The sequence below is a fragment of the Dama dama genome, chromosome 4 (assembly GCF_033118175.1).
Source record: "Dama dama isolate Ldn47 chromosome 4, ASM3311817v1, whole genome shotgun sequence".
Classification (NCBI taxonomy): domain Eukaryota; kingdom Metazoa; phylum Chordata; class Mammalia; order Artiodactyla; family Cervidae; genus Dama; species Dama dama.
The window spans coordinates 66,653,834-66,935,626 of record NC_083684.1 but is presented as its reverse complement, the minus strand read 5'-3'; the positions used below and the strand labels follow the sequence as shown (position 1 = coordinate 66,935,626).

General features: G+C 42.9%; 6 protein-coding genes and 6 pseudogenes across 7 annotated transcripts; 7 read left to right on the top strand and 5 right to left on the bottom strand.

The window, feature by feature from the left end:
• Nucleotides 1-5,062: 5,062 nt before the first annotated feature.
• Nucleotides 5,063-6,988, bottom strand: LOC133055199 (MLV-related proviral Env polyprotein-like). The gene has a single exon (XM_061140626.1). The coding sequence runs from the start codon at nucleotides 6,986-6,988 to the stop codon at nucleotides 5,063-5,065; it is 1,926 nt and encodes a 641-aa protein (XP_060996609.1).
• Nucleotides 6,989-18,017: 11,029 nt separating this feature from the next.
• Nucleotides 18,018-36,413, bottom strand: LOC133054812 (zinc finger protein 665-like; annotated as a pseudogene).
• On the top strand, nucleotides 34,196-41,325 carry LOC133054822 (uncharacterized). 2 transcript variants are annotated; one of them, XR_009692512.1, is made up of 3 exons: nucleotides 34,196-36,579; nucleotides 36,944-38,643; nucleotides 39,667-41,325. XR_009692512.1 is itself a non-coding variant. In XM_061140149.1 (3 exons), exons 2-3 carry the CDS (start codon nucleotides 36,382-36,384, stop codon nucleotides 37,460-37,462), a joined length of 717 nt encoding a protein of 238 aa, XP_060996132.1. In that variant the 5' UTR covers nucleotides 34,196-36,243; the 3' UTR covers nucleotides 37,463-41,325. The 2 variants fall into 2 exon arrangements, 1 of the variants encoding a protein (XP_060996132.1); XM_061140149.1 differs by having other exon boundaries at nucleotides 34,196-36,243; nucleotides 36,382-36,579; nucleotides 36,944-41,325.
• LOC133055198 (endogenous retrovirus group PABLB member 1 Env polyprotein-like) lies at nucleotides 37,851-41,325 on the top strand (annotated as a pseudogene).
• Nucleotides 41,326-63,300: 21,975 nt separating this feature from the next.
• LOC133054813 (zinc finger protein 345-like) lies at nucleotides 63,301-77,649 on the top strand (annotated as a pseudogene).
• LOC133055196 (zinc finger protein 736-like) lies at nucleotides 76,296-90,645 on the top strand. Its single transcript, XM_061140625.1, has 5 exons — nucleotides 76,296-76,320; nucleotides 77,666-77,754; nucleotides 84,576-84,699; nucleotides 85,191-85,283; nucleotides 89,979-90,645. The coding sequence occupies exons 1-5, from the start codon at nucleotides 76,296-76,298 to the stop codon at nucleotides 90,617-90,619; spliced, it is 972 nt and encodes a 323-aa protein (XP_060996608.1). The 3' UTR covers nucleotides 90,620-90,645.
• A 175-nt stretch (nucleotides 90,646-90,820) lies between these two features.
• LOC133054817 (zinc finger protein 850-like) lies at nucleotides 90,821-127,530 on the top strand. Its single transcript, XM_061140140.1, has 2 exons — nucleotides 90,821-91,583; nucleotides 126,143-127,530. The coding sequence occupies exons 1-2, from the start codon at nucleotides 90,830-90,832 to the stop codon at nucleotides 127,528-127,530; spliced, it is 2,142 nt and encodes a 713-aa protein (XP_060996123.1). The 5' UTR covers nucleotides 90,821-90,829.
• Nucleotides 127,531-134,558: 7,028 nt separating this feature from the next.
• LOC133055195 (zinc finger protein 850-like) lies at nucleotides 134,559-213,022 on the top strand (annotated as a pseudogene).
• Nucleotides 166,023-174,404, bottom strand: LOC133052417 (zinc finger protein 501-like; annotated as a pseudogene).
• Nucleotides 213,023-213,267: 245 nt separating the features above from the next.
• Nucleotides 213,268-231,580, top strand: LOC133055194 (zinc finger protein 283-like). Its single transcript, XM_061140624.1, is given in 6 exon segments — nucleotides 213,268-213,272; nucleotides 213,898-214,039; nucleotides 215,115-215,228; nucleotides 225,685-225,811; nucleotides 226,337-226,432; nucleotides 230,637-231,580. Coding segments are annotated over 6 exon segments (1,428 nt in total).
• Nucleotides 231,581-248,693: 17,113 nt separating this feature from the next.
• LOC133054827 (NADH dehydrogenase [ubiquinone] 1 alpha subcomplex subunit 3-like) lies at nucleotides 248,694-248,950 on the bottom strand (annotated as a pseudogene).
• Nucleotides 248,951-260,349: 11,399 nt separating this feature from the next.
• LOC133055193 (zinc finger protein 678-like) lies at nucleotides 260,350-261,299 on the bottom strand. The gene is given in 2 exon segments (XM_061140623.1): nucleotides 260,350-260,821; nucleotides 260,977-261,299. Coding segments are annotated over 2 exon segments (795 nt in total).
• Between the last annotated feature and the right edge of the window lie 20,494 nt (nucleotides 261,300-281,793).

The following is a 281,793-nucleotide window of genomic DNA, read 5'->3' as shown; positions in this document are numbered from 1 at the left end:
CACCAACACCTGGATCCTGGTCAAACTCATGTCCATCAAGTCCGTGATGCATACAACCATCTCATCCTCTGTCGTCCCCTTCTCCTCCTGCCCTCAGTTTTTCCCAGCATCAGGGTCTTATCCAATGAGTCAGTGCTTTGCATGAGGTGGCCTAATTATTGGAACCTCAGCATTAAGTCCTTCCAATGAATGCTCAGGACTGATTTCCTTTAGGATGTAGTGGTGTGATCTCCTTGCAGTCCAAGAGACTCAAGAGTCTTCTCCAATACCTTAGTTCAAAAACATCAGGTTTTCAGGACTTAACTTTCTTTATGGTTCAAGTCACATCCATACATGACTAGTGGAAAAACCATAGCTTTGACTAGACTAACATTTGTCAGCAAATTAACGTCTCTGCTTTTTAATATGCTGCCTAGGTTGCTCATAGTTTTCCTTCCAGGGAGCAAGCATCTTTTAATTTCATGGCTGCAGTCACAATCTGCAGTATTTTTGGAACCCCAAAAAATTAAGTCTGTCACTGTTTCCATGCATCTATTGGCCATGAAGTGATGGGACTGGATGCCATGATCTTGGTTTTTTCAATCCTGAGTTGAGGCCAGGTTTTCACTTGCCTGTTTCAGTTTCTTCAGGGGACTCCTCAGTTTCTCTTTGCTTTTTGCCCTTTGGATGGTGTCGCCTGTATATCTGAGGTATTTGATATTTCTCTCTGCATCTTGATTCCAGCTTGTGCTTCTTCCAGCCCACCATTTAGCATGATGAAATGTCAAAAATGGAAGTGAAAGTTGCTCAGTCATGTCTGACTCTTTGCGGCCCCACAGACTATACCATCTATGGAATTCTCTAGCCCAGAATACTGGAGTGGGGAGCCTTTCCCATCTCCAGGGAATCTTCCCACCAAGGGCTCCTGCATGATGTACTCTGCATATAAGTTAAATAAGCAGGGTGGCAGTATACAATCTTGACATAATGCTTTCCCAATTTGGAACCAGTCCATTATTCCATGTCTGGTTCTAACTCTCATTTCTTGACCTGCACACAGATTTCTCAGGAGATGGGTAAGGTGGTCTGGTATCCCCATCTCTTTAAGAATTTTCCAGAGTTTGTTGTGATCCACATGTTCTAAGGCATTGGCATAGTCAACAAAGCCAAAGCAGATGTTTTTCCGGAACTCTGTTGCTTTTTCAGTGATCCAAGGAATGTTGACACTTTGTTCTCTGGTTCCTCCGTCTTTTTGAAATCCAGCTTGAATGTCTGGAATTACTCAGTTCACATTCTGCTGAAGCCTTGCTTGGAGAATTTTGAGACTTTCTTTGCTAGCGTTTGAAATGAGTGCAATTGTGCAGTCATTTTAAGAAATTTTGGCATTGCCTTTCTTCGAGATTAGAATGAAAACTGACCTTTTCCAGTCCTGTGGCCACTGCTGAGTTTTCCAAATTTGCTGGCATGTTGAGCGCAGCACTTTCACAACATCATCTTTAAGATTTGAAATTCACAAATTTGAAAGATTTGAAATTCAACTGGAATTCCATCGCCTCCACTAGCTCCGCTGGTATTGATGCTTCCTAGGCCCACTTGATTTCAGACTACAGGATGTGTGTGTCTAGGTGAGTGATCACACCATCCTGGTTATCATGGTCATTAGGATATTATGTATAGCTCTTCCATTTATTCCTGACACCTTTTGTTAAAATCTTCTGCTTCTGTTAGGTCCGTGCCATTTCTATCCTTTATTGTGCCCATTTTTGAATGAAATATTCCCCTGGTATCTTTAATTTTCTTGAAGAGCTCTCTAGTCTTTGCCATTCTACTGATCTCCTTCCCATTTAGGTCTCCACAGAGCAATGAGTAGAATTCCCAGTGTTTCAAGCATATTTTCAGAAGTCTCTCTTTCTTAAGAACTAGTAGTTTATTAAGTTTATCTTACCTGTAATCAGTTTCCTAGATATTGTCCTATGTGTCTTCAGCATCTGATTAGTTATCTGTCACTATAATTTATTATTTTCACATTGAAACATCTAATAGAACATTTTCAGAAACGTGTGTGACAAGAAGTGGACTAAAGAATTATTAGGCAGCTAGGATTTGTGAAAATGTTTGGTGTCTCCACTTCAGATGACTAAAAGCGAGAAGTAATCCTTAGATTGCCTGTCTCCTCTTCATTTAGTGGTTCCTGTAGGTTCTTAGCCTGCTTCTCCCTCTGTCACACATTCCTTTGCCATCTCATTTTGTCCAGTTTTCTGCTTGTAGTCTCTGTTTTGAAGGCTACGGGCACCTCGTTAGTCATCCTTCTGGTGCCTGCAGCTTGGTGCGTGAGATTGGTCCAGAGATTTGTGCTCTGCTCTGTGATGGTTCAGGCTTCCTCCACAAGCATCCCGTTTATAGAGGCCCTCCCTCACTCCCGTCCCCTCAGGATGTCTCCTCACTGCCAACTGCAGTCGTCTGCATGGGTCTGCTTTCTGAACCCCACACTTCAGCACCCAGCCCTTGTCTGCAGCGGTGGGCGTGCCTCTCAGGCTGGGTGGGCAGGGCAGGGGTCAGGCCCCCGTGTGCAGGTCTCACCCTGTCCTACTGCCACACGCTGGTTGCCATGTTCTCTCCCACAGAGAATGAGGCTCTCCTCCTGTCCAAACTGAGCTTCCCAACGAGGGGCTTCCCCGGATGTGCAGACCGCTCCTCACTTTCATGTCCCCCCCAGGGTTGCAGGCCCCATCCCACTTCCTCTCCTCTTCCTTTTCCTTCTTCTCCCACTTTCTCTTCTCTTCTTTTTCCTTCTTCTTTCTCTTGTCCTACCTGGCTCAGCAGGAATGTATCTGTCCTTGTAGATTTCCAAGGGCCTCTGCTAGTGTCCAGCTGGGCTCTGTGAGAAGTGTTCCGTTTCTGATGTATTCTTCATGTGCTTGTGGAGAGAGATCCTCTGGCATCTTGATCCTTCTGTCTCTATTTTATTTTTAAACTAGTGAAGGGTTCATCAACTTTCTGTATATCTTTAAGGATGTTCACTGAGAATAGTAGGCAAAATTACTTGTTATTTGATATCTTCCAGCTATCTCTCCATAAGACACCAGGATTTGATGGCAAAGAAACCAAGGATAGAAGATTTGTTTCCAGAAGCAAACCTAGAAATATATGAAAGATTTCACCTCAGAAACTTTAATTTAACAAAACACTGGGAATATACAAGGGCATATAAAGACAGAGAAAATGTTTATAGGGACATAAAGAAATTGAGACAGTTACACATAATGCTAACAATAATGCAAAAAGAAAAGAGCAACATGAGTCAAATTGGGGAAGACACCAATTTCAGTCTTCAACATCTGCTGAGAAGTGTTAGTTTTTAAAAAAAGGTTTACATCAACTTTTGAAACATACCTGTTCTCTGAAAGGAAACGTGATATATTTGGAACATGATTTAGTCTCCACTGCAAATACTCATTCAAACAATTCTGAATGTAGACTTCATTTAAGCATACATTCAAGCATGTCTGAACACCTGAAATTTAAAAATGAGGGGCAAAACTCACAATATACTCAATTTGAGGGATCTGTGAGCCAGAAGTCATTATTCTTGTAGCAAATGATATTTTCTCTCCATTCCATGATGTATAATGTTGACGATAATGGAAGAGATGTAATCCAGCCAGCATTGCTCAGTACGTATCATGATATGGCTAATATGAAGCAACTTTCCATGTGCAATAAAATGAGTCAAGCCTTAAATAAGAGCTCCAGCCCCAACAATTACAAGAGTATTCATGATGGTGTGAGAAGGTATTCAAGCAATGAAACTGGGTGTGAGGTTGAAGGAGACTCACACTTTATGAAACATCAGGGACCTGAATCTTCACACAGGGATTCTAAAAGTAGTAAGTGTAGAACTATCTTTTATCAGATATCAGGTCTTTCTCTGAAGAAGAGTATTCATCCTGGAGAGAAGACATAATTGTAGTCAATACTGTAAAGCTTCTAATCAGTCTTCAGAACTTGTTCAACAGAGGACTATTCAGAATCCACAGAAAGAATACAAGTGTCAGATACGTGGGAAAGACTTTAGTAACTCGTCCAATCTAAGTAGACATAGGAAAGTTAGTATAGGAAGAAAACCTTTCAAATGTACACAATGTGGGAAAGCATTTATCTGTCACTTACTTCTTTTTTTTTTTTTTTTTTTTTTTCTTTATTAGTTGGAGGCTAATTACTTCACAACATTTCAGTGGGTTTTGTCATACATTGACATGAATCAGCCATGGAGTTACATGTATTCCTCATCCCGATCCCCCCTCCCACCTCCCTCTCCACCCGATTCCTCTGGGGCTTCCCAGTGCACCAGGCCCAAGCACTTGTCTTATTCATCCCACCTGGGCTGGTGGTCTGTTTCACTATAGATAATATACATGCTGTTCTTTCAAAACATCCCACCCTCACCTTCTCCCAGAGTTCAAAAGTCTGTTCTGTACTTCTGTGTCTCTTTTTCTGTTTTGCATATAGGGTTATCATTACCATCTTTCTAAATTCCATATATATGTGTTAGTATGCTGTACTGTTCTTTATCTTTCTGGCTTACTTCACTCTGTATAATGGGCTCCAGTTTCGTCCATCTCATTAGAACTGATTCAAATGAATTCTTTTTAACAGCTGAGTAATATTCCATGGTGTATATGTACCACAGCTTCCTTATCCATTAGCCTGCTGATGGGCGCCAGATGTTAGAAAAGGCCGCGGGAAGAAAAAGCCACTTCTAAGGACCGTTGATGAAGGCCTTTATTGGGCGGTCACTCTCAGGCAGAAATCCCGGGGGCGGGTGAGCGAGCAGAAAAAGGGAATCTGCGAGGTATGAGGGGTGGGGAGGGGTTTTATAGCCAGGGCCAGCGTCCAAGCCAGGTCTTTTCATATAAGGAAGAAAGCGAAGGCTACAGCAGCAGTTGATGTCCAAGGGCTCCGGGTCGGTACCTGATTGGACCAGGCTGCAGGGGGTCAGTCCCCGGAAGTTTATCCAGCCTCCGGAACTCATCTGCGGCACTTTTTCTGGGGCATGCCCCGACCTTTCATCCCGGCCTTTTTGTTATAGGACAAGGGGCGCTGGTTCTCTCTGGCTTCTTCCTACTGAATGGGGGCAGCGAGGGATAGGGTGTGGCCGGGATGACAGGGAATGTCTGCCGTTAATTTTGTCACAGAGTGTTCGTTGAAGACCTTGGTACTGCTGTCGCAACACCATCAGCTGGACCATGTTGAGCCACTGTTTGACAAAGGCCAAGAGCTTATTTAAGAGACAGGGCCCGAAAGTTAAGAGCAACAAGAGGATTATGAGTGGTCCCATTAAGGTCGAGAGCAGGGTGGTCAGCCAGGGGGAGTTTTGGAGCCATGATTCGAAGCAACCTTGCTGGGCTTCCCGTTCCCTCTTTCTGCGCTCTAGTCCTTCTCTTACTTTGGCCATGGACTCTCTTACTACCCCTGTATGTTCTGCGTAAAAGCAACACTCTTCCTTGAGTGCTGCACAGAGGCCCCCTTGTTGTAAAAAGATCAGGTCTAGGCCTCGTCTGTTCTGTAACACCACTTCTGACAAAGAGGTTAGGGATTTTTCTAAGGCCATCATAGACTTTTCTATTCGTGCAATGTCTTCATCAGTGGCAACTCTCAGGGTGATCAGGCCCTGATGTTGTGTGGTCAGGGAAGCAATGCCCGTACCCGTTCCGGCCGCCCCCAGGGTGAACAGTGCTGCTAGAGTAATAGCTGTAACGGGCTCCCTCTTATGTCTAGGAGCTGGGGTATCTTGGTCCCAAAAGTTGTAGAGGACCTCTTCTGGGTGGTATGTAACCTTGGGTACTACCACTACCATGACACAGAATTCCCTGCTCTGGTCGAAGACAGCCAAATGGAGACAGGGCGTCAGCCCAGTCCTTGAGCATACCCACCACCCCCCGATTTCGGGAATGACGTAGGTCTCATTGGTGAAGTTGGTGTCATTGTCAGTCTGAGCGCACAGGGTTTGTTTATCTGTAGGAACCGTGCCTAAGCAGGTCCCCGAACCCCATACATATTTCATGGTAAGGCCCACCTTGCGGTCTCCCCAAGAACACTGTGGTGGGTTGGAGAGAGTGGATAAGTTGTAGGTGGCATTTAAGCCCACGGCCTCGTAGTAAGGTGGGTGTAAGGTGTAGCAAAGCCAGCAGGATTGAGTCGCATTAGGATTGGAGTGGTTAAGGGCCCCGTAGGTTTCTTTGATCAAGGCCCACAGGGGTTCTTGGGTTTCTGGTGGGTCTGTCCGGGTTAGCTGAAGAGAGGGGGTAGGGGTAGGCGAGATCACAACATTTGCGGCATTTGTTCCTTGTGGTGAGGGGCGGGGGGGTGCAATAATCTGGTTGGGCCCCACTGCATGGGTCTGGGCGGGTTGCAGGACTTGCTGAACATACAATGTTGCGCTATTGTCTCCCGTGACATAGGTATCATATATCACTACCCCCCAGGACAGCCCGGAAATCCATCTATTTTCGGCCCGTCCCTGCTGTGTAAATGACAGTCGGACCTGGTCGCTGCACTGCCCTGGGTTGGAGGGTTGTCCCTGCCAATCTGATTTCGGGAGAGGATCCGTGAAGGACATATTGATCAGGTCTGGCTTGGTCACCGACCACTTCCGGTACCCATCGTTGGAAGTGACACAGCCCCAGGATTTACAGTAGCGGCTCACCATTCCCCCACAGGTCTTTATGTTTTCTCGCTGATGTCCCGGACAGGCATAAAACCCGAGGGACCTGACCCTACACTTGGAGTATCCTGATTGTTCGATTAACTTTGTAAGGTTAAAGTATAGGTCCGGCCACCACTTATCTTTCAGTTGGGTGGCTGTGGTCTGGTTTAGCTCTTCGTAGGTCTCTCCATTTTTTAAGATCCAGGTGACTTGAAAAGGCTGGTGGGGGTTTTGGTAGGTGTGCTCCCCTTTTTCTAAGACCCCCAGTACCCCCAGAGTAACCCAGAGTAGAGAGTCCCACATTCTTTTGAGGTTGGGGTGAAGGGGGTGTGGCGGACAATCAGCCCCATGGGTCTCGTAGGGATGGGGCTGGTAACCAGGTCAGGGTGTCCCAAGGGAATAGCACCCCAGGAGTAGGAAGCAGATGGCTAGGTATGTGAGGGCCAGGGACAGTCAAAGAGTGGAGGACCAATCTCGGGGGGCTGCAGCCGCTAATCCAATGGCAAAAAGTATGGCCAGAGCTGTGATTGTTAGCAGCCACAGCGGGTGATGCCAGGTCAGCATCGGATATCAGGATGTGGTCCCTCAATTATTTTGGGATCAACGACAGAAGGGTTCGGGTGATGGTCAGTTTCGTTGGCCCTGTGAGGGTGGAGCGGTAGGAGTAACTGGGAGGAGGAGCCTGGGCCAGGGCTACCCCTGTCTCTGGGAGACCCGGGGGAGCTCATATGAGCCGGGTCAGGTGATACCAGGGCTCGTGTCCCAGAAGTTTGGCTGCCGTGGGAGTGGTGAGGATTACAGTATGGGGCCCCGTCCAGCGAGGTTGTAGCGGGTGGGGACTTAAGGCTTTTAGCAGTACCTGATCTCCCGGGGCGAGAGGCTGAGTTGGCCCCTCGTCGTCTGTCGGTTGTGGCAGGACCCGGTCTGCGTGTTCTCTCAGCAAGGATTGTAGGAGGGAGAAGAGGGAGAGGTACCCCGTGAGTGGGGGAGCCTCTCCCTCTGGGAGGTGAGTCAGGAGATAGGGCCTGCCATAGAGCAGTTCAAAAGGGGTCAAACCTGTTTTGGAGTGTGCTGTGGTCCGAATGCGAGTGAGCGCCAGAGGAAGGAGGTCAACCCAAGACAGCCGCAGTTCTGAGGCAAGCTTGGTCAGGTGCGTCTTGATGATGCCGTTCACCCGTTCTACTTTGCCTGACGATTGGGGCCGATAGGGGATGTGGAGATGCCAGTCGATGCCCAGGGCCGTAGCCACCTGGTGGGAGATCTGTGAGATAAATGCAGGCCCATTGTCAGACTGGAGAGAGTTTGGCAACCCAAATCTGGGAATGAGATGGGTCGTCAAGACCTCTGCCACCACCGCTGCCATCTCTCGGGCGGTGGGGAAGGCCTCGACCCATCCTGAAAAGGTGTCCACCAAGACCAGCAGATAGCGGTAGGTTCGATGTCTGGGCATGTGGGTGAAGTCTATCTGCCAATCTTGTCCGGGCATATGTCCCCTTAGCTGGTGAGTCTCCTGTGGGGGTTGGAGTCCTTCTTGAGGAGAGGTGGAAGCACATGTTAGGCAGGAGCGGTGGACCGCATATATGGTCTGTCTGAGATGTAGGGGAGAAAAGACAGGGCTGAGAAAGGAAAAGAGAGCCCTTGGCCCGATGTGGAGGGTATTGTGGATTTGGGATATTATGGCCTTAGCCTGGCGCTCAGGAAGCACTGGTTTATTACGGAGTAGTATCCATCCCGACGGGTGTCTATGAGCCCCTTCCTGTGCCAGCAAGGCTCTGGCTTCCTCGCTGGAATAATCTGGGTTGAGGGTGGATCTCAAAGTCAGCAAGGGCTCAGGGGCTTGTTGTAAGGTGATTTGTCGAGCCGCTTGATCTGCCATATTATTACCCAGAGCGACAGTGTTATGAGTATTTTGGTGTCCCTTGCAGTGTATGATAGCGACCTCTTTGGGCAGAGATAAGGCATCTAACAGTCGAATAATGTGGGGGGCATTACAGATGGGGGATCCTTTAGTGGTCAGGAAGCCCCGCTCTTTCCAGATTGCCGCGTGAGAATGGGCAATCAAGAAGGCATATTTGGAGTCTGTGTAAATATTGGCCCTTTTTCCTTTTGCTAGGTGTAAGGCTCTAGTTAGGGCTGTTAGTTCAGCCTTTTGAGAGGTCATCCCGGGTGGCAAGGGCTGAGCCTCCAGGACTTCTCGGGTGGTTACCACAGCATAAGCCGCCCTTCGGTTCCCATCGGGATCTCACTTTGAGCTCCCATCGACAAACAAAGTTAGCTCTGGATCTGGTGGAGGTTCAGAAAACAGGTTGTGAGGTGGTTGCATAAGGGACTCAAGGACCTCTGGGCATGAGTGGGCTGGGGGTTTTGAGGAGAGGGGGAGGGAGGGCAACGAAGAAAGTGGGTTTAATTGTGGAGAGCGACTCACGGAAACTTAAGGATTGTCCAAAAATACCAGGTGAAACTGCTGGAGCCTGGATTTGCTGAGGTCAGAGAGAAATCTAGAGGCTAAAAGATCGCCAAGGCGATGAGGTGAGAAGATGGTCAGGGGTTGACCATGAATCAGCTTTTTAGCATCAGCGTACAATGTTGCCGCTGCCGCTAGTACCTGCAGGCAGGGGAACCATCCCCTGGCTGTGGGGTCAAGTTGTTTGGATATGTAAGCAATAGGCAGCAGTTCGGGGCCAATCAGTTGCACCAAGGTTCCAAAGGCTATCTCTCCCTTTTCATCAGTGTGTAGATGGTGTGGATAGTTGGGATTTGGGAGAAAGAGAGGGGGTGCAGCCAATAAGGTTGAGCATAAAGCGTGGAAGTCCTGAGCCACTTCAGTGGGGAAAGACAGCGGTCCTGTGGGAGTTTCTTTAGCGGCGGCATATAGGGGTTTGGCCAGGGTGGCGTAGTTTGGGACCCAGTGTCGGAAGAACCCCGTCAGTCCTAGGAAGGACAATATCTGGTCTCCGTTGGCCGGAGGACAGATGGACCTGAGGAGGCTACACCGATCTGCTGTCAGGGCCTTAGTGGTAGGGGTGATTTGGAGGCCTAGATAGACAACAGAAGTCTGAGTCAGTTGGGCCTTGGATTGTGAGGCTCTGTAACCCTGGGAACCGAGGAAATTAAGAAGAGTTGCAGAATGTTGTCGGGAGGTCTCTTCTGAGGGGCTGCAAAGGAGCAAGTCATCTACATATTGGAGGAGGGTGCTAGGGCGGAGCGAGCATCTGGCCAGGTCCCGGGACAGAGCCTGTCTGAAGTAGTGGGGACTGTCTCTGAACCCCTGAGGGAGTACAGTCCATGTGAGTTGTGTGGCCAGCTGGGTGTCGGGGTCAGTCCAGGTAAAAGCAAAGAGGAATTGGCAGTCGGGGTGGAGTGGGATGGTAAAAAAGGCATCCTTGAGGTCAATAACAGTGAAATGAGAGGTTTGGGGAGGTATGGAAGAAAGGAGGGTGTAGGGGTTAGGGACAAGTGGATGGATGGGCAGGGACCACCGCCGCGTTGATCAGGCAGAGATCCTGCACTAGCCGGTAGTCTCCTGAAGCCTTTCGAACAGGGAGGATGGGCGTGTTACAGGGGGAAGTCGTGGGGATCAAAAGACCCTGTCCCATGAGACGGTCGATGATGGACTTTAGTCCCCTGAGGTTACGAGTAGACAAAGGAAACTGAGGCCTGGCTGGGAAGCAGGTGGGGTCTCTTAGCTGGATGAGGACTGGAGGGTGGTGCCGAGCCACCACTGGGACTCAGGTGTCCCAGACCTCAGGATTAACAGAAGAGGTTGGAGGGTCAAAAAGTAACATTAGGAAGGCCCCTGACGTGGGAGCCGATCCTGGAGTTAGGTGAAGAGTGGCCTTCAGCTTAGCGAGTATATCTCTTCCCAAGAGAGGAGTAGGGCAGGAGGGGATGACCAAAAAGGAGTGGGTAAATAGGCAGGAATCTAATTGGCAGGACAGTGGTTGGGTTTGGAGCAGACACGAGGGTTGGCCGTCAATGCCTATAACCGAAGCCTGGGAAGGACGTAAAGTGCCCCCGAAAGACGGAAGGACAGAATAGGTAGCCCCCGTATCAACTAGAATGTTGATGGACTTACCCACTACCTGGAGGGTTACGCTAGGCTCGGCTTGGGTTATTGGGGTCCCCGAGTCTGGGCGGCGTCAGTCATCGTTGAAGCTCAGCAGTTCCAAGGCCGGAGGAGGGCAGGAGGTCTCCCTGGGGTGCTCTGGTCCCCGGCCCCTAGAGGTCAGGGCCCGAGAGGTCCGGGGACAGTCACTAGCCCAGTTTTCTCGTTGTTTGCACAACAGTCACGGCTTGGAAGGAGGCTGCGGACTGGGGCACATCTTGGCCCAGTGTTCTTCTTGGCCGCACTTGAAGCAGGCCCCCAGAGGGGGGTTTTGGGGCCCCAAGCCCACCGCCGGCCGCAGGGCCGCTACCAAGGCCTGGGTTTGCGGGTTTAGGAGGCTTGCCTGAAATTCGGCCTTTTGTTTGAGCCTTGCCTTTCGGCTGGCCTCAGCAGTTTCTTCACGGGCGTTATAAACTTTAAAGGCCATTTTTACCAGGTCTCGAATAGGGGTCTGAGGGCCGTCCTCGGCCTTGGCCAGTTTTTTTCGGATGTCAGGTGCGAATTGGGAGATAAAACGATTGGCCAAGGTAGCTGCCCCAATGGGGGACTCCGGGGACAGTCTGGTGTATTGAACAAGGGCCTCAGTCAGCCGATTAAGAAACATGGCTGGGTTTTCGTCAGGCCCCTGAGTCACCTCATCTAGTTTTAGGAGGTTTACTACGTTATGAGAGGACGTTTCCATCCCATCGAGGATACACTCTATCATATAGCGTACCTGCAGCTGGCCACCACCCCCTTCTTGGTAGTTCCAATCAGGGTCGGTGTCAGGAACTGCCTGAGCTCCCGGGGGGCGCTCGGGGGAGGGGTTGGCACAGTGCCGCTGGTCGGCCTGAGCCTTGGCTGCCGTCCAAATGGCCTGCCTCTCTTCGGGGGGTGGTGGTAGACCCCAGGATGACATATATGCCTTGCCATGGTAGGGTGTAGGTGCGGGTCAGACTCGTAAACTGTTTAATATATTGAATGGGGTTGGAGGAAAAGGATCCCAGTTTGGCCTCAATCTGTGCTAGGTCTTGGAGAGAGAAGGGGACGTGGACCTGGGCTAGACCCTCAGCTCCGGCTACTTGTCGCAGGGGGAGTAGCCGGGCTGGGGGAGGGGGAGGGGAGGCACCTGGAGGGTTGCTGTGAGAGCGAGTGTGGGAGCTAACCGGAGAAGGGGAAGGAGTGACGGGGGGAAGAGGAGGATACAAGATAGGGGTAAGGGCCGGAGGATCTGGGGCCGGCGGTGAAGTCTCGGGGGCGGGAGCAGAGGCAAAAGGGACCGGAGTGGAGGGGGAGGAGGCAGGAGCCGGAGAGGAAGGGGTGGGGGCCGTGGGAGATGCATAGGGAGGGGGGGCCACCAGATCTTCCAGGGGAACAGAGAAAGCAGAGGACTCAGAGACGGGAGGAGTTGGCTCGGTCCGGGAGGGTGGAGTCGGGGGGGCCATGGTGAGTAGGATTTGGCTGGGAGCGCACGTGGTGCACAGGGTGGGGCGAGAGCGCAACGCCCAAAAGGCCTGAACATAGGGGACCTCAGACCATTTTCCCGTTCTCCGGCAATAATTATCCAAATCACGGAGGACGTCAAAGTCTAGTGTCCCTGTGGCTGGCCATTGTGAGCCATTATCTAGGGAATGCTGAGGCCAGGCCTGTGAACACAGAAAAGTGAGCTGCTTGGGGCGGATATCTCCCTTTAGTCTTAGAGTCCACAGGTTAGCCAGCAGGCACTCTAAGGGGGTGGAGTATTGGGGATCGGGTTTGGAGGCTGTCGATCCCATGGCGACCAAGGGGCGTGGAGGTACCCCCGCTGCCCGAACGTCTTTGGGCGTGTCAAGGGAAGCTGGAGGTCCGTACAGCCATTCAGAACGTCTTCTTCACGAGCTGGGGACCGGGAAAGGCTGAAGCCGGAGGTCTACTCAGCCGCTGGGGACGTCTCCCTCACGAGCTGGTGATCGGAAAAGGCCAAAGCCGGAGGCCGAAGCCGGAGGTCTACTCAGCCGCTGGGGACGTCTCCCCACCAGCTGGTGACCGGGAGGGCCCAGTAAGTGCGCACCCGTTACTGGGCCCTAGGAGGTGGTCGCCAGGGAGGGCAGGCCCCAAAGCCGAAGGGACTTACCCCGTATCCTGCCGTCCGGGGGGTTGGTCAGCCACCTGGGTCCGGGGCTATCACGGCGGTGGAGCTCGAGGGGTCCTCAACAGCGAGTGCCGGGGGCCCTCACCTCGAGCCTCACGCTGGGCGCCAGATGTTAGAAAACGCCGCGGGAAGAAAAAGCCACCTCTAAGGACCGTTGATGAAGGCCTTTATGGGCGGTCGCTCTCGGGCAGAACTCCCGGGGGCGGGTGAGGGAGCAGACAAAGGGAGTCTGCAAGGTATGAGGGGTGGGGAGGGGTTTTATAGCCAGGGCCGGCGTCCAAGCCAGGTCTTTTCATATAAGGAAGAAAGCGAAGGCTACAGTGGCAGTTGATGTCCAAAGGCTCCGGGTCGGTACCTGATCGGACCAGGCTGCAGGGGGTCGGTCCCCAGAAGTTTAGCCAGCCTCCGGAACTAGTCTGCCACACTTTTTCTGGAGCATGCCCCAACCTTTCACTCTGCATCTTCTTTGGGCATATTATGTCCCAAACTCGCATACAGGCTGAGAAAATACCTTTAAAGGCATCCACACAGCTCTTTCACCTTCAGCTGCTGTCGTGAAAATGAAGAGAATGTCTTCTTTCGCTCTCCCTTTCTGAGCTCTTTTCTGGCTTCCTCTGTCCCTCAGCTGTAGTGGGTAATCAAGGTTAAGCTGATATGCTAATCACATCGTGGGTTTGGTGCTCACTTTCCCCACTCTCTTTGCAGACCACCCGGAGAGTTCTCTTTCTTTTCACATTAGAGAGACCAAGCCCCAGAACTGTTGCAGGAAGGGGGACCCCTTCCAGGGCCCGAAACTGGGCTCTTGTCTAACATTCGGAAAGGAATTGTCTGAGCAGACACATGTGCTGACAAAGTAAGAGACTTTATTGGGAAAGGGCACCCGGGGGGAGAGCAGTAGGTAAGGGAACCCAGCAGAACTGCTCTGTTGTGTGGCTCGCAGTCTTGGGTTTTATGGTAATGGGATTAGTTTCCGGGTGGTGTTTGGCCAATCATTCTAATTCAGAGTCTTTCCTGATGGTGAACGCATTGCTCAGCCAAGATGGATGCTAGCTAGAAGGATTCTGGGAAGTGGGCAGACACGCAGTGTTTCCTTTTGACCTTTCCTGAACTCTTCCGGTTGGCAGTGGCTTATTAGTTCCATATTCCTTATCAGGAACTCTTGTCTTGAAACAACTCATGCAAATGGTTACTATGGTGCCTGGCCAGGGTGGGCGGTTTCAATCAGTGTGCTTCCCCTAACAGAACAATTCACAAGAGACAAGGGACCCAACCTCTGGGCTACCTGACTCTGCCTCTGAGGGTCTTTGAAACAATGCAGCAGGAAGACCCGCTTCCAGGAGCCCTGAGCTTGAGCGCTCAGCTCTGCCTGCCCCAGAGCTCTGGAGCAAGGGTTGAGAGCGGGATCTTCTAGAAACAAAGAACTTCAGCCTGATTCCTGGGGAGGGGCTCTTTCTCGGATGGGTGTGGCCCTGCAAGGCCTGTGCCTGTGCCCTTGGGGGAGGGGAGGAGAGGGGTGAGTGTTTGGTGGGAATCACCTGGGGACCCTGGGTTCCTGCAAGGCTTTGCTCTCAGAATTCTAGGAGAGATGGCCTGAGTCCTTAGTTTTGCTTTGTTTCTTACTCCCCTCTGTAACCTGGGGACACAGATTTCACAACACGATTTGCAATCTGGCCACCGCTCTGCAGGTGGGCGGTCTGCTACAGCAAGACCAGGATCCGGGAGGTGTTTCCATCACAGCTTTCTTTGAGAATAAACCAGGGGCAGCAGTGGACGTTGGGTTAACAGTGTGTATGTGCAGGGACAGATGCATTTGAAAATGATGCCCTAAAATCTATCCGGTGACCAACCAAGGAAAGAAGTCATAAGTGAACTTACCCATAAATTAACACATGAAACAGATTCTCTGGTGGCTCAGACAGGAGAATCTGCCTGCATGTGGGAGACCCCAGTTTGATCCCTGGGTTAGAAAGATCCCCTGGATAAGAAAATGGCAGCCCTCTCCAGTATTCTTGCCGGAAAAATCCCATGGACAGAGGAGCCTGGCGGGCTATAGTCCATGGAGTCCCAAGGAATCAGACATCGACTGAGTGTCTTCACCTTCACTTTCAACACAGAAAAATGTTGCGGTTCTACTTCATGTTTGTATTTCCAGGCTTTATGAATCATCTGCTACAGTTTGTTCTCTGCTCTTTATGGAGAGTCCTATTTTGTCACATCTTTAAAGGATAATTGACTATGTAAAAACTAAGGTAGGAGCATATCCTTTTTTCTAATAGTATATATTCTAAAAATGATCACTGTACATGCACCAGTACCAATATATTAGAAGATTTAGTTTCACAGCAGAATTGACAGTAAGGTACAGAGATTTCCCATATACATATTTTTCCCATACGTGGACAATCTTCCTACTTATTTCCCGACCAGTGTTTACATTTGTTATCAGAGATGAATCTAGAAAGACATGAAATAATGTTTGTAGTTTCACCTTATGTTTCTTTTCTAGGGGTGTTCACTCTAGGGTCTGGGCAAATGTATAATAACTTGTGTCCATTAAAACGTTTCACACAATGATTTCATGGTCCTGAACTCACGATATTCATAGCCCCTGCTTTGCAACCCATGGCAACCACTGACCATTTTAATCTCTTCTACATTTCTGACTAGATTCTCAGGTGGCTCTGTGGTATATAATCCACCTGCCAATGCAGGTGACCTGGGTGATGTGGGTTCAATCCTTGGGTAAGGATCCCCTGCAGGATCCCTTGAAAGAAGAAATGGCCACCCACTCAGTGTTCTTTCCTGGGAAATCTCACGGACAGAGGAAACTGGCAGGCACAGTCCATTGGGTCCCAAAGACTCAGACACAATGAAGCATATGAGAACATTCACCTACACCACAATGCCAGGTTGTAAAATCCAAGTTCTTGTGGCATTTTCAGATGGGCTTCCTTCACTTAACAAAATGCATGGAATGATTGTCCATGTACCTTATACCTTGAAAGCTTAATATAAAAATTCTTAAGGAGAAGGAAACGGTAACCCACTCCAGTACCCTTGCCTAGAAAATCCCATGGACGGAGGAGCCTGGTGTCCATGGGGTATCTCAAAGAGTCAGAACTGAGCGACTTCACTTTCATCAATAAATTACAATTTTCAAACTCAAAAAAAAAAAAAAAAAAAAAGCTTAATTTCTATGTCTGCAGCTCTAGTCCTGCTCATTATATAGGATCATCAATAACATTTTCTAGATCGAAATATATATATATATATATATATATATATATATATATATATATATATATATATGTTAATACAATATTTTCACAAATATAGACATTAGACCTGTGGACAGAGCGGGAGAATGAGAGGGGGCCCAATTGAGACAAGAGCCTCGACATATATTCACCGCAATGTGTAAAATAGGTAGCAAGTGGGAACCTGCTCTATAGCACAGAGAGCTCAGCGCGGGGCTCCGTGATGGCTAGAGGGGGGGACATGGAGATCGTGGGAGGGAGGTTCAAGAGAGACTGGGTAAACATATACCTATGGTGATTGATGAAGTTGTCCAGCGGAATCTAACACAACATTGTAAAGGAAAACATTCCAATTTATATACATCTCAAACATAAACAAACAGACTGATAATCCTGTGCTTAAGAATCCCCCTGACATTGTGGGGCCCTCGGGCATCATCCCTGGTCCAGGAATACTCCACGTGCTGTGGGGAGACTAAGCCTGTGCCCCACAGCTGCTGAGGCTGGGTGGGACAATTGCTCTTTTCAATGGGGAAGACACAAAAGAAAGTTGCTCACCATCACTAAGTAGTAAGAAATGCAGAACAAAACTACAGTGACGTATCGCCTCATGCCAGTCAGAATAGCAGAAAGCCCACTAATAATGTCATAAATGTGGAAGAGGCTTGGAGATCAGGGAACCTCCTGAATGACTGGAGGAAATGTAAGCTGGTGCAGTCACTTGGGAGGACAGTGTGGAAGTTCCTTAAAAAATGTAACCTCCTGACGTTTAAGGAAATGAATTCCCAGAATAGTAGACAGAATAGATTAGTTGACAAATTTAGAAGATTTGCAGTTTTTAGTAAATCATCTGCAATCTGAAATGAGCAGTTATGGTCTAGCATTCAATTCTTTAAGTAAATGTGTACTAATACACACACTCACATGTTCCTTGTATTTCTCACTGCTAGTGTTTATACCTTCAGATATTTATTTATTATATTCAATGTATGCTATATTAATTATATAGCATATATACTTTCAGATATTTATATATTGCATTGCGTATGTCATAGCCATGAGAAAACAGTCCCTTTAAGCCTTACAAAAACATATGCTAAGAAACAGGGTTAGATTTTACAAATTTTAGTTCAGAATTTTACCATCATGACTTTTAACTATTCTTGTGAGAAATGTTAAATTTACATTTGCTTAAATGAGCCCATGAAAAGTCTTACTTAGCTCAATAGAAGAACAAAGGTCAACTGAAGCAGGTGAGTTCATGACTCTAGGTCCTGAGAGAATTCACAGCAAGCTCTGAGTGAGGTCAAGGACAGAAGTGAGCAGAGAAAGAGGCAGTAATTGGGGTTCAGGTTTTTATAAGAGGCCTGGGTGAAGTGCTGTGGGCTCCCCAGGCTGAGTGTGGATGGGTCCATTCAGACCAAAAGGACTAGGATTTTGGTGGCTCTGTGAGGGTGACATTGAAGGGGAGCCTGTGAATAGGCCCTGGGGTTCAGCAAGCCTGCTGGTCTCAAGCAAGGGGGTCTTCTGGTGCAAGTGCTCACAGGACTGGCTGGTGTGAGTTCAAGGACCTGCAGGCTGCCTGCTCCCCAGACAGATGCTGAGGCAGCAACAGCAGGGAGCAGTTCAGGGGAGCTCTCAACAGTACTCTGTATGATCCTTCTTATTAGAACCGTCACAATGTCCCTGCAGCTACGGAGAGGGGGAAAAGTACAATGGAGAAATGATGGGAAATACATGATCAAATGATTTGAAACTTAAGGGCAATAAGGAAACTAATTGTTACCAATATCACCCGTCTATGCTACTGAAGAGTTTCTCATTAGGTATTCTTTCCTACAACATCCAATTGCTAGGCTAACACTTCATTCATTACACACCAACATTTACATAAGAAACCATTCAGTTTTATTGATTAACATGTATGCTTATCACACAGAATAAAACCTTTTACACTCCGCTATGTAACTTTGGTTAAAAGACAGATTATAAACATAAACAATGATAATCTTTCCTCTGATACAATGATCTGAGAACTACGATTTCTATGCTTACAAAAGGGAGGCTAATCATTTAAGAAGACATACAATAATTACATGACTTTTCTGGGAAGTGTTTTCCGTACATTTCTAGGGTAGCAGAGATGTCTTTAATTGAAACATGTTAGCTGATATTCATGACTTCTGTTGATATTATAAAATTTATCAAGATTTTAGTGAACTGTCATTGTATTTTACTTTAAAAGCAAGTGATGTAACTATTGAAAATGGACATCTTACTTTAATCTGTGGAATTATTCCCTGAACACTTACATCATGGTGACTTACAGGGATGTGTGACATGAATGACAAACACCACCATTTAGATGTTCACTGTACATGTTACATTCCTGTGTCCTTAATCTTTTAATGGAGAAAAATGTAAATGTTTTCTTCCTAGATAGAAGGGCTTCTCTCATCTTTGAGGTACCAGCCATCAAAAACATAACTTTGCATGCACACTAGAAATGAAGTGTGGCATGGAGTAATTTGAGAATTCAGTTACATTCATTTTGGCTTTCAAATAATCACAAATCTTGTCAATATAAACAAACATACATAGCTAGTACCTGTACATGGCTAAACATCACCTCTTCATCTTGTGATCCATACTAACATATCAATTTTCTATCTATTTTAACTATGAATCACTATCTACAATATTTCTCCCTAAGAGGAACTTCAGAAAACAGGATTTATGAAATACTTTCTAGTATGCATTTCCTGATATTTATTTAGATTTGATTTTTTATAAATACTTTGCTACATTTTCTTTACATCATTCCATATCTTTCTTATATAAATAAGTCTTTTGTCTCCTGAATTGTATGTTCAGGACAAACCTCTTCCATGTCTTACTTCATGACTAGGGTTTCCCTCCAGGACATGCTCTCTGATGTCCAGTGAGGTGAGAGAGCTGATTAAAGCCTCTGCAGGTTTCCTTACATTTATGAGACTTCCTTCAGTATGAATTATCCGATGGTAAGTAAGACCAATGTGCTGGGTTAAAGTCTTTGTCACAATCTTTACATTTATAAGGCTTCTCTTCAGTATGAATTTGCTCGTGTTTAGTAAGAGTTGCATAGTGACTGAAAGCTTTTCCACATTCTTTATATTATTAAGGTTTCCCTCCAGTGTGAATTCTCTGATGGCGAGTAAGACCTGTGCGGCGCCTATAGCCTTTGCCACAACCCTTACATTTATAAGGTTTCTCTTCAGTATGTATTCGCTCGTGTTTAGTAAGAGTTGCATAGTGAATGAAAACTTTTCCACATTCTTTATATTATTAAGGTTTCTCTCCAGTGTGAATTCTCTGATGGCGAGTAAGACCTGTGCAGTGCCTAAAGCCTTTGCCACAATCCTTACATTTATAAGGCTTCTCGCCAGTATGAATTCGCTGGTGTTGAGTAAGAGTAGAGTGTTGACTAAAGTCTTTTCCACAGTTTTGACATTTATAAGGTTTCTCTCCAGTGTGAATTCTCTGATGGGACATAAGGCCTGAGTGCCGTCTAAAGTCTTTGTCACAATCCTTACATTTATAAGGCTTCTCTCCAGTATGAACTCTCTGGTGGGACATAACGCCTGAGTGCCGGCTAAAGCTTTTGCCACAATCCTTACATTTATAAGGCTTCTCTCCAGTATGAATTCGCTGGTGTTGAGTAAGATTTGAGTTTTTATTGAAGGCTTTTCCACATTCTTTACATTTATAAGGTTTCTCTCCAGTATGAATTAACTGATGTTGAGTAAAATCATAGCGCTGGCTAAAGGCTTTGTCACAATCCTTACATTTATAAGGCTTCTCTACAGTATGAATTCGCTCATGTTTAGTAAGAGTTGCATAGTGACTGAAAGCTTTTCCACATTCTTTATATTATTAAGGTTTCTCGCCAGTGTGAATTCTCTGATGACGATTAAGACTTGTGCGGTACCTAAAGCCTTTGCCACAATCCTTGCATTTATAAGGCTTCTCTCCAGTATGAATTCGCTGGTGTTGAGTAAGAGTAGAGTGTTGACTAAAGTCTTTTCCACAGTTTTGACATTTATAAGGTTTCTCTCCAGTGTGAATTCTCTGATGGCAAGTAAGACCTGAGTGCCAGCTAAAGCCTTTGCCACAATCCTTACATTTATAAGTCTTCTCTCCAGTATGACCTCTCTGATGGGATATAAGGCCTGAGCGCCGGCTAAAGCCTTTGCCACAATCCTTACATTTATAAGGCTTCTCTCCAGTATGAACTCTCTGATGGTACATAAGGCCTGAGCCCCGGCTAAAGTCTTTGCCACAATCCTTACATTTATAAGGTTTCTCTCCAGTATGAATTCGCTGGTGTTGTGTAAGAGTTGCGTACTGACTGAAAGCTTTTCCACATTCTTGACATTTATAAGGTTTCTCTCCAGTGTGAGTTCTCTGATGGCAAGTAAGACCTCCTCGTTGAATAAAGCCTTTGCCACAATCCTTACATTTATAAGGCTTCTCATCACTATGAATTTGCTGGTGTTTAATAAGAGTTGCGTATTGACTGAAAGCTTTAGCACATTTGTGCCATTTATAAGGTTTCTCTCCAGTGTGAATTCTCTGATGGCAAGTAAGACCTGAGTGCCGGCTAAAGCCTTTGCCACAATCCTTACATTTATAAGGCTTCTGGACAACATGGATTCGCTGATGTTGACTAAGTTTTGAACTCTGATTAAACGCTTTGTCACATTCTGTACATTTGAATGTATTCCATCCTGTATGAATTTCGCTATGTTTACATAGATTGAGTGCATTAGTAAAGACTTTCTCACATTTCTTACTCTTGCAGTTTTTCTGTGGATTTTGAATACTCTGCTGTGCAGTAAGTTCTGAAGACTGATTAGACACATTATATTCACTACAATTGTAAGTCTTCTCTCCAGTATGTGAACTCTTATTTAGTGAAAGACCTGATCCTCGATAAAAGATATTCCTACCTGTATTACTTTCAGAATCCTTGTCTGAAGATTGAGGTGCCTGGTGTTTCCTAAGATCAGAGTCTTGTCCAATGTTATATCCACTGTCATTGCATGAACAGTTTCTTGCTCCATCATAAATACTCTGGGAACTATTGGGGTTGGAGCTCCTACTTAAGGCCTGATTCGTGTTATTACACATGAAAAGTTGTTTTATATTAACCCTATCACGATATGTATCAAACAGTGATGGCTGAATTAAGTCTCTTCCATTATTATTAACATTACACATTTTGGATTGGAGAGAACCTTCCTGTTGGTGGAAGAATGACTCGCTGCTCACAGACCCCTCAAGTTGATTATATTGTGAGTTTTCCCCATCATTTGTAAACTTCTCCTTTTTAGACGTGGTTGAATGTATGTGTGATCGAAGTCTATGTTCAGAGTGGTCTGAACGAGCATTTGGAGTAGAGACTGGATGACCTTCCAGATTTTCCACATTTCCCCTCAGAGAACGTGTGTGTTTCAAAAACTGATGTGAGTCATTGCTTACAAAGATACACTGCGCGGCAGACGGTGATGACTGAAACGGGTGCTTTCCCCAATTTGACTCCCAGTGCTCATTTCTTCTGGCACTCATGTCCACAGTATGTGAAACGGTCTCAATTTCTTTATGTCCATATAAACATCCTCTCAGTCTGTCACATACCCTTGTATGTCCCCAGTCTTTGGTTAAATGTTCATTTCTGGGGGGAGCTCTTTCATATAGGTTTGCTTTTTGGATTGAATTTTCAAACCTTGGATTCTTTGACATCAAACCATGGGTGTTGTGAGAAGACACAGCTGAAAGATACCAAATAGAAGCTTTCTTATCTACTATTCTCAGTGAATATCCTTGAAGATTTAGAGAAAATGGGGACCTAAGGATCAAGGTACCAGAGGATTAGGCAGTTTGGAGTGCATCTCTCTCCACAAATTCATCAAGAATACATCAGAATTGGAAGAATTCTCACAGAGCCCCCTCTGAACACTAGCAAAGAACCTACACCACCTAAAACAATCAGAAAGATTCCTGCTGAGCCAGGTAGGACCAAAAAAGAAGAAGGAGAAGGAAGAGGAGAGGAACTGGGATGGGACCTGTAAGCTTGCAGGGATCTGAAGAGAGAAGAGGTGTCCACATCCGGGGGATCCCCTCACTGGGGGAGCCCAGTTTGGACAGAAGGAGAGCCTCATTCTCTGTGGAAGAGACCATGGCAACCCGCGTGTGGCAGAGGGGAGTGAGAGCTGCAGATGGGGTGCTGACCCCTGCCCTGCCCACCCAGCCTGAAAGGGTGTCCACCTCAAGGGTGTCCACCACTGCAGACAAGGGCTGGGTGCTGGAACGTGGGCTTTGGGGAGCGGACCCAGGCAGAGGACTGCGGTTGGCCATGAGGAGACATCCTGAGGGGACGGGAGGGAGGGAGGAGCTCGGCAAATGGGATGCTTGTGCAGGAAGCCTGCACCACCAAAGCGCAGAGAGCCATTGTTGAGTGAGGCCCAAAGGGAAGAACCCCACCACAGCCTCTCTCCCCCTGTGCTGGCCCCTCATCCATGGCAGTAGGGAGGACCACCACCCGGGTGGGCTCTATTGAGGCCCAGCCACGGCCTCCCACATGCCCCTCTTCCCCCATCAGCAGACCCCTGTGCCCTGGGGCAGCCTCTGGAGCAGACACCTGTGGGTGGGCCACATGCTCAGATGGAGCTGAAAGCACAGCTGAGCCCCAGGGTTAAGGAAGAAAAGCTGAGGTCTCTGCTCGCAGCTGCACTAACCATGCTTTTACACAAGCAACCGGCTTTGTCAGCTCAGCCCCTGCAGAGCATCTGAAGGACAAGGGGGACGCCCCCAGTCACAGCAGCTGTGGCTTTAGCAACTGTAGACTTTGTGGGCTCTGACACGAGGGGACGTGTCCAGGCCAGAGTCTGAGCTTCCGCCACAGCACCACAGCACCTGGGACCTAGGCCCTGAGTTCAGGGGATCTATGCTAGTGACCCGGGGAGAACAACATCTGAGACACCCCAGGCCCGTGCGCCGGCATACCCATGCGTGAGGTGGGGCCAAGATCAGGGCCAACCAGGGTCACACGAGACTCACCCAATAGGTGAAAGTGATGCACAGAGCACATCCCAAGGGGAACATCCCCAGAGCAGCAATCCTCAGGGGCTTCTCTCCCGGGGGTGTGCTCCAATCCCACCTGCCTCCACACAGATCAGGATCACAGCGAAGAAACAGATCTGGGGCCTCTGTTCCACCAACCAGGGTGCAGACCCACCACAGACAGGGCGGTGACAGCCACAGAGCGATGGGGAAGCGCCCCTCAATATCCAGGGCAGGCTTGGTTACAGCAATCAAGTGCCCATCAAGGGGATCAGGGCACAAACCTCAGGACCAAACTGAGCCCTAAAGGGCAGGCACAGGAAACAAGAGGAACTAGGACCCTGCAGCCTTCAGGACAGAGACCACACACACAGAAGACGTAATAAAACCAGGGGACAAGGAGTGTGGGGCAGAGGAAGGGGCAAAATAATAAGCTACAAGAACCAATAAATGAAGCAGAGACACGCAGTCTAATGATTACCTTTTGCCCTAAGTCGTCTTAAATGGAGACACCAAACATTTTCAGAAATACTAGGTGCCTTCAAATACTTTAACCCACTTCTTACCACTTGTGTTCTACTGGAACGCATTCTATTAGATGTTTGTATCTAACAATCATAAATGATATTGGCATACAACTAATTAGAACCTGAGGGGCATCAGAAACTGGTCACAAATGAGATAATAAAGTCTTAAGCAATTAAATAAGAAGTGAGATTTTAAAAAATATATTGGGATCACACAGAACTCTACTCCGTTACCTGTGGAGACCCAAATGGAAGGAAATCTAACAAAGAGTGGCTATTTATATGTATACTTTATTCTCTTTCTGTACAAGAGCACATGATTGTAAAGCAATAAGGATTTAAATCCAATAAGGATTTAAAGGACTTAAAAGGACTTTATAAGATCTAAAATGTTAATAGTTTGAAACAACCATTAGAAATATGGTGGGAAATGTCCTAAACTATTTTGCTGATTTATTTAACAAATCTTTGAGTTAATTGAATATATTAAAGTATTTTACCATTGAGGAACTGTGGCAAATACACTTCAGATATTTAAAATGACTTCACATAAAGAAATGTGAAACATTGGTGTAACTCAGAGATTTGCATTCTCTCATTTTATGGAAGTTTTGCTTTATACACAGAAATGTGTTTAAAATGTATAAGGTCATATTTGTAGCTTCTAGTGTTTTAGAAAATATAAATCAGAAAATAAATTCTGTCTCCAATATTCCTAGAGTATTTGTAGTTTGTTTACAATTCCACTCACACACTTCTTTCTAGAGGTAGAAACAAACTTTAAAAAGAGCATCTTATATTTACTGGTCAATGGGCAGTTTTCCTAGGGCCCCCAAGAAATGAAAGAGCAGCCAACTCATGCAAGTTGTTACAAGCAAAGAAGAGAATTTAAATTCTCACTGTGAATGAGAAAAGTAATCATGGACCTGAATTCATGAATGATTGAGAGGCAGAAGAAGCCAGGCAATGTCTGTCTATGACAGCAACAGAAATGAACCCAGAGTTCTCCAAAATCATTTCCACTGGAGCACGTCTTCCCAAGCCACAGGACAAAGGCTGACTTCCTCACTGCTCCTTGGACCTCTCACCTGAGTCATCAGCTCCATCCATTCACACCTACCTGAGTATGTGGCTGTTGTGTCCGTTCTCCTTACATCCCAGGGATTCTTCATTTGTTCCAGAAAGGTGACCAGGTCCGGCTTAGAGACCACAAGACCTGTTCATCAGAGAAAGGAATATTTGTTTTGCTATAGATTCATAAGTTTCCAACCCAATATGTATTTGGATGATAAGAGAACACACGGGTAAATGTTAATACAGCCTAGAGGATGATTTGCCCAAATACTTTATTGAAAGCACCCTTACAACACTAACAAATACATAAAAATTAGATCCTGACATTCTGGTCAAGTACTACAAGGCTAAAGTAAGTAGTGTAAATGTGATTTTAAGAGGAAGGTGTCACTATTTAATACCATGGAACTGATTCAATCACCACCACGCTAGAGTGAAGGAGGCAGATTACATCACGGAAGAAAAAGGTTAGAATCATACTGAATCACCATGAAGGCTTTCTTTCTAAACTCACAAATACCCATTTCCTGCTAGAAAGCAGGGATCTGAAGGTATTGGTGGAAGCAGAAAATTCCAGGACACGTTCTAGAAATGCAGGAACCAAACCCAGTGGTGGAAAAGAGATTCTGGAAGGCAGTTCTCCTCACCCAAGGAGGCCAGGTTCCCGTAGGTCTCTAACATCACATCCCTGTACAAGTCCCGCTGACCGAGGTCCAGGCATTCCCACTCCTCTTGAGTGAAGTCTATGGTCACATCCTGGAATGTCAGCCGCCCCTGAAATACAAAGTACAGATGCCATGTACTTTGGGGTCACAAAGAGTCAGACACAACTGAGATCACAAAGAGTCAGACAGGACTGATGACTGAATGACTGAACTGACTGACTGACTTCCTAACCTGACCCTAAACGAAAGCAGTAATTTCAGAGAACTGATTTTGATTTAGTGTAGTTTCTGGTATCACACAGTAACATTTTCTACCACATTTTTAACCCCAAGAAAAGAGGATATGATTCACAAGAAACTATTCTGATGTGGAAGACAAATTATAATGTATTCAGATCAACACTGGCATATTTATTTTTGAGTGTTGTACTCGTGTGACCCAGGATAGTCTACCAAAAACCAGGAAACATTTTTAAAAAGCAGATTCTGATCCAAGAGTTCCGGAGTGGAGAAATTGTGCCACATTTTTACCAAGCTTATTTGAACTAGTAATATTGCAAATTCTGCTCCACAAATGACCATTCTGAACAGCAATGAAGGAGAATAGTAGGGAAGAATTCATACTTAAGTCTGAACTTTAACTCTTTTACAGATTTTACAGGTCTTATAGGATAGTAACCTTGCAGCAAGAATCATTTTAACTATTTAGTATATACTGTATATCTTTCTGACAGTTTTTACAGAATCTTGAATGTGCAAGAGAAATAATAGCTCCTCGGTCCATAGGATTGTCCAGGAAAGAATACTAGAATAGGTACCTATTCCCTTCTTCTGAAAATCTTAGAAAAATAGAAAAAAGCGATCAAATCATGTTAACAGGTTTGTGGACAGACACATAAACTAAAATGGGACTATATACTTATTAATAGTTAATAGGAAAAAAGTTGTCATGTCAATAAAATAAAATTTTTTAACTTATTAAAAATGTACATAAATATATGAGGATGATATTATTTTATTTCTTTAAATAAACTAGAATACAGATATACAGAATGATGTAACATAAAGTAAAGCTCTGGTTCTTAATTTTTCAATTTCCTGAAAATCTATATCATTTCCAAAGAGCTATAGTTCACATTTTAATATAGTTGAACATAGATTAACACTAATAAGATTCTTATAGACATTTTGGAAAATACAAAAATGTGATGAGACTCTGTGATGTGAGCATGGAGTGTACCTGGAAATGATCAGACCTGGGCTGGGGTGACAAAATCCCCCAAACCCAGCATCTCTACTAAACACAGTCATCTTCCAAAGCAAAGAGAAACTTAAGAGCATATGGGATTCCCCCATTAACTGTGATAGTTTAGGCACATCCCTCACTTTTTTTCCCCAAGAGAGTTGTTAAAGACAAAAGGAAAATACATGAGCTGCGTTGCATGGGAATCTCACAGAAGTACCTAAACCAGTGACCATCAGAGTCATGGGGTTAGAAGTACATGGAAGAATGCATTACCACTGCATGGGTATTTTGGCAATATTATGGAAACTGTGATGTGAATCTATCGCTAAAAAATGTTAGTTTTAAGCAAATTTCACTTCATATATACCTCTTGTGTCATGTAGCCTAATACCACATTTAATTAGTAAGTCTTTCTTATCGACACAGAGGAAGAGGATAGTCTTCAACTACATTTTTTATTTTTGAATAAAATCTGGACCACTGAGTCCATTCTATTTCCAAGGGCATTGCCTTTTGCTCCTGTTCTAAAGACCTGAAGTTGCATCCAGATATAAACTCATCATGGCATTTCCCCTACTTCCCTAGGATCCCAACACAGAACAGCATTCCACTGGGAATCCCTTATACCAGTGCCTCCCCGTGTTGGTCTTTCACAAAGGGAATATGTTCAACATTGAAACTGACGGAACAATGTTGAGAATTCATCATGCTCTATAGAAAGCCAGGATACATACATTGGATAACAGGCTCTGGGACATAAGGAAGAAACAGTCTAAAGAGCCAGTCTCCTCTAACACAAGAAAAACTGGAAAAAAAAATAAGCAGTTGGCAACAAACACCCTAGGTAGAAAACTTAGAAGCAGAGAACTGAAGGTTTGCAGATGTTCAGACCAGGCATTTCAGGAGGAAAAGCAGACACAGCCCCAGACCCGGGACAGGACACTTACCTGAGAAGCTGCCATTTCCTCTTCTTCTTCCTCCAGCTCTGCGTCTCCTCTGGGGATTTTTATCAAAAACTCACATCTGGGCGTTAAGTAGATAACTTTAAAGGCATCCACACAACTCTTGAATCTGCAACTGCTGCAATGATCGAGAAGAAATAGTTTTCTTGTTTCCCTTTGCCGTTTTCAGAGCTCCTTTGTTACTTTCTTCTTCCTGGTCTGCAGCGGATAATCCAGACTAACCTGATATGCTAATCACATCCTGCGTTTGCTGTTCACCTTTCCTGCATTCTCTATGCAGACCACCCCTGCGAGTTCTCCTCCTTTCTTTCTGCCTTACAGAGTGCAGGCCACAGTACAGTTCCCAAGACAGAACAGACAGAACTACCAGGTTACCTGACCCAGCCTGTGAGGGTTTTTGAAACAATGAAAGAGGGAGATCCAGGTCCAAGATCCAAGAGCTGCAGCCTCACACTCGGCACCCCTGTGACCTCAGGAAGGGAGCATTTAGGGCGGGAACTTCTGCAAACAAAGAATGTCAGCTTGATTGGTTGGGGAGGGGCTCCTTCTAAGATGGGTGTGGACCTCCAAGACCTGGTATCTGTACCCTTGAACTATTTATTGTCAAATTCACACTGAAATGCAAGAAAGAACAGGAAACCACTAATCCATTCAGTTCAGTTCGGTTTAGTCACTCAGTCATGTCCGACTCTTTGCCACCCCATAAACCGCAACACACCAGGCTTCCCAGTCCATCAACAACTCCCGGAGTCCACCAAAATCCATGTCCATTGAGTCAGTGATTCCATCCAACCATCTCATCCTCTGTCGTCCCCTTCTCCTCCTGCCCTCAATCTTTCCCAGCATAAGGGCATTTTCCCAATGAGTTAGCTCTTCACATCAGGTGGCCAGAGTATTGGAGTTTCAGCTTCAACATCAGTCCTTCCAATGAACACCCAGGACTGATATCCTTTACGATAGACTGGCTGGATATTCTTGAAGTCCAAGGGACTCTCAAGAGTCTTCTCCAACACCACAGTTCAAAAGCATCAATTTGAAGTAGGAATTCATAGGGCCTGGACTCCATCTCGGGCCTGTCCGGGCTGATCGTGCTCGGCCACCTCTCCAGTGGACTCTGAACTCTCTGCTTAGTGCCTGTGGGAACGACAATGGAAGGATAAGACCCCCTCCGGGCAGGGGAACCTTGAAGATCATATCCAGGTTACTCATCACCTAAGAGAAAACAGACACTAATCACCCCTGCCTCCGGACAGTATCTATCAGAATGTAAGCACAGGCTTATTGGTTATTAACTGGTTGGAATGTAACCGCAGGCTTATTGATTATTAACTGTTTGAACACATAACACATGAATGATGGGGTTATTGCGACTGTATTTACCCTTCAATTGTAAGCATCAAGGGATTGGGGTGGTGGGTTTGTACACATACACATGGGGTATAAAAGATTTTCACAAATGCTGGTCGGGGTCCTTGGCTAAGAGGAGACTCTGCCTTGGGCCCGCTGGTGTAATAAACTGCACTCCACTATCTGTATTGTCCTTCTGAGTGAGTTTGTTTCCCGGAAAACGAGGCTATAACATTTGGTGCATTGGCTGGGAAACTCCTCACTTTGAGGAGACTGGTCTCATTTGAGGCCACCCCGAGGCTTTGTAACTTGAATCTCCTAGAAGGGGGAAGGCGCCTCGCCCCTCTGGAAGGATTCTGCTTCTCAACGCCCGAACCTTTCACGTTAGCAGGTAGTGGATGGCAGCAGGGGAACTGAGCGCTCAGGTGAGGAGGGACCCACCCAGCAGGGTGGAAGAGGGGTCTGATCACCCTCCTGGGAGGGACTAGAAGGAGCGGGGACCCACAGGAGCCTGGAATAGGCAGGCGGCGACTGCTTGGTACACAGGTCGGCGAGCGTGCTTGGGTTTAGGACGGAAATTTGTGAAGGTCATTTAGGAGGTGTGTCCACACTGTCTCGGGGAAAGTTATTACCAAGTGATCGCCAGGGGATTTTTAGGATAGGGAACTGGTCCTTGTATGCTCATATTCTGCCCTCCCCCAGGAGGTGTCCTGTCTGCTGTGAAATTCTTGACCCCCTCGGAATTGTTAGGCAAGAAGGAGGGGGATACAGAAGTGAGTATGAATTGGCTTTTCCAGAGATGGCCTGGGACATGGGATATTTAACCCATCTGTGTTTTCATCTGCACCTGATCAAGCCCACCAAGGCAAATGGACTTTAAGGGAGAAACTGTCTTGGACCATGTGATGTTCTGGTTCGGCTGTGCTGCCCGGCGGGTGAAGACACGCTGATCCCCCTTCTCCCTCTGGGATCTGGCAGGTAAGGCTCTTCTCACACCAGTTAGGAAGGAGGCAGAATGGCAGTTTAAGTGTCACTGAGTGGAAATATCAGAAGTACATAGGGTACTGAGAACTTCGTAGACAGAACGAAAAGGAAAAGTACAAGAAGGTCCGAGAAGGTAAGCAAGATGGGGGGGAAGTGAATCTAAGGCAACTGTATTGGAGTGCATGATTAAAAATATAAAGAAGGTATTAGGAGGAGACTATGGGGTGAAGATGAAGCCTAACCACCTCCACATACTCTGTGGTCGAAAGGCCCTCTATGGGAGAAGGATGATCACCAGAGAACACCATGAACTCAAAAATAGTGGAAGCAGTCTATACAGTAGTAACAGGAGAGCCAGGACACCTGGATCAATCTCCATCTATTGGATCAATCTCCATGGCTAGGGTTAACTTGAGACCCTCCTACTTGGGCAAGGTCTGTATCCAGAAGGGAAAGGGAAAATGATTAATGGCAGAAAAATTGACTGATGATAAAAAAGGAAATTCTACAGGATTTGGACGGGGATGACCTGCCCCCTCCCCCATACTGGATAATGACAGGCCTGCTTCTGTTGTACCCGGATTGCGGAATTCCCCCAAACACGATAGGAGACGCGGATCGATGCAAAAGCAGTGAGGAGCTTTATTACAAGCTCGAGCAGGGACTCTCTTCACACAATGGTGAAGGAGCCCCGAGTGAAAGCGGCGAGTCGTTTTTATCCTGTCTAGCAGGGACGGCGGGAAGGGAAGCTTAGGGGCATTGGCTAATTCCTACGGTGCGCGGGAAGGAAAACTTAGGGGGATCTCAGCCGGGGAAGCGGGAAGTCTTGGTGGGATGGGGGCGGGGTGAGGGGCTTCTCCCGCCCTTCTAGCTTGCCTAGGGGTGGAGGGTAACTCGCCTCCTTCTGATTGGTTGGTTTGACGAAGTTTTTCTCTCTTCTTCTCGTGAGGGGTTCTCGCTCAGAATTGTAATGCTATCTAAAATGGAGTTGTTTTAAATTTTTCTTTCACATTTCCCCCTCTTCTAGTTCCTATGGAAGACCCAATCATGGGTGTTCTACAGATTCAACTATATCATCTATGGAGACAGTCGAATATTGAGTTCTGAGTAACATTAGGTGAACGGACAGGCAGTGTGTTTTTCTTAATAACTCTCTCTTGAAAGACTTCATACTCAAGATGCTTTTTGAGAATTGGGGCGGAATTCTGTTTCTTCTGTAATTTCTTCCTGCTGTGCCTGGGCGTAGGCCTGCCTAGCAGAGCAGAAGTCTCTCTCTACCTGATCTAAGTTGGGGTGTTTTATATCTGAAACCAGCTTTTACTTTTATAATAACAGCAACTTAGTTTGAAACTGTTGGCGCCGCTCAGAGATAAAGTAGACAGGGGCCAAACAGGAGACCTAACAGGATGGTCATCACTGGTCCCCAGAAACAGGAGGCACCGCTGGGATGATTGGCTGGTGGTCAAGCAACAGAGCTGTGTTCTAGGAATCTTGTGTTTAGTCTGAAGTTACCATCTTTCACCTGGGTGGGCTCCAGTTCTGTAGAACTCAAAGACATTGTTATACATATTTCTTTGAGTAGGAACCAGGACCGTCTCAAGGCTGTACCACCATTTGATTGTTTCCCCTCTGTTTCTGTATTTTTTTTCCTTTCTTGATTAGCAATTGTTTGAATCTACCCTTTGGAACTCAGGGAAGGTGAAGGAGGCTGAATAAAGCCTATATTTTACAGTACAGCAGATCTGTACTCCAGAGTTGCCACCCCACAGAGTCCTGCTCAGTTTTAATTTAGGGAACAGGGCAACTATGACTGAGATAGTTGTCAAAATGGGGCATAGGACTGCCTCAGATTGGAGAAGAGACACTGAATTGGGAGTATTTCTGAGTTTTAAGTCTTAGACCTGAGCCTTGTATGATTAAAATCTCAATCCCTTGTTCTGCCATTTTGTTGTAACATACCCAGTTAGTAGTAGCTGGAGAAGGGATAACTGGAGTTTTAATAGACAAAATAAATTTTTTTTTTTTTTTTTTAGAAGAATAGGCCTGAAACCCAGTCTGGACCTGGCACTTCGGGGAGACTTTTAGCCAGGTGGCCAGTTGCTTAGTTTTATAAAAAGTAAGGTAGAAGTTACTAGCTTCTAGCAGACATTGTTTTGAGAATGGTGGCATTTAAGCCTGACACGACTCAGAAAACTCAAGTGTTTAGCAATACAATGTCTAATATGAAATTACACTCATAGTAACACCTGGTTATTTCCCAGGATGTCTGAACCATCACTGAGTACTCTATTTTGACTTTTAATTGTAAAATTTTTTTAATAGCCAAAGCAGATGGCACCATTAATGATGTCAGTGTTTCTCTAGGTATGAGAAGATGCAAGAATTGGGACTCATAAAATCTCTTGAAAAGATCTAACTATCTGAAGGCTTGTTCTGCCAGTTTTTTCCAGAGCACTGAGTGTCTCATTCTTGATCTTCACCCTGAACTCCTTTCAGGGCCATTGAAAGTCAGCAGTTGCAGTGGCCATGATATCATCGCTGTAGATGTAGATGGCAAGTGTCAATCTTCAGTTGGCAAAGCCCCTTTTTGTTCATAAACTTGACCACGACTTTGAGGGGGGCATTTCATGACCATTTTATCCCATGGTGCTGAGAATATCTATTCTCAGGTTTCGCAAAGATTTTGTTGACCGGCCACTCAATGTGCTGTTACTGGACTAGGCCATAAAACAGTACCTAAAATTCTCTGGACCACCTGTCTTACTAGCCTCTTGGTCCAGGAAAACATTCCCTCTTGTTGTTTTTTCTCATATCTAGAGTTACACTGCCATGATTATTGATCTCATAGGGAACTATATATTATGTTATCAGAGGCCTCAGTCATGCATTTGGCACTGTAAGAAATGGCAATTTTGTAAAACAGGTGGAATACAAAGAACACAGCCAGCAAGGCTAGTGAAGTCACGAGGAAGACGTACGAGCTTCTATTAGATGTAGCCCCGTCATCTCAGGTCGTCTGACTTAGTCTCCTCTGTACGGACCTTTATCTTTCAGAGAAATTATACATTAGCACCACCATCTATAAGGCACACAGCCCAGTTTTCTAGTGTTACTAGACTGATTATTTTTAGTATGATTTAATTGTTTTTAACACAGAGGAGACTTTAAACCTAAATTACCATAGCCTGGTGTTATCTATATAAATTTATCTTATAATTGTGGGAGATTTTTTCTTTTGCTTAAACTTTTTTTTTTTTTTTTTTCCTCTGATTGAGCTTGAGGAATAGAAAAAGGCTCAAATTTATGGCCAGAGTCAGAGTAGGCATTATTAATTGGCCTGGTGAGGGGATCTCATCTAGTAATATCACAGTGACCTGAATATGACTATAATTTTTTCAAGTAAATTTTTTCAGGGCCAACCATTTAAAGTCTTGTAGTAGAGAAATTTACCAAAGTAACCCAGAACTAGATACAGGTGATTGGCCACAAACCCAACAATTGGATTGATTTTTAAAACTGGCATAGAATCAGGCCTATGATAGAAAAGCATTTGATTTATACACAAAGGTCTAAGAAGTCAAGAGAACACTATAAATGATCACACGAATCAGGTCCAGCATCTTGGACAAGCTGTCCACCTCTGATGTCGTTGTCTTTTCCTCCTGGTGTACTGTAGTATTTCCTGTTTGAGCATCATTTTGAGGTGAGATCAGGTCAGCTGTCTTTCCTATAGGCCAATCCAGTGTAGGGGCCTCTGGAAGTGGGAATTAATCTAAGAGTTAATTTCTCTTTAGTTTTATTGTGCATGAGCTAATTAAGAGTACCTGATAAAAAGTCCTTTTAGCCAGGTTGGAGACAGTCTCTTAAATTGTCTTTTTTCAGTCCTGGTTGCAGGTCATGAGGCATATGATCTTCATCCAAAGATAGATTACTGAGATAAGCTTCAGAAACAAACTTTTACTTTAATATCACATAACAGAATTGATCATAGACTTTTTATTTTGCTGAAACACTTGTAGGATCTCAGACTGAACTTTTAATATAAAACAGGGCTGGGAAACTCACACCAAAGGCTTATCACAGATTTTGCCTAACAAATCTAGGTGAACTCTTTTTTTTCTTTTTTTTAATTTAACCAACCAAATAAACAGTTTAATATCTCTCTTTGGGATGTTTCAGGGGCCCTCTGAAACACCCCAAAGCTAGCTAGATGTCAAGGGAAATTTAAAAGAATTCAATTCAGGAAGTTTTATCAAAAAGATTAATTAAAAGCTTTACCTAATTGGCTCTAACCAGTTTTTTATGACTGTGTCATTTTTAACAAAATCTATTTATTTAACTAATTGTAATCTAATTTTAGAAAATCCTGATCATGCATAACTCTTTTTAGTATTTTTTAACACTTTTTTTTTTTTTTTTTTTTTACTGAAAGGATACTTCTTGCTTTCTTTTACCAACCAAGAGCTAACTTTTATATTAGCATTTTATAGATTGGTGAGCATAAATACCAGTGATAATTTTTAAAACCCTTGTTTTCTTAAAACATTTTAGGATGGCATCAAACGTTATTCATTTATAGTCTCAAATCTCTTTAGTTTTTCTGTAAAAGGAAATCAGTGTTTAGTAGTAAATGTTTCAAAATCTTATTTCATTTGGAAATGACCTAATTATTTAATAGACTTCCAATACTTAGTTTAGCACAACCCTTAGAAATTCAAGTTACGCCAATCTGGGGAGACTGTTGTAGACAGATATTCTTAAAGAATAATTATTTTTAATAGAGTTTATATAGAAACTCATACCTCATTTACATTTTCTACAAGTTTTTTTTTTTACTCAAGGTAATTTTGTCGACAAACTTGTAACAGGTATAATATTTAACTTATATTAAACCTAGGTACAATGGAAATATTTCACTTGATGTTAATTACTCTCAGACATGTCTGTATTAGATAGGGCAACAAACAAACAAACATTAATATCAGGTATTTAATACTGAATATTTCTCAGTTCACCTGAACCTGGAATTTATTGTTTAATTTAGAATTATTAGATTTGTAAGCTCTTACCCCCCCTTTTTTAAGCCAATTAAATAGAGCTCATTTACAAATTAACCTAAAAATATTTTTCAGAGACAAAGACATACCAAAACATATTTAGACAGACACAGTGCAAGATCTATCTTCATTTTCTAAGTTTGGTCATAAATTAGATATTACAATATAAAATTTAAACAAATAACATTTTTAAAGGCTTTTTTTCTTTCTTTCTTTTTTTTTTTTTCTCTCAGTCTCAGATGGTCTAAATAAGTGTTCTTGAGAGCCCTGGTCTCAAGGCACAGGGAAAGAAAATCAAGTTTTAACAAAATGGCGGCAGGTCTAAATGTTGGTCAGACAAAGCAAAATAGCCGTCACAAATCACAGCACAGAACAGAGTTAAAACACACATATAAACCTGGAAGTCTTCATCAGACACTCCCTTAAATACAAGAATACAGTCTCTCAGAAAACCTTCTATAGAGACGCAAAACTTCAGATGTCTTCAAAGATTTTAAAAGGAGGAAAAAAAGCCAGGTTGAAAGAAGAAGGAGGAGGAGGCGGGAAAGAGGGGCAAAAGGGGTGGACTTACAGACGTCTCCTGCCACCTCCAGACACCCAGGCATTGCGGGACTTTTCCCTGGGCTTCCAGAGAAGGGAGGACTGGAACTCGGCCCTGCCAGAAACCAGATCAGAAAATTCGAGTTCTCTGCCCAGAGGAGGTGATCAGTCTCCAACCCTCAGCTCAAGCTGAGGCCCTTCGACCAGATTCCTGCGTCCAGGACCGGGGGACTAGAAAAACGGGAAGGATAGGACGGCTAAGGAGAGGACAGAGAGAGGGAAGGGGAGAGAGGTTAATGAAGTCTCTTGTTCCTTACCGGTCGGGGCACTCTGGCCAGTTGTCCGCGTCAGGAGGAGACCAGGGACAAAAGGGTCCCATTTGCGGCCGCTGGGTCTGGTCCGTTGGCAGACAAGCTGGCCCCTGAGTACTCTGGCCCCTGAATCCAGTTACTAAGGTAAGCGGAGAGCATCTGGATTGGGCCTGTCCCCTCGTCAGTCAGTCACACAATGAACAAACAAGACCACACTCCAGACAAACAACAGAGCGCGCAATCCCGAGAAAGTACAGAGTGTGTCCGCGCAGGTATGTACATACACGGGACGACAGAGTGGGAGTGGAGGACGGCCCCTCCGGCCCCCTGCTGGAGACCACTGTCGGCGCGCCCGCCTGGGTTTAATTTCCAGCTACAGACAGACACAGATTGGGCCCCCTTTGACACAGATGCACCTGCTGTTATTGCTTACCGGCCGTTCGTCCTCCGAAGCGCGGGTCCTGAAGGGCTCGGGGGATCCCGGACGAGCCCCCATATGTTGTACCCGGATTGCGGAATTCCCCCAAACACGACAGGAGCCGCGGATCGATGCAAAAGCAGTGAGGAGCTTTATTACAAGCTGGAGCAGGGATCCTCTTCACACAATGGTGAAGGAGCCCCGAGAGAAAGCGGCGAGTCGTTTTTATCCTGTCTAGCAGGGACGGCGGGAAGGGAAGCTTAGGGGGATTGGCTAATTCATACGGGGCGCGGTAGGGAAAACTTAGGGGGATCGGCTAGTTTATACTGTGCAGCCGGGGAAGCAGGAAGTCTTGGTGGGATGGGGGCGGGGTGAGGGGCTTCTCCCGCCCTGCTAGATTGCCTAGGGGTGGAGGGTAACTCGTGTCCTTCTGATTGGTTGGATTGACGAAGTTTTTTTCTCTTCTTCTCGGGAGGGGTTCTCGCTCAGAATTGTAATGCTATCTAAAATGGAGTTGTTTTAAATTTTTCTTTCACACTTCACCGGGACCGGAGGCCGCCTTAATGCCCGATCCAGGGCCGGGTGAAGTTCCTGCAGCAGCCGCTGCTCTGCCGCCAGCTCTCCCGGAGGTCCTAGAGCCGCCGTTTTTGCAGGCTCCGATCCCGGTGACAGAAGCCTCTGGCCAACACTGCCAGGATCCGGCTCCAACCGAACCGTCCAAGCTATACCCGCCTCTCCCGGTGAGGACTGACCAGAAGGGGAGGGAGACGTTGGAATTAAGCAGAGACCGCGCTCTGCCAGAGAGCCGGAGGGAACCAAAGAGAACAGACAAGAGACTTACAGTGCAAGCTGCTGCTCTGGGAAAGTCTGTCTCCGGCCCTCCAGAAAACCTCACCTGCCCCAGGGACAGGACAGTCCTTCAGCCGGTCCCAAGGGAGGCCCCGGTCCCCGTTACGGCCAAACCAGTGTGCCCGGTGCAAGCTTTTGGCCACTGGAAGAATGAATGCCCTAAGGCAAGGAAGGAAGAGGAAGTTCCTGCAGTTGTGGGGCTTGCTGACTTGGAAATTAACTAGGGCTGCCAGGGCTCAGAGATATCAGGTCCCCGAGAGCCCATGGTAACCTTAAAAGTGGGGGACCAAAACATTGACTTCATAGTGGATACAGGAGCAGAACTGTCGGTAGTAACAAAACCTGTGGCACCTCTGTCCAAAAATACTACCGCTGTAACTGGGATATCGGGAGAAGAGATGATTAAATCATTTTGCCAGCCCAGAAAATGTCAGATGGGGGCGCACCAAGTGATTCATGAATTCCTCTACATTCCTGAGTGCCCAGTACCCCTGTTGGGAAGAGACTTGCTCTCCAAACTAGGAGCACAAGTGACTTTCTCCCCTGAGGAGAGGCCCACCTTCTGGATGGACTCTATGACTTATTTGCCCTCTCTCTCAGTACCACCCCAAGATGGGTGGAGGTTGCATGAGCCTCCGAAGAAAGAACCGGGTAGGCTGGAAGAGCATGAGAGAGAGTTATCTCAATTATTCCCTGAGGTCTGGGTGGAAGACAACACCCCCTCCCCCCAGGCTGGCTAAACATCACGCCCCAGTGATAATAGAACTCAAACCAGGCACCATCCCGCTTAGAAAGTGCCAGCACTCGCTATGGATAGAGGCCTGAGCCGGCATACTGCCCCACATCAACAGATTGAAACAAGCAGGCATTCTAGTAGAGTGCCAGTCAGCTTGGAATTCGCCAATCCTGCCAGTCCAAAGGGAAGGAGGACAGGACCATAGGCCAGTACAAGATCTCAGGCTAGTCAACCAGGCTACTGTGACTTTACACCTCACTGTTCCAAACCCCTATACCTTACTTAGCCTCCTCCCACCGAGGACTAAAGTTTACAGTTGCCTCGATCTCAAGGATGCCTTCTTCTGCATATGCCTCAACCAGCGCCACAGTCCATTTTTGCCTTGGAATGGGAAGATCCAGTCGGGAACACCAAACAACAGCTCATCTGGACTCCCCCACAAGGGTTTAAAAAACTTCCCAGCCATCTTTGGGGAAGCCTTGGCTTCTGACCTGGACTCATTCCATCCAGAAGAGTATGGATGTAGGCTCCTACAATACGGGGATGACCTGCTGCTGGCTGCCTGAGACCAAGGAAAAATGCTGGAAAGGGACAAATGCATTGCTCCAGCTGTTGATGGAAGCAGGTTACTGGGTGTCAAAGAAGAAGGCACAGATCTACAAAGAGGAGGTAAGGTATCTAGGTTTTCTTTTAAAGAAGGGCTCAAGGTTCCAGACCCTAATTGGGTCCTATATACTGATGGCACTAGCCTGATAAAACAAGGACAACGGCTGTCAGGTTAGCCAGAGCGGAAGGGGCCATCAAGACTGAAAAGAGAGGGTGGGAATTGCCAAGTGGCAAATTATTGGTACTGGAGGAGCTGGCACACACTCTGGTAAGCCAGACACACCAAGCGACCCACCTAGGCCATGCTGCCTGCTCACGGGTTAATGCTGCCTCCCGGGGATTCAGACAAAATCCTCCAGGTATTCAGCTGAAAGGCACGCTGCCCCTTGACCACCTGGGAGTGGACTTCACTGAAATGAAACCTCACCGACACTACCATTATCTGCTGGTCATGGTATGTACGTTCCCAAGATGGGTAAAAGCTTTTCCTACCTGGACTGAAAGAACATCAGAAGTAGCACGGTGCCTGCTTAGGGAAATAGTTCCCAGATTTGGATTTCCTACCAGCATTGGATCAGGCAATGGCCTGGCTTTTGTAACTGAGTTAGTACAACAAATAAGCAAAACTTTAAACATCCAGTGGAAACTGCACACTGCATATAGGCCCAGAGTTCTGAGATGGTGGAATGAGCCAACCGGACACTTAGAGACTCTCCAAGTGGATCATAGAGACTGACTGCTCCTGGGTGGACTTGCTTCTGATGGCTCTGCTCAGACTCAGGATGACCCCACAGTCCCAAGGCTATTCTCCATACGAAATTGTGTATGGGAGGCCTCCTCCCATAATAAAACAGGTGTCGACAAATTTGCCTCAGGTAAGGGGGGATAGGATTTCACAGCAGATGGAACTGGGTAAGGTAATAAATCGGGTAACTAAGTTTGTACAAGCAAGGGTGCCGTTCCCCCTCGGGGAATAGAGTCATGAGTTCACACTTGGTGACCAAGTATGGGTCAAAGATTGGAAACATGATTTGCTAGCCCTTTGTTGAAAGGGCCCTTATGTTATTCTAACTACCCCTACTGCAGTTAAAGTTGCAGGTATTGTCCCTTGATCCATCATACGAGGGTGAAGAGAGCATACCACGCAGACCCAGAAAACGCTGAGTGGACTGCACAGAGGGACCACATTGATCCTCAAGAGACTAAGACCATCCTTAAGAAGAAGGAAAAGAAGATCCCAGACGAGCCCCTTCAGGATGAAGCCGCACAATCAACTCCTGCTGCTTGGCCTCATCAACGTGATTTTGAATTTAACTTCTGTCAACTCAGGACAACGTTTTCACCTCATGGGCACATTCCTACACGGACTTCCACAACACGTACAACTTCTGGGTATGTAGGACTATGCCTCTGTCTGTGAAGGATGGACTTCCTTGGTGGGTGTCACCGCTCCGCCAAGCAGATTTTAAACCTCTCTGCTCTTTTCTGGGATGACAAAGAGACTTTCCTCTCTCTTGTCAATCATAACCTCTCCTTGCTCTCTTGGTGTAAGACCTACAGTCAATAGACTCGGGTCATGGGGTTACATTTGATATAAATGCCAGTGTAACAAAAGCCTAACCTACAACAAGCCCCAGTAAATCGACCTTATTTACATGCTAGGTGGACAAGATCTGTGTTTCAATGGTATGAGTATATTGCTGCCTTTTTCGTGCCCTCTGTAGGGACAACAAATATATTATGATTAAAGTAGAGGCCTTGACTAATTTCACAAACAGGCCCTCCTAGATAGAACAGAAGCCATCCAAGCCTTAAATGAAGAGCAAATCTAAATGAGAAAAGCAGTAATTCATAATAAAATGGCTTTGGGCATACTCACAGCTGCTCAAGGAGGGACCTGTGCTATAATTAAGGTTGAATGTTGTGTATACATTCCTGACTTATCTGACAATGTATCGACTACTTTAGATGACATGAAAAACCAGGTAAAAGCAATGTCAAATGAGAACATTCCTTTCTGGACTTTGGTCCTATCTTGGGTGAAGAGCAATTGGTGGAAAACTGTATTTACCACTGTTATAGCTGCCTTGATAGTTCTGCTTTGTGGACCCTGAATTTTACAATGTATTATGAACTTTGTAACCCGAAGGTTGATGTCATTCTCCCTAATTGGCAGTTGGAGAGGCAGGGTGCAATATATCCCTATGAATGATGCTCATAATATGAGTTAAGAGCACCAAGAGGTGGGAATGAAGAAGGAATTCATAGGGCCTGGACTCCATCTCAGGCCTGTCTGTGCTGATCGTGCTAGGCCGCCTCTCCAGTGGACCCTGAACTCTCTGCTTAGTGACTGTGGGAACGACAATGGAAGGATAAGACCCCCTCCAGACAGGGGAACCTTGAAGATCACATCCAGGTTACTCATCACCTAAGAGAAAACAGGCACTAATCACCCCTGCCTCCAGACAGTATGTATCAGAATGTAAGTACAGGCTTATTGGTTATTAACTGGTTGGAATGTAACCACGGGCTTATTGATTATTAACTGTTTGAACACATAACACATGAATGATGGGGTTATTGTGATTGTATTTACCCTTCCTTTGTAAGCATCAAGGGATTGGGGTGGTGGGTTTGGAGAAGTACACATGGGGTACAAAAGATTTTCACAAATGCTGGTTGGGGTCCTTGGCTAAGAGGAGACTCTGCCTTGGGCCCACTGGTGTAATAAACTGCAATCCACTATCTGTATTGTCCTTCTGAGTGAGTTTGTTTCCCAGAAAGCATGGCTATAACAAATTCTTTGGTGCTCAGCTTTCTTTATTGTCCAACTCTCACATCCATACATGACCACTGGAAAAACCATAGCCTTGACTGGATGGACCTTTGCTGGCAAAGTAATGTCTCTGCTTTTTAATATGCTGCCTAGGTTGGTCATAACTTTCCTTCCAAGGAGCAAGCGTCTTTTAGTTTCATGGCTGCAATCACTATCTGCAGTGATTTTGGAGCCCCCAAAAATAAAGTCAGCCACTGTTTCCACCGTTTCCCCATCTATGTGGCATGATGTGATGCGACTAGAGGCAATGATCTGAGTTTTCTGATTGTTGAGCTTTAAGCCAACTTTTTCACTCTCCTCTTTCATTTTCATCAAGACCATTCAGGTATTACCTAAATCAAATCCCTTATGACTATACAGAGGAAGTGAGAAATAGATTTAAGGGACTAGATCTGATAGACAGATTGCCTGATGAACTATGGACAGAGGTTTGTGACATTGTACATGAGACGGGAATCAAAACGATCCCCAAGAAAAAGAAATGCAAAAAAGCACAATGGCTGTCTGAGGAGGCCTTACAAATAGCTGTGAAAAGAAAACAAGCAAAAAGCAAAGGAGAAAAGGAAAGATAGACCCATTTGAATGCAGAGTTCCAAAGAACAGCAGGGAGAGACAAGAAAGGCTTCCTCAGCAATCAATGCAAAGAAATAAAGGAAAACAATAGAATGGAAAAGACTAGAGATCTCTTGAAGAAAATTAGAGATACCAAGGGAACATTTCAAGCAAAGATGGGCTTGACAAAGGACAGAAATGGTATGGACCTAACAGAAGCAGAAGATATTAAGAAGAGGTGGCAAGAATACACAGAAGAAGTGTACAAAAAAGATCTTCATGACCCAGATAATCACGGTGGTGTGATCACTCACCTAGAGCCAAACATCCTACAATGTGAAGTGGCCCTTAGCAAGCATCAGTACAAACAAAGCTAGTGTGGGTGATGAAATTCCACTTGAGCTATTTCAAATCCTAAAAGATGATGCTATGAAAGTGCTGCCCTCACTCCAACTAATAAAAATAATTGAAAAAAAAAAAAAAAAGAAAGTGCTGCGCTCAATATGGCCCCAAATTTGGAAAACTCAGCAGAGACCACAGGACTGGAAAAGGTGTTTTCATTCTAATTCCAAAGAAAGGCCATGCCAAAGAATGATCCAACTACTGCACAATTGCACTCATCTCACACGCTAGTAAAGTGATGCTTAGAATTCTCCAAGCTAGGCTTCAGCAATACGTGAACCATGAACTTCCGAATGTTCAAGATGGCTTTAGAAAAGGCAAAGGAATCAGCAATCAAATTGCCAACACCTGCTGAATCATCAAAAAAGCAAAAGAGTTCCAGAAAAACATCTATTTCTGCTTTCTTGACTGTACCAAAGACTTTGACTCTGTGGATCACAATAAACTGTGGAAAATTCTGAAAGAGATGGGAATACCAGACCACTTGACCTGCCTCTTGAGAAACCTGTATGTAGGTCAGGAAATGACAGTTAAAACTGAAGATGGAAGAACAGACTGGTTCCAAATAGGAAAAGGAGCACGTCAAGGCTGTATATTGTCACCGGGTTTATTCAACTTATATGCAGAGTACATCATGAGAAATGCTGGGTGGGGGGAAGCATAAGCTGGAATCAAGATGCCAAGAGAAATATCAATAACCTCAGGTATGCAGATGACACCACCCTTATGGCAGAAAGTGAAGAAGAACTAAAGAGCCTCTTGATGAAAGTGAAAGAGGAGAGTGAAAAAGTTGGCTTAAAGCTCAACATTCAGAAAACCAAGATCATGGCCTCCAGTCCCATCACTTCATGGCAAATAGATGGGAAAACAGTGGAAACAGTGGCTGACTTGATTTATCTGGGCTCCCAAATCACTGCAGATAGTGATTGCAGCCATGAAACGAAAAGATGCTTACTCCTTTGAAGGAAAGTTATGACCAACCTAGACAGCATATTAAAAAGCAGAATTACTTTGTCAACAAAGGTCTGTCTCGTCAAGGCTATGTTTTTTTCAGTGGTCATGTATGGATGTGAGAGTTGGCCTATAAAGAAAGCTGAGCAAAGAAGAATTGTTCCTTTTGAACTGTGGTGTTGGAGAAGACTCTTGAGAGTCCTTTGGACTGCACGGAAATCCAAGCAGTCCATCCTAATGGAGATCAGTCCTAGGTGTTCATTGGTAGGACTGATGTTGAAGCTGAAACTCAAATACTTTGGCCACCTGATGCGAAGAGCTGACTCCTTGGAAAAGACCCTGAGGCTGGGAAAGATTGAAAGTGGGAGGAGAAGGGAACGACAGAGGATGAGATGGTTGGATGGCATCACCGACTCAATGGACATGCATTTGGGTGGACTCCGGTCGTTGTTGATGGACTGGGAGGCCTGGCGTGTTGCAGTTTATGGGGTCGCAAAGAGTCAGACACGACTGAGAGACTGAAGCGACCTGAACTGAACTGATGGTGAGTGACTGCTTGGTGGGAATCACCTGGGGGCCTTGGGTTGCTGGAAGGATTTGCTCTCAGAATTCTTCCCAAAGATACCCTGCCTGCTGCATGCTAAATTGTTCAGTAGTGTCCAGCTCTTTGGGAATCTATGGAGTGTGGCCCTCCCTGGCTTCTCTGCCCATTGGGGGTCTCCAAGAAAGAATACTGGAGTGGGTTGCCATGCTCTTCTCCAGGGGATACTCCCAACCCAGGGATAAACCTGCATCTCTGACATCTCCCCATTGGCAGGTGGGTTCTTTACCACTAGCGCCAGCTGGAGAGCCCCATGATACCTTGAGTACTTAGTTTTTTTCACTCCCCTCTGCAGCCTGAGGGACACAGATTTTCATATAATGATTTGCATTGTGACCACCTGCCTGCAGGTGAGGGACCTCCAGCTTCAGAGACAAGGAGCCTGAAGGTATAGCCATCACAGCTTTCTTTGAAGATCAACCAGGGGCAGCAGTGAACACTGGATTAAAAATGTATGTGTCTAGACGCTTAGTCATGTCTGAGTCTTTGTGACCCCTTGTACTGGAGTGCACCAGGCCTCTCTGTCCATGCGAATTCCCAGGCAAGAATACTGGAGTGTGGTGTCATTTCCTCCTCCAGGGGATCTTCCCGACCCAGGGATCAAGCCCAGGTCGTTGGGCCTCCTGCACTGACCAGCGGGTTCTTTAGTAGTAGTGCCACCTGGGAAGCCCAAAAGTGTGTATGGGAATGGAGAAATGTCTGTGAAAATGATGCCCTAATTGCATATCTGATGACCGACAAAGGAAATAATGACCTGTGTTAAGTAATAAGTGACACAAGTCTCGGCTGAGAAAAAAAGACATGCGAGCTCAAAGTTGAGAACAAGGCTGTATTCGGTAGGAATGCTCGGTCTTGACCCCAGGAGACAGCATGTTGAGTGATTTTGAGACAGCTGGCTCTGAGGAGGCAGGGCAGGAGAGAGACTGTATACAAGTTTGCAGCAAGGGGCAGGTGATCTGATTATTAAAGGTTACAATAATTTAAAAAAAGATCCCTCACATGAAGAGATCTAGTGATCTTCTCTGCATGGTAAGAAGCAAGTGTCCAGCCTTATTGAAATAATTTCTTTCATATGCATCTAGCTATCTGGAAGTAATCCCGCTTCCTCGATTGTTCACATCCTAATTCCTTGTATACTCTAAGAGATGGTAGATGAGGCAGCTGGACTCCTCTCACATCGCCCCTCGCCCCCCACCCCACCCCCACCAGCAGTTGGGGAGTAGGAAATAGCCCATGGCTTCTGAATAGCTGGCTTTGTTTCACCTGGGCCCAGAGGCTTGCATTTACAAAAGGCTTTTTAGTAATAGGGCTTTCCTAGTGGCTCGCTTGGTAAAGAATCTGCCTGCAATGCAGAGGACTGAGGTTCAATTCCTGGGTCAGGAAGATCCCTTGGAGAAGGGAATGACACTCTGCTCCAGTATTCTTGCCTGGAGAATCCCATGGACAGAGGAACCTAGTGGGCTGCAGTCCATGGGGTTGCAAAGAGTGGGACAGGACTGTGCAACCAACCTTCACTTTCTTTAGTGGTGGAGTCAAGATTTCCTTGTCAAACATCAACAGTCTCAGATACGCAGATGATACGACTTTAATGGCAGAAAGCAAAGAGGAAGTAAAGAAGCTCTTGATAGGGGTGCAAGAAGAAAGTGAAAAATTTGGCTTAAAATTCAACATTCAGAAAAACTAAGATCGTGGCCTTCAGTCCCATCACATCATGGCAAATAGATTGGGGAGAAGTGGAAACAGTGAAGGTATTACTTTCATAGGGCTCCAAAATAAGCTGTGAAAAACCTATGAAAAGCTATGAGAAACCTAGACAGCATATTAAAAAGCAGAAACATCACTTTGCCAGAAGCTATGGTTTTTCTCCTGGTCATGTATGGATGAAATAGTTAGACTATAAGTAAGGCTGAGCACCAAAGAATTGATTCTTTCTAATTGTGGTGCTGGAGAAGACTTCTGAGAGTCCCTTGGACTGCAAGGACAGCAAACCAGTCAATCCTAAAGGAAATCATCCCTGAATATTCATTAGAGGGACCCATCCTGAGGCTGAAGCTCCAAACTTTGGCCATCTGACAATGAGCCAACTCACTGGAAAACAGTCTGATGCTCGTGTTGAGTAAAAAGATGCTCAACTTGAGATTTGCAAGTTAAGTTTTATTTGGGGCTAAATGTTTCCATTGTTTCCCCATCTATTTGCCATGAAGTGATGGGACTGGATGCCATGACTTTAGGTTTCTGAATGTTGAGTTTCAAGCCAACTTTTTCACTCTTCTCTTACAGTTTCATCAAGAGGCTCTATAGTTCTTTTTCGCTTTCTTCTTGCTGAAGCTGAAACTCTAATACTTCGGCCACCTGATGCAAACAAATGATTCATTGGAAAAGACCCTGATGCTGGGCAAGATTGAAGGCAGGATGAGATGGTTGGATGGCATCACCAAGTTGATGTACATGAGCTTGAAGAAGCTCTGGGAGTTGGTGATGGACAGGGAAGCCTGGCGTGCTGCAGTCCATGGGTCGCAAAGAGTGGGACACGACTGAGCGACTGGACTGAATTGGGGCAAAATGAGGACTACCGCCTGGGAGGCAGAACTTCAGATAGCTCTGAGGGACTGCTCCAAAGTGGCAGTGGGGGAAGGTCAATGTATAAGGTTTTGGTGAAGGGGGAGTTCAATGCCATTAAGCACTCATTTTCCAAAAGGTTTCTTGCTAATCATGAGGATCTGATATAACCATGAAAAGATTTAGTGCTCCTCTAGCCATGAGGAGATGCAAGGATTGAGATCATAAAATATGTTCCCCAGTCCAGTTCAGTCGCTCAGTTGTGTCCGACTCTTTGCGACCCCATGAATCACAGCACGCCAGGCCTCCCTGTCCATCACAAACTCCCGGAGTTTACCCAAACTCATGCCCATCGAGTCAGTGATGCCATCGAGCCATCTCATCCTCTGTCGTCCCCTTCTCCTCCTGCCCCCAATCCCTCCCAGCATCAGGGCCTTTTCCAATGAATCAGCTCTTTGCATGAGGTGGCCAAAGTATTGGAGTTTCAGCTTCAGCATCAGTCCTTCCAATGAACATCCAGGACTGATCTCCTTCAGGATGGACTGGTTGGATCTCCATGCAGTCCAAGGGACTCTCAAGAGTCTTCTCCAACACCACAGTTCAAAAGCATCAATTTTTCGGCACTCAGCTTTCTTCACAGTCCAACTCTCACATCCATACATGACCACTGGAAAAACCATAGCCTTGACCAGACGGACCTTTGTTGGCAAGTAATGTCTCTGCTTTTTAGCATGCTATCTGGGTTGGTCATAACTTTCCTCCCAAAGAGTAAGTGTCTTTTAATTTCATGGCTGCAATCACCATCTGCAGTGATTTTGAAGCCCCCCAAAAATAAAGTCTGACAGTGTTTCCACCGTCTCCGCATCTGTTCCTAAAAACATCCAACTATCTAAAGACCTGTCCCATCAGATTCCCTGGGCGGCAGAGTGCCTCACTCCACCCTGAACTCCCTCTGGGGTTGTTGAAGGGCAAGAGCTATGCAGCATAGGGTTCAATCTCAATAGAGGCAGATAGCAAATGCCCTTGTGGTTCGGTCTATGGCAATGTTATTGGCAAGTGCCAATTTGTAGTTGACACTGGGAAAGAGTAAAGGCAAAAGGAGAAGGGACCAGCAGAAGACATGCTTGGTGGCATTATTGACTCAATGACCATGAGTTTGAACACACACTGGGAGTTGACCACAGATAGGGAAGCCTGGCTTGGTGTATTCCATGGGATCCCAATGTTTTGGACACAATTTAGCAACTTACCAACGATAAGAATGAAGAAGACATGTTACATTAGGATAGAAGGTCAGAATTATAAGGACTCAGAATGAAATCTTTCTGTCAAATGTCATAAAAACCCATTTTTGCCTAGAAAGCAGGTATGTGAAAGTCTCTTGTAGGAAGCAAAAGATTTCAGGAGAAATTCTAGAAATGCAGAAACCAAAACCCTGAGGGTAACTAACCGATTCTGCAAGGAATGATCGTCACCCAAGGACAGGAATGAGCCTAAGATGGTGGAGTACAAGGACGTGTGCTTATCTTCTGCAAGAACTCCAAAATTACAACTCACTGCTGAACAACCATTGACAGGAGAATGTTGGATCCCACAAAAAAATGATACCCCATGTCCAACGGCAAAGGAGAAATCCCAGAAAGGTGGTGGAGGGGTGAAATCGCATTTAGAATCAAACTCCATGCCCGCCAGAGAACCTCGGAGGGCTCAAACAAAACATTTTGCACACCAGGTCCAAACGACGCCAGAGAGACAGAACCAGAACTGTGTTTGAGTGCTCCCGCAGAGGTACGGGTCAGCAGTGGCCTTCCATTGGGGCAGGGGCTCTGGGTGCAGGAGACCTCGTCACACAGCCTGTGGCATAAGCCCTCTTGAAGGAGGTCGACATTAACCTCACCATAGAGCAGCCGAGCAGATGGCCCACAAACTGCAGAACAATTACACCAAAGAAATTCTCACACTGTGAAGAAAGTTTCAGAACTCACAACAGAATTCCCAACCTGGGGATCTGACAAAGGGACTGAGAACCTCAGGGAATTTGACTTTGCAGGCCAGTGGGATTTGATTATAGAACTTTCACAGGACGGAAGACACAGACTCTTGGAGGACACAGGCAAGACCTTGTGTGCACCAGGACCTAGGAGAAAGGAGCAGTGACCCCACAAGAAACTGACCCAGACTTGCCTGTGAGTGTCCAGGAGTCTCCAGCGGAGACGTGGGTCGGGGGTGGCCTGCTGCAGAGTTGGGGGCACTGAGCGCAGCAGTGCTTGCACTGGACCTTTGGAAGGAGGCTCATTACCTCCACCATCTTTGGTCTCAGGTCCAACAACAGGAAGGAAACACAGCCCTGCATCAACAGAAAATTGATTTAAAGATTTACAGAGCATGGCTCACCTATCAGAACAAGATTCAGTTTCCCCCTCAGTCAGTCCCATGAATCGCAGCACGCCAGCCCTCCCTGTCCATCATCAATTCCCGGAGTTTATTCAAACTCATGTCCATCGAGTCGGTGATGCCATCTAACCATCTCATCTTCTGTCGTCTCCTTCTCCTCCTGCCCCCGATCCCTCCTAGCATCAGGGTCCACTCCAATTAACTAACTCGTCGCATGAGGTGGCTAAAGTATTGGAATTTCAGCTTCTACGTCAGTCCTTCCAATGAACACACAGGACTGATCTCTTTTAGAATGGACTGGTTGGAGCTCCTTGCAGTCCAAGGGACTCTCAAGAGCCTTCTCCAACACCACAGTTCAATAGCAGCAATTCTTCGTCGCTCAGTTTTCTTCACAGTCCAAATCTCACATCCACATATGACCACTGGAAAAACCATAGCCTTGACTAGATGGACCTTTGATGGCAATGTAATGTCTCTTCTTTTTAATACGCTGTCTAGGTTGGTCATAACTTTGCCTCCAAGGAGTAAGTGTCTTTTAATTTCATGGTGTCAATCACCATCTGCAGTGATTTTGGAGCCCAAAAAAATAAGGTCTGACACTGTTTCCACTGTTTCCCCATCTATTTCCCATAAAGTGATGGGACCAGATGCCATGATCTTTGTTTTCTGAATGTTGAGCTTTAAGCCAACTTTTTCAATTTCATTAAGAGGCTTTTTAATTCCTCTTCACTTGCTGCCATAAGGGTGGTGTCATTTGCATATATGAGGTTATTTATATTTCTCCTGGCAATCTTGAATCCAGCTTGTGCTTCCTCCTGCCCAGCATTTCTCATGATGTACTCTGCATATAAGTTAAATAAGCAGGGTGACAATATACAGCCTTGACGTACTCCTTTTCCTATTTGGAAGGAGTCTATTCTTCCATGTCCAGCCCTAAGTGTTGCTTCCTGACCTGCATATAGGTTTCTCAAGAGGCATGTCAGGTGGTCTGGTATTCCCATCTCTTTCAAATTTATCTACAGTTTATTGTGATCCACACAGTCAAAGGATTTGGCTTAGCCAATAAAGCAGAAATATATGTTTTTCTGGAACTCTCTTGCTTTTTCAATCATCCAGCGCGTTTGGCAATTTGATCTATGGTTCGTCTGCTTTTTCTAAAAGCAGCTTCAACATCTGGAAGGTCACCGTTCATGTATTGCTGAAGCCTGGCTTGGAGAAGTTTGAGCATTACTTTGCTAGCGTGTGAGATGAGTGCAGTTGTGCGGTAGTTTGAGCCTTCTTTGGCATTGCCTTTGTTTGGAATTGGAGTGAAAACTGACCTTTTCCAGTCCTGTGGCCAAAGCAGAGTTCTCCAAATTTGCTGGCATATTGAGTGCAGCACTTTCACGGCATCATCTTTCAGGATTTGAAATAGCTCAACTGGATTGCCATCAGCTCCACTAACTTTGTTTGTAGTGATGCTTTCTAAGGCCCACGTGACTTCACATTCCAGGATATCTGGCTCTAGGTGAGTGATCACACCATCGTGATTATCTGGGTCATGAGGATCTTTTTTGTACAGTTCTCCTGTGTATTCTTGCCACCTCTTCTTCGTATCTTCTGCTTCTGTTAGGTCCATACCATTTCTGTCCTTTATCGAGCCCATCTTTGCATGAAATGTTCCCTGGCTATCTCTCATTTTCTTGAAGAGATCTCTAGTCTTTCCCATTCTGTTGTCTTCCTCTATTTCTTTGCATTGATTGCTGAGGAAGGCTTTCTTATCTCTCCTTACTCTTTTTTGGAACACTACATTCAGATGCTTATATCTTTTCTTTCCTCCTTTGCTTTTCATTTCTCTTCTTTTCACAGCTATTTGTAAGACCTCCTCAGACAGCCATTTTGCTTTTTTGCATTTCTTTTCCATGGGGATGGTCTTGATCCCTGTCTCCTGTACAGTGTCACGAACCTCCATCCATAGTTCATCAGGCACTCTGTCTATCAGATCTAGCCCCTTAGATCTATTTCTCACTTCCACTGTATAATCATAAGGAATTTGATTTAGGTCATACCTGAATGGTTTACTGGTTTTCTGTACTTGCTTCAATTTAAGTCTGAATTTGGCAATAAGGAGTTCATGATCTGAGCCACAGCCAGGTCCTGGTCTTGTTTTTGCTGACTGTATAGAGCTTCTCCATCTTTGACTGCAAAGAATATAATCAATCTGATTTCGGTGTTGACCATCTGATGATGTCCATGTGTAGAATCTTCTCGTGTGTTGTTGGAAGACGGTGTTTGCTATAAACACCGCATTCTCTTGGCAAAACTCTATTAGCCTTTGCCATGTTTCATTCCATACCCCAAGGCCAAATTTGCCTGTTACTCCAGGTGTTTCTTGACTTCCTTCTTTTGCATTCCAGTCCCCTATAATGAAAAGGACATCTTTCTTGGGCGTTAGTTCTAAAAGGCCTTGCAGGTCTTCATAGAATCATTCAACTTCAGCTTCTTCAGCGTTACTAGTTGGGGCACACACTTGGATTATTGTGATATTGAGTGGTTTGCCTTGGAAACGAACAGACATCATTCTGTCGTTTTTGAGATTGCATCCAAGGACTGCATTTCAGACTCCTGTTGAGCATGATGGCTACTCCATTTCTTCTAAGGGATTCCTGCCCACAGTAGTAGATATATTGGTCATCTGAGTTAAATTCACCCATTCCAGGCCATGTTAGTTCACTGACTCCTAGAACGTCGACGTTCACTCTTACCATCTCCTGCGTGACCACTTCCAGTTTGCCTTGATTCATAGACTTAACATTCCAGGTTCCTATGCAATATTGCTCTTGACAGCATCGAACCTTGCTTCTATCACCAGTCCCATCCACAACTGGGTGTTGTTTTTACTTTGGCTCCATCCCTTCAGTCTTTCTGGAGTTATTTCTCCTATGATCTCCAGTAGCATATTGGGCACCTACCGACCTGGGGAGTTCCTCTTTCAGTATCCTATCATTTTGCCTTATCATTCTGTTCCCCTGTTTAGTATCCTCCTAATCCACTTAAATAGAAAGCGTTAGCATTACAGAGGACAGGATCTCCCAGTTATCTTTTTATTTCTGAAACCTCTCTGAAAAATTCTGGACCACTGAGTCGACTCTATTTACAAGGGCATTTTCTCAGTCCTGTTTTAAAGAGCTGAATTGCATCCAGACGTAAATTCCTCAGGGCATTTCTCTGACTTCTTTGAAGATCCCAACATCGAACTACATCCCAGTGGGAATCTCAGATACCAGTGACTCCCCATGCTGATCTCTCACAAAGGGAGTATTTTCACTAGCAGAAAGTCACTAATTCATGCTGAGAATTCACTGTGCTCCATAGAAAGCCTGGATGCAGAAAACGGAGAAAAGGCTCTGGGACACAAGGGAGAAGTAGTCTAAAGAGCTGGTCTTCACTATTATAAGAAGAAAAGGAAAAAGTAAGTTGATAGCAAAGACCCCAGGCAGAAAAATTGAAGTAGAGAAGTAAAGGTTTGCAGATTCTCACCTCAGGCATTTCCTGAGGAAAAGCAGACACAGCCCCAGAACTGGGACAGGATATTTACGTGAGAAGCTGCCATTTCGTCTTCTTCTTCCTGCTCTGCATCTTGTCTGGGGACATTATGGAGCAAACTCACACCTGCGTATTGAGAAGATAGCTTTAAAGGCATCGACACAGCTCTTTAACATGCAACTAATGCACCTACAGACAGAGGACGTTGAAAACCTGAAAAGACCGACCTCTCCTGACCTCTGTCTCAGGAGAGATTCAGGAACAATCATTTCCGACCTGGAGACCAGCCTGTGAACTAATTTCTTGATTGTTCTCTCCTCAGAGAGAGCTCCTAACCCTCTGCTCACACAGGCGATGTGACTTGACTGACTTCCCTGGTCCAAATCCAGCTAGACCAACCTCTCCTCAGACTGAAGCCTGGCCTCAGCTTTCTCAAGTGGATCAGGAGCCACATCCTTAAGCTGGGCCTCCCCTTAGAATCCCCTGGAGCACATCTTACGAACCACACTGATGCTCCACAGGACCCATAAAGAACTCTGTGGGGAGGGCACTGGTGAAGTTACTGCTTAACACTGGTCATGTGATCTTGATGGGAAACCAGATGGAAACCACTTGGTTAAAGATTCTTTCTGAACCATTTCCGTGAATACAAACCCCTCCAGGTCAGGGTCCCACTCTGAAAGATTATGAATATGCAGCTCTGAGGTGGGGACATGAAAAGAGTCTTTCGAGTGGGAACTTCTAGACACACAGAAGGCCAGCCTGACTCCCTGGGGAGGGGCTCTTTCTTGGATGGGTGCAGTCCTCCAGGACCTGATGTCATGCCCTTAGATGAGGGGAGGTGGGAGGTGAGTGCTTGGTGGGAATTACCTGGTGACCTTGTTTTTGTGAAGGCTCTGGTCTCAGAATTCTGCAAAGATACCTCAAGTCCTTAGCTCTTTTCACTCCCTCCCAAGTCTGGGGCTACATGTTTCCACAAAATGATTTGCATTGTTATCACCTATCTGCAGGTAGGGGGCCTGCATCTTTTAGACCAGGAGTCTGAAGATGATTCCATCACAGCTTACTTTGAACATAGACCAGGAGCAGCAGAGGACAATCGGTTAAACTTGTTCAAATGAAGAAACTTAGACTTTGCAAATGGTGCCCTAAATGCATATTTAGACAATCAAAAGAATGATCTGAGTTATAAAATGAGTGATATTGAAGAAAATGAACACATGAGTGTGTAGTTGTTGTTCTATTTAGTGTATGCAGCTTTCTAGGGTTTTTTTTTTTTAAATCATCTTGCTGCAGTTTGTTCTCTGCTCCATTTTTGGACTTATATAACATTTTCTCATACCTTTAAAGGTAATGTTAAGAAAATTAGAAGAAGCATATTCATTTTATAATATTATATGACTTAACTGAATATTTTAAATATTCAGTACAATACATTCAGTGTGCATGCACCGGGACCAATGACTTTCCTTTTTATTTTAGAGATTTTTTTTTTTTTTTTTCATGGATCCTTTCATTTCACAGCACCACTGAGAATAAGGTGCAGAGTTTTCCCTTATAGCTCATGCTCCATCACATGGAGAGCATCTCTACTTATCTTTCCCTACTAGAGGAGACATTCGTCACCACCACTGAATGTACCAGTTAAGCGGGCCTCTGAAGTGGAACCGGGGGTTCAGCAAAACCACTGATCACAAGAAAGGTGGTCACCTAATGCAGGTGTTCAGAGGACTGGCTGGTGTGAGTTTAACACCTGCAGGCTGCCTGCTCCACACACAGAGGCTGAGGCAGCAACAGCAAGGAGCAGTTCAGGTAAGCTCTCAACAGGACTCTGCATGATCCTTCTTATTAGAACTCTCACAGTGCCCAAGTAGTTACAAAATGGGAGCGGTGGTACAACAGGGATATGGTGGAATATATATGAAAGTATTAAAGGTTTAAAACCAGTAAGGAACTAATTTCTACAGATACCAGCTCTCTGTGCTACCAGATAGTTTGTTATAATCTCTTCTCTATAACTTTAAGTAAGGTGGGAGAGGTTAATGTTGGTGGTGGGTTAACATTTCATTGATCACAATCAGCCAAAATACTAAACACCGTTCATCTTGATTAACTCTGTGTGCTTAGTCGCTCACTTGTGTCCGAGTCGTGGCGACCCCATGGACTGTAGCCTGCCAGGCTCCTCTGTCCATGGGGATTTTCCAGGCAAAAATACTGGAGGAGGTTGCCATTTCCTTCTTCAGGGGATCTTCCCAACCCCGGAATCGAACCCAGGTTGTGCACACTGTGGGTTGATTCTTTCCTGTCTGAACCACCATGGAAGCCCATATATGTATTAATTTCACACATGTTTGACATTTCACAATTTCACACATTATAACCTTTTACAATCCACTGTGTGATCCGTAATTAAAATACAGACTACAAGCATAGAGAAAAATTTATTTTTCTGATATAATAACATGTAAATTGTGATTTATATGGTTTACACAACAGAGGATAGCAAACATTTAGGAAACATGGCCTTACACTAATTAGAGGCCTTTTCTAGGAAGGGTTTCCCATAGATTTCTCTTTCATCACAGAAGATATATTTCAACATTGTCAACTAATATTCCTGACTTGTGTTGATGTTATGATGATACAACAATATTTTAGTGAACTGTCATTGTGTTCTCTTCACAAATTAAGTGATATAACTATTGAAAATTTACAACCAACCTCTGTTGCACTTTACATGCAAAGAGTCCATGACCACTTACATCATGGTGACCTCTAGGGATATTTGACATCAAAGATGAACACCTGTGTTTAGATATTCATTGTACATTTTACATTCTGGTTCCATTTTGTAATGGAGAATAGATAGAAATGGTTGTAACACAATATAGAGGGGCTTCTCTTATCTCTAAAGTACAAACCATAGAAATAATCTACATTTGCATACACAATAAAAATGAAGCACCGTATGGATTTCACAGTTGAATTACATTCATTCTCAAATAATCACAAATCATGTCATTATAAGCAGGATGCATTGCTAATAATTGTAAATTTCTAACCATCAAACTTTCATCTTGTGACCCCTACGAACATATTCACTTTCTATCTGTTGTAATTTTGCATTACTCTCCATAGTAATTCTCCTTCAGAGGAAGTTCAGAAAACAGGATTGATGAAATCCTTACTAGTTTTCAGTCTCTGATATGTATTTAGATTTGTGTTTTGATGAAATACATGTGCACATATTTGTTACATTATTTCCATATGTTTCTTGTATAAACTCTCATGCTTTCTGATGTATGTTTGGGACAAACCTCTTCCATCACTTGTTTCATTACTAGGGCTTCTCTCCAGTGTGCGCTCTCAGGTGTTGAGTGAGATCACTGCTCTGAATAAAGGCTTTGCCACATTGCTTACATTTGTAAGGTTTCTCTCCAGTATGAATTTGCTGATGTTTAGAAAAATTTGAGCTCTGGCTAAGGCTTTGCCACATTCTTTGCATTTGCATGGTTTCTCCCCAGTATGAATTCTCTGATGTTGGGAAAGACCTGAGCTATTGGTAAAGGCTTTGCCACATTTGGTACATTTCTAAGGTTTCTCCCAAGTATGAGTTCACTGATGTTCAGTAAGATTCGAGCAATGGATAAACGCTTTGCCACATTCTGTACATTTGTAAGGTGTATCTCCAGTATGAATTCACTGATGTTGAGTAAACTTGATATCTGGTGAAATGTATTGCCGCAATCCTTACATTTTTAAGTTTTCTCTCCAGTATGAATTTGCTGATGTTAAGTAAGATTTGAGTTCTGATCAAAGGCTTTGCCACACTTTGTACATTTAAAAGGTTTCTCCCCAGTATGAATTTGCTGATGTAGATTAAGATTTGAGCAATAGATAAACACTTTGCCACGTTCCTTACATTTATAAGTTTAAAGATTTCTGGCCAGTATGCATTCACTGATGGTGACTAAGATGTGAAGTCTTACTAAAGGATTTGCCAACTATTGTACATTTGAAAGGTTTCCCATCTGTATGAATTATCCAATCTCTACTTAGATTGGATGAGTGAGTAAAGACTTTGATACATTTCTTACACTTGTTTTCTTTTTGTGGATTCTGAAGAGTCTGCTGTTGAATAAGTTCTGAAGACTGATTAGAAACTTTACCATATTCACCACAATTCTAAGTCTTCTCTCCAATAGGAGTATCTTTATAGAAAGACCTGATATTTGACAAATGGAACATCATAGTTACTCAGAAATGTGCACAGTTTTATTAGGACTCTCAAGAAATGAAACAGCAACCAGATTCATGCAGGTTGTCACAAGCCAAGAAGAGCATTTTAGTTCTCACTGTGAAAGAGAAAGGTAATCACCAGACAAGATTTCATCATGGTTTAACAGGAAGAAGGCAGCAGGTGATAGCCGTCTATGACAGAAACAGAAATAAATCCAGACTTCTCCAAAATCGTTTCCAATGAAGCAGATCTTCTGAAAACACAGGACACAGAATGACTTCCTCGCTGATGCTTGGACCGCTCACCTGAGCCATCGGCTCCATCCATTGACATGTACCTGGGTACCTGGCCATTGTCTCCATTCTCCTTCTACTCCTGGGATCCTTCATTTGCTCCAGAAAAGTGACCAGGTCCACCTTAGAGACCATGAGACCTGTTCATCAGAGAATGGAATATTTGTTTTGCTAGAGATTCATCACTTTCCAATCTAATATATATCCAGGTGAGAAGAGAACGCATGGTAGAATGCTAAGACAGCCTAGAAAAAGATTTCCCCAAATACTTTATTGAAAGCACCTATACAACACTAACTAATACATAAAAATCAGATCCTGACATTCTGGTCACATACTACAAGGCAAAAGTAAGTAGTGGAACTTTGATTTGAAGAGGGGGGTGACACCATTTTATATCACAGAACTTATAGAATTAGCACTAAACTAGAAGTGGCAGATTACATCAAGGAAGAAAAAAATTTAAATCATCATGAAGTCTTCTTTTTAAATTCACAGCTTCCCATTTTCCAATACAAAGGAGGGATCTGAAACGCTGTTAAAAGAAGCAGAAGACTCCAAGAGACATTCTAGAAATGAAGGAACCAAAACCCTGAGAGCAGATAAGAGATTCTGGAAGGAAGCTATCCTCAACCAAAGTGGCCTGGTTCCTATAGTTCTCTAACATCATGTCCCCATACACTTCCCGTTGACTGAGGTCCAGGCAACCCACTCCTCTTGAGTGAAATCTATGGTCACATCCTGGAACATCAGTTGTCCTGGAAATACAGAGTACAGATGACATGTGTCCATGAGAAGACTTCCTAATGTGCCCCAAGATGACAAAAGAAGCTCACAAAACTGGTTTCGATATAGGAGAGTGTTTGATGTATACTTTTTACACAGAAATATTTCCTACTGAATCCGTAACACAAGAAATGATGACATATGACCCACAAACCATTTCAGAAACTATTCTGATCTGGAAGAGAAATGATAAAATAATCAGAACAACATTGCCATGTTTTTTTTTGGACACACCACCTGGCTTGTGGAATCTTACTTCTCTGACCAGGGAATGAACCTGGTAACCCAGAGTGAAAGCACCAAGTCCTAACCACTAGGCCACCTATGAATTCCCGGCATATTTATTTTTGAGTGTTGTATTTGTATGACACAGGATGAATTGTCTATCAAGGAAACAGACAATATTTTTAAAAAGCACACTCTGATCCAAGAGTTCTTGAGTGGGACAAATGTGCCATTTATTTTAACAAGGTTAGTTTTTTCTTAGTATTTTTAGCAAGCTTCTTTAAACTAGTAATGTTGAAAATTCTGCTCCATGAATGACCGTTTTGAACAGTAATGAATTACGATAAGTACTTATAATAAGTACTTGTAATAATAAGTAATGTAAGCATTCATACTGACTTTTCAATTTCAAGTGTTTTACAAATTTTACAGTTCTAATAAGACAGCATCCTTAGTAGCAACAATCATTTTAACTATATACTATATATCTTTCTGATTGGATGTGCAACAGAAACAATTTAAAATCAATAATGTTGTTGTTCCATCTTTCTGCAAATATATAGTGAACATTCCTTAAACACCTTAAATTTATTTTACTTCATGTACTCTAAACTTTAACTAATAATACACAGACAAATACACAGGGACAATTCTGAAGAAAGTTCACAGAAGTTTTTCTAATTGTGAAGAAGACAAAAAACAAAAAAAAAGAATTGATCAAATTATTTGAACATTTTCATGTATACATATACTAAAATGGAACTATTTATTCATTTTGCTAAAAGGAAACAATCTAAGGACATGGAAAATATGTAAGAACAATTTTCAAAGGTTGGAATAAATAAAAATATTCATGAAATGATGATGTTTTTTATATATACCCTAGGTTTCTGCCTGAACCCAAAGATGCACACATAAAGACACTTAAGGGAAAAGCAATCTTCCATAAGTAACAGATCTTTTGGAAGAAACATTTTTAATCTACTTTTTTTTTTAAAACTCATGTGTATTTTTGCATTTATGGTAAAAAAAAAATTCTAAATTGTGTATGACTGTGTGCTAAGTCACATCATGTCCAACGCTTTTTGACCCCATTGGCTGTAGCCATGCAGACTTCTCTGTCCATGGGATATCCCAGGCAAGAATACTGGAGTGGATTGCCATTTCCTTCTCCAGGGGACCTTCCCAACCCAGGGATCAAACCCAGGTCTCCTGCATCGGTAGGCGGATTCTTTACCACTGAGCCACCTGGGTTCACTGAAAACAATTTTTCCTCTTTAGTAACAGTAATTAAAAACACAATATGAGAAACAGTCTACATTTTATTAGCAAATATACCATGACATCTATTTAGAACACATTTCCAGACCTATGTGAAGAAACTGTAAATCTTTACTGAAGCACATAAAGTCTGAAAATCACAAGTTTTACTTGGAAGATGTAGTGATCTAAAGACTTCAGTGACTGCAAATTCAAAACAATCAAACTCAAAGCAAACATGGTTATTCAAATATAAGTCTCAGCTGTATCTAGGGGAGCCAACATAATTTTGAATTTAAAAAACAAAACACACCTAAATAAAGGGAACCTGCCAAATTACAGATGTAATTTGTATCACTGTATCACTATACAGATATCACTGTATAGACTAGTTGAAATTTCAAAAGAAATGAAGCAAAATAGCTTACAAGGTAGCCAAAGAAGCTCACCTAAAGAGAGACTTAGACATTATTTTGAACAATAAAATAGAAGGCTTAAACAACAACATAATATATTGTAATCATGCAACAGGTGAGGTATTCCAAGGTAACATCAAAAATAAGAGGGGGAAAAAAAATCAAAGGGCAGAAAGGAAACATTAAGGTTTCAAGGTTGTGTAATAAAGAATTTAAGGACTTGCCTGATGCTCCAGTGGGTAGAAATCTGCCTGTCAGTGCAGGGGACATGGGTTCCATCTCTGGTCAGGGAAGATCCCACAAGCCTCAGAGCAACAAAGCTAGTGTGCCACAACTGCTGAAGCCCACATCTTCCAGAGCCTGCCAGGGGTTAATACAACGACTGAACCCGTGCCTTAGAGCCGGAGCTCCACAACAAGATAGTGGCCCCTCCTAATCACAACAGAGAAAGCCCAAGACCATCAGCAAACTCCCAGTATAGCCAAAACTAAATAAATACTAAAAGTTAAAAAAAAAAAAAAAAAAGAATTTGGCAGGCTTTGGTCCACACATTCTGGAAGTTTTTAAACTACAATTGGAATTTAAGTTTTCTCACTCTTGGAATTTCCTTAGTGACTGCAGTGGCTTTATTACGCTTCATAGGCCCTGATAATTTATGCTAACAAGATGACTTATGGTGGGCCCCTAGTTTAATAATGGGATGACTTAGGTTGTGAGGCTGGGCATTTCACAAAGACCAACGAAGTGACTAGAGGTTTGGAGCTTTGAGCCAGGTGGGCTTATTAGTCCAACCTCTAAAGAGGGGAGAATGCTGGAGATGTTATCAACAACGGCTATGTGGCTAAAGCCCAATAAAAACTCGGGACTTAAAAGCTTGAGTGAGCTTCTTTGCTGACAATAGTGTTTTCTGTCACACTGATATGCCAGGAGGGCAAGGGTCCCTTGCGATGATGACTATGGTTAAGTCCAAACAAACCCATTCAGAAGTTAAGAAGCTTATCAAGTCCAAAGAAACAGCATTTCAGGAAAGAGAGACAAAACAACAAATATAGGCCTCTTCCCTGGGAACGAGTCATTTCTGACTCCTTACTTTCCTCTTCCTCTGGGCTTCCTTCTAAGGTAAGATCAGTCTTGCGAAGTGACCCCAGAAAACAGGCCGTTCAATACCTAGAAAAACACAGCGAGCTCCAGTAACACAGCCCCACACAGAGGGAGGATCTCAACAGGTACAAATCACAATCCTCCACGGCCACTGACACAGCAGGGATTCTGGAACACAGAATCAAACGAGGTGTTTTTAATTTCATTCTTTTCTTCAGAACTCGCGGCCCCTTATGTGAAAACCACATAATCTACGCTGACCCTCCCCTTCACACTATAGGCGAGGCCCTGACCAACCTGCATACAGAATAGAGCCTCGTTCAACTCTTCATGGATCAGAGACGGAGGGGTTGAGCAATAAAGGACTTTAAGCAGCAGCGTCTACACGTTAGAAGGTAGAACTGCCAGAGAAGGATATGGATCCTAGAACGATACTACCAGAAATGTGATGTGGGCCCCAGGGATCCGGCAGTTAAGATAAAGGATTTCAGAACTTCTCTCAGAGCGATGCTGGGACACACGGGGGGCGGGAAGGTGGGGACAGTAGTTTTAACCTCCACCAGTTCAGTTCAACCACTCAGTCGTGTCCCACACTTTGTGACACATGGACCACAGCACTTAAAGCTTCCCTGTCCATCACCAACTCCGGGAGCTAACTCAAACTCATGTCCATGCGGTCGGTGATACCATCCAACCATCTCTTCCTCTGTCGATCCCTCCTCCTCCTGCCTTCAGTCTTCCCCAGCATCAGGGTCTCTTCAAATGAGTCAGTATTTTTGCGTCAGGTGGCCAAAGTATTGAAGTTTTGGCTTCAGCATCAGTCCTTCCAATGAATATTGAGGACTGATTTCCTTTAGGATTGACTGGCTGTATCTTCTTGTAGTCCAAGGGAATCTCAAGAGTCTTCTTTAACGTCCATAGACACCCCATAAACACGTGTGGAGGACAACAGGCTGAGCGACTAGGAAATCCGGGTTTTAAACAAACAAACATAGCAAACTCACTGGAACTCCTCCGTCGCTAGTCTACATTCACTTCCGGGTCTGCAGGCTACTGCGCCCGCGCAGGTGGAGGACGCGGTACAGACGGAGGTGATTGGGCTATGCCAGGGCCAAGGAGTCGGGAAATAAGGGCAGTGGGCGGGACGAGGCCTGAAGCGCAATTGCGTAGGGGCGGGGCCAGAGGGGGCGGAGCCTTATCTCCCCTCGCCCGGCCCCTGTCCGTTTTGGGATCTGTTGATCCTTCTGTCGGGAGAAATATGCCTGAGAAATATCAATAATCTCAGATATGCCGATGACACCTCCCTTATGGCAGGAAGTGAAGGTGAACTAAACTTGATGAACTCTTAATGAAAGTGAAAGAGGAGAGTGAAAAAGTTGGCTTAAAGCTCAACATTCAGAAAACTAAGATGCGGAGACAGTGGAAACAGTGTCAGAATTACATTTTTTGGGCTCAAAATCACTGCACATGGTGACTGCAGCTATGATATGAAAAGACGATTACTCCTTGGAAGGAAAGTTATGAACAACCTAGATAGCATGGTAAAAAGCAGAGATATCACTTTGCCAAACAAAGGTCCATGTGGTCAAGGCTATGGTTTTTCCAGTGGTCATGTATGGATGTGAGTTGACTGTGAGGAAAGCTGAGCACCGAAAAATTGATGCTTTTGAACTATGGTGTTGGAGAAGACTCCTGAGAGTCCCTTGGACTGCAAGGACATCCAACCAGTCCATCCTAAAGGAGATTAGTCCTGGGTGTTCATTGGAAGGACTGATGTTGAAGCTGAAACTCCAATACGTTCCTTTCTGTGATGAACAGGTCTTGTGGCCTCTAAGCCTCACCTGGTCACCGTTCTGGAGCAACTGAACGATCCCAGGAGTATAACGAGAATGGAGACAACAGACATATACCCAGGTAGGTAGGAATGAACTCAGATGAGAGGTCCAAGGAGCAGAGGGGAAGTCATCCTTGTCTAACAGCTATAACCCTGTCTGTCCAAGACCCGAGAGCTGTGACACTCCAAATCTTTGTTGTCTCGAGACACAACCGAGGAGCATACACTCACATGACACTCCAAACGGATCATCTGAGTGATTACATTCTACTTTTCGTCACTGAGGAGACACACATCTTCACACACTCACACAAAGGGCTTTTGAATTTTCCCGGTTTTTCAACTTGCTGAATACATCTCAGCTTCCCATAGAAGCAGCTCTCAAAATTCTTCTCTTTTGCCTTAAGTTGTGTGAAACACTAACTTAGAACAGGCAGGAAGCAGCTCTGCTCCAGAGGAAGTCAAAGAGATTTAAAGACATGAAAAGGTAGAAAAAGGAAGCACAGCTGGACAGAAGGACCAACAGACCCAAAACGGACTGGGGAGGGGTGAAGGGAGGTAAAGCTCCGCCCCCACTGGCCCCGCCCCTACGTACCTGCGCTTCCGGCCTCGTCCCACCCTCCCCCCTTACGTCCCCTCTGGTTGGCCGCGGCGTAGCGCACTCACCCTCCTCTGTACCGGATTTTCCGCCCGCGCGTGCGCAGTAGCCTGCAGACCGGAGTTGCGTTTAAATGAGCGATAGAGAGATCTGGTGAGTTTGTTAGTTTAAAACCCGGATGTCGTCGTCCCACGGCCCGTTGTCCTTCACACGTGGGTGTCGGGAGTCTGTGTGGAGGTTCAAGGTACCGCCCCCATTTTCCCGTCCCCAGTGTGTCCTCGCATCCCCGTCAGAAGTTCAGAGGTCCGTTAGCTTAGCTGCCGGGCCCCTGGGGCCCCCGTCCGCTTCCTGTTGACATCGGTCTAGAGTCCATGTCCTTCTCTGGCAGTTCTGCCTTCTAACGTGTAGAGACCGCTGCTTAAAAGTCCTGCATTGCCCAACCTCGAGGTCCCTGATCCACGAAGAGGTGAAGGAGGCTCTATTCTATATGGAGTTTGGTCAGGGTCTCGCCTGTGGTTTGAAGGGGAGGGTCAGCCTAGAACGCGTGGTTTTCACAGGAAGGGCCGCGAGTTCTGAAGAAAAGAATAAAACTAAAAACACCTCGTTTGTTTCTGTGTTCCAGAATCCCTGCTGTGTCAGTGGCCGTGGAGGATTGTGATTTGTACCTGTTGAGATCCTCCCTCTGTGTGGGGCTGTGTTACAGGGAGCTTGCTGTGGTTTTCTAAGTATTGAACAGCCTATTTTCTACCCTCGGGTCGCTTCCCAAAACTGATCTTACCTGAGAAGGAAGACCAGAGGAGAAGGAGATCAAGGAGTCAGAAATGATTCCTTCCGAGGTGAGAGGCATAGTCCGTGTTTGTTCTGTCTCTCTTTCCTGAAATGCTGTTTCTTTGGACTTGATAAGCTCCTTAACTTCAGAACGGGTTTGTTTGAACCTACCCATAGTCATCATGCCAAGGGACCCATTGCCCTCCTGGCATGTGTGACAGAAAACAATATTGCCGGGCAGAGAAGCTCACTCAAGCTTTTAAGTCCCGAGCTTTTATTCGGGTTTAGCTACACAGGTGGGATTGATAACATCTCCAGCATTCTCCCCTCCTTAGAGATTGGGCTAATCAGCCCACCTGGCTCAAAGCCCCAAATCTCTAGTCACTTCGTTGGTCTTTGTGAAATGCCCAGCCTCACAACTTAAGTCATCACATTATTAAGCTAGGGGCCGACCGTAGGTCATGTTGCTAGCATAAATTATCAGGGCCCACGGAGAGTAATTAAGCTACTTCAGTCACTAAGGAAATTCCAAGAGGGGGAAAAAAAAAAAAAACCAAAACCTTAAATTCCAAGAGTAGTTAACAAACTTCCAGAACCTGGGGACCAAAGCCTGCCAAATTCTTTTTTTGTTGTTGTTTTGTTTTGGTATTTATTTGGTTTTGGCTATACTGGAATTTTGCTGATGGTCTTGGGCTTTCTCTGTTGTGATTAGGAGGGGCTACTATCTTGTTGTGGAGCTCTGGCTCTAAGGCACGGGTTCAGTCATTGTATTAATACCTGGCAGGCTTGGAGGATGTGGGCTTCAGCAGTTGTGGCACACTAGCTTTGTTGCTCTGAGGCTTGTGGGATCTACCCTGACCAGGGATGGAACTCGTGTCCTCTGCATTGACAGTCAGACTTCTCACCAGTGGACCATCAGGCAAGCCCCTAAATTCTTTTTTTTTTTCTCCCTAAATTCTTTATTACATAACGCTGAATCCTAAATCTTTCCTTTATGCCCTTTGACTTTTTTTTCCCCCTCTGATTTTTCTTACTTTGGAATATCTCACCTGTTTCAATATTAAAAAATATTTTGTTGTGTTTACCTTCTATTGTTGAAAATAATGTCTAAGTCTCTCTTTAGGTGAGCTTCTTTGGCTACCTTGTAACTATTTTGCTTCATCTATTTTGAAGTTTTACTAGTCTATACAGTTAAAACTTCATCCGTAATTTGGCAGAATTACAGATTTACAGATTGTAATTACAGAAATCTGTAATTTCCCTCTTTATGTTTTTTTCATTTTTAAATTCAAAATTATGTTGGCTCTCCTAGATACAGCTGAGATTTATACTGGAAATATCCATGTTTGTTTTGAGTTTGAATTGTTCTGAATTTGGAGTCACTGAAGTCTTTATGTCACCACATCTTCCAAGTAAAACTTGTGGTTTTCAGACTTTATATGCTTCAGTAAAGCTTTACAGTTTCTTCACATAGGTCTGGAAATGTGTTCTAAATAGGTGTCATGGTATATTTGCTAATAAAATGTAGACTGTTTCTCATATTGTGTTTTTGATCATTGTTACTAAAGAGAAACATTTGTTTTCAGTGAACCCAAGTGACTCAGTGGTAAAGAATCTGCCTGCCAATGCAGGAGAACTGGGTTTGATCCCTGGGTTAGGAAGGTCCCCTGGAGGAGGAAATGGCAACCCCCTCCAGTATTCTTGCCTGGGAAACCCCATGGACAGAGGAGTCTGGATGGCTACAGTCCATGGGGTCGCAAAGTGTTAGATGTGATTCATGTGACTTAGCACACATTCATGCACAATTTGTAAATGTTTGTTTTACCATAAATGCTAAAATACACGAGTTTTTTCTTTTTTTTTTAAAGGTGGATTAAAAATGTTTCTTCCAAAAGATCTGTTGCTTATGGAAGGTTACTTTTACATGAAGTGTGTTTAGGTGTGAATCTGTGTGTGCAGGCAGAAACCTAGGGCTTATTTAAAAGCCATCATCATTTCATGAAGATTTGTATTGATTCTAACCTTTGAAAACTGTTCTTACATATTTTCCATGGCCTTCGATTGTTTCATTTTAGTGAAACAAATATATAGTTCCATTTTAATATATGTATGCATGGAAATGTTCATATGATTTGATCAGTTATTTTTCTTGTATTCTTTACAGTTAGAGAAACTTCTATGAACTTTCTTTAGAGCTGTCCCTATGTATTTGTGTGTGTATTATTAAAGTTTAGAGTACATAAAGTGAAGTAAATTTAAGCTGTTTAAGGAATGTTTGCTACATATTTGCAAAAAGGTGGAACAGCAACATAATTGGAAGACTCTGTCAAAACTCTCAGAAAGATATATAGTATATCCTAAATAGTTAAAATGCTTGTTGCTACTGAGGATGCTGTCATATTTGAACTGTAAAATGTGTAAAACACCTGAAGTTCAAAAGTAAGCATGAATGCTTACCTTACTATTGCATTTCGTTATTATTCAACATGGCCATTCATGGAGCAGAATTTTAAATACCACTAGTTAAAAGAAGCTTGTTAACAATACTAAGGAAAAAAGTTAAGCTTGCTAAAAGAAATGGCACATTTGTCCCACTCAAGAACTCTTGGGTCAGAGTATGCTTTTTAAAAATATTCCCTGTTTCCTTGATAGAAAATTCATCCTGTGTCATACAAATACAACACTCAAAAATAAATATGCCAATGTTGTCCTTATTATTTTATCATTTCTTTTCCAGATCAGAATAGTTTCTGAAATGGTTTGTGGTTCATTTCTCATCTTTTTTTGGCTTCGGATTGTAATAGAATATATTGCTGTGTAAAAGTCATATTATACTCTAACACCAGTTCAGTTCTGCTCCCAGGACTGAGATAATGAGATGAATCGCATGCATGGATTTCTTTCAATAAATTCTTTCCCTTCAGTAAATCTGTCTAGTCACGACCATCCCTCTTGAGATACAGGTTTTCTTCTGACCTTATGACCATTGTTAATTCCTTCTTTCCTTGGTAACGGTTACTATACGCTTGGTTTTCTGATTTTTATGATTGTCAAAGAAATTCCTTAACATCCTGTATATGCTCACACAACGATCATTAAAGCACCCTTGTTCCATGAGAGCTTGGGTCCCTGTGTCTTTCTTTCTTTCTTTCTCTTGCTCTCTCTCTCTCTCGCTCTCTCTCTCCCTCTCAGGCTAATTCTCTAAAGCATGGAAACCTCCCGAGCTCACTTTCTCACCCGGACTTTCAAGAGTTCCTCGAGAGGTTGCCCTGTGCCTTCGTGAGTGGTACAAGCCCTCTGTGAAGGGCTTTATAGGTTCTCTGCATAAACCAGGGAATATCAGCTTCTTTCTGTCTTTTACTTTCTTATTGTCAACTCTGGACCAGCAGGTTCCGGGCTATTAAAGGACTGCAACGTTGGGCTACAGATCAGGGAAGTCATATATGAAGTGAAATTTGCTTACAACACATTTTTAAAATATTTATTTATTTGGCTGCACTGGGTCTTCTTGTGGCAGGTAGGATCTTCAGTCATCCTTGTAATTTTCAGATTCTTTGGTTGTGACATGTAAACTCTTAGCTACAGCATGTGGGATCTAGTTTGCTGATTGGAGAAAGAACCAGAGCTCTGTGCATTGGGAGCTCAGGGTCTTAGTCACTGGATCATCAGAAAGTTCCTGAACTAACATTTTTTTAATGATAGATTCAGGTCATAGTTTCCATATAGTGCCAAAATACCCATGCAGTGATAATGCATTCCTCCATGTACTTCTTATCTCATGACTCATGTTCACTGGTTTAGGTGTTTCTGTGAGATTCCCATACTATGAATTTGTTTTTTTCCACTTGACTTGAACAAGTGTCTTGAAAAGAAAAAGTGAGGGATATGCCTAAATTCTCACAATTAATGGAGTAACTCCATGTCTTCTTACTTTCTTTCTGCTTTGGAAGATGAACACTCAGGTGTATTGAGCAGAGATGCTGGGTTTGGGGAGTGGGGGTTTTCATCCCAAGCCCAGGTCTGATCTTTTCCAGTACACTCCATGCTCACATCAGAGAGTCTCATCACAGTTTTGTATTTTCCAAAATGTTTATAAGAATCTAATTAGTCCTAATCTGAACACTGAAAAATAAATATGCTAATGTTTCCCTGATGATTTTATAAGTTTTCTTTCAGATGAGAATAGTTTCTCTAATGGCTTGTGGATCATAACTCATCCTCTTTTCTTCACATTAGAAATAGGGTAGAAAGGATTACTGTGTAGAAAATATATTTTGTAATACCAGCCAAGCCACTGAATCAAGACCAGGTCTCTGAACTTGCTGTTTTCATCTTGGGTCACATAAGGAAGTCTTCCCACAGCCACATGCGCTCTGTACTTTGTATTTCAGGGACGGCTGACATTCTGGGATGTGGCCATAGACTTCACTCAAGAGGAATGAGAAAGCCTGGACCTCGGTCAGCGGGAATTGTACACGGATGTGATGTTAGAGAACTACGGGAACCTGGCCTCCTTGGGTGAGGATAACTGCCTTCCAGAATCACTCACCTACCCACTAGGTTTTGGTTCCTTCATTTCTCGAATGTCTTCCGAAATTTTCTGCTTCCCACAATAGTTCCAGATCTCTGCTTTCTAGGGGAAAATGAGTATCTGTGAGTTTAGAAAGAAAGGCTTCAGGATGACTCGTTATGCTGGTGATGTTTTTCTTCCTTGATGTACTCCGCCTCCTTCATTCTAGGTTAGTGGTAATTGTGTAAGTTCTGTGGTATTAAATAGGTGCACACTCTCTTAATTTCACATTGACACCATTTACTTTTGCCTTAGTACTACTTGACCAGAATCTCAGGATATGATTGATAGGTGTTTGTTAGTATTGTATAGCGGCTTTGAATAAAGTTATTTCTGGATATCGTTTTCTAGAACAAAATGCATTCTCGTCTCACCTGAATACATATTGGATTCGATACTGATGAATCTGTAACAGTACAAATTTTCCTTTCTCTGATCAACAGGATTTGTCTCTAAGCTGGACCTGGTCGCCTTGCTGGAGCAACTGAAGGATCCCAGGAATATAAGGAGAATGGAGACAACAGCCATTTACCCAGGTAGGTATGAATGGATGGAGATGATGACTCAGGTGAGTGATCCAAGGAGCAGCGAGGAACTCATCCTTCATCACATGGCTTTGGAAGATTTGCTTCAATGGGAATGGTTTTTTGAAAACCTGGGTTTGTGTCTGCTACTGTCGTAGAAATGTATCACCTGCCCCATTCTGTCTCTTAAGTCATTCATGAATTTATCTCCAGCAATTAGTTTTCTCCACCACAGTGTGAACTAAAAGTCTCCTCTTGGCTTGTGACAAACTGCATTTATTACTTGCTCTTCCATTGCCTGGGGGCCCTAGGAAAACTCTGCCCAATTCTGAGTAAATATGTGACAGTCCTTTTCAAGTTTCCTTCTACCTCTGGACAGAAATGTGTGAGTGGAGTGGTAGACAAACTGCCAAACTTCTAGGAATACTGGGGATGTGTTTTTGTCCTCTGGTTTATAATTTCCTATCCACTGGGAGCAACACATAGGACCTTCTATATAAATTTCAAATTCAAGTAATTTTTCCCTGCAGAAAGCACAATCTTGAGAAAATGAAAGAATGCACATCTCAGGTTGACTTCAGAGTTTCTCTTTCACTTATATGATCTCAGGTTAAATATCTTAAGTGTATTTGCCCTGATTCTAACTTTCTAAAATACTTTATATATTCTATTACCTCATAAAACTTTAAAATAAATTCACATAAACTCTTAGCACATTTCCCACTATATTATTAATAGTTGATTCAAACTATGACCGTTTTTAGGTTATATAAAGAAATCTTTTTTAAAAGTTCTAATTGGAATATAGCTGTTTTCCAATTTTGAATTCCTATACAGCAAAGATAATCAATCATACATATCAGTCAGTTCAGTTCAGTTGCTCAGTCGAGTCTGACTCTGCAATCCATGGTCTGCAGCAAGCCAGGCTTCCCTGTCCATGATCAGCTCTCAGAGCCTGCTCAATCTCTTGGCCATCGAGTCAGTGGTGCCATCCAACTATCTCATCCTCTGTCGTCCCCTTCTCTCATCTTCAGTCTTTCCCAGCATCACGGTCTTTTTCAGTGAGTCAGTTCTTCGCATCAGGTGGCCAGAGCATCAGAGCTTCAGCATCAGTCCTTCCAATGAATATTCAGAACCTATTTCCTTTAGGATGGAGTGGTGTGATCTTCTTGCAGTCCAAGAGACTCTCAAGAGTCTTTTCCAACACCACAGTTCAAAAGCATTAATTCTTCGGCACTCAGCTTTCTTCATGGTCCAAATCTCACATCCACACATGACTACTGGAAAAACCATAGCTTTGACTAGATGACCCTCTGTCAGCAAAGTAATGTCTCTGCTTTTAATACGCTGCCTGCTTTGGTCACAGCTTTCCTTCCAAGGAGCAAGCGTCCTTTACTCTCATGGCTGTAGTCACCATCTGCAGTGACTTTGGAACCCAGAAAATAAAGTCAGTGCTTTCACTGTTTCTCCTGCCGATTGCCATGAAACGACCTGACTGGTGCCATGATCTTCACTTTGTGAAGGCTGAGTTTTTTAGAGTTTTCACCCTCTTCTTTCAGTTTCATCAACAGACTCCTTAGTTCCTCTTCGCTTTCTGCTATAAGGGGGGTGTCATCTGTACATGTGAGATTATGAATATTTCTCCCTGAAATCTTGATTCCAATTAGTGCTTCCCCCAACCTGATATGTTGCATGACATACTGTGCATATAAGTTGAATAAGCAGGGTGACAATGTACAGCCTTGACGAACTCCTTTCCCAATTTGGAATCAGTCCATTGTCACATGTCCAGTTCTCACTGTTGCTTCTTGACACTCATACAGATTTCTCAGGAGGCAGGTAAGGGAGTCTGGTTTTCCCATCTCTTGAAGAATTTTCCACAGTTTCTTGTGATCCTCACAATCAAAGTCTGTGGTGTAGCCAATAGCAGATGTAGTTGTTTCTCCAGAACTCTCTTGCTTTTTATATGATCCAAGGGATGTTGGCAATTTGATCTCTGGTTCCTCTGCCATTTCTAAATCCAGTTTGAACATCTGGAAGCTCTCAGTTCACATACTGTTAAAGCCTTGCTAGGGAAATATTTGAGCCTTTACTGTTTGAAATGAGGGAAATTCTGTGGTAGCTTGAGCATTCCTTGGCATTGTCTTTCTTTGTGATTGGAATGAAAACTGTCCTTTCCCAGTCCTGTGTCCACTGTTGAGTTTTCAAAATTTGCTGGTTTATCTAGTGCAGAACTTTAGCATTATCAGCTTTTAGGACTTGAAATAGGTCAGCTGGAGTTCCATCACTTCCACTAGCTTTGTTGGTCATCATGCTTTCTAAGTCCTACTTGACTTTGGATGCCAGGATGTCTGTTCCTAGGTTAGTGATCACACCATCATGGTTATCTCAGTCATTAAGATCTTTCTTGTATAGTTCTTCCATGTATTCTCACCAACTTGTCTTAATATCTTCTGCTGCTTTTAGGTCCATCCCGTTTCTGTCCTTTATTGTTCCCATCTTTGCTTGAAATATTCCTGGTACCTCTAATTTTCTTAAAGAGATCTCTAGTCTTTACCGTTCTATTGATTTCCTTCCCATTTAGGTCTCCACAGAGCAATGAGTAGAGTTCCCTCTTTCAGTCATAGTTTTAAAGTCTCTCTTCTTACTTAATTTCTTAAAACTAGTACTTTCTTAAGTTTATCTTATTTGTATTCAGCTTCCTTGGACACTGCTTAGGTGTCCTCAGTTTCTGATTAGTTCTTTGTCACTATCATTCATGATTTTTAGATTGAAACATCTAATAGACCATTCTCAGAAACTTGTGTGGCAAGACATGGATTTAAGAATTATTAGGTATATAGAATTTGTGAAAGTGTTTGCTGTCTCCCCTTAACGTGACTAAAAGCAGGAAGTAATCATTAGATTGCCTATCACCTCTGAATTCAGTGGTGCCTGGAGGTTTTGATCTTCTTTCTTCCCTGATAACCTATTTCTTTGCCATGTCATTTTGTCCATCATTCGGTTTGTGGTCTCTGTTTTGAAGGCTACAGGAACCGAGTTAGTCTTCCTTCTGGTGTCTGCACCTTGGTGGGTGAGGTTGGTCCCGAGGTTTGTGCCCTCATCCTCTTGATCTGAGCTTTGATTGTTGTTAACCATGACCAGAGCCTGCTGTGGATATTCAGGGCTGTTTCCCCATTGTTCTCTGGTTGTTACTGCCCTCTCTCTGGTGGTGCCTGCTCCCTGCGTGGTGGAATAGAGCCTCCAGATCTGAGTCTTAGCTGTGATTCTGATCTGTGGTGCGAGGCAGGTGGGACTGGAGCACCCGCACATGGAGAAAAGTCACTGAGTATTACTCCTCTGGGGATGTTCACTCAGGATGTGCTCTGGTTCCCCCTCTCATGCGTTCTGCAGGCTCTCATGTGATGTAGTGTAGGCACTGCTCTTGGCCCCACCTTAACCACGGGCATGATGGTACATGGCCCTGGATGTTCGCAGATGTTGTTTTCACAAGGTCACCGACATAGATTCAGTGAAGTCAGGTCCTGGGATTGCATTCAGCGTGGAGCTGGACCTGCTGTGGTGCTCTGGGGCAGCTCAGGCTCTGTCCTGGCACAGCCCCCTTGTGTGGGAGCCCACGGAGTCTACAGCAGCTAGAGCTGCCCCTGCCTTGACTGAGAGAGCGCTGGTAGGTGATTCAGATGCTCTGTAGGGGCTGAGGTTACACAGCCGGCCCTGGGTGTGAGACCGTGGCTTCTGTTGCTGCAGGGAGAGGTGTTAGCTTTTCTTGTTCATCCCTGGGGCTCAGCTGTGCTTTCAGCTCCATCTGCGCGTGTGGGCAACTCACAGGTGTCTGCTCCTGAGCTGCCCCAGAGCACAGGAGTCTGCTGACTGTGGAGGAGGTCGATGGGGGAGGCCGTGCCTGGGGGCTCAAAAGTCCTACGTGGGTGGAGGTCTTCATAGTCCTTGGCGAGCAGGTCCGGCAGAAGGGACAAAGGATGCAATGGGCTTCTTCTCTGGGCATCACTCAACAATGACACTCTGCTCTCTGGTGGTTCAGGCTTCCACCACAAGCATCCCATTTGCAGGGCTCCTCCCGCAGTCCCATCCCTTCAGGATGTTTCCTCACAGCCAACCTCAATCCTCTGCCTGGGTCTGCTCTCCGAACCCCACATTCCAGCACCCAGCCCTTGTCCGCAGTGGTGGACATGCCTCTAAGGCTGGGTGGGCAGGGCAGGGGTCAGGGCCCCGTGTGCAGGTCTCACTCTCTCCTGCTGCCACACGCTGGTTGCCATGTTCTCTTCCCAAGTAGAATGAAGCTCTCCTTCTGTCCAAGCCCCTGATGAGAGGCTTCCCCGGATGTGGAGTCCGCTCCTGAGTTTCATGTCCCCCCAGGTTGCAGGCCCCATCCCATTTCCTCTTCCTTTTCCTTCTTCTTTCTCGTGTCCTACCTGGCTCAGCAGGAATCTTTCTTGTTTCTTTAGATTTCGAGGGGTCTCTGCTAGTGTTCAGCTGGGCTCTGTGAAAAGTGTTCCATTTCTGATTCGTTTGTTGAGACAGAGATGGTCTCCACACCTGCCTGATCCTCTGGCATCTTGATGCTTCCATCTCTATTTTATTTTATTATCTCTATTTTAGTTTTAAACTAGCTATGGTCATCGATTTTCTCTAAATGTTTAAAGATATTCACTGAGAATAGCAGGGGAAGTTACTTGTTATTTGATATCTTTCAGCCTTGTCTTCACAAGACACCCAGGATTTGATGCTGAAGAATCCAGCATTAGAAGATGTATTCCCAAAAGCAAACCTAGGAATATATCACATATTTCACCTCAGAAACTTAAATTTAAGGAAAGTCTGGGAATATACATGGGTATATGAAAGACAGAGAGGATGTTTATATGGACATAAAGAAATGGAGACAGTTACACAGATTTCTAACATTACTGGAAAAAGAATTGAGCGACCTGAGTCACGTTGGGAAAAACACCCACTTCAGTCTTCAACATTGGCCAAGATGTGTAAGTGTTTAAGAAAAGATTTCCATCCCTTTTTGAAACATACATGTTCTCTAAAAGGAAACGTGAACTATCTGGGAGGTAATCTTGTCTCTACTGCAAATACTCATTCACACAATTCTGAACATAGGCTTCGACTCAACATACATTCAAGCATGTCTGAACACCTACAATTTAACAGTGAGTGGGAAAACTCACAATCTAATCAATTTGAGGGATCTGTGAGCAGGGGCTCATTTTTCTTCCCCCAACAGATATTTTCTCTCCATTCCAAGATGTATAATGTTGATGATACTGGAAGAGATGCGATCCAACCATCATTGTTCCATACATATTGTGATATGGTCAGTACACAACAACTTTCCGTGTGTAATAAAATGAGTCAGACCTTAAGTAAGAGCTCCAGCTCCAATAATTACAAGAGTATTTCTGGTGGACTGAGAAGGTATTCAGGCAATGAACCTGGGTATACGGTTGAAGGAGACTCCAACCTTAAGAAACATCAGGGACCCAAATCTTCTAACAAGGATTCTACAAGTAATAAATGTAGAAATGCCTTTGATCAAATGTCAGGTTTTTCTCTCGATAAGAGTACTTGTACTGAAGAGGGGACTTGTACTGAATATGGTATGGTTTTTAATCAATCTTCAGAACTTATTCAACCACAGACTGTTCAGAACTCACAGAAAGAAAACAAGTGTAAGATATGTGGGAAACTGTTTAGTAAATCATGCCATCTAAGGAGACATAAGAAAATTCATACAGGAAGGAAACCTTTCCAATGTACACAATGAAGCAAAGTGTTTAAGCATCGCTCACTTCTTACTAAACATCAGCGAATTCACACTGGAGAGAAAGATTATAAATGTGCAGAATGTGGCAAAGCCTTTATTTACAACTCACATCTTATTGAACACCAGCAAATTCATACTGGAGAGAAGCCTTATAAATGTAAAAAATGTGACAAAGCCTTTAGTCGTCCCTCACGTCTTGCTGGACATGAGCGAATTCATTCTGGGGAGAGACCTTATAAATGTAAAGAATGTAACAAAACATTTACTAAGTGCTCAAATCTTATTAGACATCAGCGAATTCATTCTGGGGAGAGACCTTATAAATGTAAAGAATGTAAGAAAACATTTACTAAGTGCTCAAATCTTATTCGACATCAACGAATTCATTCTGGGGAGAGACCTTATAAATGTCAAGAATGTAACAAAGCCTTTATTCAATACTCACATCTTACTCGACATCAGCAAATTCATACTGGAGAGAAGTCTTATAAATGTAAAGAATGTAACAAAACCTTTATTGAATGCTCACATCTTACCCAACATCAGGAAATTCATACTGCAGAGAGACCTTATAAATGTAAAGAATGTAACAGAGCCTTTATTCAGTGCTCCCAACTTACTCAACATGAGCGAATTCATACTAGAGAGAAGCCTTATAAATGTAAAGAATGTGACAAAGCCTTTATTCGTCCCTCACTTCTTACTGGACATGAGCGAATTCATTCTGGGGAGAGACCTTATAAATGTAAAGAATGTAACAAAACATTTATTCATTGCTCAAATCTTACTCGACATGAGAGAATTCATTCTGGGGAGAGACCTTATAAATGTAAAGAATGTAACAAAACATTTATTCATTGTGCACATCTTACTCGACATCAGCAAATTCATTCTGGGGAGAGACCTTATAAATGTCAAGAATGTAACAAAGCCTTTATTCAATACTCCCATCTTACTCGACATAAGCGAATTCATACTGAAGAGAAGACTTTTAAATGTAAAGAATGTAACAAAGCCTTTACTACGAATTCGGCCCTTACTCAACATCACCGAATTCATACCGGGGATAGACGTTATAAATGTACAGAATATGGCAAGGCCTTTTTTAACGTTTCTAGTCTTACTAAACATCAGCGAACCCATACTGGGGAGAGACCGTATAAATGTACAGAATGTGGCAAAGCCTTTAGTCATAGTGGTAATCTCACTAAACATCTGAGAACACACACTGGAAAGAAACCCTCATAATGGAACAAGTGATGGAAGATGGAACATGCATCTGAAAACACAAGAGTTTATGTAAGAAACCTATGGGAATGATGTAACAAATATATAGAAAGGTTGTTAATCAAAAGTTAAATCAAAGTAAATATCAGAGATTGCATACTAGAAGGCATTTCATCAGTTTTGTTTGCAGAGGTTTCTCTGAAGGAGGATGACTGTAGGGAGTACTCCATAGTTAAAACACATAGAAGTTGGATGTATTAGCATGAATCGTGTGATGAAGGTTTATGGTTAGAAAGTTACAATTCTTAGCAATGTATGTATTCTTGTTAGTAATGACATGATTTGAGATTATTTGAAGTGAATGTAATTCAGCACTCAAATAATCCGTACAGTGCTCACCAGAATCCTTGTCTTGGTTTGAATGGATGAATCCACACTCAGCCTAGGGAGTCCGAGGCACTTTACTCAGGGTAACTTATAAAAGCTAAACTGCAAGTACTCCTGTTTTCTCTGCCTGATTCCAGCTTTGACCTCTCTCAGAAACTCCTGCCCTAAATCCTCCCCTACAGAGAAGTCTTAGGTGTGGTGAGTGTGAGGCTTTGAGCTCAGAACTCCTGAACATTGGTTTTGGGGAAGAAACATCAGAACAAAATGGGATTTGCTGATGATTCCTTTCATGGCCCCACTGTAGACCTGCAGATTTATAACTTCTTGGAATGGGGACCTGGCCACCAGGGATCTGTATTCATTGAAATGGTTCAGAAAGAATCTTTAGCCAAGTGGTTTCCATCTGCTTTCCCATCAGGATCATGTGACCAGTGTCAGGAAATGACCTCACTGATGCCCTCCCAACAGAGTTCTATTTTGGTCCTGTGGGAGCATCAGTGTGGTGTGTAGGATGTGCTCCAGGGGATTCTAAGGGGAGGCCCGGGATAAGGACTTGGCTCCTGGTCCACTTGTGAGAGCTGAGGCCCAGCTTCAGTGCCAGGAGAGGCTGCAGGGTTGGTCTAGCTGGATTTGGACCGGGGAAGTCAGTCAGCTCACACCGTCTGTGTGAGCAGAGTGTTAGCAGCTATCACTGGGGAGAAAACAATCAATAAATTATCTCACAGGCTGGTCTCCAGGTAGGAATTGATTGTTCCTGAATCTCTCCTGAGACAGAGGACAGGAGAGGTTGTTCTTCTCAGCTTTTCAAGGTCTTTCTGTCTAGTGAGAGAGTCATTTCCTAGGCAGGTTGAGAAGAAGCTTGGGAGTCCCCAAGGAAACAGGGGTCTGGAATTCTCAAGCAAGAAGAAAGGACAAACTTTTTTCTTTCCTCTACATTCCTTAGGATTATATAACAATAATGTATTCTGCCTGAGGACAGTCTCTGGATTAAACCTTCTGGCTAAACCTGTTATTTTAAAATGTAAATTATAGGAGTAGATCTGGTGAGGTCTTTACAACCTCCAGGCATTCTTTGGATTCATTGGAGAGTATGTAACTCCATTGCTAACACTAGCAAGTGGATGCTCTTTCTGCCCCCTTCTGATGTCTATGTCAGAAGCTTTCTCTGTCTCCTTTATACTTTAATAAAACTTTACTACACAAAATCTCTGAGCAATGAAGCCTTGTCTCTGGCCCCAGATTGAATTCTCCAGAGGCCAAGAACCCCAGTGTCTTTGCGTGATTCAGCAACAACCTTTCATCCTGGGGGCTCATCCGGGATTCTTCAGATCAAGGTAAGGATGCTTGGAGCTCTAGTTCTCCTAGCGAACACGTTTTCTGCTGTACTTGACTAACTCTTTGGTGCGCTTGCATGAATGAATGAAATGCCCTGCATGAAGCAAGTGAACTGCTCTGCGGTTCTGTGGTGACCTCATAGGGCCGATGGCAGAAACCTGTCAGGGATTTATACTGACCTGCCAATGCCAAGAGGCACCCAAGATCTCCTTCGGGGGCTGACCAGAGATGGGCTAAGCATGTGGACTGAACTCTCCTTTCTTGGTCAAAGTTTTTGGTCTCTTTGGCCATTTCATAACTCCTTGCAAATTAGATGGAGGACAGGAGACAAAGAGGTAAAGAAAAGCAGGTTTCTCCAATCTATCCCTGGGATCATATACACAGAGCAGCCAGAGAGACCAAGGAACAGCCACACATGAAGAGGCTGCCTCTTCATGAAGCACCCACTGGGAGAAATAATCAGTCTATGAGAATTAATAAGCCTTTTTCTTATCAAGAAATACAAGAAAGCAAGGAAGATTTGGGAGACTATTTAGAGGACCCAGAAAAATATATTAAAGCTTTTAAAGATGTTTCTCTGCTTTATGACCTTACTTGGAAGGATGTGATATATATCTTGGGACAAATGCTGACTCCCGACTCAAAAAAGTTTTGGGAAAAGCGGTTGCTTATGGAGATGAATTGCTTGGTAATGAATCAGTAGGGAAGAGGGAGATAATCACCCTCCCCACTGGGAATGAGGTGGTCCCAATTACAGAACCAGACTGGGGCTACAACACAGCTAAAGGAAGATGGGATCAGAGTCATTTTGTCAGATATATTCTTGAAGGACTCAGGCAGGGGTGTGCTAAACCTTTAAGGTAAAGTTGCTTAGTCGTGTCCGACTCTTTGCGACCCCATGGAATGTAGCCTACCAGGCTCCTCTGTCCATGGGATCTTCCAGGCAAGAGTCCTGCAGTGGGTTGCCATTTCCTTCTCCAGGGGATCTTCCCGACCCCAGGATTGAACCTGGGTCTTCAGCATTGCAGACAGACGCTTTACCATCTGAGCCACCAGGAAGCACATTAAAGTAAGCCTTTAAACTATGGCAAATTGGCAGACATAGAACAGGAGGAGAAGGAAGCTGCTGGTAAATTCCTAGATAGACGGAGAGAAGCAGATTCACTGAGATTGATCCCAAAAGTGAAGAGGGAAAAGTGATCTTAAAGGATAGATTTCTCACTCAGTCTAGATACCAGCCATAAGCTATTAAAAACAGGCATATGGACCAAATCAGTCTTTAGATAATCTGTTCCAACTGGCTCAGACAGTCTATTATGGTAGGGATTATGAGGAAAAGAAAGAAAGACAGAAAAAGACAAAGGAACAGGTGGAAGCCTTCTCAATGGCTATGAAAACCCTTCTTAAACAGCCTGAGAAAGATGCCCAGAGGGACCCAGGTGAAAAGGGATGGAGTTGCTATTACTGTGGAAAGGAGGGGAACCTCAAGTGGGATTGCCCTCAGGCATCTAAGCTGCCCCCAGTTCCATGTCCAGTCTGCAAAGGACCACATTGGAGGAGAGACTGCCCCCAGAGGCGTAGGTCTCAGGGGTCGGACTCTCAAGCCAATCAGGACTGAAGGTGCCCAGGGGTCCCCACACAAGCTCCCATCCTAATTACACCTGATGAACCCCAGGTATTAATAACTGTGGGAGGCCAATCTGTCAATTTCCTTTTAGATACTCGGGCAACTTACTCTGTGTTCTGAAACCCCTGGCCCACTATTTTCCCAATCTGCTTCTGTAACGGGACTGTCTGGACAAGCCAAAAGATGGACCAGATAATCTATGTGAGCCTACTTCTGCTGACTGAAAAAATCCTGAGTCTGCCGTTTGATCCTTAAGAAAATGTCCTCCCATCCTGGCTCATTCTTACTCTGAATTCCACAATCAGTCTAACTGCTGGGTCTGTGGAGTGCTCCCCTCTTCATCAGTGGAAGGCCTCCTGTGGCGGACATCTCCACTTCATGCAAAAGACTCTCCAAGTCTGCAAATACCATCAATAACAGTCACATGTGATGCCTCATCTTAAACTGATGACATCTAAAAACCTTAAGCTGGACTGATGTAACTATAGACATAACCTGACTTTTCATTTTGATTTTAACTTGGTTTAATGACTCTTTTGCCTGTAACTGTATAATGGGATATTCTAACCATCTAAAAGCTTTTAGTTTAGAAATGGTTGTCTAAGCTTCCTCATAGGAGGGAGCCTAGACACAGCCTCCTCCAACTATTACTGGGGGCCCCTGAATCAGAGACCCTCAATATGAGGGTTAGGAGAATAGTTGCCTCAACAACAATTTAGAGACCACACCCCTTAACAGCAGAAGTAGTTATGGAACGGAAACGATGCCCCTTTCCCTTGGCAACACAATTTTAAAAGAAAGTTGGGGGGGGGGGGCGGGGTATAAGAGAGTCATTTCCTAGGTAGGCTGAAAAGAAGTCCAGGGGTCCCCAAGGAGAGAGAGGTCTGGAATACTCAAGGAGGAAGAAAGGACAAACTTTTTACTTTTTTCCCTCTACATTCCTTAGGATTATATAATAATAATGAATCCTGCCTGAGGACAGTCTCTGGATTAAACCTTATGGCTAATCCTGTTATCTTAAAATGTAAATTATGGGAGTAGATCTGGTGATGTCTTTACAACCTCCAGACATTCTTTGGATTCATTGGAGAGTATGTAACTCCATGGCTAACACTAGCAAGCGGGTACTCTTTCTGCCCCCTTCTGATGTCTATGTCAGAAGCTTTCTCTATCTCCTTTATACTTTAATAAAACTTTATTCCACAAAAGCTCTGAGCGATCAAGCCTCGTCTCTGGCCCCGGGTTGAATTCTTCTCCTCCAGAGGCCAAGAACCCCGGCGTCTTTGTGTGATTCAGCAACAACCTTTCAGTAGGAGTGGTGGTTGCAGGTTAAAGAGCTCTGTTGATGCCCTCCAAGGTATTTTCTCAAAACTCAGAAGTGCGTTTGCAGCATAACATCCCCAGAGAAGACAGAATAGGAAGAGGAAGAAGAGGAAACGGCAGCTTCTCAGGTAAATGTCCTATCCTGGGTCTCCGGCTGTGTCTGCTTTTCCTCCTGAAATGCCCTAATGAGAATATGCAAGCCTTTAGTTCTCTGCTCTTAATTTTTCTTCCCAGGCATTTGTTATCATCTTAGTTTTCCCCATTTCCTCTTATTATAGCAAAGACCTGCCCTATAGACTACTTCCTTGTGTCCCAGAGCCTTTTCTCCGTTGTCTGCATCCTCGCTTTCTATGGAGCATGATGAATTCTCAACATGCATCAGCGACTTTGAAATGTTCAAAATATTCTTTTTTGAGAGATTAGCATGGGGAGTCACTCCTATCCTCACTCCCACTGGGATGTGGTTTGGTGTTTGGATTTTAGGGACGTTGGGAAATGCAGTGATGACTTAGCACCTGGATGCAATTTAGATATCTAAAACTGAGTTTGAAAATGCCATTATCCATAGAACCAATTCTCTTCTTTCCATGGGATTTTCCAGGCAAGAATTCTGCAGTGGGTTGCCATTTTCTCATCCCGGGGATTCTCTCCACCATGAGACTGAAGCCACATCTCCAGCATTGGCAGGCAGATTCTTTACCACTGAGCCAGCTGGGAAGCCCAGTGACTCAACTCAGTGGTCCAGAGTTTTTCAGAAAATGTTCAGAAATAAAAAGAAAACTAGGAAATATTGTCCTTTGCATTGCTAAGACTTACTAGTTAAATGCATTATGAGGATATTAAACAGGGGAAGTATAGGTGACATGAAATTTGCATAAAATTAACATTTTAAAATGTTAGACTCAAGTTATAATTTCCTTGTTAATTCCAGAATGCCCAGCCAGTGATAGTGCCTCTTTCATGTGATTCATTTACACCATGACATCTGGTGTAATGATGTAATGATACCACTGGTTCTGGAGACGTCTCTTTGACATCATAAGGCTATGAAATTCATACTTCTTTCCTCTCTCTTTAAAGAAGATTGTAGAAGAAAGGAATAAGGAATGTGTGGAAATGCTCATAGTTAATGGAGAAACTCCCCCATCTTGGTTTTTCTTTGCTTCTGAGAATGAACACTCATTGTGTGGATTATAGATGCTGGGTGTTTGGGGTAGGTGTATTGATCATCCAAGACCAGGTGTGATGTGAATATTGTGGTACATGCAGACAAAGCTCATTCGTCTTCTACAAAAATAACCCCTGATAAGTAGACCTTGCTATCCTGATGTCCTTAAAACATGGCCATAGTCTGCTCCTGAATCGCGGAATTAAAAATGGGTGAACAATAGCTGTAAATCAAAGAATCAGCGCTATGGGAAATCCAAGATGGCTGCCTGGCTTTTCCCAGCTCCCTGACAAATCTCATTTTTATTTGATGGGTTAAAGCCTTCCCTGGCTACAGGGTTAATGCCCTCAAAATGAAAAAAATATGTTTCACTGAATAGTAAATTTTTCATTGTTTAAGTAAGTTTCTAGTTTTCTTAATTAAGGTCTAGTGTTTACCAAGACTCATTTCTGAGATAGTTCCTTGTTATATTTCTAAAAGATTCAATTAAGTTATTATAAAGGACACTAAGTTTGTTTCTAAAGCTAATCTCAGGAAGCAGTCTTCAGATAAAGATGAGATGCTCCATGATGTACAACCAGGAGATTAACACCAGGCTATAGTCATTTAAGAAATGAAGTCAGATGACCTGGGGTATACTGGGCTCTACCTAATGAAAGTTCTTGACTTATCATTCTTACTTATGACCTTCCTAATAACTGCCAGCTATAGCTATATTATTTTCTATATTGCTTGTTTCAGATTGTTTCTTATGTTACTCATGTGACTGAGCCTGTGATGAAATGCTGATACGCAGTTCCAGATGAGATCAATGATTGTAATAATGTAACACTAGATATGGGAAGAAGCAAGAACAGGGAATGTTTTCCTGTACCAAGAGGCTAGTAAGACAGGTATGGTCCAGAGATTTTGCTACTCACAAGGCCTGCTCTAGAAACAGCACATTGAGTGGCCTATCAGTGGAATCTTCCATAGACCTGGGAATGAGCCTTTCCAGTGCCGCGGGACACAATGGCCAAGAAGTGCCCCCAAAGCATGGTCAACTATGTGGCTACAAAGGGGCCCTGCGGACTGGACTCTGCCAGCTGTCTCTACAAAGAGGACATCATGACCATTTCAACCTGCCGACCTTCAACAGCCCCAAAAAGAGTTCAGAGTAGAGATCAGAAAGAAGGCACTCTGAGCTCCGAGAAAAACCCAGAAGAACTGGCCTTCTGATAGTCAGATAGTTTCAGGTAAAGATTTTGTGAGCCCAAATTCTTGCTTCTTCTCGTACCTAGAGAAACACTAACGTGACGAACCAATGTCCAGTTCTGGTTCTCCTGGCTGCCCATGAGCAGCTTTTCTACTTCTTTTCATCTTTGGGCCATGTACCTTTAACTTTCTTGTAAATTTTGTTTCTTTTAAAATACCACACATTTCAAAGTGGTCGTGCAAGAATATTTCCTGACCAACACCTAGACAATGCTGAAACAAGTCACCTTATCATTCCATGGGCTCTCATCGCCCTCCATAAATGCACCCTAACAGACTAGGAAAAGGGAACTCAGATTCCAATGGCACCCCTGCTCAGCCTGAAGAAGCCAGAGCGGCCATCGCCACTTTCTCCTTGAAACTGGAATCCCTAATGTGTGAGAAGAGAAATGGGTAGATAGTTAGACATGTGCAAGGTATTAACAGGGGCCAAAGAATTGGCCTTAAAAATAAAGTGAGGGAGGTATGTGGTGACCCACGGACTAAAGAATAGATAAAACCAAGGAGGGTCTTGGAATGCAGGGATGGAAAAACAAGACCCTTAGCAACTTTCTTGCCCCATGCTGTAACTATTGATGGATTGCAGGTCCTTCTGAGCAGCATAAACTGTCTCCTCTCCTCCCCATAAGGAGAATGTATTTTTCTTTTTCTTGGGGGGCAGAATCTATTTTTCTTACTCTGCCCCCCACCTAGTATATGTGCCTCATCCATTCAGCAAATGATCCACAAGACCCCTATCCCACTCCTTGTACCCTGGCTATGAACGTGGACTGAGGACCCCTGTTCAACATCCGTTCTCATTTGAGCTGGCCTGCTGTTCTAACAGCGTCCCCCATTCTAATAAACTTGACTTGCCTCTCATTTAGTCTCATGTCTGGAATTTCTTTTCCAACCCGAGCCTAGACCAAGAGAAGGGTTACTATCCTATTAGACTTGTTAAAATCTGTAAAACAGTTACAGTTCCAACTTAAGTATGAAATCTTACCTTACTATTCTATTTCATTGAGGTTCAAAATCGTCATTCATCAAGCAGAATTTTCAACATTGCTAACTCAAATAACCTTGCTAAAAATGTGGCTCTTTGGCCCCACTTCAGAACTCTTGGCTCAGATACACTTTAAAAAAATTTTTTCATGTTTCTTTGATAAACAATTTATCCTATGTCACACGAGTAGAACGCTGAAAAATAAATCTACTAATGTTGCCCTGATGATTTTATAATTTTTCTTTCAGATGAGAATAGTTTCTCTAATGGCTTGTGGATCATAACTCATCCTCTTTTCTTCACATTAGAAATAGGGTAGAAAGGATTATTGTGTAAAAAATATATTTTGTAATACCAGCCAAGCAACTACTTCACGACTAGGTCTCTGAACTTGCTCTTTTCATCCTGGATCACATAAGGAAGTCTTCACACGGCCACATGCCCTCTGTACTTTGTATTTCAGGGACGGCTGATCTTCCGGGATGTGGCCATAGACTTCACTCAGGAGTGGGAATGCCTGGACCTCGGTCAGCGGGAATTGTATAGGGACGTGATGTTAGAGACCTACGGGAACCTGGCCTTCTTGGGTGAGGATAACTGCCTTCCAGAATCAGTTACTTACCCACTAGGTTTTGGTTCCTTCATTTCAAGAATGTCTTCCGAAATTTTCTGCTTCCCAGAGTAGTTCCAGATCTCTGCTTTCTAGGGGAAAATGAGTATCTCTGAGTTTAGAAAGAAAAGCTTCATGATTCTTTATGCTGCTGATGGTTTTCTTCCTTGATGTACTCCGCCTCCTTCATTCTAGGTTAGTGGTAATTGTGTAAGTTCTGTGGTATTAAATAGTTCCACACTCTCTTAATTTCACATTGATACCACTTACTTTTGCCTTAGTACTACTTGACCAGAATCTCAGGATCTGATTGTTAGGTGTTTGTTAGTATTGTATAGCGACTTTGAATAAAGTATTTCCGGATATCGTTTTCTAGAACAAAATGCGTTCTCGTCTCACCTGAATACATATTGGATTCGATACTGATGAGTTTCTAACAACACAAATTTTCCTTTCTCTGATCAACAGGACTTGTCTCTAAGCTGGAGCTGGTCGCCTTTCTGGAGCAACTGAAGGATCCCAGGAATATAAGGAGAATGGAGACAACAGCCATTTACCCAGGTAGGTATGAATGGACAGAGGTGATAACTCAGGTGAGTGGTCCAAGGAGCAGCGAGGAACTCATCCTTCATCACATGGCTTTGGAAGATTTGCTTCAATGGGAATGGTTTTTTGAAAACCTGCGTTTGTGTCTGCCACTGTCCTAGAAATGTGTCACCTGCCCCATTCTGTCTCTTAAGTCATTCATGAATTTATCTCCAGCGATTAGTTTTCTCCACCACAGTGTGAACTAAAAGTCTCCTCTTGGCTTGTGACAAATTGCATTCATTCGTTGCTCTTCCATTGCTTCGGGCCCTAGGAAAACTCTGCCCATTTCTGAGTAAATATGTGACACTCCTTTTCAGCTTTCCTTCTACCTCTAGACAGAAATGTGTGTGTGTGAGTGGAGTGGTAGACAAACTCTCAAACTTCTAGGAATACTGGGGATGTGTTTTTGTCCTCTGGTTTATAATTTCCTATACTGGGAATGACACATAGGACCTTCTATATAAATTTCAAATTCAAGTAATTTTTCACTGCAGAAAGCAAAACCTCTTAAAAATGAAAGAATGCACATCTCACGTTGACTTCAAAGTTTCTCTTTCACTTATGTGATCTCATATTAAATATTTAAAATGTATTTGCCCTAATTCTAACTTGCTAAAATACTTTATTACATTCTATTACCTCATAGAATTTTAAAATAAATTGGCATAAACTCTTACCACATATTCCACTATATTATTAATAGTTGATTCAAACTATGACAATTTTTAGGTTATATAAAGAAACCTTTTTTAAAAGTTCCAATTGGAATATAGCTGTTTTCCAATTTTGTACTCCTATACAGCAAAGAGAATCAATCATACATATCAGTCAGTTCCGTTCAGTTGCTCAGTCGAGTCTGACTCTGCAATCCATGGTCTGCAGCACGCCAGGCTTCCCTGTCCATCATCAACTCCCAGAGCCTGCTCAAACTGTTGGTCATCGAGTCAGTGGTGCCATCCAACCATCTCATCCTCTGTCTCCCCTTCTCTTCTCTTCAATCTTTCCCAGCATCAGGATCTTTTCCAGTGAGTCAGCTTTTTGCATCAGGTGGCCAGAGCATCAGAGCTTCAGCATCAGTCCTTCCAATGAATATTCAGAACCTATTTCCTTTAGGATGGAGTGGTGTGTTCTTCTTGCACACCAAGAGACTCTCAAGAGTCTTTTCCAACACCACAGGTCAAAAGCATTAATTCTTTGGCACTCAGCTTTTTTCATGGTCCAACTCTCACATCCGTACATGACTACTGGAAAAACCATAGCTTTGACTAGACGACCCTCTGTCAGCAAAGTAACGTTTCTGCTTTTAATACGCTGCCTGCTTTGGTCACAGCTTTCCTTCCAAGGAGCAAGCGTCTTTTACTTCCATGGCTGTAGTCACCATCTGCAGTGATTTTAGAACCCACAAAATAAAGTCAGTGCTTTCACTGTTTCTCCTGCCGATTGCCATGAAACGACCTGACTGGTGCCATGATCTTCGTTTTGTAAAGGTTGAGTTTTTCAGCTTTTTCACCCTCTTCTTTCAGTTTCATCAACAGACTCCTTAGTTCCTCTTTGCTTTCTGCTATAAGGGTGGTGTCATCTGCACATTTGAGATTATGAATATTTCTCCCTGAAATCTTGATTCCAATTAGTGCTTCCCCCAACCTGATATGTTGCATGACATACTGTGCATATAAGTTGAATAAGCAGGGTGACAATGTACAGCCTTGATGTACTCCTTTCCCAATTTGGAATCAGTCCATTGTCACATGTCCAGTTCTCACTGTTGCTTCTTGACATGCATACAGATTTCTCAGGAGGCAGGTACGGTAGTCTGGTGTTCCCATCTCTTGAAGAATTTTCCACAGTTTCTTGTTATCCTCACATTCAAAGACTGTGGGGTAGCCAAAAAAGACGTAGTTGTTTCTCCAGAACTCTCTTGCCTTTTATATGATCCAAAGGATGTTGGCAATTTGATCTCTGGTTCCTCTGCCATTTCTAAATCCAGTTTGAATATCTGGAAACTCTCAATTCACTTACTGTTAAAGCCTTGCTAGGAAAATGTTTGAGCCTTTATTATTGTTTGAAATGAGGGAAATTATATAATAGTTTGAGACTTCCTTGGCATTGTCTTTCTTTGTGACTGGCATGTAAACTGACATTTCCCAGTCCTGTGTCCACTGCTGACTTTTCAACATTTGCCGGCTTATCTAGTGCAGAACTTTAGCATTATCATCTTTTAAGACTTGAAATAGGTCAGCTGGAGTTCCATCACCTCCACAAGCTTTGTTGGTCCTCATGCCTTCTAAGTCCTACTTGACTTTGGATGCCAGGATGTCTGTTACTAGGTTTGTGATCACACCATCGTGGTTATCTCAGTCATTAAGATCTTTTTTGTATAGTTCTTCCATGTATTCTTGCCAACTTCTCTTAATATCTTCTGCTTCTTTTAGGTCCAACCCGTTTCTGTCCTTTATTGTTCCCATCTTTGTTTGAAATATTCCTGGTACCTCTAATTTTCTTAAAGAGATCTCTAGTTTTTACCGTTCTACTGGTTTCCTTCCCATTTAGGTCTCCACAGAGCAATGAGTAGAGTTCCCTCTTTCAGTCATAGCTTTAAAGTCCCTCTTATTTAATTTCTTAAAAGTAGTACTTTACTAAGTTTATCTTATTTGTATTCAGCTTTGTTGACAATGTCTTATGTGTCCTCAGTTTCTGAGTAATTCTTTATCACTATCATTTATGACTTTTAGATTGAAACATCTAATAGACCATTCTCAGAAACTTGTGTGGTAAGAAGTGGATTTAAGAATTATTAGGCACCTAGGATTTGTGAAAGTGTTTAGTGTCTCCACTTAAGATGACTAAAAGCAGGAAGTAATCATTAGATTGCCTATCACCTCTTAATTCAGTGGTGCTTGGAGGTTTTTATCTTGTTTCTTCCCCTATAACCTATGTCTTTGCCATCTCATTTGTCCAGCGTTCTGTTTGTGGTCTCTCTTTTGAAGGCTACAGGAACCGAGTTAGTCTTCCTTCTGGTGTCTGCACCTTGGTGGGTGAGATTGACCCAGATGTTTGTGCCCTTATCCTCTCTTGATCTGGGCTTTGATTGCTGTTAACCGTGACCAGAGCCTGCTGTGGATATTCACGGCTGTTTCCCCATTGTTCTGTGGTTGTTACTGCCCTCTCTCTGGTGGTGCCTGCTCCCTGCGTGGTGGAATAGAGCCCCCAGACCTGAATGTTAGCTATGATTGTGATCTCTGGTGCGAGGCAGGTGGGACTGGAGCACCCGCACATGGAGAAAAATCGCTGAGTATTACTCCTCTGGCGATGTTCACTCAGGATGTGCTCTGGTTCCCCCTCCCATGCGTTCTGCAGGCTCTCATGTGATGTAGTGTAGGCACTGCTCTTGGCCCCACCTTAACCACGGACAGAATGGCACATGGCCCTGGATATTCACAGATGTTGTTTTCACAAGGTCACCGGCATAGATTCAGTGAAGTCAGGTCCTGGGATTGCATTCAGCGTGGAGCTGGATCTGCTGTGGTCCTCTGGGGCAGCTCAGGCTCTGTCCTGGCCCAGCCCCCTTGTGTGGGAGCCCACAGAGTCTACAGCAGCTAGAGCTGCCCCTGCCTTGACTGAGAGAGCGCTGGTAGGTGATTCAGATGCTCTGTAGGGGCTGAGGTTACACACCTGGCCGTGGGTGTGAGACCGTGGCTTCTGTTGCTGCAGGGAGAGGTTTCAGCTTTTCTTCTTCATCCCTGGGGCTCAGCTGTGCTTTCAGCCCCATCTGAGTGTGTGGGCAACTCACAGGTGTCCTCTCCTGAGCTGCCCCAGGGCACAGGAGTCTACTGATTGTGGAGGAGGTCGATGAGGGAGGCCGTGCCCGGGGCGCTCAAAAGTCCTACATGGGTGGAGTTCTTCATAGTGCCTTGCAAGGACAAGCTGGCACAAAGGACAAGGGGTGCAATGGGCTCCTTCTTTGGGAATCATTCACCAATGGCACTCTGCTTTATGGTGGCTCAGGCTTCCAACTCAAGCATCCCACTTGCAGAGCTCCGCCCTCACTCCATCCCTTCAGGATGTTTCCTCATAGCCAACTGCAGTCCTCTGCCTGGGTCTGCTCTCCAGAACCCACATTCCAGCACCCAGCCCTTGTCTGCAGTGGTGGACCTGCCTCTCAGGATGGGTGGGCAGCGCAGGGGTCAGGACCCCGTGTGCAGGTCTCTCTCTGTCCTGCTGCCACACGCTGGTTGCCGTGTTCTCTTCCCACAGAGAATGAGGCTCTCCTTCTGTCCAAACTGAGCTGCCCTAGTGAGGGGCTTCCCCAGATATGGAGACCTCTTCTGACTTTCATCTCCCCCAGGATTGCAGGCCCCAACACACTTCCTCTCCTCTTCCTTTTCCTTCTTCTTTCTTTTATCCTACCTGGCGCAGCAGGAATCTTTCTTGTTTTTTTTAGATTTCGATGGGCCTCTGCTAGTGCTTAGCGGGGCTCTGTGAGAATTGTTACATTTCTCATACATTTGGGCAGAGATGATCTCCACGTCTGCCTAAACCACTGGTATCTTGATCCTTCTGTCTCCATTTTATTTTTAAACTAGCTACTGGTCATCAATTTTCTCTAAATCTTTAAAGATATTCACTGAGAATAGCAGGTAAAATTACTTGCTATTTGCAATCTTTCAGCTATGACTCCACAAGACATCCAAGATTTGATGCCAAAGAATCCAGCATTAGAAGATGTATTCCCAAAAGCAAACCTAGGAATATATCAAACATTTCAGCTCAGAAACTTAAATTTAATGAAAGACTGGGAATGTACGAGAGTATATGAAAGATGGAGAGTGTGTTTAAGTGGACATAAAGAAATGCAGACAGTTATACATAATGCTAACATTACTGCAAAAAGAAATCAGCAACATGAGTCAAACTGGGAAAAACACTGCCTTCAGTCTTCAACATCTGCAGAGAAGTGTAAGTATTTAAGAAAAGATTTTCATCCTTTTGTGAAACATACATGTTCTCTGAAAGGAAATATGGAAAATCTGGAAGGTGATCTAATCTCTACTGCAAATACTCATTCAGACAATTCTGAACTTAGGCTTCAACTAAACATACATTCAAGCATGTCTGAACACCTACAATTTAACAATGAGTGGGAAAACTCACAATCTCATCAATTTGAGAGATCCATGACCAGGAGGTCATTATTCTTCCCCCAACAGATATTTTCTCTGCATTCCAAGATGTATAATGTTGATGATAATGGAAGAGACGTAATCCAACCGTCATTGTTCAATACATATTGTGATGTGGTTAATACATAACAACATTGCATGTGTAATAAAATGAGTCAGACCTTAAGTAAGAGCTCGAGCTCCAATAATTACAAGAGTATTTCTGGTGGACTGAGAAGGTATTCAGGCAATTAAACTGGGTATACGGTTGAAGGAGACTCCAACCTTAAGAAACATCAGGGACCCGAATCTTCAAACAAGGAATCTAAAAGTCATAAATATGGAAATACCTTTGACCAGATGTCAGGTTTTTCTCTTGATAAGAGTACTTGTACTGAAGAGAGGACTTGTACTGAATATTGTAGGGTTTCTAGTCAGTCTTCAGAACTTTTTCCACAGCACACTGTTCAGATTCCACAGAAAGAAAACAAGTGTAAGATATATGGGGAAGTCTTTAGTAAGCCATCCAATCTAAATAAACATGGGAAAATTCATACAGGAAGGAAACATTTCCAATGTACAGAATGTAGCAAAGAGTTTAAATGTCGCTCACATCTTACTGAACATCAGCGAATTCACAGTGGAGAGAAACCTTATAAATGTACACAATGTGGCAAAGCGTTGACTCACAATTCAACTCTTTCTTGTCTTTCGCGAATTCATACTGGAGAGAAACATTACAAATGTACAGAATGTGGCAAAGCCTTTACTTACATTTCAGGTCTTATTCAACATCAGCGAAATCATACTGGAGAGAAGCCTTATAAATGTAAGGTTTGTGGCAAAGCCTTTAGCCAGCGCTATGGTTTTACTCAACATCAGTTAATTCATACTGGAGAGAAACCTTTTAAATGTAAAGAATGTGGAAAAGCCTTTAGCCAATCCTCAACTCTTACTAAACACCAGCGAATTCATACTGGAGAGAAACCTTATAAATGTAAAGAATGTGGAAAAGCATTTAATAGAAACACAACTCTCACTCAACACCAGCGAATTCATACTGGAGAGAAGCCTTATAAATGCAATGATTGTGGCAAAGCCTTTAGGCACAGCCGTCATCTCACTAGGCATCTCAGTGCACATACTGGAGAGAAACCCTCATAATTAAATAAGTGATGAAAGAAGTTTGTCCTAAACATACACGTTGGAAAACACGAGACCATTTATATAAGAAGGACATGGAATGATGTAGAAATGTAAAAGGAAAAAAATGTAGAAAATGGTTTAATGAAAAATGAAATCTAAATAAATACCAGAAAATCCATACTAGAAAACTTTACATCAATACTGTTTTCCGAAGTTCCTCTTACAGAGAAGTATTATAGATAGTAATCAACAGTTAAAACAGATAGAAAATTGATATGTTAGTGTGGATCACAAGATGAAAGGTTGATGTTTATAAAGGTACAATTATTAGCAATGTATCCTTGTTTGTACTGACATGATTTGTGATTATTTGAAAATGAATGTAGTTCAACTCTCTACTTACTCCAAGGTATGATTCATTTCTAGTGTGCATGCAAACTTATGTTTTTGATAGTTGTTACCTCAACGATGAGAGAAGCCCTTCTATCTAGGGAGAAATCATTTATATGTATTCTCCATTAGAAGATTAAGGACACAGTAATGTAACATGTACAGTGAACATCTAAATGGTGGTGTTTGTCATTCATGTCACACATCCCTGTAGGTCACCGTGATGTAAGTGTTCAGGGAATAATTCCACATACTAAGGATGTAAGTTATTAAGTTATGCTTTTAAAGGTTAATATAATGACAGTTCACTGAAATCTTGATGTGTTTTATAATATCAGCAGAAATTATGAATGTTTAACATATTTCAAATAACCTCTGATACCCTAAAATGTATGGGAAAACCTTCCCAGAAAATTCCTGTAATTATTGTAAGTCTTCTTTCTTAAATGATTAGTCTCCATTTTGTAACCATAGAAATCACAGTGGTCAGATCATTATATCAGAGGAATGAATATTGTTTATGCTTGCAATCTGTCTTTTAATCAAAGTTACACAATGGAGTATAAAAGGCTTTATTCTGACTGTGTGTGATGTTCATACATGTTAATCAATAAAACTGAATGGCTTCTTGTGGTAAAGTTGGTGTGAATGAATGAAGTGTTAACCTACCACCACCATTAACCTCTCCCATCTTATTTAAGGTTGCAGGAAAGAGCACATAAGAGTGAAATCTTTGGTAGCACAGTGGGATGGCATCTGTAACAGTTAGTTTCCTTACTGCCCTTAAGCCTCAAATCATTAGATCATGTATTTCCCATCATTTCTCCATTGTACTTTTCCCTCTCTCTGTAGCTGCAGGGACATTGTGATGGCTCTAATAAGAAGGATCATACAGAGTACTGTTGAGAGCTCCCCTGAACTGCTCCATGCTGTTGCTGCCTCAGCATCTGTCTGGGGAGCAGGCAGCCTGCAGGTCCTTGAACTCACACCAACCAGTGCTGTGAGCACTTGCACCAGAAGACCCCCTTCCTTAAGACCAGCAGCCTTGTTGAACCCCAGGGCTACTTCACAAGCTCCCCTTCAATGCCACCCTCACAGAGCCACCAAAATCCTAGTCCTTTTGGTCTGAATGGACCCATCCACACTCAGCCTGGGGAGCCCACAGCGCTTCACCCAGGGCCTCTTATAAAAACCTGAACCCCAATTACTGCCTCTTTCTCTGCTCGCTTCTATCCATGACCTCACTCAGAGCTTGCTGTGAATTCTCTCAGGACCTAGAGTCATGAACTCACCTGCTTCAGTTGTCCTTTGTTCTCAGCATCTTTGTTCTCATCCTTTGTACTCAGCGTCTGTCTGGGGAGCAGGCAGCCTGCAGGTCCTTGAACTCACACCAGCCAGTCCTGGGAGCACCTGCCCTAGATCACCCCCTTCCTTGAGACCAGCAGTCTTGCTGAACCCCAGTGTCTACTGCACAGGCCCCCCTTCAATGACACCCTCAGAGCTCACCAGAATCCTGCTCCTCTGGTTTGAATGGACCCATCCACACTCAGCCTGAGGAGCCCACAGCACTTCACCCAGGGTCACTTACCCCAAGTACTGGAACTTTCTCTGCCTGATTCTAGCCTTGACCTGGCTCAGAAGTTCCCATTCTAAATCCTCCCCTACAGAGAGGTCTCAGGTGTGCTGAGCTCTGGGTGTCTGAATGTGGGCTTGGGGAAGAAACATCAGAACATATGGGAAGCCTGGTAAAGACTCATTTCTGCGCCTCAAACCTGCTGATTCATAGCTTCCTAGAGTGGGGCCCTGGCCTTGAGTGATTTGTATTCACTGAAATGATTCAGAAAGAATCCTTAGCCAAGTGGTTTCCATCTGTTTCCTATCAGGGTCACGTGATCAGTGTCAGGAAGTGACCTGCCCACAGAGTTCTCTTGGTCCTGTGGGGGCATCAGTGTGGTGTGTAGGAAGTGCTCCAGGGGATTCTGAGGGAGATCCCGGCTTAAGAACGTGGCTCCTGGTCCATTTGTGAGAGCTGAGGCCCGGCTTCAGTCCAAGGAGAGGCAGCAGCATTGGTCTAGCTGGATTTGGACCGGGGAAGTCAGTCAGCTCACATGGTCTGTGTGAGCAGAGGATTGGAGCTCTCTGTGGGGAGTGAACAATCAACAAGTAAATTCACAGGCTCATCTCCAGGTAGGAAGTGATTGTTCCTGAATATTTCCTGAGACAGAACAGGAGAGGTGGGTCTTTTCAGCTTTTCAAGGTCCTTCTGTCTAGGTAAGGTGGTTGCAAGTTAAAGAGCTGTCCGGATGCCTTTGAACATATCTCAAGACACAGGTGTGAATTTGCAACATAACATCCCCAGAGAAGACAGAGCAGGAGGAAGTAGAGGAAATGGCAGCTTCTCGGGTACATGTCCTGTCCCAGGTCTGGGGCTGTGTCTGCTTTTCCTCCTGAAATTCCTGGACTGAGAATATGCAAACCTTTACTTCTCTGCTTCTAATATTTCTGCCCAGGGCATTTGTTATCAACTTATTTTTTCCTTTTTTTCTTATAGTAGTGAAGACCGGCTCTTTAGACTACATCTCCCTTAGTCCTAGAGTCTTTTCTGCATTGTCTGTATCCCGGCTTTCTATGGAGTATGACAGATTCTCAATATGAATTAATGACTCTCAACTGGTGAAAACATTTCCTTTGTGTGAGATCAACCCAGGGAGGCATGGGTTCTGAGAATCCTATTGGGATGTGCTTCAGTCTTGGGATCTTAGAGAAGTAGGGGGAAATTAGTGATGAATTTACATGTAGGTGCAACTTCAGACATTTAGAAAAGGATTAAGAAAATGTCCTTATAAATAGAATTGCCTCAGTGGTTCAGAATTCTACAGAAAATTTGTGGAAAAAATGGAGAAGAAAAATGTGAGACACTCTTCTCTATATTGGCAGGAAGGACTCATGCTTAACTGTACTTTTAATATACAGAACATTGGAAGTTATATATGAAGTGAAATTTGCATAAAACTGATATGTTTTCAGGAGAGATTTAGATCACTGCTAACATTTATCCCATTACACCTCATGTTCCATTGGTTCAGGTAGTTCTCTGAGATTCCAGCACTAAATGTTCATACTTTTTCTCTTTATCTTTAATAAAAATCTTTGAACGATTTAGTGAGGAGTGTGAATAAGCTGCCACAGTTAATGAGAAATCCGTGTTTTCCTCTGTTTGCTTTGGAAAAATGAACACTCACCTGTGTTTACTAGGGTTCTTGAGTTTTGTGAGTTTTCATTACTTAAGGTCAGGTCTGATTATTTCCATTTTTAATATACTCAGCACTCATATTCAAACTACTGCACAATTGCACTCATTTCACAAGCTAGCAGAGTAATGCTCAAAATCCTTCAAGTTAGGCTTCAACAGTATGTGAACTTCCAGGTGCACAACCTGGGTTTAGAAAAGGCAGTGGAACCACGGAACAAACTGCCAACACCAACTGGATCATAGGAAAAGCTAGAGAATTTCAGAAAAACATCTACTTCTGCTTCACTGACTGCACTGAAGCCTTTGACTGTGTAGGTCACAATAAACTGTGGAATATTCTTAAAGAGACGGAAATATCAGATCACCTTACCTGCCCCCTTCTAAACCTTTATGAAGGTCAAGAAGCAACAATTAGAACCAGATATGGAACAATGGACTGCTTCAAAATTGGGAAAGGAGTATATCAAGACCTATATTGTCACCTTGTTTATTTAACTTATATGCAGAGTACATCACGCGAAATGCCGGGCTGGATGAAGTACAAGCTGGAATCGCAATTGCAGGGAAGTGCAGATGGGAAGTGCAGTGGGTTTCTTCCTGTGGTAAAACTAGCTCTCAGTGGACCAGAGGCCGCTTTCCAGGAGCTTTTGTCCCAACTCCTAGTTATTTCTGTGGAATCGGAATGAGCTGGAAGGATGGCCCTAATAACTCAAGAACAAAAATCACTTTTTCCTCACTGGTGAGCCCTTCTCCATCTCTTTTGCTATCGCTTACACTGGTGCGATGATGCTTGGAAGGAACATCTCAGTTTTATGTTTGTACCAGTCTTATTGTGGTCAGGAATACCGTCAGGGTTGTGCACACGCACTCAGGTGACGAAAGTTTCCCCCAGAGGTCTTAGCTTGGGAGGCATTCCGGAAGGTTACTCTGATGGCACCCCAGGTGGCATCAGAGGCAAGCAGGGTTTTAATGTCGAGGAGCTGGACGTCAGTCAGGGATGCCATCAGGTCTGCCCCTGGTGCATCTCCGACCCGTCTCTGTGGTAGAACCGGGAGGGACGAGTGTGACGCCTGCATCGGTAAGGGACAGACTAGGTCCGACCAAGGAAGGATAGCTTTGGAGTAAAGTCTGTCTACACCCCGATCTAGAGCAGGGAGGGACGCCTCCGGTAGATAGATGGCGCTGGTCGCTTTTTTTCCCTCTTACATCTGGGAGCTAACTATTGCAGCCTCACTCCTTTGAACTGTATCCTGAAAAACTGGGGTCGATTTGATCCCCAGAGCTTAAAGAAGACACGCCTGATCTTGCTATGTGATACTGCATGGCCACGGTATCCTTGGAGGATGGCAAACGGTGGCCGGTTGGAGGGTCTCTTAATTATAGTACTGTTTTACAATTAGACCGGTTCTGTAGAAAACAGGGGAAATGGGTAGAAGTAGCATATGTGTTGCCCTTTTTCTCACTGTGAGGTATGCCGGACTTATGTCCTAAGAGTATAGATTTGACTGTGAAACCTTCAGCTCCCTCCTGTCCTCCTACTTTGTCCCCATACCCGGGACTCCCACCTGAGCAAACTGAAAGTCAGGGAACTGCCCCCCAGCCCCCACCCCAGGAAGGTTTGGCTTGGTCTCAGTAAAAACCCAAACTGAGATTCAAACGGCCCAAGTAGAGGTCCAAACAACTCCTATCCCAGTACAACTTCAGACTGCTCTGGTTTCAATAGACTCTCAGACCACCAAAGTAAGAGAACCTCAGACAGCAAAAACTAAGGGTGAAATACAGGATGAGATGGAGGACAGGAAACAGATTAAAAAAATCAGGTTTCTTCAATCTGTCCCTGGGATCGTATGGGCAGAGCAGCTAGAGAGGGTGAGGACAGCCACACAAGCTGTTGCCTCTTCATGAAGCACCTATCGGGAGGAATAATCCATCTATGAGAGTTAATAAGCCCTTTTCTTATCAAGAAATATAAAGAATCAAGGAGGATCTGGGAGGCTATTTAGAAGACCCAGAAAAGTATATCGGAGAAGGCAATGGCAGCCCACTCCAGTACTCTTACCTGGAAAATCCCATGGATGGAGGAGCCTGGTAGGCTGCAGTCCATACGGTTCCTTAGAGTCGGACACGACTGAGTGACTTCACTTTCTCGCATTGGAGGAGGAAATGGCAGCCCACTCCAGTGTTACTGCCTAGAGAATCCCAGGGACGGGGAGCCTGGTGGGCTGCTGTCTACGGGGTCGCACAGAGTCGGACACGACTGATGTGACTTAGCGGCAGGAGAAAAGTATATTAGAGTTTATACTTAACTGAAAATATGTTATCTCAACAATTTAGGGACCATGCCCCTATACAGCAGAAGTAGTTATGGAACAAAAACAATGTCCTTTTCCCTTGGAAGCATAATTCTCCTAAAAGAAAAGGAAGGAATGCGCTTCTCAATATCTAGGCAGGTTGATAAGAAGTCCTGGGGTCCCCAAGGAGAGAGGGATCTGGAATTCTCAAGGAGGAGAAAGTACAAAAGTTTTTTTTTCCCCCCATCTACATTCAGTTCAGTTCAGTCGCTCAGTCATGTACCACTTTTTGCAAGCCCATGAATCGCAGCACGCCAGGCCTCCCTATCCATCACCAACTCCTGGAGTCTACACAAACCCATGCCCATCAAGTCAGTGATGCCATCCAGCCATCTCATCCTCTGTCGTCCCCTACTCCTCCTGCCCCCAATTCCTCCCACAATCAGGGTCTTTTCCAATGAATCATCTCTTTGCATGATGTGGCCAAAGTAATGCAGTTGCAGCTTCAGCATCAGTCCTTCCAATGAACACCCAGGACTGATCTCCTTTAGGATGGACTGCTTGGATCTCCTTGCAGTCCAAGGGACCCTCAAGAGTCTTCTCCAACACCACAGTTCAAAAGCATCAATTCCTTGGCGCTCAGCCTTCTTCACAGTCCAACTCTCACATCCATACATGACTACTGGAAAAACCATAGCCTTGACCAGACAGACCTTTGTTGGCAAAGGAATGTCTCTGCTTTTTAATATGCTATCTAGGTTGGTCATAACTTTCCTTCCAAGGAGTAAGCGTCTTTTAATTTCATGGCTGCAGTCACCATCTGCAGTGATTTTGGAGCCCCCCCCCCCAAAAAAAAATAAAGTCTGACACTGTTTCCACTGTCTCCCCATTTAGTTCCCATAAGGTGATGGGACCAGATGCCATGATCTTAGTTTTCTGAATGTTAAGCTTTAAGCCAACTTTTTCATTCTCCTCTTTCACTTTCATCAAGAGGCTTTTTAGTTCCTCTTCACTCTCTGCCATAAGGGTGGTGTCATCTGCATATCTGAGGTGGTTGATATTTCTCCCAGCAATCTTGATTCCAGCTTGTGCTTCATCCAGCCCAGAGTTTCTCATGATGTACTCTGCATAGACGTTAAATAAGCAGGGTGACAATATACAGCCTTGACGTACTCCTTTTCCTATTTGCAACCAGTCTGTTGTTCCATGTCCAGTTCTAACTCTTGCTTCCTGACCTGCAAACAGGTTTCTCAAGAGGCAGGTCAGGTGGTCTGGTATTCCTATCTCTTTCAGTATTTTCCAGAGTTTATTGTGATCCACAAAGTCGAAGTCTTTGTCATACTGAATAAAGCAGAAATAGATGTTTTTCTGGAACTCTTGCTTTGTCGATGATCCAGCGGATATTGGCAATTTGATCTCTAGTTCCTCTGCCTTTTCTAAAACCAGCTTGAACATCTAGAAGTTCATGGTTCACGTATTGCTGAAGCCTGGCTTGGAGAATTTTGAGCATTACTTTACTAGCGTGTGAGATGAGTGCAATTGTGCGGTAGTTTGAGCCTTCTTTGGGGTTGCCTTTCTTAGGGATTGGAATGAAAACTGACCTTTTCGAGTCCTGTGGCCACTGCTGAGTTTTCCAAATTTGTTGGCATATTGGATGCAGCACTTTCACGGCATCATCTTTCAGGATTTGAAATAGCTCAACTGGAATTCCATCACATCCACTAGCTTTGTTCGTAGTGATGCTTTCTAAGGCCCACTTGACTTCACATTGCAGGATGTCTGACTTTACGTGCGTGATCACATCATCGTGATTATCTGCGTCATGAAGATCTTTTTTGTACAGTTCTTCTGTGTATTCTTGCCACCTCTTCTTCATATCTTTTGCTTCTGTTAGGTCCATACCATTTCTGTCCTTTATCGAACCCATCTTTGCGTGAAATGTTCCCTTGGCATCTCTAAATTTCTTGAAGAGATCCTTAGTCTTTCCCATTCTGTTGTTTTCCTCTATTTCTTTGCATTGACTTGAGGAAGGCTTTCTTATCTCTCCTTGCTATTCTTTGGAACTCTGCATTCAAATGGGAATGACTTTCCTTTTCTCCTTTGCTTTTCTCTTCTCTTCTTTTCAAGCTATTTGTAAGGCCTCCTCAGACAACCATCTTGCATTTAGGATTATATAAAAATAATCTATCTTGCTTGAAAACAGTGTCTGAAAAAAAAAACCAAAAACCTTCTGGTTAATCCTCTTACCTTAAAATGTACATTATGGGAGTGGGTCCAGTGAGGTCTTTACAACCTCCTGACATTCTTTTGATTCACTGTAATAACTAATTAAGAGTATATAAGTCCAGTGCTAGCACTAGCAAGGGGGCAATCTTACAGCCCCCTTCTGATGTCTATGTCAAAAGCTTTCTCTATCTCTTTTATACTTTAATAAAACTTTGTTACACAGAAGCTATAACCAGTCAAGCCTTGTGTCTGGCCCTGGATTGAATTCTTCTCCACTGGAGGCAAAGAATCCCGGCATCTTTCATGGTTCAGCAACAACCTTGCAGCACCCTCACAGAGCTCACCAGAATCCTTTTCTTGGTTTAAATGGATTAATCTGCACTCAGCTTAGGAAGCCCAGAGCACTTCACCCAGGGTAACTTATAAAAGCTGAACTGCAAGTACTCATATTTTCTTTGCCTGATTCTAGCTTTGACCACTTTCACAAATTCCCTCCCTAAATCCTCCCCTACAGAGGGGTCTCAGGTACGATGAGTGTGAGGCCTTGATCTCAGGGCACCTGAACGTTGGTTTGGGGGAAGAAACATCAGAAAAAATGGAATTTGCTGATGACTTCATTCATGGCCCCACTGTAGACCTGCAGATTCATAAGTTCTTAGTGTGGGGACCTGACCACCAGGGATTTCTATTCATTGAAATGCTTCAGAAGGAATATTTAGGCAAGAGGTTTGCTTCTGGTTTCCCACCAGGATCATGTGACCAGCGTTCGTAAATGACCTGACTGATGCCCTCCCAGGAGTTTTGTGTCGGTCAGTGTGGTGGGTAGGAAGTGCTCCAGGGGACTCTAAGGGGAGGCCCGGGGTAAGGACGTGGCTCCATCTGTGAGAGCTGAGGCCCAGCTTCAGTCCAAGGAGAGGCCGCAGGGTTGGTCTAGCTGGATTGGGACCGGGAAAGAGTCAGCTCACATCGTCCGTGTGAGCAGAGCATTAGGAGCTCTGGGGAGAGAACAATCAAGAAATTGGTTCATAGGCTGGTCTCCAAGCAGGAAGTGATTTTTCTTGAATGTCTCCTGAGACAGAGGACAGGAGAGGTCGGTCTTCTCAGGTTTGCAAGGTCCTTCTGTCTGTAGGAGCGGTGGTTGCAGTTTAAAGAGCTGTGCTGATGCCCTCCAATGTACTTTCCCACAACTCAGAAGTGCGTTTGCAGCATCACATCCCCTGAGAAGACAGAGCAGGAGGAAGAAGAGGAGGAAATGACAGCTTCTCAGGTCAATATCCTGTCCTGGGTCTGGGACTGCATCTGCTTTTCCTCTTAAAATGCCCGCAATGAGAATATGCAAGCCTTTACCTTTCTGCTCCTAATTTTTCTTCCCCAGGGCATTTGTTATCATCTTTTCCTTTTTTTTTTTTTTTTTTTTTTTTTTCATTTCTTCTTAGAATAGTGACGATCTGCCCTTTAGACTACTTCCTTGTGTTCCAGAGCCTTTTCTCCATTGTCTGCATCCTCATTTTCTTTGGAGCATCATGAATTCTCAACATGCATAAGTGACTTTCAACTGTTAAAAATATTCTTTTAGTGAGAGATCAGCATGGGGAGTCACTCCTATCCTCACTCCCATTGCGATGTGATTTGGTGTTTGGATTTTAGGGACGTTGGGAAATGCAGTGATGACTACAGAAATTATGATTTTTACAATATGACATTTTGTTTTCAGCAAATATAGCTATGGTTCTTTCAGTAGTCATATACGGATGTGAGTTGTTGTTCAGTTGCTGAGTAGTATCCGACTTTTTGCAAGCCCATGGACTTCAGCTCGCCAGGGGTCCCTATCCTTCACCATCTGCCAGAGCTTGCTGAAACTTTTCCCATTGAGTCGGTGATGCCAAACAACCATCTCATCCTCTGTTGTGCCATCAGTCTTTCCCAGCAGTAGGGTCAACTCTCCACACCAGGAGGCCAAAATATTGGAAGTTAGCTTCAGTGTCAGTCCTAGAGGTGAATATTCAGGATTGATATCCTTTAGTGTTGTAGCCACATGTTTCGGGAAACAAACTCACTCAGGAGGACAGTGCAGATACTGGAATGCAGTTTATTACTCCAGCGGGCCCAAGGCAGAGTCTCCTCTTAGCCAGGGACCCCGACCGGTTTTCGCAAAAACCTTATATACCTGAAGTGTACGTGCTCAAACCCACCTCCCCAAATTCCTTGAAATTAGTCTGGACAAGGTAAAAGAGAGAAACGATTCAAGTTAACCCATGATTCAGGTGTCATAAGCCTGGATAGTTAAGCACTGGACATTTATCAATAGGCCTGCAGTCATACCCTGGTAAACATGATGGGATTTATAACCTTGTTCTGTTACAGAGATAATTAGCACATCCTTTTAGGCAACGGACAGTCTAGGCACAAGTCCTGAGGCTCCTTCATCCGGGGTCTGGTTTTCCATTGCTATGTCATTTCCATAGATACTGAGCAAATAGCTCAGAGTCCACAGTTCGACCCACGATGGACTCCTGCTTTCAGGATGGAGCTTGTTCTGTCTATTTCCTCCTTCATGAGGACTTACTAGTTTGATTTCCTTGCTGTCCAAGGGACTCTCCAGAGTCTTCTCCAGCACCACAATTTGAAAACATCAATTCTTAAGTGCCCTGCCTTCTTTATGGTCCAAATCTCAAATGACCATTGGAAAGACCATAGTTTAGAGTAGATGGACATTGTTAGCAATTGATGTTTTTCCTTTTCAATACACTGTCTAAGTTTGTCATAGCTTTCCCTTCAAGAGGCAAGCATCTTTTGATTTCATGGCTGCAGTGACCGTCCACAGTGATTTTAGAGCCCAAAAAGAGAAATTCTGTCACTGTTTCCACTTTTTCCCTCTATTTGCTATGAAGTGATAGGACCAGATGTCATGATCATAGATTTTAATGATGAGTTTTAAGCCAGCTTTTTCACTCACCTCATTCACCTTCATCAAGAGGCTCTTTAATTCCTCTTCACTGTCTGCCAGTAGAGTGGTACCATCTGTATATCTGAGGTTATTGGTGTTTATGCGGCAATCTTGACTCTAACACTAAAGAAACCTTTTCTAAATGCAGGTCTCTGAGCCTAGGTGAAACAAAGGCCGCTATTCAGAAGCCACCAGTTATTTCCTATTTGCTAAGCGCTGACGAGCTGGGGCGGGTGGGGGGGTGGGGGTGGGGTGAGAGACTGCCATCCACCACTGTTGCTCAGACTTTGGTCCTTGAATAGACTGATTCATAGAGGGTGTGAATTAGTGATCAGGGAGCCCCCTCATCCATTCACAAGTCGGGGAATGATAGGCTTCTGTCTCTATGTTTGTTGTCGTTCAGTCACTCAGTCGTGTGCAACTTTTTGAGACCCAGGGACTACACCATGCCAGGTTTCCCCTTCCTTCACCATCTACTGGACTTTGCTCAAAGTCATGTCCATTGAGATGGTGATGCCGTCAAAATCTCTAGTCCTCTGTCGTCTCCTTAGACTCAGGATGTGAACAGTCAAGGAAGAAGGATTGGCCCCAGATAGCTAGATGCATATGAATGGAACCATTTCAATAAGTTCAGGTGCTTCCATCTTCCCATACAAGGAAGATCATTACATATCTTCATGTGAGAGATGTTTTTCCTTTATGTTAATTGTCACTTTTAATATTCAGCTTACCTGCCCTTCCTACAAACTTGTATATAGTGTGGCTCCTGCCTTGCTTCCTCAGCGTCGTCTGGCTTGTGGTCACCTGACACACCGTCTCCTGGACTCAAGTTTGAACATTCCCACCAGATAAAACCTAACTCTCAACTTTCAGGCCACGTGTATTTTTTCTCAGGCTGTAGTTATCTCACTTATTTCTTAACACAGATCATTATTTCCTTTGGTGTTCTTGAGATATGCATTTAAGGCATCATTTTCACAGGTATTTCTCCATTCCCATACATCTTTTGGACTTCCAAGGTGGCAGTAGGACTAAAGAATCTAAGTGCCAATGCAGGAGGCCTAAGAGACATGGGCTTGATCCCTGGGTCAGGAAGATCCCCTGGAGGAGGAAATGGCATTCCACTCCAGTATTCTTGCCTGCAAAATCACATGGACAGAGGAGCCTGCTGAGCTACAGTCCAAAGGGTCACAAGGATTCAGACATGACTGAGCGTCTAGGCACATACATTTTTAACCTGAGTTTCGTTGCTGTCCCTGGTTTATTTTCAAGGAAATCTGTGATGGTCAAGAGAAAATGTTCAATTTTTCATGACCTCCTGCTCCTTCTGCCTCTGTGACTCAGCTTGCTCCTTGCAAAATCCATATCAGGTAGGTCTAAAAAATAGGGACTCACAATACTGGGAACTGGAGCTTATCTCACTCACCCTTGTCTTGCTCTTTGCAATCGCCCTACCAACTGCAAACCTGTAAACCTGCTTAATCATGCATGCAAACCCGCTTAATCATGCCTGTATGAAAACTCTTGTACCCCTTTATTTGGGGCTCGGAGCTTGGAGGGTTAACTCCTCTGGGGCCACCAGTGTAATGAACTGGAGTTCTCCAACTCTCTGAGTGTGGTGCTTGGTTTCTCAAGTACTGGCTTCTGCAACATTTCTGGAGGCCCCAGCGAGATTCCAACCACGCTGGCCCCTTGAGCCACTGGACTGGTGACTCAGCCAGGTCAAAATGAAGGAGCCCCGAAATGATCAAGGAGGCGTGACACCTCATGGTATTCCCAGAAAGTTGTTCCAACTTTCTGGATGGCCGAGCCCTGACTGGACGCGTTAAAGGGACAGACCAACTCACCAGGAAGGGCCACGGGGTCAGGTAAAGCCCTGCGGCCAATCCCCAGTCCGGAGATCTTACCCCAATAAGCAGAAGAGACTGATCACCTCCTTGGAGCTCCCAAGAAGGGAGCATCCGACAGGCAGGCCTGGGGACTGAGGAAAAGGGCGGTATTGTGATAGGCTCTGAGTGACCTTGTATGCGTGATTGCTGACTGAAGGAAGTGAAAGTGAGCTTCACAGTTCGCGGACTATGGAGCCTGAGAGGGTCCAAAATCTGCAGTTCCGTGAGGACCTCAGGAGGCTGAAAGGCGGTGCCGGTCTCTGGGGGACATGATCTCTCCTGAGAGACTGGTTCGGGTTGGGGGTTTATACCGACCTGCCAGTATTAAGTGAGGGCTTCCCTGGCGGCTCAGACGGTACAGTGTCTGCCTTCAGTGCGGGAGGCATCTTCAGTCTCCCTCGGGAGAGTGGCCAGGCGGATGGAAAATGAATGTGAACGAGTGTGTGGCCTGATTGCCTCGAGCTTCAGGCTCGATTGTGTGGCTTCACGGCCTTCATGGCTGTGGAGTCCGAGTGGGCCCTAGCTTGCAGTTCCATGGAGACCTCATTCGGCTCAAGGCAGTGTCTGCCTCTGGGGGACCCAGTCCCTCCCTGCGAGACAGATCTGCATCAGGGGTTTATACTGATCTGCCAATGCTAAGAGGCACCTAAGATCTGCCTTGGGGCGTGGACAAGTGGACACCTAAATGGTCTCCTCTTTGGAGGGGACACCCACCCTTGTTTGTCTTTTTGTCACTGACTCCGGACAGGATACACAGGGAGGGAGAAATTATGGTTACTGGGTATTCTTCTGTCGACTGACTCCTTGAGCAGACATCTAAGAGATTAGGTTTTCCTCAAAACCCTGCCAGGTAGATGTCAACATGGGTGGAAGTTCCTCTAAACCAACAGTTTTAGATTGCATGAGAAGAACTTTAAGAAGGGCTTTGGAGGAGATTTTGGAGTCAAGACGACCCTTAGAAAGCTTTGTAACTTATGTGAGCTACTTTGGCCAGCCTTTGCTGTTGGGTGGCCACCAGAGGACACTTGACCTCCCCACTGTCCAAGCAGTGCTCCAGGTAATCACTGGGACTCCGGGACATCCAGATTAGTTTCCATACATAGACTCCTCATTTCTAATAGCACAGACCCTGCCCCCATGGGCAAGATTTTGCCCAAACGGACAGAAACAGAGTAGGGAATTTGTGGCCCAATCACTCAGAAAAAAAGAAAGATGGGGGGAAAGCCCTATATTCCAGGGAGATCCAGTAAAAGACCCACTGATGCCCCCGCCACACATTCCCCTGACTCCACAAGCCCCAGCCCAGCCAGCGCCAGACCCATTGCCAGACAGTCCACCTCCTTCCCTGTCCCCCGCACCACCTCACGAGCAAGACTCCAGCCCCGAGCAAGGAGGGACACAGCTCCGCTCAGCCAAACAGTCTAACCAGCTGGTCTCAGCCTGTCAGATATCACTGAGAGAAACTGAAGGTCCTCAACAAGGAATGAGGATGACTCAGTCCAGCCTGATCGCTTCGTCCTCTATTACCAGCCCCTCAGCACTACTGATCTCCTAAACTGGAAACACCATAACCCAGCTTCCTCTGATAGACCACAGGCTATGATTGACCCCTTGAGTCCATTTTCCACACCCATCAGCCTGCACGGGCAACTGTCGCCAGCTCCTCATGTCTTCCTTCACCACTGGGGAAAGGCGACGCATCTCGACAGAAGCCCAAAATGGCTCGGAGGACAAGCCCCTGCAGAGGTCTTAGATGTAGAAGGATGGGCATGAGGAGCGATGCCAGACCCTAGACATAATTGGAATTTCAATATCAGAGAAGGCAAGAAACCCTGGGTTGCTACCATGATGCCTTTCTACATGAACTTCGAGCAGGAGTCAAAAAGCCCACCAATATGTCCAACATTACAGCGATAATACAGAAAGTAGATGAGACGCCCCCCGATTTCTATGAAAGACTGTGTGAAGCGTTCCGGACATACACCCTGTTGGACCCTGAGACACCTGAGAATCAACGAATAAACACTGCCCCTGAGGCTGAATCCTGCGCAGACAAGCAACGGAAGCTCCAAATGCTGGACGGCTTTGCTAGGACGAATGCCACACGGCTTCTGGAGGTAGCAAATAAAGTCTTTGTGAACTGAAACCATGAAGTCCAACAAGAAGCAGATGAAAGAGTGAAACAAACAAACAAACAAAAAGAATGCAACAGGAAGCAGCCCTTCTGGCAGCGGCAGTGAGGAGCTCAGATCCAGTGAAACAGGCTGTTCCCGCGTGGAGAGGGGAAACGAAGAAGAGACCACCTCTATGCCATGACCAGTGTGCCCACTGCCCTGAGACCAGACACTGGAAGAATGAGTGCCCCCATTGCAGAGGGACATCTAAAGGGTCCAAGAAGTTCAGTCGACCCAGCACAGAAAGGTACCAGCCTAAGCCGGCCTTGCAAAACCTTATCGGCCTGGCTGGAGCAGAATCAGAGTAGGGAAGACCCAGCTCCCTGATCCTAGGCCCCCGGGAGCCCACAATCTCAACGAAGTTGGGGGCCAATCAATGACTTTTACGGTGGATGCCGGGGCTGAACACTCCGTGGTAACCACAGCTGTGGCTCCCCTCACAGGCTGATCAGCGACTATTGTTGGGGCCACGGGGGACATGACAGCCCGCTCACTGTGCAAGGCTCCTTCGTGTCAGCCAGGGGGCCATCTGGGGACTCATGAAGTTCTCTACTTACTGGAATGCCCCATTCCCCTGCTAGGGGGAGACCTACTGATAGAGCTGCGGACACAAATCACCGTTCCCCCGGAAATCCTGTGAGCCTCACTCTGGGGTCGTCTCTGATGACGGCCATGACCGTGTGTCGGGAGCTTCCAGGACGTGCCCCGGCCGTGACAAGGTCACGGGTCGGGAAAGGAACCTGCAAGGCAGCTCTTCCCCTCGGGGTTGTCCCAGGGGCCCGGCATGTCCCTTTCTTCCTTCTGTCTTATTTTTGTTGGGATTTCTATTAATTTGGGGGGATATAATATATAGTAATAAGGCCTCCCTGGAAAAGTCTAAGCCTTTTTGGAAATGCTCATGATTGCTCTGGCTCAGGACTTGACCACAAACATCATGTCAGAAAAGAAAAGGCCACAGGTATCATTTGGCTGCTTGCTTAAAAGATTATAATGTTCTAGAATAGAAAAGAGTATTTAGGTTTTAGGCATTTAGGATTAGAAGTAGATATACTGCTTTAGTTTACTTGCTCCTTGGTTGAAAGGGTTGTCATTATTGCTATTTCCTTGTTGCTATTTGTTCATTGTTTCCCTTTCTTTAAACAACATGGGATATTACGGGTGTTTTTGTAGAATTAGAAAATGCGGTACATAGGATTTCAATAGAAGATTTATATTAACCAGCTTCACTGCCATTTTCTCACTATTAATAAAGGGGTTTTGCTGCTTTAGAGGTGTTTTTGCTGTTTAACAGTTAATCACTGTCAATTGAGATTTTGTGGCTTCAGGTAAAGAAAAATATCAGGGTTTTCTCATGGTACTCTTCTCAGAAATGTCAAACATGTTACTGTGACCCTTCCCATGTATTGTTTTATTACCCAAAGAATTCATACTATATCTGGAATCTATGGAACATTGTTTTTCTTAGAATGAGAATGTTAGGCCATTGAGGCAAGAAGACTATGTATAGGACATTTAAGAAAAAAACCTGTAATCGGGAACGTTCTAGATTAATGCATAGGGGAAAACCATGGGGACAAAAATATTGACAGAAGCATGAAACAATATCTGATGTAATATGTGGTGGCTTCAGGGGGAGGCAATGTTCATTCTATAGAAACTGAGCTGTCCTAGAATAAAAAAAAAAAAAAAAAAGCTACCTCTTCTTCACAACCTTCTGTGTGTATCTCTCTTCTTCCTCGCAGACGCCACTCATCCCTTCGGTATTCCTGGTCCGGCCGGGGCTGGACCTCGGCAACCGTGCCCAGGCAAGATCAAAGACAGCTCTATACCTCTGGGAGGGAACAAATAAATCCCCTCAGGCTGCTAATAGAATTCCCTGATGTCTGGACAGAGAAGGGGCTCCCAGGTTTGGTTAATAACCATGTGCCCATTATAGCGGGCCCGAGGCCAGAAGCCACACCAGTAAGACGGAAACAATATCCAATACCACGGGAGACACGCCTTGGAATTTGGGACCACAGCCAGCGCCTACGAGATGCCGAGATCGTAATCAAATGTCAGTCTCCTTGGAACACCCCACTCTTACCAGTCAAAAAGTCTGGAGGAGATGACTACTGCCCCGTCCAGAACCTCCGCGCCATCAACAGTGCAGTGATCATCATCCATCCAGTGGCCCCAAATCCTTACACTCTCCTGAGTCTCTTAGCGGCTCAGACATGCTCTTCACCTGCTTCGGTCTCAAGGATGCATTCTTCTGCCTCTGACTGTCGCCAGCCAGTCAGCCCTTGTTTGACTTTGAGTGGGAGGACCCACACACTGGGAAAAAGACACAGCTGACTTGAACCAGACTGCCACAAGCTTCAGGAATTCACCTGCCCTGTTTGGTGAACACTTGGCTACAGACCTTGCTCCCTCTCCTGGAGACACTTTGAACTGCACCCCACTCCAGCGCAGGGACGACCTGGTGCTAGCCAGTCCCTCCCAGGGGACAGCTGGAGGCACCAGAGCCCTGACGGCTCCACTCTCCACCATGGGGCACAAGGTGCATGGAAATAGGCTCAGATCAGCAGACAAGAGGCCGAGTACCTCGGGTTTGTCATCTCAAAAGGGCATTGGGCACTGGGACATGAGAGGAAAGAAGCCATCTGTTCAACACTTCGGTTGAAAACCAAGAAAGCAGTCCATGAGATGGGGCTGCTGGATTCTGCTGATCTGGAGATCAGGTTTCTCTGAAATAATGAAGCCTTTGTTTATAGCCACAGCAGGGTCTGGTAAGGAGCCCCTGGGGTGGGAACCTGAACAAAGAGAGGCCTTCAAGGAGATTAAGAGACTCTTGAGCAGCGCTCCAGCATTAGGGCTGCCAGATGAGACACGGGGCTTTACCCTCTTTGTACATGAACAAAATCAGACTGCACTGGGGGTCCTCACACAAACAGCTGGGACATGGCAGTGCCCAGACGCATACCTGTCCAAACCACTGGATCCAGTGGCCGTGGGATGGCCGCCACACCTCCGCGCTTTGGCTGCCACTGTGATTCTGGCCAGAGAAGCAGATAAGCTTACACTAGGACAAAATGTAAATGTAAAGATTCACCATGCTGTTACTGCCCTGAAAACAGGGCACGTAAGTGGCTGGCTGTGGGGAGCCGCCAGAATGCGCCCAGTCTGTGACAAGGTCATGGGACGAGAGAGGAACCTGCAAGGCAGCTGTTCCTCACACGGGGCTGCCCCGGGGGCCCAATATGTCCCCTCAGGAATCACCGGGTCGGACCCAGACCGTGACAAGGTCAGGGGATGAGAGAGGAACCTGCGAGGCAGCTCTTCCCCTCGGGGTTGTCCAGGGGGCCCGGTATGTCTCTTTCCTCTTTCTGTCTCACTGTTGTTGGGCTTTCTATTAATTTTTGGAAATGTAATATATAGTAATAAGGCCTCGTTGGGAAAGTCCAAGCCTATTTAGAAATGCTCATGATTGCTCTTGCTGAAGACACGTCCATAAACATCAAGTCAAAAAGGAAAAGGCAAAAAATAAATAAATAAATAAAGGAAAAGCCCACAGGCATAGTTTGGCTGCTTGCCGAAAAGATGATAATGTTCTAGAATAGAAAAGAGTAGAGACATTTAGATTTAGAAGTAGATATACTGCTTTAGTTTACTTGCTCCTTGGTTGAGAGGGTTTTCATTACTGCTATTTCCTTGCTGCTATTTGTCCATTGTTTCCCTTTCTTTAAACAACATAAAAAAAAAAAAAAAAAAATAGAAGATTATGGGTATTTCTGTAGAGTTAGGAAATTGGGTACATAGGATTTCAATAGAAGATTTATATTAACCAGCTCACTGCCATTACCTCACTATTAATAGAGGTGTTTTACTGCTTCATAGTTAATCACTGTAGACTTTGCAATTTTAGGTAAAGAAAAATATCAGTGTTTTCACATGGTACTATTCTCAGAAATGTCAAACATATTTGCGTAGCCCTTCCCATGTATTGTTTTATTGTTTAACGAATTCATGCTATACCTGAAATTTGTGGAATGTTGTTTTTGTTGGAGTAAAAATGTTAGGCCATTGAAGCAAGAAGACTAATGTACGGGACATTTAAGAAAAACACCCTGTAATTGGAAATGTTCCAGATGAATACACAGGGGAGAAACATGGGAAAGAAAAATATTGACAGAAGCATGAAACCAATGTCTGATATAATATGTGGTGACTTAAGGGGGAGGTAACGTTCATTCTATAAAAACTGAGTTGTCCTGAAAATAAAAAAAAAAAAAAAAGAAGCTTTTTCCTCCACGCAACCGTCTCTCTGTGTTTGTCTTCTTCTTCGCCGACACCACTCATCCCTCGGGTATTCCTGGGCCCGCTGGGGTTGGACTCCAGCAGCTGGCCAACTCCAGGGTGATTCACTGTGAAGAACTGCTTTCCAAAAACCCATGGGTCCAACTCGAGACTGTGCGGACACTGAACCCCACCAGTTTGTTCCTACAGAAGCAGGAACCCCGATCATAACTGTGAGGAGCTCATAGATGAGATTTACTCGAGCAGGCTGGGCCTGATGGACATTCCCCACTAGAACCGAGAACTGGAACTGTTCACCGACGGAAGCACTTTTACCCAAGACGGAGAGCGCAAAGGGGGCTCTGCCTTAACAAGAAGTGATGAGATAGTGAAGGCCGAGGGCCAGCACCGAGGGCTGAACTGTGGGCACTTGCCCAGGTGCTAAGGCACGCGAAGGGAAAGGAGTCAACATGTATACCGAGGCAAGGAATGCCTTTTGCTACTTTAGATGTACATGGAGCCACTTCTAAAGAAAGGGGACTATTGTCAGCAGGGAAGGGGGGGAGGAGATTACAAACAAAAAAGAAATCCTTCAGCTGTTAGAAGCAGTCTGGAAGCCTTCCCAAGTGGCAGTCATCCATTGTAAAGGCCATCAGCGAGGAATTGATCTTATCAGCAACGGAAATCGGTTCACTGACCAGGCAGCCAAGGAAGTGGCCATCCATCCGAGGCCCACAGTGAGCCCTGAGTCAATCGTTAAGGTCCTCTTGGCACCAGAATTGCCTCCGTCCCCAAAATATGCCAGGAAGAAGATCAATGGGCTCTAAATGAGGGAAGAATAAAAGAAAAGGAGAGCTGTTAGAAGCTCCCAGACCAAAGACTCCTTGTGTCCAGCAATATAGAAATCCAGCTGGTAAAACAGCATCATGAGAAAACTCCTTTAGGAAAACCTGCACTGGCGACCTTACTGAGCCACTTCTATTTCGTTCCTAAGCTCCCAGCCCTGTGTGTGCAGATCAGTGCTAGTTCTGTGTCGTGTGCTCAGAACAACGCCAGCCAAGGACCAAGACCCAACCCAGGGCTGTTGGAACACTGCCGTTAGAAGATCTAGAAGCGGACTTTACTGAAGTCAAGCCCTATAGAGGCTATAAGTATTTCCTTGTGGTAGTCTACACCTACTCAGGATGGGCTGAAGCCTACCCCACATGCACTGAACGGGCACGAGAAGTGGCCAAGGCCCTGTGAAGAGACATGATCCCGAGATATGAGCTGTCTCTCCCCCTAGGGTCTGACAATAGGCCAGCATTTGTGTCTCAGGTAATCCAAACCTCATCCGGGACACGGCCTCGAATAGAAGCTTCACACCGCTTACAGGCCTCAGAGCTCAGGGAAAGTTGAACGCGTGAATTGTAACCTCAGGACTACATTAGCTAAACTCCGTCAGGAGACCAGTTATCTTGGATCGACATGTTACCCCCCAGCCTGACTCCAAGCCCGATGCACCCTGAGTCCTCAGGCTATTCTCCCTTTGAGATCTTATATGGGAGAAAACCCCAGGTGATAGGAAAACTCAAGGGAAACCCCCAACAATTAGCTGACCTGGAGATGTCCCGACACCTCCATTTCCTGGGAAACGTCTTCCACCATATCGCCCGAGAAACCTTTGAAAGGACACCCATTCCTTTGGGCAATTGGGTTCATCCCAATCATCCAGGAGATGAGGTATGGGTTGAAGATTGGCAAGAAGAACCATGTCAGCCAGGAGACAGGCCCTCACACAGTTGTCCTGGCAACCCCTACAGCTCTTAAACTTACAGGCTTCGTCCCTTGGATCCACCACACCAGAGTCAAGAAGGCAGCGGCTTCCTGTGATGAGGACACCTGGAAAACAATCTGGGACCCCAGAAATCCCCTCAAGGTCTGGTTCCATAACCAACGGCACTCACCCACCAAAGACGCTGCGCCTGCTCTAGCCGCTCCAGAAGCTGACTAGTCACGTGCCATTCACGCACGGCAGAAGCTTGAGGATTCTTCAGCCTTGTTCAAGCCACCCTCTGGCAGCTGGCTGGTCAACTCACAGAAGCTTGAGGATCTGGCTTTCAAGATATCAATGGATTTTTACTGTCAACTTTGGCCTCTATTCCTCATTGGTATTATTGTTGTACTCTTTGCTACAGGCCTAGCTTCAGTAGCACCCCAGGAGTGGGATATGGGTCAGAAGGTGCGGTTAGCTGTCTGTTAATTCACCGCAGTGGGAAGCTTCATTCTAATTAGATGTTTCTATGATCGGTTCTCCCTCCTATCTAAATCGCTCACAGGATAGCTGACCCCACTTCACGATAGGCTCAGTTGCTATAGCCGTGACAACTCAGAGATGCGGAGAAAACCTTTTGCTAGTGCTCAGTTACCTGTTATGTGCAGCTGCTTTGGAGCCTTTTGGTGTCCCTTGCTGTAACAGATGAAGCCGTTCCTTATCCATCATGCACCTGTCAACATTACAGTCAACCCTTGGAAAAATCCCTTACTCAACCATTAGCTAGAGCAATGTATAGATAGTCTATCCTATAGGCCAATCACTCTCTGCCTTCATAACCATGCGGTGTATATCCAGGGTCCTGGGTGCCAAAAATGGTTCCCAGCTGTGTCCCCCACTGCCGCTACCTTTCCTCGACCAGAGGAGCCAAACCCCGGGCGGGACCCCGACACCATGGCCTTGCCATCACGCCCCGTGCCTCCATCTACCCCCAAATGCCATGTAGATGTTACAACCCAGAACAGCTGTCTGTCTGCCAAATAAATGGGAAAACCTACTGGACAGGGACAATAATGCAGACAAAGGAAATCACGGACCAAATTTGCCCTTCAAAATCAGGCTCTGCCTGTTGGTAGTATGACGCAGGTTATAGAGTTAACTCCCCGTTAAACCTTCATCTGTACCAGATTCTCAAAGCAACTCCTCACCAACCCCAGCTGGCCAGAGATTGCTGGCTTTGCTCATCCTTAGGAGCTCCACGGTATTCAGCTACACCAGTACCATTAAATATTGCAACAGCCATGGGAACTGTGACAGATCCACCCTTACAAGGGCCAGTCTTAAGGGCAATTGAGTTAACTCAAAAGGCTCCAGAATGCTTTACAAATGATGGAGGAACTGAAGTTGTAGGCAATTTAGCCAGGGACGAATGTAATCAAACTGTAAAAGGTGAATGGCCCACTCATTTTGCCACAGACACAATATGATGCCGCCCCATCAAGGCCTTTTCTTTGTTTTTGGGACAGGTGTTTACTTATGTCTACCAGTCAATGGATGGGTATCTGCACCTTAGCTTTCCTCGATCCCCAGATGAATATTGGCCCTAACAACCAGACTCTCACTGTGCCTCTGACAGCACAGACCTGGTCAAAAAGAGCCATCCAGGTTATCCCCTACTGGTTGGTTTGGAAGTTTTGGCTAGGCTAAGTATTGGAATAGGAGGCATTGCTTCATCAATCACCTTCTACCATACACCATCCAAGGACTTCACATGAAGGAGGAAACAGAACAGGCTCTGTCCTGAAAGCAGGACTCCATCTTGGGCCGGACTGTGGACTTTGAGCTGTATGCCTAGTATCTATGGAAACGACATATCAACTGGAAAACTAGGCCCCTGGAAGAGCCCCAGGGCTCTCCTTTGCCTGAAAGAATACTCTAACTATCTATGTAACCGAATAGAATCATACATTCTATTACGCTTTTTGGGTATGACCACAGGCTTATTGGTCTTAACTACCTAGGCTTAACTACCTAGGCTTCAGGCATATGATTGCTGGTTAACTTTGATTGTATCATTCTTTTTCCTTTGTTCAGACTAGTTTCAGGGAACCTTATACACTTAGCGTATATAAGGCTTTCACAAAAACTGGTTGGGGTCCTTGGCTAAGAGGAGACTCTACCTTGGCCCCGCCGGTGTCATAAACTGCACTCCACTATCTGCGTTGTCCTTCTGAGTGAGTTTGTTTCCCAGAACGCGTGGCTACAACACACACGCAACATTGAGAGGGTAGCCACATCCTTAGTGGCCTTACAGGAGCAGCTAGATTTCTTGGCTGAGGTGTTTTTACAGAATGGGAGAGGGCTCCACCTACTGACAGCTGAGAAGGCGGGACTCTGCCTCTTTCTCTTGAAGGAAGAACGCTGCTTTTGTGTAAACCAATTAGGAATAGTCAGAGACATGGCCCAACAGCTAAGGGAATGAATCATGAAAAGCAGAGAGGAACTAGTAAATTCCTGGGGTAACTGGAACAATATCTGGAGCTGGGAATTGTGGCTTCTCCCATTAACCAGTACTCTCTTCATGTCCTTTCAGGCCCTTTCTTTGGCCCTGTATTCTCAAAGTTATTACCCAGTTCATCACCTCTCGAGTGGAATCCATAAAGTTACAAATGTTAATAGCTCAATATAGTCCCCTAAACAACGGGGAGCTCTGAATGTCCTATCAAACATGAGATGATGCTTTCTACAATGAGTGATAGAAGCATCAAGAGGGTGCAATGAAGAGGAAAAACTACAGATTTTTTCATAGCCTCCTTCTCCTTCTGCCTCTGTAACTCAGCTTCCTTTTTGCAAAGTTATGATCACGAAGGTCTCATAATGTGAGGACTCACAATACTAGGAACTAGAATCAATCTAACTCATCCTTGTCCTCCTCTTTGCAATTGCCCTAGCCCCTGCAAACCTGCAAACTCTCTTAATCATGCCTGTCCACGTATAAAAACTCTGTAACCCCTTTGGGGCTCAGAACTTGGAGTGTTAACTCCTCTGGGCTCCCGGCATAATAAACCTGAGTTCTCCAACTCTCCAAGTGTCGGTGCTTGGTTTCTGCAATGACCGAAACACCTCCAGCCTCCTGGTCTCTGAAGTTGCAGATCTCTCGCTTGCAGACAGGTGGTCACAGTTCAAATCATTTTGTGAAAACCTGTGTCCCCAGGCTGCAGAGGGTAGTAGAAAAACCTAGGTACTCACGGTATCCTGTGGCTTCCCAAGTGGCACTAGTGGTAAAGAACCACTTGTCAATGCAGGAGACACCAAGAGTTCAATTCCTGGGTCAGGAAGATCCCCTGGAGGAGGGCATGGCAACCCATTCCAGTATTCTCCCCTGGAGAGTCCCCAGTGGCAGAGGAGCCAGGCGGGCTACAGTCCAAGGGGAGGCAAAGAGTCGGACTTAGCACGCTAAAGGCAAGGCATTTTTGGGAAGAATTCTGAGAGCAAAGCTTTGCAGGAACCCAACGCCCCCAGGAGATTCCCACCAAGCAGGCATTCCCTACCACCCCTCCCCCAAGGGCACAGGCAGAGGCAGCGGAGGGCCACACCCATCCTGGAAAGAGCCCCTCCCCAGGCAATCTGCCCGACTTCCTTTGTTTCTAGAAGTTCCCGCCCTAATCCTCAACTCCGGAGAGGTCTCAAGAGTGCGGGGTGTGAGGCTGCAGCTCAGGGCTCCTAAATGCGGGTCTTCACCCGCCGTGTTTCAAACACCCTCATAATGTAAGTCAGCTAGCCCAGGAGTCAGGCCCATTGTCTCCCGTGAATTGTGCTGCGACCTGCTCTCTGTAATGCAAAAGAAAGGAGAACTCCCGGGGTGGTCTGCAAAGAGAATGCACCAAAGGTAAGCACCCAACACAGAATGTGATTAACATGTCAGAGTAGTCTTGATTGCCGCCTACCGATCGGGACCAGAGGAAGCCCAAAAAAGGCTCAGAAAAGGGCAGCAGAGACCAGAACCATTTTTCTTCATTTTCGCTGCAGCAGTTGCAGGTCAAAGAGCTGTGTGGATGCCGTTGACGGTATTTTCTCAACCTGTGGATGTGAGTTTGCGACATAACATCCCCAGAGAAGACTCGGAGCAGCAGGAAGAAGAGGAGGAAATGGCAGCTTCTCAGGTAAACGTCCTGTCCGGGTCTGGGGCTGGGCTGCTTTTCCTCCTGAAATGCCTGGACTGAGAACCTGCAAACCTTTAGTTCTCTGATTCTACCTTTTCTCCCTGGGTGGTTTGTCGTTGTCTACTTCTTAGTTTTTCATTTTTTTCTTAGTATAGTGAAGAGCAGCTCTTTGGAATAACTTCTCCATTAAATCCCAGAGCCTGTTATCCATTGTCTGTATCCCGGCTTTCTCTAGAGCCTAATGAATTCTCAACATGAATTAGTGACGTTCAGTTGTTCACTATATGCCCTTTGTGCGAGATCAACACGGGGAGGCACGGCTACCAGAGACTCCCATTGGGATGTGGTCTGGTGTTAGGATCATAGTGAATTAGGGGAAATCGCGTGATGAGTTTACATGTGGATGCAGCTTCAGCTCATTAGAGCAGGAGTTACAGATTGTCCTTATAAATAGAGTGAACTCAGCGGTCCATAGTTCTTCAGAAAAGATTCAGTAATAAAAACGTTGTAGAGACTGCTCTATATCGATAAGTGAGACTAACTACTTAAATGTAGTATTAGGCTACAGATCAGGGAAGGCACATATGAAGTGAAATTGGCATAAAACAGTTTTTTAAAATATTTATTTATTTGGCTGCACCGGGTCTTCATTGTGGCAGGTAGGATCTTCAGTCATCCTTGTAGTTTTCAGGTTCTTTGGTTGTGACATATAAACTCTTAGCTACAGCATGTGGGATCTGGTTTCCTGATGAGGGAAAGAACCAGAGCTCCATGCATTGGGAGCTCAGGGTCTTAGTCATTGGATCATCACAAAGTCCCCAAAATAACATTTTCTAATGATAGATTCAGATCATAGTTTCCATAATACCCAGCAGTGATAATGCATTCTTCCATGTACTTCTTGCCCCATGACTCATGTTCACTGGTTTAGGTGTTTCTGTGAGATTCCCATTCTATGGATTTGTTTTTTCCATTTGACTTGAACAAGTTTCTTGGAAAGAAAAAGTGAGGGATGTACCTAAACTGTCACAATTAATGGGGTAGTTTCATGTCTTCTTTCTTTCTTTCTGCTTTGGAAAATGAACACTCAGGTGTGTTCAGCAGAGATGCTGGGTTTTGGGAGTGGGGGTTTTCATCCCAAGCCCAGATCTGATCTTTTCCAGTATACTCCATGCTCACATCACAGAGTCTCATCACAGTTTTGTATTTTCCAAAATGTTTACAAAAATCTTATTAGTCCTAATCTATGCTCAACTGTATTAAAATTTAAAATTCAGCTCAGTGTAAAAAAAAAAAAATTAAGTCAGTGTAAATAAAGAATATCATCCTGAAACATTATGTACATTTTGAATCCATTCAAAATGACCTGACTTTAGTGACATGAAACTTTTCTCTCTTACCCTTAATGAGTATACAGCCCCATTGGAGTGTAGATCAGTACTCAGTGAGATGAACTTAGTAGACTCTGGGATTTGGTGTTGGACAGGGAGGTCTGGCGTGCTGTGGTCCATGGTGTCGTGAAGAGTCGGACCTGACTGAGCGACTGAACTGAACTGGAATGTATGTATGGAAATACTAACATGACCTGATCAATTATTTCTTCTTCTTCTTCTTTTTCTGGTTAGTTTTTTTCATAGAACTTCTGTGGAAGGGAATGACTACCCACCCCAGTATTCCTGCTTGGTAATTTCTTGGACAGAGGAACCTGGCAAGTTAGAGTCCATGGGTCACAAAAAATTGGACATGCCTGAGTGACTAAACCTTTTCTTGGCTTTAGTATTCTTTACAGTTACAGAAACTTCTGTCACCTTTTCTTAGCGTTGTCTCTGTGAATCTGTCTGTGTTTTATTAGTTAAAATCTGAAGTACATAAGCTGAAGTAAAGTTTAAGCTTTGCCATTTAATGGCTGTTTGTTAATATATGCCAATAGGTACAAGAGCAACATTACTGATATTCATTATTTCTAACTAACCTAATCTCTGAGGTGGGGAGGGAACCAAGCTTCCCCCCACTGCTGAACATCCTCAAGAATTCCCTTCTGACTACTCCTGTTTCTCACGGGTGGAAAGGACCAAGCTTCCCCCGGTCCTGCAAATTCAATGGATGACTGCCACTTGGGAAGGCTTCCAGACTATCCTATTAGGCCCATTAAAACCTGTAAAACAGTTACAGTTCCAACTTAAGTATGAATTCTTACCTTACTATTCTATTTCATTACGGTTCAAAATCCTCATTCATCGAGCAGAATTTTCAACATTTCTAACTCAAATAACCTTGCTAAAAATGTGGCACTTTGGCCCCACTTCAGAACTCTTGGCTCAGAATACACCTAAAAAATTTTTTGCCTGTTTCTTTGATAAACAATTTATGTCACAGGAGTAGAACACCGAAAAATAAATATGCTAATGTTGCCCTGATTATTTTATAATTTCTCTTTCAGATGAGAATAGTTTCTCTAATGGCTTGTGGATCATAACTCATCCTCTTTTCTTCACATTAGAAATTGGGTAAAAAGGATTATTGTGTAAAAAAATATATTTTGTAATACCAGCCAAGCCACTAAATCACGACCAGGTCTCTGAACTTGCTGTTTCCATCTTGGGTCACATAAGGAAGTCTTCCCACGGCCCCATGGCATCTGCACTTTGTATTCCAGGGATGGCTGACGTTCCGGGATGTGGCCATAGACTTCACTCAAGAGGAGTGGGAATGCCTGGATCTCGGTCAGCGGGAATTGTACACGGATGTGATGTTAGAGAACTATGGAAACCTGGCCTTCTTGGGTGAGGATAACTGCCATCCAGAATCACTCACCTACCCACTAGGTTTTGGTTCCTTCATTTCTAGAATGTCTTCTGAAATTTTCTGCTTCCCAGAGTAGTCCCAGATCGCTGCTTTCTAGGGGAAATGAGTGTCTGTGAGTTTAGAAAGAAAGGCTTCATGATGACTCGTTATGCTGGTGATGTTTTTCTTCCTTGATGTACTTCGCCTCCTTCATTTTGGTTAGTGGTAATAGTGTAAGTTCTGTGGTATTAAATAGTTGCACACTCTCTTAATTTCTCATTGACACTATTTACTTTTGCCGTAGTACTACTTGACCAGAATCCCAGAATCTGATTGATAGGTGTTTGTTAGTATTGCATAGTGGCTTTGAATAAAGTATTTCCGGATATCGTTTTCTAGAACAAAATGCGTCTCATCTCACCTGAATACATATTGGATTCGATACTGATGAATCTCTAACAACACAAATTTTCCTTTCTCTGATCAACAGGGCTTGTCTCTAAGATGGACCTGGTCGCCTTTCTGGAGCAATTGAAGGATCCCAGGAATATAAGGAGAATGGAGACAACAGCCATTTACCCAGGTAGGTATGAATGGATGGAGATGACTCAGGTGAGTGGTCCAAGAAGCAGCGAGGAACTCATCCTTCGTCACGTGGCTTTGGAAGATTTGCTTCAATGGAAATGGTTTTTGAAAACCTGGGTTTGTGTCTGCTACTGTTGTAGAAATGTATCACCTGCCCCATTCTGTCTCTTAAGTCATTCATGAATTTATCTCCAGTGATTACTTTTCTCCACCACCGTGTGAACTAAAAGTCTCCTCTTGGCTTGTGACAAATTGCATTCATTCGTTACTCTTCCATTGCTTGGGGGCCCTAGGAAAACTCTGCCCAATTCTGAGTAAATATGTGACAGTCCTTTTCAAGTTTCCTTCTACCTCTAGACAGAAATGTGTGAGTGGAGTGGTAGACAAACTGCCAAACTTCTAGGAATACTGGGGATGGGTTTTTGTCCTCTGGTTTATAATTTCCTATCCACTGGGAGCTACACATAGGACCTTCTATATGCATTTCAAATTCAAGTAATTTTTCACTGCGGAAAGCAAAACCTTGTGAAAATGAAGGAATGCACATCTCAGGTTGACTTCAAAGTTTCTCTTTCACTTATGTGATCTCATATTAAATATCTTAAGTGTATTTGCCCTCATTCTAACTTGTTAAAATACTTTATTATATTCTATTACCTCATAGAATTTTAAAATAAATTGACATAAACTCAGCACATTTTCCACTATATTATTAATAGTTGATTCAAACTATGACAATTTTTAGGTTATATTAAGAAATCTTTTTTAAAAGTTCCAATTGGAATATAGCTGTTTTCCAATTTTGTACTCCTATACAGCAAAGAGAATCAATCATACATATCAGTCAGTTCAGTTCAGTTGCTCAGTCGAGTCTGACTCTGCAATCCATGGTCTGCAGCAAGCCAGGCTTCCCCGTCCATCATCAACTCCCAGAGCTTGCTCAAACTCCTGGCCATCAAGTCAGTGGTGCCATCCAACCACCTCATCCTCTGTTGTCCCCTTCTCTCATCTTCAGTCTTTCCCAGCATCAGGGTCTTTTTCAGTGAGTCAGTTCTTCCCATCAGGTGGCCACAGCATCAGAGCTTCAGCATCAGTCCTTCCAATGAATATTCAGAACCTATTTCCTTTAGAATGGAGTCGTGTGATCCTCTTGCAGTCCAAGAGACTCTCAAGAGTCCTCTCCAACACCACAGTTCAGAAGCATTAATTCTTTGGCACTCAGCGTTCTTCATGGTCCAACTCTCACATCCACACATGACTATTGGAAAAACCATAGCTTTGACTAGACGACCCTCTGTCAGCAAAGAAATGTTTCTGCTTTTTAATATGCTGCCTGCTTTGATCACAGCTTTCCTTCCAAGGAGCAAGCGTCTTTTACTTTCATGGCTGTAGTCAACATCTGCAGTGACTTTGGAACCCAGAAAATAAAGTCAATGCTTTCACTGTTTCTCCTGCCGATTGCCATGAAACGATCTGACTGGTGTCATGATCTTCGTTTTGTGAAGACTGAGTTTTTCAGCGTTTTCACCCTCTTCTTTCAGTTTCATCAACAGACTCCTCAGTTCCTCTTCGCTTTCTGCTATAAGGGTGGTGTCATCTGTACATCTGAGATTATGAATATTTCTCCCTGAAATCTTGATTCCAATTAGTGCTTCCCCCAACCTGATATGTTGCATGACATACTGTGCATATAAGTTGAATAAGCAGGGTGACAATGTACAGCCTTGACATACTCCTTTCCCAATTTGGAATCCGTCCATTGTCACATGTCCAGTTCTCACTGTTCCTTCTTGACATGCATACAGATTTCTCAGGAGGCAGGTACGGTAGTCTGGTGTTCCCATCTCTTGAAGAATTTTCCACAGTTTTTTGTGATCCTCACAATCAAAGTCTGTGGTGTAGCCAATAGCAGATGTAGTTGTTTCTCCAGAACTCTCTTGCTTTTTATATGATCCAAGGGATGTTGGCAATTTGATCTCTGGTTCCTCTGCCATTTCTAAATCCAGATTGAACATCTGGAAGCTCTCGGTTCAGATACTGTTAAAGCCTTGCTAGGAAAATGTTTGAGCCTTTACTGTTTTTGAAATGAGGGAAATTCTGTAGTAGCTTGAGCATTCCTTGGCATTGTCTTTCTTTGTGATTGGAATGAAAACTGACCTTTCCCAGTCCTGTGTCCACTGTTGAGTTTTCAACATTTGCTGGCTTATCTAGTGCAGAACTTTAGCATTATCATCTTTTAGGACTTGAAATAGGTCAGCTGGAGTTCCATCACTTCCACTAGCTTTGTTGGTCATCATGCCTTCTAAGTCCTACTTGACTTTGGGTGCCAGGATGTCTGTTCCTAGGTTAGTGATCACACCATCGTGGTTATCTTGGTCATTAAGATATTTCTTGTATAGTTCTTCCATGTATTTTTGCCAACTTCTCTTAATATCTTCTTCTTTTAGGTCCATCCTGTTTCTGTCCTTTATTGTTCCCATTTTGCTTGAAATATTCCCGGTACCTCTAGTTTTTTTAAAGAGATCTCTAGTCTTTACCGTCCTATTGATTTCCTTCTCATTTAGGTCTCCACAGAGCAGTGAGTAGAGTTCCCTCTTTCAGTCATAGTTTAAGTCTCTCTTCTTACTTAATTTCTTCAAACTAGTACTTTATTAAGTTTATCTTATTTGTATTCAGCTTCCTTGGACACTGCTTATGTGTCCTCAGTTTCTGATTCGTTCTCTGTCACTATCATATATGATTTTTAGATTGAAACATCTAATAGACCATTCTCAGAAACTTGTGTGGCAAGAAGTGGATTTAAGAATTATTAGGTATATAGAATTTGTGAAAGTGTTTGCTGTCTCCACTTAACATGACTAAAAGCAGGAAATAATCATTAGATTGCCTATCACCTCTGAATTCAGTGGTGCCTGGAGGTTTTTATCTTGTTTCTTCCCCGATAACCTATTTCTTTGCCATGTCATTTTGTCCATCATTCTGTTTGTGGTCTCTGTTTTGAAGGTTACAGGAACCTAGTTAGCCTTCCTTCTGGTGTCTGCACCTTGGTGGGTGAGGTTGGTCCTGAGGTTGGTGCCCTCATCCTTTGATCTGGGCTTTGATTGCTGTTAACCATGCCCAGAGCCTGCTGTGGATATTCAGGGTTGTTTCCACATTGTTCTGTGGTTGTTACTGCCCTCTCTCTGGTGGTGCCTGCTCCCTGCATGGTGGAATAGAGCCTCCAGATCTGAGTCTTAGCTGTGATTCTGATCTGTGGTGCGAGGCACATGGGACTGGAGCACCTGCACATGGAGAAAAGTCATTGAGTATTACTCCTCTGGGGATGTTCACTCAGGATGTGCTCTGGTTCCCCTCTCATGCGTTCTGCCAGCTCTCATGTGATGTAGTGTAGGCACTGCTCTTGGCCCCACCTTAATCATGGGCATGATGGCACATGGCCCTGGATGTTCGCAGATGTTGTTTTCACAAGGTCACCGGCATAGATTCAGTGAAGTCAGGTCCTGGGATTGCATTCAGCCTGGAGCTGGACCTGCTGTGGTGCTCTGGGGCAGCTCAGGCTCTGTCCTGGCCCAGCCCCCTTGTGTTGGAGCCCACAGAGTCTACAGCAGCTAGAGCTGCCCCTGCCTTGACTGAGAGAGCGCCGGTAGGTGATTCAGATGCTCTGTAGGGGCTGAGGTTACACAGCCGGCCGTGGGTGTGAGACCGTGGCTTCTGTTGCTGCAGGGAGAGGTGTCAGCTTTTCTTCTTCATCCCTGGGGCTCAGCTCTGCTTTCAGCTCCATCTGAGCGTGTGGGCAACTCACAGGTGTCTGCTCCTGAGCTGCCCCAGAGCACAGGAGTCTGCTGATTGTGGAGGAGGCTGATGGGGGAGGCCGTGCGTGGGGGCTCAAAAGTCCTACGTGGGTGGAGGTCTTCATCATCCTTGGTGAGCAGGGTCTGGCACAAAGGACAAGGGATCCAATGAGCTTCTTCTTTGGCATCACTCACCAATACCCCTCTGCTCTGTGGTGGTTCAGGCTTCTACCACAAGCATCCCGCTTGCAGACCTCCTCCCACAGTCCCATTCCTTCAGGATGTTTCCTCACAGCCAACCTCAATCCTCTGCCTGGGTCTGCTGTCCGAACCCCACACTTCAGCACCCAGCCCTTGTCTGCAGTGGTGAACATGCCTCTCAGGCTGGGTGGGCAGGGCCGGGGTCAGGACCCCGTGTGCAGGTCTCACTCTCTCCTGCTGCAACACACTGGTTGCCATGTTCTCTTCCCGAGGAGAATGAGGCTCTCCTTCTGTCCAAACTGAGCCCCTGATGAGGGGCTTCCCTGGATGTGGAGACCACTGCTCAGTTTCATGTCCCCCCAGGTTACAGGCCCCATCCCACTTCCTCTTCCTTCTTCTTTCTCTTGTCCCACCTGGCTCAGCAGGAATCTTTCTTGTTTCTTTAGATTTCGAGGGGTCTCTGCTAGTGTTCAGCTGGGCTCTGTGAAAATTGTTCCATTTCTGATTCGTTTGTTGAGACAGAGATGGTCTCCACATCTGCCTAATCCTCTGGCACCTTGATGCTTCCATCTCTACTTTATTTTTTTTTTATCTCTATTTTAGTTTTAAACTAGCTATGGTCATCGATTTTCTCTAAATGTTTAAAGATATTCACTGAGAATAGCAGGGGAAATTACTTGTTATTTGATATCTTTCAGCCTTGTCTCCACAAGACACCCAGGATTTGATGCCGAAGAATCCAACATTAGAAGATGTGTTCCCAAAAGCAAACCTAGGAATATATCAAATATTTCACCTCAGAAACTTACATTTAAGGAAATTCTGGGAATATACATGGGTATATGAAAGACAGAGAGGATGTTTATATGGACATAAAGAAATGGAGACAGTTACACAGATTTCTAACATTACTGGAAAAAGAATTGAGCGACCTGAGTCACGTTGGGAAAAACACCCACTTCAGTCTTCAACATTTGCCAAGATGTGTAAGTGTTTAAGAAAAGATTTCCATCCCTTTTTGAAACATACATGTTCTCTAAAAGGAAACATGAAATATCTGGGAGGTAATCTTGTCTCTACTGCAAATACTCATTCAAACAATTCTGAACATAGGCTTCGACTCAACATACATTCAAGCATGTCTGAACACCTACAATTTAACAGCGAGTGGGAAAACTCACAATCTAATCAATTAGAGGGATCCGTGAGCAGGGGCTCATTTTTCTTCCCCCAACAGATATTTTCTCTCCATTCCAAGATGTATAATGTTGATGATACTGGAAGAGATGCAATCCAATCATCATTGTTCAATACATATTGTGATATGGTCAGTACACAACAACTTTCTGTGTGTAATAAAATGAGTCAGACCTTAAGTAAGAGCTCCAGCTCCAATAATTACAAGAGTATTTCTGGTGGACTGAGAAGGTATTCAGGCAATGAACCTGGGTATACGGTTGAAGGAGACTCCAACCTTAAGAAACATCAGGGACCCAAGTCTTCTAACAAGGATTCTACAAGTAATACTTGTAGAAATGCCTTTGATCAAATGTCAGGTTTTTCTCTCGGTAAGAGTACTTGTACTGAAGAGGGGACTTGTACTGAATATGGTATGGTTTTAAATCAATCTTCAGAACTTATTCAACTGCAGACTGTTCAGAATCCACAGAAAGAAAACAAGTGTAAGATATGTGGGAAACTGTTTAGTAAATCACGCCACCTAAGTAGTCATACAAAAATTCATACAGTAAGGAAACCTTTCCAGTGTACACAATGCAGCAAAACGTTTAAGTATCGCTCAGTTCTTACTCAACATCAGCGAATTCACACTGGAGAGAAAGATTATAAATGTGCAGAATGTGGCAAAGCCTTTATTTACAACTCACATCTTATTGAACACCAGCGAATTCATACTGGAGAGAAGCCTTATAAATGTAAAGAATGTGACAAAGCCTTTAGTCGTCCCTCACGTCTTACTGGACATGAGCGAATTCATTCTGGAGAGAGACCTTATAAATGTAAAGAATGTAACAAAACATTTACTAAGTTCCCAAATCTTACTGGACATCAGCGAATTCATTCTGGGGAGAGACCTTATAAATGTAAAGAATGTAAGAAAACATTTACTAAGTGCTCAAATCTTACTCGACATCAACGAATTCATTCTGGGGAGAGACCTTATAAATGTCAAGAATGTAACAAAGCCTTTATTCAATACTCACATCTTACTCGACATCAGCAAATTCATACTGGAGAGAAGTCTTATAAATGTAAAGAATGTAACAAAACCTTTATTGAATGCTCACATCTTACCCAACATCAGGAAATTCATACCGCAGAGAGTCCTTATGAATGTAAAGAAGGTAACAAAGCCTTTATTCAGTCCTCGAAACTTACTCAACATGAGCGAATTCATACTAGAGAGAAGCCTTATAAATGTAAAGAATGTGACAAAGCCTTTATTCGTCCCTCACTTCTTACTGGACACGAGCGAATTCATTCTGGGGAGAGACCTTATAAATGTAAAGAATGTAACAAAACATTTATTCATTGCTCACATCTTACTCGACATCAGCGAATTCATTCTGGGGAGAGACCTTATAAATGTCAAGAATGTAACAAAGCCTTTATTCAATACTCACATCTTACTCGACATCAGCGAATTCATACTGGAGAGAAGTCTTATAAATGTAGAGAATGTAACAAAGCCTTTACTACGAATTCGGCCCTTACTCAACATCACCAAATTCATACTAGGGATAGATGTTATAAATGTACAGAATGTGGCAAGGCCTTTTTTAACGTTTCTAGTCTTACTAAACATCAGCGACTCCATACTGGAGAGAGACCTTATAAATGTAAAGAATGTAACAAAGCCTTTACTACGAGTTCGGCCCTTACTCAACATCACCGAATTCATACCGGGGATAGATGTTATAAATGTACAGAATGTGGCAAGGCCTTTTTAAACATTTCTAGTCTTACTAAACATCAGCGAATCCATACTGGGGAGAGACCGCATAAATGTACAGAATGTGGCAAAACCTTTAATCGGAACTCAATTCTTACTACACATTTGCGAGTTCATACTGGAGAGAAACCTTATACATGTACAGAATGTGGCAAAGCCTTTAGTCATAGTAGTAATCTCACTAAACATCTGAGAACACACACTGGAAACAAACCCTAGTAATGGAACAAGTGATGGAAGAGGTTTGCTCTGAACATGCATCGGAAAACACAAGAGTTTATATAAGAAACCTATGGGAACGATGTAACAAATATGTAGAAAGGTTGTTAATCAAAAGTTAAATCAGAGTAAACATCAGAGATTGCATACTAGAAGGCATTTCACTAGTTTTGTTTTCAGAAGTTTCTCTGAAGGAGAATGACTGTAGGGAGTACTCCATAGTTAAAACACGTAGAAGATGGATGTATTAGCATGAATCGTGAGATGAAGGTTTATGGTTAGAAAGTTACAATTCTTAGCAATGTATGTATGCTTGTTAGTAATGACATGATTTGAGATTATTTGAAGTGAGTGTAATTCAGCACTCAAATAATCCGTACAGTGCTCACCGGAATCCCTGTCTTGGTTTGAATGGATGAATCCACACTCAGCCTAGGGAGTCCGAGGCACTTTACTCAGGGTAACTTATAAAAGCTGAGCTGCTGGAGAAGGAAATGGCAACCCACTCCAGTATTCTTGCCTGGAAAATCCCATATCTTGTAGTAACCTATAAAGGAAAAGAAGTCTGAAAAAGAATATATATATACATATAGGAAAGTATACCTGAAACTAACATAACACTGTAAATCAACTATACATCAATAAAAATTTAAAAAAATAAATAAATAAAAGCTGAACTGCAAGTACTCCTGTTTTCTCTGCCTGATTCCAGCTTTGACCTCTCTCAGAAACTCCTGCCCTAAATCCTCCCCTACAGAGAGGTCTTAGGTGTGGTGAGTGTGAGGCTTTGAGCTCAGGACTCCTGAACATTGGTTCTGGGGAAGAAACATCAGAAAAAATGGGATTTTCTGATGACACCTTTCATGGCAGCACTGTTGACCTGCAGATTCATAACTTCTTGGAGTGGGGACCTGGGCACCAGGGATCTGTATTCATTGAAATGGTTCAGAAAGAATCTTTAGCCAAGTGGTTTCCATCTGGTTTCCCATCAGGATCATGTGACCACTGTCAGGAAATGACCTCACGGATGCCCTCCCAACAGAGTTCTATTTTGGTCCTGTGGGAGCATCAGTGTGGTGTGTAGGATGTGCTCCAGGGGATTCTAAGGGGAGGCCCGGGATAAGGACTTGGCTCCTGGTCCACTTGTGAGAGCTGAGGCCCAGCTTCAGCCCAAGGAGAGGCCGCAGGGTTGGTCTAGCTGGATTTGGACCGGGGGAGTCAGTCAGCTCACACCGTCTGTGTGAGCAGAGGGTTAGCAGCTATCTCTGGGGAGAAAACAATCAAGAAATTAGCTCACAGGCTGGTCTCCAGGTAGGAATTGATTGTTCCTGAATCTCTCCTGAGACAGAGGACAGGAGAGGTTGTTCTTCTCAGCTTTTCAAGGTCTTTCTGTCTAGTGAGAGAGTCATTTCCTAGGCAGGTTGAGAAGAAGCTTGGGGGTCCCCAAGGAAAGAGGGGTCTGGAATTCTCAAAGAAGAAGAAAGGACAAACTTTTTTTCTTTCCTCTACATTCCTTAGGATTATATAACAATAATGTATTCTGCCTGAGGACAGTCTCTGGATTAAACCTTCTGGCTAATCCCATTATTTTAAAATGTAAATTATAGGAGTAGATCTGGTGAGGTCTTTACAACCTCCAGGCATTCTTTGGATTCATTGGAGAGTATGTAACTCCATTGCTGACACTAGCAAGGGGATACTCTTTCTGTCCCCTTCTGATGTCTATGTCAGAAGCTTTCTCTGTCTCCTTTATACTTTAATAAAACTTTACTACACAAAAGCTCTGAGCAATCAAGCCTTGTCTCTGGCCCCAGATTGAATTCTCCAGAGGCCAAGAACCCCAGCCTCTTTGCGTGATTCAGCAACAACCTTTCACCTTGGCTCATCCGGGATTCTTCAGGACAAGGGAAGGGTGCTTGTAGCTCTAGTTCTCCTAGCGAACACGTTTTCTGCTGTGCTTGACTAACTCTTTGGTGTGCTTGCATGAATGAATGAAATGCTCTGCATGAAGCAAGTGAACTGCTCTGTGGCTCTGTGGTGACCTCATAGGGCTGATGGCAGAAACCTGTCGGGGATTTTTACCAACCTGCCAATGCCAAGAGGCACCCAACGTCTCCTTTGGGGACTGACCAGAGATAGGCTAAGCATGTGGACTGAACTCTCCTTTCTTGGTCAAAGTTTTTGGTTTCTTTGGCCATTTCATAACTCCTTGCAAATTAGATGGAGGACAGGAGACAAAGAGGTAAGGAAAAGCAGATTTCTCCAATCTACCCCTGGGATCATATACACAGAGCAGCCAGAGAGACTGAGGAACAGCCACACATGAAGAGGCTGTTTTCATGAAGCACCCACTGGGAGAAATAATCAGTATAAGCCTTTTTTTTTTATCAAGAAATACAAGAAATCAAGGAAGATCTGGGAGACTATTTAGAGGACCCAGAAAAATATATTAGAGCTTTTAAAGATGTTTCTCTGCTTTATGACCTTACTTGGAAGGATGTGATATATATCTTGGGACAAATGCTGACTCCCGACTCAAAAAAGTTTTGGGAAAAGCGGTTGCTTATGGAGATGAATTGCTTGATAATGAATCAGTAGGGAAGAGGGAGATAACTGCCCTCCCCACTGAGAATGAGGTGGTCCCAATTACAGAACTAGACTGGGACTACAACACAGCTAAAGGAAGATGGGATCAGAGTCATTTTGTCAGATATATTCTTGAAGGACTCAGGCAGGGGTGTGCTAAACCTTTAAGGTAAAGTTGCTTAGTCGTGTCCGACTCTTTGCGACCCCATGGAATGTAGCCTACCAGGCTCCTCTGTCCATGGGATCTTCCAGGCAAGAGTCCTGGAGTGGGTTGCCATTTCCTTCTCCAGGGGATCTTCCCGACCCCAGGATTGAACCTGGGTCTTCAGCACTGCAGACAGACGCTTTACCATCTGAGCCACCAGGAAGCACATTAAAGTAAGCCTTTAAACTATGGCAAATTGGCAGACATAGAACAGGAGGAGAAGGAAGCTGCTGGCAAATTCCTAGATAGACAGAGAGAAGCAGATTCACTGAGATTGATCCCAAAAGGGAAGAGGGAAAAGTGATCTTAAAGGATAGATTTCTCAGTCAGTCTAGATATCAGCCATAAGCTATTAAAACGGGCCTATGGACCAAATCAGTCTTTAGATAATCTGTTCCAAGTGGCTCAGACAGTCTATTATGGTAGGGATTATGAGGAAAAGAAAGAAAGACAGAAAAAGACAAAGGAACAGGTGAAAGACTTCGCAATGGCTATGAAAACCCTTCTTAAACAGCCTGAGAAAGATGCCCAGAGGGACCCAGGTGAAAAGGGATGGAGTTGCTATTACTGTGGAAATGAGGGGGACCTCAAGCGGGATTGCCCTCAGGCATCTAAGCTTCCCCCGGCTCCATGTCCAGTCTGCAAAGGACCACACTGGAAGAGAGACTGCCCCCAGAGGCGTAGGTCTCAGGGGTCGGACTCTCAAGACAATCAGGACTGAAGGTGCCCAGGGGTCCCCACACAAGCTCCCATCCTAATTACACCTGAGGAAGCCCAGGTGTTAATAACTGTGGGAGGCCAATCTGTCGATTTCCTTTTAGATATTGGGGCAAATTTCTCTGTGTGTTCTGAAGCCCGTGGCCCACTATCTTCCCAATCCACTTCTGTAATGGGACTGTCTGGACAAGCCAAAAGATTGACCAGATAAACTATGTGAGCCTACTTCTGCTGACTGTAAAAATCCTGAGTCTGCCGTTTGATCTTCAAGACAATGTCCTCCGGTCCTGGGCTCATTCTTACTCTGAATTCCACAATCAGTCTAACTGCTGGGTCTGTGGAGTGCTCCCCTCTTCATCAGTGGAAGGCCTCCTGTGGCGGACATCTCCACTTCAAGGAAAAGACTCTCCAAGTCTGCAAATACCATCAATAACAGTCACATGTGATGCCTCATCTTAAACTGATGACATCTAAAAACCTTAAGCTGGACTGATGTAACTATAGACATAAAGTGACTTTTCATTTTGATTTTAACTTGGTTTAATGACTCTTTTGCCTGTAACTGTATAATGGGATTTTCTAACCGCCTAAAAGCTTTAAGTTCAGAAAAGGTTGTCTAAGCTTCCTCATAGGAAGGAGCCTAGACACAGACTCCTCCAACTATTACTGGGGGCCCCTGAATCAGAGACCCTCAATACGAGGGTTAGGAGAATAGGTTGCCTCAAGAACAATTTAGGGACCACACGCCTTAACACCAGAAGTAGTTATGGAATGAAAACGATGTCCCTTTCCCTTGGCAACACAATTCCAAAAGAAAGGGGGGAGGGGAATAAGAGAGTCATTTCCTAGGTAGGCTGAAAAGAAGTCCAGGGATCCCCAAGGAGAGAGAGGTCTGGAATACTCAAGGAGAAAGAAAGGACAAACTTTTTACTTTTTTCCCTCTACATTCCTTAGGATTATATAATAATAATGAATCCTGCCTGAGGACAGTCTCTGGATTAAACCTTCTGGCTAATCCTGTTATCTTAAAATGTAAATTATGGGAGTAGATCTGGTGAGGTCTTTACAACCTCCAGACATTCTTTGGATTCATTGGAGAGTATGTAACTCCATGGCTAACACTAGCAAGCGGGTACTCTTTCTGCCCCCTTCTGATGTCTATGTCAGAAGCTTTCTCTATCTCCTTTATACTTTAATAAAACTTTATTCCACAAAAGCTCTGAGCGATCAAGCCTCGTCCCTGGCCCCGGGTTGAATTATTCTCCTCCAGAGGCCAAGAACCCCATCGTCTTTGAGTGATTCAGCAACAACCTTTCAGTAGGAGCAGTGGTTGCAAGTTAAAGAGATCTGTTGATGTCCTCCAAGCTATTTTCTCAAAACTCAGAAGTGCGTTTGCAGCATAACATCCCCAGAGAAGACAGAATAGGAGGAGGAGGAAGAGGAAACGGCAGCTTCTCAGGTAAATGTCCTATCCTGGGTCTCCGGCTGTGTCTGCTTTTCCTCCTGAAATGCCCTAATGAGAATATGCAAGCCTTTAGTTCTCTGCTCTTAATTTTTCTTCCCAGGCATTTGTTATCATCTTAGTTTTCCCCATTTCCTCTTATTATAGCAAAGACCTGCCCTTTAGACTACTTCCTTGTGTCCCAGAGCCTTTTCTCCATTGTCTGCATCCTCGCTTTCTATGGAGCATGATGAATTCTCATCATGAATCAGCGACTTTGAACTGTTCAAAATATTCTTTTTTTGTGAGAGATTAGCATGGGGAGTCACTCCTATCCTCACTCCCACTGGGATGTGGTTTGGTGTTTGGATTTTAGGGACGTTGGGAAATGCGGTGATGACTTAGCACCTGGATGCAATTTAGATATTTAAAACCGTGTTTGAAAATGCCATTATCCATAGAACCAATTCTCTTCTGTCCATGGGATTTTCCAGGCAAGAATTCTGCAGTGGGTTGCCATTTTCTCGTCCCGGGGATTCTCTCCACCATGAGACTGAAGCCACATCTCCAGCATTGGCAGGCAGATTCTTTACCACTGAGCCAGCGGGGAAGCCCAGTGACTCAACTCAGTGGTCCAGAGTTTTTCAGAAAATGTTCAGAAATAAAAAGAAAACTAGGAGATATTGTCCTTTGCATTACTAAGACTTACTAGTTAAATGCATTATGAGGATACTAAACAGGGGAAGTATAGGTGACATGAAATTTGCATAAAATTAACATTTTAAAATGTTAGACTCAAGTTATAATTTCCTAGTTAATTCCAGAATGCCCAGGCAGTGATAGTGCATCTTTCATGTGATTCATTTACACCATGACATCTGGTGTAATGATGTAATGATGCCCACTGGTTCTGGAGACGTCTCTTTGACATCATGAGGCTATGAAGTTGATACTTCTTTCCTTTCTCTTTAAAGAAGATTGTAGAAGAAAGGAATAAGGAATGTGTGGAAATGCTCATAGTTAATGGAGAAACTCCCCCATCTTGGTTTCTCTTTGCTTCTGAGAATGAACACTCATTGTGTGGATTATAGACGCTGGGTGTTTGGGGTAGGTGTATTGATCATCCAAGCCCAGGTGTGATGTGAAGATTATGGTACATGCAGACAAAGCTCATTCGTCTTCTACAAAAATAACCCCTGATAGGTAGACCTTGCTATCCTGATGTCCTTAAAACATGGCCATAGTCTGCTCCTGAATTGTGGAATTAAAAATGGGTGAACAATAGCTGTAAATCAAAGAATCAGCACTATGGGAAATCCAAGATGGCTGCCTGGCTTTTCCCAGCTCCCTGACAAACCTCATTTTTATTTGATGGGTTAAAGCCTTCCCTGGCTACAGGGTTAATGCCCTCAAAATGAAAAAAATGTTTCACTGAATAGTAAATTTTTCATTGTTAAAGTAAGTTTCTAGTTTTCTTAATTAAGGTCTAGTGTTTACCAAGACTCATTTCTGAGATAGTTCCTTGTTATGTTATATTTCTAAAAGATTCAATTAAGTTACTATAAAGGACACTAAGTTTGTTTCTAAAGCTACTCTCAGGAAGCAGTCTTCAGATAAAGATGAGATGCTCCATGATGTACAACCAGGAGATTAACACCAGGCTATAGTCATTTAAGAAATGAAGTCAGATGACCTGGGGTATACTGGGCTCTACCTAATGAAAGTTCTTGACTTATCATTCTTACTTATGACCTTCCTAATAACTGCCAGCTATAGCTATATTATTTTCTATATCGCTTGTTTCAGATTGTTTCTTACGTTACTCAATATGTGACTGAGCCTGTGATGAAATGCTGATACGCAGTTCCAGATGAGATCAATGATTGTAATAATGTAACACTAGATATGGGAAGAAGCAAGAACAGGGAATGTTTTCCTGTACCAAGAGGCTAGTAAGACAGGTATGGTCCAGAGATTTTGCTACTCACAAGGCCTGCTCTAGAAACAGCACATTGAGTGGCCTATCATTGGAATCTTCCCTAGACCTAGGAATGAGCCTTCCCAGTGCCACGGGACACAATGGCCAAGAAGTGCCCCCAAAGCATGGTCAACTATGTGGCTACAAAGGGGCCCTGCGGACTGGACTCTGACAGCTGTCTCTACAAAGAGGACATCATGACCATTTCAAGTTTCCGACCTTCAACAGCCCCAAAAGGAGTTCAGAGTAGAGATCAGAAAGAAGGCACTCTGAGCTCCGGGAAAAACCCAGAAGAACTGGCCTTCTGATAGTTAGATACTTTCAGGTAAAGATTTTATGAGCCCAAATTCTTGCTTCTTCTCGTACCTAGAGAAACACTAACGTGACGAACCAATGTCCAGTTCTGGTTCTCCTGGCTAGTCCATGAGCAGCTTTTCTACTTCTTTTCATCTTTGGGCCATGTACTTTTAACTTTCTTGTAAAGTTTGTTTCTTTTAAAATACCACACATTTCAAAGTGGTCATGCAAGAATATTTCCTGACCAACACCTAGACAATGCTGAAACAAGTCACCTTATCATTCCATGGGCTCTCATCGCCCTCCATAAATGCACGCTAACAGACTAGGAAAAGGGAACTCAGATTCCAATGGCACCCCTGCTCAGCCTGAAGAAGCCAGAGCGGTCATCGCCCCTTTCTCCTTGAAACTGGAATCCCTAATGTGTGAGAACAGAAACGGGTAGATAGTTAGACATGTGCAAGGTATTAACAGGGGCCAAAGAATTGGCCTTAAAAATAAAGTGAGAAAAAAATAAAAAATAAAAAAATAAAGTGAGGGAGGTATGTGGTGACCCATGGACTAAAGAATAGATAAAACCAAGGAGGGTCTTGGAATGCAGGGATGGAAAAATAAGACCCTTAGCAACTTTCTTGCCCCATGCTGTAACTATTGATGGATTGCAGGTCCTTCTGAGCAGCATAAACTGTCTCCTCTCCTCCCCATAAGGAGAATGTATTTTTCTTTTTCTTGCGGGGGAGAATCTATTTTTCTTACTCTGCCCCCCACCTAGTATATGTCCCTCATCCATTCAGCAAATGATCCACAAGACCCCTATCCCACTCCTTGTACCCTGGCTATGAACGTGGACTGAGGACCCCTGTTCAACATCCGTTCTCATTTGAGCTGGCCTGCTGTTCTAACAGCGTCCCCCATTCTAATAAACTTGACTTCCCTCTCATTTAGTCTCATGTCTGGAATTTCTTTTCCAACCCGAGCCTAGACCAAGAGAAGGGTTACTATCCTATTAGACTTGTTAAAATCTGTAAAACAGTTACAGTTGCAACTTAAGTATGAAATCTTACCTTACTATTCTATTTCATTGAGGTTCAAAATCGTCATTCATCAAGCAGAATTTTCAACATTGCTAACTCAAATAACCTTGCTAAAAATGTGGCCCTTTGGCCCCACTTCAGAACTCTTGGCTCAGATACACTTTAAAAAATTTTTTCATGTTTCTTTGATAAACAATTTATCCTATGTCACACGAGTAGAATGCTGAAAAATAAATCTACTAATGTTGCCCTGATGATTTTATAATTTTTCTTTCAGATGAGAATAGCTTCTCTAATGGCTTGTGGATCATAACTCATCCTCTTTCCTTCACATTAGAAATTGGGTAGAAAGGATTACTGTGTAAAAAGTATATTTTGTAATACCAGCCAAGCAACTACTTCACGACTAGGTCTCTGAACTTGCTGTTTTCATCTTGGGTCACATTAGGAAGTCTTCCCACGGCCCCAGCGCATCTGTACTTTGTATTTCAGGGACGGCTGATCTTCCGGGATGTGCCCATAGACTTCCCTCAAGAGGAGTGGGAATGCCTGGACCTCGGTCAGCGGAAATTGTATAGGGACGTGATGTTAGAGACCTATGGGAACCTGGCCTCCTTGGGTGAGGATAACTGCCTTCCAGAGTCAGTTACCTACCCACTAGGTTTTGGTTCCTTCATTTCAAGAATGTCTTCCGAAATTTTCTGCTTCCCACAGTAGTTCCACATCTCTGCTTTCTAGGGGAAATGAGTATCTCTGAGTTTAGAAAGAAAGGCTTCATGATTCGTTATGCTGGTGATGGTTTTCTTCCTTGATGTACTCCGCCTCCTTCATTCTAGATTAGTGGTAATAGTGTAAGTTCTGTGGTATTAAATAGTTGCACACTCTCTTAATTTCACATTGATACCACTTACTTTTGCCTTAGTACTACTTGACCAGAATCTCAGGATCTGATTTTTAGGTGTTTGTTAGTATTGTATAGCCACTTTGAATAAAGTATTTCCGGATATCGTTTTCTAGAACAAAATGCGTTCTCGTCTCACCTGAATACATATTGGATTAGATACTGATGAATCTCTACCAACACAAATTTTCCTTTCTCTGATCAACAGGATTTGTCTCTAAGCTGGACCTGGTCGCCTTTCTGGAGCAACTGAAGGATCCCAGGAATATAAGGAGAATGGAGACAACAGCCATTTACCTAGGTAGGTATGAATGGACGGAGATGATGACTCAGGTGAGTGGTCCCAGGAGCAATGAGGAACTCATCCTTCGTCACATGGCTTTGGAAGATTTGCTTCAATGGAAATGTTTTTTTGAAAACCTGGGCTTGTGTCTGCCACTGTCATAGAAATGTGTCACCTGCCCCATTCTGTCTCTAAAATCATTCATGAATTTATCTCCAGCGATTAGTTTTCTCCACCACAGAGTGAACTAAAAGTCTCCTCTTGGCTTGTGACAAACTGCATTCATTCGTTGCTCTTCCATTGCTTGGGGGCCCTAGGAAAACTCTGCCCATTTCTGAGTAAATATGTGACACTCCTTTTCAGCTTTCCTTCTACCTCTAGACAGAAATGTGTGTGTGTGAATGGAGTGGTAGACAAACTATCAAACTTCTAGGAATACTGGGGATGTGTTTTTGTCCTCTGGTTTATAATTTCCTATACTGGGAATGACACATAGGACCTTCTATATAAATTTCAAATTCAAGTAATTTTTCACTGCAGAAAACAAAACCTCTTAAAAATGAAAGAATGCACATCTCACGTTGACTTCAAAGTTTCTCTTTCACTTATATGATCTCATATTAAATATCTTAAGTGTATTTGCCCTAATTCTAAAATTTGTTAAAATACTTTATTACATTCTATTACCTCATAGAATTTTAAAATAAATTGGCATAAAGTCTTACCACATGTTCCACTATATTATTAATAGTCGATTCAAACTATGACAATTTTTAGGTTATATAAAGAAATCTTTTTTAAAAGTTCCAATTGGAATATAGCTGTTTTCCAATTTTGTACTCCTATACAGCAAAGAGAATCGATCATACATATCAGTCAGTTCCGTTCAGTTGCTCAGTCGAGTCTGACTCTGCAATCCATGGTCTGCAGCACGCCAGACTTCCCTGTCCATCATTAACTCCCAGAGCCTGCTCAAACTGTTGGTCATCGAGTCAGTGGTGCCATCCAACCATCTCATCCTCTGTCTCCCCTTCTCTTCTCTTCAATCTTTCCCAGCATCAGGATCTTTTTCAGTGAGTCAGCTTTTTGCATCAGGTGGCCAGAGCATCAGAGCTTCAGCATCAGTCCTTCCAATGAATATTCAGAACCTATTTCCTTTAGGATGGAGTGGTGTGTTCTTCTTGCACACCAAGAGACTCTCAAGAGTCTTCTCCAACACGACAGTTCAAAAGCATTAATTCTTCGGCACTCAGCTTTCTTCATGGTCCAACTCTCACATCCACACATGACTACTGGAAAAACCATAGCTTTGACTAGACGACCCTCTGTCAGCAAAGAAATGTTTCTGCTTTTAATACGCTGCCTGCTGTGGTCACAGCTTTCCTTCCAAGGAGCAAGCGTCTTTTACTTTCATGGCTGTAGTCACCATCTGCAGTGACTTTGGAACCCAGAAAATAAAGTCAGTGCTTTCACTGTTTCTCCTACCGATTGCCATGAAACGACCTGACTGGTGCCATGATCTTCGTTTTGTGAAGATTGAGTTTTTCAGCGTTTTCACCCTCTTCTTTCAGTTTCATCAACAGACTCCTCAGTTCCTCTTCGCTTTCTGCTATAAGGGTGGTGTCACCTGTACATCTGAGATTATGAATATTTCTCCCTGAAATCTTGATTCCAATTAGTGCTTCCCCCAACCTGATATGTTGCATGACATACTGTGCATATAAGTTGAATAAGCAGGGTGACAATGTACAGCCTTGACGTGCTCCTTTCCCAATTTGGAATCCGTCCATTGTCACATGTCCAGTTCTCACTGTTGCTTCTTGACATGCATACAGATTTCTCAGGAGGCAGGTACGGTAGTCTGGTGTTCCCATCTCTTGAAGAATTTTCCACAGTTTCTTGTGATCCTCACATTCAAAGACTGTGGGGTAGCCAAAAAAGATGTAGTTGTTTTTCCAGAACTCTCTTGCCTTTTATATGATCCAAAGGATGTTGGCAATTTGATCTCTGGTTCCTCTGCCATTTCTAAATCCAGTTTGAATATATGGAAGCTCTCAGTTCACTTACTGTTAAAGCCTTGCTAGGTAAATATTTGAGCCTTTATTATTGTTTATAAATGAGGGAAATTATATAGTAGTTTGAGCCTTCCTTGGCGTTGTCTTTCTTTGTGATTGGAATGAAAACTGACCTTTCCCAGTCCTGTGTCCACTGCTGAGTTTTCAACATTTCCTGGCTTATCTAGTACAGAACTTTAGCATTATCATCTTTTAGGACTTGAACTAGGTCAGCTGGAGTTCCATCACCTCCACAAGCTTTGTTGGTCACATTCCTCTAAGTCCTACTTGACTTTGGATGCCAGGATGTCTGTTACTAGGTTTGTGATCACACCATCATGGTTATCTCGGTCATTAAGATCTTTTTTGTATAGTTCTTCCATGTATTCTTGCCAACTTCTCTTAATATCTTCTGCTGCTTTTAGGTCCAACCTGTTTCTGTCCTTTATTGTTCCCATCTTTGTTTGAAATATTCCTGGTATCTCTAATTTTCTTAAAGAGATCTCTAGTTTTTACCATTCTATTGATTTCTTTCCTATTTAGGTCTCCACAGAGCAATGAGTAGAGTTCCCTCTTTCAGTCATAGTTTGAAAGTCCCTCTTATTTAATTTCTTAAAACTAGTACTTTATTTAGTTTGTCTTATTTGTATTCAGTTTCGTTGACAATGTCTTATGTGTCCTCAGTTTCTGATTAACTCTTTATCACTATCATTTATGACTTTTAGATTGAAACATCTAATAGACCATTCTCAGAAACTTGTGTGGCAAGAAGTGGATTTAAGAATTATTAGGCACCTAGGATTTGTGAAAGTGTTTAGTGTCTCCGCTTAAGATGACTAAAAGGAGGAAGTAATCATTAGATTGCCTATCACCTCTTAATTCAGTGGTGCTTGGAGGTTTTTATCTTGTTTCTTCCCCTATCGCCTATGTCTTTGCCATGTCATTTGTCCAGCGTTTTGTTTCTGGTCTCTCTTTTGAAGGTTACAGGAACCTAGTTAGTCTTCCTTCTGGTGTCTGCACCTTGGTGGGTGAGATTGATCCAGAGGTTTGTGCCCTTATCCTCTCTTGATCTGGGCTTTGATTGCTGTTAATCATGACCAGAGCCTACTGTGGATATTCAGGGCTGTTTCCCCATTGTTCTGTGGTTGTTACTGCCCTCTCTCTGGTGGTGCCTGCTCCCTGCGTGGTGGAATAGAGCCCCCAGACCTGAATCTTAGCTGTGATTCTGATCTGTGGTGCGAGGCAGGTGGGACTGGAGCACCCGCACGTGGAGAAAAGTCACTGAGTATTACTCCTCTGGGGATGTTCACTCAGGATGTGCTCTGGTTCCCCTCCCGTGCGTTCTGCAGGCTCTCATGTGATGTAGTGTTGGCACTGCTCTTGGCCCCACCTTAACCACGGACAGAATGGCACATGGCCCTGGATGTTCGCAGATGTTGTTTTCACAAGGTCACCGGCATAGATTCAGTGAAGTCAGGTCCTGGGATTGCATTCAGCCTGGAGCTGGACCTGCTGTGGTGCTCTGGGGCAGCTCAGGCTCTGTCCTGGCGCAGCCCCCTTGTGTGGGAGCCCACAGAGTCTACAGCAGCTAGAGCTGCCCCTGCCTTGACTGAGAGAGCGCTGGTAGGTGATTCAGATGCTCTGTAGGGGCTGAGGTTACACAGCCGGCCGTGGGTGTGAGACCGTGGCTTCTGTTGCTGCAGGGAGAGGTGTCAGCTTTTCTTGTTCATCCCTGGGGCTCAGCTGTGCTTTCAGCTCCATCTGAGCGTGTGGGCAACTCACAGGTGTCTGCTCCTGAGCTGCCCCAGAGCACAGGAGTCTGCTGATTGTGGAGGAGGTCGATGGGGGAGGCCGTGCCCGGGGCGCTCAAAAGACCTACATGGGTGGAGTTCTTCATATTCCCTTGCAAGGACAAGCTGGCACAAAGGACAAGGGATGCAATGGGCTCCTTCTCTGGGAATCATTCACCAATGACACTCTGCTCTATGGTGGCTCAGGCTTCCAACTCAAGCATCCCACTTGTAGAGCTCCGCCCTCACCCCATCCCTTCAGGATGTTTCCTCATAGCCAACTGCAGTCCTCTGCCTGGGTCTGCTCTCCAGAAGCCACATTCCAGCACCCAGCCCTTGTCTGCCGTGGTGGACCTGCCTCTCAGGCTGGGTGGGCAGCACAGGGATCAGGACCCCGTGTGCAGGTCTCTCTCTGTCCTGCTGCCACACGCTGGTTGCCGTGTTCTCTTCCCACAGAGAATGAGGCTCTCCTTCTGTCCAAACTGAGCTGCCCTAGTGAGGGGCTTCCCCAGATATGGAGACCTCTTCTGACTTTCATCTCCCCCAGGACTGCAGGCCCCAACACACTTCCTCTCCTCTTCCTTTTCCTTCTTCTTTCTTTTATCCTACCTGGCGCAGCAGGAATCCTTCTTGTTTTTTTTAGATTTCGATGGGCCTCTGCTAGTGCTTAGCGGGGCTCTGTGAGAATTGTTCCATTTCTCATTCATTTGGGCAGAGATGGTCTCCACGTCTGCCTAAACCACTGGTATCTTGATCCTTCTGTCTCCATTTTATTTTTAAACTAGCTACTGGTAATCAATTTTCTCTAAATCTTTAAAGGTATTCACTGAGAATAGCAGGTAAAATTACTTGCTATTTAGAATCTTTCAGCTATGACTCCACAAGACATCCAGGATTTGATGCCAAAGAATCCAGCATTAGAAGATGTATTCCCAAAAGCAAACCTACGAATATATCAAACATTTCAGCTCAGAAACTTAAATTCAATGAAAGACTGGGAATGTACGAGAGTATATGAAAGATGGAGAGTGTGTTTAAGTGGACATAAAGAAATGCAGACATTACTGCAAAAAGAAATCAGCAACATGAGTCAAACTGGGAAAAACACTGCCTTCAGTCTTCAACATCTGCAGAGAAGTTTAAGTATTTAAGAAAAGATTCCCATCCTTTTGTGAAACATACATGTTCTCTGAAAAGAAATATGGAAAATCTGGAAGGTGATCTAATCTCTACTGCAAATACTCATTCAGACAATTCTGAACTTAGGCTTCAACTAAACATACATTCAAGCATGTCTGAACACCTACAATTTAACAATGAGTGGGAAAACTCACAATCTAATCAATTTGAGAGATCCATGACCAGGAGGTCATTATTCTTCCCCCAACAGATATTTTCTCTGCATTCCAAGATGTGTAATATTGATGATAATGGAAGAGACATAATCCAACCGTCATTGTTCAATATATATTGTGATGTGGTTAATACACAACAACATTGCATGTGTAATAAAATGAGTCAGACCTTAAGTAAGAGCTCCAGCTCCAATAATTACAAGAGCATTTCTGGTGGACTGAGAAGGTATTCAGGCAATGAAACTGGGTATACGGTTGAAGGAGACTCCAACCTTAAGAAACATCAGGGACCCGAATCTTCAAACAAGGAATCTAAAAGTCATAAATATGGAAATACCTTTGATCAGATGTCAGGTTTTTCTCCTGATAAGAGTACTTGTACTGAAGAGAGGACTTGTACTGAATATTGTAGGGTTTCTAGTCAGTCTTCAGAACTTTTTCCACAGCACACTGTTCAGATTCCACAGAAAGAAAACAAGTGTAAGATATGTGGGGAAGTCTTTAGTAAGCCATCCAATCTAAATAAACATGGGAAAATTCATACAGGAAGGAAACCTTTCCAATGTACAGAATGTAGCAAAGAGTTTAAACGTCGCTCACATCTTACTGAACATCAGCGAATTCACAGTGGAGAGAAACCTTATAAATGTACAGAATGTGGCAAAGCGTTGACTCACAATTCAACTCTTTCTCGTCATTGGCGAATTCATACTGGAGAGAAACATTACAAGTGTACAGAATGTGGCAAAGCCTTTACTTACATTTCAGGTCTTATTCAACATCAGCGAATTCATACTGGAGAGAGACCTTATGAATGTAAAGAATGTAACAAAGCCTTTATTCAGTGCTCAGAGCTTACTCAACATGAGCGAATTCATACTGGAGAGAAGCCTTACAAATGTAAAGAATGTTACAAAGCCTTTCTCCAATGGTCACATCCTACCCAACATCAGCAGGTCCATACTGGAGAGAGACCTTATAAATGTAAAGAATGTGGCAAAGCCTTTATTAGGAGTTCGGACCTTTCTCAACATCACCGAATTCATACCGGGGATAGACGTTATAAATGTACAGAATTGTGGCAAGGCCTTTTTTAACGTTTTTAGTCTTACTAAACATCAGCGACTTCATACTGGGGAGAGACCATTTTCATGTACTGAATGTGGCAAAGCCTTTGCTTACAACTCAGCACTTACTCAACATCGGCGAATTCATACTGGAAAGAAACCTTATAAATGTACAGAATGTGGCAAAGCCTTTAGTTGTAGTAGCTATCTCAGTAAGCATCTGAGAAGACACACTGGAGAGAAACCGTAGTAATGGAACAAGTGATGGAAGAGTTTTGCCCTAGAAACGCATCAGGAAACACAAGAGTTTATGCAAGAAGCCTATAGAAGTGATGTAACGAATATGTAGAAAAGTATTTAATCAAAAGTTAAATTGAAATAAATATCAGAGATTGCATACTAGAAGGCATTTCATCAATTTTGTTTTCAGAAGTTTCTCTGAAGGAGAATGACTGTAGGGAGTACTCCATAGTTAAAACACATAGAAAATGGATATATTAACATGAATTGTGAGATGAAGGTTGATGGTTAGAAAGTTACAGTTCATAGCAATGTATGTATGCATGTTAATAATGACGTGATTTAATTCAGCACTCAAGTGAATGTAATTCAGCACTCAAATAATCCATACCATGCCTTCTTTCTAGAGTGGTTGCAAACATAGGTTTTTGATGGTTTATTAAAGGTTAGCCTTTTTATATTGTGTTGTAACCATTTCTATCTATTCTCCATTAAAAGATGAAGGATACCATGATGTTAAATGGAAAATGACCATCTAAATGCAGGTGTTTGTCACTGATGTGAAATATCTGGAGGTTGCCATGATGTAAGTGATCATTTAATCTTTCCATGTTGTGAAGTAAAACAGAAGTTGGTTGTAAGGTTTCAATAGTAATATCCTTGATTTGTAAGAACACAATGACAGTTCACTGCAATATTGATGTATCTTTATAATATCAACACAAGTCATGATTGTTACTTGACAATGTTGAAATAAAGACAGCTTCTGTGATAACCTAGAAATGTATTAGAAGCCCTTCCTGGAAAAGGCACGGTATTAGTGTATATCATGCTTGCTAAGTGCTTCCTAGGCCTTGTTGGGTAAGCTGTAAAAATCACAAATCTCACATCATTATATCCAAAAATGAATATCTTTGTCTGTATTTTTGATCCGTATTTAATCGTGGATCATACCATGGATTGTAAAAGGTTTTATTTCCACTCTGTGTGAAATTAACACATGGTTATTAATAAAAGTGAATGGCTTTTAGTGTTTCAGTTGATTGTAATGAATGAATTGTTAACCCACCACCAACAGCAATCTCGCCCACCTTATTTAAGGTGGTAGTGAAGAGATGACGATGAACTATTTGGCAGCACAGAGAGATGGCATATGTGGAAATTAGTTTACTCACTGGCTTTAAATTTCTCATAACTTCAGATATATTCCATCATTTCTATGTTGTATCTCCTCTCCCATGTTGTAACTACTTGGACCCTGTGATGGTTCTAATAAGAAACAGTATACAGAGTCCTGTTGAGAGCTCCCCTGAACTGCTCCATGCTGTTGCTGCCTCAGCGTCTGTCTGGGGAGCAGGCAGCCTGCAGGTCCTTGAACTCACACCAGCCAGTCCTGTGAGCACCTGCACTAGATGACCCCCTTCCTTGAGACCAGCAGTCTTGCTGAACCCCAGGGTCTTTTCACAGGCCCCTGTTCAATCACCCTGAGAGAGTCAATTTCTAGGCAGGTTGATAAGTCCAGGGGTCGACAAGGAGAGAGGGGTCTGGAATTCTCAAGGAGGAAGAAAAAACAAACGTGTTTCCCGCCCCCCCCCCCCCCCACACACACACACATTCCTTAGGATTATGTAACAAATTATCCTGCTTGAAGGCAGTCTCTGGAAAAAAACTATCTGGCTAATCCTGTTGTCTTAAAATGTAAATTATGGGAGTGTGTCCAGTGAGGTCTTTACAACCTGCAGACATTCTTGTGATTCACTGTAGTAACTAATTAAAAGTATACAAGTCCTTTGCTAACACTACTGAGGGGGCACTCTTTCTGTCCCCTTCTGATGTCTATGTCAGAAGCTTTCTCTATCTCTTTTATACTTTAATAAAACTTTATTACACAAAAACTGAGTGATCAAGCCTCATCTCTGGCTCCAGATTGAATTCTTCTCCTCAAGAGACTAAGAATCCAGGTGTCTTATGGTTGAGCAGCAACCTTTCAACACTCTCACAGTACTCACCAGAATCCTTGTGTTGACTTGAATTCAGCAATCCACACTCCACCTAGGGAGCCCAGAGCACTTCACCCAGGGTAACTTCTAAAGGTTGAAGCACAAGTACTGGTGTTTTCTCTGCCTGATTCCAGCTTTGACCTCTCTCAGAAATCCCTGCCCTAAATCCTTCCCTACAGAGAGGTCTTAGCTGCAGTGAGTGTGAGGCTTTGAGCTCAGGACTCCTGAACGTTGGTTTGTGGGAAGAAGCATCAGGAAAAAAATGGGATTTTCTGACGATTCCTTTCACGGCAACAGTGTTGACCTGCATATTCTTAACTTCTTGCAGTGGGGCCCTGACCACCACCGATTTGTATTCTCTGAAATGGTTCAGAAAGAATCTTTAGCCAAGTGGTTTCCATCTGGTTTCCCATCAGGATCATATAACCAGTGTCAGGAAATGACCTCACTGATGCCCTCCCAACAGAGTTCAATGTTGGTTCTCTGGGAGTGTCAGTGCGGTGTGTAGGAAGTCCTCCAGGGCATTCTAAGGAGAGACTTGGGATAAGGACGACACTCCTGGCCCATCTGTGAGAGCTGAGCCCCGGAATCTGTCTGAGGAGAGGCTGCAGGGTTGGTCTAGCTGGATTTGGACCAGGGAAGTCAGTCAGCTCACATTGTTTGTGTGAGCAGTGTTAGGAGTGCTTTATGGGGAGAGAACAATCAAGAAATAAGTTCACAGGCTGGTCTCCAGGTAGGAAATGATTGTTCCTGAACCTCTCCTGAGACAGGACAGGAGAGGTCGGTCTTCTCAGATTTCCAAGGTCCTTCTGTCTGTAGGAGCGGTGGTTGCAGGTTAAAGAGCTGTGTTGATGCCCTCCAAGGTAGATTCTTGAAACTCAGAAGTGCGTTTGCAGCGTAATATCCCCAGAGAAGACAGAGCAGGAGGAGGAAAGGAGGAAATGGCAGCTTCTCAGGTCAATATCCTGTCCTGGGTCTGGGGCTGTGTCTGCTTTTCCTCCAGAAATGCCCAAATGAGAATATGTAAGCCTTTAGCTCTCTCCTCCTAATTTGTCTTCCTAGGCATTTGGTATCATCTTACTTTTCCCATTTCCTCTTATATTAGTGAAGACCAGCCCTTTAGACTAATTCCTTGTGTCCCATGCCTTTTCTCCATTGTCTGCATCCTCGCTTTCTATGGAGCATGATGAATTCTCATCATGAATCAGCGCTTTCAGCTGTTGAAACTATTCTTTTTGTGAGAGATCATCATGGGGAGTCACTCCCATCCTCACTTCTACTGAGATGTGGTTTGGTGTTGGGATTTTAAGGACGTTGGGAAAAGCAGTGATGACTTAACACCTGGATGCAATTTAGATATTTAAAACCGAGTTTGAAAATGCCATTATACATAGGATCAACTCTCTTCTGTCCATGGGATTTTCCAGGCAAGTATTCCTGTAGTGGGTTGCCATTTCCTCATCCCGGGGTTTTTTCCACCCCGAGACTGAAGCCGCATCTCCAGCATTGGCAGGCAGATTCTTTACCACTGTGCCAGCTGGGAAGCCCAGTGACTCAACTCAGTGGTCCAGAGTTTTTCAGAAAATTTTCAGCTGGCATTGTACAGGGACGTGATGTTAGAGAACTGTAGGAACCTGGCCCAAGTGGGTGAGGACAACGTCCTTCCAGAATCCCTTATCTACTGACTTTTGGTTCCATCATTTCTAGAAGTTTCTGAGACTTTTCTGATTCGCAGAATAGTTTGAAATCTCCCCTACCTAGGGAAAATGGGCATGTATGAACTTAGAAAGAAAGGCTTTAGGATAATTCATTATGCTGGTAACCTTTGTCTTCCTTGATGTACTCTGCCTCCTTCTGTGAGAGTCAATTCCTAGTCAGGTTGATAAGAAGTCGGGTCCCTGAGGAGAAGGGGGGGGGGGTAGGGGAGGAGATAGGGGAGAGGGGGGTCTCGAATAGGAGATAGGGGTCTGGAATTCTCAAGGCGGAGAAAAGGACAAATACCTTTTTTCCCTCTACATTCCTTGGTATTAGACACATAAAATAACATTTTTATGTTGTGTGTCTTAGACACATGACTTTTTCTTTAAGCCCAGAACTGAAGATTAAACAACAAACAACTCGGTTAAAACTCTGTACTAGGGATTATACAACAACAATGTATCCTGCTTGAAGACAGTTTATCCTTCCTGAAAACCTCCTGACTAATCCTGATATCTTAGAATTTATATTACTGGAGTGGGTCTGGTTCAGTTCAGTTCAGTCGCTCAGTCATGTCTGACTGTTTGCGACCCCATGGACTGCAGCACACCAGGCCTGCCTGTCAATCACCAACTCCCAGAGTTTACTCAAACTCATGTCCATTGAGTTGGTGATGCCATCCAACCATCTCATCCTCTGTCATCCCCTTCTCCTCCCGCCTTCAATCTTTCCCACCATCAAGGTCTTTTCAAATGAGTCAGCTATTCACACCAGCTGGCCAAAGTATTGGAGATTCAGCTTCAGCATCAGTCCTTCCAATGAATATTCAGAACTGATTTCATTTAGGATGGACTGGTTGGATCTTCTTGCAGTCCAAGGAACTTCCAAAAGTCTTCTCCAACACCACAGTTCAAAAGCATCGATTCTTCCGTGTTCAGCTTTCTTTGTAGTGCAACTCTCACATCCATACATGACTACTGGAGAAACCATAGCTTTGACTAGATGGATCTTTGTTGGCAAAGTAATGTCTCTGCCTTTTAATATGCTGTCTAGGTTGGTCATAACTTTTCTTCCAAGGAGCAAGCGTCTTTGAATTTCATGGTTGCAGTAACCATCTATAGTGATTTTGGAGCCCTCTAAAAATAGTCTATCACTGTTTAGATTGTTTCCCCATCTATTTGCCAAGAAGTGATGCGACCAGATGCCATGATCTTAGTTTTATGAATGTTGAGTTTTAAGCCAACTTTTCTACTCTCCTCTTTCAGTTTCATTCTTTCTTTCTTTTTTTTTTTTTTCCTAGAAAGAAGAACCTTGATTTACATTCAGTGGATCTCTTCTTCCAAGAAAAAAAAAAAAGAGAGAGCACCTTTTATATTTCTTTTGTCTTGAATCCTTTTCTTAATTAAAATATAGTTGATGTACAATATTACATTAGTTTCTGGTATATACCATAGTGATTCAGTATTTTTACAGAGTATAATCCATTAAAAGTTATCACAAGATAAAGGGTATAATTTTCTATGCTATACAATATATCCTTGTGACTTATCTATTTTATACATAGTAGTTTTTTTAATTTATTTATTTTAATCAGAAGCTAATTACTTTACAATATTGTGGTGGTGTTCTCTTTCAGTTTCATCAAGAGGGTCTTTAGTTCTTCTTCGCTTTCTGCCTTAAGCTTGATTTCATTTGCATATCTCAGGTTATGGATATTTCCCCTGGCAATCTTGACTCCAGCCTGTGCTTCAGCCAGCCCAGCATTTTCCATGATGTGCTGTGCATATAAGTTAAATGAGCAGGTGATGTATACAGCCTTGAGTACTCCTTTCCCGATTGGGAACCAGTCTGTTGACCCATGTCTAGTTCTAACTGTTGCTTCTTGACCTGCATACAGGTTTCTCAGGAGGCAGGTCAGGTGGTCTGGTGTTCCCATCTCCTGAAGAATTTTCCACAGTTTGTTGTGATCCACATGGTCAACGGTTTTGGCAAGTCAATAAAGGGGTCTGGGTCTGGTAGGATCTTTCTATTGTTAAGTTCTAATCCTGTTATCCTCAAACATAAATTGTAGGAGTGGGTCTGGTAAAATTTTTACAACCTTGAGACATTGTTTTGATTTATTGTAATTACTGATTTAATAGTATATAGCATCCTTGCTTAGACTAGCGAGGGGAGGGGCACTCTCCACAACCTTCTGATGTCTCTGTCAGAAGCTTCTCTGTCCCTTTTTCACTTTAATACAACTCTGCTACACAAAAGCTCTTCAGTGATCAAGCCTGATGCCTGGTCCCTGGTCCTGAAGTTAAATCTTCTTGTTTGGAGATCATGAATCTGATACCGCTCACTGTAAGCTATCATTTTATTTTAGGTTAGTGGTAATTGTATAAGCTCTGTAGTATTAAATAGTCACACCTTTTCTTAATTTCACAGTTACACACTTACTTTGCCTTCGTAGTACTTGACCAATATCTCAGGATCTGATGTTATGTGTTTGTTTGTGTTATATAGGTGACTTGAATAAAGAATTTGGGGAAATCATTTTCCGGGCAATATTAACAATCTCCCATGCATTCTCATCTCAACTGAATACATATTGGATTGGACACTGATGAATCTCTGACAACACAAATATTCCTTTCTCTGATGAACAGGTCTTGTGATCTCTAAGCTGGACCTGGTCACCTTTCTGGAGCAATTGGAATGATCCCAGGAGTATAAGGAGAATGGAGACATCAGCCATATACCCAGGTAGGTATGAATGGATGGAGATGATGACTCAGATGAGAGGTCCAAGGAGCAGTGAGGAAGTCATCCTTCCCCAGGTGGTTTTGGAAGATCATCTTCAGTGGAAATCAATTTGGAAAACCTGGTTTTGTATGCATTGCTGTCAGAGAAATGTATCACCTGCCCCATTCTGTCTCTTAAGTCGTTCATGAATTCATCTCCAGTGATTACTTTTCTTCATCACAGTGTGAACTAAAAGTCTCCTCTTGGCTTGTGACAAACTGCATTCATTGGTTGCTCTTCCATTTCTTGGGGGGTCCTAGAAAAACTGTGCCGATTTTGAGTAACTGTATGCCAGTCCTTTTAAAGTTTCTTTCTACCTCTAGACAAAAATATGTGAGTGAAGTGGTAGACAAACTGCTTAATTTTTAGGAATACTGGGGACAGGTTTTTGTTTTCTGATTTTTAACTTCGTATCCACTGAGAACTAGAGATAGGACCTTCTAAATCAAATTTCAAACTCAAGTACTTTTGTCACTGCAGAAAGCAAAACCTCCCCAAAATGAAAGAATGCACATCTCAGGTTGACTTCAAAGTTTCTCTTTTCCTTATATGATCTTATACTAAATATCTTAAGTGTATTTGCCCCAATTGTAAAATGCTAAAATATTTAATATATTCAATTACCTCATAGAATTTTAAAATAAACTGGCATAAATGTTTAGCACATTTCCCCCCATATTATTAATAATTGATTCAAGCTATAACAATTTCTAGATTATATAAATATATCCGTTTAAAAAGTTCTATTTGGAATATTGCTGTTTTACAATTTTGTACTACTGTACTGCAAAGAGAATCAATTACACCTATCAGTCAGCACATTTCAGTCACTCAGTCGTGTCCAACTCTTTGGGACCCCATGGATTTCAGCACGCCAGGCATCCCTGTCCATCACCAACTCCCAGAGCCTGCTCAAACTCATGTCCATCGAGTCAGTGATGCCGTCCAACCATCTCATCCTCTGGTCCCCTTCTCCTCCTGTCCTCAGTCTTACCCAGCATCAAGATGTTTGCCAATGCATCAGTTCTTCGCGTCAGATGGTCAAAGTATTGGAGCTTCAGCTTCAGTCCTTCCAACGAATATTCAGGACTGATTCCCTTTAGGATGGAGTGGTGTGATCTCTTTGCAGTCTAAGAGACTCTCAAGAGTCTTCTCCAACAACACAGTTCAAAAGCATCAGTTTTTCGATATTCAGCTTTCTTTATGGTCAACTCTCACATCCATACATGACTGCTGGAAAAACCATACCTTTGACTAAACAGACATGTGTCTGCAAAGTAATGTCTCTATTTTTCATTATGCTGTCTACATTGCCCATAGATTTCCTTCCAAGGAGCAAGCGTTTTTTACTCTCATGGTTGAAGTCAACATCTGCAGTGATTTTGGAGCCCAAGAAAGTAAAGTCTCACTGTTTCGATTGTTTCCCCATCTATTTGCCCTGAACCGATGGGACTGGATGCCATGATATTAGTTTTCTGAATGCTGAGTTTGAAGACAACTTTTTCACTCCTCTCTTTCAGTTTCATCAAGAAAGTTTCATTCAGTTCCCCTTTGCTTTCTGCCATTAGGGTGGTTCATCTGTATATCTGAGGTTTTGATGCTTCTCCCTGCAGTCTTGATTCCAGTTTGTGCTTCTTCAAGCCCAACATTTCACATGATGAAAAGTGGAAGTAAAAGCCACTCCGTTCTGACCAACTCTTTGTGATTCTATGAACTATACAATCCATGGAATTCTTTAGGCCAGAATACTGGAGTGGGTAGCCATTCCCTTCTCCAGGGGATCTTCCCAGCCCAGGGATCAAACTGAGGTCTCCTGCATGATGTACTCTGCATAAAAGTTAGATAAACAGGGTGACAATAGGCAGTTTTGACATATTCCTTTCCCAATTTGGAACTAGTCCATTGTTCCATGTCCAGTACTGTTTCTTCTTGACTTGCATACAGATTGCTCAGGAGGTGGGTAAGGTGGTCTGGTATCCCCATCTCATTAAGAATTTGCCGCACTTTGTTTTGATCCACACCATCAAAGGCTGTGGCGTAGTCAATAAAGCATAAGTAGATGTTTTTCTGGACCTCTGTTGCTTTTTCTATGATTCAATAGATGTTGGCAATTTAACCTCTGGTTCCTCTGCCTTTCCAAATTCAGTTTGAACATCTGGAAGTTCTCAGTTCACATACTGTTGAAGACACGCTTGGAGAATATTAAATCTTACTTTGGTAGTATGTGAATGAGTGCAATTGTGTGGTAGTTTGGTCATTCTTTGGCATTGCCTTTCTTTGGGATTGGAATGAAAGCTGACCTTTTCCAGTCCTGTGGCCAATGCTGAGTTTTCCAAATTAGCTGGCATGTTGAGTGCAGCACTTTAGCAACATCATCGTTTAGGACTTGAAATAGCTCACCTGGAATTCTATCACCTCCACTAGCTTTATTCACAGTGATCCTTCCCATGGCCCACTTGACTTCAGACTCCAGGATGTCTGTCTCTAGGTGAAAGATTACACCATCCTAGTTATATTGGTCATTGAGATCGTTTTTGTATATCTCTTCTGTGTACTCTTGGCCCTTTTTCTTAATACTTTCCACTTCTGTCAGGTCCATAACACTTCTGTCCTTTATTGTGCCCATCTTTGCATAAAAAGTTCCCTTGGTATATCAATTTTCTTGAAGAGATCTGCAGTCTTCCCCATTCTATTGATATCTGTCCCAGGTTGGTCTCCACAGAGCTATGAGTAAACTTCTCTGTTTTTTAACCGTATTTTTAAAAGGCTCTCTTCTTATATAATTTCTTAAGAATTAGCACTTTATAAAGTTTATCTCATTTGTAATCCACTTCCTCAGACACTGTCTTATGTGTCCTCAGTTTCTGATTAGTTTTCTGTCACTATCATTTATGAATTTTAGATTCAAACATCTAATAGAATATTCTCAGAAACATGTGTGAAAAGAAGTGGATTAAAGAATTGTCAGGCACCTAGGATTTGTGAAAACATCTGGTGTCTCCAGTTAAGATGATTAAAGCAAGAAGTAATCATTAAATTGCCTACCTACTCTTTATTTAGTGGTTCATGCAGGGTTTGATGTTGCTTCACTCTCTATAACCTATTTCTTTGCCATCTCATTTTGTCCAGTTTTCTGTCTGTGATCTCTGTTTTGAAGGCTACAAGAACCTAGTTAGTCTTCTTTCTGGTGTCTGCAACTTGGTGGGTGAGGTTGGTCCAGAGATTGGTGCCCTTATTCCCTTGATCTGGGCTTTGACTGTGTTACTGTGATCAGAGCCTGCCCTGTATATTGAGGGGCACTTCCCCATTGCTCTGTGGTTCTCAATGCCCTCTCTGTGGTGAGTCCATGCTCCCTGGTTGGTGGACTAGAGCCCCAGATCTGTTTCTTAGCTGTGCTTCAACTGCGGTGTGAGGCTGGTGGGACTGGTGCACCCCCACTGGGAGAGAAGGCACTGAGCACTGCTCCTCTCAACATGCTCACTTCGGGGCGTGCTGTGAGTCACCTTTCACGCTGCAGCAAGTGCTTGTGTGATCCTATTATTGGCGCTGCTCTTGCCCCACCTTTGCATGCATCACTTTGCTTATTTAACTCATATGTAGAGGACATCACGAGAAATGCTGGACTGGATGAAGCACAAGCTGGAATCAAAGTTGCTGGGAGAAATGCCAATAATCTCAGATATGCAGATGACACAACCTTTAGGGCAGAATGCAAAGAAGAGCTAAAGAGCCTCTTGATGAAATTGAAAGAGGAGAGTTAAAATTTTGGCTTAGAACTGAACATTCAGAAATCTAAGATCATGGCATCTGGTCCCAACACTTCACGGCAAATAGATGAGAAACAACAGAGACAGTGACAGATTTTATTTTTTCAGGTTCCAAAATCACTGAAGATGGTGACTGTAGCCATGTAATTTTAAGACGTTTATTCCTTGGAAGAAAAGTTATGACCAACCTAGATAGCATATTAAAACACAGAGATATTACTTTGCTAACAAAGGTCTGTATAGTCAATGATATGTTTTTTCCAGTAGTCATGTATGGATGTGAAAGTTGGACTAAAATGAAATCTGAGCACTGAAGAATTGATGCTTTCGAACTGTGGTGTTGGAGAAGATTCTGAGAGTCCCTTGGACAGCAAGGAGATCCAACCAGTCCATCCTAAAGGAAAATCAGTCCTGAATATTCATTGGAAGGACTGATGCTGAAGCTGAAACTCCAACACGTTGGCCACCTGATGTGAAGAAGTGACTTTGGAAAAGACCCTGATACTGGGAAAGGTTGAAGACAGGAGCAGAAGGGGACAACAGAGGATGTGATCTTTGGATGGCATCACTGACTCAATGGAGATAAGTTTAAGTAAACTCTGGGAGTTGGTGATGGACAGGGCGGCCTGGCGTGCTGCAGTTCATGGGGTCCCAAAGAGTCAGACATGAATGAGTGACTGAACTGAACTGAATCACTCAGATGATACGTTGGGAGGAAACCTCAGTAATTGTAACCAGAGACTTGCTTACAACAGGGAAGCTGGCTTTTCTCTTAGGAAGTGAGTCCAGAAAGAAATAGGGAGACAGGAACCCACATTGTCGTTTATAACATAACCCCAGAAATGACATACCGTTACTCCTGCCAGAATCTGTTCATACAGATTGAGTTCAGTTCAGTTCAGTCGCTCAGTCGTGTCCAACTTTTCGTGACCCCATGAACAGCAGCACACCAGACCTCCCTGTCCATCACCAACTCCCAGAGTCCACCCAAGCCGATGTCCATTGAGTCGGTGATGCCATCCAACCATCACATCCTCTGTTGTCCCCTTCTCCTGTCCCCAATCTTTCCCAGCATCAGGATCTATTCCAATGAGTCAGCTCTTTGCATCAGGTGGCCAGAGTATTGGAGTTTCAGCTTCAGCATCAGTCCTTCCAATGAATAGCCAGGACTGATTTCCTTTAGAATGGACTGCTTGCATCTCCTTGCAGTCCAAGGGACTCTTAAGAGTCTCCTCCAAACTACAGTTCAAAAGCATCAATTCTTCAGTGCACAGCTTTCTTTATAGTCCAACTCTCACATCCATACGCCTCTGTTAATTGTTGTTGCTGCTGCTACTGACGTGATTACGTTCTACTTTTCGTCACTGAGGAGACACCCATCTTCACACATTCACACAAAGGGCTTTTGAATATTCCCCCTTTTTCAACTTGCTGAAAACATCTCGGCTTCCCATAGAAGCAGCTCTCAAAATTCTTCTCTTTCCCTTAAGTTGTGTGAAACACTAACTTAGAACAGGCAGGAAGCAGCTCTGCTCCAGAGGAAGTCAAAGAGATTTAAAGGCATCAAAAGGCAGAGAAAGGAAGCATCGCTGGACAGAAGGAGCAACAGACCCAAACCGGACTGGGGAGGGGTGAGGGGAGGCAAGGCTCCGCCCCCCGCTGGCCCCGCCCCTACGTACATGCGCTTCCGGCCTGGTCCCACCCTCTCTCCTGACGTCGCCTCTCGTTGGCCGCGGCGTAGCGCATTCACCCACCGCCGTACCGGATTATCCGCCCGCGCGTGCGCAGTATCCGGCAAGACGGAATTGAGTTTAAATGAGCGACAGTTTTTGTGAGTTTGTTTGTTTAAAACCCGGATGTCGTAGTCCCACGGCCTGTTGTCCTTCACACGCGGGTTTCGGGGGTCTCTGTGGAGGTTCAAGGTACCGCCCCCATTTTCCCGTCCCCAGTGTGTCCTCGTATCGCGGTGAGAAGGTCTGAGGTCCGTTAGCTTAGCTGCCGGGTCCCTGGGGCCGACGTCCACTTCCTGTTAACATCGTTCTAGAGTCCATGTTCTTCTCTGGCAGTTCTGCCTTCTAACTTGCAGAGACCGCTTCTTAAAGTCCTGCATTGCCCAACCCCTAGGTCCCTGATCCACAAAGAGGTGAAGGAGGCTCTATTCTGTATGGAGTTTGGTCAGGGTCTCGCCTATGGTTTGAAAGGGAGGGTCAGCCTAGAACGTGTGGTTTTCACAGGAAGGGCCTCGAGATCTGAAGAAAAGAATAAAAGTAAAAACACCTCGTTTGTTTCTGTGTTCCAGAATCCCTGCTGTGTCAGTGGCCGTAGAGGATTTTGATTTGTACCTGTTGAGATCCTCCCTCTGTGTGGGGCTGTGTTACAGGGAGCTCGCTGTGGTTTTCTTAAGTATTGAACAGACTATTTTCAACACTCGGGTCACTTCCCAAGACTGATCTACCTGAGAAGGAAGACCAGAGGAGAAGGAAAGCAAGGAGTCAGAAATGACTCGTTCCCAGGTAAGAGGCACAGTCCGTGTTTGTTCTGTCTCTCTTTCCTGAAATGCTGTTTCTTTGGACTTGATAAGCTCCTTGATTTCTGAACGGGTTTGTTTGAACCTACCCATAGTCATCATGCCAAGGGACCCATTGCCCTCCTGGCATATCGGTGTGACAGAAAACAGAGTGTTGCCAGGCAGAGAAGCTCACTCAAGCTTTTAAGTCCCGAGTTTTTATTGGGCTTTAGCTACATAGGTGGGATTGATAACATCTCCATCATTCTCCCCTCCTTAGAGGTTGGGCTAATCAGGCCCCAGACCTGGCTCAAAGCCCCAGACCTCTAGTCACTTCGTTGGTCTTTGTGAAATGCCCAGCCTCACAACCTGAGTCATCCCTTATTAAACCAGGGCCCACATAAGTCATCTTGTTAGCGTAAATTCTCAGGGCCCACAGAGTAATAAAGCCACTGCAGTCACTAAGGAAATTCCAAGAGTGAACAAACAGATTCCAAGAGTAAAAGCAAACTTCCAGAACCTGTGAACCAAAGCCTGCTAAATTCTGTTTTTCTTTTTAAATTTTAATATTTATTTAGTTTTGGCTATGCTGGGATTTTGCTGATGGTCTTGGGCTTTCTCTGTTGTGATTAGGAGGGGCTATGATCTTGTTGTGGAGCTCTGGCTCTAAGGCACGGGTTCAGTCGTTATATTAATACCTGGCAGCCTTGGAGGATGTGGGCTTCAGCAATTGTGGCACACTAGCTTAGTTGCTCCGAGGCTTGTGGGATCTTCCCTGACCAGGGATGGAACCCGTGTCCCCTGCATTGACAGGCAGATTTCTCACGAGTGGACCATCAGGCAAGTCCCTAAATTCTGTATTACACAATGCTGAAACCTAAATCTTTCCTTTATGCCCTGTGATATTTTCTCCCCCTCTGATTTTTGATGTTCCTTTGGAATACCTCACCTGTTGCATGACTACAAAATATTATGTTGCGTTTCATCCTATTCTTTTATTGTTCAAAATCATGTCCAAGTCTCTCTTTAGGTGAGCTTCTTCGGCTACCTTGTAGCGATTTTGCTTCATTTAGTTTAAAATTTCAACTAGTCTATACAGTGATAGCTTCATCTGTAATTTGGCAGGTTCCTTCTATTTAGGCTTTTTAGGTTTTTATATTCAAAATTATGTTAGCTCTCCTAGATACAGCTGAGACTTATATTTGAAATATCCATGTTTGTTTTGAGTTTCAATTGTTTTGAATTTGAAGTCAGTGAAGTCTTTATGTCACTACATTTTCCAAGTAAAACATGTGATTTTCAGACTTTATGTGCCTCAGTAAAGATTTACAGTTTCTTCACATAGGTCTGGAAATGTGTTCTAAATAGGTGTCATGGTATATTTGCTAATAAAATGTAGACTGTTTCTCCTATTGTGTTTTTAATTCCTGTTACTAAAGAGGTAAAAATCTTTTCAGTGTACCCAGTTGGCTCAGCAGTAAAGAATCTGTCTGCCAATGCAGGAGTCCTGAGTTTGATCCCTGGTTTGGGAAGGTCCCCTGGAGAAGGAAATGGCAACCCACTCCAGTATTCTTGCCTGGGAACTCCCATGGATGGAGAAACCTGGAGGGCTACAGCCCATGGGGTCAAAAAGAGTTGGACATGATTGATGTGACTTAAAACACATTCATGCACAATTCGAAATAGTTGTTTTACCATACATGCTAAAATACACATGAGTTCAAAAGAAAAGGTAGATTAAAAATGTTTCTTCCAGAAGATGTGTTATTTACAGAAGACTGCTTTTAACTTATGTGTGTTTCTGTGCATGTGTGTATACAAGCAACACCTAGGGTGTATATTACAGACATCATCATTTCATGAATATTTTTATTTATTCTAACCTTTGAAAATTGTACTTGCATGTTTTCCATGGCCTTAGATTGTTTCATTTTATGAAATGAACATATAGTTCCATTTTAATATATATATGCATGAAAATGTTCATATGATTTGATTGATTATTTTTCTTATTTTTTGTATTCTTCACAATTAGAGAAACTTCTATGAACTTTCATTAGAGTTGTTCCTGTGTATTTGTCTGTGTTTTATTCGTTAAAGTCTAGAGTACATAAAGTGAAGTAAATTTAAGCTATTTAAGGAATGTTTGCTAAATATTTGCAGAAAGTTGGGGCAACAACATTATTGATTTTAAATTATTTTGGTTGCACATCCAAGACTCTGTAAAAACTTTCAGAAAGATATATAATATATCCTAAATAATTAAAATAATTGTTGCTGCTGAGGATGTTATCATATTAGATCTGTAAAATTTGTAAAACACTTGAAGCTCAAAAGTAAGTATGAATGCTTACCTTAGTATTGTACTTCCTTACTGTTCAAAATGGTCATTCATGAAGCACAATTTCAACATTACTAATTAAGAGAAGCTTGTTAAACATACTAAGAAAAAAAAATAAGGTTGTTAAATGAACGGCACATTTGTCCAACTCATGAACTCTTGGATCAGAGTATGCTTTTTAAAAAGCAGCAGGTAATAACCTGTTTCCTTGATAGGCAATTCATTCTGTGTTATACAAATACAACACTCAAAAATAAATATGCCTTTGCTGATCTGATTATTTTAAGATTTTTCTTCCAGATCAGAATAGTTTCTGAATTTGTGGGCCATAGCTCATTTCTTCTTGGGTTCGAAATATGGTGACATTATTACTGTGTAAAAGTCATAGTATAGTATAACACCAGACCCTCCCCTGTATCAAAACCAGTCCTGTGTGAACTTGCTGTTGTCGTCTTTGGGCACATTAGGAAGTCTTCTCACAGTCACATGGCATATGTGCTTTGTATTTCAGGGACAGCTGATATTCGAGGATGTGACCATAGATTTTACTGAAGAGGAGTGACTGGACCTCCATCAAGGGGCATTGTATAGGGATGTGATGTTAGAGAACTATAGGAACTTGGCCACTTTGGGTGAGGATCACGTCTTTCCAGAATCCCTTATCTACTGTCAGGGTTTTGCTTCCTGCATTTCTAGAATGTCTCTTGGAATCTTCTACTTCTTATAATAGCATTTCAGATCCCTAATTTCAATGGGAAAATGGGAGTTTGTGAGTTTAGAAAGAAGACTTCATGATGATTTATTATGATTCTAATTTATTTCTTCCTTGATGTCATCTGCCTGCTTTCTCTAAGTTAGTGCTAATTCTGTACGTTCCGTGGTATAAAATGGTGCTACCTTCCTCTTCAAATCAAATTTCCACTACTTACTTTTTCCTTGTAGCACATGACCAGAATCTCAGAATTTGATTTTTAGGTAGTGAGTGTTGTATGCTGCTGCTGCTGCTAAGTCACTTCAGTCTGACTGACTTTGTGCAACACTATAGATAGCAGCCCACCAGGCTCCCCTGTCTGTAGGATTCTCTAGGTAAGAACACTGGAGTGGGTTGCCATTTCTATCTCCCTAGTGTTGTGAGGAAATCATTTTCTAGGCTGTCTTAACATTCTATCATGCATTCTCTCCTGACCTAGATATGTACTAGATTGGAAAGTGATGAATCTCTGTCAAAACCAATATTCCTTACTGATAAACAGGTCTTGTGGTTTCTCAGCCAAACCTTGTCGCTTTTCTGGAGCAAATGAAGGAGCCCAGGAGTATAAGGAGAACGAAGACAGTGGCCGTATACCCAGGTATGTGTGAATGGATGGAGCTGATGACTCAGGTGAGAGGTCCAAGTATCAGTGAGGAAGTCATTCTTTGTCATGTGGTTTGAGAAGATCTGCTTCATTGGAAATAATAGAGAAGTCTGGATTTATTTCTGTTGCCGTCATAGACAGCTGTCACCTGCTGTTTGAATGTTGAGTTGAATGAGAGGGATAATTTCTAGGGAGGTTGATAAGTCCAGGGGTCCCCAGGGAGAGAGGGGTCTGGAATTCTCAAGGAGGAAGAAAGGACAAAAGTTTTATTTTTTCCTTTGCCATTCATTCAGTTCAGTTCAGTGGCTCAGTCGTGTCTGACTCTTTACAACCCCATGAATCGCAGCATGCCAGGCCTCCCTGTCCATCACCAACTCCCGGAGTCCAGCCAAATCCATGTCCATTGAGTTGGTGATGCCATCCAACCATCTCATCCCCTGTTGTCCCCTTCTCCTCCTGCCCTCAATCTTTCCCAGCATCAGGGTCTTTCCCAATGAGTCAGCTCTTTGCATCAGGTGGCCAAAGTATTGGAGTTTCAGCTTCAACATCAATCCTTCCAGTGAAAACCCAGGACTGATCTATTTAGAATGGACTGCTTGGATCTCCTTGCAGTCCAAGGAACTCTCAAGAGCCTTCTCCAACACCACACTTCAAAAGCATCAATTTTTCGGCACACAGCTTTCTTCACAGTCCAACTCTCACATCCATACGCAACCACTGGAAAACCCATAGCCTTCACTAGACGGACCTTTCTTGGCAAAGAAAACTATAAACAGGGGGGGAAGACAATCCTCAGAGTGGGAGAAAACAATAGCAACTGAAACAATTGACAAAGGATTAATTTCCAAGATATACAAACAGCTCATACAACTCATTACCAGAAAAACATACAACCCAATCAAAAAGTGGGAAAGAGACCTAAGCAGACATTTTTCCAAAGAAGACTTACAGATGGCTAACAAATACGTGAAGATTCTCAACCTCACTCATGACTAGAGAAATGCAAATCTAAGCTACAAGGAGATATCACCTCACACCAGTCAGAATGGCCAGTGGGGGCGGAGCCTCGCCTCCTCTCACCCGACCCCTTTCTGTTTGGGGCTCTGTTGGTCCTTCTGCCCAACTGTGCTTCCTTTCTCTGCTTTTCGCTGCCTTTAAATCTCTTTGATTTCTTCTGGAGCAGAGCTGCTTCTTGCCTGTTGTAAGTATGTCACACAAGTTAAGGCAAAAGATAATTTCTTTTTTCTTTTTCCTTATCCACAGCTATTTATTTAGCTGTGTGGGGTCTTTTGTTGCAGCATGTGGGATCTAGTTCCCTGACCAGGGATTGAACCTGGGCCCTGGGCATTGGGAACTGGACCAATGCTTTAGCCACTGGAACACCAGGGAAGTCCTGGCAAAACAGAATTTTGAGAGCCGCCTCGATGGGAAGCCGAGATGTTTTCAGCAAGTTGAAAAAAGGCAAAATTCAACAGCTCTTTGTGCAAGTGTGTGAAGATGGGTGTCTCGTAAGTGCTGAAAAGTTGAATATAATCCCTCAGATGATCCATTGGGAGGAAACCTCAGTAATTGTAATCAGAGACCTGCTTACAATGAGGCAGCTGGCTTTTCCCTTAGGAAGTGATTCCAGAAAGAAAGAGGAAGACCGGAATCCAGTGTCATCTGTAACATAATCACAGAAATGATGTGCCATTACTCCTGCCACATTCTGCTGATATAAAGACTATTCTGGTAATTCTTGTTGCTGCTGGTGCTGAAGCAACCAGTTGCCCTCCTTCAACCAGGACTGAACAAGTTTCCAAGAAGCAGGACCTTTTATGCTAAAGCTGGGCAGGAAACTAGCCCAGTGGGGTGGGTCGAACACTTCAACTGCTCTTCAGTTCGCTTCCCAAACACCCTCCCCACTGCTGGCTTTCTTTCCTAATCTCCTCACGCAGTCCCTGAAAGGATATTCTGGAGAAGAGCTAACAAGACAGGAAAGAGAGTGCCACAGACAACTGTGTCCAAAGAGAGTACACCTTTCTCTTTAAATGTGAGATTAGCAACTTCCCTGGTAGTCCAGTGGTTAAGACACTGTGCTTTTTTCCACTGAAGGTTATGTGGGTTCAATCCCTGGTGGGGGACCTAAGATCTCAGAGTTGAAGATTTAATCATTTCTTACACAGAAAGCATTAATCAGTATAATATAACGGAAAATATATATCAAGTTAATCAATTACTTATTAAATAAAACGTGTTTAGGTGGTCCAATGTTTAAGACCCCACCTTCTGATGCAGTGATTTTGGTTCCTTACCTAGCAGGGGAACTACGATCCCAAATGCTTTGAGCTGTGAACAAAAATGAAAAGATGTTTATGAAGTATTTGTGAGTGAGGACAAATTCTAAGTTGGTCATATTGATACTGATTTTCAAGATTAAAGTATCAATAGCTCAAATCTCATGGTTCCCTGCTGGAACCTCTGGTTCTGAATATGACTTTGGTCACTAAGAACTAGGAGAACATTCTCTAGGGAGTTGGCACTAAGGTGTACCTGCTCTTGCAGACTACAGTGGGAATCATGCGGGAATTTCTGTCTAACAGACATTGAATCCTAACAGTATACACAGGGAGTATTTGCCTCAAGATACTTTTTGAGAAGTTCTATGACATTTCAGGCAATGCAGTATGAAAATTTCACCTCCGTAAAATGACAGATGGAGAAATTCCCTCTCATTTTGAAATTCCCTCAAATTGAAAATCCTTCTCACATACTTTGGCTCCATGTCACTACTCATAATCTAAAGGGAGGCACAGTTCAGTAGTCAACTAATTTTTGGTAGAAACACTTCTCATGGTGACAAACTATACAAGCAGACACATGAAACTCCCTTCCTTTCTTAGACCTCTGTATTTCCTACTGCTTCCATTTGAGTCCCTGTCTGTCTCGAGGGACCAAGGGGAGTAGAACCTTCTGCAAGTATTTCAATAATCTCTTTGGAGATGTTGGCATAAACTTTTAATTGTTGTTTTATCACTAGCAACTGAGCAATAAAGGTTTTCACAAACAATCTCAGTTCCCCAAGCCTGTGTCACATCGAAGCTACAGGTGAAAAGATAATTGCTGTTCTGAGGGGACGTGAATCACAGGATGACAAGCCCTTATCTAGGGGTCTGGCTGCCTCCCTCACTGCCACAGGAGCAGCTTGCTGTGACCAGAACCCACTATCTGGGCAATGGGAGGACGTCAAGTGAGTAGTTTCTGTTTCAGCCTGAGGGCAAGAATCTGCAAGAAACAGGTGCTTCGGGGAGTCTCGGTTGGTGACCATACAGGAAAAAGGAAGTGTTCTGACTCAAAGTAATCCAGGGCCAAAGCAACACGGGAAGGAGGAATAATTCAAAAAATTAAATGGAGCTATTAAAGAGAGATTGGGTGCTACACCAGATATCAGTTCCCAATGCCTCTTAATGTATCTTAGTGTAATTCTTTTTGAAAAAATATTTATTTGGCTGTACGGGATCTTACTTGTGGCATATGGGATCTAGTTCCCTGACTAGGGATCAAACCTAGGCCTCCAAACCCAACCTCCCCCACCCGCCACCCACATTGGGAATGAGGAGTCTTAGTCACTGGGCCACCAAGGAAGTCACAGTGTAATTTTTGTGACAGTGATTTTTACTGTTGAATCCAAGCCATATGAAACCTGATGTTTAATGTAACTAGTGACTGGAATTGCAGAGATAGATCTGAAATCATGGAGTACCTTACAGAAAACATACATCTTTAGGGTTACTATACCTGTGCCAATAGCAGCTCCATGATTAATAAAAGTAAATTAAAACTATAGGAATGATCTGTCTTTAATAGAAACAGTGTATACAGTTGACAATTCTGTGCTTAGTCGATGAATCGTGTCTGACTCTTTGCAATGTCATGCACTGTAGCTCGCCAGGCTCCTCTGTCCGTGGAAGTCTCCAGGCAAGAATAGTCTCTTTCTTCATTCAGTTCACTTCAGTTCAGTTGCTCAGTTATGTCCGACTCTTTACAACCCCATGGACTGCAGCACGTCAGGCCTCCCTGTCCATCAACAACTCCCAATGTCTATTCAAACTCATGTCCATCGAGTCATGATGCCATCCAACCACCTCATCCTCTGTTGTCCCATTTCCTCCCACCCTCAATCTTTCCCAGGATCAGGGTCTTCTCAAATAAGTCACTTCTTTCCATCAGGTGGCCAAAGTATTGGAGATTCAACTTCAACATCAGTCCTTCCAATGAATATTTAGGGCTGATTTCCTTTAGGGTGGACTGGTTGAATCTCCTTGTAGTACAACGGACTTTCAAGAGTCTTCTCCAACACCACAGTTCAAAAGCATCAATTCTTCGGGGCTCAGCTTTCTTCATAGATCAGCTCTCAAATCCATACATGACTACTGGATAAACCATAGTCTTGACTAGATATACCTTTGTTGGCAAAGTAATGTCTCTGCTTTTTAATACACTGTCTAGGTTGGTCATAACTCTTCTTCCCAGGAGTAAGGCTCTTTTAATTTCATGGCTGCAGTCACCATCTGCACTGATCTTGGAGCCCCAAAAAATTAACTCTGCCACTGTTTCCACTGTTTTCCCATCTATTTGCCATGAAGTGATGGGAACAGATGCCGTGATCTTAGTTTCCTGAAGGTTGGGCTTTGAGCCAAATTTTGACTCTACTCTTTTACTTTCATCAAGAGGCTTTTTAGTTCTTCTTCTCTTTCTGCCATAAGGGTGGTGTCATCTGCATAGCTGAGGTTATTTTATTTCTCCCAGCGATCTTGATTCCAGCTTGTACTTCTTCCAGCCCAGCATTTCTCAGTATGTACTCTGCATATAAGTTCAATAAGTAGGGTGACAATATACAGCCCTGAGGTACTCCTTTCCCTATTTGGAACCAGTCTGTTGTTCCATGGCCAGTTCTAACTGTTGCTTCCTGACCTCTATACAGATTTCTCAAGAGGCAGATCAGGTGATCTGGTATTCCCATTTTTCTAAGAATTTTCCAAGTTTCTGGTGAAAGTTACTGTTGGTTGTGGGTTAACACTTCATTCATTACAACCAACTGAAACACTAAAAACCATTCACTTCTACTAATAGTCTTGTATCAATTTCATACATAGTTGAAATAAAACCTTAATAATCCATGGGATGATGCATGATTAAATACATATCAAAAGTACAGAGAAAGATATCATTTTTCTGATATCTTTATGATATTTTATGGTGTGTAAAACAAAGCCTAGGAAACAGTAAACATGATATACACTAATTGCCTGCCTTTCCCAGAAGGGTTTCCAATACATTTCTAGGTTATCACAGAAGCTGTCTCTTTCAGCACTGTCAAGTAACATTCATGACACGTTGAAGTTATAAAGGTACATCAGTGTTGTAGTGAACTGTGATGGTGTTCCTCTTTCAAATCAACTCATATAACTATTGAAAATTTATAACCAACTTCTGTCTTACTTTAATACATGAAAACATTCCATGATCACTTACATCATGGCAACCTCCCGATATTTCACATCAATGCCAAACACCTCCATTTAGATGTTCATTGTCCATTTTACATTATGGTATCCTTCATCCTCTAATGGAGAATAGACAGAAATGGTTGCAACACAATATGAAAAGGCTAATCTTTCAAGCATAAACCATCCAAAACCTATGTTTGCATACACACTATAGAAGTGAAGCATAGTATGGATTATTTGAGCATTGAATTACATTCACTTCTAATAATCCCAAATCACGTCATTATAAACAAGCATACATTGCTAATAATTCTTTCTAAACGTCAATCTTCATCTCACGATCCATGCTAATATATCCATTTTCTGTGAGTTTTAACTATGGAGTACTCCCTATAGTAATTTTCCTTCAGAGAAACTTCAGAAAAGAGGATTGATGAAATACTTTTTAATAGGCAGTCTCTTATGTTTCTTTATATCTTACTTTTGATTAAATACTTTTCTTCATATTTATTACATTATTTCCACAGGTTTTGTGTATAAACTCTCAAAAGTTTTCTGATGCATGTTTATGACCAACATTTCATCACTTGTTCCATTACTACTGTTTTTCCCCGGTGTGTGTTCTCAGCTGTTTAGTGAGATGACCACGATGAGTAAAACCTTTGCCACAATGTTCATGTTTTTAAGGTTTCTCTTCAGTATGAACTCGCAGATGTGTAGTAAGAATTGAGTTCTGATTAAAGGCTTTCCCATATTATGTACATTTATACGGTTTCTCTCCAGTATGCACTCACAGATGTCCAGTAAGATTGAAGTTCTGATTAAAGGCTTTGCCACATTCTGTACATTTATACGGTTTCTCTCCAGTATGCACTCGCAGATGATTACTGAGAACTGATTTGTGATTAAAGGCTTTGCCACATTCTGTACATTGGTATGCTTTCTCCCCAGTGTGGATTCGATGATGTGCAATTAAATTTGAACTCTGAATAAAGGCTCAGCCACACTCTGTACAATGATAAGGTCGCTCTCCACTATGAATTCGCTGATGTCAAGTAAGCTCTGAACAACTGATAAAGGCTTTTTCACATTCCTTACATTTTAAGGTTTCTCCCCAGTATGAATTCGTTGATGATGGGTAAGAGTTGAGTTCTGACTAAAGGCTTTGCCACATTCTGTACATTTATATGGTTTCTTTCCAGTATGCACTCGCAGATGTTTAGTGAGAATTGATTTCTGATTAAAGGCTTTGCCACATTCTGTACATTTATATGGTTTCTCTCCAGTATGCACTCGCAGATGTGTTGTAAGATTGAATTTCTGATTAAAGGCTTTGCCACATTCTGTACATTTATAAGGTTTCTCTCCAGTATGAACTCGCAGATGTTTAGTGTGTTTTGATTTGTCATTAAAGCCTTTGCCACATTCTATACACTTATACGGTCTCTCCCCAGTATGAATTCGCTGATGTCTAGTAAGTGCAGAACTGTTCATGAAGGTCTTCCCACATTCTGTACACTTATAACGCTTCTCCCCCATATGAATTCGGTGATGTTTACTAAGATTTGAACTCACAATAAAGGCTTTGCCACATTCTGAACATTTATAACATTTCTCTCCAGTGTGAGTAAGCTGATGTTGAGTAAGAAGTGAGCGACGGACAAATGTTTTGCCACATTCTGTACATTTGAAAGATTTCCTTCCTGTATGAATTTTCCTATGTCTACTTAGATTGAATGAGGTACTAAGGACTTTCCCGTGTATCTTACATTGGTGTCCTTTCTGTGGATTTTGAATAGTTTGCTGTTGTACAAGTTCTGAAGACTGATTAGAAGCTTTACCATATTCAGTACAATTATAAGTGTTCTCTCCAGTGGGAAAACTCTTTACAGAACGAAATGACATCTTACAAAAGATATTTCTACATTTATTACTTTTAGAATCCCTGTATGATGATTCAGGTACCTGATGTTTCATAAGGTTTGAGTCTCCTTCAACCTTATACCCAGTTTCATTGCTTGAATACCTTCTCACTCCACCATAAATACTCTTGTAATTACTGGGGCTGGAACTCATAATTAAGGCCTGACTAATTTTATTACATGTGGAAAGCAGTTCCGTATTAGCAATATCATGATGTGTATTGAACAATGACAGTTGGACTACATATCTTCCATTATCATCAACATTATACATTGTGGAAAGGAGAGGAAATATCTTTTGCTGGAAAAATAATGACTTCCTGCTCACAGATCCTTCAAATTGAGTATATTGTGAGTTTTGCCCCTCACTTTTAAATTTCAGGTGTTCAGACATGCTTGAATGTATGCTTAAATGAAGGCTACATTCAGAATTGTTTGCATGAGTATTTGCAGTAGAGACTAAATCACCTTCCAAATATATCACATTTCCTTTCAGAGAACATGTATGTTTCAAAAGGTGATGTAAATCTTTTTTAAAAAACGTACACTTCTCAGCAGATGTTGAAGACTGAAATTGGTGTTTATCCCAGTTTGAATCATGTTCCTCATTCCTTTTTGCAGTAAGATTTGCCTTATGTGTAATTGTCTCAATTTCTTTATGTCCATATAAACATCTTCTCTGTCTTTCATATGCCCTCATATATTCTAAGTGTTTTCTTAAATTGAAATTTCTGAGGTGTAATCTTTCATATATTCCTAGGTTTGCTTTTGGAAACAAATCTTTTTTTCTTTTTTTGAAACAAATCTTTTATCCTTGGTTTTTGTGGCATCAAATCCCAGGTGTCTTGTGGAGGCATAGCTGAAAGATAACAAATAATAAGTAATTTTGCCTGCTATTCTCAGTGAATATCCTTAAAGAATTAGAGAAAACTGATAAACCCTTTACTAGCTCAAAAATAAAATAGAGAAGGGAGGATCAAGGTGCCAGAGTATTAGGAAGACATAGACTTTTCTCTCCACAAAATCATCAAGAATACATCAGAAATGGAACACTTCTCACAGAGCCAAGCTGGACCCTAGCAGAGGCCCTTGGAAATCTACAAGGACAGATACATTCCTGCTGAGCCAGGTAGGAGAAAAGAAAGAAGAAGCAAAAGGAAGAGGAGAGAAGTGGGATGGGGCCTGCAACCTGGGGGGACATGAAAATGAGGAGCAGTCTCCACATCCGGGGAAGCCCCTCGTCGGGGAGCTCAGTTTGGACAGGAGGAGAGCCTCATTCTCTGTGGGAGAGAACATGGCAACCCACGTGTGGCAGCAGGACAGAGAGAGACCTGTACACGGGGTCCTGACCACTGCCCTGCCCACCCAGCCTGAGAGGCATGTCCACCACTGCAGACAAGGGCTGGGTGCTGAAGTGTGGGGTTCGGAGAGCAGATCAAGGCAGAGGATTGAGGTTGGCTGTGAGGAAACATCCTGAGGGGACGGGAGTAAGGGAGGGGCTCTATAAATGGGATGCTTGTGGAGGAAGCCTGAACCACCACAGAGCAGAGCACAAATCTCTGGACCAATCTCACGCACCAAGGTGCAGGCACCAGACGGATGACTAACGAGGTGCCCGTAGCCTTCAAAACAGAGACTACGAGCAGAAAACTGGACAAAATGAGATGGCAAAGGAATGTGTGACAGAGGGAGAAGCAGTCTAAGAACCTACAGGAACCACTAAATGAAGAGGAAATGGGCAATCTAAAGATTACTTCTTGATTTTAGTCATCCAAAGTGGAGACACCAAACATTTTCACAAATCCTAGCTGCCTAATAATTCTTTAGTCCACTTCTTGTCCAACATGTTTCAAAGAATGTTCTACTAGATGCTTCAACCTAAAAATAACACATGATATTGACAGAGAACTAATCATAAAGTGAAGACATATAGGAAAATATCTGAGGAAGCTCATTACACATAAGATAAATTAATAATTTCTTTTTTTTAAAATAATTTCTTAAGAAATTAAATGAAAGAGAGACTTTGAAAATATCCTTGGAACACTGGAAATTCTGCTCATTACTCTGTGGAGACCTAAATGGGAAGGAAATAGAATGGGAAAGTCTGGAGATCTTTTCAAGAAAATTGAAGATACCAGGGGAACATTTCATGCAAAGATGGGCACAATAAAGGACGTAAATGTTATGGGCTTAACAGAAGCAGTTCTTAACAAACGGTATCAGGAATACGTGGAAGAGCTATACAAAAATATCTTAATGACCATGATAACCAGGATGGTGTGATCACTCACCTGGAGACAGATATCCTGGAGTCTGAAATCAAGTGGACCTAAAGAAGCATCACTACCAGCAGAGCTAGTGGAGGTGGTGGAATTCCAGCTGAGCTATCTCAAATCTAAAAGATGGTGCTATGAACATGCTGCACTCAATATGCCAGCAAATTTGGAAAACTCAGTAGTGGCCACAGGACTGGGAAACGTCAGTTTTCATTCGAAACTCAAAGAAAGACAATGCACAAAAATGTGAAAATGACCACAAAATTGCACTAATTTCACACACTAGCAAAGGCAGGCTCAAAATTCTCCAAGTAAGGCTTCAACAGAATGTGAACTGAGAAATGCCAGATGTTCAAGCTATATTTAGGAAAGGTAGAGGAACTGGTGATAAAATTGGCAACATCCCTTGGATCATTGAAAAAGCAATAGAGTTCCAGAAAAACATCTGCTTTGGTTTTATGGACTATGTCAATGCCTTTTACTGTGTGGATCACAACAAACTGGAAAATTCTGAAAGAGATGGCGATACAAGACCACCTTACCTGCCTCCTGACAGATCGCTATGCAGGTCAAGAAAAGACAGTTAGAACCAGACATGGAACAACGGACTGGTTCTAAATTGGGAAAGGAGTATGGCACGACTGTATACTGTCACTCTGCTTATTTAACTTATATGCAGAGTACATGATGCATGAGCCCTGGGTGATCCCTGGGCTGGGAAGATTCCCTGGAGAAGGGAAAAGCTACCCACTCCAGGATTCTGGCCTAGAGAATTCCATGGACGGCATAGTCTGTGGAGTCGCAAAAAGTCAGACATGACTGAGCACCATTCACTTTCACTTTTCATCATGCCAAATGGTGGACTGGAAGAAGCACAAGCTGGAATCAAGATACAAGGAAAATATCAACAACATCATATATAAAGATGACACCATGCTCATGGCAGAAAGCAATGAGAAACTGAGGAGTCTCCTGATGAAACTGAAAGAGGAGAGTGAAAAGCTGCCTTCAAACTCAACATTCAGAAAACCAAGATCATGGCATCCAGTCCCATCACTTCATGGAAAATAGTTGGGGAAACAATGGAAACACTGACAGACTTTATTTTTGGGGGCTCCAAAATAACTGCAGATGTTGACTTCAGCCATGAAATTAAAAGATACTTGCTCCTTGTGTGAGAGCCATTTCCTAGGTAGGTTGATAAGAAATCTAGGGGTCCCCAAGGAGAGAGAGGTCTGGAATACTCAAGGAGGAAGAAAGGACACACTTTTTACTTTTTTTCCTCTACATTCCTTAGGATTATATAACAATAATGTATCCTGCCTGAGGATAGTCTCTGGATTAAACCTTCTGGCTAATCCTGTTATCTTACAATGTAAATTATGGGAGTAGGTCTAGTCTTTACAAGGATTATATAACAATGTATCCTGCCTGAGGACAGTCTCCGCATTAAACCTTGTGGCTAATTCTGATATTTTAAAATGTAAATTATGGGAATAGGTTTGGTGAGGCCTTTACAAGCTCCAGACATTCTTTGGATTCATTGGAGAGTATATAACTCCATTGCTAACAATACCAAGCGGGTACTCTTGCTACCCTCTTCTGATGTCTGTGTCAGAAGCTTTCTCTATCTCCTTTATACTTCAATAAAATTTTAGTACACAGAAGCTCTGAGCGATCAAGCCTCTCTCTGACCCCAGATTGAATTTTTCTCCTCCGGACGCCAAGAACCCCGGCGTCTTTGCATGATTCAGCTATAGCCTTTCACTTGGGAGGAAAAGTATGAGGAACCTAGACAGCATATTAAAAAGCAGAGACGTTACTTTGCTGAAAAAATGTCTGTCTAGTCAAAGCTATGGTTTTTCCACTAGTCATATATGGACGTGAGAGTTGGACCATAAAGAGAGCTGAGTCCTGAAAACCTGATGCTTTTAAACTGAGGTGTTGGAGAAGACTCTGAGTCCCTTGGAGTGCAAGGAGATCACATCACTACATCCCAAAGGAAGTCAGTCCTGAATATTCATTGGAAAGACTGATGCTGGAGCTGAGGCTCCAATAATTTGGCCACCTCAGGCAAAGAACTGACTCACCAGAAAAGACCCTGATGCTGGGGGACATTGAGGGCAGGAGAAGAAGGGGATAACACAGGATGAGATTGTTGTATGCATCACCGACTTGATGGACATGAGTATGACCAGGTTCCAGGTGTTGGTGATGGAGAGAGAAGCCTGGTGTGCTGCATTCAATGGGTTTGCAAAGAATGGGACACAACTGAGAGACTGAATGAACTGACTGATAGGTATAATTGATTCTTTTCGGTGTACAGTAGTACAAAATTATAAAACAGCTGTATTCCAATTAGAACTTTTTCAAAAGATTTCTTTTTATAATCTAGAAATTCTTATGGTTTCAATCAACCATTAATCATATGGGTGGAAAATGTCCTAGGCTTTTTTTTGTGTGTGTGTGCTAGGCTTTTATGCCAATTTATTTTAAAATTCTATGAGGTAAATAAATATATTAAAGTGGTTTAAAAAATAAAAATAAAGTAGTTTAGCATTTTAGAATCAGGCCTGATACACTTCAGATATTTAATATGAAATCATAAAGGGAAAAGAGAAACTTGGAAGTAAACCTGAGATGTGCATTCTTTGATTTTCAGAAGGTTTTGCTTTCTGCAGTGAAAAAATTACTTGAATTTGAAATTTATTTAGAAGGTCCTATCTCTAGCTCCCAGTGGATAGGAAGTTATAAATCAGACAACAAGAACCTGTCCCCAGTATTCCTAGAAGTTTAGCAGTTTCTCTACCACTTTACTCACATGTTTTTCTCTAGAGGTAGAAAGAAACTTTCAAAGAACAGTCATACAGTTACTCATAAATGGCACAACTTTCCTAGGATCCCCAAGAAATGGAAGAGCAATCAATAAATGCAGTTTGTGACAAGCTAAGAGAAGACTTTTAGTTTACACTGTGATGGAGAAAAGTAATCACCGGAGATGAATTCATGCATGATTTAAGAAAGAGAATGGGGCAGGTGATCCATTTCTTTCACAATAGTAAAAATAAAGCCAGGTTTTCCAAACTCATTTCCACTGAGGCACGTCTTCCAAAACCACGTGACAAAGGCTGACTTCCTCTCTGCTCCTTGGACCTCTCATCTGAGTCCACTCACACCTACCTGGGTGTATGGCTGCTGTCTCCATTCTCCTTATACTCCTGGGGTCGTTCAATTCCTCCAGAAAGGTGACCAGGTTCGGCTTAGAGGCCACAAGACTTGTTCATCAGAGAAAGGAATATTTGTGTTCTTAGAGATTCATCCGTGTCCAATCCTGTATGTATTCGAGTGAGACAGGAATGCAATGGAGAATGTTAATGAAGCCTAGAAAATTATTTCCCCAAATACTATATTCAAAGCACTTCTACAACACTAACAAATACATAACAATCAAATCCTGAGATTTTGGTCACATGCTGCTAAGGCAAAAGTAAGTGTGTAAATGTGAAATTAACAGAGCATGCAACTATTTAATACCACAGAACGTATACAATTACCACTCACCTAGAATGAAGCAGGCAGAGTACATCAGGGAAGAAAAAGCTTACCAGCATAGCAAACCATCATGAAGCCTTCCTGTCTAAATTCACAGACACTCACTTCCCCCTAGAAAGCAGAGATCTGAAACCACTGTGGGAAGCAGTCAATTTCAGAAGACATTCTAGAAATGAAGGAACCAAAACGTCGTGGGTAGGTAAGCGATTCTGGAAGGAAGTTCCCCTCACCCAAGGAGGCCAGGTTCCCGTAGTTCCCTAGCATCACATCTGTGTACAAGTCCCGCTGACTGAGGTCCAGGCATTCCCATTCCTCTTGAGTGAAGTCCATGGCCACATCCCGGAAGGTCAGCCGTCCCTGGAATACAAAACACAGATGCCATGGGGCCGTGGGAAGACTTCCTTATGTGACCCAAGATGGAAACAGCAAGTTCAGAGAATTGGTTTTCCTTTAGGAGAGTGCCTGCTATTACAGAAGAATATGGCTTTTACACAGTGATATTTTCACCGTATTTTTAACCCCAAGAAAAGAGGATGAGATATGATCCACAAACTACTACAGAAAGTAGCATGACTAGGAAGAGGAATTATAAAATAAATATTGGCATACTTATTTTTGACTGTTGTACTCATGTGACACAGGATAAACTGTCTATCAAAAAAAAAAAAAAAAATCCTGGAAATATTTTTTAAAAACACATTCCATTCCAAACATTCTGGAGTGGGACCAATGTGCCACATTTTTAACAAGCTTACTTGAGCTAGTAACGTTTAAAATTCTGCTTCATGAATGACCAGTTTTTTGTTTTTTTTTTCCTTCAGCTAAGACAGCAAAAGAGATGATTTATTGTACACGTTACATTCAGCCGCAACTGAGAAGAGAACTAGTCCATAGTTATCACAGGTCCAGGGCAAAGGATCAAAAGGGACGGCTTTGATACGAGCAAGGTAGGTCTCTCAAAGGTGGTCAAGGCGATCAGAATGGCCATAGATGTTCCAGATCCATTGAGAAGTTCTAGATAGTAGGCATGCAGTCCACAATTTGTACCAGCGTCCCTGGCCTCTGGCTTCCCTTGTTTCTGCTTCTGTGGCTTCCATGGGTGTATAAGTTTACTTGGACCTCTGCCTCATCTTTCTTCTTTTGCGCTTCAGCCAGCGCATTCGCTTCTTCCTCCACTTCGCTCTCATGGCGCAGAGGTTTCTCAAAAGATGGCGCTAAGGCTGAGAGCATGAATGACCAATTTGAAGAGCTATTAGGTAGAATAGTAAGGGAAGAATTCATCCTTAACTTTGAACTTTAAGTTTTCTACAGATTTTACAGGTCTCAGAGTAGTAACCTTGGTGGCAAGAATCATTTTAACTATTTAGCACCTACTATATATGCAGGTCAGGAAGCAACAATTAGAACTGGACATGGAACAACAGACTGGTTCTAAATAGAAAAAAGGAGTATGTCAAGGCTGTATATTGTCACCCTGCTTATTTAACTTATATGCAGAGTACATCATGAGAAAGGCTGGGCTGGAGGAAGGACAAGCTGGAATCCAGACTGCCAGGGGAAATATCAATAACCTCAGATATGCAGATGACACTAACCTTATGGCAGAACGTGAAGAGGAACTTAAAAGCCTCTTGATGAAAGTGAAAGAGAGTGAAAAATTGGGCTTAAAGTTCAACATTCAGAAAATTAAGATAATGCCATCTGCTAACATCACTTCATGGGAAATAGATGGGGAAACAGTGGAAACAGTGTCAGACTTTAATTTTTTGGGCTCCAAAATCACTGAAGATGGTGATTGCAGCCATGAAATTAAAAGTCGCTTACTCCTTGGAAGGAAAGTTATGAGCAACCTAGATACCATATTAAAAAACAGAGACAATACTTTATCAACAAAGGTCCATCTAATCAAGGCTATGGTTTTTCCAGTGGTCATATATGGATGTGAGAGTTGGACTGTGAAGAAAGCTGAGCGCCGAAGCATTGATGCTTTTGAACTGTGGTGTTGGAGAAGACTCTTGAGTCCCTTGGACTGCAAGGAGATCCAGTCAGTCCATCCTAAGGGAGATCAGTCCTGGGTGTTCATTGGAAGGACTGATGCTGTAGCTGAATCTCCAATACTTAGGCCACCTCATGCGAAGATTTGACTCCTTGGAGAAGACCCTGAGGCTGGGAGGGATTAGGGGCAGGAGGAGAAGGGGACGACAGATGATGAGATGGCTGGATGGCATCACCAACTCCTGATGGACTTGAGTTTGAATAAACTCTGGGAGTTGGTGATGGACAGGGAGGCCTGGCGTGATGTGATTCAAGGGGTCGCAAAGAATCAGACTCGACTGAGAGACTGAACTGAACTATATTTCTGACAGTTTTTCAGAATCTTCAATGTGCAACAGAAATAATTTAAAATCAATAATGTTGCTCTTGCATCCTTTAGAAGAGATTTTAACAAACATTTTTTAAAATGGCAGAGCTGAAATTTTACATCAGTTTATGGACTCTAGAGAGTAATAAAACACAGACAAATATACAGAGACAACTCTGCTGAAAGTTTACAGAAAACTCTGTATTCCTAAATAATACTAAAAGCAAGAAACGTGTTAGTCACTCAGTCCTTTCCTATTCTTTGCAACCTCGGAGACTGTAGCCTGCCAGGCTCCTCACTCCATGGGATTCTCCAGGCAAGAATACTGGAATGGGCAGCAATTCCCTTCTCCAGGGACCTTTTCTGAAGAAAGAAAAGAAAAAAGAACTTCATAGCATGGGAATCTCACAGAAGCACAGGAACCAATGAACACCTGAGGTCATGGTGTAAGAAGTACATGGGAAAATGTATAATCACTGCCAGGTATTTTGGCAACATTATGAAAGCCATTATCTCAATCTACTATGAAAAATAATAATTGTGCTATTCCACTGCATATATTCCTCCCATGACCTGTAACCTCATAATACGTATCCAGGTTACTCCTTGCCTAAGAGAACACATACACTAATCACCCCTTCCTCCAGACAGGCCACACAGTTTTCTGTAACTGTCGAGTGTAAACTCATTCTTATTGATTATTGGCTAATTGTTTCACTGTCTGAGCACATGGCACATGAGTGATGGGGTTATTGAGATTATATTTACCCTTCCTTAGTTTATGTAAGTCTCAAGGAATTTGGGTTGGTGGGTTTGGACACGTACACATGGGGTATAAAAGATTTTCACAAACGCTGGTCGGGGTCCTTGGCTAAGAGGAGACTCTGCCTTGGACCCACCTGTGTGGGTCCACTGCACTCCACTATCTGCATTGTCCTTCTGAGTGAGTTTGTTTCCTGGAACGCGTGGCTAAAACATTTCCATTGGCAATCTCAGATACCAGTGACGCCCCGTGTTCATTTCTCACAAACGGAAGTCACTAATTCTTGAGAATTCATCATGGTCTACAGAAAGCCAGGATAGAGTGAAGAAAAGGCTGTGGGACACAAGGGAGAAGCAGCCTAAGAGCCAGTCTTCACCATTATAAGAAATAAAGGAAAAAGAGATGTTGACAACAACAAACCACCCAGGGAGAAAAATTAGAATCAGCGCATAAAGGTGTGCAGCTTCTCAGCCCAGCCGTTTCAGGAGGAAAAGCAGACACAGCCCCCAACCCGGGACAGGACGTTTACCTGAGAAGCTGCCATTCCCTCCTCTTCTGCCTCCTGCTCTGCGTCTTCTTTGGGGATATTATGTCCCAAACTCTCACACAGGCTGAGAAAATACCTTTAAAGGCATCCACACAGCTCTTTCACCTTCAGCTGCTGCTGTGAAAAAGAAGAGAACGTCCTCTTCCTCTCTCCCTTTTCTGAGCTCTTTTCTGACTTCCTCTGTCCCTCAGCTGTAGTGGGTAATCAAGATTAAGCTGATATGCTAATCGCATCCTGGGTTTGGTGCTCACTTTCCCCACTCTATTTGCAGACCACCCGAGAGTTCTCTTTGTTTTCGCATTAGAGAGACCAAGCCCCAGAACAATTCACAAGAAACAAGGAACCCAAATTCTGCGCTACCTGACTCTGCCTCTGAGGGTCTTTGAAACAATGCAGCAGGAAGACCGGCTTCCAGGAGCCCTGAGCTTGAGCCCTCAGCTCTGCCTGCCCCAGAGCTCTGGAGCGAGGGTTGAGAGCGGGATCTTCTAGAAACAATGAACCTCAGCCTGATTCCGGGGGAGGGGCTCTTTCTCGGATGGGTGTGGCCTGTGCCTGTGCTCTTGGGGGAGGGGAGGGGAGGGGTGAGTGTTTGGTGGGAATCACCTGGGGGCCCTGGGTTCCTGCAAGGCTTTGCTCTCAGAATTCTAGGAAAGATGGCCTGAGTCCTTAGTTTTGGTTTGCTTCTTACTCCCCTTAGTAACCTGCGACACAGGTTTGCACAAAATGATTTGCACTGTGACCACCTCTCTGCAGGTGGGGGGGTCTGGTACATACAGCAAGACCAGGATCCGGGAGGTGTTTCCATCACAGCTTTCTTTGAGAATAAACCAGGGGCAGCAGTGGACGTTGGGTTAACAGTGTGTATGTGCAGGGACAGATGCATTTGAAAATGATGCCCTAAAATCTATCCGGTGACCAAGCAAGGACATAATGATCAGCGTTAAGTCATAAGTGAACTTACCCATAAATTAACACATGAAACAGATTCTCTGGTGGCTCAGACAGGAGAGTCTGCCTGCATGTGGGAGACCCCAGATTGATCCCTGGGTCAGAAAGATCCCCTGGAGAAGAAAATGGCAACCCTCTCCAGTATTCTTGCCTGGAAAATGCCATGGACAGAGGAGCCTGGCAGGCTACAGTCCATGGAGTCCCAAGGAATCAGATATGGTCTGAGCGACTTCACCTTCACTTTCAACACAGAAAAATGTTGCTTCTCTACTTCATGTTTGTATTTCCAGGCTTTATGAATCATCTGCTACAGTTTGTTCTCTGCTCTTTATGGAGAGTTCTATTTTTCATATCTTTAAAGGATAATTGACTAAGGAAAAATTAAAGATAGCATATCCATTTTTCTAGTGGTATATATTCTAAAAAATAATCACTGTCCATGCACCAGTACCACTATCTCAGATGATTTAGTTTCACAGCAGAATGGAAAGTAAGGTACAGAGCTTTCCCATATACCTTTTGTTCCCTCACGAGGACAATCTCCCTACTTGTGCCCCACCAGTGTATACATCTGTTACCACTGATGAATATACATAGACATTAAACAAAGTTTCTAGTTTCACCTTATGTTTCTCTTCTAGGGGTGTTCACTCTAAGGATCTGGGCAAATGTTTAATAACTTGTGTGCATTAAAAGAGTTTCACACAATGATTTCATGGTCCTGAACTCAGGATATTCATAGCCCCTCCTTGCAACCCATGGCAACCACTGACCATTTTAATCTCTTCTACATTTCCGAGTAAATTCTAATGTGGCTCCGTGGTAAAGAATGCACCTGGCAATGCAGGTGATCCGAGTGATGTGGGTTCAATCCTTGAGTAAGGAAGATACTTTGAAAGAAGAAATGGCCACCCACTCCAGTGTTCTTTCCTGAGAAATCTCAGGGACACAGGTACCTGGCAGGTACAATCCATTCGGTCCAAAAAACTCAGACACAATGCAGCACATAAGAACATTGACCTACATCAAAATGCCGTGTTGTAAAAAATCTTCCTTTTTGCAGCATTTTCAGATGGGCTTCTTTCACTTAGTAAAATGCATGGAACAATCGTCCATGTATTTTATACCTTGAAAGCTTAATATAAAAATGTTTAAAATCGATGTCAGCATGACTACTCCTGCTTTTTAAATAGTATCATCAATAACATTTTCTAGATTCCATATGTATATATGTTAAAACTTATTTTCACAAATATAGAGCATAGACCTGTGGACACAGTAGGAGAATGAGAGGGGGCCCAATTGAGAGAAGAGCCTTGACATTTATTCACCACAATGTGTAAAACAGGTAGCAGGTGGGAAGCTGCTCCACAGCACAGAGAGCTCAGCGCGGGGCTCTGTGATGGCTAGAGGGGTGAGACGGAGATCGTGGGAGGGAGGTCCTAGAGAGAGTGGGTGTACATATACCTATGGTGATTGATGAACTTGTCCAGCAGAATCTAACACAACATTGTAAAGCAATTATATTCCAAAAAATATATATTCATCTCAAAAGAAAAAAGAAAAACCAGACATAACGCAGTGCTTAGGAACCCCCCTGACAGTGCAGGGCTCTCGAGCCTCATCCCTGGTCCAGGAATACTCCACGTGCTCTGGGGAGACGAAGCCTGTGTGCCTCAGCTGCTGAGGCTGGGGTGGGGGGGGGGCAACTTGGTCCTTTAGATTGGCAGGAGGCAAAAGAGAGATGCTCAGCATCACTAAACAATAAGAAATGCAGAACAAAACGACAGTGATACATCACCTCCTGACAGTCAGAATAACAACTAACAGAAAGCCCACTAATAATATCATAAACGCGGAATAGGCTTGGAGATCAGGGAACCTCCTGAATGGCTTGAGGGAGTATAACCAGGTGCAGTCACTTGAGAGGACAGTGTGGAAGTTCCTTAAAAAACATAACCTCCTGACATTAAAGGAAATGAATTCCCAGAACAGTAGACAAAATAGATTAATTGACAAATTTATAAGATTTACAGTTTTTAGTAAATCATCTGCAATTCTGAAATGACCAGTTGTGAACTAGAATTTTTAAATTCTTTAAGTAAATGTGTATGAATACTCACACACTCACATGTTCTCACTGCCTGTATATCTTCAGATATATATTTATTGTATTCAATGTGTGTTACATAAATTATATAACACATATACTTTCAGATATTTATATATTGCATTCAATGTATGTCAAAGTCATGAGAAACATGAAATTGGCCAAACATGGCAAACATGATAGTTTCATTGAGTTAGACAAGGCTGTGGTCCATGTGATCAGATTGGCTGTTTTTCTGTGATTGTGGTTTTTATTCTGTCTGCCCTCTGATGGAGAAGGGTTAGAGGCATATGGAATCTTCCTGATGGGAGAGTATATCTGAGGTTATTGATATTTCTCCCAGCAATCTTGATTCCAGCTTGTGCTTCACCCAGCCCGGCATTGCACATGACCTTCCATGCATTTCAGTTAAATAAGCAATGTGAGAACATACAGATTTGATGCACTCCGTTCCCAATTTGGAACTGGTCTGTAGTGCCATGTCCAGCTCTAACTGTTGCTTCTTGACCTGCATACAGATTTCTCAGGAGGCAGGTCAGGTGGTCAGGTATTCCCATCTCTTTAATAATTTTCCACAGTTTCTTGTGATCCACACAAATGCTTTAGCATAATTAATGGAACAGAAATAGATGTTTCCCTGGAATGGTCTTTCCTTTTCTATGATCCAAGGGATGTTGGCAATTTGATCTCTGGTTCCTCTGCCTTTTCTAAATCCAGCTTGTATATCTGGAAGTCATTGGTTCACATACTATTGAAGCCTGGCTTGGAGATTTTGAGCACGACTTTCCTAGCATGTGAGATGAGTTCAACAACTCATGCCTCAGCTTGAGCATTCTTTGGCGTAGCCTTTCTTTGTGATTAGAATGAAAACTGACCTTTTCCAGTCCTGTGGCCAGGGCTGTTTTCCAAGTTTGCTGCCATAGTGAGTGCAGCACTTTAACAGCATCATATTTTATTGTTTGAAATAGCTCAGCTGGAATTCCGTCACCTCCACTAGCTTTGTTTGTAAGTGATCCTTCCTAAGGATCACTTGACTTTGCACTTCAGAATGTCTGGATCTAGGTGCATGATCACACCCATCGTGGTTATCAGGGTCATTAAGATCTTTTTTGTATAGTTCTTCGGTGTATTCTTGACAGCACTTCTTAAAATCTTCTGCTTCTGTTAGGTCCATACTGTTTCTGTCCTTTATTGTGAACGTAACTTGATTTATAAAATAATTGTATTTAATAATGATGATATTAATGTATTTTACAAAAGTAGCTATGTTTTAAAATAAAACATATCATGCCTTGTCATTTAATTTTAAGTTTGGTAGCATTTCTAAATGTATTATTTGGGTAGCAAGTTTCTCTTTATCTTGAAACTCTTACTATTAAGTCAATAGGGAGTAAGGATAAATTTTATGCATCTAATCAAATGTAGGTATACTGAAAGAAGTAGAACATTTTAGCCATTCAGCCGTGTTCAGTCGTGTCCTACTGTTTGTGACCCCATGGACTGTAATCCGCTGAGTTCCTCTGTCCATGGAATTCTCTAGAGAAGAATACTTGAGTGGGTTGCCATTTCTACTCCAGGGACTCTTCCCGACCCAGGGGTTGAACGTGGGTCTCCTGGACCACAGTTAGATTGTTTACTGTCTGAACCGCCAGGGAAGCCCTCATTGTAGTCTGCTTTAGAGGCCTGCTCTATGACAGGGCTTCTGGATAGCTCAGTTGATAAAGAATCCACCTGCAATGCAGGAGGGCCCTGTTCGATTTCTGGCTTGTGAAGATCCCCTAGAGCAGGGAAAGGCTACCCACTCCAGTATTCTGTCCTGGAGAGTTCCATGGACTGTATCGTCCATGGGGTTGAAAAGTGTCTGAAATGACTGATTCACTTTCACATTTCTATGACAAATTTTATTTTTTATTAAAAGTTATACAATTATATAACCTTAAATATAAATTATGTAGGTACATATAATTTATATGCAAATGAAAAATATTATAAATTATACAGAGTGAAGTATGTCAGAAAGAGAAATATAAATATCATATACCAATGCACATATATGGAATCTAGAACAATGGTACCAAGGAATTTATTAGCAGGGCAGCATTGAAGAAACAGACATAGAGAACAGATTCATGGACATGGGAAGTGGAGAGGAGAGGGTGAGATCTATGCAGAGAGAAACATGGAAACTTACATTACCACAGGTAAAATAGGTAGCCAGTTGGAATTTGTTGTATGTCCCAGGAAACTCAAATAGGGGCTCCTTTGGTGGCTCAGACGGTAAAGCATCTGCCCGCAATGCGGGAGACCAGGGTTCGATCTCTGGGTTGGGAAGATCCCCTGGAGAAGGAAATGGCAACCCACTCCAGTACTCTTGCCTGGAAAATCCCATGGAAGGTGGAGCCTGGTGGGCTGCAGTCCATGGGGTCGCAAAGAGTCAGACACGACTGAGTGACTTCACTTTCACTTTTCACTTTATCAACTTAGAGGGGTGGGATGGGGGAAGGAGATGGGATGGTAGTTCAGGAGGGACGGGATATATGTATACCCATGGCTAATTCATGTTGAGGTTTGACAGTAAACAATAAAATTCTTTAAACCTATTCTCTTTCAAATAAATATAAACAATTTTTTTTAAATTAAAAAATATTTTGTTTGACAAATGTTGTTTTTCAAAGGCACTCTAAGCTCTTTACTTGCTTGGCAACAGAAATACTAATTGGTTTTTTGAAAGGTATTGAATAAACCTTTATTAGGAATCATGGAAGACTATAACCTAAACTATGATACTGGAAATAACAGTGTGATCAACTGGTATGACACTGAAAAAAGAAGTGACTAATTGTAAATCATAAAGTGATCGGTTAATTAATGTGACATGAAAAGTATTAAGTCACACTTTAAGTATTAAGAAACATTATATCACATTTATAGAAAATGCCATTTTTAAAAAGTGATGTCTTTTTGTTTTATAAAATGAAGTTATACAACTATAAATTTTGAGAATATTTTCAAATCAGAGAATAGGACACATGCTTTTATGTCTGATAGCTGCTCTCTGAAACCCATTTTTGAAGTTACTTTTGGAAAATGGTCTGACCCAAATCAGTCAAGTATGGATGTTTTCAGTACAAAACAATGTCTTTGTTAAGCACTTTATAAATTCCAGCGTTAGAGAAGGTATTTCTACTGCTTCCTGGAAGCCCAGATGGTAAAGACTATGCCTACAATGCAGGAGACCAGGGTCCGATCCGTGAGTCAAGAAGGTCCCCTGGAGAAGCAAATGGCTACCACTTCAGTATTCTTGCCTGGAACCTTCCTTGGACAGAGGAGCGTGGTGGGCTGCAGCCCGTGGCATTGCAAAGAGTCAGACACGGCTGATGGACTAAGAACACAATTGTCAACTCTATACACTGTTTCTATAAGAGATCATTTCTATAGATTTAATTTATTTTTATTAATCATGGAGGTGCTATTGGCATACATATAGTAACCCTAAAAATGTATGATTTCATGATTTCAGAGAGATCTCTGCAATTCCAGTCATTAGTTACATTATAAATCAGGTTCCATATCACTTGGATTCAACAATACCAGTCACTGTCACAAAAACTATACTGCAACTTCCTTGGTTGTCCAGTGACTAAGACGCCTCATTCCCAATGTGTGTTGGGAGTGGAAGAGTTTGGAGGCCTAGGTTTGAGCCCGCATCAGGGAACTAGATCCCATATGCCACAACTAAGATTCAGGTACAGCCAAATTAGTAAATATTTTTTCAAAAAGAATTATAGTAAGATATATTAGGAGGCATTGGGAACTGATATCTGGTGTAGCACCTAATCTCTGTATCAACAGATTCTGGCAGGAGTATGTCATTTCTGTGGTTAGGTTATAGATGACACTGGATTCCAGTCTGCCTCTTTCCTTCTGGAATCATTTCCTAAGGGAAAAGCCAGCTGTCCTCTTGTAAGCCCGGTCTCTGGTTACAATTACTGAGGCTTCCTCCCAACGGATCATCTAAGTGATTACATTCTACTTTTCATCACTTACGAGACACCCATCTTCAAACACTCGCACCAAGAGGAATTTTGCCTTTTTTCAACTAGCTGAAAGCATCTTGGCTTCCCATAGAGCCGGCTCTCAAAATTCTCTTTTGCCTTAAGTTGTGTGAAACACTAACTTAGAACAGGCAGGAAGTGCTCTGCTCCAGAGGAAATCAAAGAGATTTAAAAGCATCAAAAAGCAGAGAAACGAAGCACAGTTGGACAGAAGGATCAGTTCAGTTCAGTTCAGTCGCTCAGACTTGTCCGACTCCTTGTGACCCCATGAACCGAAGCACGCCAGGCCTCCCTGTCCATCACCGACTCCCGCAGTTTACTCAAACTCATGCCCAACGAGTCGGTGATGCCATCCAGCTATCTCATCCTCTGTCGTCCCCTTCTCCTCCTGCCCCCAATCCCTCCCAGCATCAGGGTCTTTTCCAATGAGTCAACTCTTCACATGAGGTGGCCAAAGTATTGGAGTTTCAGCTTCAACATCAGTCCTTCCAATGAACACCCAGGACTGATCTCCTTTAGGATGGACTGGTTGGATGTCCTTGCAGTCCAAGGGACTCTCAGGAGTCTTCTCCAACACCATAGTTCAAAAGCATCAATTTTTCGGTGCCCAGCTTTCATCACAGTCCAACTCTTACATCCATACATGACAACTGGAAAGACCGTAGCCTTGACCAGACGGACCTTTGTTTGGCAAAGTGATATCTCTGCTTTTCACCATGCTATCTAGGTTGTTCAAAACTTTCCTTCCAAGGAGTAAGCGTCTTTTCATTTCATAGCTGCAGTCACCATGTGCAGTGATTTTGGAGCCCAAAAAGTTTAATTCTGACACTGTTTCCACTGTCTCCCCATCTATTTCCCATGAAGTGATGGCACCAGATGCCATGATCTTAGTTTTCTGAATGTTGAGCTTTAAGCCAACATTTTCACTCTCCTCTTTCATCAAGAGTTCATCAAGTTTAGTTCATCTTCACTTCCTGCCATAAGGGTGGTGTCATCTGCATATCTGAGGTTATTGATATTTCTCAGGCATATTTCTCCCAACAGAAGGATCAACAGATCCCAAAATGGACAGGGGCAGGGCGAGGGGAGATGAGGCTCCACCCTCTCTGGTCCCGCCCCTACGCAATTGCGCTTCAGGCCTGTTCCCACCCACTGCCCTTATTTCGCGTCTCATTGGCCCTGGCGTAGCCCAATCACCTCCCTCTGTACCACTTCCTCCGCCTGCGCGGGTGCAGTAGCCTGCAGACCCGGAAGTGAATGTAGACTAGCGACGGAGGAGTTCCAGTGAGTTTGCTCTCTTTGTTTGTTTAAAACCCGAATTTTGTAGTCCCACAGCCTGTTGTCCTCCACACGTGAGTTTCCGGGGTGTCTTTGGACGTTAAAGAAGACTCTTGAGTTTCCCTTGGACTACAAGGAGATACAGCCAGTCAATCCTAAAGAAAATCAGTCCTCAATATTCACTGGAAGGACTGATGCTGAAGCAGAAACTTCAATACTTTAGCCACCTGACGCATAAAACTGACTCATTTGAAGAGACCCTGATGCTGGGGAAGATTGAAGGCAGGAGGAGAAGAACGACCGAGGAGTAGATGGTTGGATGGTATTACCGACTGGATGGACATGAGTTTGAGTTAGCTCCCGGAGTTGGTGATGGACAGAGAAGACTTACTTGCTGCGATCCATGGGTCGAAAAGTGTGGGACACGACTGAGTGGTTGAACTGAACTGGTGGAGGTTAAAACTACTGTCCCCACCTTCCCGCCCCCGGTGTGTCCCAGCATCTCTCTGAGAGAAGTTCTGAAGTCCCTTATCTTAACTGCCGGATCCCTGGGGCCCACATCACATTTCTGTTAATATCGTTCTAGGATCCATATCTTTCTCTGGCAGTCCTACCTTCTAACGTGTAGACGCCGCTGCTTGAAGTCCTGCATTGCTCAACCCCTCCGTCTCTGATCCATGAAGAGTTGAACGAGGCTCTATTCTGTATGCAGTTTGGTCAGGGCCTCGCCTATAGTGTGAAGGGGAGGTTTAGCGTAGATTATGTGGTTTTCACAGGAGGGGCCACGATTCTGAAGAAAAGAATGAAATTAAAACCACCTCATTTGATTCTGTGTTCCAGAATCCCTGCTGTGTCAGTGGCCATAGAGGATTGTGATTAGTACCTGCTGAGATCCTCCCTCTGTGTGGGGCTGTGTTACAGGGACCTCACTGTGTTTTTCCAAGCATTGAACGGCCTGTTTTCTGGGGTCACTTCGCAAGACTGATCTTACCTTAGAAGGAAGCCCAGAGGAAGAGGAAAGCAAGGAGTCAAAAATGACGCGTTCCCAGGTAAGAGACCTATATTTGTTTATTTTGTCTCTCCTGAAATGCTGTTTCTTTGGACTTGATAAACTTCTTAACTTCTGAATGGGTTTGTTTGGACTTATCCATAGTCATCATCCCAAGGGACCCGTTGCCCTCCTGGCACATCAGTGTGACAGAAAACACTATTGTCAGCCAAAGAAGCTCACTCAAGCTTTTAAGTCCCGAGTTTTTATTGGGGTTTAGCCAGGTAGCCATGGTTGATAACATCTCCAGCATTCTGCCCTCCTTAGAGGTTGGACTAATAAGCCCACTTGGCTCAAAGCCCCAAACCTCTAGTCACTTCATTGGTCTTTGTGAAATACCCAGCCTCATAACCTGAGTCATCCCATTATTAAACTAGGGGCCCGCCATAAGTCATCTTGTTAGCATAAATTATCAGGGCCTACGGAGAGTAATAAAGCCACTGCAGTCACTAAGGAATTTACAAGAGTGAGAAAACTTAAATTCCAAGAGTAGTTTAAAAACTTCCAGACCCTGGGGACCAAAGCCTTCGAGATTCTTTTTAACTTTTAGTATTTATTTAGTTTTGGCTATACTGGGATTTTGCTGATGGTCTTGGGCTTTCTCTGTTATGATTAGGAGGGGCTACTATCTTGTTGTGGAGCTCTGGCTCTAAGGCACGGGTTCAGTCGTTGTATTAATCCCTGGCAGGCTCTGGAGGATGTAGGCTTCAGCAGTTGTGGCACACTAGCTTAGTTGCTCCGAGGCTTGTGGAATCTCCCCTGACCAGGGATGGAACCCGTGTCCCCTGCACTGACAGGCAGATTTCTACCCACTGGAGCATCAGGCAAGTCCTTAAATTCTTTATTAGACAACCTTGAAACCTTAATGTTTCCTTTCTGCCCTTTGATTCCTGCCCCCCCCCCTCTTATTTTTGATGTTACCTTGGAATACCTCACCTGTTGCATGATTGCCAAATATTATGTTGTGTTTAAGACTTCTATTTTATTGTTCAAAATAATGTCTAAGTCTCTCTTTATGTGGGCTTCTTTGGCTACCTTGGAAGGTATTTTGCTTCATTTCTTTTGAAATTTCAACTAGTCTATACAGTGGTAGCTTCACCTGTAATTTGGCAGATTCCCTTTATTTAGGTGTTTTTGTTTTTTAAATTCAAAATTATGTTGGCTCCCCTAGATACAGCTGAGACTTACATTTGAAATATCCATGTTTGCTTTGAGTTTGATTGTTTTGAATTTGCAGTCACTGAAGTTCTTTAGATCACTACATCTTCCAAGTAAAACTTGTGATTTTCAGGCTTTACGTGCTTCAGTAAAGATTTACAGTTTCTTCACATAGGTCTGGAAATGTGTTCTAAATCGGTGTCATGGTATATTTGCTCATAAAATGTAGACTGTTTCGAATATTGTGTTTTTAATTACTGTTACTAAAGAGGAAAAATTGTTTTTAGTGAACCCAGGTGGCTCAGTGGTAAAGAATCCGCCTACCGAGCAGGAGACCTGGGTTTGTTCCCTGGGTTGGGAAGGTCCCCTGGAGAAGGAAATGGCAACCCACTCCAGTATTCTTGCCTGGGAAATCCCATGGACAGAGAAGTCTGCATGGCTACAGTCCATGGGGTGAAAAAGAGTTGGACATGATTGATGTGACTTAGCATGCATTGATGCACAATTTAGAATTTTTTTTTTTTACCATAAATGCAAAAATACACATGAGTTTTAAAAAAAGATAGATTAAAAATGTTTCTTCCAAAAGATCTGTTACTTATGGAAGATTGCTTTTCCCTTAAGTGTCTTTATGTGTGCATCTGTGTGTTCCGGCAGAAACCTAGGGTATATATAAAACACATCATCATTTCATGAATATTTTTATTTATTCCAACCTTCAAAAATTGTTCTTAAATATTGTCCATGTCCTTAGACTGTTTCCTTGTAGTGAAATGAATAAATAGTTCCTTTTTAGTATATGTATACACGAAAATGTTCAAATGATTTGATCAATTCTTTTTCTTGTTTTTTATATTCCTCACAGTTAGAAAAACTTCTGTGAACTTTCTTCAGAGTTGTCCCTGTGTTTTTGTCTGTGTATTATTAGTAAAGTTTAGAGTACATGAAGTGAAATAAATTTAAGCTGTTTAAGGAATGTTTGCTATATATTTGCAGAAAGGTGGAACAACAACATTATTGATTTTAAATTGTTTCTGTTGCACATTCAACACTCTATAAAAGCTATCAGAAAGATATATAGTATATAGTACATAGTTAAAATGATTGTTGCTACTGAGGATGCTATCTTATTAGAACTGTAAAATTTGTAAAACACTTGAACTTCAAAAGTCAGTATGAATGCTTACATTACTTATTATTACAAGTACTTAGTATAAGTACTTATCGTACTTCATTACGGTTCAAAACGGTCATTCATGGAGCAGAATTTTCAACATTACTAGTTTAAAGAAGCTTGTTAAAAATACTAAGAAAAAACTAAGCTTGTTAAAATAAACAGCACATTTGTCCCACTCAAGAACTCTTGGATCAGAGTGTGCTTTTTCAAAATATGACCTGTTTCCCTGATAGACAATTCATCCTGTGTCATACAAATACAACACTCAAAAATAAATATGCCGGGAATTCCTAGGTTGCCTAGTGGTTAGGACTTGGTGCTTTCACTGCGGGGTCCCAGGTTCATTCCCTGGTCAGGGAAGTAAGATCTCACAAGCCAAGTGGTGTGGCCAAAAAAAAAAAAAAAAGCCAATGTAGTTCTGATAATTTTATCATTTCTCTTCTAGATCAGAATAGTTTCTGAAATGGTTTGTGAGTCACATCTCATCATTTCTTGTGTTAGGAATTCGGTAGAAAATATTTCTGTGTAAAAAGTATACCCCAAATGCTCTCCTTTATCAAAAGCAGTTCTGTGAGCTGCTTTTGTCATCTTGGGGCGCATTAGGAAGTCTTCTCATGGACACATGTCATCTGTACTCTGTATTTCCAGGACAACTGATGTTCCAGGATATGACCATAGATTTCACTCAAGAGGAGTGTGTTGCCTGGACCTCAGTCAATGGGAAGTGTACGGGGACATGATGTTAGAGAACTATAGGAACCTGGCCACTTTGGTTGAGGATAGCTTCCTTCCAGAATCTCTTATCTGCTCTCAGGGTTTTGGTTCCTGCATTTCTAGAATGTCTCTTGGAGTCTTCTGCTTCTTTTAACAGCGTTTCAGATCCCTGCTTTGTATTGGAAAATGGGAAGCTGTGAATTTAAAAAGAAGACTTCATGATGATTTAATTTTTTTTCTTCCTTGATGTAATCTGCCTCTTCTAGGTAAGTGCTAATTCTATAAGTTCTGTGATATAAAATGGTGTCACCCTCCTCTTCAAATCAAATTTCCACTACTTACTTTTGCCTTGTAGTATGTGACCAGAATGTCAGGATCTGATTTTTATGTATTAGTTAGTGTTGTATAGGTGCTTTCAATAAAGTATTTGGGGAAATCTTTTTCTAGGCTATCTTAACATTCTACCATGCATTCTCTTCTCATCTGGATACATATTAGATTGGAAAGTGGAATCCCTAGCAAAACAAATATTCCATTCTCTGATGTACAGGTCTTGTGGTCTCTAAGGTAGACCTGGTCACTTTTCTGGAGCAAATGAAGGATCCCAGGAGTAGAAGGAGAATGGAGACAATGGCCATGTACCCAGGTATGTGTCAGTGGATGGAGCCGATGGCTCAGGTGAGAGGTCCAAGCATCAGCGAGGAAGTCATTCTGTGTCCTGTGTTTTTGGAAGATCTGCTTCATTGGAAACGATTTAGGAGAAGTCTGGATTTATTTCTGTTTCTGTCATAGACGGCTATCACCTGCTGCCTTCTTCCTGTTAAACCATGATGAAATCTTGTCTGGTGATTACCTTTCTCTTTCACAGTGAGAACTAAAATGCTCTTCTTGGCTTGTGACAACCTGCATGAATCTGGTTGCTGTTTCATTTCTTGAGAGTCCTAATGAAACTGTGCACATTTCTGAGTAACTATGATGTTCCATTTGGCAAATATCAGGTCTTTCTATAAAGATACTCCTATTGGAGAGAAGACTTAGAATTGTGGTGAATATGGTAAAGTTTCTAATCAGTCTTCAGAATTTATTCAACAGCAGACTCTTCAGAATCCACAAAAAGAAAACAAGTGTAAGAAATGTATCAAAGTCTTTACTCACTCATCCAATCTAAGTAGAGATTGGATAATTCATACAGATGGGAAACCTTTCAAATGTACAATAGTTGGCAAATCCTTTAGTAAGACTTCACATCTTAGTCACCATCAGTGAATGCATACTGGCCAGAAATCTTTAAACTTATAAATGTAAGGAATGTGGCAAAGTGTTTATCTATTGCTCAAATCTTAATCGACATCAGCAAAGTCATACTGGGGAGAAACCTTTTAAATGTACAAAGTGTGGCAAAGCCTTTGATCAGAACTCAAATCTTACTTAACATCAGCAAATTCATACTGGAGAGAAAACTTAAAAATGTAAGGATTGCGGCAATACATTTCACCAGATATCAAGTTTACTCAACATCAGTGAATTCATACTGGAGATACACCTTACAGATGTACAGAATGTGGCAAAGCCTTTATCCATTGCTCAAATCTTACTGAACATCAGCGAACTCATACTTGGGAGAAACCTTAGAAATGTACCAAATGTGGCAAAGCCTTTACCAATAGCTCAGGTCTTTCCCAACATCAGAGAATTCATACTGGGGAGAAACCATGCAAATGCAAAGAATGTGGCAAAGCCTTAGCCAGAGCTCAAATTTTTCTAAACATCAGCAAATTCATACTGGAGAGAAACCTTACAAATGTAAGCAATGTGGCAAAGCCTTTAGTCAGAGCAGTGATCTCACTCAACACCTGAGAGCGCACACTGGAGAGAAGCCCTAGTAATGAAACAAGTGATGGAAGAGGTTTGCCCCAAACATACATCAGAAAGCATGAGAGTTTATACAAGAAACATACGGAAATAATGTAACCAATATGTGCACATGTATTTCATCAAAACACAAATCTAAATACATATCAGAGACTGAAAGGTAGTGAGGATTTCATCAATCCTGTTTTCTGAACTTCCTCTGAAGGAGAATTACTATGGAGAGTAATGCAAAATTAGAACAAATAGAAAGTGAATATGTTCGTAGGGGTCACAAGATGAAGGGTTGATGGTTAGAAAGTTACAATTATTAGCAATGCATCCTGCTTATAATGACATGATTTGAGATTATTTGAGAATGAATGTACCTCAACTGTGAAATCCATACGGTGCTTCATTTTTAGTGTGTATGCAAATATAGATTATTTTTATGGTTTGTACTTTAGAGATAAGAGAAGCCCTTCTATATTGTGTTGCAACCATTTCTATCTATTCTCCATTACAAAATGGAACCAGAATGTTAAATGTTCAATGAACATCTAAATGCAGGTGTTCGTCTTTGATGTCAAATATCCCTAGAGGTCACCATGTAAGTGGTCATGGACTCTTTGCATGTAAAGTGCAACAGAGGTTGGTTCTAAATTTTCAATAGTTATATCACTTAATTTGTGAAGAGAACACAATGACAGTTCACTAAAATATTGTTGTATCATCATAACATCAACACAAGTCAGGAATATTAGTTGACAATGTTGAAATATATCTTCTGTGATAAAAGAGAAATGTATTTGAAACCCTTCCTAGAAAAGGCCTGTAATTAGTGTATGGCCATGTTTCCTAAATGTTTGCTATCCTCTGTTGTGTAAACCATAGAAATCACAATTTACATATTATTATATCAGAAAAATAAGTTTTTCTCTATGCTTGTAGTCTGTATTTTAATTACGGATCACACAGTGGATTGTAAAAGGTTATAATGTGTGAAATTGTAAAATGTCAAATATGTGTGAAATTAATACATGTATGGGCTTCCATGGTGGTTCAGACAGGAAAGAATCAACCCACAGTGTGCAAAACATGGGTTCGATTCCGGGGTTGGGAAGATCCCCTGAAGAAGGAAATGGCAACATCCTCCAGTATTTTTGCCTGGAAAATCCCCATGGACAGAGGAGCCTGGCAGGCTACAGTCCATGGGGTCGCCACAACTCGGACACAAGTGAGCGACTAAGCACACACAGTTAATCAAAATGAATGGTGTTAATATTTTGGCTGATTGTGATCAATGAAATGTTAACCCACCACCAACATTAACCTCTCCCACCTTACTTAAAGTTATAGAGAAGAGATTATAACAAACTATCTGGTAACACAGAGAGCTGGTATCTGTAGAAATTAGTTCCTTACTGGCTTTAAACCTCTAATACTTTCATATATTTTCCACCATATCTCTGTTATACCACCGCTCCCATTTTGTAACTACTTGGACACTGTGAGAGGTCTAATAAGAAGGATCATGCAGAGTCCTGTTGAGAGCTTACCTGAACTGCTCCTTGCTGTTACTGCCTCAGCCTCTGTGTGTGGAGCAGGCAGCCTGCAGGTGTTAAACTCACACCAGCCCGTCCTCTGAACACCTGCAGTAGATGACCACCTTTCTCGTGATCAGCGGTTTTGCTGAACCCCGGGTTCCACTTCAGAGGCCCCCTTAAATGCTAGTACATTCAGTGGTGGTGATGAATGTCTCCTCTGGGAGGGAAAGATAAGTAGAGATGCCCTCCATGTGGGCGAGCATGAGCTATAAGGGAAAACTCTGCACCTTATTCTCAGTGGTGCTGTGAAATGAAACGATCCATTAAAAAAAAAAAATCTCTAAAATAAAAAGAAAAGTCATTGGTCCCTGTGCATGCACACTGAATATACTGTACTGAATATTCAAAATATTCAGTTAAGTCATATAATATAATAAAATGAATATGCTTCTTCTAATTTTCTTATCATTACCTTTAAAGCTATGAGAAAATATTATATAAGTCCGAAAATGGAGCAGAGAATAAACTGCAGCAAGATGATTCCAAAAAAACCTAGAAAGATACACACACTAAATAGAACAACAACTACACACTCATGTGTTCATTTTCTTCAGTATCACTCATTTTATAACTCAGATCATTCTTTTGATGGTCTAAATGTGCATTTAGGGCACCATTTGCAAAGTCTAAGTTTCTTCATTTGAACAAGTTTAACCCATTGTCCTCTGCTGCTCCTGGTCTATGTTCAAAGAAAGCTGTGATGGAATCATCTTCAGACTCCTGGTCTAAAAGATGCAGGCCCCCTACCTGCAGATAGGTGATCACAATGCAAATCATTTTGTGAAAACATGTGGCCCCAGACTTGGGAGGGAGTGAAAAGATCTAAGGACTTGAGGTATCTTTGCAGAATTCTGAGACCAGAGCCTTCACAAAAACAAGGTCACCAGGTAATTCCCACCAAGCACTCACCTCCCACCTCCCCTCATCTAAGGGCATGACCTCAGGTCCTGGAGGACTGCACCCATCCAAGAAAGAGCCCCTCCCCAGGGAGTCAGGCTGGCCTTCTGTGTGTTTAGATGTTCCCACTGGAAAGACTCTTTTCATGTCCCCACCTCAGACCAGCATATTCATAATCTTTCAGAGTGGGAGCCTGACCTGGAGGGCTTTGTATTCACGGAAATGGTTCAGAAAGAATCTTTAACCAAGTGGTTTCCATCTGGTTTCCCATCAAGTACAAGTGACCAGTGTTAAGCAGTAACTTCAACAGTGCCCTCCCCACAGAGTTCTTTATGGGTCCTGTGGAGCATCAGTGTGGTTCGTAAGATGTGCTCCAGGGGATTCTAAGGGGAGGCCCGGCTTAAGGACCTGCCTCCTGATCCATTTGAGAAAGCTGAGGCCAGGCTTCCGTCTGAGGAGAGGTTGGTCTAGCTGGATTTGGACCAGGGAAGTCAGTCAAGTCACACCCTCTGTGTGAGCAGAGTGTTAGGCGCTCTCTCTGAGGAGAAAACAATCAAGAAATTAGTTCACAGGCTGGTCTCCAGGTCAGAAATGATTGTTCCTGAATCTCTCCTGAGACAGAGGTCAGGAGAGGTTGGTCTTTTCAGGTTTTCAACGTCCTCTGTCTGTAGGTGCATTAGTTGCATGTTAAAGAGCTGTGTCGATGCCTTTGAAGGTATCTTCTCAATACGCAGGTGTGAGTTTGCTGCATAACGTCCCCAGACAAGATGCAGAGCAGGAGGAAGAAGACGAAATGACAGCTTCTCAGGTAAATATCCTGTCCCAGGCCTGGGGCTGTGTCTGCTTTTCCTCAGGAAATGCCTGAGGTGAGAATCTGCAAACCTTTACTTCTCTACTTCAGTTTTTCTGCCTGGGGTCTTTGCTATCAACTTACTTTTTCCTTTTCTTCTTATAATAGCGAAGACCAGCTCTTTAGACTACTTCTCCCTTGTGTCCCAGAGCCTTTTCTCCGTTTCCTACATCCCCGCTTTCTATGGAGCACGATGAATTCTCAGCATGAATTAGTGACTTTCTGCTGGTGAAAATACTCCCTTTGTGAGAGATCAGCATGGGGAGTCACTGGTATCTGAGATTCCCACTGGGATGTAGTTCGATGTTGGGATCTTCAGAGAAGTTGGAGAAATACCCTGAGGAATTTACGTCTGGATGCAATTCAGCTCTTTAAAACAGGACTGAGAAAATGCTCTTATAAATAGAATCGACTCAGTGGTCCAGATTTTTCAGAAAAGTTTCACAAATAAAAAGATAACTAGGAGATCCTGTCCTCTGTAATGCTAACACTTCCTAGTTAAGTGATAGTAGGATACTAAACAGGGGAACAGTATGAAAAGGCAAAATGATAGGATACTGAAAGAGGAACTCCCCAGGTCGGCAGGTGCCCAATATGCTACTGGAGATCAGAGGAGAAATAACTCCAGAAAGAAAGAAGGGATGGAGCCAAAGCACAAACAACACCCAGTTGTGGATGGGACTGGTGATAGAAGCGAGGTTCGATGCTGTCAAGAGCAATATTGCATAGGAACCTGGAATGTTAGGTCCATGAATCAAGGCAAATTGGTAGAGGTCAAACAGGAGATGGCAAGAGTGAACGTTGATTTTCTAGGAATCAGCCAACTAAAATGGACTGTAATGGGTGAATTCATATCAGATGACCATTATATCTACTAGTGTGGGCAGGAATCCCTCAGAAGAAATGGAATAGCCATCATGGTCAACAAGAGTCTGAAATGCAGTACTTGGATGCAGTCTCAAAAATGACAGAATGATCTCTGTTCATTTCCAAGGCAAACCATTCAATATCACAGTAATCCAAGTCTGTGCCCCAAACAGTAATGCTGAAGTAGATGAAGTTGTACGGTTCTATGAAGACCTGCAAGAACTTTTAGAACTAACACCCAAGAAAGATGTCCTTTTCGTTATAGGGGACTGGAATGCAAAAGTAGGAAGTCAAGAAACACTTGGAGTAACAGGCAAGTTTGGACTTGTGGTAGGGAATGAAACAGGGCAAAGGCTAATAGAGTTTTTCCCAGAGAATGCAGTGGTTATAGCAAACACCCTCTTCCAACAACACAAGGAAAGATTCTACACCTGGACATCATCAGATGGTCAACACCAACATCACACTGATTATATTCCTTGCAGCCAATGATGGAGAAACTCTATACAGTCAGCAAAAATAAGACCAGGAGCTGACTGTAGCTCAGACCATGAACACCTTATTGCCAAATTCAGACTTAAATTGAAGAAAGTAGGGAAAACCACTAGACCATTAAGGTATGATCTAAATCAAATCCCTTATGATTATACAGTGGAAGTGAGAAAGAGATTTAAGGGACTAGATCTGATAGACAGAGTGCCTGATGAACTATGGATGGAGGTTTGTGACACTGTACAGGATACAGGGAGCAAGACCATCCCCATGGAAAAGAAATGCAAAAGAGCAAAATGGCTGTCTGAGGAGGTCTTACAAATAGCTGTGAAAAGAAGAGAAGTGAAAAGCAAAGGAGAAAAGAAAAGATATAAGCATTTGAATGCAGTGTTCCAAAGAAGAGCAAGGAGAGATAAGAAAGCCTTCTTCAGCAATCAATGCAAAGAAATAGAAAGAAATAGAAATAGGAAGACAACAGAATGGGAAAGACTAGAGATCTCTTCAAGAAAATGAGAGATACCAAGGGAACATTTCATGCAAAGATGGGCTCGATAAAGGACAGAAATGATGTGGACCTAACAAAAGCAGAAGATATGAAGAAGAGGTGGCAAGAATACACAGGAGAACTGTACAAAAAAGATCTTCATGACCCAGATAATCACAATGGTGTGATCACTCACCTAGAGCCAGATATCCTGGACTGTGAAGTCAAGTGGGCCTTAGAAAGCATCACTACCAACAAAGCTAGTGGAGCTGATGGCAATCCAGTTGAGCTATTTCAAATCCTGAAAGATGATGCCGTGAAAGTGCTGCACTCAATATGCCAGCAAATTTGGAACACTCAGCAGTGGCCACAGGACTGGAAAAGGTCAGTTTTCATTCCACTTCCAAAGAAAGGCAATGCCAAAGAAGGCTCAAACTACCGCACAACTGCACTCACCTCACACGGTAGCAAAGTAATGCTCAAAATTCTCCAAGCCAGGCTTCAGCAATACATGAACAGTGAACTTCCAGATGTTCAGTCTTCTTTTAGAAAAGGCAGAGGAACCAGAGATCAAATTGCCAACACCCGCTGGATCATCAAAAAAGCAAGAGAGTTCCAGAAAAACATCTATTTCTGCATTAATGACTATGCCAAATCCTTTGACTGTGTGGATCACAATAAACTGTGGATAAATTTGAAACAGATGAGAATACCAGACCACCTGACCTGCCTCTGGAGAAACCTATATGCAGGTCAGGAAGCAACAGTTAGGGCTGGATATGGAAGAATAGGCTACTTCCAAATAGGAAAAGGAGTACGTCAAGGCTGTATATTGTCACCTTGCTTATTTAACGTATATGCAGAGTACATCATGAGAAATGCTGGGCAGGAGGAAGCACAAGCTGGATTCAAGATTGCCAGGAGAAATATCAATAACCTCAGATATGCAAATGACACCACCCTTATGGCAGCAAGTGAAGAGGAACTATAAAGCCTCTTGATGAAATTGAAAAAGTTGGCTTAAAACTCAACATACAGAAAACTAAGATCATGGCATCTGGTCCCATCACTTCATGGGAAATAGATGGGGAAACAGTGGAAACAGTGTCAGACTTTATTTTGATGTATTTATTTTTTTTATTTTTTCCCATGGACTGCAGCACGCCAATCCCACTCATTAGCATATGAAATTACCCAGCTTATAAAAACTAACCACTGAATATTTCGGGGCACACTCACCCTCTTTGATGGCCCACACTCTGTCTGTGGAGTGTGCCTCTCTCTGAATCTGAATAAATCCACTTTTTACCTATCAGTTTGTCTCTCACTGAAATCTTTCTGTGATGAAACATCAGAAACCTGAGCTTCATTAGGTCCTGAACCCAGGTACTGTGGGTTTTGGCTGGGTTTGAGTCCCAGCCTTGTGGGTTCAAGTCCCAATCTGAGGTAAACAGTTTCAAGTTTCTGGGAAATTTTGACTCTAAGGTTCACCTGGAAGAGAGAATCTGAAATGAAGGTGTTCTAATGATCATATCCTTTTGATTATTTTCCAAGTAGTTCTCCTCATTCTCTTGGTCTTAAGGACAGTTTCAGTTTGTTTATTACTATTGTTTCTGTCAATGCTTCCTCTGGAGAAAAAAGTCCTCCAAGTGGAAGCCCGTAATACAATTGATCTCATTCTTGTTCCTGTTACTGCTCCACAGACAAAATTGCCTCCTACCATTGGTCAAGACAGCTTTATTTGACCCTACAATGGTTGGTGAAATAAGTCACTTTCATTTTTTTATTTTTTAAATGTCTGCTTATTTATGCATTTATTTGATTGTGCCAGGTGTTATTTGCGGCATGTGAGATTTTTTAGCTGTGGCATGCAGGATCTAGTTCCCTGAGCAGGGATTGAACCTGGACCCCCTGCACTGGGAGCCCAGAGTTTTAGCCACTGGACCACTAGGAAAGTCCATAAATCACTTGAAAACAAAAAACAAACAAAAAAAAAAAAAAAAACAGGAAAAAAGCCAGATGTGCCAGTTTATGTGTCAGGTTTATCAAAAGTGTTAATTTCATTATCACTGGGCCCTGGCCAGGTCAGCCCCTTCTCTCTAAGCTCCCCACTTCACCCCCTCCTCCAAAGAGACCCATCACTGTGCTTGCTTCTCCCCAGTGTCAGACTTTATTTTTGAGGGGCTACAAAATCACTGCAGATGGTGAGTGCAGCCATGAAATTAAAAGATGCTTACTCCTTTGAAGGAAATTTATGACAACCTAGATAGCATACTAAAAAGCAGAGACATTACTTTGCCACCAAACGTCCGTCTGGTCAAGGCTATGGTTTTCCCAGTGGTCATGTATGGATGTGAGAGTTGGACTATGAAGAAAGCTGAGCGCCCAAAAATTGATGCTTTTGAACTGTGGTGTTGGAGAAGACTCTTGAGAGTCCGTTGGACTGCACGGAGATCCAACCAGTCCATCCTGAAGGAGATAAGTCCTGGGTGTTCATTGGAAGGACTGATGCTGAAGCTGAAACTCCAATATTTTGGCCACCTCATGCGAAGAGTTGACTCATTGGGAAAGGCCCTGATGCTGGGCGGGGTTGGGGGCAGGAGGAGAAGGGGACGACAGAGGATGAGATGGCTGGATGGCATCACCGACTCAATGGGCATGAGTTTGAGTAAACTCCAGGAGTTTCTGATGGACAGGTAGGCCTGGTGTGCTGCGATTCATGGGGTCGCAAAGAGTCGAACATGACTGAGCGTCTGAACTGGACTGAGGAACATATTTTATTATCTCAATCCTTGCATCTCCTCATGGCTAGAGAAGCACCGAATCCTTTCATGGTTATATCAGATACTCAAGGTTAGCCAGAAACCTTTTTGTAAAATGAGTGCTTAATGGCATTGAACTCCCCCTTCACCAAAACCTTATACATTGACCTTCCCCCACTGCCACTTTGGAGCAGTCCCTCAGAGATATCTGAAATTCTGCCTCCCAGGCAGCAGTCCTTATTTTGCCCCAGTTCAGTCCAGTCGCTCAGTCGTGTCCCACTCTTTGCGACCCATGGACTGCAGCACGCCAGGCTTCCCTGTCCATCACCAACTCCCAGAGCTTCCTCAAGCTCATATCCGTCGACTTGGTGATGCCATCCAACCATCTCATCGTGCCTTCAATCTTGCCCAGCATCAGGGTCTTTTCCAATGAATCATTTGTTTGCATCAGGTGGCCGAAGTATTGGAGTTTCAGCTTCAGCAAGAAGAAAGCAAAAAAGAACTATAGAGCCTTTTGATGAAACTGTAAGAGAAGAGTGAAAAAGTTGGCTTAAAACTCAACATTCAGAAAACTAAAGTCATGGCATCCAGTCCCATCACTTCATGGCAAATAGATGGGGAAACAATGGAAGCATTTTGCCCCAAATAAAACTTAACTTGCAAATCTCAAGTTGAGCATCTTTTTACTCAAAACTAGCATCAGACTGTTTTCCAGTGAGTTGGCTCATTGTCAGATGGCCAAAGTGTTGGAGCTTCAGCCTCACCAATGAATATTCAGGGATGATTTCCTTTAGGATTGACTGGTTTGCTGTCCTTGCAGTTCAAGGGACTCTCAGAAGTCTTCTCCAGCACCACAATTAGAAAGCATCAATTCTTTGGTGCTCAGCCTTATTTATAGTCTAACTATTTCATCCATACATGACCAGGAGAAAAACCATAGCTTCTGGCAAAGTGATGTCTCTGCTTTTTAATATGCTGTCTAGGTTTTTCATAGCTTCTCTTCCAAGGAGCAAGTGTCTTTCAATGTCATGGCTACAGTAACCATCCACAGTGATTTTGGAGCTGGATGAAAGTAATACTGTCACTGTTTCCACTTTTCCCCCATCTATTTGCCATGATGTGATGGGACTGGAGGCCATGATCTTGGTTTTCTGAATGTTGAGTTTTAAGCCAACTTTTTCACTTTCTTCTTGCACCCCTATCAAGAGCTTCTTTAGTTCCTCTTTGCTTTCTGCCATAAGGGTGGTGTCATCTGCATACCTGAGGTTATTGATATTTCTCCCGGCATCTTGATTCCAGCTTGTGCTTCCTCCCACCAAGCATTTCTCATGATGTACACTGCATATAAGTTGAATAAACCCGGTGACAATATACAGCCTTGACGTACTCCTTTTCCTATTTGGAGCCAGTCTGTTCTTCCATGTCCAATTTTAACTGTTGCTTACTGACCTACATACAGGTTTCTCAAGAGGCAGGTCAGGTGGTCTGGTATTCCCATCTCTTTCAGAATTTTCCACAGTTTATTGTGATCCACAGAGTCAAAGTCTTTGCTACAGTCAAGAAGGCAGAAATAGATGTTTTTCTGGAACTCTCTTGCTTTTTCGATGATTCAGCAGGTATTGGCAATTTGATTGCTGATTCCGTCGTCTTTTCTAACGCCATCTTGAACATGTGGAAGTTCATGGTTCACGTATAGCTGAAGCCTAGTTTGGAGAATTTTAAGCATCAGTTTACTATCGTGTGAGATGAGTGCAACTGTGCAGTCGTTTGAGCATTATTTGGCATTGCCTCTCTTTGGAATTGGAATGAAAACACCTTTTCTAGTCCTGTGGCCTCTGCTGAGTTTTCAAATTTGGGGCCATATTGAGTGCAGCACTTTCATAGCATCATCTTTTAGGATTTGAAATAGCTCAAGTGGAATTCCATCACCGCCACTAGCTTTGTTTGTAGTGATGCTTGCTAAGGGCCATTTCACATTGCAGGATGTTTGGCTCTAGGTGAGTGATCACACCACCGTGATTATCTGGGTCATGAGGATCTTTTTTGTACAGTTCTCCTGTGTTTTCTTGCTACCTCTTCTTCATATCTTCTGCTTCTGCTAGGTCGATACCATTTCTGTCCTTTATTGAGCCCATCTTTGCTTGAAATGTTCCCCTGGTATCTCTAATTTTCTTCAAGAGATCTCTAGTCTTTTCCATTCTATTGTTTTCCTTTATTTCTTTGCATTGATTGCTGAGGAAGGCTTTCTTATCTCTCCTTTCTATTCTTTCAAACTCTGCATTCAAATGGGTCTATCTTTCCTTTTCTCCTTTGCTTTTTGCTTGTTTTCTTTTCACAGCTATTTGTAAGGCCTCCTCAGACAGCCATTGTGCTTTTTTGCATTTCTTTTTCTTGGGGATGGTCTTGATTCCCGTCTCATGTACAATGTCACAAACCTCTGTCCATAGTTCATCAGGCACTCTGTCTATCAGATCTAGTCCCTTAAATCTATTTCTCACTTCCACTGTATAGTCATAAGGGATTTGATTTAGGTAATACCTGAATGGTCTTGATGAAAATGAAAGAGGAGAGTGAAAAAGTTGGCTTAAAGCTCAACAATCAGAAAACTCAGATCATTGCATCTAGTCCCATCACATCATGCCACATAGATGGGGAAACGGTGGAAACAGTGGCTGACTTTATTTTTCGGGGGCTCCAAAATCACTGCAGATGGTGATTGGAGCCATGAAATTAAAAGACGCTTACTCCTTGGAAGGAAAGTTATGACCAACCTAGACAGCATATTAAAAAGCAGAGACATTACTTTGCCAACAAAGGTCCATCTGGTCAAGGCTATGGTTTTTCCAGTGGTCATGTATGAATGTGAGAGTTGGACTATAAAGAAAGCTGAGCACCGAAGAATTTGTTATAGCCATGCTTTCCGGGAAACAAACTCACTCAGAAGGACAATACAGATAGTGGATTGCAGGTTATTACACCAGCGGGCCCAAGGCAGAGACTCCTCTTAGCCAAGGACCCCGATCAGCATTTGTGAAAATCTTTTATATCCCATGTGTACGTCTCCAAACCCACCACCCCAATCCCTTGATGCTTACAAAGGAAGGGTAAATACAATCACAATAACCCCATCATTCACGTGTTATGTGTTCAAAGAGTTAATAATCAATAAGCCCGCGGTTACATTCCAACCAGTTAATAACCAATTTAAGCCTGTGCTTACATTCTGATAGATACTGTCTGGAGGCAGGGGTGATTAGTGTCTGTTTTCTCTTAGGTGATGAGTAACCTGGATATGATCTTCAAGGTTCCCCTGTCCGGAGGGGTCTTATCCTTCCATTGTCGTTCCCACAGACACTAAGCAGAGAGTTCAGAGTCCACTGGAGAGGTGGCCGAGCACGATCAGCACAGACAGGCCTGAGATGGAGTCCAGGCCCTACGAATTCCTTCTTCTAAATGATGCTTTTGAACTCTGGTGTTGGAGAAGACTCTTGAGAGTCCCTTGCACTTCAAGAATATCCAGCCAGTCTATCCTAAAGGACATCAGTCCTGGGTGTTCATTAGAAGTGTTAGGGGAAGCACACTGATTGAAACCGCCCACCCTGGCCAGGCACCATAGTAACCATTTGCATGAGTTGTTTTATGACAGGAGATCCTGATAAGGAATACGGAACTAGTAAGCCACCACCAGCCGGAAGAGTTCGGGAAAAGTCGAGAGGAGACACCGCGTATCCGTCCACTTCCCAGAATCCCTCTTGCTAGCATCCATCTTGGCTGAGCGATGTGTACGCCACCAGGAAAGACTCTGAATTAGAGTGATTGGCCAAAGACCACCCGGAAACTAATCCCATCACCATAAAACCCAAGACTGCCAGCCACACGACAGAGCAGTTCTGCTGGGTTCCCTTACCTACTGCTCTCCACCCGGGTGCCCTTTCCCAATAAAGTCTCTTGCTTTGTCAGCATGTGTCTCCTCGGACAATTCATTTCCGAGTGTTAGACAAGAGCCCAATTTGGGGCCCTGGAAGGGGTCCCCCTTCCTGCAACAGAAGGACTGATGTTGAAGCTGAAACTCCAATACTCTGGCCACCTGATGTGAAGAGCTGACTCACTGGAAAAAACCCTTATGCTGGGAAAGATTGAGGGCAGGAGGAGAAGGGGAGGACAGAGGATGAGATGGTTGGATGGCATCACCGACTCAATGGACATGGATTTTGGTGGACTCCGCGAGTCGTTGATGGACTGGGAGGCCTGGCGTGTTGCGGTTTATGGGGTGGCAAAGAGTCGGACATGACTGAGTGACTGAACTGAACTGAGTGGATTAGTGGTTTCCTCTTCTTTCTTGCATTTCAGTGTGAATTTGGCTATAAATAGTTCATGGGTACAGATACCAGGTCTTGGAGGGCCACACCCATCCTAGAAGGAGCCCCTCCCCAACCAATCAGACTGACATTCTTTGTTTCTAGAAGTTCCCGCCCTAAATGCTCCCTTCCTGAGGTCACAGGGGTGCTGAGTGTGAGGCTGCAGCTCTTGGATCTTGGACCTGGGTCTCCCTCTTACATTGTTTCAAAAACCCTCACAGGCTGGGTCAGGTAACCTGGTAGTTCTGTCTGTTATGTCTTGGGAACTGTACTGTGGCCTGCACTCTGTAAGGCAGAAAGAAAGGAGAAGAACTCGCAGGGGTGGTCTGCATAGAGAATGCAGGAAAGGTAAGCACCAAACAAAGGATGTGATTAGCATATCAGGTTAGTCTGGATTATCCGCTGCAGACCAGGAAGGAGAAAGTAAAAAAGGAGCTCTGAAAACGGCAAAGGGAAACAAAAAAACTATTTCTTCTCGATCATTGCAGCAGTTGCGGATTCAAGAATTGTCTGGAAGCCTTTTAAGTTATCTACTTAACGCCCAGATGTGAGTTTGTGATAAAAATCCCCAGAGGAGACGCAGAGCTGGAGGAAGAAGAGGAGGAAATGGCAGCTTCTCAGGTAAATGTCCTGTCCCGGGTCTGGGGCTGTGTCTGCTTTTCCTCCTGAAGTGCCTGGTCTGAACATCTGCAAACCTTCAATTCTCGGCTTCTAATTTTTCTACCTAGGGTATTTGTTGCCAACTGCTTACTTTTTCCAGTTTTTCTAGTATTAGAGAAGACTGGCTCTTTAGACTGTTTCTTCCTTATGTCCCAGAGCCTGTTATCCAATGTATGTATCCTGGCTTTCTATAGAGCATGATGAATTTTCAACATTGTTCCATCAGTTTCAATGTTGAACATATTCCCTTTGTGAAAGACCAACACGGGGAGGCACTGGTATAAGGGATTCCCAGTGGAATGCTGTTCTGTGTTGGGATCCTAGGGAAGTAGGGGAAATGCCATGATGAGTTTATATCTGGATGCAACTTCAGGTCTTTAGAACAGGAGCAAAAGGCAATGCCCTTGGAAATAGAATGGACTCAGTGGTCCAGATTTTATCCAAAAATAAAAAAATGTAGTTGAGACTATCCTCTTCCTCTGTGTCGATAAGAAAGACTTACTAATTAAATGTGGTATTAGGCTACATGACACGGGAGGTATATATGAAGTGAAATTTGCTGGAAACTAACTTTTTTTAATGATGGATTCAGATCATGGTTTCCATAATATTGCCAAAATACCCATGCAGTGGTAATGCATTCTTCCATGTACTTCTAACCCCACGACTCTGATGGTCACTGGTTTAAGTACTTCTGTGAGATTCCCATGCGACACAGCTCATGTATTTCCCTTTTGTCTTTAACAACTCCCTTGGGGAAAAAAAGTGAGGGATGTGCCTAAACTATCACAGTTAATGGGGGAATCCCATATGCTCTTAAGTTTCTCTTTGCTTTGGAAGATGACTGTGTTTAGTAGAGATGCTGGGTTTGTGGGATTTTTGTCACTCAAGCCCAGGTCTGGTCATTTCCAGGTACACTCCATGCTCACATCACAGAGTCTCATCACTTTTTTGTATTTTCCAAAATGTTTATAAGAATCTTGTTAGTGTTAATCTATGTTCAACTTTATTAAAATTTGAACTATAGCTCTTTGGAAATGATATACATTTTCAGGAAATTAAAAAATTCAGAACCAGAGCTTTACTTTATGTTACATCATTCTGTATGTCTGTATTCTAGTTTATTTAAATCAATAAAAATAATATCATCCCATTATATTTATGTACATTTTTAATAAGTTGAAAAAAACTTTATTTTATTGAAATGACAACTTTTCCCTATTCACTATTAATAAGTATATAGTCCCATTTTAGTATATGTCTGTGTCCACAAACCTGTTAACATGATTTGATCGCTGTTTTTTTTATCTGTTTTTTAAAGATTTTCAGAAGAAGGGAAAAGGTACCTACTCTAGTATTCTTTCCTGGAGAATCCTATGGACAGAGGAGCTATTGTTTCCGTTGCACATTCAAGATTCTGTAAAAACTGTCAGAAAGATATACAGTATATACTAAATAGTTAAAATGATTCTTGCTGCAAGGTTACTATCCTATAAGACCTGTAAAATTTGTAAAAGTCTTAAAGTTCAGACTTAAGTGTGAATTCTTCCCTACTATTCTCCTTCATTCCTGTTCAGAATGGTCATTTGTGGAGCAGAATTTGCAACATTACTAGTTCAAATAAGCTTGGTAAAAATGTGGCATATTTTCTTCAGTCCAGAACTCTTGGATCAGAATCTGCTTTTTAAAAATGTTTCCTGGTTTTTGGTAGCCAATTTATCCTGGGTCACACAAGTACAACACTCAAAAATAAATATGCCAGTGTTGATCTGATTACATTATAATTTCTCTTCCACATTAGAATAGTTTCTTGTGAATCATATCCTCTTTTCTTGGGGTTAAAAATGTGGTAGAAAATGTTATTGTGTGATACCAGAAACTACAGTAAATCAAAATCAGTTCTCTGAAATTACTGCTTTCGTTTAGGGTCAGGTTAGGAAGTCTTCTCTTGGCCATATGACAGTCAGTCAGTCAGTCAGTTCAGTCATTCAGTCATCAGTCCTGTCTGACTCTTTGCGATCACAGTTGTGTCTGACTCTTTGTGACCCCAAAGTACATGGCATCTGTACTTTGTATTTCAGGGACGGCTGACATTCCAGGATGTGACCATAGACTTCACTCAAGAGGAGTGGGAATGCCTGGACCTCGGTCAGCGGGACTTGTACAGGGATGTGATGTTAGAGACCTATGGGAACCTGGCCTCCTTGGGTGAGGAGAACTGCCTTCCAGAATCCCTTTTCCACCACTGGGTTTGGTTCCTGCATTTCTAGAACGTCTCCTGGAATTTTCTGCTTCCACCAACACCTTCAGATCCCTGCTTTCTAGCAGGAAATGGGTATTTGTGAGTTTAGAAAGAAAGCCTTCATGGTGATTCAGTATGATTCTATCCTTTTTCTTTCGTGATGTAATCTGCCTCCTTCACTCTAGCATGGTGGTGATTGAATCAGTTCCATGGTATTAAATAGTGACACCGTCCTCATAAAACCACATTTACACTACTTACTTTAGCCTTGTAGTACTTGACCAGAATGTCAGGATCTGATTTTTATGTATTTGTTAGTATTGTAAGGGTGCTTTCAATAAAGTATTTGGGGAAATCATCCTCTAGGCTATATTAACATTCACCCGTGCGTTCTCTTCTCACCCAAATACATATTGGGTTGGAAACTTAAGAATCTCTAGCAAAACAAATGTTCCTTTCTCTGATGAACAGGTCTTGTGGTCTCCAAGCCGGACCTGGTGACCTTTCTGGAGCAAATGAAGACTCCCTGGGATGTAAGGAGAACGGACACAACAGCCACATACCCAGGTAGGTGTGAATGGATGGAGCTGATGACTCAGGTGAGAGGTCCAAGGAGCAGTGAGGAAGTCAGCCTTTGTCCTGTGGCTTGGGAAGACGTGCTCCAGTGGAAATGATTTTGGAGAACTCTGGGCTCATTTCTGTTGCTGTCATAGACGGACATTGCCTGGCTCCTTCTGCCTCTCAATCGTTCATGAATTCAGCTCCATGATTACTTTTCTCATCCACAGTGAGAATTCAAATTCTCTTCTTGGCTTGTGACAACTTGCATGAGTTGGCTGCTCTTTCATTTCTTGGGGGTCCTAGGAAAACTGCCATTGATGAATAAATATAAGATGCTCTTTTTAAAGTTTGTTTCTACCTCTAGAAATAAATGTGTGAGTGGAATTGTAAACAAACTACCAATACTCTAGGAATATTGGAGACAGAATTTATTTTATGATTTATATTTTCTAAAAGAGCGGAAGCTACAAATATGACCTTATAAATTTTAAACTCATTTCAGTGTATAAAACAAAACTTCCATAAAATGAGAGAATGCAAATCTCTGAGTTACACCAATGTTTCACTTTTCGTTATGTGAACTCATTTTAAATATCTGAAGTGCATTTGCCACAATTCCTCAATGGTAAAATACTTTAATGTATTCAATTAACTCAAAGCTTTTTTAAATAAATTGGCAAAATAGTTTAGAACATTTTCCACCGTATTTCTAATGGTTGTTTGAAACTATTAACATTTTAGATCATATAAAGAAGTCCTTTTAAGTCCTTTACATCCTTATTGGATTTAAATCCTTATTGTTTTACAATGCTGTGCTCTTGTAAAGCAAAGAGAATAAAGTACACGTATAAATAGCCACTCTTTGTTAGATTTCCTTCCATTTGGGTCTCTGCAGGGAACTGAGTAGAGTTCTCTGTGATCCCAACACATTTTTTAAAATCTCACTTCTTATTTAATTGCTTAAGGCTTTGTTATCTTGTTTCTTATCAGCTGCCCCAGACTTTATTAATTTATCTCATTTGTTATCAGTTTCTGATGGCCCTCAGGTTCTAATTAGTTGTATGTCAATATCATTTATGATTTTTAGATACAAACATCTAATAGAATGTGTTCCAGTAGAACACAAGTGGTAAGAAGTGGGTTAAAGTATTTGAAGGCACCTAGTATTTCTGAAAATGTTTGGTGTCTCCATTTAAGACGACTTAGGGCAAAAGGTAATCATTAGACTGCGTGTCTCTGCTGCATTTAGTGGTTCTTGTAGCTTATTATCTTGCCCCTTCCTCTGCCCCACACTCCTTGTCCCCTGGTTTTATTACGTTTTCTGTGTGTGTGGTCTCTGTCCTGAAGGCTGCAGGATCCTAGTTCCTCTATTTCTTGTGCCTGCCCTTTAGAGGTCAGTTTGGTCCTGAGGTTTGTGCCCTGATCCCCTTGATGGGCACTTGATTGCTGTAACCGAGCCTGCCCTGGATATTGAGGGGCGCTTCCCCATCGCTCTGTGGCTGTCACCGCCCTGTCTGTGGTGGGTGTGCGCCCTGGTTGGTGGAAAAGAGCCCCCAGATCTGTTTCTTCACTGTGATTCTGATCTGTGTGGAGGCAGGTGGGATTGGAGCACACCCCCGGGAGAGAAGCCCCTGAGGATTGCTGCTCTGGGGATGTTCCCCTTGGGACGTGCTCTGTGCGTCACTTTCACCCATTGGGTGAGTCTCGTGTGACCCTGGTTGGCCCTGATCTTGGCCCCACCTCAACCATGGGTATGCCGGCACACGGCCCTGGGGTGTCTCAGATGTTGTTCTCCCCGGGTCACCAGCATAGATCCCCTGAACTCAGGGCCTAGGTCCCAGGTGCTGTGGTGCTGTGCGGGCAGCTCAGACTCCGGCCTGGCCGCGTCCCCTCGTGTCCAAGCCCACAAAGTCTACAGTTGCTAAAGCCACAGCTGCTGTGACTGGGGCATCCCCCTTGTCCTTCAGATGCTCTGCAGGGGCTGAGCTGACAAAGCCGGTTGCCTGTGTAAAAGCATGGTTAGTGCAGCTGCGAGCAGAGACCTCAGGTTTGCTTCCTTAACCCTGGGGCTCAGCTGTGCTTTCAGCTCCATCTGAGCATGTGGCCCACCCACAGGTGTCTGCTCCAGAGGCTGCCCCAGGGCACAGGGGTCTGCTGACGGCGGAGGAGGGGCATGGGGGAGGCCGTGGCTGGGCCTCAGTAGAGCCCACCCGGGTGGTGGTCCTCCCTACTGCCAGGGATGAGGGGCCAGCACGGGGGAGAGAGGCTGCGGTGGGGTTCTTCCCTTTGGGCCTCACTCAACAATGGCGCTCTGCGCTTTGGTGGTGCAGGCTTCCTCCACAAGCGTCCCATTTGCAGAGCTCCTCCCTCCCTCCCGTCCCCTCAGGATGTCTCCTCATGGCCAACCGCAGTCCTCTGCCTGGGTCTGCTCCCCAAAGCCCAGGTTCCAGCACCCAGCCCTTGTCTGCAGTGGTGGACACCCTTGAGGTGGACACCCTCTCAGGCTGGGTGGGCAGGGCAGGGTCAGCACCCCATCTGCAGCTCTCACTCCCCTCTGCCACACGCGGGTTGCCATGTTCTCTTCCACAGAGAATGAGGCTCTCCTTCTGCCCAAACTGAGCTCCCCCAGTGAGGGGCTCCCCCGGATGTGGACACCTCTTCTCTCTTCAGATCCCCCCAAGCTTACAGGTCCCATCCCAGTTGCTCTCCTCTTCCTTCTCCTTCTTTTTTGGTCCTACCTGGCTCAGCAGGAATCTTTCTGGCCATTTTAGGTGGTGTAGGTTCTTTGCTAGTGTTCAGAGGGGGCTCTGTGAGAATTCTTCCAATTCTGATGTATTCTTGATGCATTTGTGGAGAGAGATGAACTCCAATCTGCCTAATCCTCTGGCATCTTGATCCTTGGGTCCCCATTTTCTCTAAATCTTCAGGGATATTCACTGAGAATAGTAGATAAGAAAGCTTTTATTTGGTATCTTTTAGGTCTGTTTTCTCACAACACCCATGGTTTGATGTCAAAGAATCCAAGGTTTGAAAATTCGATCCAAAAAGCAAACCTATATGAAAGAGCTCCCCTCGGAAATGACCATTTAACCAAAGACTGGGGACATACAAGGGTATGTGAAAGACTGAGAGGATGTTTATATGGACATAAAGAAATTGAGACCATTTCACATACTGTGGACATGACTGCCAGAATAAATGAGCACTGGGAGTCAAATTGGGGAAAGCACCCGTTTCAGTCATCACCGTCTGCCACGCAGTGTATCTTTGTAAGCAATGACTCACATCAGTTTTTGAAACACACGCGTTCTCTGAGGGGAAATGTGGAAAATCTGGAAGGTCATCCAGTCTCTACTCCAAATGCTCATTCAGACCACTCTGAACGTAGACTTCGATTACACATACATTCAACCACGTCTGAAAAGGAGAAGTTTGCAAATGATGGGGAAAACTCACAATATAATCAACTTGAGGGATCTGTGAGCAGCGGGTCATTATTCTTCCACCAACAGACAGGTTCTCTCCAATCAAAAATGTGTAATGTTGATAATAATGGAAGAGACTTAATTCAGCCATCACTGTTTGATACATATCGTGATAGGGTTAATATAAAACAACTTTTCATGTGTAATAACACGAGTCAGGCCTTAAGTAGGAGCTCCAACCCCAATAGTTCCCAGAGTATTTATGATGGAGCAAGAAACTGTTCATGCAATGACAGTGGATATAACAATGAACAAGCCTCTGATCTTAGGAAACATCAGGCACCTCAATCTTCAGATATGGATTCTAAAAGTAATACTTCTAGGAATATCTTTTATCGAGCATCGGGTCTTTCACTAAATAACAGTACAGATACTGGAGAGAAGACTTACAATTGTAGTGAATATGATGTTTCTAATCAGTCTTCAGAACTTATTCAACAGCAGAGTATTCAGAATCCACAGAAAAACTACAAGTGTAAGAAATGTGAGAAACTCTTTGCTAACATACTCAACCTATGTAAACATAGGGAAATTCATACAGGATGGAATACTTTCAAAGGTACAGAATGTGACAAAGCGTTTAATCAGAGTTCCAAACTTAGTCAACATCAGCGAATCCATATTGGCCAGAAGCCTTATGAATGTAAGGATTGTGGCAAAGCCTTTATACAACACAGAGATCTTACTTGCCATCAGAGAATTCACACTGGAGAGAAACCTTATAAATGTCAAGAATGTGGGAAAGCTTTCAGTCATTATGCAACTCTTAGTAAACACCAGCGAATTCATACTGGAGAGAAGCCTTATAAATGTAAGGATTGTGGCAAAGACTTTAACCAGGGCTCAGGCCTTATGTACCATCAGAGAGTTCATACTGGAGAGAAGCCTTATAAATGTAAGGATTGTGGCAAAGGCTTTAGCCAGCTCTCAGGTCTTACTTGCCATCAGAGAATTCACACTGGAGAGAAACCATATACATGTCAAGAATGTGGAAAAGCTTTCAGTCAACAGGCAAATCGTAATAAACACCAGCGAATTCATACTGGAGAAAAGGGTTATAAATGTAAGGATTGTGGCAAAGACTTTAGGCAGGGCTCAGACCTTATATCCCATCAGAGAGCTCATACTGGAGAGAAGCCTTATAAATGTAAGGATTGTGGTAAAGGCTTTAGCCGGAACTCAGGCCTTCTGTACCATCAGAGAGTTCATACTGGGGAGAAGCCTTATAAATGTAAGGATTGTGGCAAAGGCTTTAGCCAGCTCTCAGGTCTTATTTCCCATCAGAGGGTTCATACTGGAGAGAAGCCTTATAAATGTAAGGATTGTGGCAAAGGCTTTAGCCAGCTCTCAAGTCTTATTTGCCATCAGACAGTTCATACTGGAGAGAAGCCTTATAAATGTAAGGATTGTGGCAAAGGCTTTAGCCGGAACTCAGGTCTTACTTGCCATCAGAGAGTTCATACTGGAGAGAAGCCTTATAAATGTAAGGATTGTGGCAAAGGCTTTAGCCGGAACTCAGGTCTTATTTGCCATCAGAAAATTCACACTGGAGAGAAACCTTATAAATGGAACGAATGTGGAAGAGCTTTCAGTCAATACGCAACTCTTATTAAACACCAGCAAATTCATAGTGACGAGAAGCCTTATAAATGTAAGGATTGTGGCAAAGGCTTTATTCAACGAGGAGGTCTTACTTGCCATTAGAGAATTCACACTGGAGAGAAACCTTATAAATGTCAAGAATGTGGAAAAGCTTTCAGCCAATACACAACTCTTACTCAACACCAGCGAATTCATACTGGAGAGAAACCTTATAAATGTAAGGATTGTGGCAAAGACTTTAGCCGGCACTCAGGCCTTCTGTACCATCAGAGAGTTCATACTGGAGAGAAGCCTTATAAATGTAAGGATGGTGGCAAAGGCTTTAGCTGGCACTCAGGTCTTACTCGCCATCAGAGAATTCATACTGGAGAGAAACCTTGATAATATAAAGAATGTGGAAAAGCTTTCAGTCACTATGCAACTCTTACTAAACACGAGCGAATTCATACTGAAGAGAATTCTTATAAATGTAAGGATTGTGACAAAGACTTTAACCCTGCACATTGGTCTTCCTTACCATCAGATAATTCATACTGAAGGAAATCTCATAAATGTAAGGAAACCTGCAAAGGCTTTGATCAGCTCTCTCACCTCACTGGACATCAGAGAGCATGTCCTGGAGGGAAACCCTAGTAATGAAGTAAGACATGGAAGAGGTTTGTCCTGAACATACAATTCAGGAGACAAAAGACTTATTTATATAAGAAAGATATGGAATGACATAAAGAAAATGTAGGAAAGTATTTATTAAAAAATCAAATCTAAATAAATATCAGGAAATGCATACTAGAAAGTATCTCATAAATTCTGTTTTCTGACGTTTCTCTTAGGGAGAAATATTGTAGATAGTGATTCATAGTTAAAATAGATAGAAAATTGATATGTTAGTATGGATCACAAGATGAAGAGGTGATGTTTAGTCATGTACAGTTACTAGCTATGTATGTTTGTTGATATTGACATGATTTGTGATTATTTGAAAACCAAAATGAATGTAACTGAATTCTCAAATTACTCCATGCTACACTTCATTTCTAGTGTGCATGAGTAGTGTTTTTGATGGTTGCTACCTCAAAGATGGGAGAAGCCCTTCTATCTAGGAAGAAAACATTTACATTTTTCTCCATTATAAGATTAAGGACAGAGGAATGTAACATGTACAGTGAACATCTGAATGGTGGTGTTTGTCATTCATGTCACACATCCCTGTAAGTCACCATGATGTAAGTGTTCAGGGAATAATTCCACAGATTAAAGTAAGATGTCCATTTTCAATAGTTACATCACTTGCTTTTAAAGTAAAATATAATGACAGTTCACTAAAATCTTGATGTATTTTATAATATGAACAGAAGTCATGAATATCAGCTGACGTATTTCAATTAAAGACATCTCTGCTACCCTCGAAATGTACGGAAAACCCTTCCCAGAGAAGTCATGTAATTAGTGTACGTTTTCTTAAATGAATAGCCTCCCTTTTGTAAACATAGAAATCGTAGTTCTCAGATCATTGTATCAGGGGAACGATTATCATTGTTTATGCTTATAATCTATATTTTAAGCAAAGTTTCATAGCGGAGTGTAAAAGGTTTTATTCTGTGTGTGATAAGCATACATATTAATCAATAAAACTGAATGTTTTCTTGTGTAAATGTTGGTATGTAATGAATGAAGTGTTAGCCTAGCAATTGAAGGTTGCAGGAAAGAATACCTAACGAGAAACTCTTCGGTAGCATAGATGGGTGAAGTCTGTAACAATTAGTTTCCTTCCTGCCCTTAAGTTTCAAATCATTAGATCATGTATTTCCCATCATTTCTCCATTGTACTTTTCCCCTCTTTAACCGCAGGGACATTGTGATGGTTCTAATAAGAAGGATCATACAGAGTAATGTTGAGAGCTACCCTGAACTGCTCCATGCTGTTGCTGCCTCAGCATCTGTCTGGGCAGCAGGCAGCCTGCGGGTCCTTGAACTCACACCAGCCAGTCCTGTGAGCACTTGCACTGGAAGACCCCTTTCCTTAGACCAGCAGGCTTGCTGAACCCCAGGGCTACTTCACAAGCTCCCCTTCAATGCCACCCTCACAGAGCCACCAAAATCCTAGTCCTTTTGGTCTGAATGGACCCATCCACACTCAGCCTGGGGAGCCCACAGCACTTCACCCAGGCCTCTTATAAAAACCTGAACCCCAATTACTGCCTCTGTCTCTGCTCACTTCTATCCTTGACCTCACTCAGAGCTTGCTGTGAATTCTCTCAGGACCTAGAGTCATGAACTCACCTGCTTCAGTTGTCCTTTGTTCTTCTATTGAGCTAAGTAAGACTTTTCATGGGCTCATTTAAGCAAATGTAAATTTAACATTTGTCAAAAGAATACTTAAAAGCCATGATGAAAAAAAAAAAGAAAAAAAAAAAAAGCCAGGATCGTAAAATTCTGAACTAAGATTTATAATATTTGACCCTGTTTAATTCTTACCACATGTTTCTTGCCTTGGATTAAAGGAACAGTTTTCTCATGGCTGTGACATACATTGAAGGCAATATATAAATATCTGAAAGTATATATGTTATATAATTTATATAACATACATTGAATAGAATAAATAAATATCTGAAGGTATAAATGCTAGCCGTGAGAAACACAAGGAACATGCGAGTGTGTGTGTATTCATACACATTTACTTAAAGAATTTAAAAATTCTAGTTCACAACTGGTCATTTCAGAATTGCAGATGATTTACTAAAAACTGCAAATCTTATAAATTTGTCAATTAATCTATTTTGTCTACTGTTCTGGGAATTCATTTCCTTAAATGTCAGGAGGTTATGTTTTTAAGGAACTTCCACACTGTCCTCCCAAGTGACTGCACCCGCTTACACTCCCTCCAGCCATTCAGGAGGTTCCCTGATCTCCAAGCCTCTTCCGCGTTTATGACATTATTAGTGGGCTTTCTGCTAGTTGTTACTCTGACTGTCAGGAGGTGATGTATCCCTGTCGGTTTGCTCTGCATTTCTTATTGTTTAGCGATGCTGAGCCTCTCTCTTCTGCCTCGTGCCCATCTAAAGGACCAAGTCGCCCCCACCCCCACCCAGCCTCACCAGCTGAGGCGCACAGGCTTCCTCTTCCCAGAGCGCGTGGGGTATTCCTGGACCAGGAATGAGGCCCGAGGGCCCCGCACTGTCAGGGGGGTTCCTAAGCACTGCGTTATGTCTGGTTTTTCTTTTTTCTTTTGAGATGAATATATATTTTTTGGAATATAATTGCTTTACAATGTTGTGTTAGATTCTGCTGGACAACTTCATCAATCACCATAGTTATATGCACACCCACTCTGTCTCGAACCTCCCTCCCGCGACCTCCGTCTCACCCCTCTAGCCATCACAGAGCCCCGCGCTGAGCTCTCTGTGCTGTGGAGCAGCTTCCCACCTGCTACCTGTTTTACACATTGTGGTGAATAAATGTCAAGGCTCTTCTCTCAATTGGGCCCCCTCTCATTCTACCGCTGTGTCCACAGGTCTAATCTCTACATTCGTGAAAATAAGGTATTAACCTATATGGTATTAATCCTATATATGTATATGAATCTAGAAAATGTTATTGGTGAACCTATTTAATAAGCAGGCTAGAAGTGCAGATATTAAGCTTTTTTGTATTAAACTTTCAAGGTGTAAAATACATGGACGATCATTCCATGCATTTTACTATGTGAAGGAAGCCCATCGGAAAATGCTACAAAAAGTATGATTTTTACAATATGGTATTTTGGTGTAGCTAAATGTTCTTATGTGCTCCATTGTGTCTGAGTCTTTGGGGCCCAATGGGCTGTAGCCTGCCAGGTACCTCTGTCTATGAGATTTCCCAGGAAAGAACACTGGAGTCGGTGGTAATTTATTTTTCCAGGGAATTCCTTACCCAAGAATTGAACTTACATCACTTGGGTCACCTGCAATGGCAGGTGGATTTTTTACCACAGAGCCACTTGAGAATCTAGTCAGGAATGTAGAAGAGATTAAAATGGTCAGGGGTTGCCATGGGTTTTAAAGGAGGGGCTATGAATACCCTGAGTTCAGGACCAAGAAATCATTGTGTTAAACTGTTGTAGTGGACACAAGTTATAAATTTGCCCAGACCCATAGAGTCAGTCAGTTCAGTTGTTCAGTCATGTCTGACTCTGAGACCCCGTGGACCACAGCACGCCAGGCCTCCTTGTCCATCACCAACTCCCAGAGTTAACTCAAACTCATATCCGTTGAGTTGGTGATGCCATCCAACCATCTCATCCTCTGTTCTCCCCTTCTCCTCCCACCTTCAATCTTTCCCAGCATCAGCGTCTTTTCCAATGAGTCAGTTCTTCGCATCAGGTGGACAACGTATTGGAGTTTCAGCTTCAACATCAGTCCTTCCAATGAAAACCCAGGACTGATCTCCTTGAGGATGGACTGGTTGGATATCCTTGCAGTCCAAGGGACTCTCAAGAGTCTTCTCGAACACCACAGCTCAAAAGCATCAATTCTTGGGTGCTCAGCTTTCTTTATAGTCCAACTGTCACATCCATATATGACCACTGGAAAAACCATAGCCTTAACTAGTCAGACCTTTGTTGGCAACGTAATCTCTCTCCTTTTTAGTATGATGTCTAGGTTGGTCATAACTTTCTTTCCAAAGGGTAAGCATCTTTTAATTTCATGACTGCAGTCACCGTCTGCAGTGATTTTGAAGTCCCCAAAAATAAAGTCTGTCACTGTTTCCACTGTTTCCCCATCTATTTGCCATGAAGTGATGGGACCAATTTCCGTGATCTTAGTTTGTTTAATATTGAGCTTTAAGCCATCTTTTTCACTCTCCTCTTTCACTTTCATCAAGAGGATCTTTAGTTCTTCACTTTCTGCCATAAGGGTGGTGTCATCTGCATATCTGAGGTTATTGATATTTCTCCCGGCAGTCTTGATTCCAGCTTGTGCTTCTTCCAGCCCAGCATTTCTCATGATGTCCTCTGCATAGAAGTTAAATAATGACAGAGACAATAGACAGCCTTGACGTTCTCCTTTTCCTACATGGAACCAGTCTGTTGTTCCATGTCCAGTTCTAATTGTTGCTTCCTGACCTGCACACAGATTTCTCAAGAGGCAGGTCAGGTGGTCTGTTATTCCCATCTCTTTCAGAATTTTCCAGTTGACTGTGATCCACATAGTCAAAGGCTTAGGCATAGTCAAAAAAGCAGAAATAGATGTTTCTTCAGAAATCTCTTGCTTTTTCAATGATCCAGCAGATGTTGTCAATTTGATAGCTGACTCCTGTGCCTTTTCTAAAACGAGCTTGAACATCTGAAAGATCGTGGTTCACGTATTGTTGAAGCCTGGCTTGGAGAATTCTGAACACTACTTTGCTAGCCTGTGAGATGAGTTCAATTGTGTGGTAGTTTGAGCATGCTTTGGCATTGCCTCTCTTTGGAATTGAATGAAAACTGACCTCTTCCAGTCCTGTGGCCATTGCTGAGTTTTCCAAATTTGCTGGCATATCGAATGCAACACTTTCACAGCATCGTCTTTTAAAATTTGAAATAGTTCCGCTTGAATTCCATCATGTCCACTAGCTTTGTTTGGAGTGATGCTTCCTCAGGCCCACTTGACTTCACATTCCAGGATGTCTGTGCACATCCCTAAAAGACAAACATGAGGTGAAACTAGAAACTTTACTTAATGTCTGTGTAGATTCATCAGTGCCACAAAGGTATCTTCAGGTGGGGAAAGATAAGTAGGGAGATTGTCTATGTGTGGGAACAGGATGTATATGGGAGATCTCTGTACCTTACTCTCATTTCTGCTGTGAAACTGAATCATCTAAGATATTGGTACTGGTACATGCACACTGAATACATTTTAGAATAGACACTTAGAAAAATGGATATGCTCCTCTATTTAATTTTTCCTTAGTCAGTTATCCCTGAAAGATGTGAGAGAATAGAGCTATTTAAAAAGAGCAGAGAACAAACTGTGGCAGATGATTCATAAAACCTAGAAATACAAACATGAGGTAGAGCAGCAACATTTTGCTGTGTTGAAAGTGAAAGTGAAATTGAAGTCGCTCTGTCATGTCTGACTCTTTGTAACCCTATGGACTGTAGCCCTCCAGGCTCCTCCATCCATCGATTCTCCAGGCAAGAATACTGGAGAAGGTTGCCATTTTCTTCACCAGGGGATCTTCCTGACCCAGGGATCAAACTTGGGTCTCCTAATTTGCAGGCAGACTCTTTATCATCTGAACCACCAGAGAATCCCTTTCATGGATTAATTTATGGGTAAGTTCACTAATGACATAACACTGATCATTATTTCTTTGGTTGGTCATCAGATAGCTTTTAGGGCATCATTTTGAAAGGCATCTGTCCCTGCCCATAGACTGTTAACCCAAAGTCCACTGCTGCCTCTGGTTTATTTTTAAAGAAAGCTGTGATGGAAACACCTCCAGGCCCCTTGTCTCTGAAGTAGGAGGCCCCCCACCTGCACAGAGGTGTTCACAGTGCAAATCATTTTGTGAAAACCAGTGTCCCCAGGTTACAGAAGGGAGTAAAAACAACAAAAAACCTAAGGACTCAGGCCATCTTTCCTAGAATCCTGAGAGCAAAGCCTTGCAGGAACCCAGGGCCCCCAGGAACCCAGGGCCCCCAGGTGATTCCCACCAAACACTCACCCCTCCCCTCCCCTCCTCCAAGGGCACAGGCACAGGCCACACCCATCTGAGAAAGAGCCCCTCCCCAGGGAATCAGGCTGAGGTTCTTTGTTTCTAGAAGTTCCCGCCCTAAATCCTCCCTCCAGAGCTCTGGGGCAGGCAGAGCTGAGGGCTCAAGCTCAGGGCTCTTGAAAGGTCTGCCTCCTGCATAGTTTTAAACGTCCTCAGAGTCAGAGTCAGGTTGCTTGGAAGTTGGGTCCATGTTCTCTTGTGAATTGTTCTGTGGCCTGCTCACTCTAATGTGAAAAATAGAAGAAATAGCAGGAGTAGTCAGCAAAGAGAGTGGGGACAATGAGCACCAAACCCAGGATGTGATTATCATATCAGCTTCATCTTGATAACCCACTACAGCTCAGGAACAGAGAAAGTGAACAAAGAGCTCGGAAAAGGGAGAGAGAAACAAGAAAACTCTTTCTTCTTTTTCACTGCAGCAGTTGCAGGTGAAAGAGCTGTGTGGATGCTGTTTTCTCAATACGTAGACGTGTTTTTGCTGCATAATATCCCCAGAAGAGACACAGCAGGAGGAAGAGGAGGAAATGGCAGCTTCTCAGGTAAACGTCCTGTCCCGGGTCTGGGGCTGTGTCTGCTTTTCCTCCTGAAATGCCTGGACTGAGAATCCGCAAACCTTTACTTCTCTGATTCCAGTTTTTCTCCCTGGGGATTTGTTGTCAACTTCCACTTTTTTCTTTTTTTCTTATAATCGTGAAGAACGGCTCTTTAGCCTGCTTCTCGCTTGTGTCCCACAGCCTTTTCTTCTTTCTGTCCTGATGAATCTTCGACATGAATTAGTGACTTTCAACTGGTGAATATATTCCCTTTGTGAGAGATGAACACAGGTGTCTGAGACTCCCGTTGGAATGTGGTTCGGTGTTGGGATCCTAGGGAAGTAGGGGAAATGCCATGATGAGTTTACATGTGGATGCAATTCAGTTCTTTAGAACAGGACTTTAAAATGCCCTTAAAGTAGCGTGAACTCAGCAGTTTTTCAGAAAATTTTCAGAAATGAAGAAAGTACAATGACTAGCCTCTATATCGATAAGAAAAACTTACTATTAAATGTACTATTAGTTTCCAGATCATGCGAGGTATATAAGCAGTAGAATTTGCATAAAATGATATTTTTCATAATAGGTTGAGATCACGGTTTTCATAATATTGCTAAAATACCTGACAGTGATAACGCATTTTTCCATGGACTTCTTATCCCATGACCTCAGATGTTCACTGGTTCAGGTGCTTCTGTGAGATTCCAGTGCATTTCTTTTTTTTTTTTTTTTTTTTCTGTCTTCAAAAAGGGTCTTGGAAAGAAAAACTGAGGGATATGCGCAACTATCACAGTTAGTGGGAAACTCTTTATCATCTTGGTTTCTCTTCCCTTTGAACAATGAACACTGTTGGCTAAAACAGACACACAACTTGAGAATTGTGAGTTAAGTTTTATTTAGAGCAAAATAAGGACAGCAACCCAGGAGACAGCACCTCAGATAACTCTGAGAGACTGCACTAAAGAGGCAGCGGGGAAGGTCAGTATATAAGCTTTTAGTGAAGGGGGAGTTCAGCGCAGTCAAGCATTTACTTTAGAAAAGCTTTTCTGCCAGTCGTGAGGAGCTGATGTCACCGTTCAGTGATTTAGTGCTTTTCTAGATGTGAAAGGGCTTCCCTGATGGCTCAGATGCTAAAGAATCTTCCTGCAATGCGGGAGACCTTGGTTTGATCCATGGGTTGCGAAGATCCCTCGAGGAGGGCGTGGCTACCCACTCTGGTATCCTTGCCTGGAGAATGCCCACAGACAGAGTACAACTAAGTGACTAACCCCAGCCCACACAGATATGAAGAGATGCAAGGATTGGGGTCATGAAATCAGCTCCTGAAAAAAAGACCTGTTCCACCAGATTCCCTGGAGCAGAGTGCCTCAATGCAACCTGAACTCCCTCAGGGGCGATTGAAGTCAGCACTTGAAGCACCATAGGGTTCATTTTCCACAGAGGCAGATGACAAACGCCCTTGTTGTTGTTCGGTTGCTGGCAATACTCTTGGCAAGTGCCAGTTTGTAGTTGACAACACTCACATGTGTTTAGGAGAGATGCTGGGTTTGGGGAGTGGGGGTTTTCATCACTCAAGCCTCGGTCTTATCATTTCCAGTCCACTCCACGCTCACATCACAGACATAGTTTCATCCTATTTCTGTATTTTCCAAAATGTTTACAAGAATCATATTAGTGCTAATCTAAGTTCAACAGTGTTAAGTGGTTGGTTCTTTTTTGTTTTCTTTTTCTTCCCCTGTGTCAAGTTCTAAAATATAGTTCAGTGAAAATGATACAGGCTTCCAGGAAATTTAGAAATTCAGAACCAGAGCTCCACTTTATTTTATATTGTTGAATATGTCTTTACCCTAGTCTATTTTTAAAAATTAAAATAATATCATCCTCAAATATTTATATATATTGTTAATCAGTTAGAAATTATCCTGATAGTGTTGACATGACAGTTTTTCTCTATTACTATTACTGAGTATGTAGTCTCATTGTAGTATACGTCTTTGTGTATAAACATGTTAGCATGATTACATCAAATTTTTTTTTTTTCTTTTTTTTCCCCTAAGATCCCCTGGAGAAGGGAATGGCTACCCATTCTAGTATTCTAGCCTGGAGACGCCCATGGACAGAGAAGCCTGGCAGGCTATAGTCCCTGGGGTCCCAAAGAGTAGGACACAACGGAGTAACTAACATTTTTCTCGTTTTTAGTATGATTTACAAATACAGACGTTTCTATTAACTTTCATTAGAGTTGTCTCTGTATATTTGTCTGTGTTTTATTAAAGTCTAGAGTCCATCAAGTGAAATAACATTTCGGCTCTGCCCTTTAAAGAATGTCTGTTAAAGTATTTGTCAAACGACACAACAGCAACGTTATTCATTTTAAATTATCTCTGTTGCACATTGGAGACTCTGAAAAACTGTCAGACATATATTCAGTTCAGTTCAGTTCAGTCGCTCAGTCGTGTCCAACTCTTTGCAAACCCATGAATCACAGCACGCCAGGCCTCCCTGTCCATCACCAGCTCCCAGAGTCTAACCAAACCCATGTCCATCGAGTCGGTGATGCAATCCAGCCATCTCATCCTCTGTTTTTCCCTTCTCCTCCTGACCCCAATCCTTCCCAGCATTAGGGTCTTTTCCAATGAGTCAACTCTTTGCATGAGGTAGCCAAAGTATTGGAGTTTCAGCTTCAACATCAATCCTTCCAATGAAAACCCAGGACTCATCTCCTTTGGGATGGACTGGTTGGATCTCCTTGCAGTCCAAGGGACTCTCAAGAGTCTTCTCCAACACCACAGTTCAAAAGCAACAGTTCTTCGGCGCTCAGTTTTCTTCACCGTCCAACTCTCACATCCATACATGACTATTGGAAAAACCACAGCCTTGACTAGCGGGACTTTTGTCAGCAAAGTAATGTCTCTGCTTTTAAATGTGCTATCCAGATTGGCCATAATTTCCGTCCAAGGAGTAAGCGTCTTTTAATTTCATGGCTGCAATCACCATCTGCAGTGATTTGGGAGCGCAAAAAATAAAGTCTGACACTGTTTCCACTGTTTCCCCATCTATTTCCCATGAAGTGATGTGACCAGACGCCATGATCTTAGTTTTCTGAATGTTGAGTCAGAAGTTTATGTTTAAACTTTCACTCTCGTTAGGTTTAGGGTTAGGGTTAGGGTTAGGGTTAGGGTTCACATTCACTCTCGTTCACATTCATCAAGAGGCTTTTTAGTTCCTCTTCACTTTTTGCCACAAGGGTGGTGTCATCTGCATATCTGAGGTTATTGATATTTCTCCCGGCAATCTTGATTCTGGCTTGTGCTTCTTCCAGCCCAGTTTTCTCATGATATACTCTGCATATACGTTAAGTAAGCAGGGTGACAATATACAGCCTTGACGCACTCCTTTTCCCATTTGGAGCCAGTCTCTTCTTCCATGTCCAGTGCTAACTGTTGCTTCCTAACCTGCATACAGGTTTCTCAAGAGACAAGTCAGATTGTCTGGTATTCCCATCTTTTTCATAATTTTCCACAGTTTATTGTGATCCACACAGTCAAAGGCTTTGGTATAGTCAATAAAGCAGAAATAGATGCTTTTTCTATTTCGCTTGAGGAAACACAAGCACAACTCTCTTGCTTTTTCGATGATCCAGCGGATGCTGGCAATTTGATCTCTGGTTCCTCTGCCTTTTCTAAAACCAGCTTGAACATCTGGAAGTTCATGGTTCACGTTGTTGAAACTTGGCTTGTAGAATTTGGGGCATTGCTTTGCTAGCATGTGAGATGAGTGCAGTTGTGCAGTACTTTGATCATTATTTGGCATTGCTTTTCCTAGAGATTGGGATGAAAACTGACCTTTTCCAGTCCTGTGGCCACTGCTGAGTTTTCCAAATGTGCTGGCATATTGAGTGCAGCACTTTCACAGCATCATCTTTCAGGATTTGAAATAGCTCAAGTGGAATTCCATCACCTCCACTAGCTTTGTTCGAAGTGATGCTTTCTAAGGCCCACTTAACTTCACATTGCAGGATATCTGGCTCTAGGTGAGGGATCACACCATCATGATTATCTGGCTCGTGAAGATCTTTTTTGTGCAGTTCTCCTGTGTATTCTTGCCACCTCTTCTTCATATCTTCTGCTTCTGTTAGGTCCATACCATTTCTGTCCTTTATCGAGCCCATCTTTGCATGAAATATTCCCTTGGTATCTCTCATTTTCTTGAAGAGATCTCTAGTCTTTCCCATTCTGTCATTTTCCTCTATTTCTTTGCACTGATTGCTGAGGAAGGCTTTCTTATCTCTCCTTGCTATTCTTTGGGACTCTGCATTCAAATGGGTATATCTTCCCTTTTCTCCTTTGCTTTTGGTTTCTCTTCTTTTTACAGCTATTTGTAAGACCTCCTCAGACAGCCATTTTGCTTTTTTGCATTTCTTTTTCTTGGGGATGGTCTTGATGATCCTGTACAATGTCACCACGAACCTCCATCCATAGTTCATCAGGCACTCTATCTAACAGATCTAGTCCCTTAAATCTATTTCCCATTCCACTGTATAATCGTTAGGTCATACTTGAATGGTCCAGTGGTTTTCCCTGCTTCCTTCAATTTAAGTCTGAATTTGGCAAGAAGGAGTTCATGATCAGAACCACAGTCAGCTCCCAGTCTTATTTTTGCTGAGTGTATAGAGCTTCTCCATCTTTGGCTGCAAAGAATATAATCAATCTGATTTTAGTTTTGGCCATCTGGTGATGTCCATGTGTAGAGTCTTCTCTTGTGTAGTTTGAAGAGGGCGTTTGCTATGACCACTGCATTCCCTTGGCAGAACTCTATTAGCCTTTGCCCTGCTTCATTCTGTACTCCAAGGCCAAATTTGCCTGTTACTCCAGGTGTTTCTTGACTTCTTACTTTTGCATTCCAGTCCCCTATAATGAAAACTACATTTTTGGGGGGTGTTAATTCTAGAAGGGTTGGTGGTGGCCTGCTGCAGGGTTGGGGGCACAGACTAGCAGTGCATGCATGGGAGCTTTTGAGGAAGGTCACCATTATCTTCATTCCCTCAACCATAGTTTAGTGAGTGAAGTCACTCAGTCGTGTCCTACTCTTTGTGACCCCATGGACTATAGCCTACCAGGCTCCTCTGTCCATGGAGTTTTCCAGGCAAGAGTACTGGAGTAGGTTGCCATTTCCTTCTCCAGGGGATCTGCCCAACCCAGGGATCAAACCCAGGTCTTCCACATTGCAGGCAGACGCTTCACCATCTGAGCCACCAGGGAAACCAACCATAGTTTGACCCCAGGTAAATAGCAGGGAGGGAACACAGCTCCACCCATCAAGAGAAAATTGGATTCAAGAATAACGCAGCATGGCCCTGCCCACCAGAACAAGACCCAGTTTCCCCCTCAGTCTGTCTATCCCATCAGGAAGCTCCCATAGGCCTCTTATCCTTCTCCATCAGAGGGTAGACAAGTTGAAAACCACAATCTTGGAAAACTAACCAATCTAATCACATGGATCACAGCCTTGTCTAACTTAATGAAACTATGAGCCATGCTGTGCAGGGCCACCCAAATCTGGTGGAAAGTTCTGACAAAATGTAGTCCACTGGAGAAGGGAATGGCCAAACACTTCAGTATTCCTGCCTTGAGAACCCCATGAACAGTATGAAATGGCAAAAAGATGAACTCCCCAGGTTGGTAGGTGCCCTATATGCTACTGGAGATCAGTGGAGAAATAACTCCAGAAAGAATGAAGAGCCGGAGACAAAGCAAAAACAACATCCAGTTGTGGATGTGACTGGTGATGGAAGCAAGGTCCGATGCTGTCAAGACCAATACTGCATAGGAACCTGGAACGTTAGGTCCATGAATCAAGGTAAATTGGAAGCAATCAAACAGGAGATGGCAAGTGAACATCGACATTTCAGAAATCAGCAAACTAAAATGGACTGGAATGGGTGAATTTAACTCAGATGACCATCATATCTACTACTGTGGGCAGGAATCCCTTAGAAGAAATGGAGTAGCCATCATAGTCAACAAGAGAGTCTGAAATGCAGTACTTGGATGCAATCTCAAAAAGACGGAATGATCACTGTTCATTTCCAAGGCAAACCATTCTATATCACGGTAATCCAAGTCTATGCCCCAAACAGTAATGCTGAAGAAGCTGAAGTTAAATAGTTCTATGAAGACCTACAAGACTTTCTAGAATTAACACCCAAAAAAAGAAAATACTACTGTGTAAAAGTTATATTCTTGTGTAATAGCAGCCACTCGCCTAAAGGAAAACCAGGTCTCTGAATTTGCTGTTTCCATCATGGGTCACATTAGGAAGTCTTCCCACGGCCACATGGTATCTGTACTTTGTATTTCAGTGGCGGCTGACCTTCCGGGATGTGGCCATAGACTTCACTCAAGAGGAGTGGGAATGCCTGGACCTCGGTCAGCAGGAATTGTACACGGACGTGATGGTAGAGAACTATAGGAACCTGGCTTCCTTGGGTGAGGACAACTGCCTTCCAGAATCACTTATCTAAACCTCAGGGTTTTGGTTCCTTCATTTCTAGAATGTCTTCTGAAAGTTTCTGCTCCGCACATTTGTTTCAGATCTCTGCTTTGTAGGTGGAAATGAGTATCTGTGAGTTTAGAAAGAAAGTCTTCATTATGATGATTCGTAATTCTTGTAACCTTTATCTTCCTTTATGTAATCTGCCTCCTTCTAGGTCATTGGTAATTGTGTAAGTTCTGTGGTATTAAATAGTTGTACCTTCTCTTAATTTCACATTTCCACTACTTACTTTTGCCTTAGTGGCACTTGACCAGAATCTCAGGACCTTACTTTTTGTATTAGTTAGCGTTATATAGGTACTTTCAATAAAGTATTTGGGGGAGGGGGGAAGTATTTGGGGAATCATTCCCTGGATTCTTTTAACATTCACCCATGCATTCTCTTCTCGCCTGAATACATATTGGATTCGAAACTGATGAATCTCTAGCACAACAAATATTCCTTTCTTTGATGAACAGGTCTTGTGGTCTGTAAGCCAGACTTGGTCATCTTTCTGGAGCAAATGAAGGATCTCAGGAATATAAGGAGAATGCAGACAACAGGCATATACCCAGGTAGGTGTGAATGGATGGAGCCGATGACTCAGCTGAGAGGTACACTGAGAGAGACCTGCCTGGGAAGGAAATCTAAAACAGAGTGGCTATATATACGTTTAGTTGATTCTGTGAGGATCAGTGAGGAAGTCATCCTGTATCATGTGGTTTGGGAAGATCTGCTTCAGTGGAAATGCTTTTGGAGAAGTCTGGGTTTATTTCTGTTGCTGTCATAGATGGCTATCACCTGCCCCATTCTGTCTCTTGAATCATTCATGAATTCATCTCCAGTGATTGCTTTTCTCACTCACAGTGAGAACTAAAATTCTCCTCTTGGCCTGTGACAACCTGCATGAGCTGGCTGCTCTTTCATTTCTTGGGGATCCTAGGAAAACTGTGCACACTTCTGAGCGACTATATGATACTCCTTTTAAAGTTTGTTCCTACCTTTAAACAGAACTGTGTAAGTGGAGTCATAGACATACTGCCAAAGTCCTAGGAATAGTTGGGACAGGTTTGTTTTTTTTGTTTGTTTGTTTTTCTCATTTATAGTTTCCAATCCACTGGAAACTGCAGATATGCCCTTATTCATTTCAAACTTAAGTAATGTCTTCACTGCATAAAGCAAAACCTCCCTAAAATGGGAAAATGAAAGTCTCATGGTTGCTTTAAAGTTTGTCTTCTCTTTATATGAACTCATGTTAAATACCTAAGTGTATTTGTCCCAATTCCTGAATGGTAAAACACTTTAATATATTCAATTACCTCAAAGAATTTTAAAATACATTGGCATAAGAACTTAGAACATTTTCCATATTTGTCATGGTTGTTTCAAAATGGTAAGATTTTTTGATAAAATATAGAAATCTTTTTATTAAATTCTTAGTGGAGTGTAGCTGTTTTACAAAGTTCTGCTGCTGTACAGAAACCATTATCAATTATACATACATACAGCCACCCTGTTTTAGATTTCCTCCCCAGTTAGGTCTCCAAAGAGTACTGAGTAGAGTCCCATGTGTTTCCATCATATTTTTTTTATTTTTAGATCCATCATATTTCTAAAGTCTCACTTCTTATTTAATTTCTTAAGAACTACTACTTTGTTAACTTATCTTGTTCGTCATGAGCTTCCCTGGCCTCTATCTTATATGTCCTCACTTGCTAGGACAGTAGTTCTATGTCATATCATTTATGATTTTTAGATTCAAACATCTAATAGAACATTCTCAAATAAAAACACAGGTGAAAAGAAGTAAATGAAAGGATTAGTAGGCACCTAGTCATTGTGAAAATGTTTGGTGTCTCAATTTAAGAGGACTTTAAGCAAAAAGTAATCATTTGCTTGCCTCTCTCATCTTCACTTAGTTTTTATCTAAGCAGGTTTTGATCTTGCTCCTTCCTCTACAACACACTTCTCTGTCCTCTCATTTTGTCACATCTTCTGCGTGTGTGGTCTCCGTTCTGCAGGCTGCAGGACCCTAGTTCCTGTTGCTCCTGGTGTCTGTCCCCTGGTGGGTGAGGTTGGTCCAGAGGTTTGTGACCTAACCCCCTTGATGGACTTTTGACTGCTGTTTCTGTGACCCGAGCCTGCCCTGGATATTGAGGGGAGCTTCCCCTTCGCTCTGTGGCTGTCACCACCCTGTCTGTGGTGGGTCTGCGCCCTGGTTTGTTGCAAAGAGCCCCCAGATCTGTTTCTTTGCTGTGATCCTGATCTGTGTGGAGGCAGGTGGGATTGGAGCACACCCCCGGGAGAGAAGCCCCTGAGGATTGCTGCTCTGGGGATGTTCCCCTTGGGATGTGTTCTGTGCATCACTTTCACCCATTGGGTGAGTCTCGGGTGACCCTGGTTGGCACTGCCCTTGGCCCCACCTCACCCATGGGTATCCTGGCACATGGCCCTGGTGCCTCGCAGATGTTGTTTTCACCAGGTCACCAGCATAGATCCTTGAAGCCAGGGCCCAGGATTGCATTCATCATGGAGCTGGACCTGCTTTGGTGCTGTGGGGGCAGCTCAGACTCCGGCCTGGCCCTGCCCCCTAGTGTGGGAGCCCAGGAAGTCTACAGTTGCTACAGCTACACCTGCTGTGACTGGGGGAGCCGTCCTTGTCCACTCAGACGTTCTAAAGGTGCTGAGTTTGCAAAGACAGCTGTGATGGTATAGAAACGAGTTTGTGCAACTTCCAGTGGAGATATCAGCTTTACTTCCTTCAATTGCCAGACCCTGGGGCTCAGCAGTGCTTCAGCCCACTCTGGGCATGTGGATAAACTACAGGCCGCTGCTCCCGAGGTTTCCCAGAGTCCACCAGTCTACCCTGGAAGTGAGGGGCGCAGAGGAAGAGGCAACAGCTGGGTTCATGAGAGCACCCACCCTAATGGAGCCCTTCCTCCTGCCTCGTGAGGAGGGACCAGCACAGGGGGAGACAGGCTACAAACAATGGTGGGTCTTCGCTTGGGGCATGACTCAGCAATGACGCTCTGCTCTAGGGTGGTTCAGGCTTCCTCCCCAAGCATTCCTGTTTGCAGAGCTCCTCCGTCCCTGCCATTCCCACAGGACGTCTCCTCACAGCCCACAGCAGTCCTCTGCCTGGGTCTGCTCTCCAGACCCCCCATTCCAGCACCCAGCCCTTGTCTGCAGTGGTGGACACCCTCTCAGGCTGGGTGGGCAGGGCTGGCGGCAGTACCCTGTGTGCAGGTCTCCTCTGTCTTGCTGCCTCTGACTGCTGCCGTATTCTCCTCCCACAGAGGATGAGGCTCCCCTTCTGTCCCAGCTGGGCTCCCCGAGTGAGGGCCTTCCCCGGAGGTGGAGACGTCTCCTCTCTTCAGATCCCCCCATGGTTGCAGGCCCCATCCCATTTCCTTTCCTGTTCTTTTTCTTTCTTCTTTCTTTTGCCCTACCTAGCTCAGCAGGAATCTTTCTTGTCCTTTTAGATTTCCAAGGTCCTCTGCTAGTGTTCAGCTGGGCTCTGTGAGAAGTGTTCCATTTCTGATGTATGCTTGATGCATTTGTGGAGAGAGATGAAGTCCATGTCTGCCTAATCCTCTGGCATCTTGATCCTCCCATCTCTATTTTATTTTTACGCTAGCGAAGGGTTCATCAATTTTCTCTAAATCTTTAAGGGGATTCACTGAGAATAGTAGGTAAAAACACTTCTTCTTTGGTATCTTTCAGCTATATCTCCTCAAGACACCCAGGATTTGATGCCAAAGAAACCAAGGGTAGAAGATTTGTTCCCAAAAGCAAACCTAGGAATATATGAAAGATGTCACCTCAGAAGCTTGCAATTAATGAAAGACTCAGAACATACAAGGGCGTGTGAAGGACAGAGAGGATGTTTACATGGACATAAACAAATTGAGACAGTTACACATAATGCAGACATTACTGTAGAACGAAATGAGCTACTTGAGTCAAATTGGGGGAAACACTCATTTCAGTCTTCAACATCTGCTGAGAAGTGTACGTTTTTCAGAAAAAATTTACATTGTTTTTTGAAACATACTTGTTCTCTGAAAGGAAATGTGGAAAATCTGGGAAGTCCTCCAGTCTCTACTGTACATACTTCTTCAAACCACTCTGAGCATAGGCTTCGATTCAACATACATTTAAACATGTCTGAAAACCAGAAATCTAAAAATGATGGGAAAAACTCACAATATAATCAATTTGAGGGATCTGTGATTAGGAAGTCATTATTCTTCCAGAAACAGATATTTTCTCTCCATTCCAAGATGGATAATGTTGATGATAATGGAAGAGATGTAATCCAACCAGCATTGTTCAATACATCCCATGATATGGTTAATAGGGAAGAACATTCCATGTGTAATAAAATGAGTCAGACCTTAAGTAAGACCTCCAGCTCCAATAATTACACAATTATTCATGATGGAGTGAAGGTCTATTCATCCAATGAACCTGGGCATAACTTTGAACAAGACTCTAACTTTATGGAACATCAGGGAGCTCAATCTTCACACAAGGATTCTAAAAGTAGTAAATGTAAGAATATCTTTTATCAAGCATCAGATCTTTCTCTAAATAAGAGTATCCATAGTGGAGAGAAAACTTACAATTGTAGTGAATATGGTAAAGTTTCTAATCAGTCTTCAAATCTGATTAAGCAGCAGAGAATTCAGAATCCACGGAAACATTACAAGTGTAATAAATGTGGGAAAGTCTTCAGTAACTCATCCAATATAAGTAAACACAGGAAAACACGTTCAGGAAGGAAACCTTTCAAGCGTACAGTATGTGCCAAAGCCTTTAATCAGAATTCAAATCTTAGTCAACATCATCAAATCCATACTGGCAGGAAACCTTATAAATGTAGCGAATGTGGCAAAGTGTTTATCTATTTCTCAAATCTTTGTCACCATCAGCAAATTCACATTGGCGAGAAACCTTATAAATGTGTAAAGTGTGGCAAAGCCTTTAATCAGAACTCAAGTCTTACTCGACACCAGCAGCAAATTCATACTGGAGAGAAACCTTATAAATGTAAGGATTGTGGCAAAGCCTTTAGTCGGCGCTATGGTCTTACTCAACGCCAGCGAATTCATACTGGAGAGAGACCTTATAAATGTAAAGAATGTGGGAAAGCCTTCAATACAAACTCACATCTTACTCAACAACAGCGAATTCATACTGGAGTGAAACCTTATAAATGTAAGGATTGTGGCAAAGCCTTTAGCCAGTGCAGTGGCTTTACTCAACATCAGTTAATTCATACTGGAGAGAAACTTTATAAATGTAAAGAATGTGGAAAAGCCATTAGTCAATCCTCAACTCTTACTAAACACCAGATAATTCATACTGGAGAGAAACCTTATAAATGTAAAGAATGTGGAAAAGCATTTAATAAAAACACAACTCTTACCAAACACCAGTGAATTCATACTGGAGAGAAACCTTATAAATGTAAAGAATGTGGAAAAGCCTTTAGTCAATCCTCAACTCTTACTAAACACCAGCGAATTCATACTAGAGTGAAACCTTATAAATGTAAGGATTGTGGCAAAGCCTTTAGCCAGCGCTATGGCTTTACTCAACATCAGTTATTTCATACAGGAGAGAAACCTTATAAATGTAAAGAATGTGGAAAAGCCTTTAGGCATAGCAGTCATCTCACTAGGCATCTCAGTGCACATACTGGAGAGAAACCCTCATAATGAAATAAGCGATGGAAGAAGTTTGTCCTAAACATACACGTCGGAAAACACGAGACCATTTATATAAGAAAGATATGGAGTGATGTATAAATGTAAAAGAAAAAAAAGTGTAGAAAATGATTTAATGAAAATTGAAATCTAAATAAATACCAGAAAATCCATACTAGAAAACTTTACATCAATCCTGTTTGCTGAAGTTCCTCTTACAGAGAAGTACTATAGATAGTAATCAACAGTTAAAACAGATAGAAAATTGATATGTTAGTGTGGATCACAAGATGAAAGGTTGATGTTTATAAAGGTACAATTATTACCAATGTATCCTTGTTTATACTGACATGATTTGTGATTATTTGAAAATGAAGGTAGTTCAACTCTCTACTTACTCCAAGGTATGATTCATTTCTAGTCTGCATGCAAACTTATGTTTTTGATAGTTGGTACCTCAAAGATGAGAGAAGCCCTTCTATCTAGGGAGAAATCATTTATATGTATTCTCCATTAGAAGATTAAGGGCACAGTAATGTAACATGTACAGTAAACATCTAAATGGTGGTGTTTGTCATTCATGTCACACATCCCTGTAGGTCACCATGATGTAAGTGTTCAGGGAATAATTCCACATACTAAAGATGTAAGTTATTAAGTTATGCTTTTAAAGGTTAATATAATGACAGTTCACTGAAATCTTGACGTGTTTTATAATATCAGCAGAAATTATGAATGTTTAACATATTTCAAATAACCTCTGATACCCTAAAATGTATGGGAAACCCTTCCCAGAAAATTCCTGTAATTATTGTAAGTCTTCTTTCTTAAATGATTAGCCTCCATTTTGTAACCGTAGAAATCACAGTTGTCAGATCATTATATCAGAGGAACGAATATTGTTTATGCTTGTAATCTGTCTTTTAATCAAAGTTACACAATGGAGTATAAAAGGCTTTATTCTGACTGTGTGTGATGTTCATACATGTTAATCAATAAAACTGAATGGCTTCTTGTGGTAAAGTTGGTGTGAATGAATGAAGTGTTAACCTACCACCACCGTTAACCTCTCCCATCTTATTTAAGGTTGCAGGGAAGAGCACATAAGAGTGAAATCTTTGGTAGCACAGTGGGATGGCATCTGTAACAGTTTCCTTACTGTCCTTAAACCTCAAATCATTTGATCATGTATTTCCCATCATTTCTCCATTGTACTTTTTCCCCTCTCTGCAGCTGCAGGGACATTGTGACGGTTCTAATAAGAAGGATCATACAGAGTACTGTTGAGAACTCCCCTGAACTGCTCCATGCTGTTGCTGCCTCAGCATCTGTCTGGGGAGCAGGCAGCCTGCAGGTCCTTGAACTCACACCAGCCAGTCCTGTGAGCACTTGCACCAGAAGACACCCTTCCTTAAGACCAGCAGGCTTGCTGAACCCCAGGGCTATTTCACAATCTCCCCTTCAATGCCACCCTCACAGAGCCACCAAAATCCTAGTCCTTTTGATCTGAATGGACCCATCCACACTCAGCCTGGGGAGCCCACAGCACTTCACTCAGGGCCTCTTATAAAAACCTGAGCCCCAATTACTGCCTCTTTCTCTGCTCACTTCTATCCTTGACCTCACTCAGAGCTTGCTGTGAATTCTCTCAGGACCTAGAGTCATGAACTCACCTGCTTCAGTTGTCCTTTGTTCTCAGCATCTTTGTTCTCAGCATCTGTCTGGGGAGCAGGCAGCCTGCAGGTCCTTGAACTCACATCAGCTAGTCCTGTGAGCACCTGCGCTAGATGATCCACTTCCTTGAGACCAGCAGTCTTGCTGAACCCCAGGGTGTACTTCACAGGCCCCTCTTCAGTGACACCCTCAGAGCTCACCAGAATCCTGCTCCTCTGGTTTGAATGGACCCATCCACACTCAGCCTGAGGAGCCCACAGCGCTTCACCCAGGGTCACTTAGAAAGGCCTGAACCCTAAATACTGGAACTTTCTCTGCCTGATTCTAGCCTTGACCTCCCTCAGAAGTTCCCATTCTAAATCCTCGTTACAGAGAGGTCTCAGGTGTGCTGAGTGTGAGGGCTTGAGCTCTGGGTGTCTGAATGTGGGTTTGGGGAAGAAACATCAGAACATATGGGAAGCCTGGTAAAGACTTATTTCTGCAGCTCAGACCTGCAGATTCATAGCTTCTTAGAGTGGGGCCCTGGCCTTGAGTGATTTGTATTCACTGAAATGATTCAGAAAGAATCCTTAGCCAAGTGGTTTCCATCTGTTTCCCATCAGGGTCACGTGACCAGTGTCAGGAAGTGACCTCCCCGGTGCCCTCCCCACAGAGTTCTCTTGGTCCTGTGGGGGCATCAGTATGGTGTGTAGGAAGTGCTCCAGGGGATTCTGAGGGAGATCCCGGCTTAAGAACATGGCTCCTGGTCCATTTGTGAGCTGAGGCCTGGCTTCAGTCCGAGGAGAGGCAGCAGCATTGGTCTAGCTGGATTTGGACCAGGGAAGTCAGTCAGCTCACATGGTCTGTGTGAGCAGAGGGTTAGGAGCTCTCTGTGGGGAGTGAACAATCAACAAGTAAATTCGCAGGCTGGTCTCCAGGTAGGAAGTGATTGTTCCTGAATATTTCCTGAGACAGAACAGGAGAGGTGGGTCTTTTCAGCTTTTCAAGGTCCTTCTGTCTAGGTGAGGTGGTTGCAGGTTAAAGAGCTGTCCGGATGCCTTTGAACGTATCTCAAGACACAGGTGTGAATTTGCAACATAACATCCCCAGAGAAGACAGAGCAGGAGGAAGAAGAGGAAATGGCAGCTTCTCGGGTACATGTCCTGTCCCAGGTCTGGGGCTGTGTCTGCTTTTCCTCCTGAAATTCCTGGACTGAGAATCTGCAAACCTTTACTTCTCTGCTTCTAATATTTCTGCCCGGGGCATTTGTTATCAACTTACTTTTTCCATTTTTTCTTATAGTAGTGAAGACCGGCTCTTTAGACTACATCTCCCTTAGTCCTAGAGTCTTTTCTGCATTGGCTGTATCCTGGCTTTCTATGGAGTATGACAGAGTCTCAACATGAATTAATGACTCTCAACTGGTGAAAACATTTCCTTTGTGTGAGATCAACCCAGGGAGGCATAGGTTCTGAGAATCCTATTGGGATGTGCTTCAGTCTTGGGATCTTAGAGAAGTAGGGGGAAATTAGTGATGAATTTACATGTAGGTGCAACTTCAGACATTTAGAAAAGGATTAAGAAAATGTCCTTATAAATAGAATTACCTCAGTGGTTCAGAATTCTACAGAAAGTTTGGGGGGGAAATGGAGAAGAAAAATGTGAGACACTTTTCTCTATATTGGCAGGAAGAACTCATGCTTAACTGTACTTTTAATATACAGAACTTTGGAAGTTATATATGAAGTGAAATTTGCATAAAACTGATATTTTTTTCAGGAGAGATTCAGATCACTGCTAACATTTATCCCATTACACCTCATGTTCCATTGGTTCAGGTGGTTCTCTGAGATTCCAGCACTAAGTGTTCATACTTTTTCTCTTTATTTTTAATAAAAATCTTTGAACGATTTAGTGAGGAGTGTGAATAAGCTGCCACAGTTAATGAGAAATCCGTGTTTTCCTCTGTTTGCTTTGGAAAAATGAACACTCACCTGTGTTTAGTAGGGTTCTTGAGTTTTGTGAGTTTTCACTACTTAAGCTCAGGTCTGATTATTTCCATTTTTAATATACTCAGCACTCATATTCAAACTACTGCACAATTGCACTCATTTCACAAGCTAGCAGAGTAATGCTCAAAATCCTTCAAGTTAGGCTTCAACAATATGTGAACTTCCAGGTGCACAACCTCGGTTTAGAAAAGGCAGTGGAACCACGGATCAAACTGCCAACACCAACTGGATCATAGGAAAAGCTAGAGAATTTCAGAAAAACATCTACTTCTACTTCACTGACTACACTGAAGCCTTTGAGTGTGTAGGTCACAATAAACTGTGGAATATCTTAAAGAGACGGAAATATCAGATCACCTTACCTGCCCCCTTCTAAACCTGTATGGAGGTCAAGAAGCAACAATTAGAACCAGACATGAAACAAAGGACTGGTTCCAAATTGGGAAGGGAGTATATCAAGACTGTATATTGTCACCTTGTTTATTTAACTTATATGCAGAGTACATCACGCGAAATGCCGGGCTGGATGAAGTACAAGCTGGAATCGCAATTGCAGGGAGAAATATCAGTAAACTCAGATATGCAGGTATCACCACCCTTATGATAGAAAGCAAAGAGGAATTAAAGAGACTCTTGATGAAGGTGAAAGAGGAGAGTGAAAAAGCTTACTTAAAACTCAACATTCAAAAAATGAAGATCATGGCATCCGGTTCCATCACTTCATGGCAAATAGATGGGGAAACAATGGAAACAGTGACAGACTGAATCCTGGCGTGCTGCAGTCCATGGAGTCGCAAAGAGTCGGACCCGACTGAGCAACTGAACAACATATTCCAAAAAATAGAATTCTTTTCACATCTTTATATTTTCTATAATATTTACAAGAATCTTATTACTAATATATGTTCAACTCTGTTAAATCTAAAATAGCACTCAACACTAGTGATAGAGATTTTCTAAAGAATAAAACGTTCAGAAGCAAGAGCTCTAATTTATATCATATCGTCATGTGTTTTTGCCCTAGCATGTTTAAAAAATACAGAGAATCAGCCAGAAATAAATTATAAGGTTTAAACAGGGAAATCTATTCTTGATTTTATTGACATGAATAGGTTTTCTCTATCACTTTTAATATGTATATAGTTCCTAAGTAGTGTATGTATGTGTGCATGAAAATGTTAACATTAAATGATTCATTTTTTCTGTTTCTGCTATTTTTGCCAGTTACCTCATTTGGGTAAAACATCCATTAGAATTGTCTGTGTGCTGCCTTTGTTCTTTTTAGAGAAACTCAAGCTCAGATCCACTGAAGCAAATCCCAAGCTCTACCATTTCCTGAATATTTGACCAAATATTCAAAACAATTTTGGATAGCATTATTATTGATCTAAAATTATTTATATGGCTCATTCAAGATTGAAAAGTAAAAAACTGTTAGATATATAGTATATAAATAGTCTAAAGGATTGATTTTTCTAGGTTTACAAATCTATTAAGCCTGTAAAATCTGTAATCTATTAAACCTGTAAAAATCTGTATAATGCTTTAAGTTCAATCTTAACTAAGATTTCTTACATGGCTGTTTCACCTCTGTGCCATTCACAATGGCCATTTATGAACCAGATACGTAGTTAGAATTCAGCTTGTTTTGGCTCCTTCAACTCCATAGGAGCCAAAATCCTTGGTCTCCTATATTTTTACATTCTAATCAGTTTTATATCAAAATCATCTATGACTTTATCTAAAAGATATAATATAACATGCTTGAATGAACATATATTTGGTAAGAAGGAGATAGTTAGCAGGTATCCCAGATCTATGAAAATGCTTTGTTCATATATTTCAGATTACTTCTAGCAAAAAGTAATCGCTAGGTTTTTTGTCTACTTCCTTCAAGGGGTGTTTGAACCATGGTATAATTTAATCACAAAGGTTTAGTTGATATGCCAGTGAGTCTTTGCATATTTTACAACTTTTAATTTTTTTCTTTACTTATAAAGTAAGATTAGTTTTGTTTTAAAGAAAGGGTTACAGCCTTGATATCTTGTCTATATATATAAGCAATTTGTTAATATATGCTAAATTTCTCAACTGGGATAAAACTGCTTATTCATTTTAATTTTTCATTAGAGCTTTTTAGGAATGATTTTTTCCATTTTCTGTGTTTATCTCCTGGCTTGGAACCCATGCCAGGGTCTAAAATAGTTGCTTTCTACGTGTGCACAGACACAATTAAAAAATATAATTTAGAAGGATTCTTTTTTAAAAGAACATATAAGTTGTATTCAGACTTTTGGGCAAAAAAATTTCTCTTGTTTAGCTGTTCCATATGAGTTTGAGGTGCATGAGCAGTTTACATGTTTTGGAGATGAAGTCCATGTACGTCTTTGTTTGTTACATTTTTTTCCCATTCTGAGGGTTGACTTTTTCTTTCCTTTAGGGTTTCCTAAAGGTCGATGAGATCCATTTTGTTGACTTTTGTTTTATTTTTCATTTCTCTAAGTGGTAGGTCCAAAAAGAACTTGCTGTGATTTATATCAAAGCATTTATTTTCCTCAGGAGATTTAGAGTAATCATCCCATCATTTAGATATTTAATTGATTTCAAGTTCCTTTTTTTGTATGGGGTTAGGGAGTTGTCATAATTTCATTCTCTTTTCCTTTGTTTAAGGAACGTGCGCCTCATACTCCATGGTGTCTGTTCCCAGTTTACATTACCAGCATCAGTATAGGACGGTTCCCCTTTTCTCCACAGCCTCCCCAAACTTTACTGTTTGTAGACTTTTTAACAACGCCCATTCTGATCAGTGAGAAGTGATACCTCATTTTAATTTTGATTTGCATTTTTCTAAGATTTCAGGAGGTTGAAACTTTTTCACTATTTTTTTTTTTTTTTTTTTAAGAAATGTAAAACTGACCTCTCAAGAGTAGCCTCTTGGTGGTCTGCCCTGTTTTGATTCTTTTTCCAGGGCCTACCTGAGGATATTTGTTGAGGATGGATTTTTTTCCTTCTTTACCCCTAGCCTGGAGTATTCAGTATTAACTGTGTTTTTCAGTAACCAAGACTGGCCACAGGTTAGTAGCATTTTTTCACGCTTCCTGTTTTGTCTGTTTGTTTTGGCTAACTTAATTTTTATTTTCTATTGTAGTAGGGTTGATTTCCATCGTTGTGTTTGTTTTAGGTTTACAGGAACTTGATTCAGTTATACATAGACCTATATCTATTCCTTTTCAGGGTTTTTCCCATGTAGGATCTTTCACTTTGTTCAGTAGACTTCCCTGTGCTATTTAGTAGGTCCGTTTGGATTATCTATCTGATAATAAGTCATCAGTTCAGTCGCTCAGTCATGTCCGACTCTTTGCAATCCCATGAATCGCACCACACCAGGCCTCTCTGTCCATCACTAACTCCCAGATTCCACCCAAACTCGTGTCCATCGAGTCGGTGATGCCATCCAGCCATCTCATCCTCTCTCGTCCCCGTCGCATCCTGCCCCCAATCCCTCCCAGCATCAGGGTCTTTTCCAATTAGTCAGCTCTTCACATGAGGTGGCCAAAGTTTTGGAGTTTCAACTTCAGCATCAGTCCTTCCAGTGAACACCCAGGACTGATCTTCTTTACGATGGACTGGTTGGATCTCCTTGCAGTCCAAGGGGCTCTCAAGAGTCTTCTCCAACACCACAGTTCAAAAGCATTAATTCTTTGGTGCTCAGCTTTCTTCACAGTCCAACTGTCACATCCATACATGACCACTAGGAAAACCATAGCCTTGACCAGACGGACCTTTGTTGGCAAAGTAATGTGTCTGCTTTTTAATATGCTATCTAGGTTGGTCATAACTTTCCTTCCAAGGAGTAAGCGTCTTTTGATTTCATGGCTGCAGTCACCATCTGCAGTGATTTGGGAGTGCAAAAAATGAAGTCTGATACTGTTTCCACTGTTTCCCTATCTATTTCCCATGAAGTGATGTGACCAGATGCCATGATCTTAGTTTTCTGAATGTTGAGTTTTAAGCCAAACTTTTCACTGTCCTCTTTCACTTTCATCAAGAGGCTTTTTAGTTCCTCTTCACTTTCTGCCTTAAGGGTGGTATCATCTGCATATCTGAGGTTATCGATATTTCTCCCGGTGTCAGGGAATGTTTGACGGGAGGATTCCTACGTGCTGTCTCTCATGAGTCCTTTGTCTCTCTTCAAGCGGAACAGCACGCTGCTCCCAGGGACTGAGGTCATTGTGTGAGGCAGGCTTGGGTCTCCTTTAGTAAACATTCTCTTTAGGACAAAACTGCTTAGTCTTGCTCCCCTTTCTTGAGATATGGATTGTCTCCTGACCTTGTGACTAACATTACCCCTTGTTCCCTTGGTAACAGTTGCTGTATGTTTGGTTTTCTGATTTCTATCATTCCTGAAAGAAGTTTCTCGTGCCACAGCCTATATATACTCATAGGCTCCATACATATACACTTTGCTCCATCAGAACTTAGGTCCCTGGATCTTTTTTTGTCTCTCTCTCTCTCTCTCTCTTTTTCTGGCTGACTCTGGAGCGTGGAGACCCATCGTGCTCACTTTCTTGCCCGGGCTTCTAAGACCCTCTTGAGAAGGCACTTTGTGCCTTCACCCCCTCGAGAGGGCGCCTGGTGCCTTCATGAGCGATGCAAGTCCTGTGTCAAGGGCTTTATTGGTCCTCTGCATAAACCAGGGAATATCAGCCTCTTTCTCCCTTTTACTTTCTTATCGTCGACTCCGTACCACCAGGTCCCGGGCCATTAAAGGACCACAACAAATGGCGCCAAGAAACAGGGACACTGGTATACGTGGCATATGGGGCGGAGTGACTCAGGGACCTATTGAGGTCGGTAAGTACTAAGGCATGGGTTAAACGGCTGGCCAGCCCCATTATTTTTCTACTTTACTTCACCATTTGTTTAAAGTTCAGGGACTTCTGGTTTCACGCCAATGAATAGAGGCTTGCCTTCAAACAGTAGTTGAACATAATCCTTAGTTCCCTGATAAATGCAGTTTTGATTTAGAAATTTGGCTCCGGGTCAAAGGAAATGTTAAATGAGCCGCCAAACAAGGAAAAAATATTCCAATTGATCTCTAGCCCCCTATGGGCTCTCATTAAAGCTGTAATTCTGCCATTTCAAGGTACATTCTAGCCCTTCCAATATTCAGCAACAGACAGAACACTTATTACATAAGTATAAATTAAATGATAAAACTTTACAAAAGGCCCAATTAAAACAATACAAAGTATCTCAAAGTTTTCTTACTAGCCCTGCCCCGGCTGCTCCAAATGCTCCTCCTCTGCAATCTAATGAAAGTTATGCTAATTTTTTAGCTAGATTAGAAGCTGCTATTTCCCGTACTATAATCGGAGAAGAAACCAAGAAACAGCTAGAGAAATTACTTGCTTATGAGAATGCAAATCAGAAATGTCAAAGAGCTATAGCTGCAATTTGTGAGACTAGGACTATTACTGATTATTTGAAGGCTTGTCACAATCTAGGATCAAAAACTCAAAAGATACAAATACTAGCTGGAACAATGGCTACTACCTTTTAAAAAGGGAAATGAAGGATGCTTTACATGTGGAGATAAAAACCATTTAAAAAGGGGCTGCCCTAAGAAGGCTAATAAAAAACCTCCAAGAATTCGCCCTTGCTACCATAGAGGAATGCATTGGGCCAAAGATTGTAAATTTAAATTTGATATTGAAGGAAAACCTATTCCAGGAAACTCCAAACAGGGGACCCCCCCTGCTCCCCTACAACAAAAACCAGGGGCAAATTCTATCTTTTCCCTCAAACCCTCAACGTCCAGCAGTGCTGCCATTAATATACCAGCCCTAAATGATTTTTTCCTTCACCCTTAAGCAGTCCCTTCTAGAATACCTACCAGACTTTTTGGACCCCTGCCCCCACAAACCTTCAGTCTTTTACTTGGCTGATCTAATTTGGCTTCTAAAGGAATTACTGTTCACCCTGGAATAATTGATTCAAATTATAAAGGAGAGATTCAAATTATGATGTCAGCTCAGACTCTATGGCAATTCCAAAGGGGGACAAAATTGCTCGATTACTTCTTTTGCCTTACATTTCTATTAACTCCTCTAATAATGTACGGACAGGCAGATTTGGCAATACAGATCAAAAACAATCCTTATGGACATCACTGGTATTTGAATATGCCCTACCAAATATAAATATCAAAATTAATGGTAAAAGATTTTCTGGTCTCCTTGGCACTGGATCTAATATTACTATTATTTCCAAACACTTATGGCCCAAATCCTGACCTATACAAAATGTCTCTTGCCAAATTGCAGGAATTTCTCAAACCAAAGTTCAAGAAATTTATCAAAATATTCAAATCTACCCATGTGATAGACCAAAAGGCCAACCTACAACATTAAGACCTTATGTGATAGATGCACCCCTTAATAGGAAGGGACTTACTTATGCAACGGCAAACTCAGATATACATTCCACATTTTTCCTAGGGTCCACTGCTCATTTAACAAACAAAACAATTATTAAAACAACTGAGAAAAATTATGAGCCTATTTGGACAAAGTAATGGCCCCTAATGAAAGTAAAATTACAAGCTACTAAAGAACTTATAAACACACAATTAAAATTGAAACATATTGAGGAATCTTGCTTTTCTTGGAACTCTCCTATTTTTGTTATAAAAAGGAAATCTAACAAATGGTGTCTCTTAACAGACTTTAGAAAAGTTAATTCTTCTATGAAACCTATGGGTGCGTTACAACCAGAGATCCCATCACCTATTACTATTCCTCAAAACTGACACATTATTATTACTGATTCACAAGATTGCTTTTTTAATATACCTTTACACCCTTTAGACCGGGAGAGATTCACTTTCTCTCTCCCTTATCCTATTCATTTCGGGCCTCATAAAAGATTTCAGTAGACTATGCTACCTCAAGGTATGCTTAAAAGTCCTGCTACTGCTGCTGCTAAGTCACGTCAGTCGTGTCAGACTCTATGCGACCCCATAGATGTCAGCCCACCAGGCTCCCCCATCCCTGGGATTCTCCAGGCAAGAGTACTGAAATAGGGTGCCACTGCCTTCTCCATAACAGTCCTAGTATTTGTCAAAATTTTGTAGCCAAGGCTTTACTTCCTATGTGACAGCAATTCCCTCATGTATATATCATTAATAATATACTATAGCTACAAAAAGGAGAAATAATATTTTTGACACTGAATGGCCATGATGTTCTTTAGACTCTGGAGAAAGCTGACTAAAATAAAATCTTTTTTGAAATTGCAAAACCGGTTCTTCTTGCACGTGCAGTTAGGAAAAGGTTAACTTGTTAAAATACTTTTTTGGAGCTCCAGTTCTGCCTGAGAAACAAAAATAGGCCTAAGAAAAAGCCTTAAGTTAACTCTTATCATGTCCTTGGGATACACAGCCACTCTATCTAGGACTCCAGCCATTAACAAATTGGTGGAACTCAAAATAAATAAATAAAGAAAGAAAGATATTTTAAATTTCAAATGGAGAACTATGCCTATCTATCTAAAATTAACTATGTTTCAATATATGTCTTTGTTTTTGGATAATATGAAGTTAATAAGCTCTATTTAAATTCAACTTCACATGAACTGAAAAATATTCAATATTAAATATGTTTATTTAAATATAAATATAATTTAAATATAATTATTTGTTAATCTAATTAAGACATGTCTTAAGTCATTAACATTATGTAATACTTTTATTATGCCTTGGTTTAAGGTAAACTAAATTTGTCAACAAAAAAGGTAACTCTTTATCTATATATACAAATATATAAATGAGATGAAAAGTTTTAGATAAGCTTTATTAAAAATAATTATATTTTTAATAGAATAATCTATTATTATAATCTATTATGATAATCTAAAACAATCTCTTAAGATTGGAGTAACTTAAGTTTCTAGAGTTATACTAAACTAAATAATAAAAGTTTATTAAACAACTAGGTCATTTCCAAATGAAGTAAGATTTTATAACATTAATTACTGAACATTAACTTACTCTTACAAAAAGTTTTTCTTAGAGAAAAACTAAAAAGATTTTAAGCTATTAATAAATATAAATATAAATTTATATAAATATATATAATATAATATGATTTAATAAATATATTTAACAATCTATAAAATACTAACATACAAGACACTTCATAGTTGCTAAAGAAAAGTAAAATATATGCTTTTAATAGAAAGATATAAGAAATGGCAAATAAAATGATGAATACAAAAATATTAAAAAGGTTTATGACAAATGAAAGAAAATTTTATGGCAAATAAATATAACTCATTGTCCTGAACTTTCTACCTCTCCCTTCTTACATGTCTCGATCAATACAAATTCTTCTTTTCTAGGGGCAACACCTCTCTAAGGTAAAACTTTCATGATAATGAGAACACCTAGTTCTCTAAAAACAGACAATGGCTCTGCCTATATTTCTAAGTAGTTCAAACAATTTTTACATTCATTTTCTATTAAACAGATTACAAACATTCCTTATAGTCCACAAAAACAAGACATAATTAAACAAAAACATTATACACTGTAACTGCACACAAAAAATTAAATAAGAGGAAATACGCAGGAACATTTTTATCTTCCTTATCCAGAACAAACTTTACTAGATTCTAAAGCAATATAGTCTTTAAGCCTATAACTATTATTAATATAACTTTATTTCTGTTTCCAGTCAGTAAGATTCTTAAAGCAAAACAACATCAACTTCAATGCCTGTTTCACAATACAAAACAAAAACAACATAAAAAAGACAACGTTTCCTGAATAAATTATTTGTTCCTAAGAACATCAAAAATGCACAATATTCACCTTCTTTTCAGGTCTGTCTTGAAAGTATAATCATCTTCTTTAACACACTGAACAGAGAGACTCAACAGCTGCTAGGCTGCATTTCTTTTTCAAGGACAAGGTCAAATATATTAGGATGTGAGCAACATTTCAATTGTCAAGTTGTTCTGCATCACCTTTTCAATAATTTCACTTAGGAAAAAATATTTAAATGTTTACTCCTAATCCTTTGCCCCAAATAACACAAACCACTTACAACACAGTCAGATCCCATTTCTTTTTATATCAGGAAAAATGTATACACTGTGTGAAGAGAAAATCAACCCGTTAATTCAAAACCACAGCCAAATACCAGTCCCAAACAGATTTCTGAATGATTTTTTTCTTTTGGACTGAAATATTTCCTAAGAATGTTTTCATCATTGTCGCTTTCCTTTCTTTTTATAACTATTGTTAATATAGCCTAATTTGTTTTAAATTTTTAAACTTACCACAAAGAGATGTTTTGACAAAAGCAAAAAAAAAAAAGTTTTGAAACATTGAAGGACACCTCCTTTCCTTTGCCCATTTGATATCAAGACAGGTTAACTAATCAATGGAAATCTAAGAAACTAATCTTACAGGCAAAGGGGTATGCTTCTATTTCTCCAGATGGATCCAACGAACCCACATGAGTTTCTCTTCAGAAGATTCAACCTAAGGGGGCCCCCAGCATTCAGACTAGAGATGAAACAACAGAAACCCCAGGAAGAAAGAATTCCAATATAAGCCATGGTGACTTTAAAAATTTCCAAAAAACACCGCACTCGATGTCATCAACCTTATGTTCTTCCTACTTGGGGACAGATAAAAACCCTTACTAATTAAACTGAAAATCTGATTTCTCAACAGGGAATGCCTCAGAATCCTGAAAATATTTTTCTTCTCTATGCTTGCTTTGCTTGCTTTTGCTTCCCCTGCTCAGGTTGACATGATTGATCACACTTATTGGGCTTATATACCTAACCCCCCTTTTTTATTGTAGGTTATAAAATGGACAGATATAGAACCAATCATATCCACTAATGAGTCAACACATATGCCCCATCCTTGGAACTTGGAGGGGCCCTCTCATCCTGAAGAAAAAGAAAAACTAATTAATATCTTTCTAGGTTATGAAGTCCTTCCTTTATGTATGGGCACAACAGAATTATGCATAAATGTTAGCTGACAAACTTGAGCCTTCGCCCTGCCTCCAAAAGAGGACTTTCTGATGCTTCTTGGATTACTTACTGCCCTTTCTTTGTCCATGAATCATGTTTATACTACTAAAACTTTAGGAAAAGAATTAAAGAAAAAACAAAGAACACTATGCAAAGGGTTTACTAATAAGAACTTTAAATATATTCCTGTTCATTGGGACAAATGTCAGGCCAAATCAGAAAAATTAATGTCTGTGGCTAATCATACAATTGTCGATTGGGGACCCCATGGTATGTGGTTATCTAACTGCTCAGATGATATTAACAGCACTATGGGTGATTATGTTACTCAAGTAACATGGAAGGTTACTAATACTACAATGGAACATTACCATGACAGAGGATTTCTTGGATAGCTTGATGATGGAATTCCCGCCCTACACCACCACCCCCCCCCCCCCCGCCCCTGGTCCTCGAATCATCCTTGATAAACAGATTGGGCCTAAACAATGTGACATCTGAAAACTTGCTGCAAACACCACAGAACTTGGGACTTGGACCAGACATTTCACAGGGACCAATCGTAGCTATAGCAATTATTTCTTTCACTATAATCAATCATATTTTATACAAGCGTATGTTCTACTTCCTTTTGTTGTAGCTATAGAAAATTTACAATTCAATAAGATTTTACATTCTGTAACTTGCATAAATTGTAAATTATATACTTGTCTTAACTCCTCTATTTCCTTTAAAAATGACTCCGTTTTGATTCTTCAATCTCGACATAATCTGTGGTTACCAATAAATCTCCAATGGCCCTTGGAAGAAGGTCCCAAGGCTGGACTTGCTTCCTGGTTATTTACTAAATTACTCCAGTGATCTAAACAATTCATTGGATGGCTGATTTGTGGCATTTTGGAATTAATAACTATTTGCACCATCGCTGCCATCACTGGCGTTACTTTACAAACCTCAATTCAAACACATAATTTTATCCAAAATTGGACTAAAGATGCTCATACTATGTGGGCCGCTCAGGCTCAAAAAGATGAGGATATTCAAAAAGAAATACAGGAACTGAGAACAGCCATCAGATGGATTGGAGATCAATCAACAGATGTACAAAGACAAGTGATGCTAAAATGTGATTAGAATTCCACTCAATTTTGTGTTACTCCTGTTCATTTCAATAATAGTGCCTACAACTGGGAACAAATCAAGTTTCATTTACAAAACATACATGATAATGCCTTTCTGAATGTACAGTTATTACAAAAAGAAATATGTGAAACCTTTTCTAATAATCTGCCCTCTTCTACTAGTATCGAAACTTTAGCTAAACAATTAGCTGATCAGTTATCTGGGCTAGACCCACATGGATGATTTCAAAGCCTTACTCATAGCATTGGGCCTGGAACTATAATTCTGGTGATTGTCTTAACAATTATATTTGTTGTCTACCGTTGCCTTCATGCAAAGATTGTCAAAACTAAACAAACTCTGATGGTCAGAACTATTCTTACAAATATTATAAATAAATAAGGGGGAATTTTCAGGGAATGTTTGACGGGAGGATTCCTACGTGCTGTCTCTCATGAGTCCTTTATCCCTCTGCAAGCGGAACAGCACGCTGCTCCCAGGGACTGAGGTCATTGTGTGAGGCAGGCTTGGGTCTCCTTTAGTAAACATTCTCTTTAGGACAAAACTGCTTAGTCTTGCTCCCCTTTCTTGAGATATGGATTGTCTCCTGACCTTGTGACTAACATTACCCCTTGTTCCCTTGGTAACGGTTGTTGTATACGTTTGGTTTTCTGATTTCTATCATTCCCGAAAGAAGTTTCTTGTACCACAGCCTATATATACTCATAGAAAAATCATTAAAGCACCTTTGCTCCATCAAAGCTTAGGTCGCCGTGTCTTTTTTGTCTCTCTCTGTCTCTCTTTTTCTGGCTGACTCTCTGGAGTGTGGAGACCCGTCATGCTCACTTTCCTGCCTGGGCTTCTTTGACCCTCTCGAGAAGGCACTTTGTGCCTTCACCCCCTCGAGAGGGCGCCTGGTGCCTTCGTGAGCAATGCAAGTCCTGTGTCAAGGGCTTTATTGGTCCTCTGCATAAACCAGGGAATATCAGCCTCTTTCTCTCTTTTACTTTCTTATCGTCGACTCCATACCACCAGGTTCCAGTCCATTAAAGGACCACAGCATGCCGGCAATCTTGATTCCAGCTTGTGCTTCCTCCCGCCCAGCATTTCTCATGATGTACTCTGCATATAAGTTAAATAAGCAAGGTGACAATATACAGCCTTGATGGACTCCTTTTCCTATTTGGAACCAGTCTATTCTTCTGTGTCCAGTTCTAACTGTTGCTTCCTGACCTGCATACAGGTTTCTCAAGCGGCAGGTCAGATGGTTTGGTATACCCACCTCTTTCAGAATTTTCCACAGTTTATTGTGATCCACACAGTTAAAGGCTTTGGCATAGTCAATAAAGCAGAAATAGATGGTTTTCTGGAACTCTTGCTTTTTCGATGATCCAGTGGATATTGGCAATTTGATCTCTGGTTCCTCTGCCTTTTCTAAAACCAGCTTGAACATCTGGAAGTTCATGGCTCACGTATTGCTGAAGCCTGGCTTAGAGAATTTTGAGCATTCCTTTACTAGCATGTGAGATGAGGGCAATTGTGCAGTAGTTTGAGCATTCTTTGGCATTGCCTTTCTTTGGGATTGGAATGAAAACTGACCTTTTCCAGTCCTGTGGCCACTGCTGAGTTTTCCAAATTTGCTGGCATATTGAGTGCAGCACTTTCACAGCATCATCTTTCAGGATTTGAAATAGCTCAACTGGAATTCCATCACCTCCACTAGCTTTGTTCAAAGTGTTGCTTTCCAAGGCCCACTTGACTTCACACTCCAGGATGTCTGGCTCTAGGTGAGTGATCACATCATCGTGATTATCTAGGTTGTTAAGATAATAAGTCATAAGTATATGCTAATCTCAACCTCTCAATGTCTCCCTCCCCCTACCTTCTTTTAAATAATCACAACTTGGTTTTCTAAGTCTGTGCGTCTGTTTCTATTTATGAATTCATTCATTTGTATAAATTTATAGATTCCACCTGTAAGTAATATATTTCTCTTCCCCTTTCTGACTGACTTCACTCAGTATGATAAATCTTGGTCCGTCCATGGTGTTGACAATGATACTTTTTCTCTCTTTTTGTTGCCTGAGTGTATGCCAATGTGTAGGTGGACCAGTAACTCTTCATTTCTCTATCGATGGACATTTCAGTTGATGCTCTGTCTTAAATATTGTCAATAGTGCTGCCCTGAAAATAGGGAAGTATTATTTTATTTTATTTTATTTTTTGGTTTTCACGCATTTATTGGGGCCATTGGGGCGGGGGCCGCTCCCTGTCAACGGAGGCGCTCACAGTCTCTTCAGCCACTCCAGGCTTGGGTCCTGGGGGTCCTGGGGGTGGCCGGGCACGTCGGGTATGTTCCCATCGTCTTGGAGGGGCACTGGGTAGTTGTAGGGTGTAGCCCGGTTGTTCATGAGTGAGTACTTGGTGTGGGGGCTGAGTGTGGGCAAGGATTACAGCGAGGCCTGCAATGGCAAAAGGATGCCACTAGCACCGGTTCCTTGGCCCAGACATTCTTGAGGAAGGCTGAGACTCTCTCTGCCATCTTGGTCGCAGCGGCAGCCTGAAGTAAGTATTATTTTAAATTATGATTTTCTCCGGATCTAAGGCAAGAGGTACCGAGCTTGCTGGTTCGGTGGTAACTCTATATTTAGTGTTGTAAGGAATGTCTATACTGTTTTCCTTCGTGACTGCACCCACCTATTTACATTCCCACCCACAGTGTAGGGGGATTCCCTGTTCCCCTCACACTCGACAGCACTTAATCTTTGTAGATCTTTTCAAAGATGGCCATTCTGAGGGGTGTGAGCTGATAACGTGTGCCATTTTGAGTGGCAATTCTGTAACAGTCATCCTGAGCATCTATTCATGTGATTCATGGCCATCTGCCTGCCCTCTTAGGACAAATATCCATTTAGATCTTTGGCCTGTTTTTCTATCGGGCTGTTTGTTTCTTTCCATACTGAGCTGCATGAGCTGTTTGCATGTTTTGGAGAGGAATTCCTTGTTTTTAAAATGGGTTGCAAACTTTTTCTCCCATTCTAAGGATTGCCTATTTCTTTCCTTTAGGCTTTCACTTGCTGTGCAAATGCTTTTAAGATCAGAGAAGTCCTTCTGTTGACCTTTGTTTGATTTTACATTACTCTGAGAAGTAGGTCCAAAAAGAACTGGCTGTGGTTTAAGCCAAAGGGGTTTCAGCCTAGTTTTCCTGAAGAGGTTGAGAGTAATGGCCCCTCCATTTAGGTCTTTAATCAATTTAGAGTTCCTTTTACTCTGTGGGGTTATGAAATGTCATAATTTCATTCTCTTTTTACTTACTTATAAACCTCCACACTATCCCCCTTACTAGCTGTTTACAATTTACATTGCCAGTACCAGTGTAGGAGGGTTTTCCTTTCTTGACAGCTCTGAAGAATTTATTGTTTGTAGACTTTTTGACAAAGGTTAGTCTGACAGGTATGAGCTGATACCGCCTTTTAAATTTCTATAAGATTCATGATGTTGAAAGTTTTCCATGTGATTTTTTTAAAGAAAACAGTGTGACTAAAAATGACTTCTCAAGTTTGGCTTCTTCACCATCTGCCCTGATTTGAATTATTGTTCCCGGACCTACCCAAGGACATTTGTTGAGGACAGGTGATTTTTCTTTACAGTCATGAAAGCACAGTGTAGGAGGATTCCCCGTCCCCCTCACCCTCAGCAGCATTTAATCCTTGTAGATCTTTTGGAGGATGGCTGTTCTGAGGGGTGTGAGTTGATACCTCGTGGCAGTTTAGACTGGCATTTCTCTAGAGTGATCCTGAGCATCTTTTCATGGGCTTTATGGACGTCCTGGTGCCTTCTTTAGAGGACTGTTCATTTATGTCTTTGCCAGTTTTTCTATTGCGTTGATTTTTTTTTTTTTTTTTTCCTTTTTCTTTTTTAATCTAGAGCTGCGTGAGCAGTTTGCATCTTTGGAGATCAATTCCTTGTTTTTAACTTTAGCTGCAAACATATAATTTCCCATTCTGAGGGTTGTCTTTTACTGCAGATGGTGACTGCAGCCATGAAATTAAAAGACACTTGCTCCTTGAAAGAAAAGTTATGACCAACCTAGACAGCATATTAAAAAGCAGAGACATTACATTGCCAACAAAGGTCCATCTAGTTAAGGCTATGCCTTTCCCAGTAGTCATGTATGGATGTGAGAGTTGGACTATAAAGAAAGTTGAGTGCCAAAGAATTGATGCTTTTGAACTGTGGTGTTGGAGAAGACTCTTGAGAGTCCCTTGGACAGCAAGGAGATCCAAACAGTCCATCCTAAAGGAAATCAGTCCTGAATATTCATTGGAAGGACTGATGTTAAAGCTGAAACTCCAATACTTTGGCCACCTGATGTGAAGAACTGACTCACTGGAAAAGACCCTGATGCTGGGAAAGATTGAAGGCAGGAGGAGAAGCAGACGATAGAGGATGAGATGGTTGGATGGCATCACCGACTCAATTGAGATGAGTTTGAGTAAACTCTGGGAGTTGGTGATGGACAGGGAGGCCTGGTGTGCTGCAGGCCATGGGGTCACAAAGAGTCAGAAACGACTGAGCGACTGAACTGAACTGAACTGAGAGTTGTCCTTCCTGTGCAAAAGTTTTTTGGGTTAATGAAGTGCCTTTTTTCAGTTTAGTTTTATTTTGAATTATTCTGAGGGTGGATCCAAAAAGAACTTGCTGTGATTTATGTCAAAACGTGTTTTCTGCATATATTTTCCTTAAGAGGTTAAGAATAAAATAATGTTCCCTTCATTTAACTCTTTAATTGATTTGCAATTTCTTCTTCTGTTAGCAGTTAGAGAGAGATGTAAATTCTTTCACTTTTCACTAGTTTAAGGAACCTCCTCCCTGTCCTCCATCCTGGCTGTTAACAGCTTACATTGCCAGCATCAGTGTAGGAGTGTTTCCATTTCTCCACACCCTCTCCTCCATTTATTGTTTCTAAACTTTAAGACATAGGTCATTCTGACCTGTGTGAGGTTGTTAGGGGAAGCACACTGACTGAAACCGCCCACCCTGGCCAGGCTTTCTAGTAACCATTCGCATGAGTTGTTTTATGACAGGAGGTCCTGGTAAGGAATACAGAACTAATAAGCCATCACCAACCAGAAGAGTTCGGGAAAGGGCAAAAGGAGACATTGTGTGTCCGTCCACTTCCCAGAATCCCTCTTGCTAGCATCCATCTTGGCTGAGCGAAGCATGCACCACCAGGAAGGAAACTAACCCCATCACCATAAAACCCGAGGCTGCGAGCCACGTGGCAGAGCAGGTCTCCTGGGTTCTCTTACCCTGCTGCTCCCTGCCTGGGTACCTTCTTCTAATAAAGTCTTTGCTTTGTCAGCACATGTCTCCTCAGACAATTCTTTTCCGGATGTTAGACAAGAACCGGCTCTTGGCCCCCTGGAGGGGCCCCCCTTCCTACAACAAGGTGATAAGTTGTAGTTTTGATTTGAATTTCTTTAATAATTAGCGATGTGAGCGTTTTTCATGTGCTTTATAGCTACCTGCATGCCTTCTTGGGAGAAATGTCCATTTAGATCTTTTCCCCTCCCATTTTATTTTTATTGAACAGCATGGGTTGTTTGCATGTGTTAGGGATGAATTCCTTATTTTTACATTGATTGCAACTTTTTTGTAGAGGTTTTTTTTTTTTCCTTTAGGGTTCCCCTCTTTTGCAAAAGCTTTTGAGACTAATGAGGTTCCTTTGGTTTGGTTTGGTTTTATTTTTCATTATTTTAATAGCTGAACAAAATTCCTCCTCGTGGAACTCCCTCTCCCACCACCTCACTCGCCTCGCTCCTCCTCTGACTGCAGCCCAGCTGGTTCAAATAAGAAGGGTTATACAGAGTATTGTTGAGAGCTTATCTGAATGGCTCCATGCTGTTGCTGCCTCAGCATCTGTCTGGGGAGCAGGCAGCCTGCAGGTCCTTGAACTCACATCAGCTAGTCCTGTGAGCACCTGCACTAGATGACCACCTTCCTTGAGATCAGCAGTCTTGCTGAACCCCAGGGTCTACTTCACAGGCCTCCCTTCAATGACACCCTCAGAGCTCACCAAAATCCTGCTCCTCTTGGTTTGAACTGAGCAACCCACCCTCAGCCTGGGAAGCCCAGAACACTTCACCCAGGTCCCTTATAAAGGCCTAAACCCAAAGTACTGGAGCTTTCTCAGCCTGGTTCTAGCCTGACCTCCCTCAGGGGGCCCTCAAGGCTGCCTGTGAATTCTCTCAGGACCTGAAGTCATAAACTCACCTCCCTCATTGCCGTTGTGGTCCTTTGTGGAACTGAGACATTCCACAGACTGCCAGAGTCTCATTTTAACAAGTGCAAACCTTAAAAACTCACAAGAACTGTATAAAAGGCATGTTGTTAATATTCTGAACTAATAGTCACAAAATTCTACACTATGTATTTTTTAGCATGTGTTTCTTGTCTATGCTTAAAGAAGCTTCTTTCCATGGCTTTGACATACATTGAATGCAATATATAAACATATGAAGTTATACATTACCACTGAGAAAGCTAAGAATGAAGAGTGTGTCTGTATTTGTATCCTGGTCTTTCGAAGAATTTAGAAGTATTAGATCAAAACTGGTACTTTCAAACTTTTTGATTATTTACTAAGAACTGAGAAATGACAGATTTTTAAATTAGATCTATTTCATCTGTTTTCCATTGTGTTCATTTTCTCCAAACTTCAGGAATCTGTGTTTTTAAGGAAAGACCATACTGTCTAAAGTTTTAGTTTTTTAGGGACCTTCCATCCTGCTGTCTTTAGTAGTTGTAGCAGTTTACATTCCCATGAACACTGTAGGATGGTTCCCTATTTTCCACTCCCTCTCTAGGCTTTTTTCACAGCTCAGTTGATAAAGAATCTGTCTGCAATTCAGGAGACCCAGGTTCGATCCCTGGGTCAGGAAGATCCCCTGGAGGAGGAACTGGCAACCCACTCCAGTATTCTTGCCTGGAGAATCCCATGGACAGAGGAGCTTGATGGGCTACAGTCCATGGGGTCACAAGGGTAGGACACAACTTAGTGACTAAATCACCACCACCACTCAGCATTTCTGATACTATTTGCAGGCACTTTGATAATGTTCATTCTGACTGATGTGGGATGGTATAACTGTGGTTTTGATTTGCATTTATCTAATAATTAGCAATGCTGAGCATCTTTGATGTACCTGGTGGCCACCTAAATGTCAGGAGAAATGAGGTCTTCTGCCCATTTATTGATTGTGCTGTTTGTTTGAAATTGAGTTTTTTGATATTATAGTCAGTGTTTTTCCCAAGTGTTGCAAAGGTAAGACTATGAATATCTTGAGTCTAGAGTACTTCCAGAACCATGAAATAATCTGTGTAAAACTGTCATGATGGACACATGTTATTATACATTAACCCAGTCTCATAGTGTGGAAACAATTCCTAGGTAGCACTAGTGGTAAAAAAAAAAAAAAAAAAAAAAAAAAAATCCACCTGCCAGTGCAGGAGATGCAAGACAGGCAGGTTCCATCCATAGATTAGAAGATCCCCTGTACAAAGAAATGACACCCATTCAGTGTTCTTGCCTAGAAAATTCCATGGGCCGAGGAGCCTGACAGGCCACAGTCCATGGGGTCGCAAAGAGTTGGACAAGACTGAGCGACTTCACTTTCCCTTTCAAATACACATTTATGGCATCATTTCCAAAGGCTTTAGTCCCTTCCCAACGTACATTTTAATCCATCCTTCTTGTCTGCCTGAGGTTTATTTTCAAAGAAAGCTGTGATGTAAACACCTTCGTGCCTCCTGGTCTCTGAAGATGGAGGCCCCCTCACCTATGGATAGGTGGTCACAATGCAAGTCATTTTGGGAATGCCTCTGGCCCCAGGGGTCTTCCCAGGCAGCTCAGTGGTAAAGAATCCACCTGCCATGTAGGAGACCCAGGAGACGCGGGATCGATCCCTGGGTCAGGAAGATCCCCTGAAGAAGGGAGTGGCAACCGACGCCAGTATTCCTGCTGGGAAACCCCAAGGGCAGAGGAGCCTGGAGGGCTCTCGCCCACGGGGTCGCAGAAGAGCGGGACACGGCTGGGCTCCTGAGCACGGAAGCACGTGGCCCCAGGGAGGGGAGGGGGGACAGGGCCCAGGACTCGGGGTAACTTTGGAAGATCTGGGAGAGCAAGCCTCACCCCGCCAAGGCCATCATCTGACTCTGTCCTCCACTCGCCTCCGCCTCCCCTTCCCCAAGCGCAGCTCGCGGCCACGGAGGGCCGCCCCCAGGAGGAGCCCCTCCCGGGCATCAGGCGGGCCGAGCCGGCATTCTCAGAGGTTCCAGCCGCGCCCTCGCCGGCTCAGGGCTCCCAGGGGTGCTGTGTGCGATGGCTCCGGCTCAGAGCCACGGAAGACGGGTGTTACAGGAGCCGCGTCAGCACCCACAGGGGCTCGTTCAACGTGCCGGCTCACGGCTTCCCCTCAAACCGGCCAGCTCACTGCTTCTTAGACGGGGGAGGCGTTGTATCCACTTTAAGGCTGCAGAGAACATCTTCAGGGAAGCGGTTCTCGTCTGGGGGCCCAGGAGGCCCCTCCTCGCAAACTCCCGCCCCTGGTCCCGGGGGAGCAGCCGCGCCGCTCGTCTTCCGGCTCCCGGCGAGGCCCGGGCGGAACGCGGGGCTTCGGCGCGTCTGCGAGCGCTCAGCGCCAGCTTCAGGCCCGGAGGGGCGGCGGGGTCTGCTGGGCCGGGTCGGCAGGCGGACGCCGGTGCCGCTCACCGGTCCCGTGCTGGCGGAATCCGGGGAGCGAACACGTGTGGACACAAAGGAGGGCTTGACGGCGCGTCTCCGGGAGGAGCTGATCGTCCTCAGTCTCTCCTGAGACAAGGCCAGGAGAGGTGGGCCTTCTCGGCTTTTCAAGCGCCTTCTGCCTGTGGGCGTGTGGGGAGCAGGCGAAGGCGCCCTGCTGACGCCTTGGAAGGTGTAATCTCAGGACGCTGAGTGATTCTTCCCCAGGACCTTTAGGAGAAAACGACCCAGGGCAGGAGGAAAAGAGGAGGAAAGGGCCGCTTCTCGGGTAAATGTCCTGTCCTGGGTCAGAGGCTACGTCTGCTTTTCCTCCTGAAATGCCCTGCATTAACAGTTTATAAACCTTTCATTCTCTACTTCTGATGTTGCCTATTGAGGTTGTTTTCAACTGCTAATTTTCTCCCCCTTTTATTCTGATGACAGTCAAGATCAGAGCTTTAGAATATTTCTCCCTCCTGTCCCAGAGCCTTTTCTCAGGTGTCTTGCCAGCATCAAGGCTCCCTGTAGAACACGAAGTATTCTCACCGAGAACTAATGACTTTCCTTGTGGCTAGGAATCCTCCTGCCAATGCATGGGACACGGGTTCCATCCCTGGAAGATCCCACGGGACGTGGAGCAGCTAAGCCCGTGGCCACAACTAGAGAAAAGCCGGCACAGCAACAAAGACCCAGCACGGCCAGAAATAAATAAATGAATAATTAAAAATGGAAGGGCCTGGGATTTAGGAAGACTGCTGGTTACCAGGGCTGCTGGGGAAGACCTATGAGGAATTTACATTTGCTTATGAATTTACAGACTGTTATCTAGTGTATGTGCTTATGAGGATAACTGGTGTCAAAACAAGGCACCCGTGGGCTACCAGTCTACACAAATGATGCCAAGGCAGCAGTATCATGGAGCAGTGAAGGTAGCTCTCATCAATACTCCTGTGCAATCATAATGTCCCAGTAGTAAAATCGAGGAAATGACACAATAAACCATTTATGAAAAATGTGATCTGAACTTATTTGAGGGTTACGGCCAGTAGAAAAAAAGGGAATACTATGAGATGTCATTCTGTGTGCCTGCTAAGTTGTTTTAGTTGTGTGTGACTCTTTGCAACCCCATGGACTGCAGCCCTCTGTCCATGGGATTCTCCACACAAGAATACTGCAGTGGATTGCCCTGCCCTCCTCCAGGGCATTTTCTGTACTCAGGGGTCAAACCAGCATCTCCTATGTCTCCTGCATTGGCAGGCAGATTCTTTACCACTAACACTATCTGGGAATCCCCACGAGATGTCATGCTACCGTGTTATTCAGTTCAGTTCAGTTTAGTTGCTCAGTCGAGTCCGACTCTTTGGGACCCCATGAATCGCAACATGCCAGGCCTCCCTGTCCGTCAGCAACTCCTGGAGTTTACCCAAACTCATGTGCATTGAGTCAGTGATGCCATCCAGCCATCTCATCCTCTCTCGTCCCCTTCTCCTCCTGCCCCCAATCCCTCCCAGCATCAGGGTCTTTTCCAATGAGTCAACTTTTTGCATGAGGTGGCTAAAGTATTGGAGTTTCAGCTTCAACATCAGTCCTTCCAATGAACACCCAGGACTGATCTCCTTTAGGATGGACTGGTTGGATCTCCGTGCAGTCCAAGGGACTCTCAAGAGTCTTCTCCAACATCACAGTTCAAAAGCATCAATTCTTCGGCGTTCAGCTTTCTTCACAGTCCAACTCTCACATCCATACATGACCACTGGAAAAATCATAGCCTTGACTAGACGGGCCTTTGTTGGCAAAGTAATGTCTCTGTTTTTTAATATGCTATCTAGGTTGGTCATAACTTTCCTTCCAAGGAGTAAGCGTCTTTTAATTTCATGGCTGCAATCACCATCTGCAGTGATTTGCGAGCCCCCAAAAATAAAGTCTGACACTGTTTCCTCTGCTTCCCCTTCTATTTCCCATGAAGTGATGTGACCAGATGCCATGATCTTAGTTTTCTGAATGTTGAGCTTCAAGCCAGCTTTTTCACTCTCCTCTTTCACTTTCATCAAGAGGCTTTTTAGTTCCTCTTCACTTTCTGCCAGTTATTACAGATACTTTATATTCACCGTCAGTCAGTCAGATCAGTTCAGTTGCTCAGTCGTGTCCGATTCTGTTATCCCATGAACTGCGGCATGCCAGGCTCCCCTGTCCAAGACCAACTCCCAGAGCTTACTCAAACTCATGTCCATCGAGTTGGTGATGCCATCCAACTATCTCACCCTCTGTCGTCCCCTTCTCCTTCCACCTTCAATCTTTCCCAGCATCAGGGTCTTTTCCAGTGAGTCAGTTCTTCCCATCAGGTGGCCAAAGTATTGGAGTTTTAGTTTCAGGATCAGTGCTTCCAATGAATATTCAGACTGATTTCCTTGAATTTCCAATGAATATTCATGGAGTGGTTTGATCTCCTTGCAGTCCAGGGGACTCTCAAGAGTCTTCTCCAACACCACAGTTCAAAAGCATCAGTTCTCTGATCTCAGCTTTCTTTATGGTCCAACTCCTACATCTATACATGGCTACTAAAAAAACCATAGCTTTGACTGGACAGACTTTTTTGGCAAAGTAATATCTCTGCTTTTTAATATGCTGTTTAATTTGATCATAACTTTTCTTCCAAGGAGCAAGTGTCTTTTAATTTCATGACTGCAGTCACCATCTGCAGTGATTTTGGAGCCCCCAAAAATAAAGTCTCTCACTGTTTCCATTGTTTCCCCATCTATTTGCCATGAAGTGATGGGACCAGATGCCATGATCTTAGTTTTCTGAATGTTGAGTTTTAAGACAAACTTTTCATTCTCCTCTTTCACTTTCATCAAGAGGCTCTTTAGTTCTTCTTCACTTTCTGCCATAAGGGTTGAGTCATCAGCGTATCTGAGGTTATTGATATGTCTTCTGGAAATCTTGATTCCAGCTTGTGTTTCATCCAGATGCTTAGGAAGCATCACTATGATCAAAGCTAACTGAGATGATAGAATTCCAGTTGACCTATTTCAAATCCTTAAAGATGCTGCTGCTAAAGTGCTGCACTCAATAAGCCAGCAAATTTGGAAAACTCGACACTGGCCACAGGACTGGAGAAGGTCAGTTTTCATTCCAAGCCCAAAGAAAGGCAATTCCAAAGAATGCTCAAACTACCACACAATTGCACTCATCTCACATGCTAGCAAAGTAATGCTTAAAATTCTCCAAGCCAGGCTTCAAGTTCACATGAACCGTGAACTTTCAGATGTTCAAGCTGGATTGTGAAAAGGCAGAGGAACCAGAGATCAAATTGCCAACATGTGTTGGATCATTGAAAAAGCAATAGAGTTCCAGAAAAACATCTACTTCTGCTTTATTGACTATGCCAAAGCCTTTGACTGTTTGGATCACTACAAACTATGGAAAATTCTTAAAGAGATGGGAATACCAGACTACCTTAGCTACCTCCTGGAAATCTGCATACAGGTCAAGAAGCAGTAGTTAGAACTGGACATGGAATAGCAGACTGCTTCCAGTTAGGGAAAGGAGTACATCAAGGCTGCATATTGTCACCCTGCATATTTAACTTATATGAAGAATACACCATGCAAAATGCTGGGCTGGATATTCACCATCAGTTATTGACAACTTAAAAAAACCTGGGAGATGATAATGTTGGTATTAATCTTTATGTTGGTGGTAGAATACATGTGTGTATGCTTAGTCGTGTCTGACTCTGCAACCATGGACTGTAGCCCATCAAGCTCCTCTGTCCATGGGATTCTCCAGGCAAAAATACTGGAGCTGGTTGTCATTTCCTTGTCCAGGGGATCTTTCTGACCCAGGGATGGAACCCACACCTTCTGTGTCTCCTGCATTGGCAGGCAGATTCTTTACCATTGAACCACCTGAGAAGCCTGTTATTGATGAGAACACTTCATCAATTATACATGAAGTTTAATATATTAAAAGCTATTCCATTTTATTAATTAACATATAGTAAGTTCACACATAAGCTAAATAAAATTTTCCAAAGTTTACTCTATAATCTTTGATCAAAAGACAGATTACAAGCATCTGGAAACATTCTTGTTCTTCTGATATACTGATCAGAGAAATATGATATTTGTGGTTTACAAACAGCAATTATTTAGTAAACAAAGGTGTGCATTAATTACATAACCTTTCAGGGAAACGTTACACATACATTTCTTAGGTGTAAGATTTCCTGACTGTTACCATGTCAAGGAAAATTTATGACTTCTAGTTACTGCTGTTATAAGAATACGTTGGGATTTTAGTGAACTGCCATCTTTATATCCGCAGAAAACCATTGGCACAACTATTTAAAATTTATAATGACCCTCTGTCTTACTTTAATACAAAGAATTATCCTCTCAACACTTACCTAATGGTGACATAGAGGGATATTTTAAACAATGACAGTCATCACCTCCATTTAGACTTTCATTGTACATTTCACATTTCAAGGTCCTTAATATTCCATTGAAAAGTAGACAAAAATTATTTCCACCTAACATAGAAGAGTTTTACTTAATTTTGAGGCAGCAAAGATCAAGAATATTAGTTTAAAAAATAAAATTAGCTCACATATACACTAGAAACAAAGGTATAGCATGTAGTACTTTGAGACTCCAATTATATTAAATTTCACTTTCAGATAATGTCAATATAAATAAGGATACAATGATAACTGTACTGTCAAACATCTCTTGCCTTGATCCTATGATCCACAGTAAGAAATAATTTTTCTAAGTGTTTTAACTTTGGATTATTTTCTATAATATCCTTATTTAAAGTAATACCAGAAAATGGTTATTGACTGAATGCTATCTATGATGAATTCTCTGATATTTATTTGGACCTGAGTTTTTAAATTCATTTTGTACATTTCTTACAGCATTAAACATTATTCCCAGTATGAACTCTCTGGCATTTCCTGATGTGTATGCTTAGGACAAACCTCTTTCATCACTTATTATATTTGTACGGTCTCTCTCCAGCACACGCTCTCTGATGCTGCATGAGATGACGGCTCACTTCAAGGCTTTGTCATTTTATTTATATTTGTAAGACTACTTGGCAGTATGAATTATGTTATGGCAAGTAAGGTTTGAGTGGCAATTAAAAGCATTCCCTCATTCTTTACATTTGTATGGTTTCTCCTCAGTATGAATTCGCCTATGTTGATTAAGGTTTGAAGTCTGATTAAAGGCTTTGCCACATTCTCTACATTTATACGTCTTCTCTCCTGTATGAATTCGCTGACGTTGAGTAACATGTGAACGTCTGGTAAAGGCTTTGCCACATTCTGTACATTTGTATAGCTTCTCCCCAGTATGAATTTTATGATGTTGATTAAGATTTGAGCAACTGATAAAAGCTTTGCCACACTCTTTACACTTGTATGGTTTTTCCCCGGTATGCATTTGCTGATGTTGTGTAAGTGTTGTACTTTGGTTAAAGGCTTTCCCACAGTTCTGACATTTATATGGTGTTTCCCCAGTATGGATTTGCCTATGTCGGTTAAGGTTTGAACCCTGAGTAAAGGCTTTACCACATTCTCTACATTTATAAGGCTTCTCTCCTGTATGAATTCGCTCATGTTGAGTAGCATATGAACGCCTGGTAAAAGCTTTGCCACATTCTGTACATTTATAAGGCTTCTCTCCTGTATGAATTCGCTGATGTTGAGTAACATGTGAACGCCTGGTGTAGGCTTTGCCATATTCTGTACAGTTGTACAGTTTCTTCCCAGTATGAATTATCTGATGATGGGCTGATTAAAGGCTTTGTTACAGTCTGTACATTTATAAGGCTTCTCCCCAGTATGAATTCACTGATGCACAGTAAGATATGAGCAACTCTTAAAGGCTTTCCCACATTTTCTGCATGTATAAGGCTTCTGCCCAGTATGACTTCTCTGATGTTGACTAAGATTTGAGCAACGGATAAAAGCTTTGCCACACTCTTTACACTTGTATGGTTTTTCCCCAGTATGGATTCGCTGATGTTGTATAAGTGTCGTACTTTTGTTAAAGACTTTCCCACAATTCTGACATTTATATGGTTTTGCCCCAGTGTGCATTCGCCTATTTGATTAAGGTTTGAACTCCGGGTAAAGGTTTTGCCACATTCTGTACATTTGTAAGTCTTCTCTGCAGTATGAATTCTGAGATGTCGAGTAAGGTTTGAGAGCTTGCTAAAGGTTTGGCCACATTCTGTGCATTAGTTAGGTTTCCCTCCAGTATGGGTTTTCCTCTGTCTGTTTAGATTTGATAATTGAGGAAAGACTTTCCCACATTTATTCTACTTGCAGTGTTCCTCCTTAGCATGAATACTTGGATGTTGAGTAAGTTGTGATGACTGGTTAGAAACTTGACCACATTCACTAAATTTGTAATTGTTTTCTTCAGTGTGGATACTCCTATCTGTAATAAGATTTGAGCTTTGATAAAAGACATTTCTACATTCATTCCTTTCATCATGGTTCTCTGAACACTGAGTTCTCTGATGATTCATGAGACCTGAGTCTTGGTCAAAGTGATTCCCAGGTTCAAGGCATGGGTAGATTCTGGCTCCATCATAAATACTGTTGTAATAACTGACGATGGAGCTCTCGCTTAAGGCCTCACTCGTTGGATTACACACGGAAGGTTGTTCCGCATTATCTGTACTATGATACCCATTGAATGGTGGCGGCCAGATAAAGACTCTCTCATTATTATCTACATAACAGATATTGGAATAGGGAGAAAATGTTTGTTGGTGGAAAAGTAATGAGCCCTTGCTAAAGGATCTCTCAACTTGATCATAGTGAGATTTTCTTCCTTTATTTTCAAATCCCTGACTTTCAGACATGTATGACTGACTGTTTAACTCAAACCTATGTTCATACTGACTTGAGTGATTATTTGTAGCATACACTAGATGACTTTCCATGTTTTTCAAATTTCACATCAGAGAATATGTTTGTTTTTTAATCATGTGGGTCTTTGCTTAAAAACCACATTTTTCGGACAAATTTACTGACTTCAAATAGAATTTTTCACAATTTGATACACATCCTCAATTTTTTTTGGCAATTATATTTTCATCATGAATAACTGTCCCGATGTGGTTACATCTAAAATAATATCCTTTTTGCACGTCACAGGCCCCCTTAACTTTCCCAGTCTTTCATTAAGTACAAATTTCCAAGCTGAGAGCTCTCAGAACTTCCCAGCACATCACACATGAATCTCCTATTCACGGCTTCTTTGGGAAAAAACCCAAGATGTCCTGAGAAGATATTGCTGAAAGATAACAAATAACCAGGATCCTACTTAGTACTTTGAGTGAATATGCCTTACAGTTGTATGCAATATTGACAAACCCTTAGCTAGATTAAGAAGAGGTGAGATGCAAGGAAGATCAGAAGTAAAACTAATGGCATTATACATGTTACATAGAACAAGAAGTATTTCTATCAGGCTTCCATGAACTATATTACACCAAAAAGTTGAATACCTCAAAGAAAGATTCAATTTCTAGAAACATAGAACCCCTTAGATGTTTGCATGAGTGAATTAAAATATTACAACTTATCTACAGCTATTAATAAGGCTAAAAAAGTAATTTTAAACATCCCTGGAGTAGATGAACTCATTGGAAAATTCCAGCAATATTTCAAGAAAAACTAATATCAGTGCTCCATAAGAGATCGACATGTACACACTGCTCTATTTACGATGGATAGCCAACAACGTCCTATTGTACTTGTTCAATGTCATGTGGCAGCCTGGATGGGAGGGGAATCTGGGGAAGAATGGATACGTGTATATGGATGGCTGAGTCACTCTGCTGCCCACCTGAAACTATCACAACCTTGTTAATCAGATATACTCCAATACAAAATAAAAGAACAGTAAAAAATAATTTTTTTTCTGTGAGTTAGTACATGTATTAAATGGTTTTAGTCGTGATGAGTTGGGGTAAATGCACCTAAAATGTCTAAAATTTGTTCACAGAAGAAAAAATTGAGAGGTAGAAATTGGGGGTTACATTTTATGATTTCAGGGAGTGAGTCTGAACTTTGGAGAGCCATGTTTGAAGTTTCCATTGGAAATTAGAAAGCAGGAAGCATATATCTGTTCCCAGTATTTCTGGAATTTTGCCAACTGATCCCAGGATCTCCACAACTCTCCTCACACTTTTCTGACTTGAGGCAGAGTCAGGAATTTGGAAAGGCCTTAAGGCAGACTTTGTCAGAACTGTGAGCAGCTTTTCCTAGGTTCCCCAAAGCAGCGAGAGTATGCAGGTCCCCACAGACTAGGAGGAAGGTTTTGGCTCTCAGTGAAAGTGAGGGAAAAACCACTGGAGCTGAAGAAGAACACACGGAGGTTTAAGAGCAGAAGAACAGGGAAGGTCATGTCCCTCTTTGACAGAAATAAACCCAGGCTTCTCATTCTAGTGAAGCAGGCCTCCCCAAACCACCTGAATAAGTCTGGCTACCTCTGTGATCTTTGGATCCCTCACCTGTGTCATCTGCTTCATTCATTCACACCTAGCGCTGGGATTCTTCCTTTACTCCAAAGAGGACCTGTTCATTAGAAAAATGAATATAATTAGGACTTTGGGTTTAACATATACACTCTAGTATGTACAAAAACAACCGAGAAGGATCTGCTGCGTAGCCCAGGGACCTATTCTCAACATTTGTAATAACCCATAAGGGAAAAGTGTCTGACTTGACTAATGAAAGCCTTTCCTTACAAAACTCAGTATCTCTCCTGAACACAGTTGAGTGCTCATATTTCGAAGCCAACGAGCATCAAAGAGACACGAGGAGGAAATGGAGTTTCCACCTTAACTGTGTTGATTGTGCACCTCCCTCACTATGTCTTGCCAAGATTTTAGTAAAGATAAACAGAAAAAAATGGAACTTGATGGTGTGGGAATCTGGCAGAAAACACCCAAATCGGTGACCATCAGGTGTAATGGGATAAACTGGTGTCAGATGAGAGAAACACTCAAGAAGACAGATGGTCACTGCTTGGGTACTTTCGGCAAAAATAAGGAAATCCCAATGTATCTTGAAAAAATTTCAGTCTTATGCATTCTTACCCCATACGTAACTTCCCATGTTCTGTATGGCTAATAGTGCATTTAAAGAGCAACACTTTTGTTCCAATTAGAGAATACTCTGATTTTTTTTTTGAGAAGTCTCCAAGGAATTCTAGACCACTAAGGTTTACTGTTCGGTTTAGTCATTCAGTTGTATCCAACTTTTGCGATCCCATGGACTGTAGCACTCTAGGCTGTCCTGTCCATCACCAACTCCTGGAGTTTCCTCAAACTTATGTCCATCGAGTCAGTGATGCCATCCAACCATCTTATCCTCTGTGGTCCTCTTCTCCTCCTGCCTTCAGTCTTTCCCAGCATCAGGGTCTTTTCCAATTGGTCAGCTCTTTGCATCAGGTGGCCAAAGTATCGGAACTTCAACTTCAGCCTCAGTCCTTCCAATGAATGTTCAGGGTTGGTCTTCTTTAGGATGGACTGATTTGATCTCCTTGCAGCCCAAGGGACTCTCAAGAGTCTTCTCCAACCCCACAGCTCAAAAACACCAATTCTTTGGCTTTCAGTTTTCCTTACAGTCCAGCTTTCACACCCATACATGGCTACTGGAAAAACCATAGCTTGACTAAATGGACCTAGTGTAAGGTCATCCTGTTTATATGTGCATTTTCTCAATCTTCTTCTAAAGAGCTGAAGTTGTTTACAAATATAAGGAAATTACTCCATTTTCCTCTTATTCACTAAGATCCCAACACCCCACCTCATCCCAAGGGGAATTTTGGATATTGATGCCTTCCCTTGCTGATCTTTCCAAAGGGGAATATTTTGAGTAACGTAAGTTATTAATTCCCACTGGGAATGCCCTGTAGGGAGCCTGGAGGCAGAAAAGGAGAAGAGGCTCATGGAGAGAGAAGAGCCTGATTCTGACTCATAAAATAAAAGAAAAAACAGTATTTAATAGTTGAAAACCACCTTACCAGGCAAGAATGTCAGAAAAAGAGAAATAAAAGTGTGTATGTTTTCAATCCAGGGCATTTAAGGGAGAAAAAGCAGACACAGCCTCTCACCTGGATCGGGACATTTACCCGAGAAGCTGCCGTTTCCTCCTCTTTTTCCTCCTGCCCTGGGTCGTTTTCTCCTCAAGGTTATGGGTAAGAATCACCTCAGCATCGCGAGATTACACCTTCAGAGGCATCAGCACAGCTCCTTCACCTGCTCCCAACACCCCACAGGCAGAAGGACCCTGAAAAGTGAGAGAGGCCAACCCCTCCTGTTCTTCATCTCAGGAGAGATCCAGGACAATCAGCTACTCCGTGGAGACCAATCTAGGAATTGTTGTTTTTGTCTATACTTCTCTCTTCATATAAATTCCCCCAAATTCTGCTCACACGGGTGTGTGGGCTGCACTGACTTGCCCCTTTAAAGCCCTTGCAGAGCAGAACTTGCTGCCTCTCCGCTGATGAAGCCGGGCCTCAGCTCTCACAAGTGGACCAGGAGCCGCGTCCTTATCCCGGCCCTCCCTCAGAATCCCCTGGAGCACTTCCTACACACCACACTGGTGCTCCCACAGGACCAAGAGAGAACTCTGTGGGGAGGGCACCGGGGAGGTCATTTCCTAACACTGGTCACATGATCCTGATGGGAAACAGATGGAAACCACTTGGCTAAAGATTGTTGTGGCTTCCCTGATGGCTCAGCTGGTAAAGAATCTGCCTGCAATGCGGGAGACCTGGGTTCGATCCCTGGCTTGGGAAGATTCCCTGGAGAAGGGAATGGCTGCCCACTCCAGTATTCTGGCCTGGAGAATTCCATGGACTATATAGTCCCTGGGGTCTCAAAGAGTTGAACACAATTGACTGACTTGCACTTCACTTCACTTCAAAGATAGTTTCTGAACCGTTTCAGTATATCCAATCCCATGAGGTCAGAGCCTCTCTCGAAGAGGTTATGAATCTGTAGGTCAGAGGTGGGGCCGTGAAATGAGTCTTCAGCAAGTTCCCGGTTTGTTCTGATGCTTCTCCCCCAAGACCCACACTCAGGAGCCCTGAGCTTCAGCCCTCACACTCAGCACAGCTGAGACCTCTCAGGAGGGGACGATTTAGGGCAGGAATTTCTTGGAGAGGTCAAGGTTAGAACCAAGCAGAGAAAGCTGCAGTACTTGGGGTTCAGGCCTTCCTAAGTGACCCTGGGTGAAGTGCTGTGGGCTCCCCAGGCTGCGTGTGGATGGGTCCATTCAAACCAGAGGAGCAGGATTCTGGTGAGCGCTGTGAGGGAGTTACTGAAGGGGGGCCAGTGAAGTAGGTCCTGGGGTTCAGCAAGACTGCTGATCTCAAGGAAGGGGTGATCTAGGGCAGGTGCTCACAGGACTGGCTGGTGTGAGTTCAAGGACCTGCAGGCTGCCTGCTCCCCAGACAGATGCTGAGGCAGCAACAGCATGGAGCAGTTCAGGGCAGCTCTCAACAGTACTCTGTATGATCCTTCTTATTAGAGCCGTCACCATGCCCCAGCAGTCATCAAAAGCAGAGAAAGATACACTGTAGAAATGATAGAAAATATATTCTCACATTATTTGAGGCTTCAGGGCAGTAAGGAAACTAATTGTTACAGCTGCCATCTCTCTATGCTACCTAATGGTTTATTGTCACAATCTCTCCCCCGTAACCTAAAAGAAGGTGACAGAGGTTAATGTTGGTGGTGGGTAAATCATTCATTCATTACACATCAACTTTATCACCAGAAACCATTCAGTTTTATTAATTAACATATATGAATATCACACACAGTCAGAATAAAACCTTCTACAATCCACTGTGTGATCTTGATGAAAATACAGACCAACAAGCATATACAATGATATTCATTTGTCTGATACAATGATCTGAGAATTGTGACTTCTATGGTTACAAAATGGAGGCTAATCATTTAATAAACAAGATGTACACTAACTACATTACTTTTCTGGGAAGGGTTTCCCATACATTTGTAGGGTATCAGAGATGTTGTTATTTCAAACTTGTGAACTAACAGTCATGACTTCTGTTGATATTATAAAATACATCAAGATTCCAGTGAACTGTCATTGTATTATCCTTAAAAAGCAAATAACATTACTATTGAAAATTTAGAACAACCCTTTGCCTTACTTTGATACATGGAATTATTCCCTGAACACTTACATGATGGTGACCTACAGGGCTGTTTGAAGGAATGACAAACGCTGCCATTTAGACATTCAGTGTACACGTTACATTACAGCGTCCTTCTAATGGAGAGTAAATATAAACTAGGATTTCTGCCTAGGAGAGAAGGACTCCTCTCATCTTTGAAGCAGCAACCTTTCAAAATGTTAAGTTGGCATACACTAGAAATGAAGCATAGCATGGAATCCTTTGAGAGTTTCATTACATTCATCTTGATTTTCAAACAATCTCAAATCATGTCTCTATCAACAGAATACATTGCTATTGATTGTACCTTTCTAAACACCAACCCTTCATCTGGTGACCCAGAGTAACATAACCATTTTCTATCTCTTTTAACTATGAATTACTATCTACAGTAATTCTCCTCCAGGAACTTCAGAAAAGAGGAATTGATGACATGCTTTCTTATACGTTCTCTAATATTTATTCGATTTGGTTACTTTGCTATTTTTTTAAACCATCATTCACTTATCTTTCTTGTATAAACCCTCTCTGGTTTGTTTTCTCAACTGTATACTTGGGGTGAACCTCTTTCATCACTTATTACATGACTAGTGTTTCTCTCCAGTTTGTGCTCTGCACATACACTAAAGAAGCAGGGTGACGATACACAGCCTTGACTTACTCCTTTCCCAATTTGGAACCAGTCCATTTTCCATGTCTGGTTCTAACTGTTGCTTCTTGACCTGCATACAGGTTTCTCAGGGAGCGGGTAGGGTGGCCTGGTATTCTCATCTATTTAAGAATTTTCCACAGATTGCTGTGATCCACACAGTCAAAGACTTTAGCATAGTCAATAAAGCAGAGGTGGGTGCTTTTCTGCAATTCCCTTGCTTTTTCTGTCATCCAACGAATGTTGGCAATTTGATCTCTGATTTCTCTGCATTTTCTAAATCCAGCTTGCACATCTGGAAGTTCTCAGTTCACGTACAGTTGAAGGCTGGCTTGAAGGATTTCGAGCACTACCTTGCTAGCATGTGAAATGAGCAGAACTGTGCAGTGGTTTGAACATTCTTTGGCCTTGCCCTTCTTTGGGATTGGAATGAAAACTGACCTTTTTGAGTTTGGTGGCCATTGCTGAGTTTTCCAAAGTTGCTGGCATATTGACTGCAGCACTTTAGCAGCCGCATCTGAGATGGTTGGATGGCATCACCGACTCATCGGACATGAGTTTGAGCAAGCTCTGGGAGATGGTGAAGGACAGGGAAGCCTGGTGTGCTGCGGGTTGCAAAGAGTCAGATGCGACTGAACAAGTGACAAGTAGAGTCAAGGAGTTAGAATTGATAGACATAGTGTCTGAAGAACTAAGGGCGAAAGTTTGCACCATTGTGCAGGAGGTGGGGACCATAACCATTCCCAAGAAAAGAAATGCAACAAGGCAAAATGGTTGTCTGACAGGCCTTACAAATACCTGAGAAAAGAAGAGAAGCAAAAGGCAAAGGAGGAAAGGAAAGATACACCCATTTGAATGCAGAATTCAAAGAATAGCAAGGAGACATAAGAAAGTCTTCTTAAGTGATCAGTGCAAAGATACAGAGGAAAACAATAGAATGGGAAAGACTAGAGATCACTTCAAAAAATTAGAGATACCAAGGAAACATTTCATTCAAAGATGGGCACAATAAAGAACAGAAATAATATGGACCTAATAGAAGTAGAAGATATTAAGAAGAGGTGGCAAGAATATACAGAAGAACTGTACAAAAAAGTTTTTTATGACATTGATAACCACAATGGTATAGTCACTCACCTAGAGCCAGATATCCTGGAGTGTGAAGTCAAGTGGACCTTAGAAAGAATTACCACCTATAAAGCTAGTGGAAGTGATAGAATACCAGCTGAGCTATTTAAAAATCCTAAAATATGCTGCTGCTAAAGTGCTGCAGTAAAGCTGATATCTCCACTGGAAGTTATACAAACTCGTTTCTATATGATCACAGCTGTCTTTGTAAACTCAGCACCTTTAGAACGTCTGAGTGGACAAGGACGGCTCCCCCAGTCACAGCAGGTGTAGCTGTAGCAGCTGTAGACTTCGTGGGCTCCCACACTAGGGGGCAGGGCCAGGCTGGAGTCTGAGCTGCCCCCACAGCACCACAGCAGGTCCAGCTCCATGATGAATGCAATCCTGGGCCCTGACTTCAAGGATCTATGCTGGTGACCTGGTGAAAACAACATCTGAGAGGCACCAGGGCCATGTGCCAGGATACCCATGGTTGAGGTGGGGCCAAGGGCAGTGCCAACCAGGGTCACCCGAGACTCACCCAATGGGTGAAAGTGACACACAGAGCACATCCCAAGGGGAACATCCCCAGAGCAGCAATCCTCAGGGGCTTCTCTCCCGGGGGTGTGCTCCAATCCCACCTGCCTCCACACAGATCAGGATCACAGCGAAGAAACAGATCTGGGGACTCTGTTCCACCAACCAGGGCACAGACCCACCACAGACAGGGTGGTGACAGCCACAGAGCGAAGGGGAAGCTCCCCTCAATATCCAGGGCAGGCTCGGGTCACAGAAACAGCAGTCAAAAGTCCATCAAGGGGGTTAGGTCACAAACCTCTGGACCAACCTCACCCACCAGGGGACAGACAGCAGGAGCAAGAGGAACTAGGGTCCTGCAGCCTGCAGAACGGAGACCACACACGCAGAAGATGTGACAAAATGAGAGGACAGAGAAGTGTGTTGTAGAGGAAGGAGCAAGATCAAAACCTGCTTAGACAAAAACTAAGTGAAGATGAGAGAGGCAAGCAAATGATTACTTTTTGCTTAAAGTCCTCTTAAACTGAGACACCAAACATTTTCACAAGGGCTAGGTGCCTACTAATCCTTTCATTTACTTCTTATCACCTGCGTTTTTATGTGAGAATGTTCTATTAGATGTTTGAATCTAAAAATCATAAATGATATGACATAGAACTACTGTCCTAGCAAGTGAGGACACGTAAGACAGAGGCCAGGGAAGCTCATGACGAACAAGATAAGTTAACAAAGTAGTAGTTCTTAAGACATTAAATAAGAAGTGAGACTTTAGAAATATGATGGATCTAAAAATAAAAAAGTATATGATGGAAACACATGGGACTCGACTCAGTACTCTTTGGAGACCTAACTGGGGAGGAAATCTAAAACAGGGTGGCTATATGTTTGTATAATTGATAATGGTTTCTGTACAGCAGCAGAACTTTGTAAAACAGCTACACTCCACTAAGAATTTAATAAAAAGATTTCTATATTTTATCAAAAAATCTTACCATTTTGAAACAACCATTACAAATATGGAAAATGTTCTAAGTTCTTATGCCGATGTATTTTAAATTTTTTTGAGGTAATTGAATATATTAAAGTGTTTTACCATTCAGGAATTGGGACAAATACACTTAGGTATTTAACATGAGTTCATATAAAGAGAAGACAAACTTTAAAGCAACCATGAGACTTTCATTTTCCCATTTTAGGGAGGTTTTGCTTTATGCAGTGAAGACATTACTTAAGTTTGAAATGAATAAGGGCATATCTGCAGTTTCCAGTGGATTGGAAACTATAAATGAGAAAAACAAACAAACAAAAAAAACAAACCTGTCCCAACTATTCCTAGGACTTTGGCAGTATGTCTATGACTCCACTTACACAGTTCTGTTTAAAGGTAGGAACAAACTTTAAAAGGAGTATCATATAGTCGCTCAGAAGTGTGCACAGTTTTCCTAGGATCCCCAAGAAATGAAAGAGCAGCCAGCTCATGCAGGTTGTCACAGGCCAAGAGGAGAATTTTAGTTCTCACTTTGAGTGAGAAAAGCAGTCACTGGAGAGGAATTCATGAATGATTCAAGAGACAGAATGGGGCAGGTGATAGCCATCTATGACAGCAACAGAAATAAACCCAGACTTCTCCAAAAGCATTTCCACTGAAGCAGATCTTCCCAAACCACATGATACAGGATGACTTCCTCACTGATCCTCACAGAATCAACTAAACGTATATATAGCCACTCTGTTTTAGATTTCCTTCCCAGGCAGGTTTCTCACTGTACCTCTCACCTGAGTCATCGGCTCCATCCATTCACACCTACCTGGGTATATGCCTGTTGTCTGCATTCTCCTTATATTCCTGAGATCCTTCATTTGCTCCAGAAAGGTGACCAAGTCTGGCTTACAGACCACAAGACCTGTTCATCAAAGAAAGGAATATTTGTTGTGCTAGAGATTCATCAGTTTCGAATCCAATATGTATTCAGGCGAGAAGAGAATGCATGGGTGAATGTTAAAAGAATCCAGGGAATGATTCCCCAAATACTTCCCCCCTCCCCCAAATACTTTATTGAAAGTACCTATATAATGCTAACTAATACAAAAAGTTAGGTCCTGAGATTCTGGTCAAGTGCCACTAAGGCAAAAGTAAGTAGTGGAAATGTGAAATTAAGAGAAGGTACAACTATTTAATACCACAGAACTTACACAATTACCAATGACCTAGAAGGAGGCAGATTACATAAAGGAAGATAAAGGTTACAAGCATTACGAATCATCATAACGAAGCCTTTCTTTCTAAACTCACAGATACTCATTTCCACCTACAAAGCAGAGATCTGAAACAAATGTGCGGAGCAGAAACTTTCAGAAGACATTCTAGAAATGAAGGAACCAAAACCCTGAGGTTTAGATAAGTGATTCTGGAAGGCAGTTGTCCTCACCCAAGGAAGCCAGGTTCCTATAGTTCTCTACCATCACGTCCGTGTACAATTCCCACTGACCGAGGTCCAGGCATTCCCACTCCTCTTGAGTGAAGTCTATGGCCACATCCCGGAAGGTCAGCTGCCCCTGAAATACAAAGTACAGATGCCCTGGGGCGATGGGAAGACTTCCTAATGTGACCCATGATGGAAACAGCAACTTCAGAGACCTTGTTTTCCTTTAGGCGAGTGGCTGCTATTACACAAGAATATAACTTTTACACAGTAGTATTTTCTTTTTTGGGGTGTTAATTCTAGAAAGTCTTGTAGGTCTTCATAGAACTATTTAACTTCAGCTTCTTCAGCATTACTGTTTGGGGCATAGACTTGGATTACCGTGATATAGAATGGTTTGCCTTGGAAATGAACAGTGATCATTCTGTCTTTTTGAGATTGCATCCAAGTACTGCATTTCAGACTCTCTTGTTGACTATGATGGCTACTCCATTTCTTCTAAGGGATTCCTGCCCACAGTAGTAGATATGATGGTCATCTGAGTTAAATTCACCCATTCCAGTCCATTTTAGTTTGCTGATTTCTGAAATGTCGATGTTCACTCTTGCCATCTCCTGTTTGATTGCTTCCAATTTACCTTGATTCATGGACCTAACGTTCCAGGTTCCTATGCAGTATTGGTCTTGACAGCATCGGACCTTGCTTCCATCACCAGTCACATCCACAACTGGATGTTGTTTTTGCTTTGTCTCCGGCTCTTCATTCTTTCTGGAGTTATTTCTCCACTGATCTCCAGTAGCATATAGGGCACCTACCAACCTGGGGAGTTCATCTTTTTGCCATTTCACACTGTTCATGGGGTTCTCAAGGCAGGAATACTGAAGTGTTTGGCCATTCCCTTCTCCAGTGGACTACATTTTGTCAGAACTCTCCACCAGATTTGGGTGGCCCTACACAGCATGGCTCATAGTTTCATTAAGTTAGACAAGGCTGTGATCCATGTGATTAGATTGGTTAGTTTTCCAAGATTGTGGTTTTCAACTTGTCTACCCTCTGATGGAGAAGGATAAGAGGCCTATGGGAGCTTCCTGATGGGATAGACAGACTGAGGGGGAAACTGGGTCTTGTTCTGGTGGGCAGGGCCATGCTCAGTTATTCTTGAATCCAATTTTCTCTTGATGGGTGGAGCTGTGTTCCCTCCCTGCTGTTTACCTGGGGTCAAACTATGGTTGGTTTCCCTGGTGGCTCAGATGGTGAAGCATCTGCCTGCAATGTGGAAGACCTGGGTTTGATCCCTGGGTTGGGCAGATCCCCTGGAGAAGGAAATGGCAACCTACTCCAGTACTCTTGCCTGGAAAACTCCATGGACAGAGGAGCCTGGTAGGCTATAGTCCATGGGGTCACAAAGAGTCGGACACGACTGAGTGACTTCACTCACTAAACTATGGTTGAGGGAATGAAGATAATGGTGACCTTCCTCAAAAGATCCCATGCATGCACTGCTAGTCTGTGCCCCCAACCCTGCAGCAGGCCACCACCAACCCTTCTAGAATTAACACCCCCCAAAAATGTACTTTTCATTTTAGGGGACTGGAATGCAAAAGTAAGAAGTCAAGAAACACCTGGAGTAACAGGCAAATTTGGCCTTGGAGTACAGAATGAAGCAGGGCAAAGGCTAATAGAGTTCTGCCAAGGGAATGCACTGGTCATAGCAAATGCCCTCTTCCAACTACACAAGAGAAGACTCTACACATGGACATCACCAGATGGCCAAAACTAAAATCAGATTGATTATATTCTTTGCAGCCAAAGATGGAGAAGCTCTATACACTCAGCAAAAATAAGACTGGGAGCTGACTGTGGTTCTGATCATGAACTCCTTCTTGCCAAATTCAGACTTAAATTGAAGGAAGCAGGGAAAACCAATGGACCATTCAAGTATGACCTAACGATTATACAGTGGAATGGGAAATAGATTTAAGGGACTAGATCTGATAGACAGAGTGCCTGATGAACTATGGATGGAGGTTCGTGGTGACATTGTACAGGATCATCAAGACCATCCCCAAGAAAAAGAAATGCAAAAAAGCAAAATGGCTGTCTGAGGAGGCCTTACAAATAGCTGTAAAAAGAAGAGAAACCAAAAGCAAAGGAGAAAAGGAAAGATATACCCATTTGAATGCAGAGTTCCAAAGAATAGCAAGGAGAGATAAGAAAGCCTTCCTCAGCAATCAGTGCAAAGAAATAGAGGAAAATGACAGAATGGGAAAGACTAGAGATCTCTTCAAGAAAATGAGAGATACCAAGGGAACATTTCATGCAAAGATGGGCTCGATAAAGGACAGAAATGGTATGGACCTAACAGAAGCAGAAGATATGAAGAAGAGGTGGCAAGAATACACAGGAGAACTGCACAAAAAAGATCTTCACGAGCCAGATAATCATGATGGTGTGATCCCTCACCTAGAGCCAGATATCCTGCAATGTGAAGTTAAGTGGGCCTTAGAAAGCATCACTTCGAACAAAGCTAGTGGAGGTAATGGAATTCCACTTGAGCTATTTCAAATCCTGAAAGATGATGCTGTGAAAGTGCTGCACTCAATATGCCAGCACATTTGGAAAACTCAGCAGTGGCCACAGGACTGGAAAAGGTCAGTTTTCATCCCAATCTCTAGGAAAAGCAATGCCAAATAATGATCAAAGTACTGCACAACTGCACTCATCTCACATGCTAGCAAAGCAATGCCCCAAATTCTACAAGCCAAGTTTCAACAACGTGAACCATGAACTTCCAGATGTTCAAGCTGGTTTTAGAAAAGGCAGAGGAACCAGAGATCAAATTGCCAGCATCCGCTGGATCATCGAAAAAGCAAGAGAGTTGTGCTTGTGTTTCCTCAAGCGAAATAGAAAAAGCATCTATTTCTGCTTTATTGACTATACCAAAGCCTTTGACTGTGTGGATCACAATAAACTGTGGAAAATTATGAAAAAGATGGGAATACCAGACAATCTGACTTGTCTCTTGAGAAACCTGTATGCAGGTTAGGAAGCAACAGTTAGCACTGGACATGGAAGAAGAGACTGGCTCCAAATGGGGAAAGGAGTGCGTCAAGGCTGTATATTGTCACCCTGCTTATTTAACGTATATGCAGAGTATATCATGAGAAAACTGGGCTGGAAGAAGCACAAGCCAGAATCAAGATTGCCGGGAGAAATATCAATAACCTCAGATATGCAGATGACACCACCCTTGTGGCAAAAAGTGAAGAGGAACTAAAAAGCCTCTTGATGAATGTGAACGAGAGTGAAAAAGTTGACTTAAACATAAACTTCTGACTCAACATTCAGAAAACTAAGATCATGGCATCTGGTCACATCACTTCATGGGAAATAGATGGGGAAACAGTGGAAACAGTGTCAGACTTTATTTTTTGCGCTCCGAAATCACTGCAGATGGTGATTGCAGCCATGAAATTAAAAGACGCTTACTCCTTGGACGGAAATTATGGCCAACCTGGATAGCACATTTAAAAGCAGAGACATTACTTTGCTGACAAAAGTCCCGCTAGTCAAGGCTGTGGTTTTTCCAATAGTCATGTATGGATGTGAGAGTTGGACGGTGAAGAAAACTGAGCGCCGAAGAACTGTTGCTTTTGAACTGTGGTGTTGGAGAAGACTCTTGAGAGTCCCTTGGACTGCAAGGAGATCCAACCAGTCCATCCTAAAGGAGATGAGTCCTGGGTTTTCATTGGAAGGATTGATGTTGAAGCTGAAACTCCAATACTTTGGCCACCTCATGCAAAGAGTTGACTCATTGGAAAAGACCCCAATGCTGGGAAGGATTGGGGGCAGGAGGAGAAGGGAAAAACAGAGGATGAGATGGCTGGATTGCATCACTGACTCGATGGACATGGGTTTGGTTAGACTCCGGGAGCTGGTGATGGACAGGGAGGCCTGGCGTGCTGTGATTCATGGGTTCACTAAGAGTCAGACATGACTGAGCGACTGAACTGAACTGAACTGAAGATATCTTTCTGACAGTTTTTCAGAGTCTTCAATGTGCAACAGAGATAATTTAAAATGAATAACGTTGCTGTTGTGTCGTTTGACAAATACTTTAACAGACATTCTTTAAAGGGCAGAGCCGAAATGTTATTTCACTTGATGGACTCTAGACTTTAATAAAACACAGACAAATATATGGAGACAACTCTAATGAAAGTTAATAGAAACGTCTGTATTTGTAAATCATACTAAAAACGAGAAAAATGTTAGTTACTCCGTTGTGTCCTACTCTTTGGGACCCCAGGGACTATAGCCTGCCAGGCTTCTCTGTCCATGGGAGTCTCCAGGCTAGAATACTAGAATGGGTAGCCATTCCCTTCTGCAGGGGATCTTAGGGGAAAAAAAAGAAAAAAAAAAAATTTGATGTAATCATGCTAACATGTTTATACACAAAGACGTATACTACAATGAGACTACATACTCAGTAATAGTAATAGAGAAAAACTGTCATGTCAACACTATCAGGATAATTTCTAACTGATTAACAATATATATAAATATTTGAGGATGATATTATTTTAATTTTTAAAAATAGACTAGGGTAAAGACATATTCAACAATATAAAATAAAGTGGAGCTCTGGTTCTGAATTTCTAAATTTCCTGGAAGCCTGTATCATTTTCACTGAACTATATTTTAAAACTTGACACAGGGGAAGAAAAGAAAAACAAAAAACAACCAACCACTTAACACTGTTGAACTTAGATTAGCACTAATATGATTCTTGTAAACATTTTGGAAAATACAGAAATAGGATGAAACTATGTCTGTGATGTGAGCGTGGAGTGGACTGGAAATGATAAGACCGAGGCTTGAGTGATGAAAACCCCCACTCCCCAAACCCAGCATCTCTCCTAAACACATGTGAGTGTTGTCAACTACAAACTGGCACTTGCCAAGAGTATTGCCAGCAACCGAACAACAACAAGGGCGTTTGTCATCTGCCTCTGTGGAAAATGAACCCTATGGTGCTTCAAGTGCTGACTTCAATCGCCCCTGAGGGAGTTCAGGTTGCATTGAGGCACTCTGCTCCAGGGAATCTGGTGGAACAGGTCTTTTTTTCAGGAGCTGATTTCATGACCCCAATCCTTGCATCTCTTCATATCTGTGTGGGCTGGGGTTAGTCACTTAGTTGTACTCTGTCTGTGGGCATTCTCCAGGCAAGGATACCAGAGTGGGTAGCCACGCCCTCCTCAAGGGGATCTTCCCAACCCATGGATCAAACCAAGGTCTCCCGCATTGCAGGCAGATTCTTTAGCATCTGAGCCATCAGGGAAGCCCCTTCACATCTAGAAAAGCACTAAATCACTGAACGGTGACATCAGCTCCTCACGACTGGCAGAAAAGCTTTTCTAAAGTAAATGCTTGACTGCACTGAACTCCCCCTTCACTAAAAGCTTATATACTGACCTTCCCCGCTGCCTCTTTAGTGCAGTCTCTCAGAGTTATCTGAGGTGCTGTCTCCTGGGTTGCTGTCCTTATTTTGCTCTAAATAAAACTTAACTCACAATTCTCAAGTTGTGTGTCTGTTTTAGCCAACAGTGTTCATTGTTCAAAGGGAAGAGAAACCAAGATGATAAAGAGTTTCCCACTAACTGTGATAGTTGCGCATATCCCTCAGTTTTTCTTTCCAAGACCCTTTTTGAAGACAGAAAAAAAAAAAAAAATAAAAGAAATGCACTGGAATCTCACAGAAGCACCTGAACCAGTGAACATCTGAGGTCATGGGATAAGAAGTCCATGGAAAAATGCGTTATCACTGTCAGGTATTTTAGCAATATTATGAAAACCGTGATCTCAACCTACTATGAAAAATATCATTTTATGCAAATTCTACTGCTTATATACCTCGCATGATCTGGAAACTAATAGTACATTTAATAGTAAGTTTTTCTTATCGATATAGAGGCTAGTCATTGTACTTTCTTCATTTCTGAAAATTTTCTGAAAAACTGCTGAGTTCACGCTACTTTAAGGGCATTTTAAAGTCCTGTTCTAAAGAACTGAATTGCATCCACATGTAAACTCATCATGGCATTTCCCCTACTTCCCTAGGATCCCAACACCGAACCACATTCCAACGGGAGTCTCAGACACCTGTGTTCATCTCTCACAAAGGGAATATATTCACCAGTTGAAAGTCACTAATTCATGTCGAAGATTCATCAGGACAGAAAGAAGAAAAGGCTGTGGGACACAAGCGAGAAGCAGGCTAAAGAGCCGTTCTTCACGATTATAAGAAAAAAAGAAAAAAGTGGAAGTTGACAACAAATCCCCAGGGAGAAAAACTGGAATCAGAGAAGTAAAGGTTTGCGGATTCTCAGTCCAGGCATTTCAGGAGGAAAAGCAGACACAGCCCCAGACCCGGGACAGGACGTTTACCTGAGAAGCTGCCATTTCCTCCTCCTCTTCCTCCTGCTGTCTCTTCTGGGGATATTATGCAGCAAAAACACGTCTACGTATTGAGAAAACAGCATCCACACAGCTCTTTCACCTGCAACTGCTGCAGTGAAAAAGAAGAAAGAGTTTTCTTGTTTCTCTCTCCCTTTTCCGAGCTCTTTGTTCACTTTCTCTGTTCCTGAGCTGTAGTGGGTTATCAAGATGAAGCTGATATGATAATCACATCCTGGGTTTGGTGCTCATTGTCCCCACTCTCTTTGCTGACTACTCCTGCTATTTCTTCTATTTTTCACATTAGAGTGAGCAGGCCACAGAACAATTCACAAGAGAACATGGACCCAACTTCCAAGCAACCTGACTCTGACTCTGAGGACGTTTAAAACTATGCAGGAGGCAGACCTTTCAAGAGCCCTGAGCTTGAGCCCTCAGCTCTGCCTGCCCCAGAGCTCTGGAGGGAGGATTTAGGGCGGGAACTTCTAGAAACAAAGAACCTCAGCCTGATTCCCTGGGGAGGGGCTCTTTCTCGGATGGGTGTGGCCTGTGCCTGTGCCCTTGGAGGAGGGGAGGGGAGGGGTGAGTGTTTGGTGGGAATCACCTGGGGGCCCTGGGTTCCTGCAAGGCTTTGCTCTCAGGATTCTAGGAAAGATGGCCTGAGTCCTTAGGTTTTTTGTTGTTTTTACTCCCTTCTGTAACCTGGGGACACTGGTTTTCACAAAATGATTTGCACTGTGAACACCTCTGTGCAGGTGGGGGGCCTCCTACTTCAGAGACAAGGGGCCTGGAGGTGTTTCCATCACAGCTTTCTTTAAAAATAAACCAGAGGCAGCAGTGGACTTTGGGTTAACAGTCTATGGGCAGGGACAGATGCCTTTCAAAATGATGCCCTAAAAGCTATCTGATGACCAACCAAAGAAATAATGATCAGTGTTATGTCATTAGTGAACTTACCCATAAATTAATCCATGAAAGGGATTCTCTGGTGGTTCAGATGATAAAGAGTCTGCCTGCAAATTAGGAGACCCAAGTTTGATCCCTGGGTCAGGAAGATCCCCTGGTGAAGAAAATGGCAACCTTCTCCAGTATTCTTGCCTGGAGAATCGATGGATGGAGGAGCCTGGAGGGCTACAGTCCATAGGGTTACAAAGAGTCAGACATGACAGAGCGACTTCAATTTCACTTTCACTTTCAACACAGCAAAATGTTGCTGCTCTACCTCATGTTTGTATTTCTAGGTTTTATGAATCATCTGCCACAGTTTGTTCTCTGCTCTTTTTAAATAGCTCTATTCTCTCACATCTTTCAGGGATAACTGACTAAGGAAAAATTAAATAGAGGAGCATATCCATTTTTCTAATAGTGTCTATTCTAAAATGTATTCAGTGTGCATGTACCAGTACCAATATCTTAGATGATTCAGTTTCACAGCAGAAATGAGAGTAAGGTACAGAGATTTCCCATATACATCCTGTTCCCACACATAGACAATCTCCCTACTTATCTTTCCCCACCTGAAGATACCTTTGTGGCACTGATGAATCTACACAGACATTAAGTAAAGTTTCTAGTTTCACCTCATGTTTCTCTTTTAGGGATGTGTACAGACATCCTGGAATGTGAAGTCAAGTGGGCCTGAGGAAGCATCACTCCAAACAAAGCTAGTGGACATGATGGAATTCAAGCGGAACTATTTCAAATTTTAAAAGACGATGCTGTGAAAGTGTTGCATTCGATATGCCAGCAAATTTGGAAAACTCAGCAATGGCCACAGGACTGGAAGAGGTCAGTTTTCATTCAATTCCAAAGAGAGGCAATGCCAAAGCATGCTCAAACTACCACACAATTGAACTCATCTCACAGGCTAGCAAAGTAGTGTTCAGAATTCTCCAAGCCAGGCTTCAACAATACGTGAACCACGATCTTTCAGATGTTCAAGCTCGTTTTAGAAAAGGCACAGGAGTCAGCTATCAAATTGACAACATCTGCTGGATCATTGAAAAAGCAAGAGATTTCTGAAGAAACATCTATTTCTGCTTTTTTGACTATGCCTAAGCCTTTGACTATGTGGATCACAGTCAACTGGAAAATTCTGAAAGAGATGGGAATAACAGACCACCTGACCTGCCTCTTGAGAAATCTGTGTGCAGGTCAGGAAGCAACAATTAGAACTGGACATGGAACAACAGACTGGTTCCATGTAGGAAAAGGAGAACGTCAAGGCTGTCTATTGTCTCTGTCATTATTTAACTTCTATGCAGAGGACATCATGAGAAATGCTGGGCTGGAAGAAGCACAAGCTGGAATCAAGACTGCCGGGAGAAATATCAATAACCTCAGATATGCAGATGACACCACCCTTATGGCAGAAAGTGAAGAACTAAAGATCCTCTTGATGACAGTGAAAGAGGAGAGTGAAAAAGATGGCTTAAAGCTCAACATTTAACAAACTAAGATCACGGAAATTGGTCCCATCACTTCATGGCAAATAGATGGGGAAACAGTGGAAACAGTGACAGACTTTATTTTTGGGGACTTCAAAATCACTGCAGACGGTGACTGCAGTCATGAAATTAAAAGATGCTTACCCTTTGGAAAGAAAGTTATGACCAACCTAGACATCATACTAAAAAGGAGAGAGATTACGTTGCCAACAAAGGTCTGACTAGTTAAGGCTATGGTTTTTCCAGTGGTCATATATGGATGTGACAGTTGGACTATAAAGAAAGCTGAGCACCCAAGAATTGATGCTTTTGAGCTGTGGTGTTCGAGAAGACTCTTGAGAGTCCCTTGGACTGCAAGGATATCCAACCAGTCCATCCTCAAGGAGATCAGTCCTGGGTTTTCATTGGAAGGACTGATGTTGAAGCTGAAACTCCAATACGTTGTCCACCTGATGCGAAGAACTGACTCATTGGAAAAGACGCTGATGCTGGGAAAGATTGAAGGTGGGAGGAGAAGGGGAGAACAGAGGATGAGATGGTTGGATGGCATCACCAACTCAACGGATATGAGTTTGAGTTAACTCTGGGAGTTGGTGATGGACAAGGAGGCCTGGCGTGCTGTGGTCCACGGGGTCTCAAAGAGTCAGACATGACTGAACAACTGAACTGACTGACTCTATGGGTCTGGGCAAATTTATAACTTGTGTCCACTACAACAGTTTAACACAATGATTTCTTG

What these genes read in the sequence shown, in the direction of transcription:
- LOC133055196 (XM_061140625.1), top strand. Translation starts at nt 76,296, where the DNA reads ATGAATCGTGTGATGAAGGTTTATG. An exon ending in TCGTGTGATGAAGGTTTATG is followed by an intron (nt 76,321 to 77,665) that starts GTTAGAAAGTTA and finishes CCCCAGATTGAA; the next exon opens with TTCTCCAGAGGCCAAGAACC. An exon ending in CGGGAACCTGGCCTTCTTGG is followed by an intron (nt 84,700 to 85,190) that starts GTGAGGATAACT and finishes TCTGATCAACAG; the next exon opens with GACTTGTCTCTAAGCTGGAG.
- LOC133054817 (XM_061140140.1), top strand. Translation starts at nt 90,830, where the DNA reads ATGTCAGGTTTTTCTCTTGATAAGAGTACTTGTACTGAAGAGAGGACT. An exon ending in CAAAGCCTTTAGGCACAGCC is followed by an intron (nt 91,584 to 126,142) that starts GTCATCTCACTA and finishes AGTATCGCTCAG; the next exon opens with TTCTTACTCAACATCAGCGA.
- LOC133055199 (XM_061140626.1), bottom strand. Translation starts at nt 6,988, where the DNA reads ATGTGGGACTCTCTACTCTGGGTTACTCTGGGGGTACTGGGGGTCTTA.
- LOC133054822 (XM_061140149.1), top strand. Translation starts at nt 36,382, where the DNA reads ATGCACCTGCTGTTATTGCTTACCGGCCGTTCGTCCTCCGAAGCGCGG. An exon ending in GGGATCCTCTTCACACAATG is followed by an intron (nt 36,580 to 36,943) that starts GTGAAGGAGCCC and finishes CCGGGACCGGAG; the next exon opens with GCCGCCTTAATGCCCGATCC.